We start from the raw sequence: 284,149 nt of genomic DNA on the forward strand, positions 1-284,149 counted from the left end.
AGTGCCTGCCATGGCTGAGGCAGTTCGCTCCACGCGGGAAACCATTCTTATAGAACAAGTTCATTTGGGAAAGTGCCCATCGAGTACACTGTGGGAGAAAAGCTGCTTGTGTTACCTCTGCAACTAAAGCACAATTCTACCGTTAAAACTGTGTGTTTTGAGATAGGATATGCTTACAGTCCTCGCTACAGCCTTCCACGGTTGAGGCAGTTCGATCCACGTGGGAATCCCTGCATAAAGAATTTCATTCGTGGAAGAGCCCAAAGATTACACACTAGGAGTAATGCTGCTTGTGTTCCACCTGCAACTAACACAGAGTTCCTTGGGTAAAACTGCCGTGTTTTCGGAGAGGAAATGCTTAGAGGCCTCACTAGAGCCTGCTTGCTTTAGGAATTTCACTCCACGCGGGACCCCTTGAGTATAGATATTCTTTCGGGCAAAGGCTCATTGGGTACACTGTGGGAGAAAAGCTGCTTGTGTTCCACCTGCAACTAAAGCAGAATTCTTCGGGTAAAACTGCGTGTATTGGGAGAGGAAATGCTTACAGTCCTTACGAGAGCCTGCCTTCGTTGAGGCAGTTCACTGCACGTGGGACACCCTGCATATTGAAGACTCCTTCGGGGAAGGGCCTTTTGTATAAACTGTGGGACAAATGCAGCTTGTGTTCCACCTGCAACTAAAGCAGAGTTCTTCGGGTAAAAGTGCCGTGTTTTCAGAGAGGAAATTCTTAGAGACCACAGTAGTGTCAGCCATGGCTGAGGCAGTTTGCTCCACGCGGGAAACCATTCTTATAGAACAAGTTCATTAGGGGAAGTGCCCATTGTGTACACTGTGGGAGGAAAGCTGATGGTGTTCCCCCTGCAACTAAAGCAGAGTTCTTCGTGTAAAACTGTGTGTTTTGGGAGAGGAAATGCTTACAGTATTCGAAACAGCCTGCCTTGGTTGAGGCAGTTCGCTCCACGTGGGAATCCCTGCATAAAGAAGTTCATTCGTGGAAGATCCCAAAGAGTACACAGTGGGAGAAATGCTGCTTGTGTTCCACCTGCAACTAAAGCAGAATTCTTTGGTAAAACTGCCGTGTTTTGGAAGAGGAAATGCTTACAGTCCTCGCTACAGCCTGCCTTGGTTGAGGCAGTTCGCTCCACGTCGGAAACCCTGCATATAGAAGTTCATTCATGGAAGAGCCCAAAGAGTACACAGTGGGAGAAAAGCTGCTTGTGTTACCCCTGCAACTAAAGCAGAGTTCTAGCGTTAAAACTGTGTGGTTTGGGAGAGGATATGCTTACAGTCCTCGCTACAGCCTGCCATGGTTGAGGCAGTTCAGCCTGCCTTGGTTGAGGCAGTTCGCTCCACGTGGGAAACCCTGCATATACAAGTTCATTCGTTAAGAGACCAAAGAGTACACAGTGGGAAAATGCTGCTTGTGTTCCACTTGCAACTAAAGCAGAGTTCTTCGGGTAAAACTGTGTGTTTTGAGAGAGGAAATGCTTACAGTCCTTACGAGAGCCTGCCTTCATTGAGGCAGTTCGCTGCTCGTGGGACAACCTGCATATTGAACATTCATTCGGGGAATGGCCCTTTGTATAAACTGTGGGACAAATGCAGCTTGTGTTCCACCTGCAACTAAAGCAGAGTTCTTAAGGTAAAAGTGCCGTGTTTTCAGAGAGGAAATTCTTAGAGACCACAGTAGTGCCTGCCATGGCTGAGGCAGTTCGCTCCACGCGGGAATCCATTCTTATAGAACAAGTTCATTAAGGGAAGTGCCCATCGAGTACACTGTGGGAGAAAAGATGCTTGTGTTCCCCCTGCAACTAAAGCAGAGTTCTTCGGGTAAACCTGCGTGATTTGGTAGAGGATATGCTTACAGTCCTCGCTACAGCCTGCCATGGTGGAGGCAGTTCGCTCTTCGTGGGTATCCCTGCATAAAATAGTTCATTCGTGTAAGAGCCCAAAGAGTACACAGTGGGAGAAATGCTGCTTGTGTTCCACCTGCAACTAAAGCAGTGTTCTTCGGGTAAAACTGCGTGTTTTGGGAGAGGAAATGCTTACAGTCCATACGAGAGTCTGCCTTCATTGAGGCAGTTCGCTGTACGTGGGACACCCTGCATATTGAAGATTCATTCGGGGAAGGGCCCTTTGTATAAAGTGTCGGACAAATGCATTTTGTGTTCCACCTGCAACTAAAGCAGAGTTCTTCGGGTAAAAGTGCCGTGTTTTCAGAGAGGAAATCCTTAGAGACCACAGTAGTGCCTGCCATGGCTGAGGCAGTTTGCTCCATGCGGAAACCATTCTTATAGTACAAGTTCATTAGGGGAAGTGCCCATTGTGTACACTGTGGGAGGAAAGCTGATGGTGTTCCCCCTGCAACTAAAGCAGAGTTCTTCGTGTAAAACTGCGTGTTTTGGGAGAGGAAATGCTTACAGTATTCGCTACAGCCTGCCTTGGTTGAGGCAGTTCGCTCCACGTGGGAATCCCTGCATAAAGAACTTCATTCGTGGAAGATCCCAAAGAGTACACAGTGGGAGAAATGCTGCTTGTGTTCCACCTGCAACTAAAGCAGAATTCTTTGGTAAAACTGCCGTGTTTTGGAAGAGGAAATGCTTACAGTCCTCGCTACAGCCTGCCTTGGTTGAGGCAGTTCGCTCCACGTCGGAAACCCTGCATATAGAAGTTCATTCATGGAAGAGCCCAAAGAGTACACAGTGGGAGAAAAGCTGCTTGTGTTACCCCTGCAACTAAAGCAGAGTTCTAGCGTTAAAACTGCGTGGTTTGGGAGAGGATATGCTTACAGTCCTCACTACAGCCTGCCATGGTTGAGGCAGTTCGCTCCACGTGGGAAATCCTGCATATACAAGTTCATTCGTGAGGAGACCAAAGAGTACACAGTGGGAGAAATGCTGCTTGTGTTCCACTTGCAACTAAAGCAGAGTTCTTCGGGTAAAACTGTGTGTTTTGGGAGAGGAAATGCTTACAGTCCTTACGAGAGCCTGCCTTCATTGAGGCAGTTCGCTGCTCGTGGGACAACCTGCATATTGAACATTCATTCGGGGAATGGCCCTTTGTATAAACTGTGGTACAAATGCAGCTTGTGTTCCACCTGCAACCAAAGCAGAGTTCTTAAGGTAAAAGTGCCGTGTTTTCAGAGAGGAAATTCTTAGAGACCACAGTAGTGTCTGCCATGGCTGAGGCAGTTCGCTCCACGCGGGAAACCATTCTTATAAAACAAGTTCATTAAGGGAAGTGCCCATCGAGTACACTGTGGGAGAAAAGATGCTTGTGTTCCCCCTGCAACTAAAGCAGAGTTCTTCGGGTAAACCTGCGTGATTTGGTAGAGGATATGCTTACAGTCCTCGCTACAGCCTGCCATGGTGGAGGCAGTTCGCTCTTCGTGGGAATCCCTGCATAAAGAAGTTCATTCGTGTAAGATCCCAAAGAGTACACAGTGGGAGAAATGCTGCTTGTGTTCCACCTGCAACTAAAGCAGAGTTCTTCGGGTAAAACTGCGTGTTATGGGAGAGGAAATGCTTACAGTCCTTACGAGAGCCTGCCTTCATTGAGGCAGTTCGCTGCACGTGGGGCACCCTGCATATTGAAGATTCATTCGGGGAAGGGCCCTTTGTATAAAGTGTGGGACAAATGCAGCTTGTGTTCCACCTGCAACTAAAGCAGAGTTCTTCGGGTAAAAGTGCCTTGTTTTCAGAGAGGAAATCCTTAGAGACAACAGTAGTGCCTGCCATGGCTGAGGCAGTACGCTCCACGCGGGAAACCATTCTTATAGAACAAGTTCATGTGGGGAAGTGCCCATCGAGTACACTGTGGGAGAAAAGCTGCTTATGTTAACTCTGCAACTAAAGCAGAGTTCTACCGTTAAAACTGCGTGTTTTGAAATAGGATATGCTTACAGTCCTCGCTACAGCCTGCCACGGTTGAGGCAGTTCGATCCACGTGGGAATCCCTGCATAAAGAATTTCATTCGTGAAAGAGCCCAAAGATTACACACTAGGAGTAATGCTGCTTGTGTTCCACCTGCAACTAACACAGAGTTCCTTGGGTAAAACTGCCGTGTTTTCGGAGAGGAAATGCTTAGAGGCCTCACTAGAGCCTGCTTGCTTTAGGCATTTCACTCCACGCGGGACCCCTTGAGTATAGATATTCTTTCGGGCAAAGGCTCATTGGGTACACTGTGGGAGAACAGCTGCTTGTGTTCCACCTGCAACTAAAGCAGAATTCTTCGGGTAAAACTGCGTGTATTGGGAGAGGAAATGCTTACAGTCCTTACGAGAGCCTGCCTTCATTGAGGCAGTTCACTGCACGTGGGACACCCTGCATATTGAAGACTCCTTCGGGGAAGGGCCCTTTGTATAAACTGTGGGACAAATGCAGCTTGTGTTCCACCTGCAACTAAAGCAGAGTTCTTCAGGGAAAAGTGCTGTGTTTTCAGAGAGGAAATTCTTAGAGACCACAGTAGTGTCTGCCATGGCTGAGGGAGTTCGCTCCACGCGGGAAACCATTCTTATAGAACAAGTTCATTAGGGGAAGTGCCCATTGTGTACACTGTGGGAGGAAAGCTGATGGTGTTCCCCCTGCAACTAAAGCAGAGTTCTTCGTGTAAAACTGCGTGTTTTGTGAGAGAAAATGCTTACATTATTCGCTACAGCCTGCCTTGGTTGAGGCAGTTCGCTCCACGTGGGTGTCCCTGCATAAAGAAGTTCATTCGTGGAAGATCCCAAAGAGTACACAGTGGGAGAAATGCTGCTTGTGTTCCACCTGCAACTAAACCACCGTTCTTCGGGTAAAACTGCGTGTTATGGGAGAGGAAATGCTTACAGTCCTTACGAGAGCCTGCCTTCATTGACGCAGTTCGCTGCACGTGAGACACCCTGCATATTGAAGATTCATTCGGGGAAGGGCCCTTTGTATAAAGTGTGGGACAAATGCAGCTTGTGTTCCACCTGCAACTAAAGCAGAGTTCTTCGGGTAAAAGTGCCGTGTTTTCAGAGAGGAAATCCTTAGAGACAACAGTAGTGCCTGCCATGGCTGAGGCAGTTCGCTCCACGCGGGAAACCATTCTTATAGAAAAAGTTCATTTGGGGAATTGCCCATCGAGTACACTGTGGGAGAAAAGCTGCTTGTGTTACCTCTGCAACTAAAGCACAATTCTACCGTTAAAACTGTGTGTTTTGAGATAGGATATGCTTACAGTCCTCGCTACAGCCTGCCACGGTTGAGGCAGTTTTAACCACGTGGGAATCCCTGCATAAAGAATTTCATTCGTGGAAGAGCCCAAAGATTACACACTAGGAGTAATGCTGCTTGTGTTCCACCTGCAACTAACACAGAGTTCCTTGGGTAAAACTGCCGTGTTTTCGGAGAGGAAATGCTTAGAGGCCTCACTAGAGCCTGCTTGCTTTAGGCATTTCACTCCACGCGGGACCCCTTGAGTATAGATATTCTTTCGGGCAAAGGCTCATTGGGTACACTGTGGGAGAAAAGCTGCTTGTGTTCCACCTGCAAGTAAAGCAGAATTCTTCGGGTAAAACTGCGTGTATTGGGAGAGGAAATGCTTACAGTCCTTACGAGAGCCTGCCTTCGTTGAGGCAGTTCACTGCACGTGGGACACCCTGCATATTGAAGACTCCTTCGGGGAAGGGCCCTTTGTATAAACTGTGGGACAAATGCAGCTTGTGTTCCACCTGCAACTAAAGCAGAGTTCTTCGGGTAAAAGTGCTGTGTTTTCAGAGAGGAAATTCTTAGAGACCACAGTAGTGTCTGCCATGGCTGAGGCAGTTCGCTCCACGCGGGAAACCATTCTTATAGAACAAGTTCATTAGGGGAAGTGCCCATTGTGTACACTGTGGGAGGAAAGCTGATGGTGTTCCCCCTGCAACTAAAGCAGAGTTCTTCGTGTAAAACTGCATGTTTTGGGAGAGGAAATGCTTACAGTATTCGCTACAGCCTGCCTTGGTTGATGCAGTTCGCTCTACGTGGGAATCCCTGCATAAAGAAGTTCATTCGTGGAAGATCCCAAAGAGTACACAGTGGGAGAAATGCTGCTTGTGTTCCACCTGCAACTAAAGCAGAATTCTTTGGTAAAACTGCCGTGTTTTGGAAGAGGAAATGCTTACAGTCCTCGCTACAGCCTGCCTTGGTTGAGGCAGTTCGCTCCACGTCGGAAACCCTGCATAGAGAAGTTCATTCATGGAAGAGCCCAAAGAGTACACAGTGGGAGAAAAGCTGCTTGTGTTACCCCTGCAACTAAAGCAGACTTCTAGCGTTAAAACTGTGTGGTTTGGGAGAGGATATGCTTACAGTCCTCGCTACAGCCTGCCATGGTTGAGGCTGTTCGCTCCACGTGGGAAACCCTGCATATACAAGTTCATTCGTTAAGAGACCAAAGAGTACACAGTGGGAAAATGCTGCTTGTGTTCCACTTGCAACTAAAGCAGAGTTCTTCGGGTAAAACTGTGTGTTTTGGGAGAGGAAATGCTTACAGTCCTTACGAGAGCCTGCCTTCATTGAGGCAGTTCGCTGCTCGTGGGACAACCTGCATATTGAACATTCATTCGGGGAAAGGCCCTTTGTATAAAGTGTGGGACAAATGCAGCTTGTGTTCCACCTGCAACTAAAGCAGAGTTCTTCAGGTAAAAGTGCCGTGTTTTCAGAGAGGAAATTCTTAGAGACCACAGTAGTGTCTGCCATGGCTGAGGGAGTTCGCTCCACGCGGGAAACCATTCTTATAGAACAAGTTCATTAGGGGAAGTGCCCATTGTGTACACTGTGGGAGGAAAGCTGATGGTGTTCCCCCTGCAACTAAAGCAGAGTTCTTCGTGTAAAACTGCGTGTTTTGTGAGAGAAAATGCTTACATTATTCGCTACAGCCTGCCTTGGTTGAGGCAGTTCGCTCCACGTGGGTGTCCCTGCATAAAGAAGTTCATTCGTGGAAGATCCCAAAGAGTACACAGTGGGAGAAATGCTGCTTGTGTTCCACCTGCAACTAAACCACCGTTCTTCGGGTAAAACTGCGTGTTATGGGAGAGGAAATGCTTACAGTCCTTACGAGAGCCTGCCTTCATTGACGCAGTTCGCTGCACGTGAGACACCCTGCATATTGAAGATTCATTCGGGGAAGGGCCCTTTGTATAAAGTGTGGGACAAATGCAGCTTGTGTTCCACCTGCAACTAAAGCAGAGTTCTTCGGGTAAAAGTGCCGTGTTTTCAGAGAGGAAATCCTTAGAGACAACAGTAGTGCCTGCCATGGCTGAGGCAGTTCGCTCCACGCGGGAAACCATTCTTATAGAAAAAGTTCATTTGGGGAATTGCCCATTGAGTACACTGTGGGAGAAAAGCTGCTTGTGTTACCTCTGCAACTAAAGCACAATTCTACCGTTAAAACTGTGTGTTTTGAGATAGGATATGCTTACAGTCCTCGCTACAGCCTGCCACGGTTGAGGCAGTTCTAACCACGTGGGAAACCCTGCATAAAGAATTTCATTCGTGGAAGAGCCCAAAGATTACACACTAGGAGTAATGCTGCTTGTGTTCCACCTGCAACTAACACAGAGTTCCTTGGGTAAAACTGCCGTGTTTTCGGAGAGGAAATGCTTAGAGGCCTCACTAGAGCCTGCTTGCTTTAGGCATTTCACTCCACGCGGGACCCCTTGAGTATAGATATTCTTTCGGGCAAAGGCTCATTGGGTACACTGTGGGAGAAAAGCTGCTTGTGTTCCACCTGCAAGTAAAGCAGAATTCTTCGGGTAAAACTGCGTGTATTGGGAGAGGAAATGCTTACAGTCCTTACGAGAGCCTGCCTTCGTTGAGGCAGTTCACTGCACGTGGGACACCCTGCATATTGAAGACTCCTTCGGGGAAGGGCCCTTTGTATAAACTGTGGGACAAATGCAGCTTGTGTTCCACCTGCAACTAAAGCAGAGTTCTTCGGGTAAAAGTGCTGTGTTTTCAGAGAGGAAATTCTTAGAGACCACAGTAGTGTCTGCCATGGCTGAGGCAGTTCGCTCCACGCGGGAAACCATTCTTATAGAACAAGTTCATTAGGGGAAGTGCCCATTGTGTACACTGTGGGAGGAAAGCTGATGGTGTTCCCCCTGCAACTAAAGCAGAGTTCTTCGTGTAAAACTGCATGTTTTGGGAGAGGAAATGCTTACAGTATTCGCTACAGCCTGCCTTGGTTGAGGCAGTTCGCTCTACGTGGGAATCCCTGCATAAAGAAGTTCATTCGTGGAAGATCCCAAAGAGTACACAGTGGGAGAAATGCTGCTTGTTTTCCACCTGCAACTAAAGCAGAATTCTTTGGTAAAACTGCCGTGTTTTGGAAGAGGAAATGCTTACAGTCCTCGCTACAGCCTGCCTTGGTTGAGGCAGTTCGCTCCACGTCGGAAACCCTGCATAGAGAAGTTCATTCATGGAAGAGCCCAAAGAGTACACAGTGGGAGAAAAGCTGCTTGTGTTACCCCTGCAACTAAAGCAGACTTCTAGCGTTAAAACTGTGTGGTTTGGGAGAGGATATGCTTACAGTCCTCGCTACAGCCTGCCATGGTTGAGGCTGTTCGCTCCACGTGGGAAACCCTGCATATACAAGTTCATTCGTTAAGAGACCAAAGAGTACACAGTGGGAAAATGCTGCTTGTGTTCCACTTGCAACTAAAGCAGAGTTCTTCGGGTAAAACTGTGTGTTTTGGGAGAGGAAATGCTTACAGTCCTTACGAGAGCCTGCCTTCATTGAGGCAGTTCGCTGCTCGTGGGACAACCTGCATATTGAACATTCATTCGGGGAAAGGCCCTTTGTATAAAGTGTGGGACAAATGCAGCTTGTGTTCCACCTGCAACTAAAGCAGAGTTCTTCAGGTAAAAGTGCCGTGTTTTCAGAGAGGAAATTCTTAGAGACCACAGTAGTGCCTGCCATGGCTGAGGCATTTCGCTCCACGCGGGAAACCATTCTTATAGAACAAGTTCATTAGGTGAAGTGCCCATCGAGTACACTGTGGGAGAAAAGATGCTTGTGTTCCCCCTGCAACTAAAGCAGAGTTCTTCGGGTAAACCTGCGTGATTTGGTAGAGGATATGCTTACAGTCCTCGCTACAGCCTGCCATGGTGGAGGCAGTTCGCTCCTCGTGGGAATCCCTGCATAAAGAAGTTCATTCGTGTAAGATCCCAAAGAGTACACAGTGGGAGAAATGCTACCTGTGTTCCACCTGCAACTAAAGCAGAGTTCTTCGGGTAAAACTGCGTGTTATGGGAGAGGAAATGCTTACAGTCCTTACGAGAGCCTGCCTTCATTGAGGCAGTTCGCTGCATGTGGGGCACCCTGCATATTGAAGATTCATTCGGGGAAGGGCCGTTTGTATAAAGTGTGGGACAAATGCAGCTTGTGTTCCACCTGCAACTAAAGCAGAGTTCTTCGGGTAAAAGTGCCTTGTTTTCAGAGAGGAAATCCTTAGAGACAACAGTAGTGCCTGCCATGGCTGAGGCAGTTCGCTCCACGCGGGAAACCATTCTTTTTTTTTTTTTTTTTTTTTTCCTTTTTGCGTTATGTGGGCCTCTCACTGTAGTGGCCTCTCCCGTTGCGGAGCACAGGCTGCGGATGCACAGGCTCAGCGGCCATGGCTCACGGGCCCAGCCGCTCCGTGGCATATGGGATCCTCCCAGACCGGGGCACGAACCCGTATCCCCTGCATTGGCAGGCGGACTCTCAACCACTGCGCCACCAGGGAGGCCCGGGAAACCATTCTTATAGAACAAGTTCATTAGGGGAAGTGCCCATCGAGTACACTGTGGGAGAAAACCTGCTTGTGTTACCTCTGCAACTAAAGCAGAGTTCTACCGTTAAAACTGCGTGTTTTGAGATAGGATATGCTTACAGTCCTCGCTACAGCCTGCCACGGTTGAGGCAGTTCGATCCACGTGGGAATCCCTGCATAAAGAATTTCATTCGTGAAAGAGCCCAAAGATTACACACTAGGAGTAATGCTGCTTGTGTTCCACCTGCAACTAACACAGAGTTCCTTGGGTAAAACTGCCGTGTTTTCGGAGAGGAAATGCTTAGAGGCCTCACTAGAGCCTGCTTGCTTTAGGCATTTCACTCCACGCGGGACCCCTTGAGTATAGATATTGTTTCGGTCAAAGGCTCATTGGGTACACTGTGGGAGAAAAGCTGCTTGTGTTCCACCTGCAACTAAAGCAGAATTCTTCGGGTAAAACTGCGGGTATTGGGAGAGGAAATGCTAACAGTCCTTATGAGAGCCTGCCTTCGTTGAGGCAGTTCACCTCACGTGGGACACCCTGAATATTGAAGACTCCTTCGGGGAAGGGCCCTTTGTATAAAGTGTGGGACAAATGCAGCTTGTGTTCCACCTGCAACTAAAGCAGAGTTCTTCGGGTAAAAGTGCCGTGTTTTCAGAGAGGAAATTCTTAGAGACAACAGTAGTGCCTGCCATGGCTGAGGCAGTTCGCTCCACGCGGGAAACCATTCTTATAGAACAAGTTCATTTGGGAAAGTGCCCATCGAGTACACTGTGGGAGAAAAGCTGCTTGTGTTACCTCTGCAACTAAAGCACAATTCTACAGTTAAAACTGTGTGTTTTGAGATAGGATATGCTTACAGTCTTCGCTACAGCCTGCCACGGTTGAGGCAGTTCGATCCACGTGGGAATCCCTGCATAAAGAATTTCATTCGTGGAAGAGCCCAAAGATTACACACTAGGAGTAATGCTGCTTGTGTTCCACCTGCAACTAACACAGAGTTCCTTGGGTAAAACTGCCGTGTTTTCGGAGAGGAAATGCTTAGAGGCCTCACTAGAGCCTGCTTGCTTTAGGCATTTCACTCCACGCGGGACCCCTTGAGTATAGATATTCTTTCGGGCAAAGGCTCATTGGGTACACTGTGGGAGAACAGCTGCTTGTGTTCCACCTGCAACTAAAGCAGAATTCTTCGGGTAAAACTGCGTGTATTGGGAGAGGAAATGCTTACAGTCCTTACGAGAGCCTGCCTTCGTTGAGGCAGTTCACCTCACGTGGGACACCCTGAATATTGAAGACTCCTTCGGGGAAGGGCCATTTGTATAAACTGTGGGACAAATGCAGCTTGTGTTCCATCTGCAACTAAAGCAGAGTTCTTCGGGTAAAAGTGCCGTGTTTTCAGAGAGGAAATTCTTAGAGACCACAGTAGTGTCAGCCATGGCTGAGGCAGTTCGCTCCACGCGGGAAACCATTCTTATAGAACAAGTTCATTAGGGGAAGTGCCCATTGTGTACACTGTGGGAGGAAAGCTGATGGTGTTCCCCCTGCAACTAAAGCAGAGTTCTTCGTGTAAAACTGCATGTTTTGGGAGAGGAAATGCTTACAGTATTCGCTACAGCCTGCCTTGGTTGAGGCAGTTCGCTCTACGTGGGAATCCCTGCATAAAGAAGTTCATTCGTGGAAGATCCCAAAGAGTACACAGTGGGAGAAATGCTGCTTGTTTTCCACCTGCAACTAAAGCAGAATTCTTTGGTAAAACTGCCGTGTTTTGGAAGAGGAAATGCTTACAGTCCTCGCTACAGCCTGCCTTGGTTGAGGCAGTTCGCTCCACGTCGGAAACCCTGCATAGAGAAGTTCATTCATGGAAGAGCCCAAAGAGTACACAGTGGGAGAAAAGCTGCTTGTGTTACCCCTGCAACTAAAGCAGACTTCTAGCGTTAAAACTGTGTGGTTTGGGAGAGGATATGCTTACAGTCCTCGCTACAGCCTGCCATGGTTGAGGCTGTTCGCTCCACGTGGGAAACCCTGCATATACAAGTTCATTCGTTAAGAGACCAAAGAGTACACAGTGGGAAAATGCTGCTTGTGTTCCACTTGCAACTAAAGCAGAGTTCTTCGGGTAAAACTGTGTGTTTTGGGAGAGGAAATGCTTACAGTCCTTACGAGAGCCTGCCTTCATTGAGGCAGTTCGCTGCTCGTGGGACAACCTGCATATTGAACATTCATTCGGGGAAAGGCCCTTTGTATAAAGTGTGGGACAAATGCAGCTTGTGTTCCACCTGCAACTAAAGCAGAGTTCTTCAGGTAAAAGTGCCGTGTTTTCAGAGAGGAAATTCTTAGAGACCACAGTAGTGCCTGCCATGGCTGAGGCAGTTCGCTCCACACTGGAAACCATTCTTATAGAACAAGTTCATTAGGGGAAGTGCCCATCGAGTACACTGTGGGAGAAAAGATGCTTGTGTTCCCCCTGCAACTAAAGCAGAGTTCTTCGGGTAAACCTGCGTGATTTGGTAGAGGATATGCTTACAGTCCTCGCTACAGCCTGCCATGGTGGAGGCAGTTCGCTCCTCGTGGGAATCCCTGCATAAAGAAGTTCATTCGTGTAAGATCCCAAAGAGTACACAGTGGGAGAAATGCTGCTTGTGTTCCACCTGCAACTAAAGCAGAGTTCTTCGGGTAAAACTGCGTGTTATGGGAGAGGAAATGCTTGCAGTCCTTACGAGAGCCTGCCTTCATTGAGGCAGTTCGCTGCACGTGGGGCACCCTGCATATTGAAGATTCATTCGGGGAAGGGCCCTTTGTATAAGGTGTGGGACAAATGCAGCTTGTGTTCCACCTGCAACTAAAGCAGAGTTCTTTGGGTAAAAGTGCCTTGTTTTCAGAGAGGAAATCCTTAGAGACAACAGTAGTGCCTGCCATGGCTGAGGCAGTTCGCTCCACGCGGGAAACCATTCTTTTTTTTTTTTTTTTTTTTTCCTTTTTGCGTTATGTGGGCCTCTCACTGTTGTGGCCTCTCCCATTGCGGAGCACAGGCTGCGGATGCGCAGGCTCAGCGGCCATGGCTCACGGGCCCAGCCGCTCCGCGGCATATGGGATCCTCCCAGACCGGGGCACGAACCCGTATCCCCTGCATCGGCAGGCGGACTCTCAACCACTGCGCCACCAGGGAGGCCCGGGAAACCATTCTTATAGAACAAGTTCATTAGGGGAAGTGCCCATCGAGTACACTGTGGGAGAAAACCTGCTTCTGTTACCTCTGCAACTAAAGCAGAGTTCTACCGTTAAAACTGCGTGTTTTGAGATAGGATATGCTTACAGTCCTCGCTACAGCCTGCCACGGTTGAGACAGTTCGATCCACGTGGGAATCCCTGCATAAAGAATTTCATTCGTGAAAGAGCCCAAAGTTTACGCACTAGGAGTAATGCTGCTTGTGTTCCACCTGCAACTAACACAGAGTTCCTTGGGTAAAACTGCCGTGTTTTCGGAGAGGAAATGCTTAGAGGCCTCACTAGAGCCTGCTTGCTTTAGGCATTTCACTCCACGCGGGACCCCTTGAGTATAGATATTCTTTCGGTCAAAGGCTCATTGGGTACACTGTGGGAGAAAAGCTGCTTGTGTTCCACCTGCAACTAAAGCAGAATTCTTCGGGTAAAACTGCGGGTATTGGGAGAGGAAATGCTAACAGTCCTTATGAGAGCCTGCCTTCGTTGAGGCAGTTCACCTCACGTGGGACACCCTGAATATTGAAGACTCCTTCGGGGAAGGGCCCTTTGTATAAAGTGTGGGACAAATGCAGCTTGTGTTCCACCTGCAACTAAAGCAGAGTTCTTCGGGTAAAAGTGCCGTGTTTTCAGAGAGGAAATTCTTAGAGACAACAGTAGTGCCTGCCATGGCTGAGGCAGTTCGCTCCACGCGGGAAACCATTCTTATAGAACAAGTTCATTTGGGAAAGTGCCCATCGAGTACACTGTGGGAGAAAAGCTGCTTGTGTTACCTCTGCAACTAAAGCACAATTCTACCGTTAAAACTGTGTGTTTTGAGATAGGATATGCTTACAGTCCTCGCTACAGCCTTCCACGGTTGAGGCAGTTCGATCCACGTGGGAATCCCTGCATAAAGAATTTCATTCGTGGAAGAGCCCAAAGATTACACACTAGGAGTAATGCTGCTTGTGTTCCACCTGCAACTAACACAGAGTTCCTTGGGTAAAACTGCCGTGTTTTCGGAGAGGAAATGCTTAGAGGCCTCACTAGAGCCTGCTTGCTTTAGGCATTTCACTCCACGCGGGACCCCTTGAGTATAGATATTCTTTCGGGCAAAGGCTCATTGGGTACACTGTGGGAGAAAAGCTGCTTGTGTTCCACCTGCAAGTAAAGCAGAATTCTTCGGGTAAAACTGCGTGTATTGGGAGAGGAAATGCTTACAGTCCTTACGAGAGCCTGCCTTCGTTGAGGCAGTTCACTGCACGTGGGACACCCTGCATATTGAAGACTCCTTCGGGGAAGGGCCCTTTGTATAAACTGTGGGACAAATGCAGCTTGTGTTCCACCTGCAACTAAAGCAGAGTTCTTCGGGTAAAAGTGCCGTGTTTTCAGAGAGGAAATTCTTAGAGACCACAGTAGTGTCAGCCATGGCTGAGGCAGTTTGCTCCACGCGGGAAACCATTCTTATAGAACAAGTTCATTAGGGGAAGTGCCCATTGTGTACACTGTGGGAGGAAAGCTGATGGTGTTCCCCCTGCAACTAAAGCAGAGTTCTTCGTGTAAAACTGTGTGTTTTGGGAGAGGAAATGCTTACAGTATTCGAAACAGCCTGCCTTGGTTGAGGCAGTTCGCTCCACGTGGGAATCCCTGCATAAAGAAGTTCATTCGTGGAAGATCCCAAAGAGTACACAGTGGGAGAAATGCTGCTTGTGTTCCACCTGCAACTAAAGCAGAATTCTTTGGTAAAACTGCCGTGTTTTGGAAGAGGAAATGCTTACAGTCCTCGCTACAGCCTGCCTTGGTTGAGGCAGTTCGCTCCACGTCGGAAACCCTGCATATAGAAGTTCATTCATGGAAGAGCCCAAAGAGTACACAGTGGGAGAAAAGCTGCTTGTGTTACCCCTGCAACTAAAGCAGAGTTCTAGCGTTAAAACTGTGTGGTTTGGGAGAGGATATGCTTACAGTCCTCGCTACAGCCTGCCATGGTTTAGGCAGTTCGCTCCACGTGGGAAACCCTGCATATACAAGTTCATTCGTTAAGAGACCAAAGAGTACACAGTGGGAAAATGCTGCTTGTGTTCCACTTGCAACTAAAGCAGAGTTCTTCGGGTAAAACTGTGTGTTTTGAGAGAGGAAATGCTTACAGTCCTTACGAGAGCCTGCCTTCATTGAGGCAGTTCGCTGCTCGTGGGACAACCTGCATATTGAACATTCATTCGGGGAATGGCCCTTTGTATAAACTGTGGGACAAATGCAGCTTGTGTTCCACCTGCAACTAAAGCAGAGTTCTTAAGGTAAAAGTGCCGTGTTTTCAGAGAGGAAATTCTTAGAGACCACAGTAGTGCCTGCCATTGCTGAGGCAGTTCGCTCCACGCGGGAATCCATTCTTATAGAACAAGTTCATTAAGGGAAGTGCCCATCGAGTACACTGTGGGAGAAAAGATGCTTGTGTTCCCCCTGCAACTAAAGCAGAGTTCTTCGGGTAAACCTGCGTGATTTGGTAGAGGATATGCTTACAGTCCTCGCTACAGCCTGCCATGGTGGAGGCAGTTCGCTCTTCGTGGGTATCCCTGCATAAAGTAGTTCATTCGTGTAAGAGCCCAAAGAGTACACAGTGGGAGAAATGCTGCTTGTGTTCCACCTGCAACTAAAGCAGTGTTCTTCGGGTAAAACTGCGTGTTTTGGGAGAGGAAATGCTTACAGTCCATACGAGAGTCTGCCTTCATTGAGGCAGTTCGCTGTACGTGGGACACCCTGCATATTGAAGATTCATTCGGGGAAGGGCCCTTTGTATAAAGTGTGGGACAAATGCATTTTGTGTTCCACCTGCAACTAAAGCAGAGTTCTTCGGGTTAAAGTGCCGTGTTTTCAGAGAGGAAATCCTTAGAGACCACAGTAGTGCCTGCCATGGCTGAGGCAGTTTGCTCCATGCGGAAACCATTCTTATAGTACAAGTTCATTAGGGGAAGTGCCCATTGTGTACACTGTGGGAGGAAAGCTGATGGTGTTCAACCTGCAACTAAAGCAGAGTTCTTCGTGTAAAACTGCGTGTTTTGGGAGAGGAAATGCTTACAGTATTCGCTACAGCCTGCCTTGGTTGAGGCAGTTCGCTCCACGTGGGAATCCCTGCATAAAGAAGTTCATTCTTGGAAAATCCCAAAGAGTACACAGTGGGAGAAATGCTGCTTGTGTTCCACCTGCAACTAAAGCAGAATTCTGTGGTAAAACTGCCGTGTTTTGGAAGAGGAAATGCTTACATTCCTCGCTACAGCCTGCCTTGGTTGAGGCAGTTCGCTCCACGTCGGAAACCCTGCATATAGAAGTTCATTCATGGAAGAGCCCAAAGAGTACACAGTGGGAGAAAAGCTGCTTGTGTTACCCCTGCAACTAAAGCAGAGTTCTAGCGTTAAAACTGCGTGGTTTGGGAGAGGATATGCTTACAGTCCTCACTACAGCCTGCCATGGTTGAGGCAGTTCGCTCCACGTGGGAAACCCTGCATATACAAGTTCATTCGTGAGGAGACCAAAGAGTACACAGTGGGAGAAATGCTGCTTGTGTTCCACTTGCAACTAAAGCAGAGTTCTTCAGGTAAAACTGTGTGTTTTGGGAGAGGAAATGCTTACAGTCCTTACGAGAGCCTGCCTTCATTTAGGCAGTTCACTGCTCGTGGGACAACCTGCATATTGAACATTCATTCGGGGAAAGGCCCTTTGTATAAAGTGTGGGACAAATGCAGCTTGTGTTCCACCTGCCACTAAAGCAGAGTTCTTCAGGTAAAAGTGCCGTGTTTTCAGAGAGGAAATTCTTAGAGACCACAGTAGTGCCTGCCATGGCTGAGGCAGTTCGCTCCACGAGGGAAACCATTCTTATAGAACAAGTTCATTAAGGGAAGTGCCCATCGAGTACACTGTGGGAGAAAAGATGCTTGTGTTCCCCCTGCAACTAAAGCAGAGTTCTTCGGGTAAACATGCGTGATTTGGTAGAGGATATGCTTACAGTCCTCGCTACAGCCTGCCATGGTGGAGGCAGTTCTCTCCTCGTGGGAATCCCTGCATAAAGAATTTCATTCGTGTACGATCCCAAAGAGTACACAGTGGGAGAAATGCTGCTTGTGTTCCACCTGCAACTAAACCACCGTTCTTCGGGTAAAACTGCGTGTTATGGGAGAGGAAAGGCTTACAGTCCTTACGAGAGCCTGCCTTCATTGAGGCAGTTCGCTGCACGTGGGACACCCTGCATATTGAAGATTCATTCGGGGAAGGGCCCTTTGTATAAAGTGTGGGACAAATGCAGCTTGTGTTCCACCTGCAACTAAAGCAGAGTTCTTCGGGCAAAAGTGCCGTGTTTTCAGAGAGGAAATCCTTAGAGACAACAGTAGTGCCTGCCATGGCTGAGGCAGTTCGCTCCACGCGGGAAACCATTCTTATAGAACAAGTTCATTTGGGGAAGTGCCCATCGAGTACACTGTGGGAGAAAAGCTGCTTGTGTTACCTCTGCAACTAAAGCACAATTCTACCGTTAAAACTGTGTGTTTTGAGATAGGATATGCTTACAGTCCTCGCTACAGCCTGCCACGGTTGAGGCAGTTCGATCCACGTGGGAATCACTGCATAAAGAATTTCATTCGTGGAAGAGCCCAAAGATTACACACTAGGAGTAATGCTGCTTGTGTTCCACCTGCAACTAACACAGAGTTCCTTGGGTAAAACTGCCGTGTTTTTGGAGAGGAAATGCTTAGAGGCCTCACTAGAGCCTGCTTGCTTTAGGCATTTCACTCCACGCGGGACCCCTTGAGTATAGATATTCTTTCGGGCAAAGGCTCATTGGGTACACTGTGGGAGAAAAGCTGCTTGTGTTCCACCTGCAACTAAAGCAGAATTCTTCGGGTAAAACTGCGTGTATTGGGAGAGGAAATGCTAACAGTCCTTATGAGAGCCTGCCTTCGTTGAGGCAGTTCACCTCACGTGGGACACCCTGCATATTGAAGACTCCTTCGGGGAAGGGCCCTTTGTATAAAGTGTGGGACAAATGCAGCTTGTCTTCCACCTGCAACTAAAGCAGAGTTCTTCACATAAAAGTGCCGTGTTTTCAGAGAGGAAATTCTTAGAGACAACAGTAGTGCCTGCCATGGCTTAGGCAGTTCGCTCCACGCGGGAAACCATTCTTATAGAACAAGTTCATTTGGGGAAGTGCCCATCGAGTACACTGTGGGAGAAAAGCTGCTTGGGTTACCTCTGCAACTAAAGCAGAATTCTACCGTTAAAACTGTGTGTTTTGAGATAGGATATGCTTACAGTCCTTGCTACAGCCTGCCTTGGTTGAGGCAGTTCGCTCCACGTGGGAATCCCTGCATAAAGAAGTTCATTCGTGGAAGATCCCAAAGATTACACAGTAGGAGTAATGCTGCTTGTGTTCCACCTGCAACTAAAGCAGAGTTCTTCGGGTAAAAGTGCCGTGTTTTCAGAGAGGAAATTCTTAGAGACCACAGTAGTGTCTGCCATGGCTGAGGCAGTTCGCTCCATGCGGGAAACCATTCTTATAGAACAAGTTCATTAGGGGAAGTGCCCATTGTGTACACTGTGGGAGGAAAGCTGATGGTGTTCCCCCTGCAACTAAAGCAGAGTTCTTCGTGTAAAACTGCGTGTTTTGGGAGAGGAAATGCTCACAGTATTCGCTACAGCCTGCCTTGGTTGAGGCAGTTCGCTCCACGTGGGAATCCCTGCATAAAGAAGTTCATTCGTGGAAGATCCCAAAGAGTACACAGTGGGAGAAATGCTGCTTGTGTTCCACCTGCAACTAAACCACCGTTCTTCGGGTAAAACTGCGTGTTATGGGAGAGGAAATGCTTACAGTCCTTACGAGAGCCTGCCTTCATTGAGGCAGTTCGCTGCACGTGGGACACCCTGCATATTGAAGACTCCTTCGGGGAAGGGCCCTTTGTATAAACTGTGGGACAAATGCAGCTTGTGTTCCACCTGCAACTAAAGCAGAGTTCTTCGGGTAAAAGTGCCGTGTTTTCAGAGAGGAAATTCTTAGAGACCACAGTAGTGTCTGCCATGGCTGAGGCAGTTCGCTCCACGCGGGAAACCATTCTTATAGAACAAGTTCATTAGGGGAAGTGCCCATTGTGTACACTGTGGGAGGAAAGCTGATGGTGTTCCCCCTGCAACTAAAGCAGAGTTCCTCGTGTAAAACTGCGTGTTTTGGGAGAGGAAATGCTTACAGTATTCGCTACAGCCTGCCTTGGTTGAGGCAGTTCGCTCCACGTGGGAATCCCTGCATAAAGAAGTTCATTCGTGGAAGATCCCAAAGAGTACACAGTGGGAGAAATGCTGCTTGTGTTCCACCTGCAACTAAAGCAGAATTCTTTGGTAAAACTGCCGTGTTTTGGAAGAGGAAATGCTTACAGTCCTCGCTACAGCCTGCCTTGGTTGAGGCAGTTCACTCCACGTCGGAAACCCTGCATAGAGTAGTTCATTCATGGAAGAGCCCAAAGAGTACACAGTGGGAGAAAAGCTGCTTGTGTTACCCCTGCAACTAAAGCAGAGTTCTAGCGTTAAAACTGTGTGGTTTGGGAGAGGATATGCTTACAGTCCTCGCTACAGCCTGCCATGGTTGAGGCAGTTCGCTCCACGTGGGAAACCCTGCATATACAAGTTCATTCGTTAAGAGACCAAAGAGTACACAGTGGGAAAATGCTGCTTGTGTTCCACTTGCAACTAAAGCAGAGTTCTTCGGGTAAAACTGTGTGTTTTGGGAGAGGAAATGCTTACAGTCCTTACGAGAGCCTGCCTTCATTGAGGCAGTTCGCTGCTCGTGGGACAACCTGCATATTGAACATTCATTCGGGGAAAGGCACTTTGTATAAAGTGTGGGACAAATGCAGCTTGTGTTCCACCTGCCACTAAAGCAGAGTTCTTCAGGTAAAAGTGCCGTGTTTTCAGAGAGGAAATTCTTAGAGACCACAGTAGTGCCTGCCATGGCTGAGGCAGTTCGCTCCACACTGGAAACCATTCTTATAGAACAAGTTCATTAGGGGAAGTGCCCATCGAGTACACTGTGGGAGAAAAGATGCTTGTGTTCCCCCTGCAACTAAAGCAGAGTTCTTCGGGTAAACATGCGTGATTTGGTAGAGGATATGCTTACAGTCCTCGCTACAGCCTGCCATGGTGGAGGCAGTTCGCTCCTCGTGGGAATCCCTGCATAAAGAAGTTCATTCGTGTAAGATCCCAAAGAGTACACAGTGGGAGAAATGCTGTTTGTGTTCCACTTGCAAAAAAAGCAGAGTTCTTCGGGTAAAACTGCGTGTTATGGGAGAGGAAATGCTTACAGTCCTTACGAGAGCCTGCCTTCATTGAGGCAGTTCGCTGCACGTGGGGCACCCTGCATATTGAAGATTCATTCGGGGAAGGGCCCTTTGTATAAAGTGTGGGACAAATGCAGCTTGTGTTCCACCTGCAACTAAAGCAGAGTTCTTCGGGTAAAAGTGCCTTGTTTTCAGAGAGGAAATCCGTAGAGACAACAGTAGTGCCTGCCATGGCTGAGGCAGTTCGCTCCACGCGGGAAACCATTCTTATAGAACAAGTTCATTAGGGGAAGTGCCCATCGAGTACACTGTGGGAGAAAAGATGCTTGTGTTCCCCCTGCAACTAAAGCAGAGTTCTTCGGGTAATCCTGCGTGATTTGGTGGAGGATATGCTTACAGTCCTCGCTACAGCCTGCCATGGTGGAGGCAGTTCGCTCTTCGTGGGTATCCCTGCATAAAGTAGTTCATTCGTGTAAGAGCCCAAAGAGTACACAGTGGGAGAAATGCTGCTTGTGTTCCACCTGCAACTAAAGCAGTGTTCTTCGGGTAAAACTGCGTGTTTTGGGAGAGGAAATGCTTACAGTCCATACGAGAGTCTGCCTTCATTGAGGCAGTTCGCTATACGTGGGACACCCTGCATATTGAAGATTCATTCGGGGAAGGGCCCTTTGTATAAAGTGTGGGACAAATGCATTTTGTGTTCCACCTGCAACTAAAGCAGAGTTCTTCGGGTTAAAGTGCCGTGTTTTCAGAGAGGAAATCCTTAGAGACCACAGTAGTGCCTGCCATGGCTGAGGCAGTTCGCTCCACGCGGGAAACCATTCTTATAGAACAAGTTCATTAGGGGAAGTGCCCATTGTGTACACTGTGGGAGGAAAGCTGATGGTGTTCCCCCTGCAACTAAAGCAGAGTTCTTCGTGTAAAACTGCGTGTTTTGGGAGAGGAAATGCTTACAGTATTCGCTACAGCCTGCCTTGGTTGAGGCAGTTCGCTCCACGTGGGAATCCCTGCATAAAGAAGTTCATTCGTGGAAAATCCCAAAGAGTACACAGTGGGAGAAATGCTGCTTGTGTTCCACCTGCAACTAAAGCAGAATTCTTTGGTAAAACTGCCGTGTTTTGGAAGAGGAAATGCTTACAGTCCTCGCTACAGCCTGCCTTGGTTGAGGCAGTTCGCTCCACGTCGGAAACCCTGCATATAGAAGTTCATTCATGGAAGAGCCCAAAGAGTACACAGTGGGAGAAAAGCTGCTTGTGTTACCCCTGCAACTAAAGCAGAGTTCTAGCGTTAAAACTGCGTGGTTTGGGAGAGGATATGCTTACAGTCCTCACTACAGCCTGCCATGATTGAGGCAGTTCGCTCCACGTGGGAAATCCTGCATATACAAGTTCATTCGTGAGGAGACCAAAGAGTACACAGTGGGAGAAATGCTGCTTGTGTTCCACTTGCAACTAAAGCAGAGTTCTTCGGTTAAAACTGTGTGTTTTGGGAGAGGAAATGCTTACAGTCCTTACGAGAGCCTGCCTTCATTGAGGCAGTTCGCTGCTCGTGGGACAACCTGCATATTGAACATTCATTCGGGGAATGGCCCTTTGTATAAACTGTGGTACAAATGCAGCTTGTGTTCCACCTGCAACCAAAGCAGAGTTCTTAAGGTAAAAGTGCCGTGTTTTCAGAGAGGAAATTCTTAGAGACCACAGTAGTGTCTGCCATGGCTGAGGCAGTTCGCTCCACGCGGGAAACCATTCTTATAGAACAAGTTCATTAAGGGAAGTGCCCATCGAGTACACTGTGGGAGAAAAGATGCTTGTGTTCCCCCTGCAACTAAAGCAGAGTTCTTCGGGTAAACCTGCGTGATTTGGTAGAGGATATGCTTACAGTCCTCGCTACAGCCTGCCATGGTGGAGGCAGTTCGCTCTTCGTGGGAATCCCTGCATAAAGAAGTTCATTCGTGTAAGATCCCAAAGAGTACACAGTGGGAGAAATGCTGCTTGTGTTCCACCTGCAACTAAAGCAGAGTTCTTCGGGTAAAACTGCGTGTTATGGGAGAGGAAATGCTTACAGTCCTTACGAGAGCCTGCCTTCATTGAGGCAGTTCGCTGCACGTGGGGCACCCTGCATATTGAAGATTCATTCGGGGAAGGGCCCTTTGTATAAAGTGTGGGACAAATGCAGCTTGTGTTCCACCTGCAACTAAAGCAGAGTTCTTCGGGTAAAAGTGCCTTGTTTTCAGAGAGGAAATCCTTAGAGACAACAGTAGTGCCTGCCATGGCTGAGGCAGTTCGCTCCACGCGGGAAACCATTCTTTTTTTTTTTTTTTTTTTTTTTTCCTTTTTGCGTTATGTGGGCCTCTCACTGTTGTGGCCTCTCCCGTTGCGGAGCACAGGCTGCGGATGCGCAGGCTCAGCGGCCATGGCTCACGGGCCCAGCCGCTCCGCGGCATATGGGATCCTCCCAGACCGGGGCACGAACCCGTATCCCCTGCATCGGCAGGCGGACTCTCAACCACTGCGCCACCAGGGAGGCCCGGGAAACCATTCTTATAGAACAAGTTCATTAGGGGAAGTGCCCATCGAGTACACTGTGGGAGAAAACCTGCTTGTGTTACATCTGCAACTAAAGCAGAGTTCTACCGTTAAAACTGCGTGTTTTGAGATAGGATATGCTTACAGTCCTCGCTACAGCCTGCCACGGTTGAGACAGTTCGATCCACGTGGGAATCCCTGCATAAAGAATTTCATTCGTGAAAGAGCCCAAAGATTACACACTAGGAGTAATGCTGCTTGTGTTCCACCTGCAACTAACACAGAGTTCCTTGGGTAAAACTGCCGTGTTTTCGGAGAGGAAATGCTTAGAGGCCTCACTAGAGCCTGCTTGCTTTAGGCATTTCACTCCACGCGGGACCCCTTGAGTATAGATATTGTTTCGGTCAAAGGCTCATTGGGTACACTGTGGGAGAAAAGCTGCTTGTGTTCCACCTGCAACTAAAGCAGAATTCTTCGGGTAAAACTGCGGGTATTGGGAGAGGAAATGCTAACAGTCCTTATGAGAGCCTGCCTTCGTTGAGGCAGTTCACCTCACGTGGGACACCCTGAATATTGAAGACTCCTTCGGGGAAGGGCCCTTTGTATAAAGTGTGGGACAAATGCAGCTTGTGTTCCACCTGCAACTAAAGCAGAGTTCTTCGGGTAAAAGTGCCGTGTTTTCAGAGAGGAAATTCTTAGAGACAACAGTAGTGCCTGCCATGGCTGAGGCAGTTCGCTCCACGCGGGAAACCATTCTTATAGAACAAGTTCATTTGGGAAAGTGCCCATCGAGTACACTGTGGGAGAAAAGCTGCTTGTGTTACCTCTGCAACTAAAGCACAATTCTACCGTTAAAACTGTGTGTTTTGAGATAGGATATGCTTACAGTCCTCGCTACAGCCTTCCACGGTTGAGGCAGTTCGATCCACGTGGGAATCCCTGCATAAAGAATTTCATTCGTGGAAGAGCCCAAAGATTACACACTAGGAGTAATGCTGCTTGTGTTCCACCTGCAACTAACACAGAGTTCCTTGGGTAAAACTGCCGTGTTTTCGGAGAGGAAATGCTTAGAGGCCTCACTAGAGCCTGCTTGCTTTAGGAATTTCACTCCACGCGGGACCCCTTGAGTATAGATATTCTTTCGGGCAAAGGCTCATTGGGTACACTGTGGGAGAAAAGCTGCTTGTGTTCCACCTGCAACTAAAGCAGAATTCTTCGGGTAAAACTGCGTGTATTGGGAGAGGAAATGCTTACAGTCCTTACGAGAGCCTGCCTTCGTTGAGGCAGTTCACTGCACGTGGGACACCCTGCATATTGAAGACTCCTTCGGGGAAGGGCCTTTTGTATAAACTGTGGGACAAATGCAGCTTGTGTTCCACCTGCAACTAAAGCAGAGTTCTTCGGGTAAAAGTGCCGTGTTTTCAGAGAGGAAATTCTTAGAGACCACAGTAGTGTCAGCCATGGCTGAGGCAGTTTGCTCCACGCGGGAAACCATTCTTATAGAACAAGTTCATTAGGGGAAGTGCCCATTGTGTACACTGTGGGAGGAAAGCTGATGGTGTTCCCCCTGCAACTAAAGCAGAGTTCTTCGTGTAAAACTGTGTGTTTTGGGAGAGGAAATGCTTACAGTATTCGAAACAGCCTGCCTTGGTTGAGGCAGTTCGCTCCACGTGGGAATCCCTGCATAAAGAAGTTCATTCGTGGAAGATCCCAAAGAGTACACAGTGGGAGAAATGCTGCTTGTGTTCCACCTGCAACTAAAGCAGAATTCTTTGGTAAAACTGCCGTGTTTTGGAAGAGGAAATGCTTACAGTCCTCGCTACAGCCTGCCTTGGTTGAGGCAGTTCGCTCCACGTCGGAAACCCTGCATATAGAAGTTCATTCATGGAAGAGCCCAAAGAGTACACAGTGGGAGAAAAGCTGCTTGTGTTACCCCTGCAACTAAAGCAGAGTTCTAGCGTTAAAACTGTGTGGTTTGGGAGAGGATATGCTTACAGTCCTCGCTACAGCCTGCCATGGTTGAGGCAGTTCAGCCTGCCTTGGTTGAGGCAGTTCGCTCCACGTGGGAAACCCTGCATATACAAGTTCATTCGTTAAGAGACCAAAGAGTACACAGTGGGAAAATGCTGCTTGTGTTCCACTTGCAACTAAAGCAGAGTTCTTCGGGTAAAACTGTGTGTTTTGAGAGAGGAAATGCTTACAGTCCTTACGAGAGCCTGCCTTCATTGAGGCAGTTCGCTGCTCGTGGGACAACCTGCATATTGAACATTCATTCGGGGAATGGCCCTTTGTATAAACTGTGGGACAAATGCAGCTTGTGTTCCACCTGCAACTAAAGCAGAGTTCTTAAGGTAAAAGTGCCGTGTTTTCAGAGAGGAAATTCTTAGAGACCACAGTAGTGCCTGCCATGGCTGAGGCAGTTCGCTCCACGCGGGAATCCATTCTTATAGAACAAGTTCATTAAGGGAAGTGCCCATCGAGTACACTGTGGGAGAAAAGATGCTTGTGTTCCCCCTGCAACTAAAGCAGAGTTCTTCGGGTAAACCTGCGTGATTTGGTAGAGGATATGCTTACAGTCCTCGCTACAGCCTGCCATGGTGGAGGCAGTTCGCTCTTCGTGGGTATCCCTGCATAAAGTAGTTCATTCGTGTAAGAGCCCAAAGAGTACACAGTGGGAGAAATGCTGCTTGTGTTCCACCTGCAACTAAACCACCGTTCTTCGGGTAAAACTGCGTGTTTTGGGAGAGGAAATGCTTACAGTCCATACGAGAGTCTGCCTTCATTGAGGCAGTTCGCTGTACGTGGGACACCCTGCATATTGAAGATTCATTCGGGGAAGGGCCCTTTGTATAAAGTGTCGGACAAATGCATTTTGTGTTCCACCTGCAACTAAAGCAGAGTTCTTCGGGTTAAAGTGCCGTGTTTTCAGAGAGGAAATCCTTAGAGACCACAGTAGTGCCTGCCATGGCTGAGGCAGTTTGCTCCATGCGGAAACCATTCTTATAGTACAAGTTCATTAGGGGAAGTGCCCATTGTGTACACTGTGGGAGGAAAGCTGATGGTGTTCCCCCTGCAACTAAAGCAGAGTTCTTCGTGTAAAACTGCGTGTTTTGGGAGAGGAAATGCTTACAGTATTCGCTACAGCCTGCCTTGGTTGAGGCAGTTCGCTCCACGTGGGAATCCCTGCATAAAGAACTTCATTCGTGGAAGATCCCAAAGAGTACACAGTGGGAGAAATGCTGCTTGTGTTCCACCTGCAACTAAAGCAGAATTCTTTGGTAAAACTGCCGTGTTTTGGAAGAGGAAATGCTTACAGTCCTCGCTACAGCCTGCCTTGGTTGAGGCAGTTCGCTCCACGTCGGAAACCCTGCATATAGAAGTTCATTCATGGAAGAGCCCAAAGAGTACACAGTGGGAGAAAAGCTGCTTGTGTTACCCCTGCAACTAAAGCAGAGTTCTAGCGTTAAAACTGCGTGGTTTGGGAGAGGATATGCTTACAGTCCTCACTACAGCCTGCCATGGTTGAGGCAGTTCGCTCCACGTGGGAAACCCTGCATATACAAGTTCATTCGTGAGGAGACCAAAGAGTACACAGTGGGAGAAATGCTGCTTGTGTTCCACTTGCAACTAAAGCAGAGTTCTTCGGGTAAAACTGTGTGTTTTGGGAGAGGAAATGCTTACAGTCCTTACGAGAGCCTGCCTTCATTGAGGCAGTTCGCTGCTCGTGGGACAACCTGCATATTGAACATTCATTCGGGGAATGGCCCTTTGTATAAACTGTGGTACAAATGCAGCTTGTGTTCCACCTGCAACCAAAGCAGAGTTCTTAAGGTAAAAGTGCCGTGTTTTCAGAGAGGAAATTCTTAGAGACCACAGTAGTGTCTGCCATGGCTGAGGCAGTTCGCTCCACGCGGGAAACCATTCTTATAGAACAAGTTCATTAAGGGAAGTGCCCATCGAGTACACTGTGGGAGAAAAGATGCTTGTGTTCCCCCTGCAACTAAAGCAGAGTTCTTCGGGTAAACCTGCGTGATTTGGTAGAGGATATGCTTACAGTCCTCGCTACAGCCTGCCATGGTGGAGGCAGTTCGCTCTTCGTGGGAATCCCTGCATAAAGAAGTTCATTCGTGTAAGATCCCAAAGAGTACACAGTGGGAGAAATGCTGCTTGTGTTCCACCTGCAACTAAAGCAGAGTTCTTCGGGTAAAACTGCGTGTTATGGGAGAGGAAATGCTTACAGTCCTTACGAGAGCCTGCCTTCATTGAGGCAGTTCGCTGCACGTGGGGCACCCTGCATATTGAAGATTCATTCGGGGAAGGGCCCTTTGTATAAAGTGTGGGACAAATGCAGCTTGTGTTCCACCTGCAACTAAAGCAGAGTTCTTCGGGTAAAAGTGCCTTGTTTTCAGAGAGGAAATCCTTAGAGACAACAGTAGTGCCTGCCATGGCTGAGGCAGTACGCTCCACGCGGGAAACAATTCTTATAGAACAAGTTCATGTGGGGAAGTGCCCATCGAGTACACTGTGGGAGAAAAGCTGCTTGTGTTAACTCTGCAACTAAAGCAGAGTTCTACCGTTAAAACTGCGTGTTTTGAAATAGGATATGCTTACAGTCCTCGCTACAGCCTGCCACGGTTGAGGCAGTTCGATCCACGTGGGAATCCCTGCATAAAGAATTTCATTCGTGAAAGAGCCCAAAGATTACACACTAGGAGTAATGCTGCTTGTGTTCCACCTGCAACTAACACAGAGTTCCTTGGGTAAAACTGCCGTGTTTTCGGAGAGGAAATGCTTAGAGGCCTCACTAGAGCCTGCTTGCTTTAGGCATTTCACTCCACGCAGGACCCCTTGAGTATAGATATTCTTTCGGGCAAAGGCTCATTGGGTACACTGTGGGAGAAAAGCTGCTTGTGTTCCACCTGCAACTAAAGCAGAATTCTTCGGGTAAAACTGCGTGTATTGGGAGAGGAAATGCTTACAGTCCTTACGAGAGCCTGCCTTCATTGAGGCAGTTCACTGCACGTGGGACACCCTGCATATTGAAGACTCCTTCGGGGAAGGGCCCTTTGTATAAACTGTGGGACAAATGCAGCTTGTGTTCCACCTGCAACTAAAGCAGAGTTCTTCAGGGAAAAGTGCTGTGTTTTCAGAGAGGAAATTCTTAGAGACCACAGTAGTGTCTGCCATGGCTGAGGCAGTTCGCTCCACGCGGGAAACCATTCTTATAGAACAAGTTCATTAGGGGAAGTGCCCATTGTGTACACTGTGGGAGGAAAGCTGATGGTGTTCCCCCTGCAACTAAAGCAGAGTTCTTCGTGTAAAACTGCGTGTTTTGTGAGAGAAAATGCTTACATTATTCGCTACAGCCTGCCTTGGTTGAGGCAGTTCGCTCCACGTGGGTATCCCTGCATAAAGAAGTTCATTCGTGGAAGATCCCAAAGAGTACACAGTGGGAGAAATGCTGCTTGTGTTCCACCTGCAACTAAACCACCGTTCTTCGGGTAAAACTGCGTGTTATGGGAGAGGAAATGCTTACAGTCCTTACGAGAGCCTGCCTTCATTGACGCAGTTCGCTGCACGTGAGACACCCTGCATATTGAAGATTCATTCGGGGAAGGGCCCTTTGTATAAAGTGTGGGACAAATGCAGCTTGTGTTCCACCTGCAACTAAAGCAGAGTTCTTCGGGTAAAAGTGCCGTGTTTTCAGAGAGGAAATCCTTAGAGACAACAGTAGTGCCTGCCATGGCTGAGGCAGTTCGCTCCACGCGGGAAACCATTCTTATAGAAAAAGTTCATTTGGGGAATTGCCCATCGAGTACACTGTGGGAGAAAAGCTGCTTGTGTTACCTCTGCAACTAAAGCACAATTCTACCGTTAAAACTGTGTGTTTTGAGATAGGATATGCTTACAGTCCTCGCTACAGCCTGCCACGGTTGAGGCAGTTCGATCCACGTGGGAATCCCTGCATAAAGAATTTCATTCGTGGAAGAGCCCAAAGATTACACACTAGGAGTAATGCTGCTTGTGTTCCACCTGCAACTAACACAGAGTTCCTTGGGTAAAACTGCCGTGTTTTCGGAGAGGAAATGCTTAGAGGCCTCACTAGAGCCTGCTTGCTTTAGGCATTTCACTCCACGCGGGACCCCTTGAGTATAGATATTCTTTCGGGCAAAGGCTCATTGGGTACAATGTGGGAGAAAAGCTGCTTGTGTTCCACCTGCAACTAAAGCAGAATTCTTCGGGTAAAACTGCGTGTATTGGGAGAGGAAATGCTTACAGTCCTTACGAGAGCCTGCCTTCGTTGAGGCAGTTCACCTCACGTGGGACACCCTGAATATTGAAGACTCCTTCGGGGAAGGGCCCTTTGTATAAACTGTGGGACAAATGCAGCTTGTGTTCCATCTGCAACTAAAGCAGAGTTCTTCGGGTAAAAGTGCCGTGTTTTCAGAGAGGAAATTCTTAGAGACCACAGTAGTGTCAGCCATGGCTGAGGCAGTTCGCTCCACGCGGGAAACCATTCTTATAGAACAAGTTCATTAGGGGAAGTGCCCATTGTGTACACTGTGGGAGGAAAGCTGATGGTGTTCCCCCTGCAACTAAAGCAGAGTTCTTCGTGTAAAACTGCATGTTTTGGGAGAGGAAATGCTTACAGTATTCGCTACAGCCTGCCTTGGTTGATGCAGTTCGCTCTACGTGGGAATCCCTGCATAAAGAAGTTCATTCGTGGAAGATCCCAAAGAGTACACAGTGGGAGAAATGCTGCTTGTGTTCCACCTGCAACTAAAGCAGAATTCTTTGGTAAAACTGCCGTGTTTTGGAAGAGGAAATGCTTACAGTCCTCGCTACAGCCTGCCTTGGTTGAGGCAGTTCGCTCCACGTCGGAAACCCTGCATAGAGAAGTTCATTCATGGAAGAGCCCAAAGAGTACACAGTGGGAGAAAAGCTGCTTGTGTTACCCCTGCAACTAAAGCAGACTTCTAGCGTTAAAACTGTGTGGTTTGGGAGAGGATATGCTTACAGTCCTCGCTACAGCCTGCCATGGTTGAGGCTGTTCGCTCCACGTGGGAAACCCTGCATATACAAGTTCATTCGTTAAGAGACCAAAGAGTACACAGTGGGAAAATGCTGCTTGTGTTCCACTTGCAACTAAAGCAGAGTTCTTCGGGTAAAACTGTGTGTTTTGGGAGAGGAAATGCTTACAGTCCTTACGAGAGCCTGCCTTCATTGAGGCAGTTCGCTGCTCGTGGGACAACCTGCATATTGAACATTCATTCGGGGAAAGGCCCTTTGTATAAAGTGTGGGACAAATGCAGCTTGTGTTCCACCTGCAACTAAAGCAGAGTTCTTCAGGTAAAAGTGCCCTGTTTTCAGAGAGGAAATTCTTAGAGACCACAGTAGTGCCTGCCATGGCTGAGGCAGTTCGCTCCACACTGGAAACCATTCTTATAGAACAAGTTCATTAGGGGAAGTGCCCATCGAGTACACTGTGGGAGAAAAGATGCTTGTGTTCCCCCTGCAACTAAAGCAGAGTTCTTCGGGTAAACCTGCGTGATTTGGTAGAGGATATGCTTACAGTCCTCGCTACAGCCTGCCATGGTGGAGGCAGTTCGCTCCTCGTGGGAATCCCTGCATAAAGAAGTTCATTCGTGTAAGATCCCAAAGAGTACACAGTGGGAGAAATGCTGCTTGTGTTCCACCTGCAACTAAAGCAGAGTTCTTCGGGTAAAACTGCGTGTTATGGGAGAGGAAATGCTTACAGTCCTTACGAGAGCCTGCCTTCATTGAGGCAGTTCGCTGCACGTGGGGCACCCTGCATATTGAAGATTCATTCGGGGAAGGGCCCTTTGTATAAAGTGTGGGACAAATGCAGCTTGTGTTCCACCTGCAACTAAAGCAGAGTTCTTCGGGTAAAAGTGCCTTGTTTTCAGAGAGGAAATCCTTAGAGACAACAGTAGTGCCTGCCATGGCTGAGGCAGTTCGCTCCACGCGGGAAACCATTCTTTTTTTTTTTTTTTTTTTTTCCTTTTTGCGTTATGTGGGCCTCTCACTGTTGTGGCCTCTCCCGTTGCGGAGCACAGGCTGCGGATGCGCAGGCTCAGCGGCCATGGCTCACGGGCCCAGCCGCTCCGCGGCATATGGGATCCTCCCAGACCGGGGCACGAACCCGTATCCCCTGCATCGGCAGGCGGACTCTCAACCACTGCGCCACCAGGGAGGCCCGGGAAACCATTCTTATAGAACAAGTTCATTAGGGGAAGTGCCCATCGAGTACACTGTGGGAGAAAACCTGCTTGTGTTACCTCTGCAACTAAAGCAGAGTTCTACCGTTAAAACTGCGTGTTTTGAGATAGGATATGCTTACAGTCCTCGCTACAGCCTGCCACGGTTGAGGCAGTTCGATCCACGTGGGAATCCCTGCATAAAGAATTTCATTCGTGAAAGAGCCCAAAGATTACACACTAGGAGTAATGCTGCTTGTGTTCCACCTGCAACTAACACAGAGTTCCTTGGGTAAAACTGCCGTGTTTTCGGAGAGGAAATGCTTAGAGGCCTCACTAGAGCCTGCTTGCTTTAGGCATTTCACTCCACGCGGGACCCCTTGAGTATAGATATTCTTTCGGTCAAAGGCTCATTGGGTACACTGTGGGAGAAAAGCTGCTTGTGTTCCACCTGCAACTAAAGCAGAATTCTTCGGGTAAAACTGCGGGTATTGGGAGAGGAAATGCTAACAGTCCTTATGAGAGCCTGCCTTCGTTGAGGCAGTTCACCTCACGTGGGACACCCTGAATATTGAAGACTCCTTCGGGGAAGGGCCCTTTGTATAAAGTGTGGGACAAATGCAGCTTGTGTTCCACCTGCAACTAAAGCAGAGTTCTTCGGGTAAAAGTGCCGTGTTTTCAGAGAGGAAATTCTTAGAGACAACAGTAGTGCCTGCCATGGCTGAGGCAGTTCGCTCCACGCGGGAAACCATTCTTATAAAACAAGTTCATTTGGGAAAGTGCCCATCGAGTACACTGTGGGAGAAAAGCTGCTTGTGTTACCTCTGCAACTAAAGCACAATTCTACCGTTAAAACTGTGTGTTTTGAGATAGGATATGCTTACAGTCCTCGCTACAGCCTTCCACGGTTGAGGCAGTTCGATCCACGTGGGAATCCCTGCATAAAGAATTTCATTCGTGGAAGAGCCCAAAGATTACACACTAGGAGTAATGCTGCTTGTGTTCCACCTGCAACTAACACAGAGTTCCTTGGGTAAAACTGCCGTGTTTTCGGAGAGGAAATGCTTAGAGGCCTCACTAGAGCCTGCTTGCTTTAGGCATTTCACTCCACGCGGGACCCCTTGAGTATAGATATTCTTTCGGGCAAAGGCTCATTGGGTACAATGTGGGAGAAAAGCTGCTTGTGTTCCACCTGCAACTAAAGCAGAATTCTTCGGGTAAAACTGCGTGTATTGGGAGAGGAAATGCTTACAGTCCTTACGAGAGCCTGCCTTCGTTGAGGCAGTTCACCTCACGTGGGACACCCTGAATATTGAAGACTCCTTCGGGGAAGGGCCCTTTGTATAAACTGTGGGACAAATGCAGCTTGTGTTCCATCTGCAACTAAAGCAGAGTTCTTCGGGTAAAAGTGCCGTGTTTTCAGAGAGGAAATTCTTAGAGACCACAGTAGTGTCAGCCATGGCTGAGGCAGTTCGCTCCACGCGGGAAACCATTCTTATAGAACAAGTTCATTAGGGGAAGTGCCCATTGTGTACACTGTGGGAGGAAAGCTGATGGTGTTCCCCCTGCAACTAAAGCAGAGTTCTTCGTGTAAAACTGCATGTTTTGGGAGAGGAAATGCTTACAGTATTCGCTACAGCCTGCCTTGGTTGAGGCAGTTCGCTCTACGTGGGAATCCCTGCATAAAGAAGTTCATTCGTGGAAGATCCCAAAGAGTACACAGTGGGAGAAATGCTGCTTGTGTTCCACCTGCAACTAAAGCAGAATTCTTTGGTAAAACTGCCGTGTTTTGGAAGAGGAAATGCTTACAGTCCTCGCTACAGCCTGCCTTGGTTGAGGCAGTTCGCTCCACGTCGGAAACCCTGCATAGAGAAGTTCATTCATGGAAGAGCCCAAAGAGTACACAGTGGGAGAAAAGCTGCTTGTGTTACCCCTGCAACTAAAGCAGACTTCTAGCGTTAAAACTGTGTGGTTTGGGAGAGGATATGCTTACAGTCCTCGCTACAGCCTGCCATGGTTGAGGCTGTTCGCTCCACGTGGGAAACCCTGCATATACAAGTTCATTCGTTAAGAGACCAAAGAGTACACAGTGGGAAAATGCTGCTTGTGTTCCACTTGCAACTAAAGCAGAGTTCTTCGGGTAAAACTGTGTGTTTTGGGAGAGGAAATGCTTACAGTCCTTACGAGAGCCTGCCTTCATTGAGGCAGTTCGCTGCTCGTGGGACAACCTGCATATTGAACATTCATTCGGGGAAAGGTCCTTTGTATAAAGTGTGGGACAAATGCAGCTTGTGTTCCACCTGCAACTAAAGCAGAGTTCTTCAGGTAAAAGTGCCCTGTTTTCAGAGAGGAAATTCTTAGAGACCACAGTAGTGCCTGCCATGGCTGAGGCAGTTCGCTCCACACTGGAAACCATTCTTATAGAACAAGTTCATTAGGGGAAGTGCCCATCGAGTACACTGTGGGAGAAAAGATGCTTGTGTTCCCCCTGCAACTAAAGCAGAGTTCTTCGGGTAAACCTGCGTGATTTGGTAGAGGATATGCTTACAGTCCTCGCTACAGCCTGCCATGGTGGAGGCAGTTCGCTCCTCGTGGGAATCCCTGCATAAAGAAGTTCATTCGTGTAAGATCCCAAAGAGTACACAGTGGGAGAAATGCTGCTTGTGTTCCACCTGCAACTAAAGCAGAGTTCTTCGGGTAAAACTGCGTGTTATGGGAGAGGAAATGCTTACAGTCCTTACGAGAGCCTGCCTTCATTGAGGCAGTTCGCTGCACGTGGGGCACCCTGCATATTGAAGATTCATTCGGGGAAGGGCCCTTTGTATAAAGTGTGGGACAAATGCAGCTTGTGTTCCACCTGCAACTAAAGCAGAGTTCTTCGGGTAAAAGTGCCTTGTTTTCAGAGAGGAAATCCTTAGAGACAACAGTAGTGCCTGCCATGGCTGAGGCAGTTCGCTCCACGCGGGAAACCATTCTTTTTTTTTTTTTTCCTTTTTGCGTTATGTGGGCCTCTCACTGTTGTGGCCTCTCCCGTTGCGGAGCACAGGCTGCGGATGCGCAGGCTCAGCGGCCATGGCTCACGGGCCCAGCCGCTCCGCGGCATATGGGATCCTCCCAGACCGGGGCACGAACCCGTATCCCCTGCATCGGCAGGCGGACTCTCAACCACTGCGCCACCAGGGAGGCCCGGGAAACCATTCTTATAGAACAAGTTCATTAGGGGAAGTGCCCATCGAGTACACTGTGGGAGAAAACCTGCTTGTGTTACATCTGCAACTAAAGCAGAGTTCTACCGTTAAAACTGCGTGTTTTGAGATAGGATATGCTTACAGTCCTCGCTACAGCCTGCCACGGTTGAGACAGTTCGATCCACGTGGGAATCCCTGCATAAAGAATTTCATTCATGAAAGAGCCCAAAGATTACACACTAGGAGTAATGCTGCTTGTGTTCCACCTGCAACTAACACAGAGTTCCTTGGGTAAAACTGCCGTGTTTTCGGAGAGGAAATGCTTAGAGGCCTCACTAGAGCCTGCTTGCTTTAGGCATTTCACTCCACGCGGGACCCCTTGAGTATAGATATTGTTTCGGTCAAAGGCTCATTGGGTACACTGTGGGAGAAAAGCTGCTTGTGTTCCACCTGCAACTAAAGCAGAATTCTTCGGGTAAAACTGCGGGTATTGGGAGAGGAAATGCTAACAGTCCTTATGAGAGCCTGCCTTCGTTGAGGCAGTTCACCTCACGTGGGACACCCTGAATATTGAAGACTCCTTCGGGGAAGGGCCCTTTGTATAAAGTGTGGGACAAATGCAGCTTGTGTTCCACCTGCAACTAAAGCAGAGTTCTTCGGGTAAAAGTGCCGTGTTTTCAGAGAGGAAATTCTTAGAGACAACAGTAGTGCCTGCCATGGCTGAGGCAGTTCGCTCCACGCGGGAAACCATTCTTATAGAACAAGTTCATTTGGGAAAGTGCCCATTGTGTACACTGTGGGAGAAAAGCTGCTTGTGTTACCTCTGCAACTAAAGCACAATTCTACCGTTAAAACTGTGTGTTTTGAGATAGGATATGCTTACAGTCCTCGCTACAGCCTTCCACGGTTGAGGCAGTTCGATCCACGTGGGAATCCCTGCATAAAGAATTTCATTCGTGGAAGAGCCCAAAGATTACACACTAGGAGTAATGCTGCTTGTGTTCCACCTGCAACTAACACAGAGTTCCTTGGGTAAAACTGCCGTGTTTTCGGAGAGGAAATGCTTAGAGGCCTCACTAGAGCCTGCTTGCTTTAGGAATTTCACTCCACGCGGGACCCCTTGAGTATAGATATTCTTTCGGGCAAAGGCTCATTGGGTACACTGTGGGAGAAAAGCTGCTTGTGTTCCACCTGCAACTAAAGCAGAATTCTTCGGGTAAAACTGCGTGTATTGGGAGAGGAAATGCTTACAGTCCTTACGAGAGCCTGCCTTCATTGAGGCAGTTCACTGCACGTGGGACACCCTGCATATTGAAGACTCCTTCGGGGAAGGGCCTTTTGTATAAACTGTGGGACAAATGCAGCTTGTGTTCCACCTGCAACTAAAGCAGAGTTCTTCGGGTAAAAGTGCCGTGTTTTCAGAGAGGAAATTCTTAGAGACCACAGTAGTGTCAGCCATGGCTGAGGCAGTTTGCTCCACGCGGGAAACCATTCTTATAGAACAAGTTCATTAGGGGAAGTGCCCATTGTGTACACTGTGGGAGGAAAGCTGATGGTGTTCCCCCTGCAACTAAAGCAGAGTTCTTCGTGTAAAACTGTGTGTTTTGGGAGATGAAATGCTTACAGTATTCGAAACAGCCTGCCTTGGTTGAGGCAGTTCGCTCCACGTGGGAATCCCTGCATAAAGAAGTTCATTCGTGGAAGATCTCAAAGAGTACACAGTGGGAGAAATGCTGCTTGTGTTCCACCTGCAACTAAAGCAGAATTCTTTGGTAAAACTGCCGTGTTTTGGAAGAGGAAATGCTTACAGTCCTCGCTACAGCCTGCCTTGGTTGAGGCAGTTCGCTCCACGTCGGAAACCCTGCATAGAGAAGTTCATTCATGGAAGAGCCCAAAGAGTACACAGTGGGAGAAAAGCTGCTTGTGTTACCCCTGCAACTAAAGCAGAGTTCTAGCGTTAAAACTGTGTGGTTTGGGAGAGGATATGCTTACAGTCCTCGCTACAGCCTGCCATGGTTGAGGCAGTTCAGCCTGCCTTGGTTGAGGCAGTTCGCTCCACGTGGGAAACCCTGCATATACAAGTTCATTCGTTAAGAGACCAAAGAGTACACAGTGGGAAAATGCTGCTTGTGTTCCACTTGCAACTAAAGCAGAGTTCTTCGGGTAAAACTGTGTGTTTTGAGAGAGGAAATGCTTACAGTCCTTACGAGAGCCTGCCTTCATTGAGGCAGTTCGCTGCTCGTGGGACAACCTGCATATTGAACATTCATTCGGGGAATGGCCCTTTGTATAAACTGTGGGACAAATGCAGCTTGTGTTCCACCTGCAACTAAAGCAGAGTTCTTAAGGTAAAAGTGCCGTGTTTTCAGAGAGGAAATTCTTAGAGACCACAGTAGTGCCTGCCATGGCTGAGGCAGTTCGCTCCACGCGGGAATCCATTCTTATAGAACAAGTTCATTAAGGGAAGTGCCCATCGAGTACACTGTGGGAGAAAAGATGCTTGTGTTCCCCCTGCAACTAAAGCAGAGTTCTTCGGGTAAACCTGCGTGATTTGGTAGAGGATATGCTTACAGTCCTCGCTACAGCCTGCCATGGTGGAGGCAGTTCGCTCTTCGTGGGTATCCCTGCATAAAGTAGTTCATTCGTGTAAGAGCCCAAAGAGTACACAGTGGGAGAAATGCTGCTTGTGTTCCACCTGCAACTAAAGCAGTGTTCTTCGGGTAAAACTGTGTGTTTTGGGAGAGGAAATGCTTACAGTCCATACGAGAGTCTGCCTTCATTGAGGCAGTTCGCTGTACGTGGGACACCCTGCATATTGAAGATTCATTCGGGGAAGGGCCCTTTGTATAAAGTGTCGGACAAATGCATTTTGTGTTCCACCTGCAACTACAGCAGAGTTCTTCGGGTTAAAGTGCCGTGTTTTCAGAGAGGAAATCCTTAGAGACCACAGTAGTGCCTGCCATGGCTGAGGCAGTTTGCTCCATGCGGAAACCATTCTTATAGTACAAGTTCATTAGGGGAAGTGCCCATTGTGTACACTGTGGGAGGAAAGCTGATGGTGTTCCCCCTGCAACTAAAGCAGAGTTCTTCGTGTAAAACTGCGTGTTTTGGGAGAGGAAATGCTTACAGTATTCGCTACAGCCTGCCTTGGTTGAGGCAGTTCGCTCCACGTGGGAATCCCTGCATAAAGAACTTCATTCGTGGAAGATCCCAAAGAGTACACAGTGGGAGAAATGCTGCTTGTGTTCCACCTGCAACTAAAGCAGAATTCTTTGGTAAAACTGCCGTGTTTTGGAAGAGGAAATGCTTACAGTCCTCGCTACAGCCTGCCTTGGTTGAGGCAGTTCGCTCCACGTCGGAAACCCTGCATATAGAAGTTCATTCATGGAAGAGCCCAAAGAGTACACAGTGGGAGAAAAGCTGCTTGTGTTACCCCTGCAACTAAAGCAGAGTTCTAGCGTTAAAACTGCGTGGTTTGGGAGAGGATATGCTTACAGTCCTCACTACAGCCTGCCATGGTTGAGGCAGTTCGCTCCACGTGGGAAAACCTGCATATACAAGTTCATTCGTGAGGAGACCAAAGAGTACACAGTGGGAGAAATGCTGCTTGTGTTCCACTTGCAACTAAAGCAGAGTTCTTCGGGTAAAACTGTGTGTTTTGGGAGAGGAAATGCTTACAGTCCTTACGAGAGCCTGCCTTCATTGAGGCAGTTCGCTGCTCGTGGGACAACCTGCATATTGAACATTCATTCGGGGAATGGCCCTTTGTATAAACTGTGGTACAAATGCAGCTTGTGTTCCACCTGCAACCAAAGCAGAGTTCTTAAGGTAAAAGTGCCGTGTTTTCAGAGAGGAAATTCTTAGAGACCACAGTAGTGTCTGCCATGGCTGAGGCAGTTCGCTCCACGCGGGAAACCATTCTTATAGAACAAGTTCATTAAGGGAAGTGCCCATCGAGTACACTGTGGGAGAAAAGATGCTTGTGTTCCCCCTGCAACTAAAGCAGAGTTCTTCGGGTAAACCTGCGTGATTTGGTAGAGGATATGCTTACAGTCCTCGCTACAGCCTGCCATGGTGGAGGCAGTTCGCTCTTCGTGGGAATCCCTGCATAAAGAAGTTCATTCGTGTAAGATCCCAAAGAGTACACAGTGGGAGAAATGCTGCTTGTGTTCCACCTGCAACTAAAGCAGAGTTCTTCGGGTAAAACTGCGTGTTATGGGAGAGGAAATGCTTACAGTCCTTACGAGAGCCTGCCTTCATTGAGGCAGTTCGCTGCACGTGGGGCACCCTGCATATTGAAGATTCATTCGGGGAAGGGCCCTTTGTATAAAGTGTGGGACAAATGCAGCTTGTGTTCCACCTGCAACTAAAGCAGAGTTCTTCGGGTAAAAGTGCCTTGTTTTCAGAGAGGAAATCCTTAGAGACAACAGTAGTGCCTGCCATGGCTGAGGCTGTTCGCTCCACGCGGGAAACCATTCTTTTTTTTTTTTTTTTTTTTTTTTCCTTTTTGCGTTATGTGGGCCTCTCACTGTTGTGGCCTCTCCCGTTGCGGAGCACAGGCTGCGGATGCGCAGGCTCAGCGGCCATGGCTCACGGGCCCAGCCGCTCCGCGGCATATGGGATCCTCCCAGACCGGGGCACGAACCCGTATCCCCTGCATCGGCAGGCGGACTCTCAACCACTGCGCCACCAGGGAGGCCCGGGAAACCATTCTTATAGAACAAGTTCATTAGGGGAAGTGCCCATCGAGTACACTGTGGGAGAAAACCTGCTTGTGTTACATCTGCAACTAAAGCAGAGTTCTACCGTTAAAACTGCGTGTTTTGAGATAGGATATGCTTACAGTCCTCGCTACAGCCTGCCACGGTTGAGACAGTTCGATCCACGTGGGAATCCCTGCATAAAGAATTTCATTCGTGAAAGAGCCCAAAGATTACACACTAGGAGTAATGCTGCTTGTGTTCCACCTGCAACTAACACAGAGTTCCTTGGGTAAAACTGCCGTGTTTTTGGAGAGGAAATGCTTAGAGGCCTCACTAGAGCCTGCTTGCTTTAGGCATTTCACTCCACGCGGGACCCCTTGAGTATAGATATTGTTTCGGTCAAAGGCTCATTGGGTACACTGTGGGAGAAAAGCTGCTTGTGTTCCACCTGCAACTAAAGCAGAATTCTTCGGGTAAAACTGCGGGTATTGGGAGAGGAAATGCTAACAGTCCTTATGAGAGCCTGCCTTCGTTGAGGCAGTTCACCTCACGTGGGACACCCTGAATATTGAAGACTCCTTCGGGGAAGGGCCCTTTGTATAAAGTGTGGGACAAATGCAGCTTGTGTTCCACCTGCAACTAAAGCAGAGTTCTTCGGGTAAAAGTGCCGTGTTTTCAGAGAGGAAATTCTTAGAGACAACAGTAGTGCCTGCCATGGCTGAGGCAGTTCGCTCCACGCGGGAAACCATTCTTATAGAACAAGTTCATTTGGGAAAGTGCCCATCGAGTACACTGTGGGAGAAAAGCTGCTTGTGTTACCTCTGCAACTAAAGCACAATTCTACCGTTAAAACTGTGTGTTTTGAGATAGGATATGCTTACAGTCCTCGCTACAGCCTTCCACGGTTGAGGCAGTTCGATCCACGTGGGAATCCCTGCATAAAGAATTTCATTCGTGGAAGAGCCCAAAGATTACACACTAGGAGTAATGCTGCTTGTGTTCCACCTGCAACTAACACAGAGTTCCTTGGGTAAAACTGCCGTGTTTTCGGAGAGGAAATGCTTAGAGGCCTCACTAGAGCCTGCTTGCTTTAGGAATTTCACTCCACGCGGGACCCCTTGAGTATAGATATTCTTTCGGGCAAAGGCTCATTGGGTACACTGTGGGAGAAAAGCTGCTTGTGTTCCACCTGCAACTAAAGCAGAATTCTTCGGGTAAAACTGCGTGTATTGGGAGAGGAAATGCTTACATTCCTTACGAGAGCCTGCCTTCGTTGAGGCAGTTCACTGCACGTGGGACACCCTGCATATTGAAGACTCCTTCGGGGAAGGGCCTTTTGTATAAACTGTGGGACAAATGCAGCTTGTGTTCCACCTGCAACTAAAGCAGAGTTCTTCGGGTAAAAGTGCCGTGTTTTCAGAGAGGAAATTCTTAGAGACCACAGTAGTGTCAGCCATGGCTGAGGCAGTTTGCTCCACGCGGGAAACCATTCTTATAGAACAAGTTCATTAGGGGAAGTGCCCATTGTGTACACTGTGGGAGGAAAGCTGATGGTGTTCCCCCTGCAACTAAAGCAGAGTTCTTCGTGTAAAACTGTGTGTTTTGGGAGAGGAAATGCTTACAGTATTCGAAACAGCCTGCCTTGGTTGAGGCAGTTCGCTCCACGTGGGAATCCCTGCATAAAGAAGTTCATTCGTGGAAGATCCCAAAGAGTACACAGTGGGAGAAATGCTGCTTGTGTTCCACCTGCAACTAAAGCAGAATTCTTTGGTAAAACTGCCGTGTTTTGGAAGAGGAAATGCTTACAGTCCTCGCTACAGCCTGCCTTGGTTGAGGCAGTTCGCTCCACGTCGGAAACCCTGCATATAGAAGTTCATTCATGGAAGAGCCCAAAGAGTACACAGTGGGAGAAAAGCTGCTTGTGTTACCCCTGCAACTAAAGCAGAGTTCTAGCGTTAAAACTGTGTGGTTTGGGAGAGGATATGCTTACAGTCCTCGCTACAGCCTGCCATGGTTGAGGCAGTTCAGCCTGCCTTGGTTGAGGCAGTTCGCTCCACGTGGGAAACCCTGCATATACAAGTTCATTCGTTAAGAGACCAAAGAGTACACAGTGGGAAAATGCTGCTTGTGTTCCACTTGCAACTAAAGCAGAGTTCTTCCGGTAAAACTGTGTGTTTTGAGAGAGGAAATGCTTACAGTCCTTACGAGAGCCTGCCTTCATTGAGGCAGTTCGCTGCTCGTGGGACAACCTGCATATTGAACATTCATTCGGGGAATGGCCCTTTGTATAAACTGTGGGACAAATGCAGCTTGTGTTCCACCTGCAACTAAAGCAGAGTTCTTAAGGTAAAAGTGCCGTGTTTTCAGAGAGGAAATTCTTAGAGACCACAGTAGTGCCTGCCATGGCTGAGGCAGTTCGCTCCACGCGGGAATCCATTCTTATAGAACAAGTTCATTAAGGGAAGTGCCCATCGAGTACACTGTGGGAGAAAAGATGCTTGTGTTCCCCCTGCAACTAAAGCAGAGTTCTTCGGGTAAACCTGCGTGATTTGGTAGAGGATATGCTTACAGTCCTCGCTACAGCCTGCCATGGTGGAGGCAGTTCGCTCTTCGTGGGTATCCCTGCATAAAATAGTTCATTCGTGTAAGAGCCCAAAGAGTACACAGTGGGAGAAATGCTGCTTGTGTTCCACCTGCAACTAAAGCAGTGTTCTTCGGGTAAAACTGCGTGTTTTGGGAGAGGAAATGCTTACAGTCCATACGAGAGTCTGCCTTCATTGAGGCAGTTCGCTGTACGTGGGACACCCTGCATATTGAAGATTCATTCGGGGAAGGGCCCTTTGTATAAAGTGTCGGACAAATGCATTTTGTGTTCCACCTGCAACTACAGCAGAGTTCTTCGGGTTAAAGTGCCGTGTTTTCAGAGAGGAAATCCTTAGAGACCACAGTAGTGCCTGCCATGGCTGAGGCAGTTTGCTCCATGCGGAAACCATTCTTATAGTACAAGTTCATTAGGGGAAGTGCCCATTGTGTACACTGTGGGAGGAAAGCTGATGGTGTTCCCCCTGCAACTAAAGCAGAGTTCTTCGTGTAAAACTGCGTGTTTTGGGAGAGGAAATGCTTACAGTATTCGCTACAGCCTGCCTTGGTTGAGGCAGTTCGCTCCACGTGGGAATCCCTGCATAAAGAACTTCATTCGTGGAAGATCCCAAAGAGTACACAGTGGGAGAAATGCTGCTTGTGTTCCACCTGCAACTAAAGCAGAATTCTTTGGTAAAACTGCCGTGTTTTGGAAGAGGAAATGCTTACAGTCCTCGCTACAGCCTGCCTTGGTTGAGGCAGTTCGCTCCACGTCGGAAACCCTGCATATAGAAGTTCATTCATGGAAGAGCCCAAAGAGTACACAGTGGGAGAAAAGCTGCTTGTGTTACCCCTGCAACTAAAGCAGAGTTCTAGCGTTAAAACTGCGTGGTTTGGGAGAGGATATGCTTACAGTCCTCACTACAGCCTGCATTGGTTGAGGCAGTTCGCTCCACGTGGGAAATCCTGCATATACAAGTTCATTCGTGAGGAGACCAAAGAGTACACAGTGGGAGAAATGCTGCTTGTGTTCCACTTGCAACTAAAGCAGAGTTCTTCGGGTAAAACTGTGTGTTTTGGGAGAGGAAATGCTTACAGTCCTTACGAGAGCCTGCCTTCATTGAGGCAGTTCGCTGCTCGTGGGACAACCTGCATATTGAACATTCATTCGGGGAATGGCCCTTTGTATAAACTGTGGTACAAATGCAGCTTGTGTTCCACCTGCAACCAAAGCAGAGTTCTTAAGGTAAAAGTGCCGTGTTTTCAGAGAGGAAATTCTTAGAGACCACAGTAGTGTCTGCCATGGCTGAGGCAGTTCGCTCCACGCGGGAAACCATTCTTATAAAACAAGTTCATTAAGGGAAGTGCCCATCGAGTACACTGTGGGAGAAAAGATGCTTGTGTTCCCCCTGCAACTAAAGCAGAGTTCTTCGGGTAAACCTGCGTGATTTGGTAGAGGATATGCTTACAGTCCTCGCTACAGCCTGCCATAGTGGAGGCAGTTCGCTCTTCGTGGGAATCCCTGCATAAAGAAGTTCATTCGTGTAAGATCCCAAAGAGTACACAGTGGGAGAAATGCTGCTTGTGTTCCACCTGCAACTAAAGCAGAGTTCTTCGGGTAAAACTGCGTGTTATGGGAGAGGAAATGCTTACAGTCCTTACGAGAGCCTGCCTTCATTGAGGCAGTTCGCTGCACGTGGGGCACCCTGCATATTGAAGATTCATTCGGGGAAGGGCCCTTTGTATAAAGTGTGGGACAAATGCAGCTTGTGTTCCACCTGCAACTAAAGCAGAGTTCTTCGGGTAAAAGTGCCTTGTTTTCAGAGAGGAAATCCTTAGAGACAACAGTAGTGCCTGCCATGGCTGAGGCAGTACGCTCCACGCGGGAAACCATTCTTATAGAACAAGTTCATGTGGGGAAGTGCCCATCGAGTACACTGTGGGAGAAAAGCTGCTTATGTTAACTCTGCAACTAAAGCAGAGTTCTACCGTTAAAACTGCGTGTTTTGAAATAGGATATGCTTACAGTCCTCGCTACAGCCTGCCACGGTTGAGGCAGTTCGATCCACGTGGGAATCCCTGCATAAAGAATTTCATTCGTGAAAGAGCCCAAAGATTACACACTAGGAGTAATGCTGCTTGTGTTCCACCTGCAACTAACACAGAGTTCCTTGGGTAAAACTGCCGTGTTTTCGGAGAGGAAATGCTTAGAGGCCTCACTAGAGCCTGCTTGCTTTAGGCATTTCACTCCACGCGGGACCCCTTGAGTATAGATATTCTTTCGGGCAAAGGCTCATTGGGTACACTGTGGGAGAAAAGCTGCTTGTGTTCCACCTGCAACTAAAGCAGAATTCTTCGGGTAAAACTGCGTGTATTGGGAGAGGAAATGCTTACAGTCCTTACGAGAGCCTGCCTTCATTGAGGCAGTTCACTGCACGTGGGACACCCTGCATATTGAAGACTCCTTCGGGGAAGGGCCCTTTGTATAAACTGTGGGACAAATGCAGCTTGTGTTCCACCTGCAACTAAAGCAGAGTTCTTCAGGGAAAAGTGCTGTGTTTTCAGAGAGGAAATTCTTAGAGACCACAGTAGTGTCTGCCATGGCTGAGGCAGTTCGCTCCACGCGGGAAACCATTCTTATAGAACAAGTTCATTAGGGGAAGTGCCCATTGTGTACACTGTGGGAGGAAAGCTGATGGTGTTCCCCCTGCAACTAAAGCAGAGTTCTTCGTGTAAAACTGCGTGTTTTGTGAGAGAAAATGCTTACATTATTCGCTACAGCCTGCCTTGGTTGAGGCAGTTCGCTCCACGTGGGTGTCCCTGCATAAAGAAGTTCATTCGTGGAAGATCCCAAAGAGTACACAGTGGGAGAAATGCTGCTTGTGTTCCACCTGCAACTAAACCACCGTTCTTCGGGTAAAACTGCGTGTTATGGGAGAGGAAATGCTTACAGTCCTTACGAGAGCCTGCCTTCATTGACGCAGTTCGCTGCACGTGAGACACCCTGCATATTGAAGATTCATTCGGGGAAGGGCCCTTTGTATAAAGTGTGGGACAAATGCAGCTTGTGTTCCACCTGCAACTAAAGCAGAGTTCTTCGGGTAAAAGTGCCGTGTTTTCAGAGAGGAAATCCTTAGAGACAACAGTAGTGCCTGCCATGGCTGAGGCAGTTCGCTCCACGCGGGAAACCATTCTTATAGAAAAAGTTCATTTGGGGAATTGCCCATCGAGTACACTGTGGGAGAAAAGCTGCTTGTGTTACCTCTGCAACTAAAGCACAATTCTACCGTTAAAACTGTGTGTTTTGAGATAGGATATGCTTACAGTCCTCGCTACAGCCTGCCACGGTTGAGGCAGTTTTAACCACGTGGGAATCCCTGCATAAAGAATTTCATTCGTGGAAGAGCCCAAAGATTACACACTAGGAGTAATGCTGCTTGTGTTCCACCTGCAACTAACACAGAGTTCCTTGGGTAAAACTGCCGTGTTTTCGGAGAGGAAATGCTTAGAGGCCTCACTAGAGCCTGCTTGCTTTAGGCATTTCACTCCACGCGGGACCCCTTGAGTATAGATATTCTTTCGGGCAAAGGCTCATTGGGTACACTGTGGGAGAAAAGCTGCTTGTGTTCCACCTGCAAGTAAAGCAGAATTCTTCGGGTAAAACTGCGTGTATTGGGAGAGGAAATGCTTACAGTCCTTACGAGAGCCTGCCTTCGTTGAGGCAGTTCACTGCACGTGGGACACCCTGCATATTGAAGACTCCTTCGGGGAAGGGCCCTTTGTATAAACTGTGGGACAAATGCAGCTTGTGTTCCACCTGCAACTAAAGCAGAGTTCTTCGGGTAAAAGTGCTGTGTTTTCAGAGAGGAAATTCTTAGAGACCACAGTAGTGTCTGCCATGGCTGAGGCAGTTCGCTCCACGCGGGAAACCATTCTTATAGAACAAGTTCATTAGGGGAAGTGCCCATTGTGTACACTGTGGGAGGAAAGCTGATGGTGTTCCCCCTGCAACTAAAGCAGAGTTCTTCGTGTAAAACTGCATGTTTTGGGAGAGGAAATGCTTACAGTATTCGCTACAGCCTGCCTTGGTTGATGCAGTTCGCTCTACGTGGGAATCCCTGCATAAAGAAGTTCATTCGTGGAAGATCCCAAAGAGTACACAGTGGGAGAAATGCTGCTTGTGTTCCACCTGCAACTAAAGCAGAATTCTTTGGTAAAACTGCCGTGTTTTGGAAGAGGAAATGCTTACAGTCCTCGCTACAGCCTGCCTTGGTTGAGGCAGTTCGCTCCACGTCGGAAACCCTGCATAGAGAAGTTCATTCATGGAAGAGCCCAAAGAGTACACAGTGGGAGAAAAGCTGCTTGTGTTACCCCTGCAACTAAAGCAGACTTCTAGCGTTAAAACTGTGTGGTTTGGGAGAGGATATGCTTACAGTCCTCGCTACAGCCTGCCATGGTTGAGGCTGTTCGCTCCACGTGGGAAACCCTGCATATACAAGTTCATTCGTTAAGAGACCAAAGAGTACACAGTGGGAAAATGCTGCTTGTGTTCCACTTGCAACTAAAGCAGAGTTCTTCGGGTAAAACTGTGTGTTTTGGGAGAGGAAATGCTTACAGTCCTTACGAGAGCCTGCCTTCATTGAGGCAGTTCGCTGCTCGTGGGACAACCTGCATATTGAACATTCATTCGGGGAAAGGCCCTTTGTATAAAGTGTGGGACAAATGCAGCTTGTGTTCCACCTGCAACTAAAGCAGAGTTCTTCAGGTAAAAGTGCCGTGTTTTCAGAGAGGAAATTCTTAGAGACCACAGTAGTGTCTGCCATGGCTGAGGGAGTTCGCTCCACGCGGGAAACCATTCTTATAGAACAAGTTCATTAGGGGAAGTGCCCATTGTGTACACTGTGGGAGGAAAGCTGATGGTGTTCCCCCTGCAACTAAAGCAGAGTTCTTCGTGTAAAACTGCGTGTTTTGTGAGAGAAAATGCTTACATTATTCGCTACAGCCTGCCTTGGTTGAGGCAGTTCGCTCCACGTGGGTGTCCCTGCATAAAGAAGTTCATTCGTGGAAGATCCCAAAGAGTACACAGTGGGAGAAATGCTGCTTGTGTTCCACCTGCAACTAAACCACCGTTCTTCGGGTAAAACTGCGTGTTATGGGAGAGGAAATGCTTACAGTCCTTACGAGAGCCTGCCTTCATTGACGCAGTTCGCTGCACGTGAGACACCCTGCATATTGAAGATTCATTCGGGGAAGGGCCCTTTGTATAAAGTGTGGGACAAATGCAGCTTGTGTTCCACCTGCAACTAAAGCAGAGTTCTTCGGGTAAAAGTGCCGTGTTTTCAGAGAGGAAATCCTTAGAGACAACAGTAGTGCCTGCCATGGCTGAGGCAGTTCGCTCCACGCGGGAAACCATTCTTATAGAAAAAGTTCATTTGGGGAATTGCCCATTGAGTACACTGTGGGAGAAAAGCTGCTTGTGTTACCTCTGCAACTAAAGCACAATTCTACCGTTAAAACTGTGTGTTTTGAGATAGGATATGCTTACAGTCCTCGCTACAGCCTGCCACGGTTGAGGCAGTTCTAACCACGTGGGAAACCCTGCATAAAGAATTTCATTCGTGGAAGAGCCCAAAGATTACACACTAGGAGTAATGCTGCTTGTGTTCCACCTGCAACTAACACAGAGTTCCTTGGGTAAAACTGCCGTGTTTTCGGAGAGGAAATGCTTAGAGGCCTCACTAGAGCCTGCTTGCTTTAGGCATTTCACTCCACGCGGGACCCCTTGAGTATAGATATTCTTTCGGGCAAAGGCTCATTGGGTACACTGTGGGAGAAAAGCTGCTTGTGTTCCACCTGCAAGTAAAGCAGAATTCTTCGGGTAAAACTGCGTGTATTGGGAGAGGAAATGCTTACAGTCCTTACGAGAGCCTGCCTTCGTTGAGGCAGTTCACTGCACGTGGGACACCCTGCATATTGAAGACTCCTTCGGGGAAGGGCCCTTTGTATAAACTGTGGGACAAATGCAGCTTGTGTTCCACCTGCAACTAAAGCAGAGTTCTTCGGGTAAAAGTGCTGTGTTTTCAGAGAGGAAATTCTTAGAGACCACAGTAGTGTCTGCCATGGCTGAGGCAGTTCGCTCCACGCGGGAAACCATTCTTATAGAACAAGTTCATTAGGGGAAGTGCCCATTGTGTACACTGTGGGAGGAAAGCTGATGGTGTTCCCCCTGCAACTAAAGCAGAGTTCTTCGTGTAAAACTGCATGTTTTGGGAGAGGAAATGCTTACAGTATTCGCTACAGCCTGCCTTGGTTGAGGCAGTTCGCTCTACGTGGGAATCCCTGCATAAAGAAGTTCATTCGTGGAAGATCCCAAAGAGTACACAGTGGGAGAAATGCTGCTTGTTTTCCACCTGCAACTAAAGCAGAATTCTTTGGTAAAACTGCCGTGTTTTGGAAGAGGAAATGCTTACAGTCCTCGCTACAGCCTGCCTTGGTTGAGGCAGTTCGCTCCACGTCGGAAACCCTGCATAGAGAAGTTCATTCATGGAAGAGCCCAAAGAGTACACAGTGGGAGAAAAGCTGCTTGTGTTACCCCTGCAACTAAAGCAGACTTCTAGCGTTAAAACTGTGTGGTTTGGGAGAGGATATGCTTACAGTCCTCGCTACAGCCTGCCATGGTTGAGGCTGTTCGCTCCACGTGGGAAACCCTGCATATACAAGTTCATTCGTTAAGAGACCAAAGAGTACACAGTGGGAAAATGCTGCTTGTGTTCCACTTGCAACTAAAGCAGAGTTCTTCGGGTAAAACTGTGTGTTTTGGGAGAGGAAATGCTTACAGTCCTTACGAGAGCCTGCCTTCATTGAGGCAGTTCGCTGCTCGTGGGACAACCTGCATATTGAACATTCATTCGGGGAAAGGCCCTTTGTATAAAGTGTGGGACAAATGCAGCTTGTGTTCCACCTGCAACTAAAGCAGAGTTCTTCAGGTAAAAGTGCCGTGTTTTCAGAGAGGAAATTCTTAGAGACCACAGTAGTGCCTGCCATGGCTGAGGCATTTCGCTCCACGCGGGAAACCATTCTTATAGAACAAGTTCATTAGGTGAAGTGCCCATCGAGTACACTGTGGGAGAAAAGATGCTTGTGTTCCCCCTGCAACTAAAGCAGAGTTCTTCGGGTAAACCTGCGTGATTTGGTAGAGGATATGCTTACAGTCCTCGCTACAGCCTGCCATGGTGGAGGCAGTTCGCTCCTCGTGGGAATCCCTGCATAAAGAAGTTCATTCGTGTAAGATCCCAAAGAGTACACAGTGGGAGAAATGCTACCTGTGTTCCACCTGCAACTAAAGCAGAGTTCTTCGGGTAAAACTGCGTGTTATGGGAGAGGAAATGCTTACAGTCCTTACGAGAGCCTGCCTTCATTGAGGCAGTTCGCTGCATGTGGGGCACCCTGCATATTGAAGATTCATTCGGGGAAGGGCCGTTTGTATAAAGTGTGGGACAAATGCAGCTTGTGTTCCACCTGCAACTAAAGCAGAGTTCTTCGGGTAAAAGTGCCTTGTTTTCAGAGAGGAAATCCTTAGAGACAACAGTAGTGCCTGCCATGGCTGAGGCAGTTCGCTCCACGCGGGAAACCATTCTTTTTTTTTTTTTTTTTTTTTTCCTTTTTGCGTTATGTGGGCCTCTCACTGTAGTGGCCTCTCCCGTTGCGGAGCACAGGCTGCGGATGCACAGGCTCAGCGGCCATGGCTCACGGGCCCAGCCGCTCCGTGGCATATGGGATCCTCCCAGACCGGGGCACGAACCCGTATCCCCTGCATCGGCAGGCGGACTCTCAACCACTGCGCCACCAGGGAGGCCCGGGAAACCATTCTTATAGAACAAGTTCATTAGGGGAAGTGCCCATCGAGTACACTGTGGGAGAAAACCTGCTTGTGTTACCTCTGCAACTAAAGCAGAGTTCTACCGTTAAAACTGCGTGTTTTGAGATAGGATATGCTTACAGTCCTCGCTACAGCCTGCCACGGTTGAGGCAGTTCGATCCACGTGGGAATCCCTGCATAAAGAATTTCATTCGTGAAAGAGCCCAAAGATTACACACTAGGAGTAATGCTGCTTGTGTTCCACCTGCAACTAACACAGAGTTCCTTGGGTAAAACTGCCGTGTTTTCGGAGAGGAAATGCTTAGAGGCCTCACTAGAGCCTGCTTGCTTTAGGCATTTCACTCCACGCGGGACCCCTTGAGTATAGATATTGTTTCGGTCAAAGGCTCATTGGGTACACTGTGGGAGAAAAGCTGCTTGTGTTCCACCTGCAACTAAAGCAGAATTCTTCGGGTAAAACTGCGGGTATTGGGAGAGGAAATGCTAACAGTCCTTATGAGAGCCTGCCTTCGTTGAGGCAGTTCACCTCACGTGGGACACCCTGAATATTGAAGACTCCTTCGGGGAAGGGCCCTTTGTATAAAGTGTGGGACAAATGCAGCTTGTGTTCCACCTGCAACTAAAGCAGAGTTCTTCGGGTAAAAGTGCCGTGTTTTCAGAGAGGAAATTCTTAGAGACAACAGTAGTGCCTGCCATGGCTGAGGCAGTTCGCTCCACGCGGGAAACCATTCTTATAGAACAAGTTCATTTGGGAAAGTGCCCATCGAGTACACTGTGGGAGAAAAGCTGCTTGTGTTACCTCTGCAACTAAAGCACAATTCTACAGTTAAAACTGTGTGTTTTGAGATAGGATATGCTTACAGTCTTCGCTACAGCCTGCCACGGTTGAGGCAGTTCGATCCACGTGGGAATCCCTGCATAAAGAATTTCATTCGTGGAAGAGCCCAAAGATTACACACTAGGAGTAATGCTGCTTGTGTTCCACCTGCAACTAACACAGAGTTCCTTGGGTAAAACTGCCGTGTTTTCGGAGAGGAAATGCTTAGAGGCCTCACTAGAGCCTGCTTGCTTTAGGCATTTCACTCCACGCGGGACCCCTTGAGTATAGATATTCTTTCGGGCAAAGGCTCATTGGGTACACTGTGGGAGAACAGCTGCTTGTGTTCCACCTGCAACTAAAGCAGAATTCTTCGGGTAAAACTGCGTGTATTGGGAGAGGAAATGCTTACAGTCCTTACGAGAGCCTGCCTTCGTTGAGGCAGTTCACCTCACGTGGGACACCCTGAATATTGAAGACTCCTTCGGGGAAGGGCCATTTGTATAAACTGTGGGACAAATGCAGCTTGTGTTCCATCTGCAACTAAAGCAGAGTTCTTCGGGTAAAAGTGCCGTGTTTTCAGAGAGGAAATTCTTAGAGACCACAGTAGTGTCAGCCATGGCTGAGGCAGTTCGCTCCACGCGGGAAACCATTCTTATAGAACAAGTTCATTAGGGGAAGTGCCCATTGTGTACACTGTGGGAGGAAAGCTGATGGTGTTCCCCCTGCAACTAAAGCAGAGTTCTTCGTGTAAAACTGCATGTTTTGGGAGAGGAAATGCTTACAGTATTCGCTACAGCCTGCCTTGGTTGAGGCAGTTCGCTCTACGTGGGAATCCCTGCATAAAGAAGTTCATTCGTGGAAGATCCCAAAGAGTACACAGTGGGAGAAATGCTGCTTGTTTTCCACCTGCAACTAAAGCAGAATTCTTTGGTAAAACTGCCGTGTTTTGGAAGAGGAAATGCTTACAGTCCTCGCTACAGCCTGCCTTGGTTGAGGCAGTTCGCTCCACGTCGGAAACCCTGCATAGAGAAGTTCATTCATGGAAGAGCCCAAAGAGTACACAGTGGGAGAAAAGCTGCTTGTGTTACCCCTGCAACTAAAGCAGACTTCTAGCGTTAAAACTGTGTGGTTTGGGAGAGGATATGCTTACAGTCCTCGCTACAGCCTGCCATGGTTGAGGCTGTTCGCTCCACGTGGGAAACCCTGCATATACAAGTTCATTCGTTAAGAGACCAAAGAGTACACAGTGGGAAAATGCTGCTTGTGTTCCACTTGCAACTAAAGCAGAGTTCTTCGGGTAAAACTGTGTGTTTTGGGAGAGGAAATGCTTACAGTCCTTACGAGAGCCTGCCTTCATTGAGGCAGTTCGCTGCTCGTGGGACAACCTGCATATTGAACATTCATTCGGGGAAAGGCCCTTTGTATAAAGTGTGGGACAAATGCAGCTTGTGTTCCACCTGCAACTAAAGCAGAGTTCTTCAGGTAAAAGTGCCGTGTTTTCAGAGAGGAAATTCTTAGAGACCACAGTAGTGCCTGCCATGGCTGAGGCAGTTCGCTCCACACTGGAAACCATTCTTATAGAACAAGTTCATTAGGGGAAGTGCCCATCGAGTACACTGTGGGAGAAAAGATGCTTGTGTTCCCCCTGCAACTAAAGCAGAGTTCTTCGGGTAAACCTGCGTGATTTGGTAGAGGATATGCTTACAGTCCTCGCTACAGCCTGCCATGGTGGAGGCAGTTCGCTCCTCGTGGGAATCCCTGCATAAAGAAGTTCATTCGTGTAAGATCCCAAAGAGTACACAGTGGGAGAAATGCTGCTTGTGTTCCACCTGCAACTAAAGCAGAGTTCTTCGGGTAAAACTGCGTGTTATGGGAGAGGAAATGCTTACAGTCCTTACGAGAGCCTGCCTTCATTGAGGCAGTTCGCTGCACGTGGGGCACCCTGCATATTGAAGATTCATTCGGGGAAGGGCCCTTTGTATAAGGTGTGGGACAAATGCAGCTTGTGTTCCACCTGCAACTAAAGCAGAGTTCTTTGGGTAAAAGTGCCTTGTTTTCAGAGAGGAAATCCTTAGAGACAACAGTAGTGCCTGCCATGGCTGAGGCAGTTCGCTCCACGCGGGAAACCATTCTTTTTTTTTTTTTTTTTTTTTCCTTTTTGCGTTATGTGGGCCTCTCACTGTTGTGGCCTCTCCCATTGCGGAGCACAGGCTGCGGATGCGCAGGCTCAGCGGCCATGGCTCACGGGCCCAGCCGCTCCGCGGCATATGGGATCCTCCCAGACCGGGGCACGAACCCGTATCCCCTGCATCGGCAGGCGGACTCTCAACCACTGCGCCACCAGGGAGGCCCGGGAAACCATTCTTATAGAACAAGTTCATTAGGGGAAGTGCCCATCGAGTACACTGTGGGAGAAAACCTGCTTCTGTTACCTCTGCAACTAAAGCAGAGTTCTACCGTTAAAACTGCGTGTTTTGAGATAGGATATGCTTACAGTCCTCGCTACAGCCTGCCACGGTTGAGACAGTTCGATCCACGTGGGAATCCCTGCATAAAGAATTTCATTCGTGAAAGAGCCCAAAGTTTACGCACTAGGAGTAATGCTGCTTGTGTTCCACCTGCAACTAACACAGAGTTCCTTGGGTAAAACTGCCGTGTTTTCGGAGAGGAAATGCTTAGAGGCCTCACTAGAGCCTGCTTGCTTTAGGCATTTCACTCCACGCGGGACCCCTTGAGTATAGATATTCTTTCGGTCAAAGGCTCATTGGGTACACTGTGGGAGAAAAGCTGCTTGTGTTCCACCTGCAACTAAAGCAGAATTCTTCGGGTAAAACTGCGGGTATTGGGAGAGGAAATGCTAACAGTCCTTATGAGAGCCTGCCTTCGTTGAGGCAGTTCACCTCACGTGGGACACCCTGAATATTGAAGACTCCTTCGGGGAAGGGCCCTTTGTATAAAGTGTGGGACAAATGCAGCTTGTGTTCCACCTGCAACTAAAGCAGAGTTCTTCGGGTAAAAGTGCCGTGTTTTCAGAGAGGAAATTCTTAGAGACAACAGTAGTGCCTGCCATGGCTGAGGCAGTTCGCTCCACGCGGGAAACCATTCTTATAGAACAAGTTCATTTGGGAAAGTGCCCATCGAGTACACTGTGGGAGAAAAGCTGCTTGTGTTACCTCTGCAACTAAAGCACAATTCTACCGTTAAAACTGTGTGTTTTGAGATAGGATATGCTTACAGTCCTCGCTACAGCCTTCCACGGTTGAGGCAGTTCGATCCACGTGGGAATCCCTGCATAAAGAATTTCATTCGTGGAAGAGCCCAAAGATTACACACTAGGAGTAATGCTGCTTGTGTTCCACCTGCAACTAACACAGAGTTCCTTGGGTAAAACTGCCGTGTTTTCGGAGAGGAAATGCTTAGAGGCCTCACTAGAGCCTGCTTGCTTTAGGCATTTCACTCCACGCGGGACCCCTTGAGTATAGATATTCTTTCGGGCAAAGGCTCATTGGGTACACTGTGGGAGAAAAGCTGCTTGTGTTCCACCTGCAAGTAAAGCAGAATTCTTCGGGTAAAACTGCGTGTATTGGGAGAGGAAATGCTTACAGTCCTTACGAGAGCCTGCCTTCGTTGAGGCAGTTCACTGCACGTGGGACACCCTGCATATTGAAGACTCCTTCGGGGAAGGGCCCTTTGTATAAACTGTGGGACAAATGCAGCTTGTGTTCCACCTGCAACTAAAGCAGAGTTCTTCGGGTAAAAGTGCCGTGTTTTCAGAGAGGAAATTCTTAGAGACCACAGTAGTGTCAGCCATGGCTGAGGCAGTTTGCTCCACGCGGGAAACCATTCTTATAGAACAAGTTCATTAGGGGAAGTGCCCATTGTGTACACTGTGGGAGGAAAGCTGATGGTGTTCCCCCTGCAACTAAAGCAGAGTTCTTCGTGTAAAACTGTGTGTTTTGGGAGAGGAAATGCTTACAGTATTCGAAACAGCCTGCCTTGGTTGAGGCAGTTCGCTCCACGTGGGAATCCCTGCATAAAGAAGTTCATTCGTGGAAGATCCCAAAGAGTACACAGTGGGAGAAATGCTGCTTGTGTTCCACCTGCAACTAAAGCAGAATTCTTTGGTAAAACTGCCGTGTTTTGGAAGAGGAAATGCTTACAGTCCTCGCTACAGCCTGCCTTGGTTGAGGCAGTTCGCTCCACGTCGGAAACCCTGCATATAGAAGTTCATTCATGGAAGAGCCCAAAGAGTACACAGTGGGAGAAAAGCTGCTTGTGTTACCCCTGCAACTAAAGCAGAGTTCTAGCGTTAAAACTGTGTGGTTTGGGAGAGGATATGCTTACAGTCCTCGCTACAGCCTGCCATGGTTTAGGCAGTTCGCTCCACGTGGGAAACCCTGCATATACAAGTTCATTCGTTAAGAGACCAAAGAGTACACAGTGGGAAAATGCTGCTTGTGTTCCACTTGCAACTAAAGCAGAGTTCTTCGGGTAAAACTGTGTGTTTTGAGAGAGGAAATGCTTACAGTCCTTACGAGAGCCTGCCTTCATTGAGGCAGTTCGCTGCTCGTGGGACAACCTGCATATTGAACATTCATTCGGGGAATGGCCCTTTGTATAAACTGTGGGACAAATGCAGCTTGTGTTCCACCTGCAACTAAAGCAGAGTTCTTAAGGTAAAAGTGCCGTGTTTTCAGAGAGGAAATTCTTAGAGACCACAGTAGTGCCTGCCATTGCTGAGGCAGTTCGCTCCACGCGGGAATCCATTCTTATAGAACAAGTTCATTAAGGGAAGTGCCCATCGAGTACACTGTGGGAGAAAAGATGCTTGTGTTCCCCCTGCAACTAAAGCAGAGTTCTTCGGGTAAACCTGCGTGATTTGGTAGAGGATATGCTTACAGTCCTCGCTACAGCCTGCCATGGTGGAGGCAGTTCGCTCTTCGTGGGTATCCCTGCATAAAGTAGTTCATTCGTGTAAGAGCCCAAAGAGTACACAGTGGGAGAAATGCTGCTTGTGTTCCACCTGCAACTAAAGCAGTGTTCTTCGGGTAAAACTGCGTGTTTTGGGAGAGGAAATGCTTACAGTCCATACGAGAGTCTGCCTTCATTGAGGCAGTTCGCTGTACGTGGGACACCCTGCATATTGAAGATTCATTCGGGGAAGGGCCCTTTGTATAAAGTGTCGGACAAATGCATTTTGTGTTCCACCTGCAACTAAAGCAGAGTTCTTCGGGTTAAAGTGCCGTGTTTTCAGAGAGGAAATCCTTAGAGACCACAGTAGTGCCTGCCATGGCTGAGGCAGTTTGCTCCATGCGGAAACCATTCTTATAGTACAAGTTCATTAGGGGAAGTGCCCATTGTGTACACTGTGGGAGGAAAGCTGATGGTGTTCAACCTGCAACTAAAGCAGAGTTCTTCGTGTAAAACTGCGTGTTTTGGGAGAGGAAATGCTTACAGTATTCGCTACAGCCTGCCTTGGTTGAGGCAGTTCGCTCCACGTGGGAATCCCTGCATAAAGAAGTTCATTCTTGGAAAATCCCAAAGAGTACACAGTGGGAGAAATGCTGCTTGTGTTCCACCTGCAACTAAAGCAGAATTCTGTGGTAAAACTGCCGTGTTTTGGAAGAGGAAATGCTTACATTCCTCGCTACAGCCTGCCTTGGTTGAGGCAGTTCGCTCCACGTCGGAAACCCTGCATATAGAAGTTCATTCATGGAAGAGCCCAAAGAGTACACAGTGGGAGAAAAGCTGCTTGTGTTACCCCTGCAACTAAAGCAGAGTTCTAGCGTTAAAACTGCGTGGTTTGGGAGAGGATATGCTTACAGTCCTCACTACAGCCTGCCATGGTTGAGGCAGTTCGCTCCACGTGGGAAACCCTGCATATACAAGTTCATTCGTGAGGAGACCAAAGAGTACACAGTGGGAGAAATGCTGCTTGTGTTCCACTTGCAACTAAAGCAGAGTTCTTCAGGTAAAACTGTGTGTTTTGGGAGAGGAAATGCTTACAGTCCTTACGAGAGCCTGCCTTCATTTAGGCAGTTCACTGCTCGTGGGACAACCTGCATATTGAACATTCATTCGGGGAAAGGCCCTTTGTATAAAGTGTGGGACAAATGCAGCTTGTGTTCCACCTGCCACTAAAGCAGAGTTCTTCAGGTAAAAGTGCCGTGTTTTCAGAGAGGAAATTCTTAGAGACCACAGTAGTGCCTGCCATGGCTGAGGCAGTTCGCTCCACGAGGGAAACCATTCTTATAGAACAAGTTCATTAAGGGAAGTGCCCATCGAGTACACTGTGGGAGAAAAGATGCTTGTGTTCCCCCTGCAACTAAAGCAGAGTTCTTCGGGTAAACATGCGTGATTTGGTAGAGGATATGCTTACAGTCCTCGCTACAGCCTGCCATGGTGGAGGCAGTTCTCTCCTCGTGGGAATCCCTGCATAAAGAATTTCATTCGTGTACGATCCCAAAGAGTACACAGTGGGAGAAATGCTGCTTGTGTTCCACCTGCAACTAAACCACCGTTCTTCGGGTAAAACTGCGTGTTATGGGAGAGGAAAGGCTTACAGTCCTTACGAGAGCCTGCCTTCATTGAGGCAGTTCGCTGCACGTGGGACACCCTGCATATTGAAGATTCATTCGGGGAAGGGCCCTTTGTATAAAGTGTGGGACAAATGCAGCTTGTGTTCCACCTGCAACTAAAGCAGAGTTCTTCGGGCAAAAGTGCCGTGTTTTCAGAGAGGAAATCCTTAGAGACAACAGTAGTGCCTGCCATGGCTGAGGCAGTTCGCTCCACGCGGGAAACCATTCTTATAGAACAAGTTCATTTGGGGAAGTGCCCATCGAGTACACTGTGGGAGAAAAGCTGCTTGTGTTACCTCTGCAACTAAAGCACAATTCTACCGTTAAAACTGTGTGTTTTGAGATAGGATATGCTTACAGTCCTCGCTACAGCCTGCCACGGTTGAGGCAGTTCGATCCACGTGGGAATCACTGCATAAAGAATTTCATTCGTGGAAGAGCCCAAAGATTACACACTAGGAGTAATGCTGCTTGTGTTCCACCTGCAACTAACACAGAGTTCCTTGGGTAAAACTGCCGTGTTTTTGGAGAGGAAATGCTTAGAGGCCTCACTAGAGCCTGCTTGCTTTAGGCATTTCACTCCACGCGGGACCCCTTGAGTATAGATATTCTTTCGGGCAAAGGCTCATTGGGTACACTGTGGGAGAAAAGCTGCTTGTGTTCCACCTGCAACTAAAGCAGAATTCTTCGGGTAAAACTGCGTGTATTGGGAGAGGAAATGCTAACAGTCCTTATGAGAGCCTGCCTTCGTTGAGGCAGTTCACCTCACGTGGGACACCCTGCATATTGAAGACTCCTTCGGGGAAGGGCCCTTTGTATAAAGTGTGGGACAAATGCAGCTTGTCTTCCACCTGCAACTAAAGCAGAGTTCTTCACATAAAAGTGCCGTGTTTTCAGAGAGGAAATTCTTAGAGACAACAGTAGTGCCTGCCATGGCTTAGGCAGTTCGCTCCACGCGGGAAACCATTCTTATAGAACAAGTTCATTTGGGGAAGTGCCCATCGAGTACACTGTGGGAGAAAAGCTGCTTGGGTTACCTCTGCAACTAAAGCAGAATTCTACCGTTAAAACTGTGTGTTTTGAGATAGGATATGCTTACAGTCCTTGCTACAGCCTGCCTTGGTTGAGGCAGTTCGCTCCACGTGGGAATCCCTGCATAAAGAAGTTCATTCGTGGAAGATCCCAAAGATTACACAGTAGGAGTAATGCTGCTTGTGTTCCACCTGCAACTAAAGCAGAGTTCTTCGGGTAAAAGTGCCGTGTTTTCAGAGAGGAAATTCTTAGAGACCACAGTAGTGTCTGCCATGGCTGAGGCAGTTCGCTCCATGCGGGAAACCATTCTTATAGAACAAGTTCATTAGGGGAAGTGCCCATTGTGTACACTGTGGGAGGAAAGCTGATGGTGTTCCCCCTGCAACTAAAGCAGAGTTCTTCGTGTAAAACTGCGTGTTTTGGGAGAGGAAATGCTCACAGTATTCGCTACAGCCTGCCTTGGTTGAGGCAGTTCGCTCCACGTGGGAATCCCTGCATAAAGAAGTTCATTCGTGGAAGATCCCAAAGAGTACACAGTGGGAGAAATGCTGCTTGTGTTCCACCTGCAACTAAACCACCGTTCTTCGGGTAAAACTGCGTGTTATGGGAGAGGAAATGCTTACAGTCCTTACGAGAGCCTGCCTTCATTGAGGCAGTTCGCTGCACGTGGGACACCCTGCATATTGAAGACTCCTTCGGGGAAGGGCCCTTTGTATAAACTGTGGGACAAATGCAGCTTGTGTTCCACCTGGAACTAAAGCAGAGTTCTTCGGGTAAAAGTGCCGTGTTTTCAGAGAGGAAATTCTTAGAGACCACAGTAGTGTCTGCCATGGCTGAGGCAGTTCGCTCCACGCGGGAAACCATTCTTATAGAACAAGTTCATTAGGGGAAGTGCCCATTGTGTACACTGTGGGAGGAAAGCTGATGGTGTTCCCCCTGCAACTAAAGCAGAGTTCCTCGTGTAAAACTGCGTGTTTTGGGAGAGGAAATGCTTACAGTATTCGCTACAGCCTGCCTTGGTTGAGGCAGTTCGCTCCACGTGGGAATCCCTGCATAAAGAAGTTCATTCGTGGAAGATCCCAAAGAGTACACAGTGGGAGAAATGCTGCTTGTGTTCCACCTGCAACTAAAGCAGAATTCTTTGGTAAAACTGCCGTGTTTTGGAAGAGGAAATGCTTACAGTCCTCGCTACAGCCTGCCTTGGTTGAGGCAGTTCACTCCACGTCGGAAACCCTGCATAGAGTAGTTCATTCATGGAAGAGCCCAAAGAGTACACAGTGGGAGAAAAGCTGCTTGTGTTACCCCTGCAACTAAAGCAGAGTTCTAGCGTTAAAACTGTGTGGTTTGGGAGAGGATATGCTTACAGTCCTCGCTACAGCCTGCCATGGTTGAGGCAGTTCGCTCCACGTGGGAAACCCTGCATATACAAGTTCATTCGTTAAGAGACCAAAGAGTACACAGTGGGAAAATGCTGCTTGTGTTCCACTTGCAACTAAAGCAGAGTTCTTCGGGTAAAACTGTGTGTTTTGGGAGAGGAAATGCTTACAGTCCTTACGAGAGCCTGCCTTCATTGAGGCAGTTTGCTGCTCGTGGGACAACCTGCATATTGAACATTCATTCGGGGAAAGGCACTTTGTATAAAGTGTGGGACAAATGCAGCTTGTGTTCCACCTGCCACTAAAGCAGAGTTCTTCAGGTAAAAGTGCCGTGTTTTCAGAGAGGAAATTCTTAGAGACCACAGTAGTGCCTGCCATGGCTGAGGCAGTTCGCTCCACACTGGAAACCATTCTTATAGAACAAGTTCATTAGGGGAAGTGCCCATCGAGTACACTGTGGGAGAAAAGATGCTTGTGTTCCCCCTGCAACTAAAGCAGAGTTCTTCGGGTAAACATGCGTGATTTGGTAGAGGATATGCTTACAGTCCTCGCTACAGCCTGCCATGGTGGAGGCAGTTCGCTCCTCGTGGGAATCCCTGCATAAAGAAGTTCATTCGTGTAAGATCCCAAAGAGTACACAGTGGGAGAAATGCTGTTTGTGTTCCACTTGCAAAAAAAGCAGAGTTCTTCGGGTAAAACTGCGTGTTATGGGAGAGGAAATGCTTACAGTCCTTACGAGAGCCTGCCTTCATTGAGGCAGTTCGCTGCACGTGGGGCACCCTGCATATTGAAGATTCATTCGGGGAAGGGCCCTTTGTATAAAGTGTGGGACAAATGCAGCTTGTGTTCCACCTGCAACTAAAGCAGAGTTCTTCGGGTAAAAGTGCCTTGTTTTCAGAGAGGAAATCCGTAGAGACAACAGTAGTGCCTGCCATGGCTGAGGCAGTTCGCTCCACGCGGGAAACCATTCTTATAGAACAAGTTCATTAGGGGAAGTGCCCATCGAGTACACTGTGGGAGAAAAGATGCTTGTGTTCCCCCTGCAACTAAAGCAGAGTTCTTCGGGTAATCCTGCGTGATTTGGTGGAGGATATGCTTACAGTCCTCGCTACAGCCTGCCATGGTGGAGGCAGTTCGCTCTTCGTGGGTATCCCTGCATAAAGTAGTTCATTCGTGTAAGAGCCCAAAGAGTACACAGTGGGAGAAATGCTGCTTGTGTTCCACCTGCAACTAAAGCAGTGTTCTTCGGGTAAAACTGCGTGTTTTGGGAGAGGAAATGCTTACAGTCCATACGAGAGTCTGCCTTCATTGAGGCAGTTCGCTATACGTGGGACACCCTGCATATTGAAGATTCATTCGGGGAAGGGCCCTTTGTATAAAGTGTGGGACAAATGCATTTTGTGTTCCACCTGCAACTAAAGCAGAGTTCTTCGGGTTAAAGTGCCGTGTTTTCAGAGAGGAAATCCTTAGAGACCACAGTAGTGCCTGCCATGGCTGAGGCAGTTCGCTCCACGCGGGAAACCATTCTTATAGAACAAGTTCATTAGGGGAAGTGCCCATTGTGTACACTGTGGGAGGAAAGCTGATGGTGTTCCCCCTGCAACTAAAGCAGAGTTCTTCGTGTAAAACTGCGTGTTTTGGGAGAGGAAATGCTTACAGTATTCGCTACAGCCTGCCTTGGTTGAGGCAGTTCGCTCCACGTGGGAATCCCTGCATAAAGAAGTTCATTCGTGGAAAATCCCAAAGAGTACACAGTGGGAGAAATGCTGCTTGTGTTCCACCTGCAACTAAAGCAGAATTCTTTGGTAAAACTGCCGTGTTTTGGAAGAGGAAATGCTTACAGTCCTCGCTACAGCCTGCCTTCGTTGAGGCAGTTCGCTCCACGTCGGAAACCCTGCATATAGAAGTTCATTCATGGAAGAGCCCAAAGAGTACACAGTGGGAGAAAAGCTGCTTGTGTTACCCCTGCAACTAAAGCAGAGTTCTAGCGTTAAAACTGCGTGGTTTGGGAGAGGATATGCTTACAGTCCTCACTACAGCCTGCCATGCTTGAGGCAGTTCGCTCCACGTGGGAAACCCTGCATATACAAGTTCATTCGTGAGGAGACCAAAGAGTACTCAGTGGGAGAAATGCTGCTTGTGTTCCACTTGCAACTAAAGCAGAGTTCTTCGGATAAAACTGTGTGTTTTGGGAGAGGAAATGCTTACAGTCCTTACGAGAGCCTGCCTTCATTGAGGCAGTTCACTGCTCGTGGGACAACCTGCATAATGAACATTCATTCGGGGAAAGGCCCTTTGTATAAAGTGTGGGACAAATGCAGCTTGTGTTCCACCTGCCACTAAAGCAGAGTTCTTCAGGTAAAAGTGCCGTGTTTTCAGAGAGGAAATCCTTAGAGATAACAGTAGTGCCTGCCATGGCTGAGGCAGTTCGCTCCACGCGGGAAACCATTCTTATAGAACAAGTTCATTTGGGGAAGTGCCCATCGACTACACTGTGGGAGAAAAGCTGCTTGTGTTACCTCTGCAACTAAAGCACAATTCTACCGTTAAAACTGTGTGTTTTGAGATAGGATATGCTTACAGTCCTCGCTACAGCCTGCCACGGTTGAGGCAGTTCTATCCACGTGGGAATCCCTGCATAAAGAATTTCATTCGTGGAAGAGCCCAAAGATTACACAGTAGGAGTAATGCTGCTTGTGTTCCACCTGCAACTAACACAGAGTTCCTTGGGTAAAACTGCCGTGTTTTCGGAGAGGAAATGCTTAGAGGCCTCACTAGAGCCTGCTTGCTTTAGGCATTTCACTCCACGCGGGACCCTTTGAGTATAGATATTCTTTCCGGCAAAGGCTCATTAGGTACACTGTGGGAGAAAAGCTGCTTGTGTTCCACCTGCAACTAAAGCAGAATTCTTCGGGTAAAACTGCGTCTATTGGGAGAGGAAATGCTTACAGTCCTTACGAGAGCCTGCCTTCGTTGAGGCAGTTCACTGCACGTGGGACACCCTGCATATTGAAGACTCCTTCGGGGAAGGGCCCTTTGTATAAACTGTGGGACAAATGCAGCTTGGGTTCCACCTGCAACTAAAGCAGAGTTCTTCGGGTAAAAGTGCCGTGTTTTCAGAGAGGAAATTCTTAGAGACCACAGTAGTGTCTGCCATGGCTGAGGCAGTTCGCTCCACGTGGGAAACCATTCTTATAGAACAAGTTCATTAGGGGAAGTGCCCATTGTGTACACTGTGGGAGGAAAGCTGATGGTGTTCCCCCTGCAACTAAAGCAGAGTTCTTCGTGTAAAACTGCGTGTTTTGGGAGAGGAAATGCTTACAGTATTCGCTACAGCCTGCCTTGGTTGAGGCAGTTCGCTCCACGTGGGAATCCCTGCATAAAGAATTTCATTCGTGGAAGATCCCAAAGAGTACACAGTGGGAGAAATGCTGCTTGTGTTCCACCTGCAACTAAAGCAGAATTCTTTGGTAAAACTGCCGTGTTTTGGAAGAGGAAATGCTTACAGTCCTCGCTACAGCCTGCCTTGGTTGAGGCAGTTCACTCCACGTCGGAAACCCTGCATATAGAAGTTCATTCATGGAAGAGCCCAAAGAGTACACAGTGGGAGAAAAGCTGCTTGTGTTACCCCTGCAACTAAAGCAGAGTTCTAGGGTTAAAACTGTGTGGTTTGGGAGAGGATATGCTTACAGTCCTCGCTACAGCCTGCCATGGTTGAGGCAGTTCACTCCACGTGGGAAACCCTGCATATACAAGTTCATTCGTTAAGAGACCAAAGAGTACACAGTGGGAAAATGCTGCTTGTGTTCCACTTGCAACTAAAGCAGAGTTCTTCGGGTAAAACTGTGTGTTTTGGGAGAGGAAATGCTTACAGTCCTTACGAGAGCCTGCCTTCATTGAGGCAGTTCGCTGCTCGTGGGACAACCTGCATATTGAACATTCATTCGGGGAAAGGCCCTTTGTATAAAGTGTGGGACAAATGCAGCTTGTGTTCCACCTGCCACTAACGCAGAGTTCTTCAGGTAAAAGTGCCGTGTTTTCAGAGAGGAAATTCTTAGAGACCACAGTAGTGCCTGCCATGGCTGAGGCCGTTCGCTCCACACTGGAAACCATTCTTATAGAACAAGTTCATTAGGGGAAGTGCCCATCGAGTACACTGTGGGAGAAAAGATGCTTGTGTTCCCCCTGCAACTAAAGCAGAGTTCTTCGGGTAAACCTGCATGATTTGGTAGAGGATATGCTTACAGTCCTCGCTACAGCCTGCCATGGTGGAGGCAGTTCGCTCCTCGTGGGAATCCCTGCATAAAGAAGTTCATTCGTGTAAGATCCCAAAGAGTACACAGTGGTATAAATGCTGCTTGTGTTACCTCTGCAACTAAAGCAGAGTTCTACCGTTAAAACTGTGTGTTTGGGGATAGGATATGCTTACAGTCCTCGCTACAGCCTGCCACAGTTGAGGCAGTTCGATCCACGTGGGAATCCCTGCAAAAGGAATTTAATTCGTGGAAGAGCCCAAAGATTACACACTAGGAGTAATGCTGCTTGTGTTCCACCTGCAACTAACACAGAGTTCCTTGGGTAAAACTGCCGTGTTTTCGGAGAGGAAATGCTTAGAGGCCTCACTAGAGCCTGCTTGCTTTAGGCATTTCACTCCACGCGGGACCCCTTGAGTATAGATATTCTTTCGGGCAAAGGCTCATTGGGTACACTGTGGGAGAAAAGCTGCTTGTGTTCCACCTGCAACTAAAGCAGAGTTCTTCGGGTAAAACTGCATGTATTGGGAGAGGAAATGCTTACAGTCCTTACGAGAGCCTGCCTTCGTTGAGGCAGTTCACTGCACGAGGGACACCCTGCATATTGAAGACTCCTTCGGGGAAGGGCCCTTTGTATAAAGTGTGGGACAAATGCAGCTTGTGTTCCACCTGCAACTAAAGCAGAGTTCTTCGGGTAAAAGTGCCGTGTTTTCAGAGAGGAAATTCTTAGAGACCACAGTAGTGTCTGCCATGGCTGAGGGAGTTCGCTCCACGCGGGAAACCATTCTTATAGAACAAGTTCATTAGGGGAAGTGCCCATGGTGTACACTGTGGGAGGAAAGCTGATGGTGTTCCCACTGCACCTAAAGCAGAGTTCTTCGTGTAAAACTGCGTGCTTTGGGAGAGGAAATGCTTACAGTATTCGCTACAGCCTGCCTTGGTTGAGGCAGTTCGCTCCACGTGGGAATCCCTGCATAAACAACTTCATTCGTGGAAGATCCCACAGAGTACACAGTGGGAGAAATGCTGCTTGTGTTCCACCTGCAACTAAAGCAGAATTCTTTGGTAAAACTGCCGTGTTTTGGAAGAGGAAATGCTTACAGTCCTTGCTACAGCCTGCCTTGGTTGAGGCAGTTCGCTCCACGTCGGAAACCCTGCATATAGAAGTTCATTCATGGAAGAGCCCAAAGAGTACACAGTGGGAGAAAAGCTGCTTGTCTTACCCCTGCAACTAAAGCAGACTTCTACCGTTAAAACTGTGTGGTTTGGGAGAGGATATGCTTACAGTCCTCGCTACAGCCTGCCATGGTTGAGGCAGTTCGCTCCACGTGGGAAACCCTGCATATACAAGTTCATTCGTGAGGAGACCAAAGAGTACACAGTGGGAGAAATGCTGCTTGTGTTCCACTTGCAACTAAAGCAGAGTTCTTCGGGTAAAACTGTGTGTTTTGGGAGAGGAAATGCTTACAGTCCTTACAAGAGCCTGCCTTCATTGCGGCAGTTCGCTGCTCGTGGGACAACCTGCATATTGAACATTCATTCGGGGAAAGGCCCTTTGTATAAAGTTTGGGACAAATGCAGCTTGTGTTCCACCTGCCACTAAAGCAGAGTTCTTCAGGTAAAAGTGCCGTGTTTTCAGAGAGGAAATTCTTAGAGACCACAGTAGTGTCTGCCATGGCTGAGGCAGTTCGCTCCACGAGGGAAACCATTCTTATAGAACAAGTTCATTAAGGGAAGTGCCCATCGAGTACACTGTGGGAGAAAAGATGCTTGTGTTCCCCCTGCAACTAAAGCAGAGTTCTTCGGGTAAACCTGCGTGATTTGGTAGAGGATATGCTTACAGTCCTCGCTACAGCCTGCCATGGTGGAGGCAGTTCGCTCCTCGTGGGAATCCCTGCATAAAGAAGTTCATTCGTGTAAGATCCCAAAGAGTACACAGTGGGAGAAATGCTGCTTGTGTTCCACCTGCAACTAAAGCAGAGTTCTTCGGGTAAAACTGCGTGTTATGGGAGAGGAAATGCTTACAGTCCTTACGAGAGCCTGCCTTCATTGAGGCAGTTCGCTGCACGTGGGGCACCCTGCATATTGAAGATTCATTCAGGGAAGGGCCCTTTGTATAAAGTGTGGGACAAATGCAGCTTGTGTTCCACCTGCAACTAAAGCAGAGTTCTTCGGGTAAAAGTGCCTTGTTTTCAGAGAGGAAATCCTTAGAGACAACAGTAGTGCCTGCCATGGCTGAGGCAGTTCGCTCCACGCGGGAAACCATTCTTATAGAACAAGTTCATTAGGGGAAGTGCCCATCGAGTACACTGTGGGAGAAAAGCTGCTTGTGTTACCTCTGCAACTAAAGCAGAGTTCTACCGTTAAAACTGCGTGTTTTGGGATAGGATATGCTTACAGTCCTCGCTACAGCCTGCCACGTTTGAGGCAGTTCGATCCACGTGGGAATCCCTGCATAAAGAATTTCATTCGTGAAAGAGCCCAAAGATTACACACTAGGAGTAATGCTGCTTGTGTTCCACCTGCAACTAAAGCAGAATTCTTCGGGTAAAACTGCGGGTATTGGGAGAGGAAATGCTAACAGTCCTTATGAGAGCCTGCCTTCGTTGAGGCAGTTCACCTCACGTGGGACACGCTGCATATTGAAGACTCCTTCTGGGAAGGGCCCTTTGTATAAACTGTGGGACAAATGCAGCTTGTGTTCCACCTGCAACTAAAGCAGAGTTCTTCGGGTAAAAGTGCCGTGTTTTCAGAGAGGAAATCCTTAGAGACAACAGTAGTGCCTGCCATGGCTGAGGCAGTTCGCTCCACGCGGGAAACCATTCTTATAGAACAAGTTCATTTGGGGAAGTGCCCATCGAGTACACTGTGGGAGAAATGCTGCTTGTGTTACCTCTGCAACTAAAGCACAATTCTACCGTTAAAACTGTGTGTTTTGAGATAGGATATGCTTACAGTCCTCGCTACAGCCTTCCACGGTTGAGGCAGTTCGATCCACGTGGGAATCCCTGCATAAAGAATTTCATTCGTGGAAGAGCCCAAAGATTACACACTAGGAGTAATGCTGCTTGTGTTCCACCTGCAACTAACACAGAGTTCCTTGGGTAAAACTGCCGTGTTTTCGGAGAGGAAATGCTTAGAGGTCTCACTAGAGCCTGCTTGCTTTAGGCATTTCACTCCACGCGGGACCCCTTGAGTATAGATATTGTTTCGGTCAAAGGCTCATTGGGTACACTGTGGGAGAAAAGCTGCTTGTGTTCCACCTGCAACTAAAGCAGAATTCTTCGGGTAAAACTGCGTGTATTGGGAGAGGAAATGCTAACAGTCCTCATGAGAGCCTGCCTTCGTTGAAGCAGTTCACCTCACGTGGGACACCCTGCATATTGAAGACTCCTTTGGGGAAGGGCCCTTTGTATAAAGTGTGGGACAAATGCAGCTTGTGTTCCACCTGCAACTAAAGCAGAGTTCTTCGGGTAAAAGTGCCGTGTTTTCAGAGAGGAAATTCTTAGAGACAACAGTAGTGCCTGCCATGGCTGAGGCAGTTCGCTCCACGCGGGAAACAATTCTTATAGAACAAGTTCATTTGGGGAAGTGCCCATCGAGTACACTGTGGGAGAAAAGCTGCTTGTGTTCCACCTGCAACTAAAGCAGAATTCTTCGGGTAAAACTGCGTGTATTGGGAGAGGACATGCTTACAGTCCTTACGATAGCCTGCCTTCGTTGAGGCAGTTCACTGCACGTGGGACACCCTGCATATTGAAGACTCCTTCGGGGAAGGGCCCTTTGTATAAAGTGTGGGACAAATGCAGCTTGTGTTCCACCTGCAACTAAAGCAGTGTTCTTCGGGTAAAAGTGCTGTGTTTTCAGAGAGGAAATTCTTAGAGACCACAGTAGTGTCTGCCATAGCTGAGGCAGTTCGCTCCACACGGGAAACCATTCTTATAGAACAAGTTTATTAGGGGAAGTGCCCATTTTGTACACTGTGGGAGGAAAGCTGATGGTGATCCCCCTGCAACTAAAGCAGAGTTCTTCGGGTAAACATGCGTGATTTGGTAGAGGATATGCTTACAGTCCTCGCTACAGCCTGCCATGGTGGAGGCAGTTCGCTCCTTGTGGGAATCCCTGCATAAAGAAGTTCATTCGTGTACTATCCCAAAGAGTACACAGTGGGAGAAATGCTGCTTGTGTTCCACCTGCAACTAAACCACCGTTCTTCGGGTAAAACTGCGTGTTATGGGAGAGGAAAGGCTTACAGTCCTTATGAGAGCCTGCCTTCATTGAGGCAGTTCGCTGCACGTGGGACACCCTGCATATTGAAGATTCATTCGGGGAAGGGCCCTTTGTATAAAGTGTGGGACAAATGCAGCTTGTGTTCCACCTGCAACTAATGCAGAGTTCTTCGGGTAAAAGTGCCGTGTTTTCAGAGAGGAAATCCTTAGAGACAACAGTAGTGCCTGCCATGGCTGAGGCAGTTCGCTCCACGCGGGAAACCATTCTTATAGAACAAGTTCATTTGGGGAAGTGCCCATCGACTACACTGTGTGAGAAAAGCTGCTTGTGTTACCTCTGCAACTAAAGCACAATTCTACCGTTAAAACTGTGTGTTTTGAGATAGGATATGCTTACAGTCCTCGCTACAGCCTGCCACGGTTGAGGCAGTTCTATCCACGTGGGAATCCCTGCATAAAGAATTTCATTCGTGGAAGAGCCCAAAGATTACACAGTAGGAGTAATGCTGCTTGTGTTCCACCTGCAACTAACACAGAGTTCCTTGGGTAAAACTGCCGTGTTTTCGGAGAGGAAATGCTTAGAGGCCTCACTAGAGCCTGCTTGCTTTAGGCATTTCACTCCACGCGGGACCCCTTGAGTATAGATATTCTTTCGGGCAAAGGCTCATTGGGTACACTGTGGGAGAAAAGCTGCTTGTGTTCCACCTGCAACTAAAGCAGAATTCTTCGGGTAAAACTGCGTGTATTGGGAGAGGAAATGCTTACAGTCCTTACGAGAGCCTGCCTTCGTTGAGGCAGTTCACTGCACGTGGGACACCCTGCATATTGAAGACTCCTTCGGGGAAGGGCCCTTTGTATAAACTGTGGGACAAATGCAGCTTGTGTTCCACCTGCAACTAAAGCAGAGTTCTTCGGGTAAAAGTGCCGTGTTTTCAGAGAGGAAATTCTTAGAGACCACAGTAGTGTCTGCTATGGCTGAAACAGTTCGCTCCACGCGGGAAAACATTCTTATAGAACAAGTTCTTTAGGGGAAGTGCCCATTGTGTACACTGTGGGAGGAAAGCTGATGGTGTTCCCCCTGCAACTAAAGCAGAGTTCTTCGTGTAAAACTGCGTGTTTTGGGAGAGGAAATGCTTACAGTATTCGCTACAGCCTGCCTTGGTTGAGGCAGTTCGCTCCACGTGGGAATCCCTGCATAAAGAAGTTCATTCGTGGAAGATCCCAAAGAGTACACAGTGGGAGAAATGCTGCTTGTGTTCCACCTGCAACTAAAGCAGAATTCTTTGGTAAAACTGCCGTGTTTTGGAATAGGAAATGCTTACAGTCCTCGCTTCAGCCTGCCTTGTTTGAGGCAGTTCGCTCCACGTCGGAAACCCTGCATATAGAAGTTCATTCATGGAAGAGCCCAAAGAGTACACAGTGGGAGAAAAGCTGCTTGTGTTACCCCTGCAACTAAAGCAGAGTTCTAGCGTTAAAACTGCCTGGTTTGGGAGAGGATATGCTTACAGTCCTCACTACAGCCTGCCATGGTTGAGGCAGTTCGCTCCACGTGGGAAACCCTGCATATACAAGTTCATTCGTGAGGAGACCAAAGAGTACACAGTGGGAGAAATGCTGCTTGTGTTCCACTTGCAACTAAAGCAGAGTTCTTCGGGTAAAACTGTGTGTTTTGGGAGAGGAAATGCTTACAGTCCTTACGAGAGCCTGCCTTCATTGAGGCAGTTCACTGCTCGTGGGACAACCTGCATATTGAACATTCATTCGGGGAAAGGCCCATTGTATAAAGTGTGGGACAAATGCAGCTTGTGTTCCACCTGCCACTAAAGCAGAGTTCTTCAGGTAAAAGTGCCGTGTTTTCAGAGAGGAAATTCTTAGAGACCACAGTAGTGCCTGCCATGGCTGAGGCGGTTCGCTCCACACTGGAAACCATTCTTTTTTTTTTTTTTTTTTTTTTTCTTTTTGTGTTATGCGGGCCTCTCACTGTTGTGGCCTCCCCCGTTGCAGAGCACAGGCTCCGGATGCGCAGGCTCCGGATGCACAGGCCCAGCGGCCACGGCTCACGGGCCCAGCCTCTCCGCGGCATATGGGATCCTCCCTGACCGGGGCACGAACCCGTATCCCCTGCATCGGCAGGCGGACTCTCAACCACTGCGCAACCAGGGAGGCCCTGGAAACCATTCTTATAGAACAAGTTCATTTGGGGAAGTGCCCATCGAGTACACTGTGGGAGAAAAGCTGCTTGTGTTACCTCTGCAACTAAAGCACAATTCTACCGTTAAAACTGTGTGTTTTGAGATAGGATATGCTTACAGTCCTCGCTACAGCCTGCCACGGTTGAGGCAGTTCGATCCACGTGGGAATCACTGCATAAAGAATTTCATTCGTGGAAGAGCCCAAAGATTACACACTAGGAGTAATGCTGCTTGTGTTCCACCTGCAACTAACACAGAGTTCCTTGGGTAAAACTGCCGTGTTTTTGGAGAGGAAATGCTTAGAGGCCTCACTAGAGCCTGCTTGCTTTAGGCATTTCACTCCACGCGGGACCCCTTGAGTATAGATATTCTTTCGGGCAAAGGCTCATTGGGTACACTGTGGGAGAAAAGCTGCTTGTGTTCCACCTGCAACTAAAGCAGAATTCTTCGGGTAAAACTGCGTGTATTGGGAGAGGAAATGCTAACAGTCCTTATGAGAGCCTGCCTTCGTTGAGGCAGTTCACCTCACGTGGGACACCCTGCATATTGAAGACTCCTTCGGGGAAGGGCCCTTTGTATAAAGTGTGGGACAAATGCAGCTTGTCTTCCACCTGCAACTAAAGCAGAGTTCTTCACGTAAAAGTGCCGTGTTTTCAGAGAGGAAATTCTTAGAGACAACAGTAGTGCCTGCCATGGCTTAGGCAGTTCGCTCCACGCGGGAAACCATTCTTATAGAACAAGTTCATTTGGGGAAGTGCCCATCGAGTACACTGTGGGAGAAAAGCTGCTTGGGTTACCTCTGCAACTAAAGCAGAATTCTACCGTTAAACATGTGTGTTTTGAGATAGGATATGCTTACAGTCCTTGCTACAGCCTGCCTTGGTTGAGGCAGTTCGCTCCACGTGGGAATCCCTGCATAAAGAAGTTCATTCGTGGAAGATCCCAAAGATTACACAGTAGGAGTAATGCTGCTTGTGTTCCACCTGCAACTAAAGCAGAGTTCTTCGGGTAAAAGTGCCGTGTTTTCAGAGAGGAAATTCTTAGAGACCACAGTAGTGTCTGCCATGGCTGAGGCAGTTCGCTCCATGCGGGAAACCATTCTTATAGAACAAGTTCATTAGGGGAAGTGCCCATTGTGTACACTGTTGGAGGAAAGCTGATGGTGTTCCCCCTGCAACTAAAGCAGAGTTCTTCGTGTAAAACTGCGTGTTTTGGGAGAGGAAATGCTCACAGTATTCGCTACAGCCTGCCTTGGTTGAGGCAGTTCGCTCCACGTGGGAATCCCTGCATAAAGAAGTTCATTCGTGGAAGATCCCAAAGAGTACACAGTGGGAGAAATGCTGCTTGTGTTCCACCTGCAACTAAACCACCGTTCTTCGGGTAAAACTGCGTGTTATGGGAGAGGAAATGCTTACAGTCCTTACGAGAGCCTGCCTTCATTGAGGCAGTTCGCTGCACGTGGGACACCCTGCATATTGAAGACTCCTTCGGGGAAGGGCCCTTTGTATAAACTGTGGGACAAATGCAGCTTGTGTTCCACCTGCAACTAAAGCAGAGTTCTTCGGGTAAAAGTGCCGTGTTTTCAGAGAGGAAATTCTTAGAGACCACAGTAGTGTCTGCCATGGCTGAGGCAGTTCGCTCCACGCGGGAAACCATTCTTATAGAACAAGTTCATTAGGGGAAGTGCCCATTGTGTACACTGTGGGAGGAAAGCTGATGGTGTTCCCCCTGCAACTAAAGCAGAGTTCCTCGTGTAAAACTGCGTGTTTTGGGAGAGGAAATGCTTACAGTATTCGCTACAGCCTGCCTTGGTTGAGGCAGTTCGCTCCACGTGGGAATCCCTGCATAAAGAAGTTCATTCGTGGAAGATCCCAAAGAGTACACAGTGGGAGAAATGCTGCTTGTGTTCCACCTGCAACTAAAGCAGAATTCTTTGGTAAAACTGCCGTGTTTTGGAAGAGGAAATGCTTACAGTCCTCGCTACAGCCTGCCTTGGTTGAGGCAGTTCGCTCCACGTCGGAAACCCTGCATAGAGTAGTTCATTCATGGAAGAGCCCAAAGAGTACACAGTGGGAGAAAAGCTGCTTGTGTTACCCCTGCAACTAAAGCAGAGTTCTAGCGTTAAAACTGTTTGGTTTGGGAGAGGATATGCTTACAGTCCTCGCTACAGCCTGCCATGGTTGAGGCAGTTCGCTCCACGTGGGAAACCCTGCATATACAAGTTCATTCGTTAAGAGACCAAAGAGTACACAGTGGGAAAATGCTGCTTGTGTTCCACTTGCAACTAAAGCAGAGTTCTTCGGGTAAAACTTTGTGTTTTGGGAGAGGAAATGCTTACAGTCCTTACGAGAGCCTGCCTTCATTGAGGCAGTTCGCTGCTCGTGGGACAACCTGCATATTGAACATTCATTCGGGGAAAGGCCCTTTGTATAAAGTGTGGGACAAATGCAGCTTGTGTTCCACCTGCCACTAAAGCAGAGTTCTTCAGGTAAAAGTGCCGTGTTTTCAGAGAGGAAATTCTTAGAGACCACAGTAGTGCCTGCCATGGCTGAGGCAGTTCGCTCCACACTGGAAACCATTCTTATAGAACAAGTTCATTAGGGGAAGTGCCCATCGAGTACACTGTGGGAGAAAAGATGCTTGTGTTCCCCCTGCAACTAAAGCAGAGTTCTTCGGGTAAACATGCGTGATTTGGTAGAGGATATGCTTACAGTCCTCGCTACAGCCTGCCATGGTGGAGGCAGTTCGCTCCTCGTGGGAATCCCTGCATAAAGAAGTTCATTCGTGTAAGATCCCAAAGAGTACACAGTGGGAGAAATGCTGTTTGTGTTCCACTTGCAAAAAAAGCAGAGTTCTTCGGGTAAAACTGCGTGTTATGGGAGAGGAAATGCTTACAGTCCTTACGAGAGCCTGCCTTCATTGAGGCAGTTCGCTGCACGTGGGGCACCCTGCATATTGAAGATTCATTCGGGGAAGGGCCCTTTGTATAAAGTGTGGGACAAATGCAGCTTGTGTTCCACCTGCAACTAAAGCAGAGTTCTTCGGGTAAAAGTGCCTTGTTTTCAGAGAGGAAATCCGTAGAGACAACAGTAGTGCCTGCCATGGCTGAGGCAGTTCGCTCCACGCGGGAAACCATTCTTATAGAACAAGTTCATTAGGGGAAGTGCCCATCGAGTACACTGTGGGAGAAAAGATGCTTGTGTTCCCCCTGCAACTAAAGCAGAGTTCTTCGGGTAATCCTGCGTGATTTGGTGGAGGATATGCTTACAGTCCTCCCTACAGCCTGCCATGGTGGAGGCAGTTCGCTCTTCGTGGGTATCCCTGCATAAAGTAGTTCATTCGTGTAAGAGCCCAAAGAGTACACAGTGGGAGAAATGCTGCTTGTGTTCCACCTGCAACTAAAGCAGTGTTCTTCGGGTAAAACTGCGTGTTTTGGGAGAGGAAATGCTTACAGTCCATACGAGAGTCTGCCTTCATTGAGGCAGTTCGCTGCACGTGGGACACCCTGCATATTGAAGATTCATTCGGGGAAGGGCCCTTTGTATAAAGTGTCGGACAAATGCATTTTGTGTTCCACCTGCAACTAAAGCAGAGTTCTTCGGGTTAAAGTGCCGTGTTTTCAGAGAGGAAATCCTTAGAGACCACAGTAGTGCCTGCCATGGCTGAGGCAGTTCGCTCCACACGGGAAACCATTCTTATAGAACAAGTTCATTAGGGGAAGTGCCCATTGTGTACACTGTGGGAGGAAAGCTGATGGTGTTCCCCCTGCAACTAAAGCAGAGTTCTTCGTGTAAAACTGCGTGTTTTGGGAGAGGAAATGCTTACAGTATTCGCTACAGCCTGCCTTGGTTGAGGCAGTTCGCTCCACGTGGGAATCCCTGCATAAAGAAGTTCATTCGTGGAAAATCCCAAAGAGTACACAGTGGGAGAAATGCTGCTTGTGTTCCACCTGCAACTAAAGCAGAATTCTTTGGTAAAACTGCCGTGTTTTGGAAGAGGAAATGCTTACAGTCCTCGCTACAGCCTGCCTTTGTTGAGGCAGTTCGCTCCACGTCGGAAACCCTGCATATAGAAGTTCATTCATGGAAGAGCCCAAAGAGTACACAGTGGGAGAAAAGCTGCTTGTGTTACCCCTGCAACGAAAGCAGAGTTCTAGCGTTAAAACTGCGTGGTTTGGGAGAGGATATGCTTACAGTCCTCACTACAGCCTGCCATGCTTGAGGCAGTTCGCTCCACGTGGGAAACCCTGCATATACAAGTTCATTCGTGAGGAGACCAAAGAGTACACAGTGGGAGAAATGCTGCTTGTGTTCCACTTGCAACTAAAGCAGAGTTCTTCGGATAAAACTGTGTGTTTTGGGAGAGGAAATGCTTACAGTCCTTACGAGAGCCTGCCTTCATTGAGGCAGTTCACTGCTCGTGGGACAACCTGCATAATGAACATTCATTCGGGGAAAGGCCCTTTGTATAAAGTGTGGGACAAATGCAGCTTGTGTTCCACCTGCCACTAAAGCAGAGTTCTTCAGGTAAAAGTGCCGTGTTTTCAGAGAGGAAATCCTTAGAGATAACAGTAGTGCCTGCCATGGCTGAGGCAGTTCGCTCCACGCGGGAAACCATTCTTATAGAACAAGTTCATTTGGGGAAGTGCCCATCGACTACACTGTGGGAGAAAAGCTGCTTGTGTTACCTCTGCAACTAAAGCACAATTCTACCGTTAAAACTGTGTGTTTTGAGATAGGATATGCTTACAGTCCTCGCTACAGCCTGCCACGGTTGAGGCAGTTCTATCCACGTGGGAATCCCTGCATAAAGAATTTCATTCGTGGAAGAGCCCAAAGATTACACAGTAGGAGTAATGCTGCTTGTGTTCCACCTGCAACTAACACAGAGTTCCTTGGGTAAAACTGCCGTGTTTTCGGAGAGGAAATGCTTAGAGGCCTCACTAGAGCCTGCTTGCTTTAGGCATTTCACTCCACGCGGGACCCTTTGAGTATAGATATTCTTTCCGGCAAAGGCTCATTAGGTACACTGTGGGAGAAAAGCTGCTTGTGTTCCACCTGCAACTAAAGCAGAATTCTTCGGGTAAAACTGCGTCTATTGGGAGAGGAAATGCTTACAGTCCTTACGAGAGCCTGCCTTCGTTGAGGCAGTTCACTGCACGTGGGACACCCTGCATATTGAAGACTCCTTCGGGGAAGGGCCCTTTGTATAAACTGTGGGACAAATGCAGCTTGGGTTCCACCTGCAACTAAAGCAGAGTTCTTCGGGTAAAAGTGCCGTGTTTTCAGAGAGGAAATTCTTAGAGACCACAGTAGTGTCTGCCATGGCTGAGGCAGTTCGCTCCACGTGGGAAACCATTCTTATAGAACAAGTTCATTAGGGGAAGTGCCCATTGTGTACACTGTGGGAGGAAAGCTGATGGTGTTCCCCCTGCAACTAAAGCAGAGTTCTTCGTGTAAAACTGCGTGTTTTGGGAGAGGAAATGCTTACAGTATTCGCTACAGCCTGCCTTGGTTGAGGCAGTTCGCTCCACGTGGGAATCCCTGCATAAAGAATTTCATTCGTGGAAGATCCCAAAGAGTACACAGTGGGAGAAATGCTGCTTGTGTTCCACCTGCAACTAAAGCAGAATTCTTTGGTAAAACTGCCGTGTTTTGGAAGAGGAAATGCTTACAGTCCTCGCTACAGCCTGCCTTGGTTGAGGCAGTTCACTCCACGTCGGAAACCCTGCATATAGAAGTTCATTCATGGAAGAGCCCAAAGAGTACACAGTGGGAGAAAAGCTGCTTGTGTTACCCCTGCAACTAAAGCAGAGTTCTAGGGTTAAAACTGTGTGGTTTGGGAGAGGATATGCTTACAGTCCTCGCTACAGCCTGCCATGGTTGAGGCAGTTCACTCCACGTGGGAAACCCTGCATATACAAGTTCATTCGTTAAGAGACCAAAGAGTACACAGTGGGAAAATGCTGCTTGTGTTCCACTTGCAACTAAAGCAGAGTTCTTCGGGTAAAACTGTGTGTTTTGGGAGAGGAAATGCTTACAGTCCTTACGAGAGCCTGCCTTCATTGAGGCAGTTCGCTGCTCGTGGGACAACCTGCATATTGAACATTCATTCGGGGAAAGGCCCTTTGTATAAAGTGTGGGACAAATGCAGCTTGTGTTCCACCTGCCACTAAAGCAGAGTTCTTCAGGTAAAAGTGCCGTGTTTTCAGAGAGGAAATTCTTAGAGACCACAGTAGTGCCTGCCATGGCTGAGGCCGTTCGCTCCACACTGGAAACCATTCTTATAGAACAAGTTCATTAGGGGAAGTGCCCATCGAGTACACTGTGGGAGAAAAGATGCTTGTGTTCCCCCTGCAACTAAAGCAGAGTTCTTCGGGTAAACCTGCATGATTTGGTAGAGGATATGCTTACAGTCCTCGCTACAGCCTGCCATGGTGGAGGCAGTTCGCTCCTCGTGGGAATCCCTGCACAAAGAAGTTCATTCGTGTAAGATCCCAAAGAGTACACAGTGGTATAAATGCTGCTTGTGTTACCTCTGCAACTAAAGCAGAGTTCTACCGTTAAAACTGTGTGTTTGGGGATAGGATATGCTTACAGTCCTCGCTACAGCCTGCCACAGTTGAGGCAGTTCGATCCACGTGGGAATCCCTGCAAAAAGAATTTAATTCGTGGAAGAGCCCAAAGATTACACACTAGGAGTAATGCTGCTTGTGTTCCACCTGCAACTAACACAGAGTTCCTTGGGTAAAACTGCCGTGTTTTCGGAGAGGAAATGCTTAGAGGCCTCACTAGAGCCTGCTTGCTTTAGGCATTTCACTCCACGCGGGACCCCTTGAGTATAGATATTCTTTCGGGCAAAGGCTCATTGGGTACACTGTGGGAGAAAAGCTGCTTGTGTTCCACCTGCAACTAAAGCAGAGTTCTTCGGGTAAAACTGCGTGTATTGGGAGAGGAAATGCTTACAGTCCTTACGAGAGCCTGCCTTCGTTGAGGCAGTTCACTGCACGAGGGACACCCTGCATATTGAAGACTCCTTCGGGGAAGGGCCCTTTGTATAAAGTGTGGGACAAATGCAGCTTGTGTTCCACCTGCAACTAAAGCAGAGTTCTTCGGGTAAAAGTGCCGTGTTTTCAGAGAGGAAATTCTTAGAGACCACAGTAGTGTCTGCCATGGCTGAGGGAGTTCGCTCCATGCGGGAAACCATTCTTATAGAACAAGTTCATTAGGGGAAGTGCCCATGGTGTACACTGTGGGAGGAAAGCTGATGGTGTTCCCACTGCACCTAAAGCAGAGTTCTTCGTGTAAAACTGCGTGCTTTGGGAGAGGAAATGCTTACAGTATTCGCTACAGCCTGCCTTGGTTGAGGCAGTTCGCTCCACGTGGGAATCCCTGCATAAACAACTTCATTCGTGGAAGATCCCACAGAGTACACAGTGGGAGAAATGCTGCTTGTGTTCCACCTGCAACTAAAGCAGAATTCTTTGGTAAAACTGCCGTGTTTTGGAAGAGGAAATGCTTACAGTCCTCGCTACAGCCGGCCTTGGTTGAGGCAGTTCGCTCCACGTCGGAAACCCTGCATATAGAAGTTCATTCATGGAAGAGCCCAAAGAGTACACAGTGGGAGAAAAGCTGCTTGTCTTACCCCTGCAACTAAAGCAGACTTCTACCGTTAAAACTGTGTGGTTTGGGAGAGGATATGCTTACAGTCCTCGCTACAGCCTGCCATGGTTGAGGCAGTTCGCTCCACGTGGGAAACCCTGCATATACAAGTTCATTCGTGAGGAGACCAAAGAGTACACAGTGGGAGAAATGCTGCTTGTGTTCCACTTGCAACTAAAGCAGAGTTCTTCGGGTAAAACTGTGTGTTTTGGGAGATGAAATGCTTACAGTCCTTACAAGAGCCTGCCTTCATTGCGGCAGTTCGCTGCTCGTGGGACAACCTGCATATTGAACATTCATTCGGGGAAAGGCCCTTTGTATAAAGTTTGGGACAAATGCAGCTTGTGTTCCACCTGCCACTAAAGCAGAGTTCTTCAGGTAAAAGTGCCGTGTTTTCAGAGAGGAAATTCTTAGAGACCACAGTAGTGTCTGCCATGGCTGAGGCAGTTCGCTCCACGAGGGAAACCATTCTTATAGAACAAGTTCATTAAGGGAAGTGCCCATCGAGTACACTGTGGGAGAAAAGATGCTTGTGTTCCCCCTGCAACTAAAGCAGAGTTCTTCGGGTAAACCTGCGTGATTTGGTAGAGGATATGCTTACAGTCCTCGCTACAGCCTGCCATGGTGGAGGCAGTTCGCTCCTCGTGGGAATCCCTGCATAAAAAAGTTCATTCGTGTAAGATCCCAAAGAGTACACAGTGGGAGAAATGCTGCTTGTGTTCCACCTGCAACTAAAGCAGAGTTCTTCGGGTAAAACTGCGTGTTATGGGAGAGGAAATGCTTACAGTCCTTACGAGAGCCTGCCTTCATTGAGGCAGTTCGCTGCACGTGGGGCACCCTGCATATTGAAGATTCATTCAGGGAAGGGCCCTTTGTATAAAGTGTGGGACAAATGCAGCTTGTGTTCCACCTGCAACTAAAGCAGAGTTCTTTGGGTAAAAGTGCCTTGTTTTCAGAGAGGAAATCCTTAGAGACAACAGTAGTGCCTGCCATGGCTGAGGCAGTTCGCTCCACGCGGGAAACCATTCTTATAGAACAAGTTCATTAGGGGAAGTGCCCATCGAGTACACTGTGGGAGAAAAGCTGCTTGTGTTACCTCTGCAACTAAAGCAGAGTTCTACCGTTAAAATTGCGTGTTTTGGGATAGGATATGCTTACAGTCCTCGCTACAGCCTGCCACGTTTGAGGCAGTTCGATCCACGTGGGAATCCCTGCATAAAGAATTTCATTCGTGAAAGAGCCCAAAGATTACACACTAGGAGTAATGCTGCTTGTGTTCCACCTGCAACTAAAGCAGAATTCTTCGGGTAAAACTGCGGGTATTGGGAGAGGAAATGCTAACAGTCCTTATGAGAGCCTGCCTTCGTTGAGGCAGTTCACCTCACGTGGGACACGCTGCATATTGAAGACTCCTTCTGGGAAGGGCCCTTTGTATAAAGTGTGGGACAAATGCAGCTTGTGTTCCACCTGCAACTAAAGCAGAGTTCTTCGGGTAAAAGTGCCGTGTTTTCAGAGAGGAAATTCTTAGAGACAACAGTAGTGCCTGCCATGGCTGAGGCAGTTCGCTCCACGCGGGAAACCATTCTTATAGAACAAGTTCATTTGGGAAAGTGCCCATCGAGTACACTGTGGGAGAAATGCTGCTTGTGTTACCTCTGCAACTAAAGCACAATTCTACCGTTAAAACTGTGTGTTTTGAGATAGGATATGCTTACAGTCCTCGCTACAGCCTTCCACGGTTGAGGCAGTTCGATCCACGTGGGAATCCCTGCATAAAGAATTTCATTCGTGGAAGAGCCCAAAGATTACACACTAGGAGTAATGCTGCTTGTGTTCCACCTGCAACTAACACAGAGTTCCTTGGGTAAAACTGCCGTGTTTTTGGAGAGGAAATGCTTAGAGGTCTCACTAGAGCCTGCTTGCTTTAGGCATTTCACTCCACGCGGGACCCCTTGAGTATAGATATTGTTTCGGTCAAAGGCTCATTGGGTACACTGTGGGAGAAAAGCTGCTTGTGTTCCACCTGCAACTAAAGCAGAATTCTTCGGGTAAAACTGCGTGTATTGGGAGAGGACATGCTTACAGTCCTTACGATAGCCTGCCTTCGTTGAGGCAGTTCACTGCACGTGGGACACCCTGCATATTGAAGACTCCTTCGGGGAAGGGCCCTTTGTATAAAGTGTGGGACAAATGCAGCTTGTGTTCCACCTGCAACTAAAGCAGAGTTCTTCGGGTAAAAGTGCTGTGTTTTCAGAGAGGAAATTCTTAGAGACCACAGTAGTGTCTGCCATAGCTGAGGCAGTTCGCTCCACACGGGAAACCATTCTTATAGAACAAGTTTATTAGGGGAAGTGCCCATTTTGTACACTGTGGGAGGAAAGCTGATGGTGATCCCCCTGCAACTAAAGCAGAGTTCTTCGGGTAAACATGCGTGATTTGGTAGAGGATATGCTTACAGTCCTCGCTACAGCCTGCCATGGTGGAGGCAGTTCGCTCCTTGTGGGAATCACTGCATAAAGAAGTTCATTCGTGTACTATCCCAAAGAGTACACAGTGGGAGAAATGCTGCTTGTGTTCCACCTGCAACTAAACCACCGTTCTTCGGGTAAAACTGCGTGTTATGGGAGAGGAAAGGCTTACAGTCCTTATGAGAGCCTGCCTTCATTGAGGCAGTTCGCTGCACGTGGGACACCCTGCATATTGAAGATTCATTCGGGGAAGGGCCCTTTGTATAAAGTGTGGGACAAATGCAGCTTGTGTTCCACCTGCAACTAAAGCAGAGTTCTTCGGGTAAAAGTGCCGTGTTTTCAGAGAGGAAATCCTTAGAGACAACAGTAGTGCCTGCCATGGCTGAGGCAGTTCGCTCCACGCGGGAAACCATTCTTATAGAACAAGTTCATTTGGGGAAGTGCCCATCGACTACACTGTGTGAGAAAAGCTGCTTGTGTTACCTCTGCAACTAAAGCACAATTCTACCGTTAAAACTGTGTGTTTTGAGATAGGATATGCTTACAGTCCTCGCTACAGCCTGCCACGGTTGAGGCAGTTCTATCCACGTGGGAATCCCTGCATAAAGAATTTCATTCGTGGAAGAGCCCAAAGATTACACAGTAGGAGTAATGCTGCTTGTGTTCCACCTGCAACTAACACAGAGTTCCTTGGGTAAAACTGCCGTGTTTTCGGAGAGGAAATGCTTAGAGGCCTCACTAGAGCCTGCTTGCTTTAGGCATTTCACTCCACGCGGGACCCCTTGAGTATAGATATTCTTTCGGGCAAAGGCTCATTGGGTACACTGTGGGAGAAAAGCTGCTTGTGTTCCACCTGCAACTAAAGCAGAATTCTTCGGGTAAAACTGCGTGTATTGGGAGAGGAAATGCTTACAGTCCTTACGAGAGCCTGCCTTCGTTGAGGCAGTTCACTGCACGTGGGACACCCTGCATATTGAAGACTCCTTCGGGGAAGGGCCCTTTGTATAAACAGTGGGACAAATGCAGCTTGTGTTCCACCTGCAACTAAAGCAGAGTTCTTCGGGTAAAAGTGCCGTGTTTTCAGAGAGGAAATTCTTAGAGACCACAGTAGTGTCTGCTATGGCTGAAACAGTTCGCTCCACGCGGGAAACCATTCTTATAGAACAAGTTCTTTAGGGGAAGTGCCCATTGTGTACACTGTGGGAGGAAAGCTGATGGTGTTCCCCCTGCAACTAAAGCAGAGTTCTTCGTGTAAAACTGCGTGTTTTGGGAGAGGAAATGCTTACAGTATTCGCTACAGCCTGCCTTGGTTGAGGCAGTTCGCTCCACGTGGGAATCCCTGCATAAAGAAGTTCATTCGTGGAAGATCCCAAAGAGTACACAGTGGGAGAAATGCTGCTTGTGTTCCACCTGCAACTAAAGCAGAATTCTTTGGTAAAACTGCCGTGTTTTGGAAGAGGAAATGCTTACAGTCCTCGCTACAGCCTGCCTTGTTTGAGGCAGTTCGCTCCACGTCGGAAACCCTGCATATAGAAGTTCATTCATGGAAGAGCCCAAAGAGTACACAGTGGGAGAAAAGCTGCTTGTGTTACCCCTGCAACTAAAGCAGAGTTCTAGCGTTAAAACTGCGTGGTTTGGGAGAGGATATGCTTACAGTCCTCACTACAGCCTGCCATGGTTGAGGCAGTTCGCTCCACGTGGGAAACCCTGCATATACAAGTTCATTCGTGAGGAGACCAAAGAGTACACAGTGGGAGAAATGCTGCTTGTGTTCCACTTGCAACTAAAGCAGAGTTCTTCGGGTAAAACTGTGTGTTTTGGGAGAGGAAATGCTTACAGTCCTTACGAGAGCCTGCCTTCATTGAGGCAGTTCACTGCTCGTGGGACAACCTGCATATTGAACATTCATTCGGGGAAAGGCCCATTGTATAAAGTGTGGGACAAATGCAGCTTGTGTTCCACCTGCCACTAAAGCAGAGTTCTTCAGGTAAAAGTGCCGTGTTTTCAGAGAGGAAATTCTTAGAGACCACAGTAGTGCCTGCCATGGCTGAGGCGGTTCGCTCCACACTGGAAACCATTCTTTTTTTTTTTTTTTTTTTTTTCTTTTTGTGTTATCCGGGCCTCTCACTGTTGTGGCCTCCCCCGTTGCAGAGCACAGGCTCCGGATGCGCAGGCTCCGGATGCACAGGCCCAGCGGCCACGGCTCACGGGCCCAGCCTCTCCGCGGCATATGGGATCCTCCCAGACCGGGGCACGAACCCGTATCCCCTGCATCGGCAGGCGGACTCTCAACCACTGCGCCACCAGGGAGGCCCTGGAAACCATTCTTATAGAACAAGTTCATTAAGGGAAGTGCCCATCGAGTACACTGTGGGAGAAAAGATGCTTGTGTTCCCCCTGCAACTAAAGCAGAGTTCTTCGGGTAAACCTGCGTGATTTGGTAGAGGATATGCTTACAGTCCTCGCTACAGCCTGCCATGGTGGAGGCAGTTCGCTCCTCGTGGGAATCCCTGCATAAAGAAGTTCATTCGTGTAAGATCCCAAAGAGTACACAGTGGGAGAAATGCTGTTTGTGTTCCACCTGCAACTAAAGCAGAGTTCTTCGGGTAAAACTGCGTGTTATGGGAGAGGAAATGCTTACAGTCCTTACGAGAGCCTGCCTTCATTGAGGCAGTTCGCTGCACGTGGGGCACCCTGCATATTGAAGATTCTTTCGGGGAAGGGCCCTTTGTATAAAGTGTGGGACAAATGCAGCTTGTGTTCCACCTGCAACTAAAGCAGAGTTCTTCGGGTAAAAGTGCCTTGTTTTCAGAGAGGAAATCCTTAGAGACAACAGTAGTGCCTGCCATGGCTGAGGCAGTTCGCTCCACGCGGGAAACCATTCTTATAGAACAAGTTCATTTGGGGAAGTACCCATCGAGTACACTGTGGGAGAAAAGCTGCTTGTGTTACCTCTGCAAATAAAGCAGAGTTCTACCGTTAAAACTGCGTGTTTTGAGATAGGATATGCTTACAGTCCTCGCTACAGCCTGCCACGGTTGAGGCAGTTCGATCCACGTGGGAATCCCTGCATAAAGAATTTCATTCGTGAAAGAGCCCAAAGATTACACACTAGGAGTAATGCTGCTAGTGTTCCACCTGCAACTAACACAGAGTTCCTTGGGTAAAACTGCCGTGTTTTCGGAGAGGAAATGCTTAGAGGCCTCACTAGAGCCTGCTTGCTTTAGGCATTTCACTCCACGAGGGACCCCTTGAGTAGAGATATTGTTTCGGTCAAAGGCTCATTGGGTACACTGTGGGAGAAAAGCTGCTTGTGTTCCACCTGCAACTAAAGCAGAATTCTTCGGGTAAAACTGCGTGTATTGGGAGAGGAAATGCTAACAGTCCTTATGAGAGCCTGCCTTCATTGAGGCAGTTCACCTCACGTGGGACACCCTGCATATTGAAGACTCCTTCGGGGAAGGGCCCTTTGTATAAAGTGTGGGACAAATGCAGCTTGTGTTCCACCTGCAACTAAAGCAGAGTTCTTCGGGTAAAAGTGCCGTGTTTTCAGAGAGGAAATTCTTAGAGACAACAGTAGTGCCTGCCATGGCTGAGGCAGTTCGCTCCACGCGGGAAACAATTCTTATAGAACAAGTTCATTTGGGGAAGTGCCCATCGAGTACACTGTGGGAGAAAAGCTGCTTGTGTTACCTCTGCAACTAAAGCACAATTCTACCGTTAAAACTGTGTGTTTCGAGATAGGATATGCTTACAGTCCTCGCTACAGCCTGCCACGGTTGAGGCAGTTCGATCCACGTGGGAATCACTGCATAAATAATTTCATTCGTGGAAGAGCCCAAAGATTACACACTAGGAGTAATGCTGCTTGTGTTCCACCTGCAACTAACACAGAGTTCCTTGGGTAAAACTGCCGTGTTTTCGGAGAGGAAATGCTTAGAGGCCTCACTAGAGCCTGCTTGCTTTAGGCATTTCACTCCACGCGGGACCCCTTGAGTATAGATATTCTTTCGGGCAAAGGCTCATTGGGTACACTGTGGGAGAAAAGCTGCTTGTGTTCCACCTGCAACTAAAGCAGAATTCTTCGGGTAAAACTGCGTGTATTGGGAGAGGACATGCTTACAGTCCTTACGAGAGCCTGCCTTCGTTGAGGCAGTTCACTGCACGTGGGACACCCTGCATATTGAAGACTCCTTCGGGGAAGGGCCCTTTGTATAAAGTGTGGGACAAATGCAGCTTGTGTTCCACCTGCAACTAAAGCAGAGTTCTTCGGGTAAAAGTGCTGTGTTTTCAGAGAGGAAATTCTTAGAGACCACAGTAGTGTCTGCCATAGCTGAGGCAGTTCGCTCCACGCGGGAAACCATTCTTATAGAACAAGTTCATTAGGGGAAGTGCCCATTGTGTACACTGTGGGAGGAAAGCTGATGGTGATCCCCCTGCAACTAAAGCAGAGTTCTTCGTGTAAAACTGCGTGTTTTGTGAGAGGAAATGCTTACAGTATTCGCTACAGCCTGCCTTGGTTGAGGCAGTTCGCTCCACGTGGGAATCCCTGCATAAAGCAGTTCATTCGTGGAAGATCCCAAAGAGTACACAGTGGGAGAAATGCTGCTTGTGTTCCACCTGCAACTAAACCACCGTTCTTCGTGTAAAACTGCGTGTTATGGGAGAGGAAATGCTTACAGTCCTTACAAGAGCCTGCCTTCATTGAGGCAGTTCGCTGCACGTGGGACACCCTGCATATTGAAGATTCATTCGGGGAAGGGCCCTTTGTATAAAGTGTGGGACAAATGCAGCTTGTGTTCCACCTGCAACTAAAGCAGAGTTCTTCGGGTAAAAGTGCCGTGTTTTCAGAGAGGAAGTCCTTAGAGACAACAGTAATGCCTGCCATGGCTGAGGCAGTTCGCTCCACGCGGGAAACCATTCTTATAGAACAAGTTCATTTGGGGAAGTGCCCATCGAGTACACTGTGGGAGAAAAGCTGCTTGTGTTACCTCTGCAACTAAAGCACAATTCTACCGTTAAAACTGTGTGTTTTGAGATAGGATATGCTTACAGTCTTCACTACAGCCTGCCACGGTTGAGGCAGTTCGATCCACGTGGGAATCCCTGCATAAAGAATTTCATTCGTGGAAGAGCCCAAAGATTACACACTAGGAGTAATGCTGCTTGTGTTCCACCTGCAACTAACACAGAGTTCCTTGGGTAAAACTGCCGTGTTTTCGGAGAGGAAATGCTTCGAGGCCTCACTAGAGCCTGCTTGCTTTAGGCATTTCACTCCACGCGGGACCCCTTGAGTATAGATATTCTTTCGGGCAAAGGCTCATTGGGTACACTGTGGGAGAAAAGCTGCTTGTGTTCCACCTGCAACTAAAGCAGAATTCTTCGGGTAAAACTGCGTGTATTGGGAGAGGAAATGCTTACAGTCCTTACGAGAGCCTGCCTTCGTTGAGGCAGTTCACTGCACGTGGGACACCCTGCATATTGAAGACTCCTTCGGGGAAGGGCCCTTTGTATAAACTGTGGGACAAATGCAGCTTGTGTTCCACCTGCAACTAAAGCAGAGTTCTTCGGGTAAAAGTGCCGTGTTTTCAGAGAGGAAATTCTTAGAGACCACAGTAGTGTGTGCTATGGCTGAGGCAGTTTGCTCCACGCGGGAAACCATTCTTATAGAACAAGTTCATTAGGGGAAGTGCCCATTGTGTACACTGTGGGAGGAAAGCTGATGGTGTTCCCCCTGCAACTAAAGCAGAGTTCTTCGTGTAAAACTGCGTGTTTTGGGAGAGGAAATGCTTACAGTATTCGAAACAGCCTGCCTTGGTTGAGGCAGTTCGCTCCACGTGGGAATCCCTGCATAAAGAATTTCATTCGTGGAAGATCCCAAAGAGTACACAGTGGGAGAAATGCTGCTTGTGTTCCACCTGCAACTAAAGCAGAATTCTTTGGTAAAACTGCCGTGTTTTGGAAGAGGAAATGCTTACAGTCCTCGCTACAGCCTGCCTTGTTTGAGGCAGTTCGCTCCACGTCGGAAACCCTGCATATAGAAGTTCATTCATGGAAGAGCCCAAAGAGTACTCAGTGGGAGAAAAGCTGCTTGTGTTACCACTGCAACTAAAGCAGAGTTCTAGCGTTAAAACTGTGTGGTTTTGGAGAGGATATGCTTACAATCCTCGCTACAGCCTGCCATGGTTGAGGCAGTTCGCTCCACGTGGGAAACCCTGCATATACAAGTTCATTCGTTAAGAGACCAAAGAGTACACAGTGGGAAAATGCTGCTTGTGTTCCACTTCCAACTAAAGCAGAGTTCTTCGGGTAAAACTGTGTGTTTTGAGAGAGGAAATGCTTACAGTCCTTACGAGAGCCTGCCTTCATTGAGGCAGTTCGCTGCTCGTGGGACAACCTGCATATTGAACATTCATTCGGGGAAAGGCCCTTTGTATAAACTGTGGGACAAATGCAGCTCGTGTTCCACCTGCAACCAAAGCAGAGTTCTTAAGGTAAAAGTGCCGTGTTTTCAGAGAGGAAATTCTTAGAGACCACAGTAGTGTCTGCCATGGCTGAGGCAGTTCGCTCCACGCGGGAAACCATTCTTATAGAACAAGTTCATTAAGGGAAGTGTCCATCGAGTACACTGTGGGAGAAAAGATGCTTGTATTCCCCCTGCAACTAAAGCAGAGTTCTTCGGGTAAACCTGCGTGATTTAGTAGAGGATATGCTTACAGTCCTCGCTACAGCCTGCCATGGTGGAGGCAGTTCGCTCTTCGTGGGTATCCCTGCATAAAGTAGTTCATTCGTGTAAGAGCCCAAAGAGTACACAGTGGGAGAAATGCTGCTTGTGTTCCACCTGCAACTAAAGCAGTGTTCTTCGGGTAAAACTGCGTGTTTTGGGAGAGGAAATGCTTACAGTCCATACGAGAGTCTGCCTTCATTGAGGCAGTTCGCTGCACGTGGGACACCCTGCATATTGAAGATTCATTCGGGGAAGGGCCCTTTGTATAAAGTGTCGAGCAAATGCATTTTGTGTTCCACCTGCAACTAAAGCAGAGTTCTTCGGGTTAAAGTGCCGTGTTTTCAGAGAGGAAATCCTTAGAGACCACAGTAGTGGCTGCCATGGCTGAGGCAGTTTGCTCCACGCGGAAACCATTCTTATAGAACAAGTTCATTAGGGGAAGTGGCCATTGTGTACACTGTGGGAGGAAAGCTGATGGTGTTCCCCCTGCAACTAAAGCAGAGTTCTTCGTGTAAAACTGCGTGTTTTGGGAGAGGAAATGCTTACAGTATTCGCTACAGCCTGCCTTGGTTGAGGCAGTTCGCTCCACGTGGGAATCCCTGCATAAAGAACTTCATTCGTGGAAGATCCCAAAGAGTACACAGTGGGAGAAATGCTGCTTGTGTTCCACGTGCAACTAAAGCAGAATTCTTTGGTAAAACTGCCGTGTTTTGGAAGAGGAAATGCTTACAGTCCTCGCTACAGCCTGCCTTGGTTGAGGCAGTTCGCTCCACGTCGGAAACCCTGCATATAGAAGTTCATTCATGGAAGAGCCCAAAGAGTACACAGTGGGAGAAAAGCTGCTTGTGTTACCCCTGCAACTAAAGCAGAGTTCTAGCGTTAAAACTGCGTGGTTTGGGAGAGGATATGCTTACAGTCCTCACTACAGCCTGCCATGGTTGAGGCAGTTCGCTCCACGTGGGAAACCCTGTATATACAAGTTCATTCGTGAGGAGACCAAAGAGTACACAGTGGGAGAAATGCTGCTTGTGTTCCACTTGCAACTAAAGCAGAGTTCTTCGGGTAAAACTGTGTGTTTTGGGAGAGGAAATGCTTACAGTCCTTACGAGAGCCTACCTTCATTGAGGCAGTTCGCTGCTCGTGGGACAACCTGCATATTGAACATTCATTCGGGGAAAGGCCCTTTGTATAAAGTGTGGGACAAATGCAGCTTGTGTTCCACCTGCAACTAAAGCAGAGTTCTTCAGGTAAAAGTGCCGTGTTTTCAGAGAGGAAATTCTTAGAGACCACAGTAGTGCCTGCCATGGCTGAGGCAGTTCGCTCCACACTGGAAACCATTCTTATAGAACAAGTTCATTAGGGGAAGTGCCCATCGAGTACACTCTGGGAGAAAAGATGCTTGTGTTCCCCCTGCAACTAAAGCAGAGTTCTTCGGGTAAACCTGCGTGATTTGGTAGAGGATATGCTTACAGTCCTCGCTACAGCCTGCCATGGTGGAGGCAGTTCGCTCCTCGTGGGAATCCCTGCATAAAGAAGTTCATTCGTGTAAGATCCCAAAGAGTACACAGTGGGAGAAATGCTGTTTGTGTTCCACCTGCAACTAAAGCAGAGTTCTTCGGGTAAAACTGCGTGTTATGGGAGAGGAAATGCTTACAGTCCTTACGAGAGCCTGCCTTCATTGAGGCAGTTCGCTGCACGTGGGGCACCCTGCATATTGAAGATTCATTCGGGGAAGGGCCCTTTGTATAAAGTGTGGGACAAATGCAGCTTGTGTTCCACCTGCAACTAAAGCAGAGTTCTTCGGGTAAAAGTGCCTTGTTTTCAGAGAGGAAATCCTTAGAGACAACAGTAGTGCCTGCCATGGCTGAGGCAGTTCGCTCCACGCGGGAAACCATTCTTATAGAACAAGTTCATTAGGGGAAGTGCCCATCGAGTACACTGTGGGAGAAAAGCTGCTTGTGTTACCTCTGCAACTAAAGCAGATTTCTTCCATTAAAACTGCGTGTTTTGTGATAGGATATGCTTACAGTCCTCGCTACAGCCTGCCACGGTTGAGGCAGTTCGATCCACGTGGGAATCCCTGCATAAAGAATTTCATTCGTGAAAGAGCCCAAAGTTTACGCACTAGGAGTAATGCTGCTTGTGTTCCACCTGCAACTAACACAGAGTTCCTTGGGTAAAACTGCCGTGTTTTCGGAGAGGAAATGCTTAGAGGCCTCACTAGAGCCTGCTTGCTTTAGGCATTTCACTCCACGCGGGACCCCTTGAGTATAGATATTGTTTCGGTCAAAGGCTCATTGGGTACACTGTGGGAGAAAAGCTGCTTGTGTTCCACCTGCAACTAAAGCAGAATTCTTCGGGTAAAACTGCGTGTATTGGGAGAGGAAATGCTAACAGTCCTTATGAGAGCCTGCCTTCGTTGAGGCAGTTCACCTCACGTGGGACACCCTGCATATTGAAGACTCCTTCGGGGAAGGGCCCTTTGTATAAAGTGTGGGACAAATGCAGCTTGTGTTCCACCTGCAACTAAAGCAGAGTTCTGCGGGTAAAAGTGCCGTGTTTTCAGAGGGGAAATTCTTAGAGACAACAGTAGTGCCTGCCATGGCTGAGGCAGTTCGCTCCACGCGGGAAACCATTCTTATAGAACAAGTTCATTTTGGGAAGTGCCCATCGAGTACACTGTGGGAGAAAAGCTGCTTGTGTTACCTCTGCAACTAAAGCACAATTCTACAGTTAAAACTGTGTGTTTTGAGATAGGATATGCTTACAGTCTTCGCTACAGCCTGCCACGGTTGAGGCAGTTTGATCCACGTGGGAATCCCTGCATAAAGAATTTCATTCGTGGAAGAGCCCAAAGTTTACACACAAGGAGTAATGCTGCTTGTGTTCCACCTGCAACTAACACAGAGTTCCTTGGGTAAAACTGCCGTGTTTTCGGAGAGGAAATGCTTAGAGGCCTCACTAGAGCCTGCTTGCTTTAGGCATTTCACTCCACGCGGGACCCCTTGAGTATAGATATTCTTTCGGGCAAAGGCTCATTGGGTACACTGTGGGAGAAAAGCTGCTTGTGTTCCACCTGCAACTAAAGCAGAATTCTTCGGGTAAAACTGCGTGTATTGGGAGAGGAAATGCTTACAGTCCTTACGAGAGCCTGCCTTCATTGAGGCAGTTTACTGCACGTGGGACACCCTGCATATTGAAGACTCCTTCGGGGAAGGGCCCTTTGTATAAACTGTGGGACAAATGCAGCTTGTGTTCCACCTGCAACTAAAGCAGAGTTCTTCGGGTAAAAGTGCCGTGTTTTCAGAGAGGAAATTCTTAGAGACCACAGTAGTGTCTGCCATGGCTGAGGCAGTTTGCTCCACGCGGGAAACCATTCTTATAGAGCAAGTTCATTAGGGGAAGTGCCCATTGTGTACACTGTGGGAGGAAAGCTGATGGTGTTCCCCCTGCAACTAAAGCAGAGTTCTTCGTGTAAAACTGCGTGTTTTGGGAGAGGAAATGCTTACAGAATTCGAAACAGCCTGCCTTGGTTGAGGCAGTTCGCTCCACGTGGGAATCCCTGCATAAAGAAGTTCATTCGTGGAAGATCCCAAAGAGTACACAGTGGGAGAAATGCTGCTTGTGTTCCACCTGCAACTAAAGCAGAATTCTTTGGTAAAACTGCCGTGTTTTGGAAGAGGAAATGCTTACAGTCCTCGCTACAGCCTGCCTTGGTTGAGGCAGTTCGCAACACGTCGGAAACCCTGCATATAGAAGTTCATTCATGGAAGAGCCCAAAGAGTACACAGTGGGAGTAAAGCTGCTTGTCTTACCCCTGCAACTAAAGCAGAGTTCTAGCGTTAAAACTGTGTGGTTTTGGAGAGGATATGCTTACAGTCCTCGCTACAGCCTGCCATGGTTGAGGCAGTTCGCTCCACGTGGGAAACCCTGCATATACAAGTTCATTCGTTAAGAGACCAAAGAGTACACAGTGGGAAAATGCTGCTTGTGTTCCACTTGCAACTAAAGCAGAGTTCTTCGGGTAAAACTGTGTGTTTTGAGAGAGGAAATGCTTACAGTCCTTACGAGAGCCTGCCTTCATTGAGGCAGTTCACTGCTCGTGGGACAACCTGCATATTGAACATTCATTCGGGGAATGGCCCTTTGTATAAACTGTGGGACAAATGCAGCTTGTGTTCCACCTGCAACCAAAGCAGAGTTCTTAAGGTAAAAGTGCCGTGTTTTCAGAGAGGAAATTCTTAGAGACCACAGTAGTGCCTGCCATGGCTGAGGCAGTTCGCTCCACGCGGGAAACCATTCTTATAGAACAAGTTCATTAAGAGAAGTGCCCATCGAGTACACTGTGGGAGAAAAGATGCTTGTGTTCCCCCTGCAACTAAAGCAGAGTTCTTCGGGTAAACCTGCGTGATTTGGTAGAGGATATGCTTACAGTCCTCGCTACAGCCTGCCATGGTGGAGGCAGTTCGCTCTTCGTGGGTATCCCTGCATAAAGTAGTTCATTCGTGTAAGAGCCCAAAGAGTACACAGTGGGAGAAATGCTGCTTGTGTTCCACCTGCAACTAAAGCAGTGTTCTTCGGGTAAAACTGCGTGTTTTGGGAGAGGAAATGCTTACAGTCCATACGAGAGTCTGCCTTCATTGAGGCAGTTCGCTGCACGTGGGACACCCTGCATATTGAAGATTCATTCGGGGAAGGGCCCTTTGTATAAAGTGTCGGACAAATGCATTTTGTGTTCCACCTGCAACTAAAGCAGAGTTCTTCGGGTTAAAGTGCCGTGTTTTCAGAGAGGAAATCCTTAGAGACCACAGTAGTGGCTGCCATGGCTGAGGCAGTTTGCTCCACGCGGAAACCATTCTTATAGAACAAGTTCATTAGGGGAAGTGCCCATTGTGTACACTGTGGGAGGAAAGCTGATGGTGTTCCCCCTGCAACTAAAGCAGAGTTCTTCGTGTAAAACTGCGTGTTTTGTGAGAGGAAATGCTTACAGTATTCGCTACAGCCTGCCTTGGTTGAGGCAGTTCGCTCCACGTGGGAATCCCTGCATAAAGAAGTTCATTCGTGGAAGATCCCAAAGAGTACACAGTGGGAGAAATGCTGCTTGTGTTCCACCTGCAACTAAAGCAGAATTCTTTGGTAAAACTGCCGTGTTTTGGAAGAGGAAATGCTTACAGTCCTCGCTACAGCCTGCCTTGGTTGAGGCAGTTCGCTCCACGTCGGAAACCCTGCATATAGAAGTTCATACATGGAAGAGCCCAAAGAGTACACAGTGGGAGAAAAGCTGCTTGTGTTACCCCTGCAACTAAAGCAGAGTTCTAGCGTTAAAAATGCGTGGTTTGGGAGAGGATATGCTTACAGTCCTCACTACAGCCTGCCATGGTTGAGGCAGTTCGCTCCACGTGGGAAACCCTGCATATACAAGTTCATTCGTGAGGACACCAAAGAGTACACAGTGGGAGAAATGCTGCTTGTGTTCCACTTGCAACTAAAGCAGAGTTCTTCGGGTAAAACTGTGTGTTTTGGGAGAGGAAATGCTTACAGTCCTTACGAGAGCCTGCCTTCATTGAGGCAGTTCACTGCTCGTGGGACAACCTGCATATTGAACATTCATTCGGGGAAAGGCCCTTTGTATAAAGTGTGGGACAAATGCAGCTTGTGTTCCACCTGCCACTAAAGCAGAGTTCTTCAGGTAAAAGTGCCGTGTTTTCAGAGAGGAAATTCTTAGAGACCACAGTAGTGCCTGCCATGGCTGAGGCAGTTCGCTCCACACTGGAAACCATTCTTATAGAACAAGTTCATTAGGGGAAGTGCCCATCGAGTACACTGTGGGAGAAAAGATGCTTGTGTTCCCCCTGCAACTAAAGTAGAGTTCTTCGGGTAAACCTGCATGATTTGGTAGAGGATATGCTTACAGTCCTCGCTACAGCCTGCCATGGTGGAGGCAGTTCGCTCCTCGTGGGAATCCCTGCATAAAGAAGTTCATTCGTGTAAGATCCCAAAGAGTACACAGTGGGAGAAATGCTGTTTGTGTTCCACCTGCAACTAAAGCAGAGTTCTTCGGGTAAAACTGCGTGTTATGGGAGAGGAAATGCTTACAGTCCTTACGAGAGCCTGCCTTCATTGAGGCAGTTCGCTGCACGTGGGGCACCCTGCATATTGAAGATTCATTCGGGGAAGGGCCCTTTGTATAAAGTGTGGGACAAATGCAGCTTGTGTTCCACCTGCAACTAAAGCAGAGTTCTTCGGGTAAAAGTGCCTTGTTTTCAGAGAGGAAATCCTTAGAGACAACAGTAGTGCCTGCCATGTCTGAGGCAGTTCGCTCCACGCGGGAAACCATTCTTATAGAACAAGTTCATTAGGGGAAGTGCCCATCGAGTACACTGTGGGAGAAAAGCTGCTTGTGTTACCTCTGCAACTAAAGCAGAGTTCTACCGTTAAAACTGCGTGTTTTGAGATAGGATATGCTTACAGTCCTCGCTACAGCCTGCCACGGTTGAGGCAGTTCGATCCACGTGGGAATCCCTGCATAAAGAATTTCATTCGTGAAAGAGCCCAAAGATTACACACTAGGAGTAATGCTGCTTGTGTTCCACCTGCAACTAACACAGAGTACCTTGGGTAAAACTGCCGTGTTTTTGGAGAGGAAATGCTTAGAGGCCTCACTAGAGCCTGCTTGCTTTAGGCATTTCACTCCACGCGGGACCCCTTGAGTATAGATATTGTTTCGGTCAAAGGCTCATTGGGTACACTGTGGGAGAAAAGCTGCTTGTGTTCCACCTGCAACTAAAGCAGAATTCTTCGGGTAAAACTGCGTGTATTGGGAGAGGAAATGCTAACAGTCCTTATGAGAGCCTGCCTTCGTTGAGGCAGTTCACCTCACGTGGGACACCCTGCATATTGAAGACTCCTTCGGGGAAGGGCCCTTTGTATAAACTGTGGGACAAATGCAGCTTGTGTTCCACCTGCAACTAAAGCAGAGTTCTTCGGGTAAAAGTGCCGTGTTTTCAGAGAGGAAATTCTTAGAGACCAGAGTAGTGTCTGCCATGGCTGAGGCAGTTCGCTCCACGCGGGAAACCATTCTTATAGAACAAGTTCATTAGGGGAAGTGCCCATTGTGTACACTGTGGGAGGAAAGCTGATGGTGTTCCCCCTGCAACTAAAGCATAGTTCTTCGTGTAAAACTGCGTGTTTTGGGAGAGGAAATGCTTACAGTATTCGAAACACCCTGCCTTGGTTGAGGCAGTTCGCTCCACGTGGGAATCCCTGCATAAAGAATTTCATTCGTGGAAGATCCCAAAGAGTACACAGTGGGAGAAATGCTGCTTGTGTTCCACCTGCAACTAAAGCAGAATTCTTTGGTAAAACTGCCGTGTTTTGGAAGAGGAAATGCTTACAGTCCTCGCTACAGCCTGCCTTGGTTGAGGCAGTTCGCTCCACGTCGGAAACCCTGCATATAGAAGTTCATTCATGGAAGAGCCCAAAGAGTACACAGTGGGAGAAAAGCTGCTTGTGTTACCCCTGCAACTAAAGCAGAGTTCTAGCGTTAAAACTGTGTGGTTTTGGAGAGGATATGCTTACAGTCCTCGCTACAGCCTGCCATGGTTGAGGCAGTTCGCTCCACGTGGGAAACACTGCATATACAAGTTCATTCGTTAAGAGACCAAAGAGTACACAGTGGGAAAATGCTGCTTGTGTTCCACTTGCAACTAAAGCAGAGTTCTTCGGGTAAAACTGTGTGTTTTGGGAGAGGAAATGCTTACAGTCCTTACGAGAGCCTGACTTCATTGAGGCAGTTCGCTGCTCGTGGGACAACCTGCATATTGAACATTCATTCGGGGAAAGGCCCTTTGTATAACGTGTGGGACAAATGCAGCTTGTGTTCCACCTGCAACTAAAGCAGAGTTCTTCAGGTAAAAGTGCCGTGTTTTCAGAGAGGAAATTCTTAGAGACCACAGTAGTGCCTGCCATGGCTGAGGCAGTTCGCTCCACGAGGGAAACCATTCTTATAGAACAAGTTCATTAGGGGAAGTGCCCATCGAGTACACTGTGGGAGAAAAGATGCTTGTGTTCCCCCTGCAACTAAAGCAGAGTTCTTCGGGTAAACCTGCGTGATTTCGTGGAGGATATGCTTACAGTCCTCGCTACAGCCTGCCATGGTGGAGGCAGTTCGCTCCTCGTGGGTATCCCTGCATAAAAAAGTTCATTCGTGTCAGAGCCCAAAGAGTACACAGTGGTAGAAATGCTGCTTGTGTTACCTCTGCAACTAAAGCAGAGTTCTACCATTAAAACTGCGTGTTTTGGGATAGGATATGCTTACAGTCCTCGCTACAGCCTGCCACAGTTGAGGCAGTTCGATCCACGTGGGAATCCCTGCATAAAGAATTTCATTCGTGGAAGAGCCCAAAGATTACACACTAGGAGTAATGCTGCTTGTGTTCCACCTGCAACTAACACAGAGTTCCTTGGGTAAAACTGCCGTGTTTTCGGAGAGGAAATGCTTAGAGGCCTCACTAGAGCCTGCTTGCTTTAGGCATTTCACTCCACGCGGGACCCCTTGAGTATAGATATTCTTTCGGGCAAAGGCTCATTGGGTACACTGTGGGAGAAAAGCTGCTTGTGTTCCACCTGCAACTAAAGCAGAATTCTTCGGGTAAAACTGCGTGTATTGGGAGAGGAAATGCTTACAGTCCTTACGAGAGCCTGCCTTCGTTGAGGCAGTTCACTGCACGAGGGACACCCTGCATATTGAAGACTCCTTCGGGGAAGGGCACTTTGTATAAAGTGTGGGACAAATGCAGCTTGTGTTCCACCTGCAACTAAAGCAGAGTTCTTCGGGTAAAAGTGCCGTGTTTTCAGAGAGGATATTCTTAGAGACCACAGTAGTGTCTGCCATGGCTGAGGCAGTTCGCTCCACGTGGGAAACCCTGCATATACAAGTTCATTCGTGAAGAGACCAAAGAGTACACAGTGGGAGAAATGCTGCTTTTGTTCCACCTGCAACGAAAGCAGAGTTCTTCGGGTAAAAGTTCCGTGTTTTCAGAGGGGAAATTCTTAGAGACCACAGTAATGCCTGCCATGGTTGAGGCAGTTCGCTCCACGCTGGAAACCATTCTTATAGAACAAGTTCATTAGGGGAAGTGCCTATTGTGTACACTGTGGGAGGAAAGTTGATGGTGTTCCCCCTGCACCTAAAGCAGAGTTCTTCGTGTAAAACTGCGTGTTTCGGGAGGGGAAATGCTTACAGTCCTCGCTACAGCCTGCCATGGTGGAGGCAGTTCGCTCCTCGTGGGAATCCCTGCATATAGAAGTTCATTCGTGTAAGAGCCCAAAGAGTACACAGTGGGAGAAAAGCTGCTTGTGTTAGGCCTGCAAGTAAAGCAGACTTCTAGCGATAAAACTGCGAGGTTTGGGAGAGGATATGCTTACAGTCCTCGCTACAGCCTGCCATGGTTGAGGAAGTTCGCTCCACGTGGGAAACCCTGCATATACAAGTTCATTCGTGAAGAGACCAAAGAGTACACAGTGGGAGAAATGCTGCTTGTGTTCTACCTGCAACGAAAGCAGAGTTCTTCGGGTAAAAGTTCCGTGTTTTCAGAGGGGAAATTCTTAGAGACCACAGTAGTGCCTGCCATGGTTGAGGCAGTTCGCTCCACGCTGGAAACCATTCTAATAGAACAAGTTCATTAAGGGCAGTGCCCATTGTGTACACTGTGGGAGAAAAGATGCTTGTGTTCCCCCTGCAACTAAAGCAGAGTTACTCGGGTAAACCTGCGTGATTTGGTAGAGGATATGCTTACAGTCCTCGCTACAGCCTGCCATGGTGGAGGCAGTTCGCTCCTCGTGGGAATCCCTGCATAAAGAAGTTCATTCGTGTAAGAGCCGAAAGAGTACACATTGGGAGTAATGCTGCTTGTATGCCACCTGCAACTAAAGCTGAATTCTTTGGTAAAACTGCCGTGTTTTGTAAGAGGAAATGCTTACAGTCCTCGCTACAGCCTGCCTTGGTTGAGGCAGTTCGCTCCACGTCGGAAACCCTGCATATAGAAGTTCATTCGTGGAAGAGCCCAAAGAGTACACAGTGGGAGAAAAGCTGCTTGTGTTACCTCTGCAACTAAAGCAGAGTTCTACCGTTAAAACTGCATGTTTTGGGAGAGGATATGCTTACAGTCCTCGCTACAGCCTGCCACGGTTGAGGCAGTTCGATCCACGTGGGAATCCCTGCATAAAGAAATTCATTCGTGGAAGAGCCCAAAGATTACACACTGGGAGTAATGCTGCTTGTGTTCCACCTGCAACTAACGCAGAGTTCCTTGGGTAAAACTGCCGTGTTTTCAGAGAGGAAATGCTTAGAGGCCTAACTAGAGCCTGCTTGCTTTAGGCATTTCACTCCACGCGGGACCCCTTGAGTATAGATATTCTTTCGGGCAAAGGCTCATTGGGTACACTGTGGAGAAAAGCTGCTTGTGTTCCACCTGCAACTAAAGAAGAATTCTTCGGGTAAACCTGCGTGATTTGGTAGAGGATATGCTTACAGTCCTCGTTACAGCCTTCCATGGTGGAGGCAGTTCGCTCCTCGTGGGAATCCCTGCATAAAGAAGTTGATTCGTGTAAGAGCCCAAAGAGTACACAGTGGGAGAAATGCTGCTTGTGTTCCACCTGCCACTAAAGCAGAATTCTTTGGGTAAAACTGCGTGTATTGGGAGAGGAAATGCTTACAGTCCTTATGAGAGCCTCCCTTCGTTGAGGCAGTTCACTGCACGTGGGACACCCTGCATACACCCTGTAGACTCCTTCGGGGAAGGGCTCTTTGTATAAAGTGTGGGACAAATGCAGCTTGTGTTCCACCTGCAAGTAAAGCAGAGTTCTTCGGGTAAAAGTGCCGTGTTTTCAGAGAGGAAATCCTTAGAGATCACAGGAGAGCCTGCCATGGTTGAGGCAGTTCGCTCCACGCTGGAAACCATTCTTATAGAACAAGTTCATTAGGGGAAGTGCCCATTGTGTACACTGTGAGAGGAAAGCTGATGGTGTTCCCCCTGCAATTAAAGCAGAGTTCTTCCTGTAAAACTGCGTGTTTTGGGAGAGGAAATGCTTACAGTATTCGCTACAGCCTGCCTTGGTTGAGGCAGTTCGCTCCACGTGGGAATCCCTGCATAAAGAAGTTCATTCGTGGAAGAGCCCAAAGAGTACACAGTGGGAGAAATGCTGCTTGAGTTCCACCTGCCACTAAAGCAGAATTCTTTGGGTAAAACTGCGTGTATTGGGAGAGGAAATGCTTACAGTCCTTATGAGAGCCTCCCTTCGTTGAGGCAGTTCACTGCACGTGGGACACCCTGCATACACCCTGTAGACTCCTTCGGGGAAGGGCTCTTTGTATAAAGTGTGGGACAAATGCAGCTTGTGTTCCACCTGCAAGTAAAGCAGAGTTCTTCGGGTAAAAGTGCCGTGTTTTCAGAGGGGAAATTCTTAGAGACCACAGTAGTGCCTGCCATGGTTGAGGCAGTTCGCTCCACGCTGGAAACCATTCTTATAGAACAAGTTCATTAAGGGAAGTGCCTATTGTGTACACTGTGGGAGGAAAGCTGATGGTGTTCCCCCTGCACCTAAAGCAGAGTTTTTCGTGTAAAACTGCGTGTTTCGGGAGGGGAAATGCTTACAGTCCTCGCTACAGCCTGCCATGGTGGAGACAGTTCGCTCCTCGTGGGAATCCCTGCATATAGAAGTTCATTCGTGTAAGAGCCCAAAGAGTACACAGTGGGAGAAAAGCTGCTTGTGTTACGCCTGCAAGTAAAGCAGACTTCTAGCGTTAAAACTACGAGGTTTGGGAGAGGATATGCTTACAGTCCTCGCTACAGCCTGCCATGGTTGAGGAAGTTCGCTCCACGTGGGAAACCCTGCATATACAAGTTCATTCGTGAAGAGACCAAAGAGTACACAGTGGCAGAAATGCTGCTTGTGTTCCACCTGCAACGAAAGCAGAGTTCTTCGGGTAAAAGTTCCGTGTTTTCAGAGGGGAAATTCTTAGAGACCACAGGAGAGCCTGCCATGGTTGAGGCAGTTCGCTCCACGCTGGAAACCATTCTTATAGAACAAGTTCATTAAGGGAAGTGCCCATTGTGTACACTGTGGGAGAAAAGATGCTTGTGTTCCCCCTGCACCTAAAGCAGAGTTCCTCGGGTAAAACTGCGTGTTTCGGTAGAGGATATGCTTACGGTCCTCGCTACAGCCTGCCTTGGTGGAGGCAGTTCGCTCCACGTGGGAATCCCTGCATAAAGAAGTTCATTCGTGTAAGAGCCCAAAGAGTACACAGTGGGAGTAATGCTGCTTGTATGCCACCTGCAACTAAAGCAGAATTCTTTGGTAAAACTGCCGTGTTTTGGAAGAGGAAATGCTTACAGTCCTCGCTACAGCCTGCCTTGGTTGAGGCAGTTCGCTCCACGTCGGAAACCCTGCATATAGAAGTTCATTCGTGGAAGAGCCCAAAGAGTACACAGTGGGGAAAAGCTGCTTGTGTTACCTCTGCAACTAAAGCAGAGTTCTACCGTTAAAACTGCGTGTTTTGGGAGAGGATATGCTTACAGTCCTCGCTACAGCCTGCCACGGTTGAGGCAGTTCGATCCACGTGGGAATCCCTGCATAAAGAAATTCATTCGTGGAAGAGCCCAAAGATTACACACTGGGAGTAATGCTGCTTGTGTTCCACCTGCAACTAACGCAGAGTTCCTTGGGTAAAACTGCCGTGTTTTCAGAGAGGAAATGCTTAGAGGCCTAACTAGAGCCTGCTTGCTTTAGGCATTTCACTCCACGCGGGACCCCTTGAGTATAGATATTCTTTCGGGCAAAGGCTCATTGGGTACACTGTGGGAGAAAAGCTGCTTGTGTTCCACCTGCAACTAAAGCAGAGTTCTTCGGGTAAAAGTGCCGTGTTTTCAGAGAGGAAATCCTTAGAGATCACAGGAGAGCCTGCCATGGTTGAGGCAGTTCGCTCCACGCTGGAAACCATTCTTATAGAACAAGTTCATTAGGGGAAGTGCCCATTGTGTACACTGTGAGAGGAAAGCTGATGGTGTTCCCCCTGCAATTAAAGCAGAGTTCTTCCTGTAAAACTGCGTGTTTTGGGAGAGGAAATGCTTACAGTATTCGCTACAGCCTGCCTTGGTTGAGGCAGTTCGCTCCACGTGGGAATCCCTGCATAAAGAAGTTCATTCGTGGAAGAGCCCAAAGAGTACACAGTGGGAGAAATGCTGCTTGTGTTCCACCTGCAACTAAAGCAGAATTCTTTGGTAAAACTGCCGTGTTTTGGAAGAGGAAATGCTTACAGTCCTCGCTACAGCCTGCCTTGGTTGAGGCAGTTCGCTCCACGTCGGAAACCCTGCATATAGAAGTTCATTCGTGGAAGAGCCCAAAGAGTACACAGTGGGAGAAAAGCTGCTTGTGTTACGCCTGCAAGTAAAGCAGAGTTCTAGCTTTAAAACTGCATGGTTTGGGAGAGGATATGCTTACAATCCTCGCTACAGCCTGCCATGGTTGAGGCAGTTCGCTTCACGTGGGAAACCCTGCATATACAAGTTCATTCGTGAAGAGACCAAAGAGTACACAGTGGGAGAAATGCTGCTTTTGTTCCACCTGCAACGAAAGCAGAGTTCTTCGGGTAAAAGTTCCGTGTTTTCAGAGGGGAAATTCTTAGAGACCACAGTAGTGCCTGCCATGGTTGAGGCAGTTCGCTCCACGCTGGAAACCATTCTTATAGAACAAGTTCATTAAGGGAAGTGCCTATTGTGTACACTGTGGGAGGAAAGCTGATGGTGTTCCCCCTGCACCTAAAGCAGAGTTCTTCGTGTAAAACTGCGTGTTTCGGGAGGGGAAATGCTTACAGTCCTCGCTACAGCCTGCCATGGTGGAGGCAGTTCGCTCCTCGTGGGTATCCCTGCATATAGAAGTTCATTCGTGTATGAGCCCAAAGAGTACACAGTGGGAGAAAAGCTGCTTGTGTTACGCCTGCAAGTAAAGCAGACCTCTAGCGTTAAAACTACGAGGTTTGGGAGAGGATATGCTTACAGTCCTCGCTACAGCCTGCCATGGTTGAGGAAGTTCGGTCCACGTGGGAAACCCTGAATATACAAGTTCATTCGTGAAGAGACCAAAGAGTACACATTGGGAGAAATGCTGCTTGTGTTCCACCTGCAATGAAAGCAGAGTTCTTCGGGTAAAAGTTCCCTGTTTTCAGAGAGGAAATTCTTAGAGACCACAGTAGTGCCTGCCATGGTTGAGGCAGTTCGCTCCACGCTGGAAAACATTCTTATAGAACAAGTTCATTAAGGGAAGTGCCCATTGTGTACACTGTGGGAGAAAAGATGCTTGTGTTCCCCCTGCAACTAAAGCAGAGTTCCTCGGGTAAACCTGCGTGATTTGGTAGAGGATATGCTTACAGTCCTCGCTACAGCCTGCCATGGTGGAGGCAGTTCGCTCCTCGTGGGAATCCCTGCATAAAGAAGTTCATTCGTGTAAGAGCCCAAAGAGTACACATTGCGAGTAATGCTGCTTGTATGCCACCTGCAACTAAAGCTGAATTCTTTGGTAAAACTGCCGTGTTTTGTAAGAGGAAATGCTTACAGTCCTCGCTACAGCCTGCCTTGGTTGAGGCAGTTCGCTCCACGTCGGAAACCCTGCATATAGAAGTTCATTCGTGGAAGAGCCCAAAGAGTACACAGTGGGGAAAAGCTGCTTGTGTTACCTCTGCAACTAAAGCAGAGTTCTACCGTTAAAACTGCGTGTTTTGGGAGAGGATATGCTTACAGTCCTCGCTACAGCCTGCCACGGTTGAGGCAGTTCGATCCACGTGGGAATCCCTGCATAAAGAAATTCATTCGTGGAAGAGCCCAAAGATTACACACTGGGAGTAATGCTGCTTGTGTTCCACCTGCAACTAACGCAGAGTTCCTTGGGTAAAACTGCCGTGTTTTCAGAGAGGAAATGCTTAGAGGCCTAACTAGAGCCTGCTTGCTTTAGGCATTTCACTCCACGCGGGACCCCTTGAGTATAGATATTCTTTCGGGCAAAGGCTCATTGGGTACACTGTGGAGAAAAGCTGCTTGTGTTCCACCTGCAACTAAAGAAGAATTCTTCGGGTAAACCTGCGTGATTTGGTAGAGGTTATGCTTACAGTCCTCGTTACAGCCTTCCATGGTGGAGGCAGTTCGCTCCTCGTGGGAATCCCTGCATAAAGAAGTTCATTCGTGTAAGAGCCCAAAGAGTACACAGTGGGAGAAATGCTGCTTGTGTTCCACCTGCAACTAAAGCACCGTTCTTCGGGTAAAACTGCCTGTTATGGGGAGGAAATGCTTACAGTCCTTACGAGAGCCTGCCTTCATTGAGGCAGTTCGCTGCACGTGGGACACCCTGCATAATGACGATTCATTCGGGGAAGGGCCGTTTGTATAAAGTGTGGGACAAATGCAGCTTGTGTTCCACCTGCAACTAAAGCAGAGTTCTTCGGGTTAAAGTGCCGTGTTTTCAGAGAGGAAATCCTTAGAGACCACAGGAGAGCCTGCCATGGTTGAGGCAGTTCGCTCCACGCTGGAAACCATTCTTTTAGAACAAGTTCATTAGGGGAAGTGCCCATTCTGTACACTGTGGGAGGAAAGCTGATGGTGTTCCCCCTGCACCTAAAGCAGAGTTCTTCGTGTAAAACTGCGTGTTTCGGGAGGGGAAATGCTTACAGTATTCGCTACAGCCTGCCTTGGTTGAGGCAGTTCGCTCCACGTGGGAATCCCTGCATAAAGAAGTTCATTCGTGGAAGAGCCCAAAGAGTACACAGTGGGAGAAATGCTGCTTGTGTTCCACCTGCAACTAAAGCAGAATTCTTTGGTAAAACTGCCGTGTTTTGTAAGAGGAAATGCTTACAGTCCTCGCTACAGCCTGCCTTGGTTGAGGCAGTTCGCTCCACGTCGGAAACCCTGCATATAGAAGTTCATTCGTGGAAGAGCCCAAAGAGTACACAGTGGGAGAAAAGCTGCTTGTGTTACGCCTGCAAGTAAAGCAGAGTTCTAGCTTTAAAACTGCGTGGTTTGGGAGAGGATATGCTTACAATCCTCGCTACAGCCTGCCATGGTTGAGGCAGTTCGCTCCACGTGGGAAACCCTGCATATACAAGTTCATTCGTGAAGAGACCAAAGAGTACACAGTGGGAGAAATGCTGCTTTTGTTCCACCTGCAACGAAAGCAGAGTTCTTCGGGTAAAAGTTCCGTGTTTTCAGAGGGGAAATTCTTAGAGACCACAGTAATGCCTGCCATGGTTGAGGCAGTTCGCTCCACGCTGGAAACCATTCTTATAGAACAAGTTCATTAGGGGAAGTGCCTATTGTGTACACTGTGGGAGGAAAGCTGATGGTGTTCCCCCTGCACCTAAAGCAGAGTTCTTCGTGTAAAACTGCTTGTTTCGGGAGGGGAAATGCTTACAGTCCTCGCTACAGCCTGCCATGGTGGAGGCAGTTCGCTCCTCGTGGGAATCCCTGCATATAGAAGTTCATTCGTGTAAGAGCCCAAAGAGTACACAGTGGGAGAAAAGCTGCTTGTGTTACGCCTGCAAGTAAAGCAGACTTCTAGCGATAAAACTGCGAGGTTTGGGAGAGGATATGCTTACAGTCCTCGCTACAGCCTGCCATGGTTGAGGAAGTTCGCTCCACGTGGGAAACCCTGCATATACAAGTTCATTCGTGAAGAGACCAAAGAGTACACAGTGGGAGAAATGCTGCTTGTGTTCTACCTGCAACAAAAGCAGAGTTCTTCGGGTAAAAGTTCCGTGTTTTCAGAGGGGAAATTCTAAGAGACCACAGTAGTGCCTGCCATGGTTGAGGCAGTTCGCTCCACGCTGGAAACCATTCTTATAGAACAAGTTCATTAAGGGCAGTGCCCATTGTGTACACTGTGGGAGAAAAGATGCTTGTGTTCCCCCTGCAACTAAAGCAGAGTTACTCGGGTAAACCTGCGTGATTTGGTAGAGGATATGCTTACAGTCCTCGCTACAGCCTGCCATGGTGGAGGCAGTTCGCTCCTCGTGGGAATCCCTGCATAAAGAAGTTCATTCGTGTAAGAGCCGAAAGAGTACACATTGGGAGTAATGCTGCTTGTGTTACCTCTGCAACTAAAGCAGAGTTCTACCGTTAAAACTGCATGTTTTGGGAGAGGATATGCTTACAGTCCTCGCTACAGCCTGCCTTGGTTGAGGCAGTTCGCTCCACGTCGGAAACCCTGCATATAGAAGTTCATTCGTGGAAGAGCCCAAAGAGTACACAGTGGGAGAAAAGCTGCTTGTGTTACCTCTGCAACTAAAGCAGAGTTCTACCGTTAAAACTGCATGTTTTGGGAGAGGATATGCTTACAGTCCTCGCTACAGCCTGCCACGGTTGAGGCAGTTCGATCCACGTGGGAATCCCTGCATAAAGAAATTCATTCGTGGAAGAGCCCAAAGATTACACACTGGGAGTAATGCTGCTTGTGTTCCACCTGCAACTAACGCAGAGTTCCTTGGGTAAAACTGCCGTGTTTTCAGAGAGGAAATGCTTAGAGGCCTAACTAGAGCCTGCTTGCTTTAGGCATTTCACTCCACGCGGGACCCCTTGAGTATAGATATTCTTTCGGGCAAAGGCTCATTGGGTACACTGTGGAGAAAAGCTGCTTGTGTTCCACCTGCAACTAAAGAAGAATTCTTCGGGTAAACCTGCGTGATTTGGTAGAGGATATGCTTACAGTCCTCGTTACAGCCTTCCATGGTGGAGGCAGTTCGCTCCTCGTGGGAATCCCTGCATAAAGAAGTTGATTCGTGTAAGAGCCCAAAGAGTACACAGTGGGAGAAATGCTGCTTGTGTTCCACCTGCCACTAAAGCAGAATTCTTTGGGTAAAACTGCGTGTATTGGGAGAGGAAATGCTTACAGTCCTTATGAGAGCCTCCCTTCGTTGAGGCAGTTCACTGCACGTGGGACACCCTGCATACACCCTGTAGACTCCTTCGGGGAAGGGCTCTTTGTATAAAGTGTGGGACAAATGCAGCTTGTGTTCCACCTGCAAGTAAAGCAGAGTTCTTCGGGTAAAAGTGCCGTGTTTTCAGAGAGGAAATCCTTAGAGATCACAGGAGAGCCTGCCATGGTTGAGGCAGTTCGCTCCACGCTGGAAACCATTCTTATAGAACAAGTTCATTAGGGGAAGTGCCCATTGTGTACACTGTGAGAGGAAAGCTGATGGTGTTCCCCCTGCAATTAAAGCAGAGTTCTTCCTGTAAAACTGCGTGTTTTGGGAGAGGAAATGCTTACAGTATTCGCTACAGCCTGCCTTGGTTGAGGCAGTTCGCTCCACGTGGGAATCCCTGCATAAAGAAGTTCATTCGTGGAAGAGCCCAAAGAGTACACAGTGGGAGAAATGCTGCTTGAGTTCCACCTGCCACTAAAGCAGAATTCTTTGGGTAAAACTGCGTGTATTGGGAGAGGAAATGCTTACAGTCCTTATGAGAGCATCCCTTCGTTGAGGCAGTTCACTGCACGTGGGACACCCTGCATACACCCTGTAGACTCCTTCGGGGAAGGGCTCTTTGTATAAAGTGTGGGACAAATGCAGCTTGTGTTCCACCTGCAAGTAAAGCAGAGTTCTTCGGGTAAAAGTGCCGTGTTTTCAGAGGGGAAATTCTTAGAGACCACAGTAGTGCCTGCCATGGTTGAGGCAGTTCGCTCCACGCTGGAAACCATTCTTATAGAACAAGTTCAATAAGGGAAGTGCCTATTGTGTACACTGTGGGAGGAAAGCTGATGGTGTTCCCCCTGCACCTAAAGCAGAGTTTTTCGTGTAAAACTGCGTGTTTCGGGAGGGGAAATGCTTACAGTCCTCGCTACAGCCTGCCATGGTGGAGACAGTTCGCTCCTCGTGGGAATCCCTGCATATAGAAGTTCATTCGTGTAAGAGCCCAAAGAGTACACAGTGGGAGAAAAGCTGCTTGTGTTACGCCTGCAAGTAAAGCAGACTTCTAGCGTTAAAACTACGAGGTTTGGGAGAGGATATGCTTACAGTCCTCGCTACAGCCTGCCATGGTTGAGGAAGTTCGCTCCACGTGGGAAACCCTGCATATACAAGTTCATTCGTGAAGAGACCAAAGAGTACACAGTGGCAGAAATGCTGCTTGTGTTCCACCTGCAACGAAAGCAGAGTTCTTCGGGTAAAAGTTCCGTGTTTTCAGAGGGGAAATTCTTAGAGACCACAGGAGAGCCTGCCATGGTTGAGGCAGTTCGCTCCACGCTGGAAACCATTCTTATAGAACAAGTTCATTAAGGGAAGTGCCCATTGTGTACACTGTGGGAGAAAAGATGCTTGTGTTCCCCCTGCACCTAAAGCAGAGTTCCTCGGGTAAAACTGCGTGTTTCGGTAGAGGATATGCTTACGGTCCTCGCTACAGCCTGCCTTGGTGGAGGCAGTTCGCTCCACGTGGGAATCCCTGCATAAAGAAGTTCATTCGTGTAAGAGCCCAAAGAGTACACAGTGGGAGTAATGCTGCTTGTATGCCACCTGCAACTAAAGCAGAATTCTTTGGTAAAACTGCCGTGTTTTGGAAGAGGAAATGCTTACAGTCCTCGCTACAGCCTGCCTTGGTTGAGGCAGTTCGCTCCACGTCGGAAACCCTGCATATAGAAGTTCATTCGTGGAAGAGCCCAAAGAGTACACAGTGGGGAAAAGCTGCTTGTGTTACCTCTGCAACTAAAGCAGAGTTCTACCGTTAAAACTGCGTGTTTTGGGAGAGGATATGCTTACAGTCCTCGCTACAGCCTGCCACGGTTGAGGCAGTTCGATCCACGTGGGAATCCCTGCATAAAGAAATTCATTCGTGGAAGAGCCCAAAGATTACACACTGGGAGTAATGCTGCTTGTGTTCCACCTGCAACTAACGCAGAGTTCCTTGGGTAAAACTGCCGTGTTTTCAGAGAGGAAATGCTTAGAGGCCTAACTAGAGCCTGCTTGCTTTAGGCATTTCACTCCACGCGGGACCCCTTGAGTATAGATATTCTTTCGGGCAAAGGCTCATTGGGTACACTGTGGGAGAAAAGCTGCTTGTGTTCCACCTGCAACTAAAGCAGAATTCTTCGGGTAAACCTGCGTGATTTGGTAGAGGATATGCTTACAGTCCTCGTTACAGCCTTCCATGGTGGAGGCAGTTCGCTCCTCGTGGGAATCCCTGCATAAAGAAGTTGATTCGTGTAAGAGCCCAAAGAGTACACAGTGGGAGAAATGCTGCTTGTGTTCCACCTGCAACTAAAGCAGAATTCTTTGGGTAAAACTGCGTGTATTGGGAGAGGAAATGCTTACAGTCCTTATGAGAGCCTCCCTTCGTTGAGGCAGTTCACTGCACGTGGGACACCCTGCATACACCCTGTAGACTCCTTCGGGGAAGGGCTCTTTGTATAAAGTGTGGGACAAATGCAGCTTGTGTTCCACTGCAAGTAAAGCAGAGTTCTTCGGGTAAAAGTGCCGTGTTTTCAGAGAGGAAATCCTTAGAGACCACAGGAGAGCCTGCCATGGTTGAGGCAGTTCGCTCCACGCTGGAAACCATTCTTATAGAACAAGTTCATTAGGGGAAGTGCCCATTGTGTACACTGTGAGAGGAAAGCTGATGGTGTTCCCCCTGCAATTAAAGCAGAGTTCTTCCTGTAAAACTGCGTGTTTTGGGAGAGGAAATGCTTACAGTATTCGCTACAGCCTGCCTTGGTTGAGGCAGTTCGCTCCACGTGGGAATCCCTGCATAAAGAAGTTCATTCGTGGAAGAGCCCAAAGAGTACACAGTGGGAGAAATGCTGCTTGAGTTCCACCTGCCACTAAAGCAGAATTCTTTGGGTAAAACTGCGTGTATTGGGAGAGGAAATGCTTACAGTCCTTATGAGAGCCTCCCTTCGTTGAGGCAGTTCACTGCACGTGGGACACCCTGCATACACCCTGTAGACTCCTTCGGGGAAGGGCTCTTTGTATAAAGTGTGGGACAAATGCAGCTTGTGTTCCACCTGCAAGTAAAGCAGAGTTCTTCGGGTAAAAGTGCCGTGTTTTCAGAGGGGAAATTCTTAGAGACCACAGTAGTGCCTGCCATGGTTGAGGCAGTTCGCTCCACGCTGGAAACCATTCTTATAGAACAAGTTCATTAAGGGAAGTGCCTATTGTGTACACTGTGGGAGGAAAGCTGATGGTGTTCCCCCTGCACCTAAAGCAGAGGTTTTCGTGTAAAACTGCGTGTTTCGGGAGGGGAAATGCTTACAGTCCTCGCTACAGCCTGCCATGGTGGAGACAGTTCGCTCCTCGTGGGAATCCCTGCATATAGAAGTTCATTCGTGTAAGAGCCCAAAGAGTACACAGTGGGAGAAAAGCTGCTTGTGTTACGCCTGCAAGTAAAGCAGACTTCTAGCGTTAAAACTACGAGGTTTGGGAGAGGATATGCTTACAGTCCTCGCTACAGCCTGCCATGGTTGAGGAAGTTCGCTCCACGTGGGAAACCCTGCATATACAAGTTCATTCGTGAAGAGACCAAAGAGTACACAGTGGCAGAAATGCTGCTTGTGTTCCACCTGCAACGAAAGCAGAGTTCTTCGGGTAAAAGTTCCGTGTTTTCAGAGGGGAAATTCTTAGAGACCACAGGAGAGCCTGCCATGGTTGAGGCAGTTCGCTCCACGCTGGAAACCATTCTTATAGAACAAGTTCATTAAGGGAAGTGCCCATTGTGTACACTGTGGGAGAAAAGATGCTTGTGTTCCCCCTGCACCTAAAGCAGAGTTCCTCGGGTAAAACTGCGTGTTTCGGTAGAGGATATGCTTACGGTCCTCGCTACAGCCTGCCTTGGTGGAGGCAGTTCGCTCCACGTGGGAATCCCTGCATAAAGAAGTTCATTCGTGGAAGAGCCCAAAGAGTACACAGTGGGAGTAATGCTGCTTGTATGCCACCTGCAACTAAAGCAGAATTCTTTGGTAAAACTGCCGTGTTTTGTAAGAGGAAATGCTTACAGTCCTCGCTACAGCCTGCCTTGGTTGAGGCAGTTCGCTCCACGTCGGAAACCCTGCATATAGAAGTTCATTCGTGGAAGAGCCCAAAGAGTACACAGTGGGAGAAAAGCTGCTTGTGTTACGCCTGCAAGTAAAGCAGAGTTCTAGCTTTAAAACTGCGTGGTTTGGGAGAGGATATGCTTACAATCCTCGCTACAGCCTGCCATGGTTGAGGCAGTTCGCTCCACGTGGGAAACCCTGCATATACAAGTTCATTCGTGAAGAGACCAAAGAGTACACAGTGGGAGAAATGCTGCTTTTGTTCCACCTGCAACGAAAGCAGAGTTCTTCGGGTAAAAGTTCCGTGTTTTCAGAGGGGAAATTCTTAGAGACCACAGTAATGCCTGCCATGGTTGAGGCAGTTCGCTCCACGCTGGAAACCATTCTTATAGAACAAGTTCATTAGGGGAAGTGCCTATTGTGTACACTGTGGGAGGAAAGCTGATGGTGTTCCCCCTGCACCTAAAGCAGAGTTCTTCGTGTAAAACTGAGTGTTTCGGGAGGGGAAATGCTTACAGTCCTCGCTACAGCCTGCCATGGTGGAGGCAGTTCGCTCCTCGTGGGAATCCCTGCATATAGAAGTTCATTCGTGTAAGAGCCCAAAGAGTACACAGTGGGAGAAAAGCTGCTTGTGTTAGGCCTGCAAGTAAAGCAGACTTCTAGCGATAAAACTGCGAGGTTTGGGAGAGGATATGCTTACAGTCCTCGCTACAGCCTGCCATGGTGGAGACAGTTCGCTCCTCGTGGGAATCCCTGCATATAGAAGTTCATTCGTGTAAGAGCCCAAAGAGTACACAGTGGGAGAAAAGCTGCTTGTGTTACGCCTGCAAGTAAAGCAGACTTCTAGCGTTAAAACTACGAGGTTTGGGAGAGGATATGCTTACAGTCCTCGCTACAGCCTGCCATGGTTGAGGAAGTTCGCTCCACGTGGGAAACCCTGCATATACAAGTTCATTCGTGAAGAGACCAATGAGTACACAGTGGCAGAAATGCTGCTTGTGTTCCACCTGCAACGAAAGCAGAGTTCTTCGGGTAAAAGTTCCGTGTTTTCAGAGGGGAAATTCTTAGAGACCACAGGAGAGCCTGCCATGGTTGAGGCAGTTCGCTCCACGCTGGAAACCATTCTTATAGAACAAGTTCATTAAGGGAAGTGCCCATTGTGTACACTGTGGGAGAAAAGATGCTTGTGTTCCCCCTGCACCTAAAGCAGAGTTCCTCGGGTAAAACTGCGTGTTTCAGTAGAGGATATGCTTACGGTCCTCGCTACAGCCTGCCTTGGTGGAGGCAGTTCGCTCCACGTGGGAATCCCTGCATAAAGAAGTTCATTCGTGTAAGAGCCCAAAGAGTACACAGTGGGAGTAATGCTGCTTGTATGCCACCTGCAACTAAAGCAGAATTCTTTGGTAAAACTGCCGTGTTTTGGAAGAGGAAATGCTTACAGTCCTCGCTACAGCCTGCCTTGGTTGAGGCAGTTCGCTCCACGTCGGAAACCCTGCATATAGAAGTTCATTCGTGGAAGAGCCCAAAGAGTACACAGTGGGGAAAAGCTGCTTGTGTTACCTCTGCAACTAAAGCAGAGTTCTACCGTTAAAACTGCGTGTTTTGGGAGAGGATATGCTTACAGTCCTCGCTACAGCCTGCCACGGTTGAGGCAGTTCGATCCACGTGGGAATCCCTGCATAAAGAAATTCATTCGTGGAAGAGCCCAAAGATTACACACTGGGAGTAATGCTGCTTGTGTTCCACCTGCAACTAACGCAGAGTTCCTTGGGTAAAACTGCCGTGTTTTCAGAGAGGAAATGCTTAGAGGCCTAACTAGAGCCTGCTTGCTTTAGGCATTTCACTCCACGCGGGACCCCTTGAGTATAGATATTCTTTCGGGCAAAGGCTCATTGGGTACACTGTGGGAGAAAAGCTGCTTGTGTTCCACCTGCAACTAAAGCAGAATTCTTCGGGTAAACCTGCGTGATTTGGTAGAGGATATGCTTACAGTCCTCGTTACAGCCTTCCATGGTGGAGGCAGTTCGCTCCTCGTGGGAATCCCTGCATAAAGAAGTTGATTCGTGTAAGAGCCCAAAGAGTACACAGTGGGAGAAATGCTGCTTGTGTTCCACCTGCAGCTAAAGCAGAATTCTTTGGGTAAAACTGCGTGTATTGGGAGAGGAAATGCTTACAGTCCTTATGAGAGCCTCCCTTCGTTGAGGCAGTTCACTGCACGTGGGACACCCTGCATACACCCTGTAGACTCCTTCGGGGAAGGGCTCTTTGTATAAAGTGTGGGACAAATGCAGCTTGTGTTCCACCTGCAACTAAAGCAGAGTTCTTCGGGTAAAAGTGCCGTGTTTTCAGAGAGGAAATCCTTAGAGATCACAGGAGAGCCTGCCATGGTTGAGGCAGTTCGCTCCACGCTGGAAACCATTCTTATAGAACAAGTTCATTAGGGGAAGTGCCCATTGTGTACACTGTGAGAGGAAAGCTGATGGTGTTCCCCCTGCAATTAAAGCAGAGTTCTTCCTGTAAAACTGCGTGTTTTGGGAGAGGAAATGCTTACAGTATTCGCTACAGCCTGCCTTGGTTGAGGCAGTTCGCTCCACGTGGGAATCCCTGCATAAAGAAGTTCATTCGTGGAAGAGCCCAAAGAGTACACAGTGGGAGAAATGCTGCTTGTGTTCCACCTGCAACTAAAGCAGAATTGTTTGGTAAAACTGCCGTGTTTTGGAAGAGGAAATGCTTACAGTCCTCGCTACAGCCTGCCTTGGTTGAGGCAGTTCGCTCCACGTCGGAAACCCTGCATATAGAAGTTCATTCGTAGAAGAGCCCAAAGAGTACACAGTGGGAGAAAAGCTGCTTGTGTTACGCCTGCAAGTAAAGCAGAGTTCTAGCTTTAAAACTGCATGGTTTGGGAGAGGATATGCTTACAATCCTCGCTACAGCCTGCCATGGTTGAGGCAGTTCGCTTCACGTGGGAAACCCTGCATATACAAGTTCATTCGTGAAGAGACCAAAGAGTACACAGTGGGAGAAATGCTGCTTGTGTTCCACCTGCAACGAAAGCAGAGTTCTTCGGGTAAAAGTTCCGTGTTTTCAGAGGGGAAATTCTTAGAGACCACAGTAGTGCCTCCCATGGTTGAGGCAGTTCGCTCCACGCTGGAAACCATTCTTATAGAACAAGTTCATTAAGGGAAGTGCCTATTGTGTACACAGTGGGAGAAAAGCTGCTTGTGTTAGGCCTGCAAGTAAAGCAGACTTCTAGCGATAAAACTGCGAGGTTTGGGAGAGGATATGCTTACAGTCCTCGCTACAGCCTGCCATGGTGGAGACAGTTCGCTCCTCGTGGGAATCCCTGCATATAGAAGTTCATTCGTGTAAGAGCCCAAAGAGTACACAGTGGGAGAAAAGCTGCTTGTGTTACGCCTGCAAGTAAAGCAGACTTCTAGCGTTAAAACTACGAGGTTTGGGAGAGGATATGCTTACAGTCCTCGCTACAGCCTGCCATGGTTGAAGAAGTTCGCTCCACGTGGGAAACCCTGCATATACAAGTTCATTCGTGAAGAGACCAAAGAGTACACAGTGGCAGAAATGCTGCTTGTGTTCCACCTGCAACGAAAGCAGAGTTCTTCGGGTAAAAGTTCCGTGTTTTCAGAGGGGAAATTCTTAGAGACCACAGGAGAGCCTGCCATGGTTGAGGCAGTTCGCTCCACGCTGGAAACCATTCTTATAGAACAAGTTCATTAAGGGAAGTGCCCATTGTGTACACTGTGGGAGAAAAGATGCTTGTGTTCCCCCTGCACCTAAAGCAGAGTTCCTCGGGTAAAACTGCGTGTTTCGGTAGAGGATATGCTTACGGTCCTCGCTACAGCCTGCCTTGGTGGAGGCAGTTAGCTCCACGTGGGAATCCCTGCATAAAGAAGTTCATTCGTGTAAGAGCCCAAAGAGTACACAGTGGGAGTAATGCTGCTTGTATGCCACCTGCAACTAAAGCAGAATTCTTTGGTAAAACTGCCGTGTTTTGGAAGAGGAAATGCTTACAGTCCTCGCTACAGCCTGCCTTGGTTGAGGCAGTTCGCTCCACGTCGGAAACCCTGCATATAGAAGTTCATTCGTGGAAGAGCCCAAAGAGTACACAGTGGGGAAAAGCTGCTTGTGTTACCTCTGCAACTAAAGCAGAGTTCTACCGTTAAAACTGCGTGTTTTGGGAGAGGATATGCTTACAGTCCTCGCTACAGCCTGCCACGGTTGAGGCAGTTCGATCCACGTGGGAATCCCTGCATAAAGAAATTCATTCGTGGAAGAGCCCAAAGATTACACACTGGGAGTAATGCTGCTTGTGTTCCACCTGCAACTAACGCAGAGTTCCTTGGGTAAAACTGCCGTGTTTTCAGAGAGGAAATGCTTAGAGGCCTAACTAGAGCCTGCTTGCTTTAGGCATTTCACTCCACGCGGGACCCCTTGAGTATAGATATTCTTTCGGGCAAAGGCTCATTGGGTACACTGTGGGAGAAAAGCTGCTTGTGTTCCACCTGCAACTAAAGCAGAATTCTTCGGGTAAACCTGCGTGATTTGGTAGAGGATATGCTTACAGTCCTCGTTACAGCCTTCCATGGTGGAGGCAGTTCGCTCCTCGTGGGAATCCCTGCATAAAGAAGTTGATTCGTGTAAGAGCCCAAAGAGTACACAGTGGGAGAAATGCTGCTTGTGTTCCACCTGCAACTAAAGCAGAATTCTTTGGGTAAAACTGCGTGTATTGGGAGAGGAAATGCTTACAGTCCTTATGAGAGCCTCCCTTCGTTGAGGCAGTTCACTGCACGTGGGACACCCTGCATACACCCTGTAGACTCCTTCGGGGAAGGGCTCTTTGTATAAAGTGTGGGACAAATGCAGCTTGTGTTCCACCTGCAACTAAAGCAGAGTTCTTCGGGTAAAAGTGCCGTGTTTTCAGAGAGGAAATCCTTAGAGATCACAGGAGAGCCTGCCATGGTTGAGGCAGTTCGCTCCACGCTGGAAACCATTCTTATAGAACAAGTTCATTAGGGGAAGTGCCCATTGTGTACACTGTGAGAGGAAAGCTGATGGTGTTCCCCCTGCAATTAAAGCAGAGTTCTTCCTGTAAAACTGCGTGTTTTGGGAGAGGAAATGCTTACAGTATTCGCTACAGCCTGCCTTGGTTGAGGCAGTTCGCTCCACGTGGGAATCCCTGCATAAAGAAGTTCATTCGTGGAAGAGCCCAAAGAGTACACAGTGGGAGAAATGCTGCTTGTGTTCCACCTGCAACTAAAGCAGAATTCTTTGGTAAAACTGCCGTGTTTTGGAAGAGGAAATGCTTACAGTCCTCGCTACAGCCTGCCTTGGTTGAGGCAGTTCGCTCCACGTCGGAAACCCTGCATATAGAAGTTCATTCGTGGAAGAGCCCAAAGAGTACACAGTGGGAGAAAAGCTGCTTGTGTTACGCCTGCAAGTAAAGCAGAGTTCTAGCTTTAAAACTGCATGGTTTGGGAGAGGATATGCTTACAATCCTCGCTACAGCCTGCCATGGTTGAGGCAGTTCGCTTCACGTGGGAAACCCTGCATATACAAGTTCATTCGTGAAGAGACCAAAGAGTACACAGTGGGAGAAATGCTGCTTGTGTTCCACCTGCAACGAAAGCAGAGTTCTTCGGGTAAAAGTTCCGTGTTTTCAGAGGGGAAATTCTTAGAGACCACAGTAGTGCCTCCCATGGTTGAGGCAGTTCGCTCCACGCTGGAAACCATTCTTATAGAACAAGTTCATTAAGGGAAGTGCCTATTGTGTACACTGTGGGAGGAAAGCTGATGGTGTTCCCCCTGCACCTAAAGCAGAGTTCTTCGTGTAAAACTGCGTGTTTCGGGAGGGGAAATGCTTACAGTCCTCGCTACAGCCTGCCATGGTGGAGGCAGTTCGCTCCTCGTGGGAATCCCTGCATATAGAAGTTCATTCGTGTATGAGCCCAAAGAGTACACAGTGGGAGAAAAGCTGCTTGTGTTACGCCTGCAAGTAAAGCAGACCTCTAGCGTTAAAACTACGAGGTTTGGGAGAGGATATGCTTACAGTCCTCGCTACAGCCTGCCATGGTTGAGGAAGTTCGGTCCACGTGGGAAACCCTGCATATACAAGTTCATTCGTGAAGAGACCAAAGAGTACACAGTGGGAGAAATGCTGCTTGTGTTCCACCTGCAACGAAAGCAGAGTTCTTCGGGTAAAAGTTCCCTGTTTTCAGAGAGGAAATTCTTAGAGACCACAGTAGTGCCTGCCATGGTTGAGGCAGTTCGCTCCACGCTGGAAACCATTCTTATAGAACAAGTTCATTAAGGGAAGTGCCCATTGTGTACACTGTGGGAGAAAAGATGCTTGTGTTCCCCCTGCAACTAAAGCAGAGTTCCTCGGGTAAACCTGCGTGATTTGGTAGAGGATATGCTTACAGTCCTCGCTACAGCCTGCCATGGTGGAGGCAGTTCGCTCCTCGTGGGAATCCCTGCATAAAGAAGTTCATTCGTGTAAGAGCCCAAAGAGTACACATTGGGAGTAATGCTGCTTGTATGCCACCTGCAACTAAAGCTGAATTCTTTGGTAAAACTGCCGTGTTTTGTAAGAGGAAATGCTTACAGTCCTCGCTACAGCCTGCCTTGGTTGAGGCAGTTCGCTCCACGTCGGAAACCCTGCATATAGAAGTTCATTCGTGGAAGAGCCCAAAGAGTATACAGTGGGAGAAAAGCTGCTTGTGTTACCTCTGCAACTAAAGCAGAGTTCTACCGTTAAAACTGCGTGTTTTGGGAGAGGATATGCTTACAGTCCTCGCTACAGCCTGCCACGGTTGAGGCAGTTCGATCCACGTGGGAATCCCTGCATAAAGAAATTCATTCGTGGAAGAGCCCAAAGATTACACACTGGGAGTAATGCTGCTTGTGTTCCACCTGCAACTAACGCAGAGTTCCTTGGGTAAAACTGCCGTGTTTTCAGAGAGGAAATGCTTAGAGGCCTAACTAGAGCCTGCTTGCTTTAGGCATTTCACTCCACGCGGGACCCCTTGAGTATAGATATTCTTTCGGGCAAAGGCTCATTGGGTACACTGTGGAGAAAAGCTGCTTGTGTTCCACCTGCAACTAAAGAAGAATTCTTCGGGTAAACCTGCGTGATTTGGTAGAGGATATGCTTACAGTCCTCGTTACAGCCTTCCATGGTGGAGGCAGTTCGCTCCTCGTGGGAATCCCTGCATAAAGAAGTTCATTCGTGTAAGAGCCCAAAGAGTACACAGTGGGAGAAATGCTGCTTGTGTTCCACCTGCAACTAAAGCACCGTTCTTCGGGTAAAACTGCCTGTTATGGGGAGGAAATGCTTACAGTCCTTACGAGAGCCTGCCTTCATTGAGGCAGTTCGCTGCACGTGGGACACCCTGCATAATGACGATTCATTCGGGGAAGGGCCGTTTGTATAAAGTGTGGGACAAATGCAGCTTGTGTTCCACCTGCAACTAAAGCAGAGTTCTTCGGGTTAAAGTGCCGTGTTTTCAGAGAGGAAATCCTTAGAGACCACAGGAGAGCCTGCCATGGTTGAGGCAGTTCGCTCCACGCTGGAAACCATTCTTTTAGAACAAGTTCATTAGGGGAAGTGCCCATTCTGTACACTGTGGGAGGAAAGCTGATGGTGTTCCCCCTGCACCTAAAGCAGAGTTCTTCGTGTAAAACTGCGTGTTTCGGGAGGGGAAATGCTTACAGTATTCGCTACAGCCTGCCTTGGTTGAGGCAGTTCGCTCCACGTGGGAATCCCTGCATAAAGAAGTTCATTCGTGGAAGAGCCCAAAGAGTACACAGTGGGAGAAATGCTGCTTGTGTTCCATCTGCAACTAAAGCAGAATTCTTTGGTAAAACTGCCGTGTTTTGTAAGAGGAAATGCTTACAGTCCTCGCTACAGCCTGCCTTGGTTGAGGCAGTTCGCTCCACGTCGGAAACCCTGCATATAGAAGTTCATTCGTGGAAGAGCCCAAAGAGTACACAGTGGGAGAAAAGCTGCTTGTGTTACGCCTGCAAGTAAAGCAGAGTTCTAGCTTTAAAACTGCGTGGTTTGGGAGAGGATATGCTTACAATCCTCGCTACAGCCTGCCATGGTTGAGGCAGTTCGCTCCACGTGGGAAACCCTGCATATACAAGTTCATTCGTAAAGAGACCAAAGAGTACACAGTGGGAGAAATGCTGCTTTTGTTCCACCTGCAACGAAAGCAGAGTTCTTCGGGTAAAAGTTCCGTGTTTTCAGAGGGGAAATTCTTAGAGACCACAGTAATGCCTGCCATGGTTGAGGCAGTTCGCTCCACGCTGGAAACCATTCTTATAGAACAAGTTCATTAGGGGAAGTGCCTATTGTGTACACTGTGGGAGGAAAGCTGATGGTGTTCCCCCTGCACCTAAAGCAGAGTTCTTCGTGTAAAACTGCGTGTTTCGGGAGGGGAAATGCTTACAGTCCTCGCTACAGCCTGCCATGGTGGAGGCAGTTCGCTCCTCGTGGGAATCCCTGCATATAGAAGTTCATTCGTGTAAGAGCCCAAAGAGTACACAGTGGGAGAAAAGCTGCTTGTGTTAGGCCTGCAAGTAAAGCAGACTTCTAGCGATAAAACTGCGAGGTTTGGGAGAGGATATGCTTACAGTCCTCGCTACAGCCTGCCATGGTTGAGGAAGTTCGCTCCACGTGGGAAACCCTGCATATACAAGTTCATTCGTGAAGAGACCAAAGAGTACACAGTGGGAGAAATGCTGCTTGTGTTCTACCTGCAACGAAAGCAGAGTTCTTCGGGTAAAAGTTCCGTGTTTTCAGAGGGGAAATTCTTAGAGACCACAGTAGTGCCTGCCATGGTTGAGGCAGTTCGCTCCACGCTGGAAACCATTCTTATAGAACAAGTTCATTAAGGGCAGTGCCCATTGTGTACACTGTGGGAGAAAAGATGCTTGTGTTCCCCCTGCAACTAAAGCAGAGTTACTCGGGTAAACCTGCGTGATTTGGTAGAGGATATGCTTACAGTCCTCGCTACAGCCTGCCATGGTGGAGGCAGTTCGCTCCTCGTGGGAATCCCTGCATAAAGAAGTTCATTCGTGTAAGAGCCCAAAGAGTACACATTGGGAGTAATGCTGCTTGTATGCCACCTGCAACTAAAGCTGAATTCTTTGGTAAAACTGCCGTGTTTTGTAAGAGGAAATGCTTACAGTCCTCGCTACAGCCTGCCTTGGTTGAGGCAGTTCGCTCCACGTCGGAAACCCTGCATATAGAAGTTCATTCGTGGAAGAGCCCAAAGAGTACACAGTGGGAGAAAAGCTGCTTGTGTTACCTCTGCAACTAAAGCAGAGTTCTACCGTTAAAACTGCATGTTTTGGGAGAGGATATGCTTACAGTCCTCGCTACAGCCTGCCACGGTTGAGGCAGTTCGATCCACGTGGGAATCCCTGCATAAAGAAATTCATTCGTGGAAGAGCCCAAAGATTACACACTGGGAGTAATGCTGCTTGTGTTCCACCTGCAACTAACGCAGAGTTCCTTGGGTAAAACTGCCGTGTTTTCAGAGAGGAAATGCTTAGAGGCCTAACTAGAGCCTGCTTGCTTTAGGCATTTCACTCCACGCGGGACCCCTTGAGTATAGATATTCTTTCGGGCAAAGGCTCATTGGGTACACTGTGGAGAAAAGCTGCTTGTGTTCCACCTGCAACTAAAGAAGAATTCTTCGGGTAAACCTGCGTGATTTGGTAGAGGATATGCTTACAGTCCTCGTTACAGCCTTCCATGGTGGAGGCAGTTCGCTCCTCGTGGGAATCCCTGCATAAAGAAGTTGATTCGTGTAAGAGCCCAAAGAGTACACAGTGGGAGAAATGCTGCTTGAGTTCCACCTGCCACTAAAGCAGAATTCTTTGGGTAAAACTGCGTGTATTGGGAGAGGAAATGCTTACAGTCCTTATGAGAGCCTCCCTTCGTTGAGGCAGTTCACTGCACGTGGGACACCCTGCATACACCCTGTAGACTCCTTCGGGGAAGGGCTCTTTGTATAAAGTGCGGGACAAATGCAGCTTGTGTTCCACCTGCAAGTAAAGCAGAGTTCTTCGGGTAAAAGTGCCGTGTTTTCAGAGAGGAAATCCTTAGAGATCACAGGAGAGCCTGCCATGGTTGAGGCAGTTCGCTCCACGCTGGAAACCATTCTTATAGAACAAGTTCATTAGGGGAAGTGCCCATTGTGTACACTGTGAGAGGAAAGCTGATGGTGTTCCCCCTGCAATTAAAGCAGAGTTCTTCCTGTAAAACTGCGTGTTTTGGGAGAGGAAATGCTTACAGTATTCGCTACAGCCTGCCTTGGTTGAGGCAGTTCGCTCCACGTGGGAATCCCTGCATAAAGAAGTTCATTCGTGGAAGAGCCCAAAGAGTACACAGTGGGAGAAATGCTGCTTGAGTTCCACCTGCCACTAAAGCAGAATTCTTTGGGTAAAACTGCGTGTATTGGGAGAGGAAATGCTTACAGTCCTTATGAGAGCCTCCCTTCGTTGAGGCAGTTCACTGCACGTGGGACACCCTGCATACACCCTGTAGACTCCTTCGGGGAAGGGCTCTTTGTATAAAGTGTGGGACAAATGCAGCTTGTGTTCCACCTGCAAGTAAAGCAGAGTTCTTCGGGTAAAAGTGCCGTGTTTTCAGAGGGGAAATTCTTAGAGACCACAGTAGTGCCTGCCATGGTTGAGGCAGTTCGCTCCACGCTGGAAACCATTCTTATAGAACAAGTTCATTAAGGGAAGTGCCTATTGTGTACACTGTGGGAGGAAAGCTGATGGTGTTCCCCCTGCACCTAAAGCAGAGTTTTTCGTGTAAAACTGCGTGTTTCGGGAGGGGAAATGCTTACAGTCCTCGCTACAGCCTGCCATGGTGGAGACAGTTCGCTCCTCGTGGGAATCCCTGCATATAGAAGTTCATTCGTGTAAGAGCCCAAAGAGTACACAGTGGGAGAAAAGCTGCTTGTGTTACGCCTGCAAGTAAAGCAGACTTCTAGCGTTAAAACTACGAGGTTTGGGAGAGGATATGCTTACAGTCCTCGCTACAGCCTGCCATGGTTGAGGAAGTTCGCTCCAAGTGGGAAACCCTGCATATACAAGTTCATTCGTGAAGAGACCAAAGAGTACCCAGTGGCAGAAATGCTGCTTGTGTTCCACCTGCAACGAAAGCAGAGTTCTTCGGGTAAAAGTTCCGTGTTTTCAGAGGGGAAATTCTTAGAGACCACAGGAGAGCCTGCCATGGTTGAGGCAGTTCGCTCCACGCTGGAAACCATTCTTATAGAACAAGTTCATTAAGGGAAGTGCCCATTGTGTACACTGTGGGAGAAAAGATGCTTGTGTTCCCCCTGCACCTAAAGCAGAGTTCCTCGGGTAAAACTGCGTGTTTCGGTAGAGGATATGCTTACGGTCCTCGCTACAGCCTGCCTTGGTGGAGGCAGTTCGCTCCACGTGGGAATCCCTGCATAAAGAAGTTCATTCGTGTAAGAGCCCAAAGAGTACACAGTGGGAGTAATGCTGCTTGTATGCCACCTGCAACTAAAGCAGAATTCTTTGGTAAAACTGCCGTGTTTTGGAAGAGGAAATGCTTACAGTCCTCGCTACAGCCTGCCTTGGTTGAGGCAGTTCGCTCCACGTCGGAAACCCTGCATATAGAAGTTCATTCGTGGAAGAGCCCAAAGAGTACACAGTGGGGAAAAGCTGCTTGTGTTACGCCTGCAAGTAAAGCAGAGTTCTAGCTTTAAAACTGCATGGTTTGGGAGAGGATATGCTTACAATCCTCGCTACAGCCTGCCATGGTTGAGGCAGTTCGCTTCACGTGGGAAACCCTGCATATACAAGTTCATTCGTGAAGAGACCAAAGAGTACACAGTGGGAGAAATGCTGCTTTTGTTCCACCTGCAACGAAAGCAGAGTTCTTCGGGTAAAAGTTCCGTGTTTTCAGAGGGGAAATTCTTAGAGACCACAGTAGTGCCTGCCATGGTTGAGGCAGTTCGCTCCACGCTGGAAACCATTCTTATAGAACAAGTTCATTAAGGGAAGTGCCTATTGTGTACACTGTGGGAGGAAAGCTGATGGTGTTCCCCCTGCACCTAAAGCAGAGTTCTTCGTGTAAAACTGCGTGTTTCGGGAGGGGAAATGCTTACAGTCCTCGCTACAGCCTGCCATGGTGGAGGCAGTTCGCTCCTCGTGGGAATCCCTGCATATAGAAGTTCATTCGTGTATGAGCCCAAAGAGTACACAGTGGGAGAAAAGCTGCTTGTGTTACGCCTGCAAGTAAAGCAGACCTCTAGCGTTAAAACTACGAGGTTTGGGAGAGGATATGCTTACAGTCCTCGCTACAGCCTGCCATGGTTGAGGAAGTTCGGTCCACGTGGGAAACCCTGCATATACAAGTTCATTCGTGAAGAGACCAAAGAGTACACAGTGGGAGAAATGCTGCTTGTGTTCCACCTGCAACGAAAGCAGAGTTCTTCGGGTAAAAGTTCCCTGTTTTCAGAGAGGAAATTCTTAGAGACCACAGTAGTGCCTGCCATGGTTGAGGCAGTTCGCTCCACGCTGGAAACCATTCTTATAGAACAAGTTCATTAAGGGAAGTGCCCATTGTGTACACTGTGGGAGAAAAGATGCTTGTGTTCCCCCTGCAACTAAAGCAGAGTTCCTCGGGTAAACCTGCGTGATTTGGTAGAGGATATGCTTACAGTCCTCGCTACAGCCTGCCATGGTGGAGGCAGTTCGCTCCTCGTGGGAATCCCTGCATAAAGAAGTTCATTCGTGTAAGAGCCCAAAGAGTACACATTGGGAGTAATGCTGCTTGTATGCCACCTGCAACTAAAGCTGAATTCTTTGGTAAAACTGCCGTGTTTTGTAAGAGGAAATGCTTACAGTCCTCGCTACAGCCTGCCTTGGTTGAGGCAGTTCGCTCCACGTCGGAAAACCTGCATATAGAAGTTCATTCGTGGAAGAGCCCAAAGAGTATACAGTGGGAGAAAAGCTGCTTGTGTTACCTCTGCAACTAAAGCAGAGTTCTACCGTTAAAACTGCGTGTTTTGGGAGAGGATATGCTTACAGTCCTCGCTACAGCCTGCCACGGTTGAGGCAGTTCGATCCACGTGGGAATCCCTGCATAAAGAAATTCATTCGTGGAAGAGCCCAAAGATTACACACTGGGAGTAATGCTGCTTGTGTTCCACCTGCAACTAACGCAGAGTTCCTTGGGTAAAACTGCCGTGTTTTCAGAGAGGAAATGCTTAGAGGCCTAACTAGAGCCTGCTTGCTTTAGGCATTTCACTCCACGCGGGACCCCTTGAGTATAGATATTCTTTCGGGCAAAGGCTCATTGGGTACACTGTGGAGAAAAGCTGCTTGTGTTCCACCTGCAACTAAAGAAGAATTCTTCGGGTAAACCTGCGTGATTTGGTAGAGGATATGCTTACAGTCCTCGTTACAGCCTTCCATGGTGGAGGCAGTTCTCTCCTCGTGGGAATCCCTGCATAAAGAAGTTCATTCGTGTAAGAGCCCAAAGAGTACACAGTGGGAGAAATGCTGCTTGTGTTCCACCTGCAACTAAAGCACCGTTCTTCGGGTAAAACTGCCTGTTATGGGGAGGAAATGCTTACAGTCCTTACGAGAGCCTGCCTTCATTGAGGCAGTTCGCTGCACGTGGGACACCCTGCATAATGACGATTCATTCGGGGAAGGGCCGTTTGTATAAAGTGTGGGACAAATGCAGCTTGTGTTCCACCTGCAACTAAAGCAGAGTTCTTCGGGTTAAAGTGCCGTGTTTTCAGAGAGGAAATCCTTAGAGACCACAGGAGAGCCTGCCATGGTTGAGGCAGTTCGCTCCACGCTGGAAACCATTCTTTTAGAACAAGTTCATTAGGGGAAGTGCCCATTCTGTACACTGTGGGAGGAAAGCTGATGGTGTTCCCCCTGCACCTAAAGCAGAGTTCTTCGTGTAAAACTGCGTGTTTCGGGAGGGGAAATGCTTACAGTATTCGCTACAGCCTGCCTTGGTTGAGGCAGTTCGCTCCACGTGGGAATCCCTGCATAAAGAAGTTCATTCGTGGAAGAGCCCAAAGAGTACACAGTGGGAGAAAAGCTGCTTGTGTTCCATCTGCAACTAAAGCAGAATTCTTTGGTAAAACTGCCGTGTTTTGTAAGAGGAAATGCTTACAGTCCTCGCTACAGCCTGCCTTGGTTGAGGCAGTTCGCTCCACGTCGGAAACCCTGCATATAGAAGTTCATTCGTGGAAGAGCCCAAAGAGTACACAGTGGGAGAAAAGCTGCTTGTGTTACGCCTGCAAGTAAAGCAGAGTTCTAGCTTTAAAACTGCGTGGTTTGGGAGAGGATATGCTTACAATCCTCGCTACAGCCTGCCATGGTTGAGGCAGTTCGCTCCACGTGGGAAACCCTGCATATACAAGTTCATTCGTGAAGAGACCAAAGAGTACACAGTGGGAGAAATGCTGCTTTTGTTCCACCTGCAACGAAAGCAGAGTTCTTCGGGTAAAAGTTCCGTGTTTTCAGAGGGGAAATTCTTAGAGACCACAGTAATGCCTGCCATGGTTGAGGCAGTTCGCTCCACGCTGGAAACCATTCTTATAGAACAAGTTCATTAAGGGAAGTGCCTATTGTGTACACTGTGGGAGGAAAGCTGATGGTGTTCCCCCTGCACCTAAAGCAGAGTTCTTCGTGTAAAACTGCGTGTTTCGGGAGGGGAAATGCTTACAGTCCTCGCTACAGCCTGCCATTGTGGAGGCAGTTCGCTCCTCGTGGGAATCCCTGCATATAGAAGTTCATCCGTGTAAGAGCCCAAAGAGTACACAGTGGGAGAAAAGCTGCTTGTGTTAGGCCTGCAAGTAAAGCAGACTTCTAGCGATAAAACTGCGAGGTTTGGGAGAGGATATGCTTACAGTCATCGCTACAGCCTGCCATGGTTGAGGAAGTTCGCTCCACGTGGGAAACCCTGCATATACAAGTTCATTCGTGAAGAGACCAAAGAGTACACAGTGGGAGAAATGCTGCTTGTGTTCTACCTGCAACGAAAGCAGAGTTCTTCGGTTAAAAGTTCCGTGTTTTCAGAGGGGAAATTCTTAGAGACCACAGTAGTGCCTGCCATGGTTGAGGCAGTTCGCTCCACGCTGGAAACCATTCTTATAGAACAAGTTCATTAAGGGCAGTGCCCATTGTGTACACTGTGGGAGAAAAGATGCTTGTGTTCCCCCTGCAACTAAAGCAGAGTTACTCGGGTAAACCTGCGTGATTTGGTAGAGGATATGCTTACAGTCCTCGCTACAGCCTGCCATGGTGGAGGCAGTTCGCTCCTCGTGGGAATCCCTGCATAAAGAAGTTCATTCGTGTAAGAGCCGAAAGAGTACACATTGGGAGTAATGCTGCTTGTATGCCACCTGCAACTAAAGCTGAATTCTTTGGTAAAACTGCCGTGTTTTGGAAGAGGAAATGCTTACAGTCCTCGCTACAGCCTGCCTTGGTTGAGGCAGTTCGCTCCACGTCGGAAACCCTGCATATAGAAGTTCATTCGTGGAAGAGCCCAAAGAGTACACAGTGGGAGAAAAGCTGCTTGTGTTACCTCTGCAACTAAAGCAGAGTTCTACCGTTAAAACTGCATGTTTTGGGAGAGGATATGCTTACAGTCCTCGCTACAGCCTGCCACGGTTGAGGCAGTTCGATCCACGTGGGAATCCCTGCATAAAGAAATTCATTCGTGGAAGAGCCCAAAGATTACACACTGGGAGTAATGCTGCTTGTGTTCCACCTGCAACTAACGCAGAGTTCCTTGGGTAAAACTGCCGTGTTTTCAGAGAGGAAATGCTTAGAGGCCTAACTAGAGCCTGCTTGCTTTAGGCATTTCACTCCACGCGGGACCCCTTGAGTATAGATATTCTTTCGGGCAAAGGCTCATTGGGTACACTGTGGAGAAAAGCTGCTTGTGTTCCACCTGCAACTAAAGAAGAATTCTTCGGGTAAACCTGCGTGATTTGGTAGAGGATATGCTTACAGTCCTCGTTACAGCCTTCCATGGTGGAGGCAGTTCGCTCCTCGTGGGAATCCCTGCATAAAGAAGTTCATTCGTGTAAGAGCCCAAAGAGTACACAGTGGGAGAAATGCTGCTTGTGTTCCACCTGCCACTAAAGCAGAATTCTTTGGGTAAAACTGCGTGTATTGGGAGAGGAAATGCTTACAGTCCTTATGAGAGCCTCCCTTCGTTGAGGCAGTTCACTGCACGTGGGACACCCTGCATACACCCTGTAGACTCCTTCGGGGAAGGGCTCTTTTTATAAAGTGTGGGACAAATGCAGCTTGTGTTCCACCTGCAAGTAAAGCAGAGTTCTTCGGGTAAAAGTGCCGTGTTTTCAGAGAGGAAATCCTTAGAGATCACAGGAGAGCCTGCCATGGTTGAGGCAGTTCGCTCCACGCTGGAAACCATTCTTATAGAACAAGTTCATTAGGGGAAGTGCCCATTGTGTACACTGTGAGAGGAAAGCTGATGGTGTTCCCCCTGCAATTAAAGCAGAGTTCTTCCTGTAAAACTGCGTGTTTTGGGAGAGGAAATGCTTACAGTATTCGCTACAGCCTGCCTTGGTTGAGGCAGTTCGCTCCACGTGGGAATCCCTGCATAAAGAAGTTCATTCGTGGAAGAGCCCAAAGAGTACACAGTGGGAGAAATGCTGCTTGAGTTCCACCTGCCACTAAAGCAGAATTCTTTGGGTAAAACTGCGTGTATTGGGAGAGGAAATGCTTACAGTCCTTATGAGAGCCTCCCTTCGTTGAGGCAGTTCACTGCACGTGGGACACCCTGCATACACCCTGTAGACTCCTTCGGGGAAGGGCTCTTTGTATAAAGTGTGGGACAAATGCAGCTTGTGTTCCACCTGCAAGTAAAGCAGAGTTCTTCGGGTAAAAGTGCCGTGTTTTCAGAGGGGAAATTCTTAGAGACCACAGTAGTGCCTGCCATGGTTGAGGCAGTTCGCTCCACGCTGGAAACCATTCTTATAGAACAAGTTCATTAAGGGAAGTGCCTATTGTGTACACTGTGGTAGGAAAGCTGATGGTGTTCCCCCTGCACCTAAAGCAGAGTTTTTCGTGTAAAACTGCGTGTTTCGGGAGGGGAAATGCTTACAGTCCTCGCTACAGCCTGCCATGGTGGAGACAGTTCGCTCCTCTTGGGAATCCCTGCATATAGAAGTTCATTCGTGTAAGAGCCCAAAGAGTACACAGTGGGAGAAAAGCTGCTTGTGTTACGCCTGCAAGTAAAGCAGACTTCTAGCGTTAAAACTACGAGGTTTGGGAGAGGATATGCTTACAGTCCTCGCTACAGCCTGCCATGGTTGAGGAAGTTCGCTCCACGTGGGAAACCCTGCATATACAAGTTCATTCGTGAAGAGACCAAAGAGTACACAGTGGCAGAAATGCTGCTTGTGTTCCACCTGCAACGAAAGCAGAGTTCTTCGGGTAAAAGTTCCGTGTTTTCAGAGGGGAAATTCTTAGAGACCACAGGAGAGCCTGCCATGGTTGAGGCAGTTCGCTCCACGCTGGAAACCATTCTTATAGAACAAGTTCATTAAGGGAAGTGCCCATTGTGTACACTGTGGGAGAAAAGATGCTTGTGTTCCCCCTGCACCTAAAGCAGAGTTCCTCGGGTAACACTGCGTGTTTCGGTAGAGGATATGCTTACGGTCCTCGCTACAGCCTGCCTTGGTGGAGGCAGTTCGCTCCACGTGGGAATCCCTGCATAAAGAAGTTCATTCGTGTAAGAGCCCAAAGAGTACACAGTGGGAGTAATGCTGCTTGTATGCCACCTGCAACTAAAGCAGAATTCTTTGGTAAAACTGCCGTGTTTTGGAAGAGGAAATGCTTACAGTCCTCGCTACAGCCTGCCTTGGTTGAGGCAGTTCGCTCCACGTCGGAAACCCTGCATATAGAAGTTCATTCGTGGAAGAGCCCAAAGAGTACACAGTGGGGAAAAGCTGCTTGTGTTACCTCTGCAACTAAAGCAGAGTTCTACCGTTAAAACTGCGTGTTTTGGGAGAGGATATGCTTACAGTCCTCGCTACAGCCTGCCACGGTTGAGGCAGTTCGATCCACGTGGGAATCCCTGCATAAAGAAATTCATTCGTGGAAGAGCCCAAAGATTACACACTGGGAGTAATGCTGCTTGTGTTCCACCTGCAACTAACGCAGAGTTCCTTGGGTAAAACTGCCGTGTTTTCAGAGAGGAAATGCTTAGAGGCCTAACTAGAGCCTGCTTGCTTTAGGCATTTCACTCCACGCGGGACCCCTTGAGTATAGATATTCTTTCGGGCAAAGGCTCATTGGGTACACTGTGGGAGAAAAGCTGCTTGTGTTCCACCTGCAACTAAAGCAGAATTCTTCGGGTAAACCTGCGTGATTTGGTAGAGGATATGTTTACAGTCCTCATTACAGCCTTCCATGGTGGAGGCAGTTCGCTCCTCGTGGGAATCCCTGCATAAAGAAGTTGATTCGTGTAAGAGCCCAAAGAGTACACAGTGGGAGAAATGCTGCTTGTGTTCCACCTGCAACTAAAGCAGAATTCTTTGGGTAAAACTGCGTGTATTGGGAGAGGAAATGCTTACAGTCCTTATGAGAGCCTCCCTTCGTTGAGGCAGTTCACTGCACGTGGGACACCCTGCATACACCCTGTAGACTCCTTCGGGGAAGGGCTCTTTGTATAAAGTGTGGGACAAATGCAGCTTGTGTTCCACCTGCAAGTAAAGCAGAGTTCTTCGGGTAAAAGTGCCGTGTTTTCAGAGAGGAAATCCTTAGAGATCACAGGAGAGCCTGCCATGGTTGAGGCAGTTCGCTCCACGCTGGAAACCATTCTTATAGAACAAGTTCATTAGGGGAAGTGCCCATTGTGTACACTGTGAGAGGAAAGCTGATGGTGTTCCCCCTGCAATTAAAGCAGAGTTCTTCCTGTAAAACTGCGTGTTTTTGGAGCGGAAATGCTTACAGTATTCGCTACAGCCTGCCTTGGTTGAGGAAGTTCGGTCCACGTGGGAAACCCTGCATATACAAGTTCATTCGTGAAGAGACCAAAGAGTACACAGTGGGAGAAATGCTGCTTGTGTTCCACCTGCAACGAAAGCAGAGTTCTTCGGGTAAAAGTTCCCTGTTTTCAGAGAGGAAATTCTTAGAGACCACAGTAGTGCCTGCCATGGTTGAGGCAGTTCGCTCCACGCTGGAAACCATTCTTATAGAACAAGTTCATTAAGGGAAGTGCCCATTGTGTACACTGTGGGAGAAAAGATGCTTGTGTTCCCCCTGCAACTAAAGCAGAGTTCCTCGGGTAAACCTGCGTGATTTGGTAGAGGATATGCTTACAGTCCTCGCTACAGCCTGCCATGGTGGAGGCAGTTCGCTCCTCGTGGGAATCCCTGCATAAAGAAGTTCATTCGTGTAAGAGCCCAAAGAGTACACATTGGGAGTAATGCTGCTTGTATGCCACCTGCAACTAAAGCTGAATTCTTTGGTAAAACTGCCGTGTTTTGTAAGAGGAAATGCTTACAGTCCTCGCTACAGCCTGCCTTGGTTGAGGCAGTTCGCTCCACGTCGGAAACCCTGCATAAAGAAGTTCATTCGTGGAAGAGCCCAAAGAGTATACAGTGGGAGAAAAGCTGCTTGTGTTACCTCTGCAACTAAAGCAGAGTTTTACCGTTAAAACTGCGTGTTTTGGGAGAGGATATGCTTACAGTCCTCGCTACAGCCTGCCACGGTTGAGGCAGTTCGATCCACGTGGGAATCCCTGCATAAAGAAATTCATTCGTGGAAGAGCCCAAAGATTACACACTGGGAGTAATGCTGCTTGTGTTCCACCTGCAACTAACGCAGAGTTCCTTGGGTAAAACTGCCGTGTTTTCAGAGAGGAAATGCTTAGAGGCCTAACTAGAGCCTGCTTGCTTTAGGCATTTCACTCCACGCGGGACCCCTTGAGTATAGATATTCTTTCGGGCAAAGGCTCATTGGGTACACTGTGGAGAAAAGCTGCTTGTGTTCCACCTGCAACTAAAGAAGAATTCTTCGGGTAAACCTGCGTGATTTGGTAGAGGATATGCTTACAGTCCTCGTTACAGCCTTCCATGGTGGAGGCAGTTCGCTCCTCGTGGGAATCCCTGCATAAAGAAGTTCATTCGTGTAAGAGCCCAAAGAGTACACAGTGGGAGAAATGCTGCTTGTGTTCCACCTGCAACTAAAGCACCGTTCTTCGGGTAAAACTGCCTGTTATGGGGAGGAAATGCTTACAGTCCTTACGAGAGCCTGCCTTCATTGAGGCAGTTCGCTGCACGTGGGACACCCTGCATAATGACGATTCATTCGGGGAAGGGCCGTTTGTATAAAGTGTGGGACAAATGCAGCTTGTGTTCCACCTGCAACTAAAGCAGAGTTCTTCGGGTTAAAGTGCCGTGTTTTCAGAGAGGAAATCCTTAGAGAACACAGGAGAGCCTGCCATGGTTGAGGCAGTTCGCTCTACGCTGGAAACCATTCTTTTAGAACAAGTTCATTAGGGGAAGTGCCCATTCTGTACACTGTGGGAGGAAAGCTGATGGTGTTCCCCCTGCACCTAAAGCAGAGTTCTTCGTGTAAAACTGCGTGTTTCGGGAGGGGAAATGCTTACAGTATTCGCTACAGCCTGCCTTGGTTGAGGCAGTTCGCTCCACGTGGGAATCCCTGCATAAAGAAGTTCATTCGTGGAAGAGCCCAAAGAGTACACAGTGGGAGAAATGCTGCTTGTGTTCCATCTGCAACTAAAGCAGAATTCTTTGGTAAAACTGCCGTGTTTTGTAAGAGGAAATGCTTACAGTCCTCGCTACAGCCTGCCTTGGTTGAGGCAGTTCGCTCCACGTCGGAAACCCTGCATATAGAAGTTCATTCGTGGAAGAGCCCAAAGAGTACACAGTGGGAGAAAAGCTGCTTGTGTTACGCCTGCAAGTAAAGCAGAGTTCTAGCTTTAAAACTGCGTGGTTTGGGAGAGGATATGCTTACAATCCTCGCTACAGCCTGCCATGGTTGAGGCAGTTCGCTCCACGTGGGAAACCCTGCATATACAAGTTCATTCGTAAAGAGACCAAAGAGTACACAGTGGGAGAAATGCTGCTTTTGTTCCACCTGCAACGAAAGCAGAGTTCTTCGGGTAAAAGTTCCGTGTTTTCAGAGGGGAAATTCTTAGAGACCACAGTAATGCCTGCCATGGTTGAGGCAGTTCGCTCCACGCTGGAAACCATTCTTATAGAACAAGTTCATTAGGGGAAGTGCCTATTGTGTACACTGTGGGAGGAAAGCTGATGGTGTTCCCCCTGCACCTAAAGCAGAGTTCTTCGTGTAAAACTGCGTGTTTCGGGAGGGGAAATGCTTACAGTCCTCGCTACAGCCTGCCATGGTGGAGGCAGTTCGCTCCTCGTGGGAATCCCTGCATATAGAAGTTCATTCGTGTAAGAGCCCAAAGAGTACACAGTGGGAGAAAAGCTGCTTGTGTTAGGCCTGCAAGTAAAGCAGACTTCTAGCGATAAAACTGCGAGGTTTGGGAGAGGATATGCTTACAGTCCTCGCTACAGCCTGCCATGGTTGAGGAAGTTCGCTCCACGTGGGAAACCCTGCATATACAAGTTCATTCGTGAAGAGACCAAAGAGTACACAGTGGGAGAAATGCTGCTTGTGTTCTACCTGCAACGAAAGCAGAGTTCTTCGGGTAAAAGTTCCGTGTTTTCAGAGGGGAAATTCTTAGAGACCACAGTAGTGCCTGCCATGGTTGAGGCAGTTCGCTCCACGCTGGAAACCATTCTTATAGAACAAGTTCATTAAGGGCAGTGCCCATTGTGTACACTGTGGGAGAAAAGATGCTTGTGTTCCCCCTGCAACTAAAGCAGAGTTACTCGGGTAAACCTGCGTGATTTGGTAGAGGATATGCTTACAGTCCTCGCTACAGCCTGCCATGGTGGAGGCAGTTCGCTCCTCGTGGGAATCCCTGCATAAAGAAGTTCATTCGTGTAAGAGCCCAAAGAGTACACATTGGGAGTAATGCTGCTTGTATGCCACCTGCAACTAAAGCTGAATTCTTTGGTAAAACTGCCGTGTTTTGTAAGAGGAAATGCTTACAGTCCTCGCTACAGCCTGCCTTGGTTGAGGCAGTTCGCTCCACGTCGGAAACCCTGCATATAGAAGTTCATTCGTGGAAGAGCCCAAAGAGTACACAGTGGGAGAAAAGCTGCTTGTGTTACCTCTGCAACTAAAGCAGAGTTCTACCGTTAAAACTGCATGTTTTGGGAGAGGATATGCTTACAGTCCTCGCTACAGCCTGCCACGGTTGAGGCAGTTCGATCCACGTGGGAATCCCTGCATAAAGAAATTCATTCGTGGAAGAGCCCAAAGATTACACACTGGGAGTAATGCTGCTTGTGTTCCACCTGCAACTAACGCAGAGTTCCTTGGGTAAAACTGCCGTGTTTTCAGAGAGGAAATGCTTAGAGGCCTAACTAGAGCCTGCTTGCTTTAGGCATTTCACTCCACGCGGGACCCCTTGAGTATAGATATTCTTTCGGGCAAAGGCTCATTGGGTACACTGTGGAGAAAAGCTGCTTGTGTTCCACCTGCAACTAAAGAAGAATTCTTCGGGTAAACCTGCGTGATTTGGTAGAGGATATGCTTACAGTCCTCGTTACAGCCTTCCATGGTGGAGGCAGTTCGCTCCTCGTGGGAATCCCTGCATAAAGAAGTTGATTCGTGTAAGAGCCCAAAGAGTACACAGTGGGAGAAATGCTGCTTGAGTTCCACCTGCCACTAAAGCAGAATTCTTTGGGTAAAACTGCGTGTATTGGGAGAGGAAATGCTTACAGTCCTTATGAGAGCCTCCCTTCGTTGAGGCAGTTCACTGCACGTGGGACACCCTGCATACACCCTGTAGACTCCTTCGGGGAAGGGCTCTTTGTATAAAGTGCGGGACAAATGCAGCTTGTGTTCCACCTGCAAGTAAAGCAGAGTTCTTCGGGTAAAAGTGCCGTGTTTTCAGAGAGGAAATCCTTAGAGATCACAGGAGAGCCTGCCATGGTTGAGGCAGTTCGCTCCACGCTGGAAACCATTCTTATAGAACAAGTTCATTAGGGGAAGTGCCCATTGTGTACACTGTGAGAGGAAAGCTGATGGTGTTCCCCCTGCAATTAAAGCAGAGTTCTTCCTGTAAAACTGCGTGTTTTGGGAGAGGAAATGCTTACAGTATTCGCTACAGCCTGCCTTGGTTGAGGCAGTTCGCTCCACGTGGGAATCCCTGCATAAAGAAGTTCATTCGTGGAAGAGCCCAAAGAGTACACAGTGGGAGAAATGCTGCTTGAGTTCCACCTGCCACTAAAGCAGAATTCTTTGGGTAAAACTGCGTGTATTGGGAGAGGAAATGCTTACAGTCCTTATGAGAGCCTCCCTTCGTTGAGGCAGTTCACTGCACGTGGGACACCCTGCATACACCCTGTAGACTCCTTCGGGGAAGGGCTCTTTGTATAAAGTGTGGGACAAATGCAGCTTGTGTTCCACCTGCAAGTAAAGCAGAGTTCTTCGGGTAAAAGTGCCGTGTTTTCAGAGGGGAAATTCTTAGAGACCACAGTAGTGCCTGCCATGGTTGAGGCAGTTCGCTCCACGCTGGAAACCATTCTTATAGAACAAGTTCATTAAGGGAAGTGCCTATTGTGTACACTGTGGGAGGAAAGCTGATGGTGTTCCCCCTGCACCTAAAGCAGAGTTTTTCGTGTAAAACTGCGTGTTTCGGGAGGGGAAATGCTTACAGTCCTCGCTACAGCCTGCCATGGTGGAGACAGTTCGCTCCTCGTGGGAATCCCTGCATATAGAAGTTCATTCGTGTAAGAGCCCAAAGAGTACACAGTGGGAGAAAAGCTGCTTGTGTTACGCCTGCAAGTAAAGCAGACTTCTAGCGTTAAAACTACGAGGTTTGGGAGAGGATATGCTTACAGTCCTCGCTACAGCCTGCCATGGTTGAGGAAGTTCGCTCCAAGTGGGAAACCCTGCATATACAAGTTCATTCGTGAAGAGACCAAAGAGTACCCAGTGGCAGAAATGCTGCTTGTGTTCCACCTGCAACGAAAGCAGAGTTCTTCGGGTAAAAGTTCCGTGTTTTCAGAGGGGAAATTCTTAGAGACCACAGGAGAGCCTGCCATGGTTGAGGCAGTTCGCTCCACGCTGGAAACCATTCTTATAGAACAAGTTCATTAAGGGAAGTGCCCATTGTGTACACTGTGGGAGAAAAGATGCTTGTGTTCCCCCTGCACCTAAAGCAGAGTTCCTCGGGTAAAACTGCGTGTTTCGGTAGAGGATATGCTTACGGTCCTCGCTACAGCCTGCCTTGGTGGAGGCAGTTCGCTCCACGTGGGAATCCCTGCATAAAGAAGTTCATTCGTGTAAGAGCCCAAAGAGTACACAGTGGGAGTAATGCTGCTTGTATGCCACCTGCAACTAAAGCAGAATTCTTTGGTAAAACTGCCGTGTTTTGGAAGAGGAAATGCTTACAGTCCTCGCTACAGCCTGCCTTGGTTGAGGCAGTTCGCTCCACGTCGGAAACCCTGCATATAGAAGTTCATTCGTGGAAGAGCCCAAAGAGTACACAGTGGGGAAAAGCTGCTTGTGTTACGCCTGCAAGTAAAGCAGAGTTCTAGCTTTAAAACTGCATGGTTTGGGAGAGGATATGCTTACAATCCTCGCTACAGCCTGCCATGGTTGAGGCAGTTCGCTTCACGTGGGAAACCCTGCATATACAAGTTCATTCGTGAAGAGACCAAAGAGTACACAGTGGGAGAAATGCTGCTTTTGTTCCACCTGCAACGAAAGCAGAGTTCTTCGGGTAAAAGTTCCGTGTTTTCAGAGGGGAAATTCTTAGAGACCACAGTAGTGCCTGCCATGGTTGATGCAGTTCGCTCCACGCTGGAAACCATTCTTATAGAACAAGTTCATTAAGGGAAGTGCCTATTGTGTACACTGTGGGAGGAAAGCTGATGGTGTTCCCCCTGCACCTAAAGCAGAGTTCTTCGTGTAAAACTGCGTGTTTCGGGAGGGGAAATGCTTACAGTCCTCGCTACAGCCTGCCATGGTGGAGGCAGTTCGCTCCTCGTGGGAATCCCTGCATATAGAAGTTCATTCGTGTATGAGCCCAAAGAGTACACAGTGGGAGAAAAGCTGCTTGTGTTACGCCTGCAAGTAAAGCAGACCTCTAGCGTTAAAACTACGAGGTTTGGGAGAGGATATGCTTACAGTCCTCGCTACAGCCTGCCATGGTTGAGGAAGTTCGGTCCACGTGGGAAACCCTGCATATACAAGTTCATTCGTGAAGAGACCAAAGAGTACACAGTGGGAGAAATGCTGCTTGTGTTCCACCTGCAACGAAAGCAGAGTTCTTCGGGTAAAAGTTCCCTGTTTTCAGAGAGGAAATTCTTAGAGACCACAGTAGTGCCTGCCATGGTTGAGGCAGTTCGCTCCACGCTGGAAACCATTCTTATAGAACAAGTTCATTAAGGGAAGTGCCCATTGTGTACACTGTGGGAGAAAAGATGCTTGTGTTCCCCCTGCAACTAAAGCAGAGTTCCTCGGGTAAACCTGCGTGATTTGGTAGAGGATATGCTTACAGTCCTCGCTACAGCCTGCCATGGTGGAGGCAGTTCGCTCCTCGTGGGAATCCCTGCATAAAGAAGTTCATTCGTGTAAGAGCCCAAAGAGTACACATTGGGAGTAATGCTGCTTGTATGCCACCTGCAACTAAAGCTGAATTCTTTGGTAAAACTGCCGTGTTTTGTAAGAGGAAATGCTTACAGTCCTCGCTACAGCCTGCCTTGGTTGAGGCAGTTCGCTCCACGTCGGAAACCCTGCATATAGAAGTTCATTCGTGGAAGAGCCCAAAGAGTATACAGTGGGAGAAAAGCTGCTTGTGTTACCTCTGCAACTAAAGCAGAGTTCTACCGTTAAAACTGCGTGTTTTGGGAGAGGATATGCTTACAGTCCTCGCTACAGCCTGCCACGGTTGAGGCAGTTCGATCCACGTGGGAATCCCTGCATAAAGAAATTCATTCGTGGAAGAGCCCAAAGATTACACACTGGGAGTAATGCTGCTTGTGTTCCACCTGCAACTAACGCAGAGTTCCTTGGGTAAAACTGCCGTGTTTTCAGAGAGGAAATGCTTAGAGGCCTAACTAGAGCCTGCTTGCTTTAGGCATTTCACTCCACGCGGGACCCCTTGAGTATAGATATTCTTTCGGGCAAAGGCTCATTGGGTACACTGTGGAGAAAAGCTGCTTGTGTTCCACCTGCAACTAAAGAAGAATTCTTCGGGTAAACCTGCGTGATTTGGTAGAGGATATGCTTACAGTCCTCGTTACAGCCTTCCATGGTGGAGGCAGTTCTCTCCTCGTGGGAATCCCTGCATAAAGAAGTTCATTCGTGTAAGAGCCCAAAGAGTACACAGTGGGAGAAATGCTGCTTGTGTTCCACCTGCAACTAAAGCACCGTTCTTCGGGTAAAACTGCCTGTTATGGGGAGGAAATGCTTACAGTCCTTACGAGAGCCTGCCTTCATTGAGGCAGTTCGCTGCACGTGGGACACCCTGCATAATGACGATTCATTCGGGGAAGGGCCGTTTGTATAAAGTGTGGGACAAATGCAGCTTGTGTTCCACCTGCAACTAAAGCAGAGTTCTTCGGGTTAAAGTGCCGTGTTTTCAGAGAGGAAATCCTTAGAGACCACAGGAGAGCCTGCCATGGTTGAGGCAGTTCGCTCCACGCTGGAAACCATTCTTTTAGAACAAGTTCATTAGGGGAAGTGCCCATTCTGTACACTGTGGGAGGAAAGCTGATGGTGTTCCCCCTGCACCTAAAGCAGAGTTCTTCGTGTAAAACTGCGTGTTTCGGGAGGGGAAATGCTTACAGTATTCGCTACAGCCTGCCTTGGTTGAGGCAGTTCGCTCCACGTGGGAATCCCTGCATAAAGAAGTTCATTCGTGGAAGAGCCCAAAGAGTACACAGTGGGAGAAAAGCTGCTTGTGTTCCATCTGCAACTAAAGCAGAATTCTTTGGTAAAACTGCCGTGTTTTGTAAGAGGAAATGCTTACAGTCCTCGCTACAGCCTGCCTTGGTTGAGGCAGTTCGCTCCACGTCGGAAACCCTGCATATAGAAGTTCATTCGTGGAAGAGCCCAAAGAGTACACAGTGGGAGAAAAGCTGCTTGTGTTACGCCTGCAAGTAAAGCAGAGTTCTAGCTTTAAAACTGCGTGGTTTGGGAGAGGATATGCTTACAATCCTCGCTACAGCCTGCCATGGTTGAGGCAGTTCGCTCCACGTGGGAAACCCTGCATATACAAGTTCATTCGTGAAGAGACCAAAGAGTACACAGTGGGAGAAATGCTGCTTTTGTTCCACCTGCAACGAAAGCAGAGTTCTTCGGGTAAAAGTTCCGTGTTTTCAGAGGGGAAATTCTTAGAGACCACAGTAATGCCTGCCATGGTTGAGGCAGTTCGCTCCACGCTGGAAACCATTCTTATAGAAGAAGTTCATTAAGGGAAGTGCCTATTGTGTACACTGTGGGAGGAAAGCTGATGGTGTTCCCCCTGCACCTAAAGCAGAGTTCTTCGTGTAAAACTGCGTGTTTCGGGAGGGGAAATGCTTACAGTCCTCGCTACAGCCTGCCATGGTGGAGGCAGTTCGCTCCTCGTGGGAATCCCTGCATATAGAAGTTCATCCGTGTAAGAGCCCAAAGAGTACACAGTGGGAGAAAAGCTGCTTGTGTTAGGCCTGCAAGTAAAGCAGACTTCTAGCGATAAAACTGCGAGGTTTGGGAGAGGATATGCTTACAGTCATCGCTACAGCCTGCCATGGTTGAGGAAGTTCGCTCCACGTGGGAAACCCTGCATATACAAGTTCATTCGTGAAGAGACCAAAGAGTACACAGTGGGAGAAATGCTGCTTGTGTTCTACCTGCAACGAAAGCAGAGTTCTTCGGTTAAAAGTTCCGTGTTTTCAGAGGGGAAATTCTTAGAGACCACAGTAGTGCCTGCCATGGTTGAGGCAGTTCGCTCCACGCTGGAAACCATTCTTATAGAACAAGTTCATTAAGGGCAGTGCCCATTGTGTACACTGTGGGAGAAAAGATGCTTGTGTTCCCCCTGCAACTAAAGCAGAGTTACTCGGGTAAACCTGCGTGATTTGGTAGAGGATATGCTTACAGTCCTCGCTACAGCCTGCCATGGTGGAGGCAGTTCGCTCCTCGTGGGAATCCCTGCATAAAGAAGTTCATTCGTGTAAGAGCCGAAAGAGTACACATTGGGAGTAATGCTGCTTGTATGCCACCTGCAACTAAAGCTGAATTCTTTGGTAAAACTGCCGTGTTTTGGAAGAGGAAATGCTTACAGTCCTCGCTACAGCCTGCCTTGGTTGAGGCAGTTCGCTCCACGTCGGAAACCCTGCATATAGAAGTTCATTCGTGGAAGAGCCCAAAGAGTACACAGTGGGAGAAAAGCTGCTTGTGTTACCTCTGCAACTAAAGCAGAGTTCTACCGTTAAAACTGCATGTTTTGGGAGAGGATATGCTTACAGTCCTCGCTACAGCCTGCCACGGTTGAGGCAGTTCGATCCACGTGGGAATCCCTGCATAAAGAAATTCATTCGTGGAAGAGCCCAAAGATTACACACTGGGAGTAATGCTGCTTGTGTTCCACCTGCAACTAACGCAGAGTTCCTTGGGTAAAACTGCCGTGTTTTCAGAGAGGAAATGCTTAGAGGCCTAACTAGAGCCTGCTTGCTTTAGGCATTTCACTCCACGCGGGACCCCTTGAGTATAGATATTCTTTCGGGCAAAGGCTCATTGGGTACACTGTGGAGAAAAGCTGCTTGTGTTCCACCTGCAACTAAAGAAGAATTCTTCGGGTAAACCTGCGTGATTTGGTAGAGGATATGCTTACAGTCCTCGTTACAGCCTTCCATGGTGGAGGCAGTTCGCTCCTCGTGGGAATCCCTGCATAAAGAAGTTCATTCGTGTAAGAGCCCAAAGAGTACACAGTGGGAGAAATGCTGCTTGTGTTCCACCTGCCACTAAAGCAGAATTCTTTGGGTAAAACTGCGTGTATTGGGAGAGGAAATGCTTACAGTCCTTATGAGAGCCTCCCTTCGTTGAGGCAGTTCACTGCACGTGGGACACCCTGCATACACACTGTAGACTCCTTCGGGGAAGGGCTCTTTTTATAAAGTGTGGGACAAATGCAGCTTGTGTTCCACCTGCAAGTAAAGCAGAGTTCTTCGGGTAAAAGTGCCGTGTTTTCAGAGAGGAAATCCTTAGAGATCACAGGAGAGCCTGCCATGGTTGAGGCAGTTCGCTCCACGCTGGAAACCATTCTTATAGAACAAGTTCATTAGGGGACGTGCCCATTGTGTACACTGTGAGAGGAAAGCTGATGGTGTTCCCCCTGCAATTAAAGCAGAGTTCTTCCTGTAAAACTGCGTGTTTTGGGAGAGGAAATGCTTACAGTATTCGCTACAGCCTGCCTTGGTTGAGGCAGTTCGCTCCACGTGGGAATCCCTGCATAAAGAAGTTCATTCGTGGAAGAGCCCAAAGAGTACACAGTGGGAGAAATGCTGCTTGAGTTCCACCTGCCACTAAAGCAGAATTCTTTGGGTAAAACTGCGTGTATTGGGAGAGGAAATGCTTACAGTCCTTATGAGAGCCTCCCTTCGTTGAGGCAGTTCACTGCACGTGGGACACCCTGCATACACCCTGTAGACTCCTTCGGGGAAGGGCTCTTTGTATAAAGTGTGGGACAAATGCAGCTTGTGTTCCACCTGCAAGTAAAGCAGAGTTCTTCGGGTAAAAGTGCCGTGTTTTCAGAGGGGAAATTCTTAGAGACCACAGTAGTGCCTGCCATGGTTGAGGCAGTTCGCTCCACGCTGGAAACCATTCTTATAGAACAAGTTCATTAAGGGAAGTGCCTATTGTGTACACTGTGGTAGGAAAGCTGATGGTGTTCCCCCTGCACCTAAAGCAGAGTTTTTCGTGTAAAACTGCGTGTTTCGGGAGGGGAAATGCTTACAGTCCTCGCTACAGCCTGCCATGGTGGAGACAGTTCGCTCCTCGTGGGAATCCCTGCATATAGAAGTTCATTCGTGTAAGAGCCCAAAGAGTACACAGTGGGAGAAAAGCTGCTTGTGTTACGCCTGCAAGTAAAGCAGACTTCTAGCGTTAAAACTACGAGGTTTGGGAGAGGATATGCTTACAGTCCTCGCTACAGCCTGCCATGGTTGAGGAAGTTCGCTCCACGTGGGAAACCCTGCATATACAAGTTCATTCGTGAAGAGACCAAAGAGTACACAGTGGCAGAAATGCTGCTTGTGTTCCACCTGCAACGAAAGCAGAGTTCTTCGGGTAAAAGTTCCGTGTTTTCAGAGGGGAAATTCTTAGAGACCACAGGAGAGCCTGCCATGGTTGAGGCAGTTCGCTCCACGCTGGAAACCATTCTTATAGAACAAGTTCATTAAGGGAAGTGCCCATTGTGTACACTGTGGGAGAAAAGATGCTTGTGTTCCCCCTGCACCTAAAGCAGAGTTCCTCGGGTAACACTGCGTGTTTCGGTAGAGGATATGCTTACGGTCCTCGCTACAGCCTGCCTTGGTGGAGGCAGTTCGCTCCACGTGGGAATCCCTGCATAAAGAAGTTCATTCGTGTAAGAGCCCAAAGAGTACACAGTGGGAGTAATGCTGCTTGTATGCCACCTGCAACTAAAGCAGAATTCTTTGGTAAAACTGCCGTGTTTTGGAAGAGGAAATGCTTACAGTCCTCGCTACAGCCTGCCTTGGTTGAGGCAGTTCGCTCCACGTCGGAAACCCTGCATATAGAAGTTCATTCGTGGAAGAGCCCAAAGAGTACACAGTGGGGAAAAGCTGCTTGTGTTACCTCTGCAACTAAAGCAGAGTTCTACCGTTAAAACTGCGTGTTTTGGGAGAGGATATGCTTACAGTCCTCGCTACAGCCTGCCACGGTTGAGGCAGTTCGATCCACGTGGGAATCCCTGCATAAAGAAATTCATTCGTGGAAGAGCCCAAAGATTACACACTGGGAGTAATGCTGCTTGTGTTCCACCTGCAACTAACGCAGAGTTCCTTGGGTAAAACTGCCGTGTTTTCAGAGAGGAAATGCTTAGAGGCCTAACTAGAGCCTGCTTGCTTTAGGCATTTCACTCCACGCGGGACCCCTTGAGTATAGATATTCTTTCGGGCAAAGGCTCATTGGGTACACTGTGGGAGAAAAGCTGCTTGTGTTCCACCTGCAACTAAAGCAGAATTCTTCGGGTAAACCTGCGTGATTTGGTAGAGGATATGTTTACAGTCCTCATTACAGCCTTCCATGGTGGAGGCAGTTCGCTCCTCGTGGGAATCCCTGCATAAAGAAGTTGATTCGTGTAAGAGCCCAAAGAGTACACAGTGGGAGAAATGCTGCTTGTGTTCCACCTGCAACTAAAGCAGAATTCTTTGGGTAAAACTGCGTGTATTGGGAGAGGAAATGCTTACAGTCCTTATGAGAGCCTCCCTTCGTTGAGGCAGTTCACTGCACGTGGGACACCCTGCATACACCCTGTAGACTCCTTCGGGGAAGGGCTCTTTGTATAAAGTGTGGGACAAATGCAGCTTGTGTTCCACCTGCAAGTAAAGCAGAGTTCTTCGGGTAAAAGTGCCGTGTTTTCAGAGAGGAAATCCTTAGAGATCACAGGAGAGCCTGCCATGGTTGAGGCAGTTCGCTCCACGCTGGAAACCATTCTTATAGAACAAGTTCATTAGGGGAAGTGCCCATTGTGTACACTGTGAGAGGAAAGCTGATGGTGTTCCCCCTGCAATTAAAGCAGAGTTCTTCCTGTAAAACTGCGTGTTTTGGGAGCGGAAATGCTTACAGTATTCGCTACAGCCTGCCTTGGTTGAGGAAGTTCGGTCCACGTGGGAAACCCTGCATATACAAGTTCATTCGTGAAGAGACCAAAGAGTACACAGTGGGAGAAATGCTGCTTGTGTTCCACCTGCAACGAAAGCAGAGTTCTTCGGGTAAAAGTTCCCTGTTTTCAGAGAGGAAATTCTTAGAGACCACAGTAGTGCCTGCCATGGTTGAGGCAGTTCGCTCCACGCTGGAAACCATTCTTATAGAACAAGTTCATTAAGGGAAGTGCCCATTGTGTACACTGTGGGAGAAAAGATGCTTGTGTTCCCCCTGCAACTAAAGCAGAGTTCCTCGGGTAAACCTGCGTGATTTGGTAGAGGATATGCTTACAGTCCTCGCTACAGCCTGCCATGGTGGAGGCAGTTCGCTCCTCGTGGGAATCCCTGCATAAAGAAGTTCATTCGTGTAAGAGCCCAAAGAGTACACATTGGGAGTAATGCTGCTTGTATGCCACCTGCAACTAAAGCTGAATTCTTTGGTAAAACTGCCGTGTTTTGTAAGAGGAAATGCTTACAGTCCTCGCTACAGCCTGCCTTGGTTGAGGCAGTTCGCTCCACGTCGGAAACCCTGCATAAAGAAGTTCATTCGTGGAAGAGCCCAAAGAGTATACAGTGGGAGAAAAGCTGCTTGTGTTACCTCTGCAACTAAAGCAGAGTTTTACCGTTAAAACTGCGTGTTTTGGGAGAGGATATGCTTACAGTCCTCGCTACAGCCTGCCACGGTTGAGGCAGTTCGATCCACGTGGGAATCCCTGCATAAAGAAATTCATTCGTGGAAGAGCCCAAAGATTACACACTGGGAGTAATGCTGCTTGTGTTCCACCTGCAACTATCGCAGAGTTCCTTGGGTAAAACTGCCGTGTTTTCAGAGAGGAAATGCTTAGAGGCCTAATTAGAGCCTGCTTGCTTTAGGCATTTCACTCCACGCGGGACCCCTTGAGTATAGATATTCTTTCGGGCAAAGGCTCATTGGGTACACTGTGGAGAAAAGCTGCTTGTGTTCCACCTGCAACTAAAGAAGAATTCTTCGGGTAAACCTGCGTGATTTGGTAGAGGATATGCTTACAGTCCTCGTTACAGCCTTCCATGGTGGAGGCAGTTCGCTCCTCGTGGGAATCCCTGCATAAAGAAGTTCATTCGTGTAAGAGCCCAAAGAGTACACAGTGGGAGAAATGCTGCTTGTGTTCCACCTGCAACTAAAGCACCGTTCTTCGGGTAAAACTGCCTGTTATGGGGAGGAAATGCTTACAGTCCTTACGAGAGCCTGCCTTCATTGAGGCAGTTCGCTGCACGTGGGACACCCTGCATAATGACGATTCATTCGGGGAAGGGCCGTTTGTATAAAGTGTGGGACAAATGCAGCTTGTGTTCCACCTGCAACTAAAGCAGAGTTCTTCGGGTTAAAGTGCCGTGTTTTCAGAGAGGAAATCCTTAGAGAACACAGGAGAGCCTGCCATGGTTGAGGCAGTTCGCTCTACGCTGGAAACCATTCTTTTAGAACAAGTTCATTAGGGGAAGTGCCCATTCTGTACACTGTGGGAGGAAAGCTGATGGTGTTCCCCCTGCACCTAAAGCAGAGTTCTTCGTGTAAAACTGCGTGTTTCGGGAGGGGAAATGCTTACAGTATTCGCTACAGCCTGCCTTGGTTGAGGCAGTTCGCTCCACGTGGGAATCCCTGCATAAAGAAGTTCATTCGTGGAAGAGCCCAAAGAGTACACAGTGGGAGAAATGCTGCTTGTGTTCCATCTGCAACTAAAGCAGAATTCTTTGGTAAAACTGCCGTGTTTTGTAAGAGGAAATGCTTACAGTCCTCGCTACAGCCTGCCTTGGTTGAGGCAGTTCGCTCCACGTCGGAAACCCTGCATATAGAAGTTCATTCGTGGAAGAGCCCAAAGAGTACACAGTGGGAGAAAAGCTGCTTGTGTTACGCCTGCAAGTAAAGCAGAGTTCTAGCTTTAAAACTGCGTGGTTTGGGAGAGGATATGCTTACAATCCTCGCTACAGCCTGCCATGGTTGAGGCAGTTCGCTCCACGTGGGAAACCCTGCATATACAAGTTCATTCGTGAAGAGACCAAAGAGTACACAGTGGGAGAAATGCTGCTTTTCTTCCACCTGCAACGAAAGCAGAGTTCTTCGGGTAAAAGTTCCGTGTTTTCAGAGGGGAAATTCTTAGAGACCACAGTAATGCCTGCCATGGTTGAGGCAGTTCGCTCCACGCTGGAAACCATTCTTATAGAACAAGTTCATTAAGGGAAGTGCCTATTGTGTACACTGTGGGAGGAAAGCTGATGGTGTTCCCCCTGCACCTAAAGCAGAGTTCTTCGTGTAAAACTGCGTGTTTCGGGAGGGGAAATGCTTACAGTCCTCGCTACAGCCTGCCATGGTGGAGGCAGTTCGCTCCTCGTGGGAATCCCTGCATATAGAAGTTCATCCGTGTAAGAGCCCAAAGAGTACACAGTGGGAGAAAAGCTGCTTGTGTTAGGCCTGCAAGTAAAGCAGACTTCTAGCGATAAAACTGCGAGGTTTGGGAGAGGATATGCTTACAGTCATCGCTACAGCCTGCCATGGTTGAGGAAGTTCGCTCCACGTGGGAAACCCTGCATATACAAGTTCATTCGTGAAGAGACCAAAGAGTACACAGTGGGAGAAATGCTGCTTGTGTTCTACCTGCAACGAAAGCAGAGTTCTTCGGTTAAAAGTTCCGTGTTTTCAGAGGGGAAATTCTTAGAGACCACAGTAGTGCCTGCCATGGTTGAGGCAGTTCGCTCCACGCTGGAAACCATTCTTATAGAACAAGTTCATTAAGGGCAGTGCCCACTGTGTACACTGTGGGAGAAAAGATGCTTGTGTTCCCCCTGCAACTAAAGCAGAGTTACTCGGGTAAACCTGCGTGATTTGGTAGAGGATATGCTTACAGTCCTCGCTACAGCCTGCCATGGTGGAGGCAGTTCGCTCCTCGTGGGAATCCCTGCATAAAGAAGTTCATTCGTGTAAGAGCCGAAAGAGTACACATTGGGAGTAATGCTGCTTGTATGCCACCTGCAACTAAAGCTGAATTCTTTGGTAAAACTGCCGTGTTTTGGAAGAGGAAATGCTTACAGTCCTCGCTACAGCCTGCCTTGGTTGAGGCAGTTCGCTCCACGTCGGAAACCCTGCATATAGAAGTTCATTCGTGGAAGAGCCCAAAGAGTACACAGTGGGAGAAAAGCTGCTTGTGTTACCTCTGCAACTAAAGCAGAGTTCTACCGTTAAAACTGCGTGTTTTGGGAGAGGATATGCTTACAGTCCTCGCTACAGCCTGCCACGGTTGAGGCAGTTCGATCCACGTGGGAATCCCTGCATAAAGAAATTCATTCGTGGAAGAGCCCAAAGATTACACACTGGGAGTAATGCTGCTTGTGTTCCACCTGCAACTAACGCAGAGTTCCTTGGGTAAAACTGCCGTGTTTTCAGAGAGGAAATGCTTAGAGGCCTAACTAGAGCCTGCTTGCTTTAGGCATTTCACTCCACGCGGGACCCCTTGAGTATAGATATTCTTTCGGGCAAAGGCTCATTGGGTACACTGTGGAGAAAAGCTGCTTGTGTTCCACCTGCAACTAAAGAAGAATTCTTCGGGTAAACCTGCGTGATTTGGTAGAGGATATGCTTACAGTCCTCGTTACAGCCTTCCATGGTGGAGGCAGTTCGCTCCTCGTGGGAATCCCTGCATAAAGAAGTTGATTCGTGTAAGAGCCCAAAGAGTACACAGTGGGAGAAATGCTGCTTGTGTTCCACCTGCCACTAAAGCAGAATTCTTTGGGTAAAACTGCGTGTATTGGGAGAGGAAATGCTTACAGTCCTTATGAGAGCCTCCCTTCGTTGAGGCAGTTCACTGCACGTGGGACACCCTGCATACACCCTGTAGACTCCTTCGGGGAAGGGCTCTTTTTATAAAGTGTGGGACAAATGCAGCTTGTGTTCCACCTGCAAGTAAAGCAGAGTTCTTCGGGTAAAAGTGCCGTGTTTTCAGAGAGGAAATCCTTAGAGATCACAGGAGAGCCTGCCATGGTTGAGGCAGTTCGCTCCACGCTGGAAACCATTCTTATAGAACAAGTTCATTAGGGGACGTGCCCATTGTGTACACTGTGAGAGGAAAGCTGATGGTGTTCCCCCTGCAATTAAAGCAGAGTTCTTCCTGTAAAACTGCGTGTTTTGGGAGAGGAAATGCTTACAGTATTCGCTACAGCCTGCCTTGGTTGAGGCAGTTCGCTCCACGTGGGAATCCCTGCATAAAGAAGTTCATTCGTGGAAGAGCCCAAAGAGTACACAGTGGGAGAAATGCTGCTTGAGTTCCACCTGCCACTAAAGCAGAATTCTTTGGGTAAAACTGCGTGTATTGGGAGAGGAAATGCTTACAGTCCTTATGAGAGCCTCCCTTCGTTGAGGCAGTTCACTGCACGTGGGACACCCTGCATACACCCTGTAGACTCCTTCGGGGAAGGGCTCTTTGTATAAAGTGTGGGACAAATGCAGCTTGTGTTCCACCTGCAAGTAAAGCAGAGTTCTTCGGGTAAAAGTGCCGTGTTTTCAGAGGGGAAATTCTTAGAGACCACAGTAGTGCCTGCCATGGTTGAGGCAGTTCGCTCCACGCTGGAAACCATTCTTATAGAACAAGTTCATTAAGGGAAGTGCCTATTGTGTACACTGTGGGAGGAAAGCTGATGGTGTTCCCCCTGCACCTAAAGCAGAGTTTTTCGTGTAAAACTGCGTGTTTCGGGAGGGGAAATGCTTACAGTCCTCGCTACAGCCTGCCATGGTGGAGACAGTTCGCTCCTCGTGGGAATCCCTGCATATAGAAGTTCATTCGTGTAAGAGCCCAAAGAGTACACAGTGGGAGAAAAGCTGCTTGTGTTACGCCTGCAAGTAAAGCAGAGTTCTAGCTTTAAAACTGCATGGTTTGGGAGAGGATATGCTTACAATCCTCGCTACAGCCTGCCATGGTTGAGGCAGTTCGCTCCACGTGGGAAACCCTGCATATACAAGTTCATTCGTGAAGAGACCAAAGAGTACACAGTGGGAGAAATGCTGCTTGTGTTCCACCTGCAACGAAAGCAGAGTTCTTCGGGTAAAAGTTCCGTGTTTTCAGAGGGGAAATTCTTAGAGACCACAGTAGTGCCTGCCATGGTTGAGGCAGTTCGCTCCACGCTGGAAACCATTCTTATAGAACAAGTTCATTAAGGGAAGTGCCTATTGTGTACACTGTGGGAGGAAAGCTGATGGTGTTCCCCCTGCACCTAAAGCAGAGTTTTTCGTGTAAAACTGCGTGTTTCGGGAGGGGAAATGCTTACAGTCCTCGCTACAGCCTGCCATGGTGGAGACAGTTCGCTCCTCGTGGGAATCCCTGCATATAGAAGTTCATTCGTGTAAGAGCCCAAAGAGTACACAGTGGGAGAAAAGCTGCTTGTGTTACGCCTGCAAGTAAAGCAGACTTCTAGCGTTAAAACTACGAGGTTTGGGAGAGGATATGCTTACAGTCCTCGCTACAGCCTGCCATGGTTGAGGAAGTTCGCTCCACGTGGGAAACCCTGCATATACAAGTTCATTCGTGAAGAGACCAAAGAGTACACAGTGGGAGAAATGCTGCTTGTGTTCCACCTGCAACGAAAGCAGAGTTCTTCGGGTAAAAGTTCCCTGTTTTCAGAGAGGAAATTCTTAGAGACCACAGTAGTGCCTGCCATGGTTGAGGCAGTTCGCTCCACGCTGGAAACCATTCTTATAGAACAAGTTCATTAAGGGAAGTGCCCATTGTGTACACTGTGGGAGAAAAGATGCTTGTGTTCCCCCTGCAACTAAAGCAGAGTTCCTCGGGTAAACCTGCGTGATTTGGTAGAGGATATGCTTACAGTCCTCGCTACAGCCTGCCATGGTGGAGGCAGTTCGCTCCTCGTGGGAATCCCTGCATAAAGAAGTTCATTCGTGTAAGAGCCCAAAGAGTACACATTGGGAGTAATGCTGCTTGTATGCCACCTGCAACTAAAGCTGAATTCTTTGGTAAAACTGCCGTGTTTTGTAAGAGGAAATGCTTACAGTCCTCGCTACAGCCTGCCTTGGTTGAGGCAGTTCGCTCCACGTCGGAAACCCTGCATATAGAAGTTCATTCGTGGAAGAGCCCAAAGAGTATACAGTGGGAGAAAAGCTGCTTGTGTTACCTCTGCAACTAAAGCAGAGTTCTACCGTTAAAACTGCGTGTTTTGGGAGAGGATATGCTTACAGTCCTCGCTACAGCCTGCCACGGTTGAGGCAGTTCGATCCACGTGGGAATCCCTGCATAAAGAAATTCATTCGTGGAAGAGCCCAAAGATTACACACTGGGAGTAATGCTGCTTGTGTTCCACCTGCAACTAACGCAGAGTTCCTTGGGTAAAACTGCCGTGTTTTCAGAGAGGAAATGCTTAGAGGCCTAACTAGAGCCTGCTTGCTTTAGGCATTTCACTCCACGCGGGACCCCTTGAGTATAGATATTCTTTCGGGCAAAGGCTCATTGGGTACACTGTGGAGAAAAGCTGCTTGTGTTCCACCTGCAACTAAAGAAGAATTCTTCGGGTAAACCTGCGTGATTTGGTAGAGGATATGCTTACAGTCCTCGTTACAGCCTTCCATGGTGGAGGCAGTTCGCTCGTCGTGGGAATCCCTGCATAAAGAAGTTCATTCGTGTAAGAGCCCAAAGAGTACACAGTGGGAGAAATGCTGCTTGTGTTCCACCTGCAACTAAAGCACCGTTCTTCGGGTAAAACTGCCTGTTATGGGGAGGAAATGCTTACAGTCCTTACGAGAGCCTGCCTTCATTGAGGCAGTTCGCTGCACGTGGGACACCCTGCATAATGACGATTCATTCGGGGAAGGGCCGTTTGTATAAAGTGTGGGACAAATGCAGCTTGTGTTCCACCTGCAAGTAAAGCAGAGTTCTTCGGGTAAAAGTGCCGTGTTTTCAGAGAGGAAATCCTTAGAGATCACAGGAGAGCCTGCCATGGTTGAGGCAGTTCGCTCCACGCTGGAAACCATTCTTATAGAACAAGTTCATTAGGGGACGTGCCCATTGTGTACACTGTGAGAGGAAAGCTGATGGTGTTCCCCCTGCAATTAAAGCAGAGTTCTTCCTGTAAAACTGCGTGTTTTGGGAGAGGAAATGCTTACAGTATTCGCTACAGCCTGCCTTGGTTGAGGCAGTTCGCTCCACGTGGGAATCCCTGCATAAAGAAGTTCATTCGTGGAAGAGCCCAAAGAGTACACAGTGGGAGAAATGCTGCTTGAGTTCCACCTGCCACTAAAGCAGAATTCTTTGGGTAAAACTGCGTGTATTGGGAGAGGAAATGCTTACAGTCCTTATGAGAGCCTCCCTTCGTTGAGGCAGTTCACTGCACGTGGGACACCCTGCATACACCCTGTAGACTCCTTCGGGGAAGGGCTCTTTGTATAAAGTGTGGGACAAATGCAGCTTGTGTTCCACCTGCAAGTAAAGCAGAGTTCTTCGGGTAAAAGTGCCGTGTTTTCAGAGGGGAAATTCTTAGAGACCACAGTAGTGCCTGCCATGGTTGAGGCAGTTCGCTCCACGCTGGAAACCATTCTTATAGAACAAGTTCATTAAGGGAAGTGCCTATTGTGTACACTGTGGGAGGAAAGCTGATGGTGTTCCCCCTGCACCTAAAGCAGAGTTTTTCGTGTAAAACTGCGTGTTTCGGGAGGGGAAATGCTTACAGTCCTCGCTACAGCCTGCCATGGTGGAGACAGTTCGCTCCTCGTGGGAATCCCTGCATATAGAAGTTCATTCGTGTAAGAGCCCAAAGAGTACACAGTGGGAGAAATGCTGCTTGTGTTCCACCTGCAACGAAAGCAGAGTTCTTCGGGTAAAAGTTCCCTGTTTTCAGAGAGGAAATTCTTAGAGACCACAGTTGTGCCTGCCATGGTTGAGGCAGTTCGCTCCACGCTGGAAACCATTCTTATAGAACAAGTTCATTAAGGGAAGTGCCCATTGTGTACACTGTGGGAGAAAAGATGCTTGTGTTCCCCCTGCAACTAAAGCAGAGTTCCTCGGGTAAACCTGCGTGATTTGGTAGAGGATATGCTTACAGTCCTCGCTACAGCCTGCCATGGTGGAGGCAGTTCGCTCCTCCTGGGAATCCCTGCATAAAGAAGTTCATTCGTGTAAGAGCCCAAAGAGTACACATTGGGAGTAATGCTGCTTGTATGCCACCTGCAACTAAAGCTGAATTCTTTGGTAAAACTGCCGTGTTTTGTAAGAGGAAATGCTTACAGTCCTCGCTACAGCCTGCCTTGGTTGAGGCAGTTCGCTCCACGTCGGAAACCCTGCATATAGAAGTTCATTCGTGGAAGAGCCCAAAGAGTATACAGTGGGAGAAAAGCTGCTTGTGTTACCTCTGCAACTAAAGCAGAGTTCTACCGTTAAAACTGCGTGTTTTGGGAGAGGATATGCTTACAGTCCTCGCTACAGCCTGCCACGGTTGAGGCAGTTCGATCCACGTGGGAATCCCTGCATAAAGAAATTCATTCGTGGAAGAGCCCAAAGATTACACACTGGGAGTAATGCTGCTTGTGTTCCACCTGCAACTAACGCAGAGTTCCTTGGGTAAAACTGCCGTGTTTTCAGAGAGGAAATGCTTAGAGGCCTAACTAGAGCCTGCTTGCTTTAGGCATTTCACTCCACGCGGGACCCCTTGAGTATAGATATTCTTTCGGGCAAAGGCTCATTGGGTACACTGTGGAGAAAAGCTGCTTGTGTTCCACCTGCAACTAAAGAAGAATTCTTCGGGTAAACCTGCGTGATTTGGTAGAGGATATGCTTACAGTCCTCGTTACAGCCTTCCATGGTGGAGGCAGTTCGCTCGTCGTGGGAATCCCTGCATAAAGAAGTTCATTCGTGTAAGAGCCCAAAGAGTACACAGTGGGAGAAATGCTGCTTGTGTTCCACCTGCAACTAAAGCACCGTTCTTCGGGTAAAACTGCCTGTTATGGGGAGGAAATGCTTACAGTCCTTACGAGAGCCTGCCTTCATTGAGGCAGTTCGCTGCACGTGGGACACCCTGCATAATGACGATTCATTCGGGGAAGGGCCGTTTGTATAAAGTGTGGGACAAATGCAGCTTGTGTTCCACCTGCAAGTAAAGCAGAGTTCTTCGGGTAAAAGTGCCGTGTTTTCAGAGAGGAAATCCTTAGAGATCACAGGAGAGCCTGCCATGGTTGAGGCAGTTCGCTCCACGCTGGAAACCATTCTTATAGAACAAGTTCATTAGGGGACGTGCCCATTGTGTACACTGTGAGAGGAAAGCTGATGGTGTTCCCCCTGCAATTAAAGCAGAGTTCTTCCTGTAAAACTGCGTGTTTTGGGAGAGGAAATGCTTACAGTATTCGCTACAGCCTGCCTTGGTTGAGGCAGTTCGCTCCACGTGGGAATCCCTGCATAAAGAAGTTCATTCGTGGAAGAGCCCAAAGAGTACACAGTGGGAGAAATGCTGCTTGAGTTCCACCTGCCACTAAAGCAGAATTCTTTGGGTAAAACTGCGTGTATTGGGAGAGGAAATGCTTACAGTCCTTATGAGAGCCTCCCTTCGTTGAGGCAGTTCACTGCACGTGGGACACCCTGCATACACCCTGTAGACTCCTTCGGGGAAGGGCTCTTTGTATAAAGTGTGGGACAAATGCAGCTTGTGTTCCACCTGCAAGTAAAGCAGAGTTCTTCGGGTAAAAGTGCCGTGTTTTCAGAGGGGAAATTCTTAGAGACCACAGTAGTGCCTGCCATGGTTGAGGCAGTTCGCTCCACGCTGGAAACCATTCTTATAGAACAAGTTCATTAAGGGAAGTGCCTATTGTGTACACTGTGGGAGGAAAGCTGATGGTGTTCCCCCTGCACCTAAAGCAGAGTTTTTCGTGTAAAACTGCGTGTTTCGGGAGGGGAAATGCTTACAGTCCTCGCTACAGCCTGCCATGGTGGAGACAGTTCGCTCCTCGTGGGAATCCCTGCATATAGAAGTTCATTCGTGTAAGAGCCCAAAGAGTACACAGTGGGAGAAAAGCTGCTTGTGTTACGCCTGCAAGTAAAGCAGACTTCTAGCGTTAAAACTACGAGGTTTGGGAGAGGATATGCTTACAGTCCTCGCTACAGCCTGCCATGGTTGAGGAAGTTCGCTCCACGTGGGAAACCCTGCATATACAAGTTCATTCGTGAAGAGACCAAAGAGTACACAGTGGCAGAAATGCTGCTTGTGTTCCACCTGCAACGAAAGCAGAGTTCTTCGGGTAAAAGTTCCGTGTTTTCAGAGGGGAAATTCTTAGAGACCACAGGAGAGCCTGCCATGGTTGAGGCAGTTCGCTCCACGCTGGAAACCATTCTTATAGAACAAGTTCATTAAGGGAAGTGCCCATTGTGTACACTGTGGGAGAAAAGATGCTTGTGTTCCCCCTGCACCTAAAGCAGAGTTCCTCGGGTAAAACTGCGTGTTTCGGTAGAGGATATGCTTACGGTCCTCGCTACAGCCTGCCTTGGTGGAGGCAGTTCGCTCCACGTGGGAATCCCTGCATAAAGAAGTTCATTCGTGTAAGAGCCCAAAGAGTACACAGTGGGAGTAATGCTGCTTGTATGCCACCTGCAACTAAAGCAGAATTCTTTGGTAAAACTGCCGTGTTTTGGAAGAGGAAATGCTTACAGTCCTCGCTACAGCCTGCCTTGGTTGAGGCAGTTCGCTCCACGTCGGAAAACCTGCATATAGAAGTTCATTCGTGGAAGAGCCCAAAGAGTACACAGTGGGGAAAAGCTGCTTGTGTTACCTCTGCAACTAAAGCAGAGTTCTACCGTTAAAACTGCGTGTTTTGGGAGAGGATATGCTTACAGTCCTCGCTACAGCCTGCCACGGTTGAGGCAGTTCGATCCACGTGGGAATCCCTGCATAAAGAAATTCATTCGTGGAAGAGCCCAAAGATTACACACTGGGAGTAATGCTGCTTGTGTTCCACCTGCAACTAACGCAGAGTTCCTTGGGTAAAACTGCCGTGTTTTCAGAGAGGAAATGCTTAGAGGCCTAACTAGAGCCTGCTTGCTTTAGGCATTTCACTCCACGCGGGACCCCTTGAGTATAGATATTCTTTCGGGCAAAGGCTCATTGGGTACACTGTGGGAGAAAAGCTGCTTGTGTTCCACCTGCAACTAAAGCAGAATTCTTCGGGTAAACCTGCGTGATTTGGTAGAGGATATGTTTACAGTCCTCATTACAGCCTTCCATGGTGGAGGCAGTTCGCTCCTCGTGGGAATCCCTGCATAAAGAAGTTGATTCGTGTAAGAGCCCAAAGAGTACACAGTGGGAGAAATGCTGCTTGTGTTCCACCTGCAACTAAAGCAGAATTCTTTGGGTAAAACTGCGTGTATTGGGAGAGGAAATGCTTACAGTCCTTATGAGAGCCTCCCTTCGTTGAGGCAGTTCACTGCACGTGGGACACCCTGCATACACCCTGTAGACTCCTTCGGGGAAGGGCTCTTTGTATAAAGTGTGGGACAAATGCAGCTTGTGTTCCACCTGCAACTAAAGCAGAGTTCTTCGGGTAAAAGTGCCGTGTTTTCAGAGAGGAAATCCTTAGAGATCACAGGAGAGCCTGCCATGGTTGAGGCAGTTCGCTCCACGCTGGAAACCATTCTTATAGAACAAGTTCATTAGGGGAAGTGCCCATTGTGTACACTGTGAGAGGTAAGCTGATGGTGTTCCCCCTGCAATTAAAGCAGAGTTCTTCCTGTAAAACTGCGTGTTTTGGGAGAGGAAATGCTTACAGTATTCGCTACAGCCTGCCTTGGTTGAGGCAGTTCGCTCCACGTGGGAATCCCTGCATAAAGAAGTTCATTCGTGGAAGAGCCCAAAGAGTACACAGTGGGAGAAATGCTGCTTGTGTTCCACCTGCAACTAAAGCAGAATTCTTTGGTAAAACTGCCGTGTTTTGGAAGAGGAAATGCTTACAGTCCTCGCTACAGCCTACCTTGGTTGAGGCAGTTCGCTCCACGTCGGAAACCCTGCATATAGAAGTTCATTCGTGGAAGAGCCCAAAGAGTACACAGTGGGAGAAAAGCTGCTTGTGTTACGCCTGCAAGTAAAGCAGAGTTCTAGCTTTAAAACTGCATGGTTTGGGAGAGGATATGCTTACAATCCTCGCTACAGCCTGCCATGGTTGAGGCAGTTCGCTCCACGTGGGAAACCCTGCATATACAAGTTCATTCGTGAAGAGACCAAAGAGTACACAGTGGGAGAAATGCTGCTTGTGTTCCACCTGCAACGAAAGCAGAGTTCTTCGGGTAAAAGTTCCGTGTTTTCAGAGGGGAAATTCTTAGAGACCACAGTAGTGCCTGCCATGGTTGAGGCAGTTCGCTCCACGCTGGAAACCATTCTTATAGAACAAGTTCATTAAGGGAAGTGCCTATTGTGTACACTGTGGGAGGAAAGCTGATGGTGTTCCCCCTGCACCTAAAGCAGAGTTTTTCGTGTAAAACTGCGTGTTTCGGGAGGGGAAATGCTTACAGTCCTCGCTACAGCCTGCCATGGTGGAGACAGTTCGCTCCTCGTGGGAATCCCTGCATATAGAAGTTCATTCGTGTAAGAGCCCAAAGAGTACACAGTGGGAGAAAAGCTGCTTGTGTTACGCCTGCAAGTAAAGCAGACTTCTAGCGTTAAAACTACGAGGTTTGGGAGAGGATATGCTTACAGTCCTCGCTACAGCCTGCCATGGTTGAGGAAGTTCGCTCCACGTGGGAAACCCTGCATATACAAGTTCATTCGTGAAGAGACCAAAGAGTACACAGTGGGAGAAATGCTGCTTGTGTTCCACCTGCAACGAAAGCAGAGTTCTTCGGGTAAAAGTTCCCTGTTTTCAGAGAGGAAATTCTTAGAGACCACAGTAGTGCCTGCCATGGTTGAGGCAGTTCGCTCCACGCTGGAAACCATTCTTATAGAACAAGTTCATTAAGGGAAGTGCCCATTGTGTACACTGTGGGAGAAAAGATGCTTGTGTTCCCCCTGCAACTAAAGCAGAGTTCCTCGGGTAAACCTGCGTGATTTGGTAGAGGATATGCTTACAGTCCTCGCTACAGCCTGCCATGGTGGAGGCAGTTCGCTCCTCGTGGGAATCCCTGCATAAAGAAGTTCATTCGTGTAAGAGCCCAAAGAGTACACATTGGGAGTAATGCTGCTTGTATGCCACCTGCAACTAAAGCTGAATTCTTTGGTAAAACTGCCGTGTTTTGTAAGAGGAAATGCTTACAGTCCTCGCTACAGCCTGCCTTGGTTGAGGCAGTTCGCTCCACGTCGGAAACCCTGCATATAGAAGTTCATTCGTGGAAGAGCCCAAAGAGTATACAGTGGGAGAAAAGCTGCTTGTGTTACCTCTGCAACTAAAGCAGAGTTCTACCGTTAAAACTGCGTGTTTTGGGAGAGGATATGCTTACAGTCCTCGCTACAGCCTGCCACGGTTGAGGCAGTTCGATCCACGTGGGAATCCCTGCATAAAGAAATTCATTCGTGGAAGAGCCCAAAGATTACACACTGGGAGTAATGCTGCTTGTGTTCCACCTGCAACTAACGCAGAGTTCCTTGGGTAAAACTGCCGTGTTTTCAGAGAGGAAATGCTTAGAGGCCTAACTAGAGCCTGCTTGCTTTAGGCATTTCACTCCACGCGGGACCCCTTGAGTATAGATATTCTTTCGGGCAAAGGCTCATTGGGTACACTGTGGAGAAAAGCTGCTTGTGTTCCACCTGCAACTAAAGAAGAATTCTTCGGGTAAACCTGCGTGATTTGGTAGAGGATATGCTTACAGTCCTCGTTACAGCCTTCCATGGTGGAGGCAGTTCGCTCGTCGTGGGAATCCCTGCATAAAGAAGTTCATTCGTGTAAGAGCCCAAAGAGTACACAGTGGGAGAAATGCTGCTTGTGTTCCACCTGCAACTAAAGCACCGTTCTTCGGGTAAAACTGCCTGTTATGGGGAGGAAATGCTTACAGTCCTTACGAGAGCCTGCCTTCATTGAGGCAGTTCGCTGCACGTGGGACACCCTGCATAATGACGATTCATTCGGGGAAGGGCCGTTTGTATAAAGTGTGGGACAAATGCAGCTTGTGTTCCACCTGCAAGTAAAGCAGAGTTCTTTGGGTAAAAGTGCCGTGTTTTCAGAGAGGAAATCCTTAGAGATCACAGGAGAGCCTGCCATGGTTGAGGCAGTTCGCTCCACGCTGGAAACCATTCTTATAGAACAAGTTCATTAGGGGACGTGCCCATTGTGTACACTGTGAGAGGAAAGCTGATGGTGTTCCCCCTGCAATTAAAGCAGAGTTCTTCCTGTAAAACTGCGTGTTTTGGGAGAGGAAATGCTTACAGTATTCGCTACAGCCTGCCTTGGTTGAGGCAGTTCGCTCCACGTGGGAATCCCTGCATAAAGAAGTTCATTCGTGGAAGAGCCCAAAGAGTACACAGTGGGAGAAATGCTGCTTGAGTTCCACCTGCCACTAAAGCAGAATTCTTTGGGTAAAACTGCGTGTATTGGGAGAGGAAATGCTTACAGTCCTTATGAGAGCCTCCCTTCGTTGAGGCAGTTCACTGCACGTGGGACACCCTGCATACACCCTGTAGACTCCTTCGGGGAAGGGCTCTTTGTATAAAGTGTGGGACAAATGCAGCTTGTGTTCCACCTGCAAGTAAAGCAGAGTTCTTCGGGTAAAAGTGCCGTGTTTTCAGAGGGGAAATTCTTAGAGACCACAGTAGTGCCTGCCATGGTTGAGGCAGTTCGCTCCACGCTGGAAACCATTCTTATAGAACAAGTTCATTAAGGGAAGTGCCTATTGTGTACACTGTGGGAGGAAAGCTGATGGTGTTCCCCCTGCACCTAAAGCAGAGTTTTTCGTGTAAAACTGCGTGTTTCGGGAGGGGAAATGCTTACAGTCCTCGCTACAGCCTGCCATGGTGGAGACAGTTCGCTCCTCGTGGGAATCCCTGCATATAGAAGTTCATTCGTGTAAGAGCCCAAAGAGTACACAGTGGGAGAAATGCTGCTTGTGTTCCACCTGCAACGAAAGCAGAGTTCTTCGGGTAAAAGTTCCCTGTTTTCAGAGAGGAAATTCTTAGAGACCACAGTTGTGCCTGCCATGGTTGAGGCAGTTCGCTCCACGCTGGAAACCATTCTTATAGAACAAGTTCATTAAGGGAAGTGCCCATTGTGTACACTGTGGGAGAAAAGATGCTTGTGTTCCCCCTGCAACTAAAGCAGAGTTCCTCGGGTAAACCTGCGTGATTTGGTAGAGGATATGCTTACAGTCCTCGCTACAGCCTGCCATGGTGGAGGCAGTTCGCTCCTCGTGGGAATCCCTGCATAAAGAAGTTCATTCGTGTAAGAGCCCAAAGAGTACACATTGGGAGTAATGCTGCTTGTATGCCACCTGCAACTAAAGCTGAATTCTTTGGTAAAACTGCCGTGTTTTGTAAGAGGAAATGCTTACAGTCCTCGCTACAGCCTGCCTTGGTTGAGGCAGTTCGCTCCACGTCGGAAACCCTGCATATAGAAGTTCATTCGTGGAAGAGCCCAAAGAGTATACAGTGGGAGAAAAGCTGCTTGTGTTACCTCTGCAACTAAAGCAGAGTTCTACCGTTAAAACTGCGTGTTTTGGGAGAGGATATGCTTACAGTCCTCGCTACAGCCTGCCACGGTTGAGGCAGTTCGATCCACGTGGGAATCCCTGCATAAAGAAATTCATTCGTGGAAGAGCCCAAAGATTACACACTGGGAGTAATGCTGCTTGTGTTCCACCTGCAACTAACGCAGAGTTCCTTGGGTAAAACTGCCGTGTTTTCAGAGAGGAAATGCTTAGAGGCCTAACTAGAGCCTGCTTGCTTTAGGCATTTCACTCCACGCGGGACCCCTTGAGTATAGATATTCTTTCGGGCAAAGGCTCATTGGGTACACTGTGGAGAAAAGCTGCTTGTGTTCCACCTGCAACTAAAGAAGAATTCTTCGGGTAAACCTGCGTGATTTGGTAGAGGATATGCTTACAGTCCTCGTTACAGCCTTCCATGGTGGAGGCAGTTCGCTCGTCGTGGGAATCCCTGCATAAAGAAGTTCATTCGTGTAAGAGCCCAAAGAGTACACAGTGGGAGAAATGCTGCTTGTGTTCCACCTGCAACTAAAGCACCGTTCTTCGGGTAAAACTGCCTGTTATGGGGAGGAAATGCTTACAGTCCTTACGAGAGCCTGCCTTCATTGAGGCAGTTCGCTGCACGTGGGACACCCTGCATAATGACGATTCATTCGGGGAAGGGCCGTTTGTATAAAGTGTGGGACAAATGCAGCTTGTGTTCCACCTGCAAGTAAAGCAGAGTTCTTCGGGTAAAAGTGCCGTGTTTTCAGAGAGGAAATCCTTAGAGATCACAGGAGAGCCTGCCATGGTTGAGGCAGTTCGCTCCACGCTGGAAACCATTCTTATAGAACAAGTTCATTAGGGGACGTGCCCATTGTGTACACTGTGAGAGGAAAGCTGATGGTGTTCCCCCTGCAATTAAAGCAGAGTTCTTCCTGTAAAACTGCGTGTTTTGGGAGAGGAAATGCTTACAGTATTCGCTACAGCCTGCCTTGGTTGAGGCAGTTCGCTCCACGTGGGAATCCCTGCATAAAGAAGTTCATTCGTGGAAGAGCCCAAAGAGTACACAGTGGGAGAAATGCTGCTTGAGTTCCACCTGCCACTAAAGCAGAATTCTTTGGGTAAAACTGCGTGTATTGGGAGAGGAAATGCTTACAGTCCTTATGAGAGCCTCCCTTCGTTGAGGCAGTTCACTGCACGTGGGACACCCTGCATACACCCTGTAGACTCCTTCGGGGAAGGGCTCTTTGTATAAAGTGTGGGACAAATGCAGCTTGTGTTCCACCTGCAAGTAAAGCAGAGTTCTTCGGGTAAAAGTGCCGTGTTTTCAGAGGGGAAATTCTTAGAGACCACAGTAGTGCCTGCCATGGTTGAGGCAGTTCGCTCCACGCTGGAAACCATTCTTATAGAACAAGTTCATTAAGGGAAGTGCCTATTGTGTACACTGTGGGAGGAAAGCTGATGGTGTTCCCCCTGCACCTAAAGCAGAGTTTTTCGTGTAAAACTGCGTGTTTCGGGAGGGGAAATGCTTACAGTCCTCGCTACAGCCTGCCATGGTGGAGACAGTTCGCTCCTCGTGGGAATCCCTGCATATAGAAGTTCATTCGTGTAAGAGCCCAAAGAGTACACAGTGGGAGAAATGCTGCTTGTGTTCCACCTGCAACGAAAGCAGAGTTCTTCGGGTAAAAGTTCCCTGTTTTCAGAGAGGAAATTCTTAGAGACCACAGTTGTGCCTGCCATGGTTGAGGCAGTTCGCTCCACGCTGGAAACCATTCTTATAGAACAAGTTCATTAAGGGAAGTGCCCATTGTGTACACTGTGGGAGAAAAGATGCTTGTGTTCCCCCTGCAACTAAAGCAGAGTTCCTCGGGTAAACCTGCGTGATTTGGTAGAGGATATGCTTACAGTCCTCGCTACAGCCTGCCATGGTGGAGGCAGTTCGCTCCTCGTGGGAATCCCTGCATAAAGAAGTTCATTCGTGTAAGAGCCCAAAGAGTACACATTGGGAGTAATGCTGCTTGTATGCCACCTGCAACTAAAGCTGAATTCTTTGGTAAAACTGCCGTGTTTTGTAAGAGGAAATGCTTACAGTCCTCGCTACAGCCTGCCTTGGTTGAGGCAGTTCGCTCCACGTCGGAAACCCTGCATATAGAAGTTCATTCGTGGAAGAGCCCAAAGAGTATACAGTGGGAGAAAAGCTGCTTGTGTTACCTCTGCAACTAAAGCAGAGTTCTACCGTTAAAACTGCGTGTTTTGGGAGAGGATATGCTTACAGTCCTCGCTACAGCCTGCCACGGTTGAGGCAGTTCGATCCACGTGGGAATCCCTGCATAAAGAAATTCATTCGTGGAAGAGCCCAAAGATTACACACTGGGAGTAATGCTGCTTGTGTTCCACCTGCAACTAACGCAGAGTTCCTTGGGTAAAACTGCCGTGTTTTCAGAGAGGAAATGCTTAGAGGCCTAACTAGAGCCTGCTTGCTTTAGGCATTTCACTCCACGCGGGACCCCTTGAGTATAGATATTCTTTCGGGCAAAGGCTCATTGGGTACACTGTGGAGAAAAGCTGCTTGTGTTCCACCTGCAACTAAAGAAGAATTCTTCGGGTAAACCTGCGTGATTTGGTAGAGGATATGCTTACAGTCCTCGTTACAGCCTTCCATGGTGGAGGCAGTTCGCTCGTCGTGGGAATCCCTGCATAAAGAAGTTCATTCGTGTAAGAGCCCAAAGAGTACACAGTGGGAGAAATGCTGCTTGTGTTCCACCTGCAACTAAAGCACCGTTCTTCGGGTAAAACTGCCTGTTATGGGGAGGAAATGCTTACAGTCCTTACGAGAGCCTGCCTTCATTGAGGCAGTTCGCTGCACGTGGGACACCCTGCATAATGACGATTCATTCGGGGAAGGGCCGTTTGTATAAAGTGTGGGACAAATGCAGCTTGTGTTCCACCTGCAAGTAAAGCAGAGTTCTTCGGGTAAAAGTGCCGTGTTTTCAGAGAGGAAATCCTTAGAGATCACAGGAGAGCCTGCCATGGTTGAGGCAGTTCGCTCCACGCTGGAAACCATTCTTATAGAACAAGTTCATTAGGGGACGTGCCCATTGTGTACACTGTGAGAGGAAAGCTGATGGTGTTCCCCCTGCAATTAAAGCAGAGTTCTTCCTGTAAAACTGCGTGTTTTGGGAGAGGAAATGCTTACAGTATTCGCTACAGCCTGCCTTGGTTGAGGCAGTTCGCTCCACGTGGGAATCCCTGCATAAAGAAGTTCATTCGTGGAAGAGCCCAAAGAGTACACAGTGGGAGAAATGCTGCTTGAGTTCCACCTGCCACTAAAGCAGAATTCTTTGGGTAAAACTGCGTGTATTGGGAGAGGAAATGCTTACAGTCCTTATGAGAGCCTCCCTTCGTTGAGGCAGTTCACTGCACGTGGGACACCCTGCATACACCCTGTAGACTCCTTCGGGGAAGGGCTCTTTGTATAAAGTGTGGGACAAATGCAGCTTGTGTTCCACCTGCAAGTAAAGCAGAGTTCTTCGGGTAAAAGTGCCGTGTTTTCAGAGGGGAAATTCTTAGAGACCACAGTAGTGCCTGCCATGGTTGAGGCAGTTCGCTCCACGCTGGAAACCATTCTTATAGAACAAGTTCATTAAGGGAAGTGCCTATTGTGTACACTGTGGGAGGAAAGCTGATGGTGTTCCCCCTGCACCTAAAGCAGAGTTTTTCGTGTAAAACTGCGTGTTTCGGGAGGGGAAATGCTTACAGTCCTCGCTACAGCCTGCCATGGTGGAGACAGTTCGCTCCTCGTGGGAATCCCTGCATATAGAAGTTCATTCGTGTAAGAGCCCAAAGAGTACACAGTGGGAGAAAAGCTGCTTGTGTTACGCCTGCAAGTAAAGCAGACTTCTAGCGTTAAAACTACGAGGTTTGGGAGAGGATATGCTTACAGTCCTCGCTACAGCCTGCCATGGTTGAGGAAGTTCGCTCCACGTGGGAAACCCTGCATATACAAGTTCATTCGTGAAGAGACCAAAGAGTACACAGTGGCAGAAATGCTGCTTGTGTTCCACCTGCAACGAAAGCAGAGTTCTTCGGGTAAAAGTTCCGTGTTTTCAGAGGGGAAATTCTTAGAGACCACAGGAGAGCCTGCCATGGTTGAGGCAGTTCGCTCCACGCTGGAAACCATTCTTATAGAACAAGTTCATTAAGGGAAGTGCCCATTGTGTACACTGTGGGAGAAAAGATGCTTGTGTTCCCCCTGCACCTAAAGCAGAGTTCCTCGGGTAAAACTGCGTGTTTCGGTAGAGGATATGCTTACGGTCCTCGCTACAGCCTGCCTTGGTGGAGGCAGTTCGCTCCACGTGGGAATCCCTGCATAAAGAAGTTCATTCGTGTAAGAGCCCAAAGAGTACACAGTGGGAGTAATGCTGCTTGTATGCCACCTGCAACTAAAGCAGAATTCTTTGGTAAAACTGCCGTGTTTTGGAAGAGGAAATGCTTACAGTCCTCGCTACAGCCTGCCTTGGTTGAGGCAGTTCGCTCCACGTCGGAAAACCTGCATATAGAAGTTCATTCGTGGAAGAGCCCAAAGAGTACACAGTGGGGAAAAGCTGCTTGTGTTACCTCTGCAACTAAAGCAGAGTTCTACCGTTAAAACTGCGTGTTTTGGGAGAGGATATGCTTACAGTCCTCGCTACAGCCTGCCACGGTTGAGGCAGTTCGATCCACGTGGGAATCCCTGCATAAAGAAATTCATTCGTGGAAGAGCCCAAAGATTACACACTGGGAGTAATGCTGCTTGTGTTCCACCTGCAACTAACGCAGAGTTCCTTGGGTAAAACTGCCGTGTTTTCAGAGAGGAAATGCTTAGAGGCCTAACTAGAGCCTGCTTGCTTTAGGCATTTCACTCCACGCGGGACCCCTTGAGTATAGATATTCTTTCGGGCAAAGGCTCATTGGGTACACTGTGGGAGAAAAGCTGCTTGTGTTCCACCTGCAACTAAAGCAGAATTCTTCGGGTAAACCTGCGTGATTTGGTAGAGGATATGTTTACAGTCCTCATTACAGCCTTCCATGGTGGAGGCAGTTCGCTCCTCGTGGGAATCCCTGCATAAAGAAGTTGATTCGTGTAAGAGCCCAAAGAGTACACAGTGGGAGAAATGCTGCTTGTGTTCCACCTGCAACTAAAGCAGAATTCTTTGGGTAAAACTGCGTGTATTGGGAGAGGAAATGCTTACAGTCCTTATGAGAGCCTCCCTTCGTTGAGGCAGTTCACTGCACGTGGGACACCCTGCATACACCCTGTAGACTCCTTCGGGGAAGGGCTCTTTGTATAAAGTGTGGGACAAATGCAGCTTGTGTTCCACCTGCAACTAAAGCAGAGTTCTTCGGGTAAAAGTGCCGTGTTTTCAGAGAGGAAATCCTTAGAGATCACAGGAGAGCCTGCCATGGTTGAGGCAGTTCGCTCCACGCTGGAAACCATTCTTATAGAACAAGTTCATTAGGGGAAGTGCCCATTGTGTACACTGTGAGAGGTAAGCTGATGGTGTTCCCCCTGCAATTAAAGCAGAGTTCTTCCTGTAAAACTGCGTGTTTTGGGAGAGGAAATGCTTACAGTATTCGCTACAGCCTGCCTTGGTTGAGGCAGTTCGCTCCACGTGGGAATCCCTGCATAAAGAAGTTCATTCGTGGAAGAGCCCAAAGAGTACACAGTGGGAGAAATGCTGCTTGTGTTCCACCTGCAACTAAAGCAGAATTCTTTGGTAAAACTGCCGTGTTTTGGAAGAGGAAATGCTTACAGTCCTCGCTACAGCCTACCTTGGTTGAGGCAGTTCGCTCCACGTCGGAAACCCTGCATATAGAAGTTCATTCGTGGAAGAGCCCAAAGAGTACACAGTGGGAGAAAAGCTGCTTGTGTTACGCCTGCAAGTAAAGCAGAGTTCTAGCTTTAAAACTGCATGGTTTGGGAGAGGATATGCTTACAATCCTCGCTACAGCCTGCCATGGTTGAGGCAGTTCGCTCCACGTGGGAAACCCTGCATATACAAGTTCATTCGTGAAGAGACCAAAGAGTACACAGTGGGAGAAATGCTGCTTGTGTTCCACCTGCAACGAAAGCAGAGTTCTTCGGGTAAAAGTTCCGTGTTTTCAGAGGGGAAATTCTTAGAGACCACAGTAGTGCCTGCCATGGTTGAGGCAGTTCGCTCCACGCTGGAAACCATTCTTATAGAACAAGTTCATTAAGGGAAGTGCCTATTGTGTACACTGTGGGAGGAAAGCTGATGGTGTTCCCCCTGCACCTAAAGCAGAGTTTTTCGTGTAAAACTGCGTGTTTCGGGAGGGGAAATGCTTACAGTCCTCGCTACAGCCTGCCATGGTGGAGACAGTTCGCTCCTCGTGGGAATCCCTGCATATAGAAGTTCATTCGTGTAAGAGCCCAAAGAGTACACAGTGGGAGAAAAGCTGCTTGTGTTACGCCTGCAAGTAAAGCAGACTTCTAGCGTTAAAACTACGAGGTTTGGGAGAGGATATGCTTACAGTCCTCGCTACAGCCTGCCATGGTTGAGGAAGTTCGCTCCACGTGGGAAACCCTGCATATACAAGTTCATTCGTGAAGAGACCAAAGAGTACACAGTGGGAGAAATGCTGCTTGTGTTCCACCTGCAACGAAAGCAGAGTTCTTCGGGTAAAAGTTCCCTGTTTTCAGAGAGGAAATTCTTAGAGACCACAGTAGTGCCTGCCATGGTTGAGGCAGTTCGCTCCACGCTGGAAACCATTCTTATAGAACAAGTTCATTAAGGGAAGTGCCCATTGTGTACACTGTGGGAGAAAAGATGCTTGTGTTCCCCCTGCAACTAAAGCAGAGTTCCTCGGGTAAACCTGCGTGATTTGGTAGAGGATATGCTTACAGTCCTCGCTACAGCCTGCCATGGTGGAGGCAGTTCGCTCCTCGTGGGAATCCCTGCATAAAGAAGTTCATTCGTGTAAGAGCCCAAAGAGTACACATTGGGAGTAATGCTGCTTGTATGCCACCTGCAACTAAAGCTGAATTCTTTGGTAAAACTGCCGTGTTTTGTAAGAGGAAATGCTTACAGTCCTCGCTACAGCCTGCCTTGGTTGAGGCAGTTCGCTCCACGTCGGAAACCCTGCATATAGAAGTTCATTCGTGGAAGAGCCCAAAGAGTATACAGTGGGAGAAAAGCTGCTTGTGTTACCTCTGCAACTAAAGCAGAGTTCTACCGTTAAAACTGCGTGTTTTGGGAGAGGATATGCTTACAGTCCTCGCTACAGCCTGCCACGGTTGAGGCAGTTCGATCCACGTGGGAATCCCTGCATAAAGAAATTCATTCGTGGAAGAGCCCAAAGATTACACACTGGGAGTAATGCTGCTTGTGTTCCACCTGCAACTAACGCAGAGTTCCTTGGGTAAAACTGCCGTGTTTTCAGAGAGGAAATGCTTAGAGGCCTAACTAGAGCCTGCTTGCTTTAGGCATTTCACTCCACGCGGGACCCCTTGAGTATAGATATTCTTTCGGGCAAAGGCTCATTGGGTACACTGTGGAGAAAAGCTGCTTGTGTTCCACCTGCAACTAAAGAAGAATTCTTCGGGTAAACCTGCGTGATTTGGTAGAGGATATGCTTACAGTCCTCGTTACAGCCTTCCATGGTGGAGGCAGTTCGCTCGTCGTGGGAATCCCTGCATAAAGAAGTTCATTCGTGTAAGAGCCCAAAGAGTACACAGTGGGAGAAATGCTGCTTGTGTTCCACCTGCAACTAAAGCACCGTTCTTCGGGTAAAACTGCCTGTTATGGGGAGGAAATGCTTACAGTCCTTACGAGAGCCTGCCTTCATTGAGGCAGTTCGCTGCACGTGGGACACCCTGCATAATGACGATTCATTCGGGGAAGGGCCGTTTGTATAAAGTGTGGGACAAATGCAGCTTGTGTTCCACCTGCAAGTAAAGCAGAGTTCTTCGGGTAAAAGTGCCGTGTTTTCAGAGAGGAAATCCTTAGAGATCACAGGAGAGCCTGCCATGGTTGAGGCAGTTCGCTCCACGCTGGAAACCATTCTTATAGAACAAGTTCATTAGGGGACGTGCCCATTGTGTACACTGTGAGAGGAAAGCTGATGGTGTTCCCCCTGCAATTAAAGCAGAGTTCTTCCTGTAAAACTGCGTGTTTTGGGAGAGGAAATGCTTACAGTATTCGCTACAGCCTGCCTTGGTTGAGGCAGTTCGCTCCACGTGGGAATCCCTGCATAAAGAAGTTCATTCGTGGAAGAGCCCAAAGAGTACACAGTGGGAGAAATGCTGCTTGAGTTCCACCTGCCACTAAAGCAGAATTCTTTGGGTAAAACTGCGTGTATTGGGAGAGGAAATGCTTACAGTCCTTATGAGAGCCTCCCTTCGTTGAGGCAGTTCACTGCACGTGGGACACCCTGCATACACCCTGTAGACTCCTTCGGGGAAGGGCTCTTTGTATAAAGTGTGGGACAAATGCAGCTTGTGTTCCACCTGCAAGTAAAGCAGAGTTCTTCGGGTAAAAGTGCCGTGTTTTCAGAGGGGAAATTCTTAGAGACCACAGTAGTGCCTGCCATGGTTGAGGCAGTTCGCTCCACGCTGGAAACCATTCTTATAGAACAAGTTCATTAAGGGAAGTGCCTATTGTGTACACTGTGGGAGGAAAGCTGATGGTGTTCCCCCTGCACCTAAAGCAGAGTTTTTCGTGTAAAACTGCGTGTTTCGGGAGGGGAAATGCTTACAGTCCTCGCTACAGCCTGCCATGGTGGAGACAGTTCGCTCCTCGTGGGAATCCCTGCATATAGAAGTTCATTCGTGTAAGAGCCCAAAGAGTACACAGTGGGAGAAAAGCTGCTTGTGTTACGCCTGCAAGTAAAGCAGAATTCTAGCGTTAAAACTACGAGGTTTGGGAGAGGATATGCTTACAGTCCTCGCTACAGCCTGCCATGGTTGAGGAAGTTCGCTCCACGTGGGAAACCCTGCATATACAAGTTCATTCGTGAAGAGACCAAAGAGTACACAGTGGCAGAAATGCTGCTTGTGTTCCACCTGCAACGAAAGCAGAGTTCTTCGGGTAAAAGTTCCGTGTTTTCAGAGGGGAAATTCTTAGAGACCACAGGAGAGCCTGCCATGGTTGAGGCAGTTCGCTCCACGCTGGAAACCATTCTTATAGAACAAGTTCATTAAGGGAAGTGCCCATTGTGTACACTGTGGGAGAAAAGATGCTTGTGTTCCCCCTGCACCTAAAGCAGAGTTCCTCGGGTAAAACTGCGTGTTTCGGTAGAGGATATGCTTACGGTCCTCGCTACAGCCTGCCTTGGTGGAGGCAGTTCGCTCCACGTGGGAATCCCTGCATAAAGAAGTTCATTCGTGTAAGAGCCCAAAGAGTACACAGTGGGAGTAATGCTGCTTGTATGCCACCTGCAACTAAAGCAGAATTCTTTGGTAAAACTGCCGTGTTTTGGAAGAGGAAATGCTTACAGTCCTCGCTACAGCCTGCCTTGGTTGAGGCAGTTCGCTCCACGTCGGAAAACCTGCATATAGAAGTTCATTCGTGGAAGAGCCCAAAGAGTACACAGTGGGGAAAAGCTGCTTGTGTTACCTCTGCAACTAAAGCAGAGTTCTACCGTTAAAACTGCGTGTTTTGGGAGAGGATATGCTTACAGTCCTCGCTACAGCCTGCCACGGTTGAGGCAGTTCGATCCACGTGGGAATCCCTGCATAAAGAAATTCATTCGTGGAAGAGCCCAAAGATTACACACTGGGAGTAATGCTGCTTGTGTTCCACCTGCAACTAACGCAGAGTTCCTTGGGTAAAACTGCCGTGTTTTCAGAGAGGAAATGCTTAGAGGCCTAACTAGAGCCTGCTTGCTTTAGGCATTTCACTCCACGCGGGACCCCTTGAGTATAGATATTCTTTCGGGCAAAGGCTCATTGGGTACACTGTGGGAGAAAAGCTGCTTGTGTTCCACCTGCAACTAAAGCAGAATTCTTCGGGTAAACCTGCGTGATTTGGTAGAGGATATGTTTACAGTCCTCATTACAGCCTTCCATGGTGGAGGCAGTTCGCTCCTCGTGGGAATCCCTGCATAAAGAAGTTGATTCGTGTAAGAGCCCAAAGAGTACACAGTGGGAGAAATGCTGCTTGTGTTCCACCTGCAACTAAAGCAGAATTCTTTGGGTAAAACTGCGTGTATTGGGAGAGGAAATGCTTACAGTCCTTATGAGAGCCTCCCTTCGTTGAGGCAGTTCACTGCACGTGGGACACCCTGCATACACCCTGTAGACTCCTTCGGGGAAGGGCCGTTTGTATAAAGTGTGGGACAAATGCAGCTTGTGTTCCACCTGCAAGTAAAGCAGAGTTCTTCGGGTAAAAGTGCCGTGTTTTCAGAGAGGAAATCCTTAGAGATCACAGGAGAGCCTGCCATGGTTGAGGCAGTTCGCTCCACGCTGGAAACCATTCTTATAGAACAAGTTCATTAGGGGACGTGCCCATTGTGTACACTGTGAGAGGAAAGCTGATGGTGTTCCCCCTGCAATTAAAGCAGAGTTCTTCCTGTAAAACTGCGTGTTTTGGGAGAGGAAATGCTTACAGTATTCGCTACAGCCTGCCTTGGTTGAGGCAGTTCGCTCCACGTGGGAATCCCTGCATAAAGAAGTTCATTCGTGGAAGAGCCCAAAGAGTACACAGTGGGAGAAATGCTGCTTGAGTTCCACCTGCCACTAAAGCAGAATTCTTTGGGTAAAACTGCGTGTATTGGGAGAGGAAATGCTTACAGTCCTTATGAGAGCCTCCCTTCGTTGAGGCAGTTCACTGCACGTGGGACACCCTGCATACACCCTGTAGACTCCTTCGGGGAAGGGCTCTTTGTATAAAGTGTGGGACAAATGCAGCTTGTGTTCCACCTGCAAGTAAAGCAGAGTTCTTCGGGTAAAAGTGCCGTGTTTTCAGAGGGGAAATTCTTAGAGACCACAGTAGTGCCTGCCATGGTTGAGGCAGTTCGCTCCACGCTGGAAACCATTCTTATAGAACAAGTTCATTAAGGGAAGTGCCTATGGTGTACACTGTGGGAGGAAAGCTGATGGTGTTCCCCCTGCACCTAAAGCAGAGTTTTTCGTGTAAAACTGCGTGTTTCGGGAGGGGAAATGCTTACAGTCCTCGCTACAGCCTGCCATGGTGGAGACAGTTCGCTCCTCGTGGGAATCCCTGCATATAGAAGTTCATTCGTGTAAGAGCCCAAAGAGTACACAGTGGGAGAAAAGCTGCTTGTGTTACGCCTGCAAGTAAAGCAGACTTCTAGCGTTAAAACTACGAGGTTTGGGAGAGGATATGCTTACAGTCCTCGCTACAGCCTGCCATGGTTGAGGAAGTTCGCTCCACGTGGGAAACCCTGCGTATACAAGTTCATTCGTGAAGAGACCAAAGAGTACACAGTGGCAGAAATGCTGCTTGTGTTCCACCTGCAACGAAAGCAGAGTTCTTCGGGTAAAAGTTCCGTGTTTTCAGAGGGGAAATTCTTAGAGACCACAGGAGAGCCTGCCATGGTTGAGGCAGTTCGCTCCACGCTGGAAACCATTCTTATAGAACAAGTTCATTAAGGGAAGTGCCCATTGTGTACACTGTGGGAGAAAAGATGCTTGTGTTCCCCCTGCACCTAAAGCAGAGTTCCTCGGGTAAAACTGCGTGTTTCGGTAGAGGATATGCTTACGGTCCTCGCTACAGCCTGCCTTGGTGGAGGCAGTTCGCTCCACGTGGGAATCCCTGCATAAAGAAGTTCATTCGTGTAAGAGCCCAAAGAGTACACAGTGGGAGTAATGCTGCTTGTATGCCACCTGCAACTAAAGCAGAATTCTTTGGTAAAACTGCCGTGTTTTGGAAGAGGAAATGCTTACAGTCCTCGCTACAGCCTGCCTTGGTTGAGGCAGTTCGCTCCACGTCGGAAAACCTGCATATAGAAGTTCATTCGTGGAAGAGCCCAAAGAGTACACAGTGGGGAAAAGCTGCTTGTGTTACCTCTGCAACTAAAGCAGAGTTCTACCGTTAAAACTGCGTGTTTTGGGAGAGGATATGCTTACAGTCCTCGCTACAGCCTGCCACGGTTGAGGCAGTTCGATCCACGTGGGAATCCCTGCATAAAGAAATTCATTCGTGGAAGAGCCCAAAGATTACACACTGGGAGTAATGCTGCTTGTGTTCCACCTGCAACTAACGCAGAGTTCCTTGGGTAAAACTGCCGTGTTTTCAGAGAGGAAATGCTTAGAGGCCTAACTAGAGCCTGCTTGCTTTAGGCATTTCACTCCACGCGGGACCCCTTGAGTATAGATATTCTTTCGGGCAAAGGCTCATTGGGTACACTGTGGGAGAAAAGCTGCTTGTGTTCCACCTGCAACTAAAGCAGAATTCTTCGGGTAAACCTGCGTGATTTGGTAGAGGATATGTTTACAGTCCTCATTACAGCCTTCCATGGTGGAGGCAGTTCGCTCCTCGTGGGAATCCCTGCATAAAGAAGTTGATTCGTGTAAGAGCCCAAAGAGTACACAGTGGGAGAAATGCTGCTTGTGTTCCACCTGCAACTAAAGCAGAATTCTTTGGGTAAAACTGCGTGTATTGGGAGAGGAAATGCTTACAGTCCTTATGAGAGCCTCCCTTCGTTGAGGCAGTTCACTGCACGTGGGACACCCTGCATACACCCTGTAGACTCCTTCGGGGAAGGGCCGTTTGTATAAAGTGTGGGACAAATGCAGCTTGTGTTCCACCTGCAAGTAAAGCAGAGTTCTTCGGGTAAAAGTGCCGTGTTTTCAGAGAGGAAATCCTTAGAGATCACAGGAGAGCCTGCCATGGTTGAGGCAGTTCGCTCCACGCTGGAAACCATTCTTATAGAACAAGTTCATTAGGGGACGTGCCCATTGTGTACACTGTGAGAGGAAAGCTGATGGTGTTCCCCCTGCAATTAAAGCAGAGTTCTTCCTGTAAAACTGCGTGTTTTGGGAGAGGAAATGCTTACAGTATTCGCTACAGCCTGCCTTGGTTGAGGCAGTTCGCTCCACGTGGGAATCCCTGCATAAAGAAGTTCATTCGTGGAAGAGCCCAAAGAGTACACAGTGGGAGAAATGCTGCTTGAGTTCCACCTGCCACTAAAGCAGAATTCTTTGGGTAAAACTGCGTGTATTGGGAGAGGAAATGCTTACAGTCCTTATGAGAGCCTCCCTTCGTTGAGGCAGTTCACTGCACGTGGGACACCCTGCATACACCCTGTAGACTCCTTCGGGGAAGGGCTCTTTGTATAAAGTGTGGGACAAATGCAGCTTGTGTTCCACCTGCAAGTAAAGCAGAGTTCTTCGGGTAAAAGTGCCGTGTTTTCAGAGGGGAAATTCTTAGAGGCCACAGTAGTGCCTGCCATGGTTGAGGCAGTTCGCTCCACGCTGGAAACCATTCTTATAGAACAAGTTCATTAAGGGAAGTGCCTATTGTGTACACTGTGGGAGGAAAGCTGATGGTGTTCCCCCTGCACCTAAAGCAGAGTTTTTCGTGTAAAACTGCGTGTTTCGGGAGGGGAAATGCTTACAGTCCTCGCTACAGCCTGCCATGGTGGAGACAGTTCGCTCCTCGTGGGAATCCCTGCATATAGAAGTTCATTCGTGTAAGAGCCCAAAGAGTACACAGTGGGAGAAAAGCTGCTTGTGTTACGCCTGCAAGTAAAGCAGACTTCTAGCGTTAAAACTACGAGGTTTGGGAGAGGATATGCTTACAGTCCTCGCTACAGCCTGCCATGGTTGAGGAAGTTCGCTCCACGTGGGAAACCCTGCATATACAAGTTCATTCGTGAAGAGACCAAAGAGTACACAGTGGCAGAAATGCTGCTTGTGTTCCACCTGCAAAGAAAGCAGAGTTCTTCGGGTAAAAGTTCCGTGTTTTCAGAGGGGAAATTCTTAGAGACCACAGGAGAGCCTGCCATGGTTGAGGCAGTTCGCTCCACGCTGGAAACCATTCTTATAGAACAAGTTCATTAAGGGAAGTGCCCATTGTGTACACTGTGGGAGAAAAGATGCTTGTGTTCCCCCTGCACCTAAAGCAGAGTTCCTCGGGTAAAACTGCGTGTTTCGGTAGAGGATATGCTTACGGTCCTCGCTACAGCCTGCCTTGGTGGAGGCAGTTCGCTCCACGTGGGAATCCCTGCATAAAGAAGTTCATTCGTGTAAGAGCCCAAAGAGTACACAGTGGGAGTAATGCTGCTTGTATGCCACCTGCAACTAAAGCAGAATTCTTTGGTAAAACTGCCGTGTTTTGGAAGAGGAAATGCTTACAGTCCTCGCTACAGCCTGCCTTGGTTGAGGCAGTTCGCTCCACGTCGGAAAACCTGCATATAGAAGTTCATTCGTGGAAGAGCCCAAAGAGTACACAGTGGGGAAAAGCTGCTTGTGTTACCTCTGCAACTAAAGCAGAGTTCTACCGTTAAAACTGCGTGTTTTGGGAGAGGATATGCTTACAGTCCTCGCTACAGCCTGCCACGGTTGAGGCAGTTCGATCCACGTGGGAATCCCTGCATAAAGAAATTCATTCGTGGAAGAGCCCAAAGATTACACACTGGGAGTAATGCTGCTTGTGTTCCACCTGCAACTAACGCAGAGTTCCTTGGGTAAAACTGCCGTGTTTTCAGAGAGGAAATGCTTAGAGGCCTAACTAGAGCCTGCTTGCTTTAGGCATTTCACTCCACGCGGGACCCCTTGAGTATAGATATTCTTTCGGGCAAAGGCTCATTGGGTACACTGTGGGAGAAAAGCTGCTTGTGTTCCACCTGCAACTAAAGCAGAATTCTTCGGGTAAACCTGCGTGATTTGGTAGAGGATATGTTTACAGTCCTCATTACAGCCTTCCATGGTGGAGGCAGTTCGCTCCTCGTGGGAATCCCTGCATAAAGAAGTTGATTCGTGTAAGAGCCCAAAGAGTACACAGTGGGAGAAATGCTGCTTGTGTTCCACCTGCAACTAAAGCAGAATTCTTTGGGTAAAACTGCGTGTATTGGGAGAGGAAATGCTTACAGTCCTTATGAGAGCCTCCCTTCGTTGAGGCAGTTCACTGCACGTGGGACACCCTGCATACACCCTGTAGACTCCTTCGGGGAAGGGCTCTTTGTATAAAGTGTGGGACAAATGCAGCTTGTGTTCCACCTGCAACTAAAGCAGAGTTCTTCGGGTAAAAGTGCCGTGTTTTCAGAGAGGAAATCCTTAGAGATCACAGGAGAGCCTGCCATGGTTGAGGCAGTTCGCTCCACGCTGGAAACCATTCTTATAGAACAAGTTCATTAGGGGAAGTGCCCATTGTGTACACTGTGAGAGGTAAGCTGATGGTGTTCCCCCTGCAATTAAAGCAGAGTTCTTCCTGTAAAACTGCGTGTTTTGGGAGAGGAAATGCTTACAGTATTCGCTACAGCCTGCCTTGGTTGAGGCAGTTCGCTCCACGTGGGAATCCCTGCATAAAGAAGTTCATTCGTGGAAGAGCCCAAAGAGTACACAGTGGGAGAAATGCTGCTTGTGTTCCACCTGCAACTAAAGCAGAATTCTTTGGTAAAACTGCCGTGTTTTGGAAGAGGAAATGCTTACAGTCCTCGCTACAGCCTACCTTGGTTGAGGCAGTTCGCTCCACGTCGGAAACCCTGCATATAGAAGTTCATTCGTGGAAGAGCCCAAAGAGTACACAGTGGGAGAAAAGCTGCTTGTGTTACGCCTGCAAGTAAAGCAGAGTTCTAGCTTTAAAACTGCATGGTTTGGGAGAGGATATGCTTACAATCCTCGCTACAGCCTGCCATGGTTGAGGCAGTTCGCTCCACGTGGGAAACCCTGCATATACAAGTTCATTCGTGAAGAGACCAAAGAGTACACAGTGGGAGAAATGCTGCTTGTGTTCCACCTGCAACGAAAGCAGAGTTCTTCGGGTAAAAGTTCCGTGTTTTCAGAGGGGAAATTCTTAGAGACCACAGTAGTGCCTGCCATGGTTGAGGCAGTTCGCTCCACGCTGGAAACCATTCTTATAGAACAAGTTCATTAAGGGAAGTGCCTATTGTGTACACTGTGGGAGGAAAGCTGATGGTGTTCCCCCTGCACCTAAAGCAGAGTTTTTCGTGTAAAACTGCGTGTTTCGGGAGGGGAAATGCTTACAGTCCTCGCTACAGCCTGCCATGGTGGAGACAGTTCGCTCCTCGTGGGAATCCCTGCATATAGAAGTTCATTCGTGTAAGAGCCCAAAGAGTACACAGTGGGAGAAAAGCTGCTTGTGTTACGCCTGCAAGTAAAGCAGACTTCTAGCGTTAAAACTACGAGGTTTGGGAGAGGATATGCTTACAGTCCTCGCTACAGCCTGCCATGGTTGAGGAAGTTCGCTCCACGTGGGAAACCCTGCATATACAAGTTCATTCGTGAAGAGACCAAAGAGTACACAGTGGCAGAAATGCTGCTTGTGTTCCACCCGCAACGAAAGCAGAGTTCTTCGGGTAAAAGTTCCGTGTTTTCAGAGGGGAAATTCTTAGAGACCACAGGAGAGCCTGCCATGGTTGAGGCAGTTCGCTCCACGCTGGAAACCATTCTTATAGAACAAGTTCATTAAGGGAAGTGCCCATTGTGTACACTGTGGGAGAAAAGATGCTTGTGTTCCCCCTGCACCTAAAGCAGAGTTCCTCGGGTAAAACTGCGTGTTTCGGTAGAGGATATGCTTACGGTCCTCGCTACAGCCTGCCTTGGTGGAGGCAGTTCGCTCCACGTGGGAATCCCTGCATAAAGAAGTTCATTCGTGTAAGAGCCCAAAGAGTACACAGTGGGAGTAATGCTGCTTGTATGCCACCTGCAACTAAAGCAGAATTCTTTGGTAAAACTGCCGTGTTTTGGAAGAGGAAATGCTTACAGTCCTCGCTACAGCCTGCCTTGGTTGAGGCAGTTCGCTCCACGTCGGAAACCCTGCATATAGAAGTTCATTCGTGGAAGAGCCCAAAGAGTACACAGTGGGGAAAAGCTGCTTGTGTTACCTCTGCAACTAAAGCAGAGTTCTACCGTTAAAACTGCGTGTTTTGGGAGAGGATATGCTTACAGTCCTCGCTACAGCCTGCCACGGTTGAGGCAGTTCGATCCACGTGGGAATCCCTGCATAAAGAAATTCATTCGTGGAAGAGCCCAAAGATTACACACTGGGAGTAATGCTGCTTGTGTTCCACCTGCAACTAACGCAGAGTTCCTTGGGTAAAACTGCCGTGTTTTCAGAGAGGAAATGCTTAGAGGCCTAACTAGAGCCTGCTTGCTTTAGGCATTTCACTCCACGCGGGACCCCTTGAGTATAGATATTCTTTCGGGCAAAGGCTCATTGGGTACACTGTGGGAGAAAAGCTGCTTGTGTTCCACCTGCAACTAAAGCAGAATTCTTCGGGTAAACCTGCGTGATTTGGTAGAGGATATGCTTACAGTCCTCGTTACAGCCTTCCATGGTGGAGGCAGTTCGCTCCTCGTGGGAATCCCTGCATAAAGAAGTTGATTCGTGTAAGAGCCCAAAGAGTACACAGTGGGAGAAATGCTGCTTGTGTTCCACCTGCAACTAAAGCAGAATTCTTTGGGTAAAACTGCGTGTATTGGGAGAGGAAATGCTTACAGTCCTTATGAGAGCCTCCCTTCGTTGAGGCAGTTCACTGCACGTGGGACACCCTGCATACACCCTGTAGACTCCTTCGGGGAAGGGCTCTTTGTATAAAGTGTGGGACAAATGCAGCTTGTGTTCCACCTGCAACTAAAGCAGAGTTCTTCGGGTAAAAGTGCCGTGTTTTCAGAGAGGAAATCCTTAGAAATCACAGGAGAGCCTGCCATGGTTGAGGCAGTTCGCTCCACGCTGGAAACCATTCTTATAGAACAAGTTCATTAGGGGAAGTGCCCATTGTGTACACTGTGAGAGGAAAGCTGATGGTGTTCCCCCTGCAATTAAAGCAGAGTTCTTCCTGTAAAACTGCGTGTTTTGGGAGAGGAAATGCTTACAGTATTCGCTACAGCCTGCCTTGGTTGAGGCAGTTCGCTCCACGTGGGAATCCCTGCATAAAGAAGTTCATTCGTGGAAGAGCCCAAAGAGTACACAGTGGGAGAAATGCTGCTTGTGTTCCACCTGCAACTAAAGCAGAATTCTTTGGTAAAACTGCCGTGTTTTGGAAGAGGAAATGCTTACAGTCCTCGCTACAGCCTGCCTTGGTTGAGGCAGTTCGCTCCACGTCGGAAACCCTGCATATAGAAGTTCATTCTTGGAAGAGCCCAAAGAGTACACAGTGGGAGAAAAGCTGCTTGTGTTACGCCTGCAAGTAAAGCAGAGTTCTAGCTTTAAAACTGCATGGTTTGGGAGAGGATATGCTTACAATCCTCGCTACAGCCTGCCATGGTTGAGGCAGTTCGCTTCACGTGGGAAACCCTGCATATACAAGTTCATTCGTGAAGAGACCAAAGAGTACACAGTGGGAGAAATGCTGCTTGTGTTCCACCTGCAACGAAAGCAGAGTTCTTCGGGTAAAAGTTCCGTGTTTTCAGAGGGGAAATTCTTAGAGACCACAGTAGTGCCTGCCATGGTTGAGGCAGTTCGCTCCACGCTGGAAACCATTCTTATAGAACAAGTTCATTAAGGGAAGTGCCTATTGTGTACACTGTGGGAGGAAAGCTGATGGTGTTCCCCCTGCACCTAAAGCAGAGTTCTTCGTGTAAAACTGCGTGTTTCGGGAGGGGAAATGCTTACAGTCCTCGCTACAGCCTGCCATGGTGGAGGCAGTTCGCTCCTCGTGGGAATCCCTGCATATAGAAGTTCATTCGTGTAAGAGTCCAAAGAGTACACAGTGGGAGAAAAGCTGCTTGTGTTACGCCTGCAAGTAAAGCAGACCTCTAGCGTTAAAACTACGAGGTTTGGGAGAGGATATGCTTACAGTCCTCGCTACAGCCTGCCATGGTTGAGGAAGTTCGCTCCACGTGGGAAACCCTGCATATACAAGTTCATTCGTGAAGAGACCAAAGAGTACACAGTGGGAGAAATGCTGCTTGTGTTCCACCTGCAACGAAAGCAGAGTTCTTCGGGTAAAAGTTCCCTGTTTTCAGAGAGGAAATTCTTAGAGACCACAGTAGTGCCTGCCATGGTTGAGGCAGTTCGCTCCACGCTGGAAACCATTCTTATAGAACAAGTTCATTAAGGGAAGTGCCCATTGTGTACACTGTGGGAGAAAAGATGCTTGTGTTCCCCCTGCAACTAAAGCAGAGTTCCTCGGGTAAACCTGCGTGATTTGGTAGAGGATATGCTTACAGTCCTCGCTACAGCCTGCCATGGTGGAGGCAGTTCGCTCCTCGTGGGAATCCCTGCATAAAGAAGTTCATTCGTGTAAGAGCCCAAAGAGTACACATTGGGAGTAATGCTGCTTGTATGCCACCTGCAACTAAAGCTGAATTCTTTGGTAAAACTGCCGTGTTTTGTAAGAGGAAATGCTTACAGTCCTCGCTACAGCCTGCCTTGGTTGAGGCAGTTCGCTCCACGTCGGAAACCCTGCATATAGAAGTTCATTCGTGGAAGAGCCCAAAGAGTATACAGTGGGAGAAAAGCTGCTTGTGTTACCTCTGCAACTAAAGCAGAGTTCTACCGTTAAAACTGCGTGTTTTGGGAGAGGATATGCTTACAGTCCTCGCTACAGCCTGCCACGGTTGAGGCAGTTCGATCCACGTGGGAATCCCTGCATAAAGAAATTCATTCGTGGAAGAACCCAAAGATTACACACTGGGAGTAATGCTGCTTGTGTTCCACCTGCAACTAACGCAGAGTTCCTTGGGTAAAACTGCCGTGTTTTCAGAGAGGAAATGCTTAGAGGCCTAACTAGAGCCTGCTTGCTTTAGGCATTTCACTCCACGCGGGACACCTTGAGTATAGATATTCTTTCGGGCAAAGGCTCATTGGGTACACTGTGGAGAAAAGCTGCTTGTGTTCCACCTGCAACTAAAGAAGAATTCTTTGGGTAAACCTGCGTGATTTGGTAGAGGATATGCTTACAGTCCTCGTTACAGCCTTCCATGGTGGAGGCAGTTCGCTCCTCGTGGGAATCCCTGCATAAAGAAGTTCATTCGTGTAAGAGCCCAAAGAGTACACAGTGGGAGAAATGCTGCTTGTGTTCCACCTGCAACTAAAGCACCGTTCTTCGGGTAAAACTGCCTGTTATGGGGAGGAAATGCTTACAGTCCTTACGAGAGCCTGCCTTCATTGAGGCAGTTCGCTGCACGTGGGACACCCTGCATAATGACGATTCATTCGGGGAAGGGCCGTTTGTATAAAGTGTGGGACAAATGCAGCTTGTGTTCCACCTGCAACTAAAGCAGAGTTCTTCGGGTTAAAGTGCCGTGTTTTCAGAGAGGAAATCCTTAGAGACCACAGGAGAGCCTGCCATGGTTGAGGCAGTTCGCTCCACGCTGGAAACCATTCTTTTAGAACAAGTTCATTAGGGGAAGTGCCCATTCTGTACACTGTGGGAGGAAAGCTGATGGTGTTCCCCCTGCACCTAAAGCAGAGTTCTTCGTGTAAAACTGCGTGTTTCGGGAGGTGAAATGCTTACAGTATTCGCTACAGCCTGCCTTGGTTGAGGCAGTTCGCTCCACGTGGGAATCCCTGCATAAAGAAGTTCATTCGTGGAAGAGCCCAAAGAGTACACAGTGGGAGAAATGCTGCTTGTGTTCCATCTGCAACTAAAGCAGAATTCTTTGGTAAAACTGCCGTGTTTTGTAAGAGGAAATGCTTACAGTCCTCGCTACAGCCTGCCTTGGTTGAGGCAGTTCGCTCCACGTCGGAAACCCTGCATATAGAAGTTCATTCGTGGAAGAGCCCAAAGAGTACACAGTGGGAGAAAAGCTGCTTGTGTTACGCCTGCAAGTAAAGCAGAGTTCTAGCTTTAAAACTGCGTGGTTTGGGAGAGGATATGCTTACAATCCTCGCTACAGCCTGCCATGGTTGAGGCAGTTCGCTCCACGTGGGAAACCCTGCATATACAAGTTCATTCGTGAAGAGACCAAAGAGTACACAGTGGGAGAAATGCTGCTTTTCTTCCACCTGCAACGAAAGCAGAGTTCTTCGGGTAAAAGTTCCGTGTTTTCAGAGGGGAAATTCTTAGAGACCACAGTAATGCCTGCCATGGTTGAGGCAGTTCGCTCCACGCTGGAAACCATTCTTATAGAACAAGTTCATTAGGGGAAGTGCCTATTGTGTACACTGTGGGAGGAAAGCTGATGGTGTTCCCCCTGCACCTAAAGCAGAGTTCTTCGTGTAAAACTGCGTGTTTCGGGAGGGGAAATGCTTACAGTCCTCGCTACAGCCTGCCATGGTGGAGGCAGTTCGCTCCTCGTGGGAATCCCTGCATATAGAAGTTCATTCGTGTAAGAGCCCAAAGAGTACACAGTGGGAGAAAAGCTGCTTGGGTTAGGCCTGCAAGTAAAGCAGACTTCTAGCGATAAAACTGCGAGGTTTGGGAGAGGATATGCTTACAGTCCTCGCTACAGCCTGCCATGGTTGAGGAAGTTCGCTCCACGTGGGAAACCCTGCATATACAAGTTCATTCGTGAAGAGACCAAAGAGTACACAGTGGGAGAAATGCTGCTTGTGTTCTACCTGCAACGAAAGCAGAGTTCTTCGGGTAAAAGTTCCGTGTTTTCAGAGGGGAAATTCTTAGAGACCACAGTAGTGCCTGCCATGGTTGAGGCAGTTCGCTCCACGCTGGAAACCATTCTTATAGAACAAGTTCATTAAGGGAAGTGCCCATTGTGTACACTGTGGGAGAAAAGATGCTTGTGTTCCCCCTGCAACTAAAGCAGAGTTCCTCGGGTAAACCTGCGTGATTTGGTAGAGGATATGCTTACAGTCCTCGCTACAGCCTGCCATGGTGGAGGCAGTTCGCTCCTCGTGGGAATCCCTGCATAAAGAAGTTCATTCGTGTAAGAGCTCAAAGAGTACACATTGCGAGTAATGCTGCATGTATGCCACCTGCAACTAAAGCAGAATTCTTTGGTAAAACTGCCGTGTTTTGTAAGAGGAAATGCTTACAGTCCTCGCTACAGCCTGCCTTGGTTGAGGCAGTTCGCTCCACGTCGGAAACCCTGCATATAGAAGTTCATTCGTGGAAGAGCCCAAAGAGTATACAGTGGGAGAAAAGCTGCTTGTGTTACCTCTGCAACTAAAGCAGAGTTCTACCGTTAAAACTGCGTGTTTTGGGAGAGGATATGCTTACAGTCCTCGCTACAGCCTGCCACGGTTGAGGCAGTTCGATCCACGTGGGAATCCCTGCATAAAGAAATTCATTCGTGGAAGAGCCCAAAGATTACACACTGGGAGTAATGCTGCTTGTGTTCCACCTGCAACTAACGCAGAGTTCCTTGGGTAAAACTGCCGTGTTTTCAGAGAGGAAATGCTTAGAGGCCTAACTAGAGCCTGCTTGCTTTAGGCATTTCACTCCACGCGGGACCCCTTGAGTATAGATATTCTTTCGGGCAAAGGCTCATTGGGTACACTGTGGAGAAAAGCTGCTTGTGTTCCACCTGCAACTAAAGAAGAATTCTTCGGGTAAACCTGCGTGATTTGGTAGAGGATATGCTTACAGTCCTCGTTACAGCCTTCCATGGTGGAGGCAGTTCGCTCCTCGTGGGAATCCCTGCATAAAGAAGTTCATTCGTGTAAGAGCCCAAAGAGTACACAGTGGGAGAAATGCTGCTTGTGTTCCACCTGCAACTAAAGCACCGTTCTTCGGGTAAAACTGCCTGTTATGGGGAGGAAATGCTTACAGTCCTTACGAGAGCCTGCCTTCATTGAGGCAGTTCGCTGCACGTGGGACACCCTGCATAATGACGATTCATTCGGGGAAGGGCCGTTTGTATAAAGTGTGGGACAAATGCAGCTTGTGTTCCACCTGCAACTAAAGCAGAGTTCTTCGGGTAAAAGTGCCGTGTTTTCAGAGAGGAAATCCTTAGAGATCACAGGAGAGCCTGCCATGGTTGAGGCAGTTCGCTCCACGCTGGAAACCATTCTTATAGAACAAGTTCATTAGGGGAAGTGCCCATTGTGTACACTGTGAGAGGAAAGCTGATGGTGTTCCCCCTGCAATTAAAGCAGAGTTCTTCCTGTAAAACTGCGTGTTTTGGGAGAGGAAATGCTTACAGTATTCGCTACAGCCTGCCTTGGTTGAGGCAGTTCGCTCCACGTGGGAATCCCTGCATAAAGAAGTTCATTCGTGGAAGAGCCCAAAGAGTACACAGTGGGAGAAATGCTGCTTGTGTTCCACCTGCAACTAAAGCAGAATTCTTTGGTAAAACTGCCGTGTTTTGGAAGAGGAAATGCTTACAGTCCTCGCTACAGCCTACCTTGGTTGAGGCAGTTCGCTCCACGTCGGAAACCCTGCATATAGAAGTTCATTCGTGGAAGAGCCCAAAGAGTACACAGTGGGAGAAAAGCTGCTTGTGTTACGCCTGCAAGTAAAGCAGAGTTCTAGCTTTAAAACTGCATGGTTTGGGAGAGGATATGCTTACAATCCTCGCTACAGCCTGCCATGGTTGAGGCAGTTCGCTCCACGTGGGAAACCCTGCATATACAAGTTCATTCGTGAAGAGACCAAAGAGTACACAGTGGGAGAAATGCTGCTTGGGTTCCACCTGCAACGAAAGCAGAGTTCTTCGGGTAAAAGTTCCGTGTTTTCAGAGGGGAAATTCTTAGAGACCACAGTAGTGCCTGCCATGGTTGAGGCAGTTCGCTCCACGCTGGAAACCATTCTTATAGAACAAGTTCATTAAGGGAAGTGCCTATTGTGTACACTGTGGGAGGAAAGCTGATGGTGTTCCCCCTGCACCTAAAGCAGAGTTTTTCGTGTAAAACTGCGTGTTTCGGGAGGGGAAATGCTTACAGTCCTCGCTACAGCCTGCCATGGTGGAGACAGTTCGCTCCTCGTGGGAATCCCTGCATATAGAAGTTCATTCGTGTAAGAGCCCAAAGAGTACACAGTGGGAGAAAAGCTGCTTGTGTTACGCCTGCAAGTAAAGCAGACTTCTAGCGTTAAAACTACGAGGTTTGGGAGAGGATATGCTTACAGTCCTCGCTACAGCCTGCCATGGTTGAGGAAGTTCGCTCCACGTGGGAAACCCTGCATATACAAGTTCATTCGTGAAGAGACCAAAGAGTACACAGTGGCAGAAATGCTGCTTGTGTTCCACCCGCAACGAAAGCAGAGTTCTTCGGGTAAAAGTTCCGTGTTTTCAGAGGGGAAATTCTTAGAGACCACAGGAGAGCCTGCCATGGTTGAGGCAGTTCGCTCCACGCTGGAAACCATTCTTATAGAACAAGTTCATTAAGGGAAGTGCCCATTGTGTACACTGTGGGAGAAAAGATGCTTGTGTTCCCCCTGCACCTAAAGCAGAGTTCCTCGGGTAAAACTGCGTGTTTCGGTAGAGGATATGCTTACGGTCCTCGCTACAGCCTGCCTTGGTGGAGGCAGTTCGCTCCACGTGGGTATCCCTGCATAAAGAAGTTCATTCGTGTAAGAGCCCAAAGAGTACACAGTGGGAGTAATGCTGCTTGTATGCCACCTGCAACTAAAGCAGAATTCTTTGGTAAAACTGCCGTGTTTTGGAAGAGGAAATGCTTACAGTCCTCGCTACAGCCTGCCTTGGTTGAGGCAGTTCGCTCCACGTCGGAAACCCTGCATATAGAAGTTCATTCGTGGAAGAGCCCAAAGAGTACACAGTGGGGAAAAGCTGCTTGTGTTACCTCTGCAACTAAAGCAGAGTTCTACCGTTAAAACTGCGTGTTTTGGGAGAGGATATGCTTACAGTCCTCGCTACAGCCTGCCACGGTTGAGGCAGTTCGATCCACGTGGGAATCCCTGCATAAAGAAATTCATTCGTGGAAGAGCCCAAAGATTACACACTGGGAGTAATGCTGCTTGTGTTCCACCTGCAACTAACGCAGAGTTCCTTGGGTAAAACTTCCGTGTTTTCAGAGAGGAAATGCTTAGAGGCCTAACTAGAGCCTGCTTGCTTTAGGCATTTCACTCCACGCGGGACCCCTTGAGTATAGATATTCTTTCGGGCAAAGGCTCATTGGGTACACTGTGGGAGAAAAGCTGCTTGTGTTCCACCTGCAACTAAAGCAGAATTCTTCGGGTAAACCTGCGTGATTTGGTAGAGGATATGCTTACAGTCCTCGTTACAGCCTTCCATGGTGGAGGCAGTTCGCTCCTCGTGGGAATCCCTGCATAAAGAAGTTGATTCGTGTAAGAGCTCAAAGAGTACACAGTGGGAGAAATGCTGCTTGTGTTCCACCTGCAACTAAAGCAGAATTCTTTGGGTAAAACTGCGTGTATTGGGAGAGGAAATGCTTACAGTCCTTATGAGAGCCTCCCTTCGTTGAGGCAGTTCACTGCACGTGGGACACCCTGCATACACCCTGTAGACTCCTTCGGGGAAGGGCTCTTTGTATAAAGTGTGGGACAAATGCAGCTTGTGTTCCACCTGCAACTAAAGCAGAGTTCTTCGGGTAAAAGTGCCGTGTTTTCAGAGAGGAAATCCTTAGAGATCACAGGAGAGCCTGCCATGGTTGAGGCAGTTCGCTCCACGCTGGAAACCATTCTTATAGAACAAGTTCATTAAGGGAAGTGCCCATTGTGTACACTGTGGGAGAAAAGATGCTTGTGTTCCCCCTGCAATTAAAGCAGAGTTCTTCCTGTAAAACTGCGTGTTTTGGGAGAGGAAATGCTTACAGTATTCGCTACAGCCTGCCTTGGTTGAGGCAGTTCGCTCCACGTGGGAATCCCTGCATAAAGAAGTTCATTCGTGGAAGAGCCCAAAGAGTACACAGTGGGAGAAATGCTGCTTGTGTTCCACCTGCAACTAAAGCAGAATTCTTTGGTAAAACTGCCGTGTTTTGGAAGAGGAAATGCTTACAGTCCTCGCTACAGCCTGCCTTGGTTGAGGCAGTTCGCTCCACGTCGGAAACCCTGCATATAGAAGTTCATTCTTGGAAGAGAACAAAGAGTACACAGTGGGAGAAAAGCTGCTTGTGTTACGCCTGCAAGTAAAGCAGAGTTCTAGCTTTAAAACTGCATGGTTTGGGAGAGGATATGCTTACAATCCTCGCTACAGCCTGCCATGGTTGAGGCAGTTCGCTTCACGTGGGAAACCCTGCATATACAAGTTCATTCGTGAAGAGACCAAAGAGTACACAGTGGGAGAAATGCTGCTTGGGTTCCACCTGCAACGAAAGCAGAGTTCTTCGGGTAAAAGTTCCGTGTTTTCAGAGGGGAAATTCTTAGAGACCACAGTAGTGCCTGCCATGGTTGAGGCAGTTCGCTCCACGCTGGAAACCATTCTTATAGAACAAGTTCATTAAGGGAAGTGCCTATTGTGTACACTGTGGGAGGAAAGCTGATGGTGTTCCCCCTGCACCTAAAGCAGAGTTTTTCGTGTAAAACTGCGTGTTTCGGGAGGGGAAATGCTTACAGTCCTCGCTACAGCCTGCCATGGTGGAGACAGTTCGCTCCTCGTGGGAATCCCTGCATATAGAAGTTCATTCGTGTAAGAGCCCAAAGAGTACACAGTGGGAGAAAAGCTGCTTGTGTTACGCCTGCAAGTAAAGCAGACTTCTAGCGTTAAAACTACGAGGTTTGGGAGAGGATATGCTTACAGTCCTCGCTACAGCCTGCCATGGTTGAGGAAGTTCGCTCCACGTGGGAAACCCTGCATATACAAGTTCATTCGTGAAGAGACCAAAGAGTACACAGTGGCAGAAATGCTGCTTGTGTTCCACCCGCAACGAAAGCAGAGTTCTTCGGGTAAAAGTTCCGTGTTTTCAGAGGGGAAATTCTTAGAGACCACAGGAGAGCCTGCCATGGTTGAGGCAGTTCGCTCCACGCTGGAAACCATTCTTATAGAACAAGTTCATTAAGGGAAGTGCCCATTGTGTACACTGTGGGAGAAAAGATGCTTGTGTTCCCCCTGCACCTAAAGCAGAGTTCCTCGGGTAAAACTGCGTGTTTCGGTAGAGGATATGCTTACGGTCCTCGCTACAGCCTGCCTTGGTGGAGGCAGTTCGCTCCACGTGGGTATCCCTGCATAAAGAAGTTCATTCGTGTAAGAGCCCAAAGAGTACACAGTGGGAGTAATGCTGCTTGTATGCCACCTGCAACTAAAGCAGAATTCTTTGGTAAAACTGCCGTGTTTTGGAAGAGGAAATGCTTACAGTCCTCGCTACAGCCTGCCTTGGTTGAGGCAGTTCGCTCCACGTCGGAAACCCTGCATATAGAAGTTCATTCGTGGAAGAGCCCAAAGAGTACACAGTGGGGAAAAGCTGCTTGTGTTACCTCTGCAACTAAAGCAGAGTTCTACCGTTAAAACTGCGTGTTTTGGGAGAGGATATGCTTACAGTCCTCGCTACAGCCTGCCACGGTTGAGGCAGTTCGATCCACGTGGGAATCCCTGCATAAAGAAATTCATTCGTGGAAGAGCCCAAAGATTACACACTGGGAGTAATGCTGCTTGTGTTCCACCTGCAACTAACGCAGAGTTCCTTGGGTAAAACTTCCGTGTTTTCAGAGAGGAAATGCTTAGAGGCCTAACTAGAGCCTGCTTGCTTTAGGCATTTCACTCCACGCGGGACCCCTTGAGTATAGATATTCTTTCGGGCAAAGGCTCATTGGGTACACTGTGGGAGAAAAGCTGCTTGTGTTCCACCTGCAACTAAAGCAGAATTCTTCGGGTAAACCTGCGTGATTTGGTAGAGGATATGCTTACAGTCCTCGTTACAGCCTTCCATGGTGGAGGCAGTTCGCTCCTCGTGGGAATCCCTGCATAAAGAAGTTGATTCGTGTAAGAGCTCAAAGAGTACACAGTGGGAGAAATGCTGCTTGTGTTCCACCTGCAACTAAAGCAGAATTCTTTGGGTAAAACTGCGTGTATTGGGAGAGGAAATGCTTACAGTCCTTATGAGAGCCTCCCTTCGTTGAGGCAGTTCACTGCACGTGGGACACCCTGCATACACCCTGTAGACTCCTTCGGGGAAGGGCTCTTTGTATAAAGTGTGGGACAAATGCAGCTTGTGTTCCACCTGCAACTAAAGCAGAGTTCTTCGGGTAAAAGTGCCGTGTTTTCAGAGAGGAAATCCTTAGAGATCACAGGAGAGCCTGCCATGGTTGAGGCAGTTCGCTCCACGCTGGAAACCATTCTTATAGAACAAGTTCATTAAGGGAAGTGCCCATTGTGTACACTGTGGGAGAAAAGATGCTTGTGTTCCCCCTGCAATTAAAGCAGAGTTCTTCCTGTAAAACTGCGTGTTTTGGGAGAGGAAATGCTTACAGTATTCGCTACAGCCTGCCTTGGTTGAGGCAGTTCGCTCCACGTGGGAATCCCTGCATAAAGAAGTTCATTCGTGGAAGAGCCCAAAGAGTACACAGTGGGAGAAATGCTGCTTGTGTTCCACCTGCAACTAAAGCAGAATTCTTTGGTAAAACTGCCGTGTTTTGGAAGAGGAAATGCTTACAGTCCTCGCTACAGCCTGCCTTGGTTGAGGCAGTTCGCTCCACGTCGGAAACCCTGCATATAGAAGTTCATTCTTGGAAGAGAACAAAGAGTACACAGTGGGAGAAAAGCTGCTTGTGTTACGCCTGCAAGTAAAGCAGAGTTCTAGCTTTAAAACTGCATGGTTTGGGAGAGGATATGCTTACAATCCTCGCTACAGCCTGCCATGGTTGAGGCAGTTCGCTTCACGTGGGAAACCCTGCATATACAAGTTCATTCGTGAAGAGACCAAAGAGTACACAGTGGGAGAAATGCTGCTTGTGTTCCACCTGCAACGAAAGCAGAGTTCTTCGGGTAAAAGTTCCGTGTTTTCAGAGGGGAAATTCTTAGAGACCACAGGAGAGCCTGCCATGGTTGAGGCAGTTCGCTCCACGCTGGAAACCATTCTTATAGAACAAGTTCATTAAGGGAAGTGCCCATTGTGTACACTGTGGGAGAAAAGATGCTTGTGTTCCCCCTGCACCTAAAGCAGAGTTCCTCGGGTAAAACTGCGTGTTTCGGTAGAGGATATGCTTACGGTCCTCGCTACAGCCTGCCTTGGTGGAGGCAGTTCGCTCCACGTGGGAATCCCTGCATAAAGAAGTTCATTCGTGTAAGAGCCCAAAGAGTACACAGTGGGAGTAATGCTGCTTGTATGCCACCTGCAACTAAAGCAGAATTCTTTGGTAAAACTGCCGTGTTTTGGAAGAGGAAATGCTTACAGTCCTCGCTACAGCCTGCCTTGGTTGAGGCAGTTCGCTCCACGTCGGAAACCCTGCATATAGAAGTTCATTCGTGGAAGAGCCCAAAGAGTACACAGTGGGGAAAAGCTGCTTGTGTTACCACTGCAACTAAAGCAGAGTTCTACCGTTAAAACTGCGTGTTTTGGGAGAGGATATGCTTACAGTCCTCGCTACAGCCTGCCACGGTTGAGGCAGTTCGATCCACGTGGGAATCCCTGCATAAAGAAATTCATTCGTGGAAGAGCCCAAAGATTACACACTGGGAGTAATGCTGCTTGTGTTCCACCTGCAACTAACGCAGAGTTCCTTGGGTAAAACTTCCGTGTTTTCAGAGAGGAAATGCTTAGAGGCCTAACTAGAGCCTGCTTGCTTTAGGCATTTCACTCCACGCGGGACCCCTTGAGTATAGATATTCTTTCGGGCAAAGGCTCATTGGGTACACTGTGGGAGAAAAGCTGCTTGTGTTCCACCTGCAACTAAAGCAGAATTCTTCGGGTAAACCTGCGTGATTTGGTAGAGGATATGCTTACAGTCCTCGTTACAGCCTTCCATGGTGGAGGCAGTTCGCTCCTCGTGGGAATCCCTGCATAAAGAAGTTGATTCGTGTAAGAGCCCAAAGAGTACACAGTGGGAGAAATGCTGCTTGTGTTCCACCTGCAACTAAAGCAGAATTCTTTGGGTAAAACTGCGTGTATTGGGAGAGGAAATGCTTACAGTCCTTATGAGAGCCTCCCTTCGTTGAGGCAGTTCACTGCACGTGGGACACCCTGCATACACCCTGTAGACTCCTTCGGGGAAGGGCTCTTTGTATAAAGTGTGGGACAAATGCAGCTTGTGTTCCACCTGCAACTAAAGCAGAGTTCTTCGGGTAAAAGTGCCGTGTTTTCAGAGAGGAAATCCTTAGAGATCACAGGAGAGCCTGCCATGGTTGAGGCAGTTCGCTCCACGCTGGAAACCATTCTTATAGAACAAGTTCATTAGGGGAAGTGCCCATTGTGTACACTGTGAGAGGAAAGCTGATGGTGTTCCCCCTGCAATTAAAGCAGAGTTCTTCCTGTAAAACTGCGTGTTTTGGGAGAGGAAATGCTTACAGTATTCGCTACAGCCTGCCTTGGTTGAGGCAGTTCGCTCCACGTGGGAATCCCTGCATAAAGAAGTTCATTCGTGGAAGAGCCCAAAGAGTACACAGTGGGAGAAATGCTGCTTGTGTTCCACCTGCAACTAAAGCAGAATTCTTTGGTAAAACTGCCGTGTTTTGGAAGAGGAAATGCTTACAGTCCTCGCTACAGCCTGCCTTGGTTGAGGCAGTTCGCTCCACGTCGGAAACCCTGCATATAGAAGTTCATTCTTGGAAGAGCCCAAAGAGTACACAGTGGGAGAAAAGCTGCTTGTGTTACGCCTGCAAGTAAAGCAGAGTTCTAGCTTTAAAACTGCATGGTTTGGGAGAGGATATGCTTACAATCCTCGCTACAGCCTGCCATGGTTGAGGCAGTTCGCTTCACGTGGGAAACCCTGCATATACAAGTTCATTCGTGAAGAGACCAAAGAGTACACAGTGGGAGAAATGCTGCTTGTGTTCCACCTGCAACGAAAGCAGAGTTCTTCGGGTAAAAGTTCCGTGTTTTCAGAGGGGAAATTCTTAGAGACCACAGTAGTGCCTGCCATGGTTGAGGCAGTTCGCTCCACGCTGGAAACCATTCTTATAGAACAAGTTCATTAAGGGAAGTGCCTATTGTGTACACTGTGGGAGGAAAGCTGATGGTGTTCCCCCTGCACCTAAAGTAGAGTTCTTTGTGTAAAACTGCGTGTTTCGGGAGGGGAAATGCTTACAGTCCTCGCTACAGCCTGCCATGGTGGAGGCAGTTCGCTCCTCGTGGGAATCCCTGCATATAGAAGTTCATTCGTGTAAGAGCCCAAAGAGTACACAGTGGGAGAAAAGCTGCTTGTGTTACGCCTGCAAGTAAAGCAGACCTCTAGCGTTAAAACTACGAGGTTTGGGAGAGGATATGCTTACAGTCCTCGCTACAGCCTGCCATGGTTGAGGAAGTTCGCTCCACGTGGGAAACCCTGCATATACAAGTTCATTCGTGAAGAGACCAAAGAGTACACAGTGGGAGAAATGCTGCTTGTGTTCCACCTGCAACGAAAGCAGAGTTCTTCGGGTAAAAGTTCCCTGTTTTCAGAGAGGAAATTCTTAGAGACCACAGTAGTGCCTGCCATGGTTGAGGCAGTTCGCTCCACGCTGGAAACCATTCTTATAGAACAAGTTCATTAAGGGAAGTGCCCATTGTGTACACTGTGGGAGAAAAGATGCTTGTGTTCCCCCTGCAACTAAAGCAGAGTTCCTCGGGTAAACCTGCGTGATTTGGTAGAGGATATGCTTACAGTCCTCGCTACAGCCTGCCATGGTGGAGGCAGTTCGCTCCTCGTGGGAATCCCTGCATAAAGAAGTTCATTCGTGTAAGAGCCCAAAGAGTACACATTGGGAGTAATGCTGCTTGTATGCCACCTGCAACTAAAGCTGAATTCTTTGGTAAAACTGCCGTGTTTTGTAAGAGGAAATGCTTACAGTCCTCGCTACAGCCTGCCTTGGTTGAGGCAGTTCGCTCCACGTCGGAAACCCTGCATATAGAAGTTCATTCGTGGAAGAGCCCAAAGAGTATACAGTGGGAGAAAAGCTGCTTGTGTTACCTCTGCAACTAAAGCAGAGTTCTACCGTTAAAACTGCGTGTTTTGGGAGAGGATATGCTTACAGTCCTCGCTACAGCCTGCCACGGTTGAGGCAGTTCGATCCACGTGGGAATCCCTGCATAAAGAAATTCATTCGTGGAAGAGCCCAAAGATTACACACTGGGAGTAATGCTGCTTGTGTTCCACCTGCAACTAACGCAGAGTTCCTTGGGTAAAACTGCCGTGTTTTCAGAGAGGAAATGCTTAGAGGCCTAACTAGAGCCTGCTTGCTTTAGGCATTTCACTCCACGCGGGACCCCTTGAGTATAGATATTCTTTCGGGCAAAGGCTCATTGGGTACACTGTGGAGAAAAGCTGCTTGTGTTCCACCTGCAACTAAAGAAGAATTCTTTGGGTAAACCTGCGTGATTTGGTAGAGGATATGCTTACAGTCCTCGTTACAGCCTTCCATGGTGGAGGCAGTTCGCTCCTCGTGGGAATCCCTGCATAAAGAAGTTCATTCGTGTAAGAGCCCAAAGAGTACACAGTGGGAGAAATGCTGCTTGTGTTCCATCTGCAACTAAAGCACCGTTCTTCGGGTAAAACTGCCTGTTATGGGGAGGAAATGCTTACAGTCCTTACGAGAGCCTGCCTTCATTGAGGCAGTTCGCTGCACGTGGGACACCCTGCATAATGACGATTCATTCGGGGAAGGGCCGTTTGTATAAAGTGTGGGACAAATGCATCTTGTGTTCCACCTGCAACTAAAGCAGAGTTCTTCGGGTTAAAGTGCCGTGTTTTCAGAGAGGAAATCCTTAGAGACCACAGGAGAGCCTGCCATGGTTGAGGCAGTTCGCTCCACGCTGGAAACCATTCTTTTAGAACAAGTTCATTAGGGGAAGTGCCCATTCTGTACACTGTGGGAGGAAAGCTGATGGTGTTCCCCCTGCACCTAAAGCAGAGTTCTTCGTGTAAAACTGCGTGTTTCGGGAGGGGAAATGCTTACAGTATTCGCTACAGCCTGCCTTGGTTGAGGCAGTTCGCTCCACGTGGGAATCCCTGCATAAAGAAGTTCATTCGTGGAAGAGCCCAAAGAGTACACAGTGGGAGAAATGCTGCTTGTGTTCCATCTGCAACTAAAGCAGAATTCTTTGGTAAAACTGCCGTGTTTTGTAAGAGGAAATGCTTACAGTCCTCGCTACAGCCTGCCTTGGTTGAGGCAGTTCGCTCCACGTCGGAAACCCTGCATATAGAAGTTCATTCGTGGAAGAGCCCAAAGAGTACACAGTGGGAGAAAAGCTGCTTGTGTTACGCCTGCAAGTAAAGCAGAGTTCTAGCTTTAAAACTGCATGGTTTGGGAGAGGATATGCTTACAATCCTCGCTACAGCCTGCCATGGTTGAGGCAGTTCGCTCCACGTGGGAAACCCTGCATATACAAGTTCATTCGTGAAGAGACCAAAGAGTACACAGTGGGAGAAATGCTGCTTGTGTTCTACCTGCAACGAAAGCAGAGTTCTTCGGGTAAAAGTTCCGTGTTTTCAGAGGGGAAATTCTTAGAGACCACAGTAGTGCCTGCCATGGTTGAGGCAGTTCGCTCCACGCTGGAAACCATTCTTATAGAACAAGTTCATTAAGGGAAGTGCCCATTGTGTACACTGTGGGAGAAAAGATGCTTGTGTTCCCCCTGCAACTAAAGCAGAGTTCCTCGGGTAAACCTGCGTGATTTGGTAGAGGATATGCTTACAGTCCTCGCTACAGCCTGCCATGGTGGAGGCAGTTCGCTCCTCGTGGGAATCCCTGCATAAAGAAGTTCATTCGTGTAAGAGCCCAAAGAGTACACATTGCGAGTAATGCTGCTTGTATGCCACCTGCAACTAAAGCTGAATTCTTTGGTAAAACTGCCGTGTTTTGTAAGAGGAAATGCTTACAGTCCTCGCTACAGCCTGCCTTGGTTGAGGCAGTTCGCTCCACGTCGGAAACCCTGCATATAGAAGTTCATTCGTGGAAGAGCCCAAAGAGTATACAGTGGGAGAAAAGCTGCTTGTGTTACCTCTGCAACTAAAGCAGAGTTCTACCGTTAAAACTGCGTGTTTTGGGAGAGGATATGCTTACAGTCCTCGCTACAGCCTGCCACGGTTGAGGCAGTTCGATCCACGTGGGAATCCCTGCATAAAGAAATTCATTCGTGGAAGAGCCCAAAGATTACACACTGGGAGTAATGCTGCTTGTGTTCCACCTGCAACTAACGCAGAGTTCCTTGGGTAAAACTGCCGTGTTTTCAGAGAGGAAATGCTTAGAGGCCTAACTAGAGCCTGCTTGCTTTAGGCATTTCACTCCACGCGGGACCCCTTGAGTATAGATATTCTTTCGGGCAAAGGCTCATTGGGTACACTGTGGAGAAAAGCTGCTTGTGTTCCACCTGCAACTAAAGAAGAATTCTTCGGGTAAACCTGCGTGATTTGGTAGAGGATATGCTTACAGTCCTCGTTACAGCCTTCCATGGTGGAGGCAGTTCGCTCCTCGTGGGAATCCCTGCATAAAGAAGTTGATTCGTGTAAGAGCCCAAAGAGTACACAGTGGGAGAAATGCTGCTTGTGTTCCACCTGCAACTAAAGCACCGTTCTTCGGGTAAAACTGCCTGTTATGGGGAGGAAATGCTTACAGTCCTTACGAGAGCCTGCCTTCATTGAGGCAGTTCGCTGCACGTGGGACACCCTGCATAATGACGATTCATTCGGGGAAGGGCCGTTTGTATAAAGTGTGGGACAAATGCAGCTTGTGTTCCACCTGCAACTAAAGCAGAGTTCTTCGGGTAAAAGTGCCGTGTTTTCAGAGAGGAAATCCTTAGAGATCACAGGAGAGCCTGCTATGGTTGAGGCAGTTCGCTCCACGCTGGAAACCATTCTTATAGAACAAGTTCATTAGGGGAAGTGCCCATTGTGTACACTGTGAGAGGAAAGCTGATGGTGTTCCCCCTGCAATTAAAGCAGAGTTCTTCCTGTAAAACTGCGTGTTTTGGGAGAGGAAATGCTTACAGTATTCGCTACAGCCTGCCTTGGTTGAGGCAGTTCGCTCCACGTGGGAATCCCTGCATAAAGAAGTTCATTCGTGGAAGAGCCCAAAGAGTACACAGTGGGAGAAATGCTGCTTGTGTTCCACCTGCAACTAAAGCAGAATTCTTTGGTAAAACTGCCGTGTTTTGGAAGAGGAAATGCTTACAGTCCTCGCTACAGCCTGCCTTGGTTGAGGCAGTTCGCTCCACGTCGGAAACCCTGCATATAGAAGTTCATTCTTGGAAGAGCCCAAAGAGTACACAGTGGGAGAAAAGCTGCTTGTGTTATGCCTGCAAGTAAAGCAGAGTTCTAGCTTTAAAACTGCATGGTTTGGGAGAGGATATGCTTACAATCCTCGCTACAGCCTGCCATGGTTGAGGCAGTTCGCTTCACGTGGGAAACCCTGCATATACAAGTTCATTCGTGAAGAGACCAAAGAGTACACAGTGGGAGAAATGCTGCTTGTGTTCCACCTGCAACGAAAGCAGAGTTCTTCGGGTAAAAGTTCCGTGTTTTCAGAGGGGAAATTCTTAGAGACCACAGGAGAGCCTGCCATGGTTGAGGCAGTTCGCTCCACGCTGGAAACCATTCTTATAGAACAAGTTCATTAAGGGAAGTGCCCATTGTGTACACTGTGGGAGAAAAGATGCTTGTGTTCCCCCTGCACCTAAAGCAGAGTTCCTCGGGTAAAACTGCGTGTTTCGGTAGAGGATATGCTTACGGTCCTCGCTACAGCCTGCCTTGGTGGAGGCAGTTCGCTCCACGTGGGAATCCCTGCATAAAGAAGTTCATTCGTGTAAGAGCCCAAAGAGTACACAGTGGGAGTAATGCTGCTTGTATGCCACCTGCAACTAAAGCAGAATTCTTTGGTAAAACTGCCGTGTTTTGGAAGAGGAAATGCTTACAGTCCTCGCTACAGCCTGCCTTGGTTGAGGCAGTTCGCTCCACGTCGGAAACCCTGCATATAGAAGTTCATTCGTGGAAGAGCCCAAAGAGTACACAGTGGGGAAAAGCTGCTTGTGTTACCACTGCAACTAAAGCAGAGTTCTACCGTTAAAACTGCGTGTTTTGGGAGAGGATATGCTTACAGTCCTCGCTACAGCCTGCCACGGTTGAGGCAGTTCGATCCACGTGGGAATCCCTGCATAAAGAAATTCATTCGTGGAAGAGCCCAAAGATTACACACTGGGAGTAATGCTGCTTGTGTTCCACCTGCAACTAACGCAGAGTTCCTTGGGTAAAACTTCCGTGTTTTCAGAGAGGAAATGCTTAGAGGCCTAACTAGAGCCTGCTTGCTTTAGGCATTTCACTCCACGCGGGACCCCTTGAGTATAGATATTCTTTCGGGCAAAGGCTCATTGGGTACACTGTGGAAGAAAAGCTGCTTGTGTTCCACCTGCAACTAAAGCAGAATTCTTCGGGTAAACCTGCGTGATTTGGTAGAGGATATGCTTACAGTCCTCGTTACAGCCTTCCATGGTGGAGGCAGTTCGCTCCTCGTGGGAATCCCTGCATAAAGAAGTTGATTCGTGTAAGAGCCCAAAGAGTACACAGTGGGAGAAATGCTGCTTGTGTTCCACCTGCAACTAAAGCAGAATTCTTTGGGTAAAACTGCGTGTATTGGGAGAGGAAATGCTTACAGTCCTTATGAGAGCCTCCCTTCGTTGAGGCAGTTCACTGCACGTGGGACACCCTGCATACACCCTGTAGACTCCTTCGGGGAAGGGCTCTTTGTATAAAGTGTGGGACAAATGCAGCTTGTGTTCCACCTGCAACTAAAGCAGAGTTCTTCGGGTAAAAGTGCCGTGTTTTCAGAGAGGAAATCCTTAGAGATCACAGGAGAGCCTGCCATGGTTGAGGCAGTTCGCTCCACGCTGGAAACCATTCTTATAGAACAAGTTCATTAGGGGAAGTGCCCATTGTGTACACTGTGAGAGGAAAGCTGATGGTGTTCCCCCTGCAATTAAAGCAGAGTTCTTCCTGTAAAACTGCGTGTTTTGGGAGAGGAAATGCTTACAGTATTCGCTACAGCCTGCCTTCGTTGAGGCAGTTCGCTCCACGTGGGAATCCCTGCATAAAGAAGTTCATTCGTGGAAGAGCCCAAAGAGTACACAGTGGGAGAAATGCTGCTTGTGTTCCACCTGCAACTAAAGCAGAATTCTTTGGTAAAACTGCCGTGTTTTGGAAGAGGAAATGCTTACAGTCCTCGCTACAGCCTGCCTTGGTTGAGGCAGTTCGCTCCACGTCGGAAACCCTGCATATAGAAGTTCATTCGTGGAAGAGCCCAAAGAGTACACAGTGGGAGAAAAGCTGCTTGTGTTACGCCTGCAAGTAAAGCAGAGTTCTAGCTTTAAAACTGCATGGTTTGGGAGAGGATATGCTTACAATCCTCGCTACAGCCTGCCATGGTTGAGGCAGTTCGCTTCACGTGGGAAACCCTGCATATACAAGTTCATTCGTGAAGAGACCAAAGAGTACACAGTGGGAGAAATGCTGCTTGTGTTCCACCTGCAACGAAAGCAGAGTTCTTCGGGTAAAAGTTCCGTGTTTTCAGAGGGGAAATTCTTAGAGACCACAGTAGTGCCTGCCATGGTTGAGGCAGTTCGCTCCACGCTGGAAACCATTCTTATAGAACAAGTTCATTAAGGGAAGTGCCTATTGTGTACACTGTGGGAGGAAAGCTGATGGTGTTCCCCCTGCACCTAAAGCAGAGTTCTTCGTGTAAAACTGCGTGTTTCGGGAGGGGAAATGCTTACAGTCCTCGCTACAGCCTGCCATGGTGGAGGCAGTTCGCTCCTCGTGGGAATCCCTGCATATAGAAGTTCATTCGTGTAAGAGCCCAAAGAGTACACAGTGGGAGAAAAGCTGCTTGTGTTACGCCTGCAAGTAAAGCAGACCTCTAGCGTTAAAACTACGAGGTTGGGCCTCCCTGGTGGCGCAAGTGGTTGAGAGTCCGCCTGCCGATGCAGGGGATACGGGTTCGTGCCCCGGTCTGGGAGGATCCCATATGCCGCGGAGCGGCTGGGCCCGTGAGCCATGGCCGCTGAGCCTGCGCGTCCGGAGCCTGCGCGTCCGGAGCCTGTGCTCCGCAACGGGGGAGGCCACAACAGTGAGAGGCCCGCATACCGCATAAAAAAAAAAAAAAAAAAAAAAAAAAAAAACTACGAGGTTTGGGAGAGGATATGCTTACAGTCCTCGCTACAGCCTGCCATGGTTGAGGAAGTTCGCTCCACGTGGGAAACCCTGCATATACAAGTTCATTCGTGAAGAGACCAAAGAGTACACAGTGGGAGAAATGCTGCTTGTGTTCCACCTGCAACGAAAGCAGAGTTCTTCGGGTAAACCTGCGTGATTTGGTAGAGGATATGCTTACAGTCCTCGCTACAGCCTGCCATGGTGGAGGCAGTTCGCTCCTCGTGGGAATCCCTGCATAAAGAAGTTCATTCGTGTAAGAGCCGAAAGAGTACACATTGGGAGTAATGCTGCTTGTATGCCACCTGCAACTAAAGCTGAATTCTTTGGTAAAACTGCCGTGTTTTGTAAGAGGAAATGCTTACAGTCCTCGCTACAGCCTGCCTTGGTTGAGGCAGTTCGCTCCACGTCGGAAACCCTGCATATAGAAGTTCATTCGTGGAAGAGCCCATAGAGTATACAGTGGGAGAAAAGCTGCTTGTGTTACCTCTGCAACTAAAGCAGAGTTCTACCGTTAAAACTGCGTGTTTTGGGAGAGGATATGCTTACAGTCCTCGCTACAGCCTGCCACGGTTGAGGCAGTTCGATCCACGTGGGAATCCCTGCATAAAGAAATTCATTCGTGGAAGAGCCCAAAGATTACACACTGGGAGTAATGCTGCTTGTGTTCCACCTGCAACTAACGCAGAGTTCCTTGGGTAAAACTGCCGTGTTTTCAGAGAGGAAATGCTTAGAGGCCTAACTAGAGCCTGCTTGCTTTAGGCATTTCACTCCACGCGGGACCCCTTGAGTATAGATATTCTTTCGGGCAAAGGCTCATTGGGTACACTGTGGAGAAAAGCTGCTTGTGTTCCACCTGCAACTAAAGAAGAATTCTTTGGGTAAACCTGCGTGATTTGGTAGAGGATATGCTTACAGTCCTCGTTACAGCCTTCCATGGTGGAGGCAGTTCGCTCCTCGTGGGAATCCCTGCATAAAGAAGTTCATTCGTGTAAGAGCCCAAAGAGTACACAGTGGGAGAAATGCTGCTTGTGTTCCATCTGCAACTAAAGCACCGTTCTTCGGGTAAAACTGCCTGTTATGGGGAGGAAATGCTTACAGTCCTTACGAGAGCCTGCCTTCATTGAGGCAGTTCGCTGCACGTGGGACACCCTGCATAATGACGATTCATTCGGGGAAGGGCCGTTTGTATAAAGTGTGGGACAAATGCAGCTTGTGTTCCACCTGCAACTAAAGCAGAGTTCTTCGGGTTAAAGTGCCGTGTTTTCAGAGAGGAAATCCTTAGAGACCACAGGAGAGCCTGCCATGGTTGAGGCAGTTCGCTCCACGCTGGAAACCATTCTTTTAGAACAAGTTCATTAGGGGAAGTGCCCATTCTGTACACTGTGGGAGGAAAGCTGATGGTGTTCCCCCTGCACCTAAAGCAGAGTTCTTCGTGTAAAACTGCGTGTTTCGGGAGGGGAAATGCTTACAGTCCTCGCTACAGCCTGCCATGGTGGAGGCAGTTCGCTCCTCGTGGGAATCCCTGCATATAGAAGTTCATTCGTGTAAGAGCCCAAAGAGTACACAGTGGGAGAAAAGCTGCTTGTGTTAGGCCTGCAAGTAAAGCAGACTTCTAGCGATAAAACTGCGAGCTTTGGGAGAGGATATGCTTACAGTCCTCGCTACAGCCTGCCATAGTTGAGGAAGTTCGCTCCACGTGGGAAACCCCGCATATACAAGTTCATTCGTGAAGAGACCAAAGAGTACACAGTGGGAGAAATGCTGCTTGTCTTCTACCTGCAACGAAAGCAGAGTTCTTCGGGTAAAAGTTCCGTGTTTTCAGAGGGGAAATTCTTAGAGACCACAGTAGTGCCTGCCATGGTTGAGGCAGTTCGCTCCACGCTGGAAACCATTCTTATAGAACAAGTTCATTAAGGGAAGTGCCCATTGTGTACACTGTGGGAGAAAAGATGCTTGTGTTCCCCCTGCAACTAAAGCAGAGTTCCTCGGGTAAACCTGTGTGATTTGGTAGAGGATATGCTTACAGTCCTCGCTACAGCCTGCCATGGTGGAGGCAGTTCGCTCCTCGTGGGAATCCCTGCATAAATAAGTTCATTCGTGTAAGAGCCCAAAGAGTACACATTGCGAGTAATGCTGCTTGTATGCCACCTGCAACTAAAGCTGAATTCTTTGGTAAAACTGCCGTGTTTTGTAAGAGGAAATGCTTACAGTCCTCGCTACAGCCTGCCTTGGTTGAGGCAGTTCGCTCCACGTCGGAAACCCTGCATATAGAAGTTCATTCGTGGAAGAGCCCAAAGAGTATACAGTGGGAGAAAAGCTGCTTGTGTTACCTCTGCAACTAAAGCAGAGTTCTACCGTTAAAACTGCGTGTTTTGGGAGAGGATATGCTTACAGTCCTCGCTACAGCCTGCCACGGTTGAGGCAGTTCGATCCACGTGGGAATCCCTGCATAAAGAAATTCATTCGTGGAAGAGCCCAAAGATTACACACTGGGAGTAATGCTGCTTGTGTTCCACCTGCAACTAACGCAGAGTTCCTTGGGTAAAACTGCCGTGTTTTCAGAGAGGAAATGCTTAGAGGCCTAACTAGAGCCTGCTTGCTTTAGGCATTTCACTCCACGCGGGACCCCTTGAGTATAGATATTCTTTCGGGCAAAGGCTCATTGGGTACACTGTGGAGAAAAGCTGCTTGTGTTCCACCTGCAACTAAAGAAGAATTCTTCGGGTAAACCTGCGTGATTTGGTAGAGGATATGCTTACAGTCCTCGTTACAGCCTTCCATGGTGGAGGCAGTTCGCTCCTCGTGGGAATCCCTGCATAAAGAAGTTCATTCGTGTAAGAGCCCAAAGAGTACACATTGCGAGTAATGCTGCTTGTATGCCACCTGCAACTAAAGCTGAATTCTTTGGTAAAACTGCCGTGTTTTGTAAGAGGAAATGCTTACAGTCCTCGCTACAGCCTGCCTTGGTTGAGGCAGTTCGCTCCACGTCGGAAACCCTGCATATAGAAGTTCATTCGTGGAAGAGCCCAAAGAGTATACAGTGGGAGAAAAGCTGCTTGTGTTACCTCTGCAACTAAAGCAGAGTTCTACCGTTAAAACTGCGTGTTTTGGGAGAGGATATGCTTACAGTCCTCGCTACAGCCTGCCACGGTTGAGGCAGTTCGATCCACGTGGGAATCCCTGCATAAAGAAATTCATTCGTGGAAGAGCCCAAAGATTACACACTGGGAGTAATGCTGCTTGTGTTCCACCTGCAACTAACGCAGAGTTCCTTGGGTAAAACTGCCGTGTTTTCAGAGAGGAAATGCTTAGAGGCCTAACTAGAGCCTGCTTGCTTTAGGCATTTCACTCCACGCGGGACCCCTTGAGTATAGATATTCTTTCGGGCAAAGGCTCATTGGGTACACTGTGGAGAAAAGCTGCTTGTGTTCCACCTGCAACTAAAGAAGAATTCTTCGGGTAAACCTGCGTGATTTGGTAGAGGATATGCTTACAGTCCTCGTTACAGCCTTCCATGGTGGAGGCAGTTCGCTCCTCGTGGGAATCCCTGCATAAAGAAGTTCATTCGTGTAAGAGCCCAAAGAGTACACAGTGGGAGAAATGCTGCTTGTGTTCCACCTGCAACTAAAGCACCGTTCTTCGGGTAAAACTGCCTGTTATGGGGAGGAAATGCTTACAGTCCTTACGAGAGCCTGCCTTCATTGAGGCAGTTCGCTGCACGTGGGACACCCTGCATAATGACGATTCATTCGGGGAAGGGCCGTTTGTATAAAGTGTGGGACAAATGCAGCTTGTGTTCCACCTGCAACTAAAGCAGAGTTCTTCGGGTAAAAGTGCCGTGTTTTCAGAGAGGAAATCCTTAGAGATCACAGGAGAGCCTGCCATGGTTGAGGCAGTTTGCTCCACGCTGGAAACCATTCTTATAGAACAAGTTCATTAGGGGAAGTGCCCATTGTGTACACTGTGAGAGGAAAGCTGATGGTGTTCCCCCTGCAATTAAAGCAGAGTTCTTCCTGTAAAACTGCGTGTTTTGGGAGAGGAAATGCTTACAGTATTCGCTACAGCCTGCCTTGGTTGAGGCAGTTCGCTCCACGTGGGAATCCCTGCATAAAGAAGTTCATTCGTGGAAGAGCCCAAAGAGTACACAGTGGGAGAAATGCTGCTTGTGTTCCACCTGCAACTAAAGCAGAATTCTTTGGTAAAACTGCCGTGTTTTGGAAGAGGAAATGCTTACAGTCCTCGCTACAGCCTACCTTGGTTGAGGCAGTTCGCTCCACGTCGGAAACCCTGCATATAGAAGTTCATTCGTGGAAGAGCCCAAAGAGTACACAGTGGGAGAAAAGCTGCTTGTGTTACGCCTGCAAGTAAAGCAGAGTTCTAGCTTTAAAACTGCATGGTTTGGGAGAGGATATGCTTACAATCCTCGCTACAGCCTGCCATGGTTGAGGCAGTTCGCTCCACGTGGGAAACCCTGCATATACAAGTTCATTCGTGAAGAGACCAAAGAGTACACAGTGGGAGAAATGCTGCTTGTGTTCCACCTGCAACGAAAGCAGAGTTCTTCGGGTAAAAGTTCCGTGTTTTCAGAGGGGAAATTCTTAGAGACCACAGTAGTGCCTGCCATGGTTGAGGCAGTTCGCTCCACGCTGGAAACCATTCTTATAGAACAAGTTCATTAAGGGAAGTGCCTATTGTGTACACTGTGGGAGGAAAGCTGATGGTGTTCCCCCTGCACCTAAAGCAGAGGTTTTCGTGTAAAACTGCGTGTTTCGGGAGGGGAAATGCTTACAGTCCTCGCTACAGCCTGCCATGGTGGAGACAGTTCGCTCCTCGTGGGCATCCCTGCATATAGAAGTTCATTCGTGTAAGAGCCCAAAGAGTACACAGTGGGAGAAAAGCTGCTTGTGTTACGCCTGCAAGTAAAGCAGACTTCTAGCGTTAAAACTACGAGGTTTGGGAGAGGATATGCTTACAGTCCTCGCTACAGCCTGCCATGGTTGAGGAAGTTCGCTCCACGTGGGAAACCCTGCATATACAAGTTCATTCGTGAAGAGACCAAAGAGTACACAGTGGCAGAAATGCTGCTTGTGTTCCACCTGCAACGAAAGCAGAGTTCTTCGGGTAAAAGTTCCGTGTTTTCAGAGGGGAAATTCTTAGAGACCACAGGAGAGCCTGCCATGGTTGAGGCAGTTCGCTCCACGCTGGAAACCATTCTTATAGAACAAGTTCATTAAGGGAAGTGCCCATTGTGTACACTGTGGGAGAAAAGATGCTTGTGTTCCCCCTGCACCTAAAGCAGAGTTCCTCGGGTAAAACTGCGTGTTTCGGTAGAGGATATGCTTACGGTCCTCGCTACAGCCTGCCTTGGTGGAGGCAGTTCGCTCCACGTAGGAATCCCTGCATAAAGAAGTTCATTCGTGTAAGAGCCCAAAGAGTACACAGTGGGAGTAATGCTGCTTGTATGCCACCTGCAACTAAAGCAGAATTCTTTGGTAAAACTGCCGTGTTTTGGAAGAGGAAATGCTTACAGTCCTCGCTACAGCCTGCCTTGGTTGAGGCAGTTCGCTCCACGTCGGAAACCCTGCATATAGAGGTTCATTCGTGGAAGAGCCCAAAGAGTACACAGTGGGGAAAAGCTGCTTGTGTTACCTCTGCAACTAAAGCAGAGTTCTACCGTTAAAACTGCGTGTTTTGGGAGAGGATATGCTTACAGTCCTCGCTACAGCCTGCCACGGTTGAGGCAGTTCGATCCACGTGGGAATCCCTGCATAAAGAAATTCATTCGTGGAAGAGCCCAAAGATTACACACTGGGAGTAATGCTGCTTGTGTTCCACCTGCAACTAACGCAGAGTTCCTTGGGTAAAACTTCCGTGTTTTCAGAGAGGAAATGCTTAGAGGCCTAACTAGAGCCTGCTTGCTTTAGGCATTTCACTCCACGCGGGACCCCTTGAGTATAGATATTCTTTCGGGCAAAGGCTCATTGGGTACACTGTGGGAGAAAAGCTGCTTGTGTTCCACCTGCAACTAAAGCAGAATTCTTCGGGTAAACCTGCGTGATTTGGTAGAGGATATGCTTACAGTCCTCGTTACAGCCTTCCATGGTGGAGGCAGTTCGCTCCTCGTGGGAATCCCTGCATAAAGAAGTTGATTCGTGTAAGAGCCCAAAGAGTACACAGTGGGAGAAATGCTGCTTGTGTTCCACCTGCAACTAAAGCAGAATTCTTTGGGTAAAACTGCGTGTATTGGGAGAGGAAATGCTTACAGTCCTTATGAGAGCCTCCCTTCGTTGAGGCAGTTCACTGCACGTGGGACACCCTGCATACACCCTGTAGACTCCTTCGGGGAAGGGCTCTTTGTATAAAGTGTGGGACAAATGCAGCTTGTGTTCCACCTGCAACTAAAGCAGAGTTCTTCGGGTTAAAGTGCCGTGTTTTCAGAGAGGAAATCCTTAGAGACCACAGGAGAGCCTGCCATGGTTGAGGCAGTTCGCTCCACGCTGGAAACCATTCTTTTAGAACAAGTTCATTAGGGGAAGTGCCCATTCTGTACACTGTGGGAGGAAAGCTGATGGTGTTCCCCCTGCACCTAAAGCAGAGTTCTTCGTGTAAAACTGCGTGTTTCGGGAGGGGAAATGCTTACAGTCCTCGCTACAGCCTGCCATGGTGGAGGCAGTTCGCTCCTCGTGGGAATCCCTGCATATAGAAGTTCATTCGTGTAAGAGCCCAAAGAGTACACAGTGGGAGAAAAGCTGCTTGTGTTAGGCCTGCAAGTAAAGCAGACTTCTAGCGATAAAACTGCGAGCTTTGGGAGAGGATATGCTTACAGTCCTCGCTACAGCCTGCCATAGTTGAGGAAGTTCGCTCCACGTGGGAAACCCCGCATATACAAGTTCATTCGTGAAGAGACCAAAGAGTACACAGTGGGAGAAATGCTGCTTGTGTTCTACCTGCAACGAAAGCAGAGTTCTTCGGGTAAAAGTTCCGTGTTTTCAGAGGGGAAATTCTTAGAGACCACAGTAGTGCCTGCCATGGTTGAGGCAGTTCGCTCCACGCTGGAAACCATTCTTATAGAACAAGTTCATTAAGGGAAGTGCCCATTGTGTACACTGTGGGAGAAAAGATGCTTGTGTTCCCCCTGCAACTAAAGCAGAGTTCCTCGGGTAAACCTGTGTGATTTGGTAGAGGATATGCTTACAGTCCTCGCTACAGCCTGCCATGGTGGAGGCAGTTCGCTCCTCGTGGGAATCCCTGCATAAATAAGTTCATTCGTGTAAGAGCCCAAAGAGTACACATTGCGAGTAATGCTGCTTGTATGCCACCTGCAACTAAAGCTGAATTCTTTGGTAAAACTGCCGTGTTTTGTAAGAGGAAATGCTTACAGTCCTCGCTACAGCCTGCCTTGGTTGAGGCAGTTCGCTCCACGTCGGAAACCCTGCATATAGAAGTTCATTCGTGGAAGAGCCCAAAGAGTATACAGTGGGAGAAAAGCTGCTTGTGTTACCTCTGCAACTAAAGCAGAGTTCTACCGTTAAAACTGCGTGTTTTGGGAGAGGATATGCTTACAGTCCTCGCTACAGCCTGCCACGGTTGAGGCAGTTCGATCCACGTGGGAATCCCTGCATAAAGAAATTCATTCGTGGAAGAGCCCAAAGATTACACACTGGGAGTAATGCTGCTTGTGTTCCACCTGCAACTAACGCAGAGTTCCTTGGGTAAAACTGCCGTGTTTTCAGAGAGGAAATGCTTAGAGGCCTAACTAGAGCCTGCTTGCTTTAGGCATTTCACTCCACGCGGGACCCCTTGAGTATAGATATTCTTTCGGGCAAAGGCTCATTGGGTACACTGTGGAGAAAAGCTGCTTGTGTTCCACCTGCAACTAAAGAAGAATTCTTCGGGTAAACCTGCGTGATTTGGTAGAGGATATGCTTACAGTCCTCGTTACAGCCTTCCATGGTGGAGGCAGTTCGCTCCTCGTGGGAATCCCTGCATAAAGAAGTTCATTCGTGTAAGAGCCCAAAGAGTACACAGTGGGAGAAATGCTGCTTGTGTTCCACCTGCAACTAAAGCACCGTTCTTCGGGTAAAACTGCCTGTTATGGGGAGGAAATGCTTACAGTCCTTACGAGAGCCTGCCTTCATTGAGGCAGTTCGCTGCACGTGGGACACCCTGCATAATGACGATTCATTCGGGGAAGGGCCGTTTGTATAAAGTGTGGGACAAATGCAGCTTGTGTTCCACCTGCAACTAAAGCAGAGTTCTTCGGGTAAAAGTGCCGTGTTTTCAGAGAGGAAATCCTTAGAGATCACAGGAGAGCCTGCCATGGTTGAGGCAGTTTGCTCCACGCTGGAAACCATTCTTATAGAACAAGTTCATTAGGGGAAGTGCCCATTGTGTACACTGTGAGAGGAAAGCTGATGGTGTTCCCCCTGCAATTAAAGCAGAGTTCTTCCTGTAAAACTGCGTGTTTTGGGAGAGGAAATGCTTACAGTATTCGCTACAGCCTGCCTTGGTTGAGGCAGTTCGCTCCACGTGGGAATCCCTGCATAAAGAAGTTCATTCGTGGAAGAGCCCAAAGAGTACACAGTGGGAGAAATGCTGCTTGTGTTCCACCTGCAACTAAAGCAGAATTCTTTGGTAAAACTGCCGTGTTTTGGAAGAGGAAATGCTTACAGTCCTCGCTACAGCCTACCTTGGTTGAGGCAGTTCGCTCCACGTCGGAAACCCTGCATATAGAAGTTCATTCGTGGAAGAGCCCAAAGAGTACACAGTGGGAGAAAAGCTGCTTGTGTTACGCCTGCAAGTAAAGCAGAGTTCTAGCTTTAAAACTGCATGGTTTGGGAGAGGATATGCTTACAATCCTCGCTACAGCCTGCCATGGTTGAGGCAGTTCGCTCCACGTGGGAAACCCTGCATATACAAGTTCATTCGTGAAGAGACCAAAGAGTACACAGTGGGAGAAATGCTGCTTGTGTTCCACCTGCAACGAAAGCAGAGTTCTTCGGGTAAAAGTTCCGTGTTTTCAGAGGGGAAATTCTTAGAGACCACAGTAGTGCCTGCCATGGTTGAGGCAGTTCGCTCCACGCTGGAAACCATTCTTATAGAACAAGTTCATTAAGGGAAGTGCCTATTGTGTACACTGTGGGAGGAAAGCTGATGGTGTTCCCCCTGCACCTAAAGCAGAGGTTTTCGTGTAAAACTGCGTGTTTCGGGAGGGGAAATGCTTACAGTCCTCGCTACAGCCTGCCATGGTGGAGACAGTTCGCTCCTCGTGGGCATCCCTGCATATAGAAGTTCATTCGTGTAAGAGCCCAAAGAGTACACAGTGGGAGAAAAGCTGCTTGTGTTACGCCTGCAAGTAAAGCAGACTTCTAGCGTTAAAACTACGAGGTTTGGGAGAGGATATGCTTACAGTCCTCGCTACAGCCTGCCATGGTTGAGGAAGTTCGCTCCACGTGGGAAACCCTGCATATACAAGTTCATTCGTGAAGAGACCAAAGAGTACACAGTGGCAGAAATGCTGCTTGTGTTCCACCTGCAACGAAAGCAGAGTTCTTCGGGTAAAAGTTCCGTGTTTTCAGAGGGGAAATTCTTAGAGACCACAGGAGAGCCTGCCATGGTTGAGGCAGTTCGCTCCACGCTGGAAACCATTCTTATAGAACAAGTTCATTAAGGGAAGTGCCCATTGTGTACACTGTGGGAGAAAAGATGCTTGTGTTCCCCCTGCACCTAAAGCAGAGTTCCTCGGGTAAAACTGCGTGTTTCGGTAGAGGATATGCTTACGGTCCTCGCTACAGCCTGCCTTGGTGGAGGCAGTTCGCTCCACGTAGGAATCCCTGCATAAAGAAGTTCATTCGTGTAAGAGCCCAAAGAGTACACAGTGGGAGTAATGCTGCTTGTATGCCACCTGCAACTAAAGCAGAATTCTTTGGTAAAACTGCCGTGTTTTGGAAGAGGAAATGCTTACAGTCCTCGCTACAGCCTGCCTTGGTTGAGGCAGTTCGCTCCACGTCGGAAACCCTGCATATAGAGGTTCATTCGTGGAAGAGCCCAAAGAGTACACAGTGGGGAAAAGCTGCTTGTGTTACCTCTGCAACTAAAGCAGAGTTCTACCGTTAAAACTGCGTGTTTTGGGAGAGGATATGCTTACAGTCCTCGCTACAGCCTGCCACGGTTGAGGCAGTTCGATCCACGTGGGAATCCCTGCATAAAGAAATTCATTCGTGGAAGAGCCCAAAGATTACACACTGGGAGTAATGCTGCTTGTGTTCCACCTGCAACTAACGCAGAGTTCCTTGGGTAAAACTTCCGTGTTTTCAGAGAGGAAATGCTTAGAGGCCTAACTAGAGCCTGCTTGCTTTAGGCATTTCACTCCACGCGGGACCCCTTGAGTATAGATATTCTTTCGGGCAAAGGCTCATTGGGTACACTGTGGGAGAAAAGCTGCTTGTGTTCCACCTGCAACTAAAGCAGAATTCTTCGGGTAAACCTGCGTGATTTGGTAGAGGATATGCTTACAGTCCTCGTTACAGCCTTCCATGGTGGAGGCAGTTCGCTCCTCGTGGGAATCCCTGCATAAAGAAGTTGATTCGTGTAAGAGCCCAAAGAGTACACAGTGGGAGAAATGCTGCTTGTGTTCCACCTGCAACTAAAGCAGAATTCTTTGGGTAAAACTGCGTGTATTGGGAGAGGAAATGCTTACAGTCCTTATGAGAGCCTCCCTTCGTTGAGGCAGTTCACTGCACGTGGGACACCCTGCATACACCCTGTAGACTCCTTCGGGGAAGGGCTCTTTGTATAAAGTGTGGGACAAATGCAGCTTGTGTTCCACCTGCAACTAAAGCAGAGTTCTTCGGGTAAAAGTGCCGTGTTTTCAGAGAGGAAATCCTTAGAGATCACAGGAGAGCCTGCCATGGTTGAGGCAGTTCGCTCCACGCTGGAAACCATTCTTATAGAACAAGTTCATTAGGGGAAGTGCCCATTGTGTACACTGTGAGAGGAAAGCTGATGGTGTTCCCCCTGCAATTAAAGCAGAGTTCTTCCTGTAAAACTGCGTGTTTTGGGAGAGGAAATGCTTACAGTATTCGCTACAGCCTGCCTTGGTTGAGGCAGTTCGCTCCACGTGGGAATCCCTGCATAAAGAAGTTCATTCGTGGAAGAGCCCAAAGAGTACACAGTGGGAGAAATGCTGCTTGTGTTCCACCTGCAACTAAAGCAGAATTCTTTGGTAAAACTGCCGTGTTTTGGAAGAGGAAATGCTTACAGTCCTCGCTACAGCCTGCCTTGGTTGAGGCAGTTCGCTCCACGTCGGAAACCCTGCATATAGAAGTTCATTCTTGGAAGAGCCCAAAGAGTACACAGTGGGAGAAAAGCTGCTTGTGTTACGCCTGCAAGTAAAGCAGAGTTCTAGCTTTAAAACTGCATGGTTTGGGAGAGGATATGCTTACAATCCTCGCTACAGCCTGCCATGGTTGAGGCAGTTCGCTCCACGTGGGAAACCCTGCATATACAAGTTCATTCGTGAAGAGACCAAAGAGTACACAGTGGGAGAAATGCTGCTTGTGTTCCACCTGCAACGAAAGCAGAGTTCTTCGGGTAAAAGTTCCGTGTTTTCAGAGGGGAAATTCTTAGAGACCACAGTAGTGCCTGCCATGGTTGAGGCAGTTCGCTCCACGCTGGAAACCATTCTTATAGAACAAGTTCATTAAGGGAAGTGCCTATTGTGTACACTGTGGGAGGAAAGCTGATGGTGTTCCCCCTGCACCTAAAGCAGAGTTTTTCGTGTAAAACTGCGTGTTTCGGGAGGGGAAATGCTTACAGTCCTCGCTACAGCCTGCCATGGTGGAGACAGTTCGCTCCTCGTGGGAATCCCTGCATATAGAAGTTCATTCGTGTAAGAGCCCAAAGAGTACACAGTGGGAGAAAAGCTGCTTGTGTTACGCCTGCAAGTAAAGCAGACTTCTAGCGTTAAAACTACGAGGTTTGGGAGAGGATATGCTTACAGTCCTCGCTACAGCCTGCCATGGTTGAGGAAGTTCGCTCCACGTGGGAAACCCTGCATATACAAGTTCATTCGTGAAGAGACCAAAGAGTACACAGTGGCAGAAATGCTGCTTGTGTTCCACCTGCAACGAAAGCAGAGTTCTTCGGGTAAAAGTTCCGTGTTTTCAGAGGGGAAATTCTTAGAGACCACAGGAGAGCCTGCCATGGTTGAGGCAGTTCGCTCCACGCTGGAAACCATTCTTATAGAACAAGTTCATTAAGGGAAGTGCCCATTGTGTACACTGTGGGAGAAAAGATGCTTGTGTTCCCCCTGCACCTAAAGCAGAGTTCCTCGGGTAAAACTGCGTGTTTCGGTAGAGGATATGCTTACGGTCCTCGCTACAGCCTGCCTTGGTGGAGGCAGTTCGCTCCACGTAGGAATCCCTGCATAAAGAAGTTCATTCGTGTAAGAGCCCAAAGAGTACACAGTGGGAGTAATGCTGCTTGTATGCCACCTGCAACTAAAGCAGAATTCTTTGGTAAAACTGCCGTGTTTTGGAAGAGGAAATGCTTACAGTCCTCGCTACAGCCTGCCTTGGTTGAGGCAGTTCGCTCCACGTCGGAAACCCTGCATATAGAGGTTCATTCGTGGAAGAGCCCAAAGAGTACACAGTGGGGAAAAGCTGCTTGTGTTACCTCTGCAACTAAAGCAGAGTTCTACCGTTAAAACTGCGTGTTTTGGGAGAGGATATGCTTACAGTCCTCGCTACAGCCTGCCACGGTTGAGGCAGTTCGATCCACGTGGGAATCCCTGCATAAAGAAATTCATTCGTGGAAGAGCCCAAAGATTACACACTGGGAGTAATGCTGCTTGTGTTCCACCTGCAACTAACGCAGAGTTCCTTGGGTAAAACTTCCGTGTTTTCAGAGAGGAAATGCTTAGAGGCCTAACTAGAGCCTGCTTGCTTTAGGCATTTCACTCCACGCGGGACCCCTTGAGTATAGATATTCTTTCGGGCAAAGGCTCATTGGGTACACTGTGGGAGAAAAGCTGCTTGTGTTCCACCTGCAACTAAAGCAGAATTCTTCGGGTAAACCTGCGTGATTTGGTAGAGGATATGCTTACAGTCCTCGTTACAGCCTTCCATGGTGGAGGCAGTTCGCTCCTCGTGGGAATCCCTGCATAAAGAAGTTGATTCGTGTAAGAGCCCAAAGAGTACACAGTGGGAGAAATGCTGCTTGTGTTCCACCTGCAACTAAAGCAGAATTCTTTGGGTAAAACTGCGTGTATTGGGAGAGGAAATGCTTACAGTCCTTATGAGAGCCTCCCTTCGTTGAGGCAGTTCACTGCACGTGGGACACCCTGCATACACCCTGTAGACTCCTTCGGGGAAGGGCTCTTTGTATAAAGTGTGGGACAAATGCAGCTTGTGTTCCACCTGCAACTAAAGCAGAGTTCTTCGGGTAAAAGTGCCGTGTTTTCAGAGAGGAAATCCTTAGAGATCACAGGAGAGCCTGCCATGGTTGAGGCAGTTCGCTCCACGCTGGAAACCATTCTTATAGAACAAGTTCATTAGGGGAAGTGCCCATTGTGTACACTGTGAGAGGAAAGCTGATGGTGTTCCCCCTGCAATTAAAGCAGAGTTCTTCCTGTAAAACTGCGTGTTTTGGGAGAGGAAATGCTTACAGTATTCGCTACAGCCTGCCTTGGTTGAGGCAGTTCGCTCCACGTGGGAATCCCTGCATAAAGAAGTTCATTCGTGGAAGAGCCCAAAGAGTACACAGTGGGAGAAATGCTGCTTGTGTTCCACCTGCAACTAAAGCAGAATTCTTTGGTAAAACTGCCGTGTTTTGGAAGAGGAAATGCTTACAGTCCTCGCTACAGCCTGCCTTGGTTGAGGCAGTTCGCTCCACGTCGGAAACCCTGCATATAGAAGTTCATTCTTGGAAGAGCCCAAAGAGTACACAGTGGGAGAAAAGCTGCTTGTGTTACGCCTGCAAGTAAAGCAGAGTTCTAGCTTTAAAACTGCATGGTTTGGGAGAGGATATGCTTACAATCCTCGCTACAGCCTGCCATGGTTGAGGCAGTTCGCTCCACGTGGGAAACCCTGCATATACAAGTTCATTCGTGAAGAGACCAAAGAGTACACAGTGGGAGAAATGCTGCTTGTGTTCCACCTGCAACGAAAGCAGAGTTCTTCGGGTAAAAGTTCCGTGTTTTCAGAGGGGAAATTCTTAGAGACCACAGTAGTGCCTGCCATGGTTGAGGCAGTTCGCTCCACGCTGGAAACCATTCTTATAGAACAAGTTCATTAAGGGAAGTGCCTATTGTGTACACTGTGGGAGGAAAGCTGATGGTGTTCCCCCTGCACCTAAAGCAGAGGTTTTCGTGTAAAACTGCGTGTTTCGGGAGGGGAAATGCTTACAGTCCTCGCTACAGCCTGCCATGGTGGAGACAGTTCGCTCCTCGTGGGCATCCCTGCATATAGAAGTTCATTCGTGTAAGAGCCCAAAGAGTACACAGTGGGAGAAAAGCTGCTTGTGTTACGCCTGCAAGTAAAGCAGACTTCTAGCGTTAAAACTACGAGGTTTGGGAGAGGATATGCTTACAGTCCTCGCTACAGCCTGCCATGGTTGAGGAAGTTCGCTCCACGTGGGAAACCCTGCATATACAAGTTCATTCGTGAAGAGACCAAAGAGTACACAGTGGCAGAAATGCTGCTTGTGTTCCACCTGCAACGAAAGCAGAGTTCTTCGGGTAAAAGTTCCGTGTTTTCAGAGGGGAAATTCTTAGAGACCACAGGAGAGCCTGCCATGGTTGAGGCAGTTCGCTCCACGCTGGAAACCATTCTTATAGAACAAGTTCATTAAGGGAAGTGCCCATTGTGTACACTGTGGGAGAAAAGATGCTTGTGTTCCCCCTGCACCTAAAGCAGAGTTCCTCGGGTAAAACTGCGTGTTTCGGTAGAGGATATGCTTACGGTCCTCGCTACAGCCTGCCTTGGTGGAGGCAGTTCGCTCCACGTAGGAATCCCTGCATAAAGAAGTTCATTCGTGTAAGAGCCCAAAGAGTACACAGTGGGAGTAATGCTGCTTGTATGCCACCTGCAACTAAAGCAGAATTCTTTGGTAAAACTGCCGTGTTTTGGAAGAGGAAATGCTTACAGTCCTCGCTACAGCCTGCCTTGGTTGAGGCAGTTCGCTCCACGTCGGAAACCCTGCATATAGAGGTTCATTCGTGGAAGAGCCCAAAGAGTACACAGTGGGGAAAAGCTGCTTGTGTTACCTCTGCAACTAAAGCAGAGTTCTACCGTTAAAACTGCGTGTTTTGGGAGAGGATATGCTTACAGTCCTCGCTACAGCCTGCCACGGTTGAGGCAGTTCGATCCACGTGGGAATCCCTGCATAAAGAAATTCATTCGTGGAAGAGCCCAAAGATTACACACTGGGAGTAATGCTGCTTGTGTTCCACCTGCAACTAACGCAGAGTTCCTTGGGTAAAACTTCCGTGTTTTCAGAGAGGAAATGCTTAGAGGCCTAACTAGAGCCTGCTTGCTTTAGGCATTTCACTCCACGCGGGACCCCTTGAGTATAGATATTCTTTCGGGCAAAGGCTCATTGGGTACACTGTGGGAGAAAAGCTGCTTGTGTTCCACCTGCAACTAAAGCAGAATTCTTCGGGTAAACCTGCGTGATTTGGTAGAGGATATGCTTACAGTCCTCGTTACAGCCTTCCATGGTGGAGGCAGTTCGCTCCTCGTGGGAATCCCTGCATAAAGAAGTTGATTCGTGTAAGAGCCCAAAGAGTACACAGTGGGAGAAATGCTGCTTGTGTTCCACCTGCAACTAAAGCAGAATTCTTTGGGTAAAACTGCGTGTATTGGGAGAGGAAATGCTTACAGTCCTTATGAGAGCCTCCCTTCGTTGAGGCAGTTCACTGCACGTGGGACACCCTGCATACACCCTGTAGACTCCTTCGGGGAAGGGCTCTTTGTATAAAGTGTGGGACAAATGCAGCTTGTGTTCCACCTGCAACTAAAGCAGAGTTCTTCGGGTAAAAGTGCCGTGTTTTCAGAGAGGAAATCCTTAGAGATCACAGGAGAGCCTGCCATGGTTGAGGCAGTTCGCTCCACGCTGGAAACCATTCTTATAGAACAAGTTCATTAGGGGAAGTGCCCATTGTGTACACTGTGAGAGGAAAGCTGATGGTGTTCCCCCTGCAATTAAAGCAGAGTTCTTCCTGTAAAACTGCGTGTTTTGGGAGAGGAAATGCTTACAGTATTCGCTACAGCCTGCCTTGGTTGAGGCAGTTCGCTCCACGTGGGAATCCCTGCATAAAGAAGTTCATTCGTGGAAGAGCCCAAAGAGTACACAGTGGGAGAAATGCTGCTTGTGTTCCACCTGCAACTAAAGCAGAATTCTTTGGTAAAACTGCCGTGTTTTGGAAGAGGAAATGCTTACAGTCCTCGCTACAGCCTGCCTTGGTTGAGGCAGTTCGCTCCACGTCGGAAACCCTGCATATAGAAGTTCATTCTTGGAAGAGCCCAAAGAGTACACAGTGGGAGAAAAGCTGCTTGTGTTACGCCTGCAAGTAAAGCAGAGTTCTAGCTTTAAAACTGCATGGTTTGGGAGAGGATATGCTTACAATCCTCGCTACAGCCTGCCATGGTTGAGGCAGTTCGCTTCACGTGGGAAACCCTGCATATACAAGTTCATTCGTGAAGAGACCAAAGAGTACACAGTGGGAGAAATGCTGCTTGTGTTCCACCTGCAACGAAAGCAGAGTTCTTCGGGTAAAAGTTCCGTGTTTTCAGAGGGGAAATTCTTAGAGACCACAGGAGAGCCTGCCATGGTTGAGGCAGTTCGCTCCACGCTGGAAACCATTCTTATAGAACAAGTTCATTAAGGGAAGTGCCTATTGTGTACACTGTGGGAGGAAAGCTGATGGTGTTCCCCCTGCACCTAAAGCAGAGTTTTTCGTGTAAAACTGCGTGTTTCGGGAGGGGAAATGCTTACAGTCCTCGCTACAGCCTGCCATGGTGGAGACAGTTCGCTCCTCGTGGGAATCCCTGCATATAGAAGTTCATTCGTGTAAGAGCCCAAAGAGTACACAGTGGGAGAAAAGCTGCTTGTGTTACGCCTGCAAGTAAAGCAGACTTCTAGCGTTAAAACTACGAGGTTTGGGAGAGGATATGCTTACAGTCCTCGCTACAGCCTGCCATGGTTGAGGAAGTTCGCTCCACGTGGGAAACCCTGCATATACAAGTTCATTCGTGAAGAGACCAAAGAGTACACAGTGGCAGAAATGCTGCTTGTGTTCCACCTGCAACGAAAGCAGAGTTCTTCGGGTAAAAGTTCCGTGTTTTCAGAGGGGAAATTCTTAGAGACCACAGGAGAGCCTGCCATGGTTGAGGCAGTTCGCTCCACGCTGGAAACCATTCTTATAGAACAAGTTCATTAAGGGAAGTGCCCATTGTGTACACTGTGGGAGAAAAGATGCTTGTGTTCCCCCTGCACCTAAAGCAGAGTTCCTCGGGTAAAACTGCGTGTTTCGGTAGAGGATATGCTTACGGTCCTCGCTACAGCCTGCCTTGGTGGAGGCAGTTCGCTCCACGTAGGAATCCCTGCATAAAGAAGTTCATTCGTGTAAGAGCCCAAAGAGTACACAGTGGGAGTAATGCTGCTTGTATGCCACCTGCAACTAAAGCAGAATTCTTTGGTAAAACTGCCGTGTTTTGGAAGAGGAAATGCTTACAGTCCTCGCTACAGCCTGCCTTGGTTGAGGCAGTTCGCTCCACGTCGGAAACCCTGCATATAGAGGTTCATTCGTGGAAGAGCCCAAAGAGTACACAGTGGGGAAAAGCTGCTTGTGTTACCTCTGCAACTAAAGCAGAGTTCTACCGTTAAAACTGCGTGTTTTGGGAGAGGATATGCTTACAGTCCTCGCTACAGCCTGCCACGGTTGAGGCAGTTCGATCCACGTGGGAATCCCTGCATAAAGAAATTCATTCGTGGAAGAGCCCAAAGATTACACACTGGGAGTAATGCTGCTTGTGTTCCACCTGCAACTAACGCAGAGTTCCTTGGGTAAAACTTCCGTGTTTTCTGAGAGGAAATGCTTAGAGGACTAACTAGAGCCTGCTTGCTTTAGGCATTTCACTCCACGCGGGACCCCTTGAGTATAGATATTCTTTCGGGCAAAGGCTCATTGGGTACACTGTGGGAGAAAAGCTGCTTGTGTTCCACCTGCAACTAAAGCAGAATTCTTCGGGTAAACCTGCGTGATTTGGTAGAGGATATGCTTACAGTCCTCGTTACAGCCTTCCATGGTGGAGGCAGTTCGCTCCTCGTGGGAATCCCTGCATAAAGAAGTTGATTCGTGTAAGAGCCCAAAGAGTACACAGTGGGAGAAATGCTGCTTGTGTTCCACCTGCAACTAAAGCAGAATTCTTTGGGTAAAACTGCGTGTATTGGGAGAGGAAATGCTTACAGTCCTTATGAGAGCCTCCCTTCGTTGAGGCAGTTCACTGCACGTGGGACACCCTGCATACACCCTGTAGACTCCTTCGGGGAAGGGCTCTTTGTATAAAGTGTGGGACAAATGCAGCTTGTGTTCCACCTGCAACTAAAGCAGAGTTCTTCGGGTAAAAGTGCCGTGTTTTCAGAGAGGAAATCCTTAGAGATCACAGGAGAGCCTGCCATGGTTGAGGCAGTTCGCTCCACGCTGGAAACCATTCTTATAGAACAAGTTCATTAGGGGAAGTGCCCATTGTGTACACTGTGAGAGGAAAGCTGATGGTGTTCCCCCTGCAATTAAAGCAGAGTTCTTCCTGTAAAACTGCGTGTTTTGGGAGAGGAAATGCTTACAGTATTCGCTACAGCCTGCCTTGGTTGAGGCAGTTCGCTCCACGTGGGAATCCCTGCATAAAGAAGTTCATTCGTGGAAGAGCCCAAAGAGTACACAGTGGGAGAAATGCTGCTTGTGTTCCACCTGCAACTAAAGCAGAATTCTTTGGTAAAACTGCCGTGTTTTGGAAGAGGAAATGCTTACAGTCCTCGCTACAGCCTGCCTTGGTTGAGGCAGTTCGCTCCACGTCGGAAACCCTGCATATAGAAGTTCATTCTTGGAAGAGCCCAAAGAGTACACAGTGGGAGAAAAGCTGCTTGTGTTACGCCTGCAAGTAAAGCAGAGTTCTAGCTTTAAAACTGCATGGTTTGGGAGAGGATATGCTTACAATCCTCGCTACAGCCTGCCATGGTTGAGGCAGTTCGCTCCACGTGGGAAACCCTGCATATACAAGTTCATTCGTGAAGAGACCAAAGAGTACACAGTGGGAGAAATGCTGCTTGTGTTCCACCTGCAACGAAAGCAGAGTTCTTCGGGTAAAAGTTCCGTGTTTTCAGAGGGGAAATTCTTAGAGACCACAGGAGAGCCTGCCATGGTTGAGGCAGTTCGCTCCACGCTGGAAACCTTTCTTATAGAACAAGTTCATTAAGGGAAGTGCCCATTGTGTACACTGTGGGAGAAAAGATGCTTGTGTTCCCCCTGCACCTAAAGCAGAGTTCCTCGGGTAAAACTGCGTGTTTCGGTAGAGGATATGCTTACGGTCCTCGCTACAGCCTGCCTTGGTGGAGGCAGTTCGCTCCACGTGGGAATCCCTGCATAAAGAAGTTCATTCGTGTAAGAGCCCAAAGAGTACACAGTGGGAGTAATGCTGCTTGTATGCCACCTGCAACTAAAGCAGAATTCTTTGGTAAAACTGCCGTGTTTTGGAAGAGGAAATGCTTACAGTCCTCGCTACAGCCTGCCTTGGTTGAGGCAGTTCGCTCCACGTCGGAAACCCTGCATATAGAAGTTCATTCGTGGAAGAGCCCAAAGAGTACACAGTGGGGAAAAGCTGCTTGTGTTACCACTGCAACTAAAGCAGAGTTCTACCGTTAAAACTGCGTGTTTTGGGAGAGGATATGCTTACAGTCCTCGCTACAGCCTGCCACGGTTGAGGCAGTTCGATCCACGTGGGAATCCCTGCATAAAGAAATTCATTCGTGGAAGAGCCCAAAGATTACACACTGGGAGTAATGCTGCTTGTGTTCCACCTGCAACTAACGCAGAGTTCCTTGGGTAAAACTTCCGTGTTTTCAGAGAGGAAATGCTTAGAGGCCTAACTAGAGCCTGCTTGCTTTAGGCATTTCACTCCACGCGGGACCCCTTGAGTATAGATATTCTTTCGGGCAAAGGCTCATTGGGTACACTGTGGGAGAAAAGCTGCTTGTGTTCCACCTGCAACTAAAGCAGAATTCTTCGGGTAAACCTGCGTGATTTGGTAGAGGATATGCTTACAGTCCTCGTTACAGCCTTCCATGGTGGAGGCAGTTCGCTCCTCGTGGGAATCCCTGCATAAAGAAGTTGATTCGTGTAAGAGCCCAAAGAGTACACAGTGGGAGAAATGCTGCTTGTGTTCCACCTGCAACTAAAGCAGAATTCTTTGGGTAAAACTGCGTGTATTGGGAGAGGAAATGCTTACAGTCCTTATGAGAGCCTCCCTTCGTTGAGGCAGTTCACTGCACGTGGGACACCCTGCATACACCCTGTAGAATCCTTCGGGGAAGGGCTCTTTGTATAAAGTGTGGGACAAATGCAGCTTGTGTTCCACCTGCAACTAAAGCAGAGTTCTTCGGGTAAAAGTGCCGTGTTTTCAGAGAGGAAATCCTTAGAGATCACAGGAGAGCCTGCCATGGTTGAGGCAGTTCGCTCCACGCTGGAAACCATTCTTATAGAACAAGTTCATTAGGGGAAGTGCCCATTGTGTACACTGTGAGAGGAAAGCTGATGGTGTTCCCCCTGCAATTAAAGCAGAGTTCTTCCTGTAAAACTGCGTGTTTTGGGAGAGGAAATGCTTACAGTATTCGCTACAGCCTGCCTTGGTTGAGGCAGTTCGCTCCACGTGGGAATCCCTGCATAAAGAAGTTCATTCGTGGAAGAGCCCAAAGAGTACACAGTGGGAGAAATGCTGCTTGTGTTCCACCTGCAACTAAAGCAGAATTGTTTGGTAAAACTGCCGTGTTTTGGAAGAGGAAATGCTTACAGTCCTCGCTACAGCCTGCCTTGGTTGAGGCAGTTCGCTCCACGTCGGAAACCCTGCATATAGAAGTTCATTCTTGGAAGAGCCCAAAGAGTACACAGTGGGAGAAAAGCTGCTTGTGTTACGCCTGCAAGTAAAGCAGAGTTCTAGCTTTAAAACTGCATGGTTTGGGAGAGGATATGCTTACAATCCTCGCTACAGCCTGCCATGGTTGAGGCAGTTCGCTTCACGTGGGAAACCCTGCATATACAAGTTCATTCGTGAAGAGACCAAAGAGTACACAGTGGGAGAAATGCTGCTTGTGTTCCACCTGCAACGAAAGCAGAGTTCTTCGGGTAAAAGTTCCGTGTTTTCAGAGGGGAAATTCTTAGAGACCACAGGAGAGCCTGCCATGGTTGAGGCAGTTCGCTCCACGCTGGAAACCATTCTTATAGAACAAGTTCATTAAGGGAAGTGCCCATTGTGTACACTGTGGGAGAAAAGATGCTTGTGTTCCCCCTGCACCTAAAGCAGAGTTCCTCGGGTAAAACTGCGTGTTTCGGTAGAGGATATGCTTACGGTCCTCGCTACAGCCTGCCTTGGTGGAGGCAGTTCGCTCCACGTGGGAATCCCTGCATAAAGAAGTTCATTCGTGTAAGAGCCCAAAGAGTACACAGTGGGAGTAATGCTGCTTGTATGCCACCTGCAACTAAAGCAGAATTCTTTGGTAAAACTGCCGTGTTTTGGAAGAGGAAATGCTTACAGTCCTCGCTACAGCCTGCCTTGGTTGAGGCAGTTCGCTCCACGTCGGAAACCCTGCATATAGAAGTTCATTCGTGGAAGAGCCCAAAGAGTACACAGTGGGGAAAAGCTGCTTGTGTTACCACTGCAACTAAAGCAGAGTTCTACCGTTAAAACTGCGTGTTTTGGGAGAGGATATGCTTACAGTCCTCGCTACAGCCTGCCACGGTTGAGGCAGTTCGATCCACGTGGGAATCCCTGCATAAAGAAATTCATTCGTGGAAGAGCCCAAAGATTACACACTGGGAGTAATGCTGCTTGTGTTCCACCTGCAACTAACGCAGAGTTCCTTGGGTAAAACTTCCGTGTTTTCAGAGAGGAAATGCTTAGAGGCCTAACTAGAGCCTGCTTGCTTTAGGCATTTCACTCCACGCGGGACCCCTTGAGTATAGATATTCTTTCGGGCAAAGGCTCATTGGGTACACTGTGGGAGAAAAGCTGCTTGTGTTCCACCTGCAACTAAAGCAGAATTCTTCGGGTAAACCTGCGTGATTTGGTAGAGGATATGCTTACAGTCCTCGTTACAGCCTTCCATGGTGGAGGCAGTTCGCTCCTCGTGGGAATCCCTGCATAAAGAAGTTGATTCGTGTAAGAGCCCAAAGAGTACACAGTGGGAGAAATGCTGCTTGTGTTCCACCTGCAACTAAAGCAGAATTCTTTGGGTAAAACTGCGTGTATTGGGAGAGGAAATGCTTACAGTCCTTATGAGAGCCTCCCTTCGTTGAGGCAGTTCACTGCACGTGGGACACCCTGCATACACCCTGTAGACTCCTTCGGGGAAGGGCTCTTTGTATAAAGTGTGGGACAAATGCAGCTTGTGTTCCACCTGCAACTAAAGCAGAGTTCTTCGGGTAAAAGTGCCGTGTTTTCAGAGAGGAAATCCTTAGAGATCACAGGAGAGCCTGCCATGGTTGAGGCAGTTCGCTCCACGCTGGAAACCATTCTTATAGAACAAGTTCATTAGGGGAAGTGCCCATTGTGTACACTGTGAGAGGAAAGCTGATGGTGTTCCCCCCTGCAATTAAAGCAGAGTTCTTCCTGTAAAACTGCGTGTTTTGGGAGAGGAAATGCTTACAGTATTCGCTACAGCCTGCCTTGGTTGAGGCAGTTCGCTCCACGTGGGAATCCCTGCATAAAGAAGTTCATTCGTGGAAGAGCCCAAAGAGTACACAGTGGGAGAAATGCTGCTTGTGTTCCACCTGCAACTAAAGCAGAATTCTTTGGTAAAACTGCCGTGTTTTGGAAGAGGAAATGCTTACAGTCCTCGCTACAGCCTGCCTTGGTTGAGGCAGTTCGCTCCACGTCGGAAACCCTGCATATAGAAGTTCATTCTTGGAAGAGCCCAAAGAGTACACAGTGGGAGAAAAGCTGCTTGTGTTACGCCTGCAAGTAAAGCAGAGTTCTAGCTTTAAAACTGCATGGTTTGGGAGAGGATATGCTTACAATCCTCGCTACAGCCTGCCATGGTTGAGGCAGTTCGCTTCACGTGGGAAACCCTGCATATACAAGTTCATTCGTGAAGAGACCAAAGAGTACACAGTGGGAGAAATGCTGCTTGTGTTCCACCTGCAACGAAAGCAGAGTTCTTCGGGTAAAAGTTCCGTGTTTTCAGAGGGGAAATTCTTAGAGACCACAGTAGTGCCTGCCATGGTTGAGGCAGTTCGCTCCACGCTGGAAACCATTCTTATAGAACAAGTTCATTAAGGGAAGTGCCTATTGTGTACACTGTGGGAGGAAAGCTGATGGTGTTCCCCCTGCACCTAAAGCAGAGTTCTTCGTGTAAAACTGCGTGTTTCGGGAGGGGAAATGCTTACAGTCCTCGCTACAGCCTGCCATGGTGGAGGCAGTTCGCTCCTCGTGGGAATCCCTGCATATAGAAGTTCATTCGTGTAAGAGCCCAAAGAGTACACAGTGGGAGAAAAGCTGCTTGTGTTACGCCTGCAAGTAAAGCAGACCTCTAGCGTTAAAACTACGAGGTTTGGGAGAGGATATGCTTACAGTCCTCGCTACAGCCTGCCATGGTTGAGGAAGTTCGCTCCACGTGGGAAACCCTGCATATACAAGTTCATTCGTGAAGAGACCAAAGAGTACACAGTGGGAGAAATGCTGCTTGTGTTCCACCTGCAACGAAAGCAGAGTTCTTCGGGTAAAAGTTCCCTGTTTTCAGAGAGGAAATTCTTAGAGACCACAGTAGTGCCTGCCATGGTTGAGGCAGTTCGCTCCACGCTGGAAACCATTCTTATAGAACAAGTTCATTAAGGGAAGTGCCCATTGTGTACACTGTGGGAGAAAAGATGCTTGTGTTCCCCCTGCAACTAAAGCAGAGTTCCTCGGGTAAACCTGCGTGATTTGGTAGAGGATATGCTTACAGTCCTCGCTACAGCCTTCCATGGTGGAGGCAGTTCGCTCCTCGTGGGAATCCCTGCATAAAGAAGTTCATTCGTGTAAGAGCCGAAAGAGTACACATTGGGAGTAATGCTGCTTGTATGCCACCTGCAACTAAAGCTGAATTCTTTGGTAAAACTGCCGTGTTTTGTAAGAGGTAATGCTTACAGTCCTCGCTACAGCCTGCCTTGGTTGAGGCAGTTCGCTCCACGTCGGAAACCCTGCATATAGAAGTTCATTCGTGGAAGAGCCCAAAGAGTATACAGTGGGAGAAAAGCTGCTTGTGTTACCTCTGCAACTAAAGCAGAGTTCTACCGTTAAAACTGCGTGTTTTGGGAGAGGATATGCTTACAGTCCTCGCTACAGCCTGCCACGGTTGAGGCAGTTCGATCCACGTGGGAATCCCTGCATAAAGAAATTCATTCGTGGAAGAGCCCAAAGATTACACACTGGGAGTAATGCTGCTTGTGTTCCACCTGCAACTAACGCAGAGTTCCTTGGGTAAAACTGCCGTGTTTTCAGAGAGGAAATGCTTAGAGGCCTAACTAGAGCCTGCTTGCTTTAGGCATTTCACTCCACGCGGGACCCCTTGAGTATAGATATTCTTTCGGGCAAAGGCTCATTGGGTACACTGTGGAGAAAAGCTGCTTGTGTTCCACCTGCAACTAAAGAAGAATTCTTTGGGTAAACCTGCGTGATTTGGTAGAGGATATGCTTACAGTCCTCGTTACAGCCTTCCATGGTGGAGGCAGTTCGCTCCTCGTGGGAATCCCTGCATAAAGAAGTTCATTCGTGTAAGAGCCCAAAGAGTACACAGTGGGAGAAATGCTGCTTGTGTTCCATCTGCAACTAAAGCACCGTTCTTCGGGTAAAACTGCCTGTTATGGGGAGGAAATGCTTACAGTCCTTACGAGAGCCTGCCTTCATTGAGGCAGTTCGCTGCACGTGGGACACCCTGCATAATGACGATTCATTCGGGGAAGGGCCGTTTGTATAAAGTGTGGGACAAATGCAGCTTGTGTTCCACCTGCAACTAAAGCAGAGTTCTTCGGGTTAAAGTGCCGTGTTTTCAGAGAGGAAATCCTTAGAGACCACAGGAGAGCCTGCCATGGTTGAGGCAGTTCGCTCCACGCTGGAAACCATTCTTCTAGAACAAGTTCATTAGGGGAAGTGCCCATTCTGTACACTGTGGGAGGAAAGCTGATGGTGTTCCCCCTGCACCTAAAGCAGAGTTCTTCGTGTAAAACTGCGTGTTTCGGGAGGGGAAATGCTTACAGTCCTCGCTACAGCCTGCCATGGTGGAGGCAGTTCGCTCCTCGTGGGAATCCCTGCATATAGAAGTTCATTCGTGTAAGAGCCCAAAGAGTACACAGTGGGAGAAAAGCTGCTTGTGTTAGGCCTGCAAGTAAAGCAGACTTCTAGCGATAAAACTGCGAGCTTTGGGAGAGGATATGCTTACAGTCCTCGCTACAGCCTGCCATAGTTGAGGAAGTTCGCTCCACGTGGGAAACCCTGCATATACAAGTTCATTCGTGAAGAGACCAAAGAGTACACAGTGGGAGAAATGCTGCTTGTGTTCCACCTGCAACGAAAGCAGAGTTCTTCGGGTAAAAGTTCCCTGTTTTCAGAGAGGAAATTCTTAGAGACCACAGTAGTGCCTGCCATGGTTGAGGCAGTTCGCTCCACGCTGGAAACCATTCTTATAGAACAAGTTCATTAAGGGAAGTGCCCATTGTGTACACTGTGGGAGAAAAGATGCTTGTGTTCCCCCTGCAACTAAAGCAGAGTTCCTCGGGTAAACCTGCGTGATTTGGTAGAGGATATGCTTACAGTCCTCGCTACAGCCTGCCATGGTGGAGGCAGTTCGCTCCTCGTGGGAATCCCTGCATAAAGAAGTTCATTCGTGTAAGAGCCCAAAGAGTACACATTGCGAGTAATGCTGCTTGTATGCCACCTGCAACTAAAGCTGAATTCTTTGGTAAAACTGCCGTGTTTTGTAAGAGGAAATGCTTACAGTCCTCGCTACAGCCTGCCTTGGTTGAGGCAGTTCGCTCCACGTCGGAAACCCTGCATATAGAAGTTCATTCGTGGAAGAGCCCAAAGAGTATACAGTGGGAGAAAAGCTGCTTGTGTTACCTCTGCAACTAAAGCAGAGTTCTACCGTTAAAACTGCGTGTTTTGGGAGAGGATATGCTTACAGTCCTCGCTACAGCCTGCCACGGTTGAGGCAGTTCGATCCACGTGGGAATCCCTGCATAAAGAAATTCATTCGTGGAAAAGCCCAAAGATTACACACTGGGAGTAATGCTGCTTGTGTTCCACCTGCAACTAACGCAGAGTTCCTTGGGTAAAACTGCCGTGTTTTCAGAGAGGAAATGCTTAGAGGCCTAACTAGAGCCTGCTTGCTTTAGGCATTTCACTCCACGCGGGACCCCTTGAGTATAGATATTCTTTCGGGCAAAGGCTCATTGGGTACACTGTGGAGAAAAGCTGCTTGTGTTCCACCTGCAACTAAAGAAGAATTCTTCGGGTAAACCTGCGTGATTTGGTAGAGGATATGCTTACAGTCCTCGTTACAGCCTTCCATGGTGGAGGCAGTTCGCTCCTCGTGGGAATCCCTGCATAAAGAAGTTCATTCGTGTAAGAGCCCAAAGAGTACACAGTGGGAGAAATGCTGCTTGTGTTCCACCTGCAACTAAAGCACCGTTCTTCGGGTAAAACTGCCTGTTATGGGGAGGAAATGCTTACAGTCCTTACGAGAGCCTGCCTTCATTGAGGCAGTTCGCTGCACGTGGGACACCCTGCATAATGACGATTCATTCGGGGAAGGGCCGTTTGTATAAAGTGTGGGACAAATGCAGCTTGTGTTCCACCTGCAACTAAAGCAGAGTTCTTCGGGTAAAAGTGCCGTGTTTTCAGAGAGGAAATCCTTAGAGATCACAGGAGAGCCTGCCATGGTTGAGGCAGTTTGCTCCACGCTGGAAACCATTCTTATAGAACAAGTTCATTAGGGGAAGTGCCCATTGTGTACACTGTGAGAGGAAAGCTGATGGTGTTCCCCCTGCAATTAAAGCAGAGTTCTTCCTGTAAAACTGCGTGTTTTGGGAGAGGAAATGCTTACAGTATTCGCTACAGCCTGCCTTGGTTGAGGCAGTTCGCTCCACGTGGGAATCCCTGCATAAAGAAGTTCATTCGTGGAAGAGCCCAAAGAGTACACAGTGGGAGAAATGCTGCTTGTGTTCCACCTGCAACTAAAGCAGAATTCTTTGGTAAAACTGCCGTGTTTTGGAAGAGGAAATGCTTACAGTCCTCGCTACAGCCTACCTTGGTTGAGGCAGTTCGCTCCACGTCGGAAACCCTGCATATAGAAGTTCATTCGTGGAAGAGCCCAAAGAGTACACAGTGGGAGAAAAGCTGCTTGTGTTACGCCTGCAAGTAAAGCAGAGTTCTAGCTTTAAAACTGCATGGTTTGGGAGAGGATATGCTTACAATCCTCGCTACAGCCTGCCATGGTTGAGGCAGTTCGCTCCACGTGGGAAACCCTGCATATACAAGTTCATTCGTGAAGAGACCAAAGAGTACACAGTGGGAGAAATGCTGCTTGTGTTCCACCTGCAACGAAAGCAGAGTTCTTTGGGTAAAAGTTCCGTGTTTTCAGAGGGGAAATTCTTAGAGACCACAGTAGTGCCTGCCATGGTTGAGGCAGTTCGCTCCACGCTGGAAACCATTCTTATAGAACAAGTTCATTAAGGGAAGTGCCTATTGTGTACACTGTGGGAGGAAAGCTGATGGTGTTCCCCCTGCACCTAAAGCAGAGTTTTTCGTGTAAAACTGCGTGTTTCGGGAGGGGAAATGCTTACAGTCCTCGCTACAGCCTGCCATGGTGGAGACAGTTCGCTCCTCGTGGGAATCCCTGCATATAGAAGTTCATTCGTGTAAGAGCCCAAAGAGTACACAGTGGGAGAAAAGCTGCTTGTGTTACGCCTGCAAGTAAAGCAGACTTCTAGCGTTAAAACTACGAGGTTTGGGAGAGGATATGCTTACAGTCCTCGCTACAGCCTGCCATGGTTGAGGAAGTTCGCTCCACGTGGGAAACCCTGCATATACAAGTTCATTCGTGAAGAGACCAAAGAGTACAGTGGCAGAAATGCTGCTTGTGTTCCACCTGCAACGAAAGCAGAGTTCTTCGGGTAAAAGTTCCGTGTTTTCAGAGGGGAAATTCTTAGAGACCACAGGAGAGCCTGCCATGGTTGAGGCAGTTCGCTCCACGCTGCAAACCATTCTTATAGAACAAGTTCATTAAGGGAAGTGCCCATTGTGTACACTGTGGGAGAAAAGATGCTTGTGTTCCCCCTGCACCTAAAGCAGAGTTCCTCGGGTAAAACTGCGTGTTTCGGTAGAGGATATGCTTACGGTCCTCGCTACAGCCTGCCTTGGTGGAGGCAGTTCGCTCCACGTGGGAATCCCTGCATAAAGAAGTTCATTCGTGTAAGAGCCCAAAGAGTACACAGTGGGAGTAATGCTGCTTGTATGCCACCTGCAACTAAAGCAGAATTCTTTGGTAAAACTGCCGTGTTTTGGAAGAGGAAATGCTTACAGTCCTCGCTACAGCCTGCCTTGGTTGAGGCAGTTCGCTCCACGTCGGAAACCCTGCATATAGAAGTTCATTCGTGGAAGAGCCCAAAGAGTACACAGTGGGGAAAAGCTGCTTGTGTTACCTCTGCAACTAAAGCAGAGTTCTACCGTTAAAACTGCGTGTTTTGGGAGAGGATATGCTTACAGTCCTCGCTACAGCCTGCCACGGTTGAGGCAGTTCGATCCACGTGGGAATCCCTGCATAAAGAAATTCATTCGTGGAAGAGCCCAAAGATTACACACTGGGAGTAATGCTGCTTGTGTTCCACCTGCAACTAACGCAGAGTTCCTTGGGTAAAACTTCCGTGTTTTCAGAGAGGAAATGCTTAGAGGCCTAACTAGAGCCTGCTTGCTTTAGGCATTTCACTCCACGCGGGACCCCTTGAGTATAGATATTCTTTCGGGCAAAGGCTCATTGGGTACACTGTGGGAGAAAAGCTGCTTGTGTTCCACCTGCAACTAAAGCAGAATTCTTCGGGTAAACCTGCGTGATTTGGTAGAGGATATGCTTACAGTCCTCGTTACAGCCTTCCATGGTGGAGGCAGTTCGCTCCTCGTGGGAATCCCTGCATAAAGAAGTTGATTCGTGTAAGAGCCCAAAGAGTACACAGTGGGAGAAATGCTGCTTGTGTTCCACCTGCAACTAAAGCAGAATTCTTTGGGTAAAACTGCGTGTATTGGGAGAGGAAATGCTTACAGTCCTTATGAGAGCCTCCCTTCGTTGAGGCAGTTCACTGCACGTGGGAAACCCTGCATACACCCTGTAGACTCCTTCGGGGAAGGGCTCTTTGTATAAAGTGTGGGACAAATGCAGCTTGTGTTCCACCTGCAACTAAAGCAGAGTTCTTCGGGTAAAAGTGCCGTGTTTTCAGAGAGGAAATCCTTAGAGATCACAGGAGAGCCTGCCATGGTTGAGGCAGTTCGCTCCACGCTGGAAACCATTCTTATAGAACAAGTTCATTAGGGGAAGTGCCCATTGTGTACACTGTGAGAGGAAAGCTGATGGTGTTCCCCCTGCAATTAAAGCAGAGTTCTTCCTGTAAAACTGCGTGTTTTGGGAGAGGAAATGCTTACAGTATTCGCTACAGCCTGCCTTGGTTGAGGCAGTTCGCTCCACGTGGGAATCCCTGCATAAAGGAGTTCATTCGTGGAAGAGCCCAAAGAGTACACAGTGGGAGAAATGCTGCTTGTGTTCCACCTGCAACTAAAGCAGAATTCTTTGGTAAAACTGCCGTGTTTTGGAAGAGGAAATGCTTACAGTCCTCGCTACAGCCTGCCTTGGTTGAGGCAGTTCGCTCCACGTCGGAAACCCTGCATATAGAAGTTCATTCTTGGAAGAGCCCAAAGAGTACACAGTGGGAGAAAAGCTGCTTGTGTTACGCCTGCAAGTAAAGCAGAGTTCTAGCTTTAAAACTGCATGGTTTGGGAGAGGATATGCTTACAATCCTCGCTACAGCCTGCCATGGTTGAGGCAGTTCGCTTCACGTGGGAAACCCTGCATATACAAGTTCATTCGTGAAGAGACCAAAGAGTACACAGTGGGAGAAATGCTGCTTTTGTTCCACCTGCAACGAAAGCAGAGTTCTTCGGGTAAAAGTTCCGTGTTTTCAGAGGGGAAATTCTTAGAGACCACAGTAGTGCCTGCCATGGTTGAGGCAGTTCGCTCCACGCTGGAAACCATTCTTATAGAACAAGTTCATTAAGGGAAGTGCCTATTGTGTACACTGTGGGAGGAAAGCTGATGGTGTTCCCCCTGCACCTAAAGCAGAGTTCTTCGTGTAAAACTGCGTGTTTCGGGAGGGGAAATGCTTACAGTCCTCGCTACAGCCTGCCATGGTGGAGGCAGTTCGCTCCTCGTGGGAATCCCTGCATATAGAAGTTCATTCGTGTATGAGCCCAAAGAGTACACAGTGGGAGAAAAGCTGCTTGTGTTACGCCTGCAAGTAAAGCAGACCTCTAGCGTTAAAACTACGAGGTTTGGGAGAGGATATGCTTACAGTCCTCGCTACAGCCTGCCATGGTTGAGGAAGTTCGGTCCACGTGGGAAACCCTGCATATACAAGTTCATTCGTGAAGAGACCAAAGAGTACACAGTGGGAGAAATGCTGCTTGTGTTCCACCTGCAACGAAAGCAGAGTTCTTCGGGTAAAAGTTCCCTGTTTTCAGAGAGGAAATTCTTAGAGACCACAGTAGTGCCTGCCATGGTTGAGGCAGTTCGCTCCACGCTGGAAACCATTCTTATAGAACAAGTTCATTAAGGGAAGTGCCCATTGTGTACACTGTGGGAGAAAAGATGCTTGTGTTCCCCCTGCAACTAAAGCAGAGTTCCTCGGGTAAACCTGCGTGATTTGGTAGAGGATATGCTTACAGTCCTCGCTACAGCCTGCCATGGTGGAGGCAGTTCGCTCCTCGTGGGAATCCCTGCATAAAGAAGTTCATTCGTGTAAGAGCCGAAAGAGTACACATTGGGAGTAATGCTGCTTGTATGCCACCTGCAACTAAAGCTGAATTCTTTGGTAAAACTGCCGTGTTTTGTAAGAGGAAATGCTTACAGTCCTCGCTACAGCCTGCCTTGGTTGAGGCAGTTCGCTCCACGTCGGAAACCCTGCATATAGAAGTTCATTCGTGGAAGAGCCCAAAGAGTATACAGTGGGAGAAAAGCTGCTTGTGTTACCTCTGCAACTAAAGCAGAGTTCTACCGTTAAAACTGCGTGTTTTGGGAGAGGATATGCTTACAGTCCTCGCTACAGCCTGCCACGGTTGAGGCAGTTCGATCCACGTGGGAATCCCTGCATAAAGAAATTCATTCGTGGAAGAGCCCAAAGAATACACACTGGGAGTAATGCTGCTTGTGTTCCACCTGCAACTAACGCAGAGTTCCTTGGGTAAAACTGCCGTGTTTTCAGAGAGGAAATGCTTAGAGGCCTAACTAGAGCCTGCTTGCTTTAGGCATTTCACTCCACGCGGGACCCCTTGAGTATAGATATTCTTTCGGGCAAAGGCTCATTGGGTACACTGTGGAGAAAAGCTGCTTGTGTTCCACCTGCAACTAAAGAAGAATTCTTTGGGTAAACCTGCGTGATTTGGTAGAGGATATGCTTACAGTCCTCGTTACAGCCTTCCATGGTGGAGGCAGTTCGCTCCTCGTAGGAATCCCTGCATAAAGAAGTTCATTCGTGTAAGAGCCCAAAGAGTACACAGTGGGAGAAATGCTGCTTGTGTTCCACCTGCAACTAAAGCACCGTTCTTCGGGTAAAACTGCCTGTTATGGGGAGGAAATGCTTACAGTCCTTACGAGAGCCTGCCTTCATTGAGGCAGTTCGCTACACGTGGGACACCCTGCATAATGACGATTCATTCGGGGAAGGGCCGTTTGTATAAAGTGTGGGACAAATGCAGCTTGTGTTCCACCTGCAACTAAAGCAGAGTTCTTCGGGTTAAAGTGCCGTGTTTTCAGAGAGGAAATCCTTAGAGACCACAGGAGAGCCTGCCATGGTTGAGGCAGTTCGCTCCACGCTGGAAACCATACTTTTAGAACAAGTTCATTAGGGGAAGTGCCCATTCTGTACACTGTGGGAGGAAAGCTGATGGTGTTCCCCCTGCACCTAAAGCAGAGTTCTTCGTGTAAAACTGCGTGTTTCGGGAGGGGAAATGCTTACAGTATTCGCTACAGCCTGCCTTGGTTGAGGCAGTTCGCTCCACGTGGGAATCCCTGCATAAAGAAGTTCATTCGTGGAAGAGCCCAAAGAGTACACAGTGGGAGAAATGCTGCTTGTGTTCCATCTGCAACTAAAGCAGAATTCTTTGGTAAAACTGCCGTGTTTTGTAAGAGGAAATGCTTACAGTCCTCGCTACAGCCTGCCTTGGTTGAGGCAGTTCGCTCCACGTCGGAAACCCTGCATATAGAAGTTCATTCGTGGAAGAGCCCAAAGAGTACACAGTGGGAGAAAAGCTGCTTGTGTTACGCCTGCAAGTAAAGCAGAGTTCTAGCTTTAAAACTGCGTGGTTTGGGAGAGGATATGCTTACAATCCTCGCTACAGCCTGCCATGGTTGAGGCAGTTCGCTCCACGTGGGAAACCCTGCATATACAAGTTCATTCGTGAAGAGACCAAAGAGTACACAGTGGGAGAAATGCTGCTTTTGTTCCACCTGCAACGAAAGCAGAGTTCTTCGGGTAAAAGTTCCGTGTTTTCAGAGGGGAAATTCTTAGAGACCACAGTAATGCCTGCCATGGTTGAGGCAGTTCGCTCCACGCTGGAAACCATTCTTATAGAACAAGTTCATTAGGGGAAGTGCCTATTGTGTACACTGTGGGAGGAAAGCTGATGGTGTTCCCCCTGCACCTAAAGCAGAGTTCTTCGTGTAAAACTGCGTGTTTCGGGAGGGGAAATGCTTACAGTCCTCGCTACAGCCTGCCATGGTGGAGGCAGTTCGCTCCTCGTGGCAATCCCTGCATATAGAAGTTCATTCGTGTAAGAGCCCAAAGAGTACACAGTGGGAGAAAAGCTGCTTGTGTTAGGCCTGCAAGTAAAGCAGACTTCTAGCGATAAAACTGCGAGGTTTGGGAGAGGATATGATTACAGTCCTCGCTACAGCCTGCCATGGTTGAGGAAGTTCGCTCCACGTGGGAAACCCTGCATATACAAGTTCATTCGTGAAGAGACCAAAGAGTACACAGTGGGAGAAATGCTGCTTGTGTTCTACCTGCAACGAAAGCAGAGTTCTTCGGGTAAAAGTTCCGTGTTTTCAGAGGGGAAATTCTTAGAGACCACAGTAGTGCCTGCCATGGTTGAGGCAGTTCGCTCCACGCTGGAAACCATTCTTATAGAACAAGTTCATTAAGGGAAGTGCCCATTGTGTACACTGTGGGAGAAAAGATGCTTGTGTTCCCCCTGCACCTAAAGCAGAGTTCCTCGGGTAAACCTGCGTGATTTGGTAGAGGATATGCTTACAGTCCTCGCTACAGCCTGCCATGGTGGAGGCAGTTCGCTCATCGTGGGAATCCCTGCATGAAAAGTTCATTCGTGTAAGAGCCCAAAGAGTACACATTGCGAGTAATGCTGCTTGTATGCCACCTGCAACTAAAGCTGAATTCTTTGGTAAAACTGCCGTGTTTTGTAAGAGGAAATGCTTACAGTCCTCGCTACAACCTGCCTTGGTTGAGGCAGTTCGCTCCACGTCGGAAACCCTGCATATAGAAGTTCATTCGTGGAAGAGCCCAAAGAGTATACAGTGGGAGAAAAGCTGCTTGTGTTACCTCTGCAACTAAAGCAGAGTTCTACCGTTAAAACTGCGTGTTTTGGGAGAGGATATGCTTACAGTCCTCGCTACAGCCTGCCACGGTTGAGGCAGTTCGATCCACGTGGGAATCCCTGCATAAAGAAATTCATTCGTGGAAGAGCCCAAAGATTACACACTGGGAGTAATGCTGCTTGTGTTCCACCTGCAACTAACGCAGAGTTCCTTGGGTAAAACTGCCGTGTTTTCAGAGAGGAAATGCTTAGAGGCCTAACTAGAGCCTGCTTGCTTTAGGCATTTCACTCCACGCGGGACCCCTTGAGTATAGATATTCTTTCGGGCAAAGGCTCATTGGGTACACTGTGGAGAAAAGCTGCTTGTGTTCCACCTGCAACTAAAGAAGAATTCTTCGGGTAAACCTGCGTGATTTGGTAGAGGATATGCTTACAGTCCTCGTTACAGCCTTCCATGGTGGAGGCAGTTCGCTCCTCGTGGGAATCCCTGCATAAAGAAGTTCATTCGTGTAAGAGCCCAAAGAGTACACAGTGGGAGAAATGCTGCTTGTGTTCCACCTGCAACTAAAGCACCGTTCTTCGGGTAAAACTGCCTGTTATAGGGAGGAAATGCTTACAGTCCTTACGAGAGCCTGCCTTCATTGAGGCAGTTCGCTGCACGTGGGACACCCTGCATAATGACGATTCATTCGGGGAAGGGCCGTTTGTATAAAGTGTGGGACAAATGCAGCTTGTGTTCCACCTGCAACTAAAGCAGAGTTCTTCGGGTAAAAGTGCCGTGTTTTCAGAGAGGAAATCCTTAGAGATCACAGGAGAGCCTGCCATGGTTGAGGCAGTTCGCTCCACGCTGGAAACCATTCTTATAGAACAAGTTCATTAGGGGAAGTGCCCATTGTGTACACTGTGAGAGGAAAGCTGATGGTGTTCCCCCTGCAATTAAAGCAGAGTTCTTCCTGTAAAACTGCGTGTTTTGGGAGAGGAAATGCTTACAGTATTCGCTACAGCCTGCCTTGGTTGAGGCAGTTCGCTCCACGTGGGAATCCCTGCATAAAGAAGTTCATTCGTGGAAGAGCCCAAAGAGTACACAGTGGGAGAAATGCTGCTTGTGTTCCACCTGCAACTAAAGCAGAATTCTTTGGTAAAACTGCCGTGTTTTGGAAGAGGAAATGCTTACAGTCCGCGCTACAGCCTACCTTGGTTGAGGCAGTTCGCTCCACGTCGGAAACCCTGCATATAGAAGTTCATTCGTGGAAGAGCCCAAAGAGTACACAGTGGGAGAAATGCTGCTTGTGTTCCACCTGCAACGAAAGCAGAGTTCTTCGGGTAAAAGTTCCGTGTTTTCAGAGGGGAAATTCTTAGAGACCACAGTAGTGCCTGCCATGGTTGAGGCAGTTCGCTCCACGCTGGAAACCATTCTTATAGAACAAGATCATTAAGGGAAGTGCCTATTGTGTACACTGTGGGAGGAAAGCTGATGGTGTTCCCCCTGCACCTAAAGCAGAGTTTTTCGTGTAAAACTGCGTGTTTCGGGAGGGGAAATGCTTACAGTCCTCGCTACAGCCTGCCATGGTGGAGACAGTTCGCTCCTCGTGGGAATCCCTGCATATAGAAGTTCATTCGTGTAAGAGCCCAAAGAGTACACAGTGGGAGAAAAGCTGCTTGTGTTACGCCTGCAAGTAAAGCAGACTTCTAGCGTTAAAACTACGAGGTTTGGGAGAGGATATGCTTACAGTCCTCGCTACAGCCTGCCATGGTTGAGGAAGTTCGCTCCACGTGGGAAACCCTGCATATACAAGTTCATTCGTGAAGAGACCAAAGAGTACACAGTGGCAGAAATGCTGCTTGTGTTCCACCTGCAAAGAAAGCAGAGTTCTTCGGGTAAAAGTTCCGTGTTTTCAGAGGGGAAATTCTTAGAGACCACAGGAGAGCCTGCCATGGTTGAGGCAGTTCGCTCCACGCTGGAAACCATTCTTATAGAACAAGTTCATTAAGGGAAGTGCCCATTGTGTACACTGTGGGAGAAAAGATGCTTGTGTTCCCCCTGCACCTAAAGCAGAGTTCCTCGGGTAAAACTGCGTGTTTCGGTAGAGGATATGCTTACGGTCCTCGCTACAGCCTGCCTTGGTGGAGGCAGTTCGCTCCACGTGGGAATCCCTGCATAAAGAAGTTCATTCGTGTAAGAGCCCAAAGAGTACACAGTGGGAGTAATGCTGCTTGTATGCCACCTGCAACTAAAGCAGAATTCTTTGGTAAAACTGCCGTGTTTTGGAAGAGGAAATGCTTACAGTCCTCGCTACAGCCTGCCTTGGTTGAGGCAGTTCGCTCCACGTCGGAAACCCTGCATATAGAAGTTCATTCGTGGAAGAGCCCAAAGAGTACACAGTGGGGAAAAGCTGCTTGTGTTACCTCTGCAACTAAAGCAGAGTTCTACCGTTAAAACTGCGTGTTTTGGGAGAGGATATGCTTACAGTCCTCGCTACAGCCTGCCACGGTTGAGGCAGTTCGATCCACGTGGGAATCCCTGCATAAAGAAATTCATTCGTGGAAGAGCCCAAAGATTACACACTGGGAGTAATGCTGCTTGTGTTCCACCTGCAACTAACGCAGAGTTCCTTGGGTAAAACTGCCGTGTTTTCAGAGAGGAAATGCTTAGAGGCCTAACTAGAGCCTGCTTGCTTTAGGCATTTCACTCCACGCGGGACCCCTTGAGTATAGATATTCTTTCGGGCAAAGGCTCATTGGGTACACTGTGGGAGAAAAGCTGCTTGTGTTCCACCTGCAACTAAAGCAGAATTCTTCGGGTAAACCTGCGTGATTTGGTAGAGGATATGCTTACAGTCCTCGTTACAGCCGTCCATGGTGGAGGCAGTTCGCTCCTCGTGGGAATCCCTGCATAAAGAAGTTGATTCGTGTAAGAGCCCAAAGAGTACACAGTGGGAGAAATGCTGCTTGTGTTCCACCTGCAACTAAAGCAGAATTCTTTGGGTAAAACTGCGTGTATTGGGAGAGGAAATGCTTACAGTCCTTATGAGAGCCTCCCTTCGTTGAGGCAGTTCACTGCACGTGGGACACCCTGCATACACCCTGTAGACTCCTTCGGGGAAGGGCTCTTTGTATAAAGTGTGGGACAAATGCAGCTTGTGTTCCACCTGCAACTAAAGCAGAGTTCTTCGGGTAAAAGTGCCGTGTTTTCAGAGAGGAAATCCTTAGAGATCACAGGAGAGCCTGCCATGGTTGAGGCAGTTCGCTCCACGCTGGAAACCATTCTTATAGAACAAGTTCATTAGGGGAAGTGCCCATTGTGTACACTGTGAGAGGAAAGCTGATGGTGTTCCCCCTGCAATTAAAGCAGAGTTCTTCCTGTAAAACTGCGTGTTTTGGGAGAGGAAATACTTACAGTATTCGCTACATCCTGCCTTGGTTGAGGCAGTTCGCTCCACGTGGGAATCCCTGCATAAAGAAGTTCATTCGTGGAAGAGCCCAAAGAGTACACAGTGGGAGAAATGCTGCTTGTGTTCCACCTGCAACTAAAGCAGAATTCTTTGGTAAAACTGCCGTGTTTTGGAAGAGGAAATGCTTACAGTCCTCGCTACAGCCTGCCTTGGTTGAGGCAGTTCGCTCCACGTCGGAAACCCTGCATATAGAATTTCATTCGTGGAAGAGCCCAAAGAGTACACAGTGGGAGAAAAGCTGCTTGTGTTACGCCTGCAAGTAAAGCAGAGTTCTAGCTTTAAAACTGCATGGTTTGGGAGAGGATATGCTTACAATCCTCGCTACAGCCTGCCATGGTTGAGGCAGTTCGCTCCACGTGGGAAACCCTGCATATACAAGTTCATTCGTGAAGAGACCAAAGAGTACACAGTGCGAGAAATGCTGCTTGTGTTCCACCTGCAACGAAAGCAGAGTTCTTCGGGTAAAAGTTCCGTGTTTTCAGAGGGGAAATTCTTAGAGACCACAGTAGTGCCTGCCATGGTTGAGGCAGTTCGCTCCACGCTGGAAACCATTCTTATAGAACAAGTTCATTAAGGGAAGTGCCTATTGTGTACACTGTGGGAGGAAAGCTGATGGTGTTCCCCCTGCACCTAAAGCAGAGTTTTTCGTGTAAAACTGCGTGTTTCGGGAGGGGAAATGCTTACAGTCCTCGCTACAGCCTGCCATGGTGGAGACAGTTCGCTCCTCGTGGGAATCCCTGCATATAGAAGTTCATTCGTGTAAGAGCCCAAAGAGTACACAGTGGGAGAAAAGCTGCTTGTGTTACGCCTGCAAGTAAAGCAGACTTCTAGCGTTAAAACTACGAGGTTTGGGAGAGGATATGCTTACAGTCCTCGCTACAGCCTGCCATGGTTGAGGAAGTTCGCTCCACGTGGGAAACCCTGCATATACAAGTTCATTCGTGAAGAGACCAAAGAGTACACAGTGGCAGAAATGCTGCTTGTGTTCCACCTGCAACGAAAGCAGAGTTCTTCGGGTAAAAGTTCCGTGTTTTCAGAGGGGAAATTCTTAGAGACCACAGGAGAGCCTGCCATGGTTGAGGCAGTTCGCTCCACGCTGGAAACCATTCTTATAGAACAAGTTCATTAAGGGAAGTGCCCATTGTGTACACTGTGGGAGAAAAGATGCTTGTGTTCCCCCTGCACCTAAAGCAGAGTTCCTCGGGTAAAACTGCGTGTTTCGGTAGAGGATATGCTTACGGTCCTCGCTACAGCCTGCCTTGGTGGAGGCAGTTCGCTCCACGTGGGAATCCCTGCATAAAGAAGTTCATTCGTGTAAGAGCCCAAAGAGTACACAGTGGGAGTAATGCTGCTTGTATGCCACCTGCAACTAAAGCAGAATTCTTTGGTAAAACTGCCGTGTTTTGGAAGAGGAAATGCTTACAGTCCTCGCTACAGCCTGCCTTGGTTGAGGCAGTTCGCTCCACGTCGGAAACCCTGCATATAGAAGTTCATTCGTGGAAGAGCCCAAAGAGTACACAGTGGGGAAAAGCTGCTTGTGTTACCTCTGCAACTAAAGCAGAGTTCTACCGTTAAAACTGCGTGTTTTGGGAGAGGATATGCTTACAGTCCTCGCTACAGCCTGCCACGGTTGAGGCAGTTCGATCCACGTGGGAATCCCTGCATAAAGAAATTCATTCGTGGAAGAGCCCAAAGATTACACACTGGGAGTAATGCTGCTTGTGTTCCACCTGCAACTAACGCAGAGTTCCTTGGGTAAAACTGCCGTGTTTTCAGAGAGGAAATGCTTAGAGGCCTAACTAGAGCCTGCTTGCTTTAGGCATTTCACTCCACGCGGGACCCCTTGAGTATAGATATTCTTTCGGGCAAAGGCTCATTGGGTACACTGTGGGAGAAAAGCTGCTTGTGTTCCACCTGCAACTAAAGCAGAGTTCCTCGGGTAAACCTGCGTGATTTGGTAGAGGATATGCTTACAGTCCTCGTTACAGCCTTCCATGGTGGAGGCAGTTCGCTCCTCGTGGGAATCCCTGCATAAAGAAGTTGATTCGTGTAAGAGCCCAAAGAGTACACAGTGGGAGAAATGCTGCTTGTGTTCCACCTGCAACTAAAGCAGAATTCTTTGGGTAAAACTGCGTGTATTGGGAGAGGAAATGCTTACAGTCCTTATGAGAGCCTCCCTTCGTTGAGGCAGTTCACTGCACGTGGGACACCCTGCATACACCCTGTAGACTCCTTCGGGGAAGGGCTCTTTGTATAAAGTGTGGGACAAATGCAGCTTGTGTTCCACCTGCAACTAAAGCAGAGTTCTTCGGGTAAAAGTGCCGTGTTTTCAGAGAGGAAATCCTTAGAGATCACAGGAGAGCCTGCCATGGTTGAGGCAGTTCGCTCCACGCTGGAAACCATTCTTATAGAACAAGTTCATTAGGGGAAGTGCCCATTGTGTACACTGTGAGAGGAAAGCTGATGGTGTTCCCCCTGCAATTAAAGCAGAGTTCTTCCTGTAAAACTGCGTGTTTTGGGAGAGGAAATGCTTACAGTATTCGCTACAGCCTGCCTTGGTTGAGGCAGTTCGCTCCACGTGGGAATCCCTGCATAAAGAAGTTCATTCGTGGAAGAGCCCAAAGAGTACACAGTGGGAGAAATGCTGCTTGTGTTCCACCTGCAACTAAAGCAGAATTCTTTGGTAAAACTGCCGTGTTTTGGAAGAGGAAATGCTTACAGTCCTCGCTACAGCCTGCCTTGGTTGAGGCAGTTCGCTCCACGTCGGAAACCCTGCATATAGAAGTTCATTCTTGGAAGAGCCCAAAGAGTACACAGTGGGAGAAAAGCTGCTTGTGTTACGCCTGCAAGTAAAGCAGAGTTCTAGCTTTAAAACTGCATGGTTTGGGAGAGGATATGCTTACAATCCTCGCTACAGCCTGCCATGGTTGAGGCAGTTCGCTTCACGTGGGAAACCCTGCATATACAAGTTCATTCGTGAAGAGACCAAAGAGTACACAGTGGGAGAAATGCTGCTTTTGTTCCACCTGCAACGAAAGCAGAGTTCTTCGGGTAAAAGTTCCGTGTTTTCAGAGGGGAAATTCTTAGAGACCACAGTAGTGCCTGCCATGGTTGAGGCAGTTCGCTCCACGCTGGAAACCATTCTTATAGAACAAGTTCATTAAGGGAAGTGCCTATTGTGTACACTGTGGGAGGAAAGCTGATGGTGTTCCCCCTGCACCTAAAGCAGAGTTCTTCGTGTAAAACTGCGTGTTTCGGGAGGGGAAATGCTTACAGTCCTCGCTACAGCCTGCCATGGTGGAGGCAGTTCGCTCCTCGTGGGAATCCCTGCATATAGAAGTTCATTCGTGTAAGAGCCCAAAGAGTACACAGTGGGAGAAAAGCTGCTTGTGTTACGCCTGCAAGTAAAGCAGACCTCTAGCGTTAAAACTACGAGGTTTGGGAGAGGATATGCTTACAGTCCTCGCTACAGCCTGCCATGGTTGAGGAAGTTCGGTCCACGTGGGAAACCCTGCATATACAAGTTCATTCGTGAAGAGACCAAAGAGTACACAGTGGGAGAAATGCTGCTTGTGTTCCACCTGCAACGAAAGCAGAGTTCTTCGGGTAAAAGTTCCCTGTTTTCAGAGAGGAAATTCTTAGAGACCACAGTAGTGCCTGCCATGGTTGAGGCAGTTCGCTCCACGCTGGAAACCATTCTTATAGAACAAGTTCATTAAGGGAAGTGCCCATTGTGTACACTGTGGGAGAAAAGATGCTTGTGTTCCCCCTGCAACTAAAGCAGAGTTCCTCGGGTAAACCTGCGTGATTTGGTAGAGGATATGCTTACAGTCCTCGCTACAGCCTGCCATGGTGGAGGCAGTTCGCTCCTCGTGGGAATCCCTGCATAAAGAAGTTCATTCGTGTAAGAGCCGAAAGAGTACACATTGGGAGTAATGCTGCTTGTATGCCACCTGCAACTAAAGCTGAATTCTTTGGTAAAACTGCCGTGTTTTGTAAGAGGAAATGCTTACAGTCCTCGCTACAGCCTGCCTTGGTTGAGGCAGTTCGCTCCACGTCGGAAACCCTGCATATAGAAGTTCATTCGTGGAAGAGCCCAAAGAGTATACAGTGGGAGAAAAGCTGCTTGTGTTACCTCTGCAACTAAAGCAGAGTTCTACCGTTAAAACTGCGTGTTTTGGGAGAGGATATGCTTACAGTCCTCGCTACAGCCTGCCACGGTTGAGGCAGTTCGATCCACGTGGGAATCCCTGCATAAAGAAATTCATTCGTGGAAGAGCCCAAAGATTACACACTGGGAGTAATGCTGCTTGTGTTCCACCTGCAACTAACGCAGAGTTCCTTGGGTAAAACTGCCGTGTTTTCAGAGAGGAAATGCTTAGAGGCCTAACTAGAGCCTGCTTGCTTTAGGCATTTCACTCCACGCGGGACCCCTTGAGTATAGATATTCTTTCGGGCAAAGGCTCATTGGGTACACTGTGGAGAAAAGCTGCTTGTGTTCCACCTGCAACTAAAGAAGAATTCTTCGGGTAAACCTGCGTGATTTGGTAGAGGATATGCTTACAGTCCTCGTTACAGCCTTCCATGGTGGAGGCAGTTCGCTCCTCGTGGGAATCCCTGCATAAAGAAGTTCATTCGTGTAAGAGCCCAAAGAGTACACAGTGGGAGAAATGCTGCTTGTGTTCCACCTGCAACTAAAGCACCGTTCTTCGGGTAAAACTGCCTGTTATGGGGAGGAAATGCTTACAGTCCTTACGAGAGCCTGCCTTCATTGAGGCAGTTCGCTGCACGTGGGACACCCTGCATAATGACGATCCATTCGGGGAAGGGCCGTTTGTATAAAGTGTGGGACAAATGCAGCTTGTGTTCCACCTGCAACTAAAGCAGAGTTCTTCGGGTTAAAGTGCCGTGTTTTCAGAGAGGAAATCCTTAGAGACCACAGGAGAGCCTGCCATGGTTGAGGCAGTTCGCTCCACGCTGGAAACCATTCTTTTAGAACAAGTTCATTAGGGGAAGTGCCCATTCTGTACACTGTGGGAGGAAAGCTGATGGTGTTCCCCCTGCACCTAAAGCAGAGTTCTTCGTGTAAAACTGCGTGTTTCGGGAGGGGAAATGCTTACAGTATTCGCTACAGCCTGCCTTGGTTGAGGCAGTTCGCTCCACGTGGGAATCCCTGCATAAAGAAGTTCATTCGTGGAAGAGCCCAAAGAGTACACAGTGGGAGAAAAGCTGCTTGTGTTCCATCTGCAACTAAAGCAGAATTCTTTGGTAAAACTGCCGTGTTTTGTAAGAGGAAATGCTTACAGTCCTCGCTACAGCCTGCCTTGGTTGAGGCAGTTCGCTCCACGTCGGAAACCCTGCATATAGAAGTTCATTCGTGGAAGAGCCCAAAGAGTACACAGTGGGAGAAAAGCTGCTTGTGTTACGCCTGCAAGTAAAGCAGAGTTCTAGCTTTAAAACTGCGTGGTTTGGGAGAGGATATGCTTACAATCCTCGCTACAGCCTGCCATGGTTGAGGCAGTTCGCTCCACGTGGGAAACCCTGCATATACAAGTTCATTCGTGAAGAGACCAAAGAGTACACAGTGGGAGAAATGCTGCTTTTGTTCCACCTGCAACGAAAGCAGAGTTCTTCGGGTAAAAGTTCCGTGTTTTCAGAGGGGAAATTCTTAGAGACCACAGTAATGCCTGCCATGGTTGAGGCAGTTCGCTCCACGCTGGAAACCATTCTTATACAACAAGTTCATTAGGGGAAGTGCCTATTGTGTACACTGTGGGAGGAAAGCTGATGGTGTTCCCCCTGCACCTAAAGCAGAGTTCTTCGTGTAAAACTGCGTGTTTTGGGAGGGGAAATGCTTACAGTCCTCGCTACAGCCTGCCATGGTGGAGGCAGTTCGCTCCTCGTGGGAATCCCTGCATATAGAAGTTCATTCGTGTAAGAGCCCAAAGAGTACACAGTGGGAGAAAAGCTGCTTGTGTTAGGCCTGCAAGTAAAGCAGACTTCTAGCGATAAAACTGCGAGGTTTGGGAGAGGATATGCTTACAGTCCTCGCTACAGCCTGCCATGGTTGAGGAAGTTCGCTCCACGTGGGAAACCCTGCATATACAAGTTCATTCGTGAAGAGACCAAAGAGTACACAGTGGGAGAAATGCTGCTTGTGTTCTACCTGCAATGAAAGCAGAGTTCTTCGGGTAAAAGTTCCGTGTTTTCAGAGGGGAAATTCTTAGAGACCACAGTAGTGCCTGCCATGGTTGAGGCAGTTCGCTCCATGCTGGAAACCATTCTTATAGAACAAGTTCATTAAGGGAAGTGCCCATTGTGTACACTGTGGGAGAAAAGATGCTTGTGTTCCCCCTGCAACTAAAGCAGAGTTCCTCGGGTAAACCTGCGTGATTTGGTAGAGGATATGCTTACAGTCCTCGCTACAGCCTGCCATGGTGGAGGCAGTTCGCTCCTCGTGGGAATCCCTGCATAAAGAAGTTCATTCGTGTAAGAGCCCAAAGAGTACACATTGGGAGTAATGCTGCTTGTATGCCACCTGCAACTAAAGCTGAATTCTTTGGTAAAACTGCCGTGTTTTGTAAGAGGAAATGCTTACAGTCCTCGCTACAGCCTGCCTTGGTTGAGGCAGTTCGCTCCACGTCGGAAACCCTGCATATAGAAGTTCATTCGTGGAAGAGCCCAAAGAGTATACAGTGGGAGAAAAGCTGCTTGTGTTACCTCTGCAACTAAAGCAGAGTTCTACCGTTAAAACTGCGTGTTTTGGGAGAGGATATGCTTACAGTCCTCGCTACAGCCTGCCACGGTTGAGGCAGTTCGATCCACGTGGGAATCCCTGCATAAAGAAATTCATTCATGGAAGAGCCCAAAGATTACACACTGGGAGTAATGCTGCTTGTGTTCCACCTGCAACTAACGCAGAGTTCCTTGGGTAAAACTGCCGTGTTTTCAGAGAGGAAATGCTTAGAGGCCTAACTAGAGCCTGCTTGCTTTAGGCATTTCACTCCACGCGGGACCCCTTGAGTATAGATATTCTTTCGGGCAAAGGCTCATTGGGTACACTGTGGGAGAAAAGCTGCTTGTGTTCCACCTGCAACTAAAGAAGAATTCTTCGGGTAAACCTGCGTGATTTGGTAGAGGATATGCTTACAGTCCTCGTTACAGCCTTCCATGGTGGAGGCAGTTCGCTCCTCGTGGGAATCCCTGCATAAAGAAGTTCATTCGTGTAAGAGCCCAAAGAGTACACAGTGGGAGAAATGCTGCTTGTGTTCCACCTGCAACTAAAGCACCGTTCTTCGGGTAAAACTGCCTGTTATGGGGAGGAAATGCTTACAGTCCTTACGAGAGCCTGCCTTCATTGAGGCAGTTCGCTGCACGTGGGACACCCTGCATAATGACGATTCATTCGGGGAAGGGCCGTTTGTATAAAGTGTGGGACAAATGCAGCTTGTGTTCCACCTGCAACTAAAGCAGAGTTCTTCGGGTAAAAGTGCCGTGTTTTCAGAGAGGAAATCCTTAGAGATCACAGGAGAGCCTGCCATGGTTGAGGCAGTTCGCTCCACGCTGGAAACCATTCTTATAGAACAAGTTCATTAAGGGAAGTGCCTATTGTGTACACTGTGGGAGGAAAGCTGATGGTGTTCCCCCTGCACCTAAAGCAGAGTTTTTCGTGTAAAACTGCGTGTTTCGGGAGGGGAAATGCTTACAGTCCTCGCTACAGCCTGCCATGGTGGAGACAGTTCGCTCCTCGTGGGAATCCCTGCATATAGAAGTTCATTCGTGTAAGAGCCCAAAGAGTACACAGTGGGAGAAAAGCTGCTTGTGTTACGCCTGCAAGTAAAGCAGACTTCTAGCGTTAAAACTACGAGGTTTGGGAGAGGATATGCTTACAGTCCTCGCTACAGCCTGCCATGGTTGAGGAAGTTCGCTCCACGTGGGAAACCCTGCATATACAAGTTCATTCGTGAAGAGACCAAAGAGTACACAGTGGCAGAAATGCTGCTTGTGTTCCACCTGCAACGAAAGCAGAGTTCTTCGGGTAAAAGTTCCGTGTTTTCAGAGGGGAAATTCTTAGAGACCACAGGAGAGCCTGCCATGGTTGAGGCAGTTCGCTCCACGCTGGAAACCATTCTTATAGAACAAGTTCATTAAGGGAAGTGCCCATTGTGTACACTGTGGGAGAAAAGATGCTTGTGTTCCCCCTGCACCTAAAGCAGAGTTCCTCGGGTAAAACTGCGTGTTTCGGTAGAGGATATGCTTACGGTCCTCGCTACAGCCTGCCTTGGTGGAGGCAGTTCGCTCCACGTGGGAATCCCTGCATAAAGAAGTTCATTCGTGTAAGAGCCCAAAGAGTACACAGTGGGAGTAATGCTGCTTGTATGCCACCTGCAACTAAAGCAGAATTCTTTGGTAAAACTGCCGTGTTTTGGAAGAGGAAATGCTTACAGTCCTCGCTACAGCCTGCCTTGGTTGAGGCAGTTCGCTCCACGTCGGAAACCCTGCATATAGAAGTTCATTCGTGGAAGAGCCCAAAGAGTACACAGTGGGGAAAAGCTGCTTGTGTTACCTCTGCAACTAAAGCAGAGTTCTACCGTTAAAACTGCGTGTTTTGGGAGAGGATATGCTTACAGTCCTCGCTACAGCCTGCCACGGTTGAGGCAGTTCGATCCACGTGGGAATCCCTGCATAAAGAAATTCATTCGTGGAAGAGCCCAAAGATTATACACTGGGAGTAATGCTGCTTGTGTTCCACCTGCAACTAACGCAGAGTTCCTTGGGTAAAACTTCCGTGTTTTCAGAGAGGAAATGCTTAGAGGCCTAACTAGAGCCTGCTTGCTTTAGGCATTTCACTCCACGCGGGACCCCTTGAGTATAGATATTCTTTCGGGCAAAGGCTCATTGGGTACACTGTGGGAGAAAAGCTGCTTGTGTTCCACCTGCAACTAAAGCAGAATTCTTCGGGTAAACCTGCGTGATTTGGTAGAGGATATGCTTACAGTCCTCGTTACAGCCTTCCATGGTGGAGGCAGTTCGCTCCTCGTGGGAATCCCTGCATAAAGAAGTTGATTCGTGTAAGAGCCCAAAGAGTACACAGTGGGAGAAATGCTGCTTGTGTTCCACCTGCAACTAAAGCAGAATTCTTTGGGTAAAACTGCGTGTATTGGGAGAGGAAATGCTTACAGTCCTTATGAGAGCCTCCCTTCGTTGAGGCAGTTCACTGCACGTGGGACACCCTGCATACACCCTGTAGACTCCTTCGGGGAAGGGCTCTTTGTATAAAGTGTGGGACAAATGCAGCTTGTGTTCCACCTGCAACTAAAGCAGAGTTCTTCGGGTAAAAGTGCCGTGTTTTCAGAGAGGAAATCCTTAGAGATCACAGGAGAGCCTGCCATGGTTGAGGCAGTTCGCTCCACGCTGGAAACCATTCTTATAGAACAAGTTCATTAGGGGAAGTGCCCATTGTGTACACTGTGAGAGGAAAGCTGATGGTGTTCCCCCTGCAATTAAAGCAGAGTTCTTCCTGTAAAACTGCGTGTTTTGGGAGAGGAAATGCTTACAGTATTCGCTACAGCCTGCCTTGGTTGAGGCAGTTCGCTCCACGTGGGAATCCCTGCATAAAGAAGTTCATTCGTGGAAGAGCCCAAAGAGTACACAGTGGGAGAAATGCTGCTTGTGTTCCACCTGCAACTAAAGCAGAATTCTTTGGTAAAACTGCCGTGTTTTGGAAGAGGAAATGCTTACAGTCCTCGCTACAGCCTGCCTTGGTTGAGGCAGTTCGCTCCACGTCGGAAACCCTGCATATAGAAGTTCATTCTTGGAAGAGCCCAAAGAGTACACAGTGGGAGAAAAGCTGCTTGTGTTACGCCTGCAAGTAAAGCAGAGTTCTAGCTTTAAAACTGCATGGTTTGGGAGAGGATATGCTTACAATCCTCGCTACAGCCTGCCATGGTTGAGGCAGTTCGCTTCACGTGGGAAACCCTGCATATACAAGTTCATTCGTGAAGAGACCAAAGAGTACACAGTGGGAGAAATGCTGCTTGTGTTCCACCTGCAACGAAAGCAGAGTTCTTCGGGTAAAAGTTCCGTGTTTTCAGAGGGGAAATTCTTAGAGACCACAGGAGAGCCTGCCATGGTTGAGGCAGTTCGCTCCACGCTGGAAACCATTCTTATAGAACAAATTCATTAAGGGAAGTGCCTATTGTGTACACTGTGGGAGGAAAGCTGATGGTGTTCCCCCTGCACCTAAAGCAGAGTTTTTCGTGTAAAACTGCGTGTTTCGGGAGGGGAAATGCTTACAGTCCTCGCTACAGCCTGCCATGGTGGAGACAGTTCGCTCCTCGTGGGAATCCCTGCATATAGAAGTTCATTCGTGTAAGAGCCCAAAGAGTACACAGTGGGAGAAAAGCTGCTTGTGTTACGCCTGCAAGTAAAGCAGACTTCTAGCATTAAAACTACGAGGTTTGGGAGAGGATATGCTTACAGTCCTCGCTACAGCCTGCCATGGTTGAGGAAGTTCGCTCCACGTGGGAAACCCTGCATATACAAGTTCATTCGTGAAGAGACCAAAGAGTACACAGTGGCAGAAATGCTGCTTGTGTTCCACCTGCAACGAAAGCAGAGTTCTTCGGGTAAAAGTTCCGTGTTTTCAGAGGGGAAATTCTTAGAGACCACAGGAGAGCCTGCCATGGTTGAGGCAGTTCGCTCCACGCTGGAAACCATTCTTATAGAACAAGTTCATTAAGGGAAGTGCCCATTGTGTACACTGTGGGAGAAAAGATGCTTGTGTTCCCCCTGCACCTAAAGCAGAGTTCCTCGGGTAAAACTGCGTGTTTCGGTAGAGGATATGCTTACGGTCCTCGCTACAGCCTGCCTTGGTGGAGGCAGTTCGCTCCACGTAGGAATCCCTGCATAAAGAAGTTCATTCGTGTAAGAGCCCAAAGAGTACACAGTGGGAGTAATGCTGCTTGTATGCCACCTGCAACTAAAGCAGAATTCTTTGGTAAAACTGCCGTGTTTTGGAAGAGGAAATGCTTACAGTCCTCGCTACAGCCTGCCTTGGTTGAGGCAGTTCGCTCCACGTCGGAAACCCTGCATATAGAGGTTCATTCGTGGAAGAGCCCAAAGAGTACACAGTGGGGAAAAGCTGCTTGTGTTACCTCTGCAACTAAAGCAGAGTTCTACCGTTAAAACTGCGTGTTTTGGGAGAGGATATGCTTACAGTCCTCGCTACAGCCTGCCACGGTTGAGGCAGTTCGATCCACGTGGGAATCCCTGCATAAAGAAATTCATTCGTGGAAGAGCCCAAAGATTACACACTGGGAGTAATGCTGCTTGTGTTCCACCTGCAACTAACGCAGAGTTCCTTGGGTAAAACTTCCGTGTTTTCTGAGAGGAAATGCTTAGAGGCCTAACTAGAGCCTGCTTGCTTTAGGCATTTCACTCCACGCGGGACCCCTTGAGTATAGATATTCTTTCGGGCAAAGGCTCATTGGGTACACTGTGGGAGAAAAGCTGCTTGTGTTCCACCTGCAACTAAAGCAGAATTCTTCGGGTAAACCTGCGTGATTTGGTAGAGGATATGCTTACAGTCCTCGTTACAGCCTTCCATGGTGGAGGCAGTTCGCTCCTCGTGGGAATCCCTGCATAAAGAAGTTGATTCGTGTAAGAGCCCAAAGAGTACACAGTGGGAGAAATGCTGCTTGTGTTCCACCTGCAACTAAAGCAGAATTCTTTGGGTAAAACTGCGTGTATTGGGAGAGGAAATGCTTACAGTCCTTATGAGAGCCTCCCTTCGTTGAGGCAGTTCACTGCACGTGGGACACCCTGCATACACCCTGTAGACTCCTTCGGGGAAGGGCTCTTTGTATAAAGTGTGGGACAAATGCAGCTTGTGTTCCACCTGCAACTAAAGCAGAGTTCTTCGGGTAAAAGTGCCGTGTTTTCAGAGAGGAAATCCTTAGAGATCACAGGAGAGCCTGCCATGGTTGAGGCAGTTCGCTCCACGCTGGAAACCATTCTTATAGAACAAGTTCATTAGGGGAAGTGCCCATTGTGTACACTGTGAGAGGAAAGCTGATGGTGTTCCCCCTGCAATTAAAGCAGAGTTCTTCCTGTAAAACTGCGTGTTTTGGGAGAGGAAATGCTTACAGTATTCGCTACAGCCTGCCTTGGTTGAGGCAGTTCGCTCCACGTGGGAATCCCTGCATAAAGAAGTTCATTCGTGGAAGAGCCCAAAGAGTACACAGTGGGAGAAATGCTGCTTGAGTTCCACCTGCAACTAAAGCAGAATTCTTTGGGTAAAACTGCGTGTATTGGGAGAGGAAATGCTTACAGTCCTTATGAGAGCCTCCCTTCGTTGAGGCAGTTCACTGCACGTGGGACACCCTGCATACACCCTGTAGACTACTTCGGGGAAGGGCTCTTTGTATAAAGTGTGGGACAAATGCAGCTTGTGTTCCACCTGCAAGTAAAGCAGAGTTCTTCGGGTAAAAGTGCCGTGTTTTCAGAGGGGAAATTCTTAGAGACCACAGTAGTGCCTGCCATGGTTGAGGCAGTTCGCTCCACGCTGGAAACCATTCTTATAGAACAAGTTCATTAAGGGAAGTGCCTATTGTGTACACTGTGGGAGGAAAGCTGATGGTGTTCCCCCTGCACCTAAAGCAGAGTTTTTCGTGTAAAACTGCGTGTTTCGGGAGGGGAAATGCTTACAGTCCTCGCTACAGCCTGCCATGGTGGAGACAGTTCGCTCCTCGTGGGAATCCCTGCATATAGAAGTTCATTCGTGTAAGAGCCCAAAGAGTACACAGTGGGAGAAATGCTGCTTGTGTTCCACCTGCAACGAAAGCAGAGTTCTTCGGGTAAAAGTTCCCTGTTTTCAGAGAGGAAATTCTTAGAGACCACAGTTGTGCCTGCCATGGTTGAGGCAGTTCGCTCCACGCTGGAAACCATTCTTATAGAACAAGTTCATTAAGGGAAGTGCCCATTGTGTACACTGTGGGAGAAAAGATGCTTGTGTTCCCCCTGCAACTAAAGCAGAGTTCCTCGGGTAAACCTGCGTGATTTGGTAGAGGATATGCTTACAGTCCTCGCTACAGCCTGCCATGGTGGAGGCAGTTCGCTCCTCGTGGGAATCCCTGCATAAAGAAGTTCATTCGTGTAAGAGCCCAAAGAGTACACATTGGGAGTAATGCTGCTTGTATGCCACCTGCAACTAAAGCTGAATTCTTTGGTAAAACTGCCGTGTTTTGTAAGAGGAAATGCTTACAGTCCTCGCTACAGCCTGCCTTGGTTGAGGCAGTTCGCTCCACGTCGGAAACCCTGCATATAGAAGTTCATTCGTGGAAGAGCCCAAAGAGTATACAGTGGGAGAAAAGCTGCTTGTGTTACCTCTGCAACTAAAGCAGAGTTCTACCGTTAAAACTGCGTGTTTTGGGAGAGGATATGCTTACAGTCCTCGCTACAGCCTGCCACGGTTGAGGCAGTTCGATCCACGTGGGAATCCCTGCATAAAGAAATTCATTCGTGGAAGAGCCCAAAGATTACACACTGGGAGTAATGCTGCTTGTGTTCCACCTGCAACTAACGCAGAGTTCCTTGGGTAAAACTGCCGTGTTTTCAGAGAGGAAATGCTTAGAGGCCTAACTAGAGCCTGCTTGCTTTAGGCATTTCACTCCACGCGGGACCCCTTGAGTATAGATATTCTTTCGGGCAAAGGCTCATTGGGTACACTGTGGAGAAAAGCTGCTTGTGTTCCACCTGCAACTAAAGAAGAATTCTTCGGGTAAACCTGCGTGATTTGGTAGAGGATATGCTTACAGTCCTCGTTACAGCCTTCCATGGTGGAGGCAGTTCGCTCGTCGTGGGAATCCCTGCATAAAGAAGTTCATTCGTGTAAGAGCCCAAAGAGTACACAGTGGGAGAAATGCTGCTTGTGTTCCACCTGCAACTAAAGCACCGTTCTTCGGGTAAAACTGCCTGTTATGGGGAGGAAATGCTTACAGTCCTTACGAGAGCCTGCCTTCATTGAGGCAGTTCGCTGCACGTGGGACACCCTGCATAATGACGATTCATTCGGGGAAGGGCCGTTTGTATAAAGTGTGGGACAAATGCAGCTTGTGTTCCACCTGCAAGTAAAGCAGAGTTCTTCGGGTAAAAGTGCCGTGTTTTCAGAGAGGAAATCCTTAGAGATCACAGGAGAGCCTGCCATGGTTGAGGCAGTTCGCTCCACGCTGGAAACCATTCTTATAGAACAAGTTCATTAGGGGACGTGCCCATTGTGTACACTGTGAGAGGAAAGCTGATGGTGTTCCCCCTGCAATTAAAGCAGAGTTCTTCCTGTAAAACTGCGTGTTTTGGGAGAGGAAATGCTTACAGTATTCGCTACAGCCTGCCTTGGTTGAGGCAGTTCGCTCCACGTGGGAATCCCTGCATAAAGAAGTTCATTCGTGGAAGAGCCCAAAGAGTACACAGTGGGAGAAATGCTGCTTGAGTTCCACCTGCCACTAAAGCAGAATTCTTTGGGTAAAACTGCGTGTATTGGGAGAGGAAATGCTTACAGTCCTTATGAGAGCCTCCCTTCGTTGAGGCAGTTCACTGCACGTGGGACACCCTGCATACACCCTGTAGACTCCTTCGGGGAAGGGCTCTTTGTATAAAGTGTGGGACAAATGCAGCTTGTGTTCCACCTGCAAGTAAAGCAGAGTTCTTCGGGTAAAAGTGCCGTGTTTTCAGAGGGGAAATTCTTAGAGACCACAGTAGTGCCTGCCATGGTTGAGGCAGTTCGCTCCACGCTGGAAACCATTCTTATAGAACAAGTTCATTAAGGGAAGTGCCTATTGTGTACACTGTGGGAGGAAAGCTGATGGTGTTCCCCCTGCACCTAAAGCAGAGTTTTTCGTGTAAAACTGCGTGTTTCGGGAGGGGAAATGCTTACAGTCCTCGCTACAGCCTGCCATGGTGGAGACAGTTCGCTCCTCGTGGGAATCCCTGCATATAGAAGTTCATTCGTGTAAGAGCCCAAAGAGTACACAGTGGGAGAAAAGCTGCTTGTGTTACGCCTGCAAGTAAAGCAGACTTCTAGCGTTAAAACTACGAGGTTTGGGAGAGGATATGCTTACAGTCCTCGCTACAGCCTGCCATGGTTGAGGAAGTTCGCTCCACGTGGGAAACCCTGCATATACAAGTTCATTCGTGAAGAGACCAAAGAGTACACAGTGGCAGAAATGCTGCTTGTGTTCCACCTGCAACGAAAGCAGAGTTCTTCGGGTAAAAGTTCCGTGTTTTCAGAGGGGAAATTCTTAGAGACCACAGGAGAGCCTGCCATGGTTGAGGCAGTTCGCTCCACGCTGGAAACCATTCTTATAGAACAAGTTCATTAAGGGAAGTGCCCATTGTGTACACTGTGGGAGAAAAGATGCTTGTGTTCCCCCTGCACCTAAAGCAGAGTTCCTCGGGTAAAACTGCGTGTTTCGGTAGAGGATATGCTTACGGTCCTCGCTACAGCCTGCCTTGGTGGAGGCAGTTCGCTCCACGTGGGAATCCCTGCATAAAGAAGTTCATTCGTGTAAGAGCCCAAAGAGTACACAGTGGGAGTAATGCTGCTTGTATGCCACCTGCAACTAAAGCAGAATTCTTTGGTAAAACTGCCGTGTTTTGGAAGAGGAAATGCTTACAGTCCTCGCTACAGCCTGCCTTGGTTGAGGCAGTTCGCTCCACGTCGGAAAACCTGCATATAGAAGTTCATTCGTGGAAGAGCCCAAAGAGTACACAGTGGGGAAAAGCTGCTTGTGTTACCTCTGCAACTAAAGCAGAGTTCTACCGTTAAAACTGCGTGTTTTGGGAGAGGATATGCTTACAGTCCTCGCTACAGCCTGCCACGGTTGAGGCAGTTCGATCCACGTGGGAATCCCTGCATAAAGAAATTCATTCGTGGAAGAGCCCAAAGATTACACACTGGGAGTAATGCTGCTTGTGTTCCACCTGCAACTAACGCAGAGTTCCTTGGGTAAAACTGCCGTGTTTTCAGAGAGGAAATGCTTAGAGGCCTAACTAGAGCCTGCTTGCTTTAGGCATTTCACTCCACGCGGGACCCCTTGAGTATAGATATTCTTTCGGGCAAAGGCTCATTGGGTACACTGTGGGAGAAAAGCTGCTTGTGTTCCACCTGCAACTAAAGCAGAATTCTTCGGGTAAACCTGCGTGATTTGGTAGAGGATATGTTTACAGTCCTCATTACAGCCTTCCATGGTGGAGGCAGTTCGCTCCTCGTGGGAATCCCTGCATAAAGAAGTTGATTCGTGTAAGAGCCCAAAGAGTACACAGTGGGAGAAATGCTGCTTGTGTTCCACCTGCAACTAAAGCAGAATTCTTTGGGTAAAACTGCGTGTATTGGGAGAGGAAATGCTTACAGTCCTTATGAGAGCCTCCCTTCGTTGAGGCAGTTCACTGCACGTGGGACACCCTGCATACACCCTGTAGACTCCTTCGGGGAAGGGCTCTTTGTATAAAGTGTGGGACAAATGCAGCTTGTGTTCCACCTGCAACTAAAGCAGAGTTCTTCGGGTAAAAGTGCCGTGTTTTCAGAGAGGAAATCCTTAGAGATCACAGGAGAGCCTGCCATGGTTGAGGCAGTTCGCTCCACGCTGGAAACCATTCTTATAGAACAAGTTCATTAGGGGAAGTGCCCATTGTGTACACTGTGAGAGGTAAGCTGATGGTGTTCCCCCTGCAATTAAAGCAGAGTTCTTCCTGTAAAACTGCGTGTTTTGGGAGAGGAAATGCTTACAGTATTCGCTACAGCCTGCCTTGGTTGAGGCAGTTCGCTCCACGTGGGAATCCCTGCATAAAGAAGTTCATTCGTGGAAGAGCCCAAAGAGTACACAGTGGGAGAAATGCTGCTTGTGTTCCACCTGCAACTAAAGCAGAATTCTTTGGTAAAACTGCCGTGTTTTGGAAGAGGAAATGCTTACAGTCCTCGCTACAGCCTACCTTGGTTGAGGCAGTTCGCTCCACGTCGGAAACCCTGCATATAGAAGTTCATTCGTGGAAGAGCCCAAAGAGTACACAGTGGGAGAAAAGCTGCTTGTGTTACGCCTGCAAGTAAAGCAGAGTTCTAGCTTTAAAACTGCATGGTTTGGGAGAGGATATGCTTACAATCCTCGCTACAGCCTGCCATGGTTGAGGCAGTTCGCTCCACGTGGGAAACCCTGCATATACAAGTTCATTCGTGAAGAGACCAAAGAGTACACAGTGGGAGAAATGCTGCTTGTGTTCCACCTGCAACGAAAGCAGAGTTCTTCGGGTAAAAGTTCCGTGTTTTCAGAGGGGAAATTCTTAGAGACCACAGTAGTGCCTGCCATGGTTGAGGCAGTTCGCTCCACGCTGGAAACCATTCTTATAGAACAAGTTCATTAAGGGAAGTGCCTATTGTGTACACTGTGGGAGGAAAGCTGATGGTGTTCCCCCTGCACCTAAAGCAGAGTTTTTCGTGTAAAACTGCGTGTTTCCGGAGGGGAAATGCTTACAGTCCTCGCTACAGCCTGCCATGGTGGAGACAGTTCGCTCCTCGTGGGAATCCCTGCATATAGAAGTTCATTCGTGTAAGAGCCCAAAGAGTACACAGTGGGAGAAAAGCTGCTTGTGTTACGCCTGCAAGTAAAGCAGACTTCTAGCGTTAAAACTACGAGGTTTGGGAGAGGATATGCTTACAGTCCTCGCTACAGCCTGCCATGGTTGAGGAAGTTCGCTCCACGTGGGAAACCCTGCATATACAAGTTCATTCGTGAAGAGACCAAAGAGTACACAGTGGGAGAAATGCTGCTTGTGTTCCACCTGCAACGAAAGCAGAGTTCTTCGGGTAAAAGTTCCCTGTTTTCAGAGAGGAAATTCTTAGAGACCACAGTAGTGCCTGCCATGGTTGAGGCAGTTCGCTCCACGCTGGAAACCATTCTTATAGAACAAGTTCATTAAGGGAAGTGCCCATTGTGTACACTGTGGGAGAAAAGATGCTTGTGTTCCCCATGCAACTAAAGCAGAGTTCCTCGGGTAAACCTGCGTGATTTGGTAGAGGATATGCTTACAGTCCTCGCTACAGCCTGCCATGGTGGAGGCAGTTCGCTCCTCGTGGGAATCCCTGCATAAAGAAGTTCATTCGTGTAAGAGCCCAAAGAGTACACATTGGGAGTAATGCTGCTTGTATGCCACCTGCAACTAAAGCTGAATTCTTTGGTAAAACTGCCGTGTTTTGTAAGAGGAAATGCTTACAGTCCTCGCTACAGCCTGCCTTGGTTGAGGCAGTTCGCTCCACGTCGGAAACCCTGCATATAGAAGTTCATTCGTGGAAGAGCCCAAAGAGTATACAGTGGGAGAAAAGCTGCTTGTGTTACCTCTGCAACTAAAGCAGAGTTCTACCGTTAAAACTGCGTGTTTTGGGAGAGGATATGCTTACAGTCCTCGCTACAGCCTGCCACGGTTGAGGCAGTTCGATCCACGTGGGAATCCCTGCATAAAGAAATTCATTCGTGGAAGAGCCCAAAGATTACACACTGGGAGTAATGCTGCTTGTGTTCCACCTGCAACTAACGCAGAGTTCCTTGGGTAAAACTGCCGTGTTTTCAGAGAGGAAATGCTTAGAGGCCTAACTAGAGCCTGCTTGCTTTAGGCATTTCACTCCACGCGGGACCCCTTGAGTATAGATATTCTTTCGGGCAAAGGCTCATTGGGTACACTGTGGAGAAAAGCTGCTTGTGTTCCACCTGCAACTAAAGAAGAATTCTTCGGGTAAACCTGCGTGATTTGGTAGAGGATATGCTTACAGTCCTCGTTACAGCCTTCCATGGTGGAGGCAGTTCGCTCGTCGTGGGAATCCCTGCATAAAGAAGTTCATTCGTGTAAGAGCCCAAAGAGTACACAGTGGGAGAAATGCTGCTTGTGTTCCACCTGCAACTAAAGCACCGTTCTTCGGGTAAAACTGCCTGTTATGGGGAGGAAATGCTTACAGTCCTTACGAGAGCCTGCCTTCATTGAGGCAGTTCGCTGCACGTGGGACACCCTGCATAATGACGATTCATTCGGGGAAGGGCCGTTTGTATAAAGTGTGGGACAAATGCAGCTTGTGTTCCACCTGCAAGTAAAGCAGAGTTCTTCGGGTAAAAGTGCCGTGTTTTCAGAGAGGAAATCCTTAGAGATCACAGGAGAGCCTGCCATGGTTGAGGCAGTTCGCTCCACGCTGGAAACCATTCTTATAGAACAAGTTCATTAGGGGACGTGCCCATTGTGTACACTGTGAGAGGAAAGCTGATGGTGTTCCCCCTGCAATTAAAGCAGAGTTCTTCCTGTAAAACTGCGTGTTTTGGGAGAGGAAATGCTTACAGTATTCGCTACAGCCTGCCTTGGTTGAGGCAGTTCGCTCCACGTGGGAATCCCTGCATAAAGAAGTTCATTCGTGGAAGAGCCCAAAGAGTACACAGTGGGAGAAATGCTGCTTGAGTTCCACCTGCCACTAAAGCAGAATTCTTTGGGTAAAACTGCGTGTATTGGGAGAGGAAATGCTTACAGTCCTTATGAGAGCCTCCCTTCGTTGAGGCAGTTCACTGCACGTGGGACACCCTGCATACACCCTGTAGACTCCTTCGGGGAAGGGCTCTTTGTATAAAGTGTGGGACAAATGCAGCTTGTGTTCCACCTGCAAGTAAAGCAGAGTTCTTCGGGTAAAAGTGCCGTGTTTTCAGAGGGGAAATTCTTAGAGACCACAGTAGTGCCTGCCATGGTTGAGGCAGTTCGCTCCACGCTGGAAACCATTCTTATAGAACAAGTTCATTAAGGGAAGTGCCTATTGTGTACACTGTGGGAGGAAAGCTGATGGTGTTCCCCCTGCACCTAAAGCAGAGTTTTTCGTGTAAAACTGCGTGTTTCGGGAGGGGAAATGCTTACAGTCCTCGCTACAGCCTGCCATGGTGGAGACAGTTCGCTCCTCGTGGGAATCCCTGCATATAGAAGTTCATTCGTGTAAGAGCCCAAAGAGTACACAGTGGGAGAAATGCTGCTTGTGTTCCACCTGCAACGAAAGCAGAGTTCTTCGGGTAAAAGTTCCCTGTTTTCAGAGAGGAAATTCTTAGAGACCACAGTTGTGCCTGCCATGGTTGAGGCAGTTCGCTCCACGCTGGAAACCATTCTTATAGAACAAGTTCATTAAGGGAAGTGCCCATTGTGTACACTGTGGGAGAAAAGATGCTTGTGTTCCCCCTGCAACTAAAGCAGAGTTCCTCGGGTAAACCTGCGTGATTTGGTAGAGGATATGCTTACAGTCCTCGCTACAGCCTGCCATGGTGGAGGCAGTTCGCTCCTCGTGGGAATCCCTGCATAAAGAAGTTCATTCGTGTAAGAGCCCAAAGAGTACACATTGGGAGTAATGCTGCTTGTATGCCACCTGCAACTAAAGCTGAATTCTTTGGTAAAACTGCCGTGTTTTGTAAGAGGAAATGCTTACAGTCCTCGCTACAGCCTGCCTTGGTTGAGGCAGTTCGCTCCACGTCGGAAACCCTGCATATAGAAGTTCATTCGTGGAAGAGCCCAAAGAGTATACAGTGGGAGAAAAGCTGCTTGTGTTACCTCTGCAACTAAAGCAGAGTTCTACCGTTAAAACTGCGTGTTTTGGGAGAGGATATGCTTACAGTCCTCGCTACAGCCTGCCACGGTTGAGGCAGTTCGATCCACGTGGGAATCCCTGCATAAAGAAATTCATTCGTGGAAGAGCCCAAAGATTACACACTGGGAGTAATGCTGCTTGTGTTCCACCTGCAACTAACGCAGAGTTCCTTGGGTAAAACTGCCGTGTTTTCAGAGAGGAAATGCTTAGAGGCCTAACTAGAGCCTGCTTGCTTTAGGCATTTCACTCCACGCGGGACCCCTTGAGTATAGATATTCTTTCGGGCAAAGGCTCATTGGGTACACTGTGGAGAAAAGCTGCTTGTGTTCCACCTGCAACTAAAGAAGAATTCTTCGGGTAAACCTGCGTGATTTGGTAGAGGATATGCTTACAGTCCTCGTTACAGCCTTCCATGGTGGAGGCAGTTCGCTCGTCGTGGGAATCCCTGCATAAAGAAGTTCATTCGTGTAAGAGCCCAAAGAGTACACAGTGGGAGAAATGCTGCTTGTGTTCCACCTGCAACTAAAGCACCGTTCTTCGGGTAAAACTGCCTGTTATGGGGAGGAAATGCTTACAGTCCTTACGAGAGCCTGCCTTCATTGAGGCAGTTCGCTGCACGTGGGACACCCTGCATAATGACGATTCATTCGGGGAAGGGCCGTTTGTATAAAGTGTGGGACAAATGCAGCTTGTGTTCCACCTGCAAGTAAAGCAGAGTTCTTCGGGTAAAAGTGCCGTGTTTTCAGAGAGGAAATCCTTAGAGATCACAGGAGAGCCTGCCATGGTTGAGGCAGTTCGCTCCACGCTGGAAACCATTCTTATAGAACAAGTTCATTAGGGGACGTGCCCATTGTGTACACTGTGAGAGGAAAGCTGATGGTGTTCCCCCTGCAATTAAAGCAGAGTTCTTCCTGTAAAACTGCGTGTTTTGGGAGAGGAAATGCTTACAGTATTCGCTACAGCCTGCCTTGGTTGAGGCAGTTCGCTCCACGTGGGAATCCCTGCATAAAGAAGTTCATTCGTGGAAGAGCCCAAAGAGTACACAGTGGGAGAAATGCTGCTTGAGTTCCACCTGCCACTAAAGCAGAATTCTTTGGGTAAAACTGCGTGTATTGGGAGAGGAAATGCTTACAGTCCTTATGAGAGCCTCCCTTCGTTGAGGCAGTTCACTGCACGTGGGACACCCTGCATACACCCTGTAGACTCCTTCGGGGAAGGGCTCTTTGTATAAAGTGTGGGACAAATGCAGCTTGTGTTCCACCTGCAAGTAAAGCAGAGTTCTTCGGGTAAAAGTGCCGTGTTTTCAGAGGGGAAATTCTTAGAGACCACAGTAGTGCCTGCCATGGTTGAGGCAGTTCGCTCCACGCTGGAAACCATTCTTATAGAACAAGTTCATTAAGGGAAGTGCCTATTGTGTACACTGTGGGAGGAAAGCTGATGGTGTTCCCCCTGCACCTAAAGCAGAGTTTTTCGTGTAAAACTGCGTGTTTCGGGAGGGGAAATGCTTACAGTCCTCGCTACAGCCTGCCATGGTGGAGACAGTTCGCTCCTCGTGGGAATCCCTGCATATAGAAGTTCATTCGTGTAAGAGCCCAAAGAGTACACAGTGGGAGAAAAGCTGCTTGTGTTACGCCTGCAAGTAAAGCAGACTTCTAGCGTTAAAACTACGAGGTTTGGGAGAGGATATGCTTACAGTCCTCGCTACAGCCTGCCATGGTTGAGGAAGTTCGCTCCACGTGGGAAACCCTGCATATACAAGTTCATTCGTGAAGAGACCAAAGAGTACACAGTGGCAGAAATGCTGCTTGTGTTCCACCTGCAACGAAAGCAGAGTTCTTCGGGTAAAAGTTCCGTGTTTTCAGAGGGGAAATTCTTAGAGACCACAGGAGAGCCTGCCATGGTTGAGGCAGTTCGCTCCACGCTGGAAACCATTCTTATAGAACAAGTTCATTAAGGGAAGTGCCCATTGTGTACACTGTGGGAGAAAAGATGCTTGTGTTCCCCCTGCACCTAAAGCAGAGTTCCTCGGGTAAAACTGCGTGTTTCGGTAGAGGATATGCTTACGGTCCTCGCTACAGCCTGCCTTGGTGGAGGCAGTTCGCTCCACGTGGGAATCCCTGCATAAAGAAGTTCATTCGTGTAAGAGCCCAAAGAGTACACAGTGGGAGTAATGCTGCTTGTATGCCACCTGCAACTAAAGCAGAATTCTTTGGTAAAACTGCCGTGTTTTGGAAGAGGAAATGCTTACAGTCCTCGCTACAGCCTGCCTTGGTTGAGGCAGTTCGCTCCACGTCGGAAACCCTGCATATAGAAGTTCATTCGTGGAAGAGCCCAAAGAGTACACAGTGGGGAAAAGCTGCTTGTGTTACGCCTGCAAGTAAAGCAGAGTTCTAGCTTTAAAACTGCATGGTTTGGGAGAGGATATGCTTACAATCCTCGCTACAGCCTGCCATGGTTGAGGCAGTTCGCTTCACGTGGGAAACCCTGCATATACAAGTTCATTCGTGAAGAGACCAAAGAGTACACAGTGGGAGAAATGCTGCTTTTGTTCCACCTGCAACGAAAGCAGAGTTCTTCGGGTAAAAGTTCCGTGTTTTCAGAGGGGAAATTCTTAGAGACCACAGTAGTGCCTGCCATGGTTGATGCAGTTCGCTCCACGCTGGAAACCATTCTTATAGAACAAGTTCATTAAGGGAAGTGCCTATTGTGTACACTGTGGGAGGAAAGCTGATGGTGTTCCCCCTGCACCTAAAGCAGAGTTCTTCGTGTAAAACTGCGTGTTTCGGGAGGGGAAATGCTTACAGTCCTCGCTACAGCCTGCCATGGTGGAGGCAGTTCGCTCCTCGTGGGAATCCCTGCATATAGAAGTTCATTCGTGTATGAGCCCAAAGAGTACACAGTGGGAGAAAAGCTGCTTGTGTTACGCCTGCAAGTAAAGCAGACCTCTAGCGTTAAAACTACGAGGTTTGGGAGAGGATATGCTTACAGTCCTCGCTACAGCCTGCCATGGTTGAGGAAGTTCGGTCCACGTGGGAAACCCTGCATATACAAGTTCATTCGTGAAGAGACCAAAGAGTACACAGTGGGAGAAATGCTGCTTGTGTTCCACCTGCAACGAAAGCAGAGTTCTTCGGGTAAAAGTTCCCTGTTTTCAGAGAGGAAATTCTTAGAGACCACAGTAGTGCCTGCCATGGTTGAGGCAGTTCGCTCCACGCTGGAAACCATTCTTATAGAACAAGTTCATTAAGGGAAGTGCCCATTGTGTACACTGTGGGAGAAAAGATGCTTGTGTTCCCCCTGCAACTAAAGCAGAGTTCCTCGGGTAAACCTGCGTGATTTGGTAGAGGATATGCTTACAGTCCTCGCTACAGCCTGCCATGGTGGAGGCAGTTCGCTCCTCGTGGGAATCCCTGCATAAAGAAGTTCATTCGTGTAAGAGCCCAAAGAGTACACATTGGGAGTAATGCTGCTTGTATGCCACCTGCAACTAAAGCTGAATTCTTTGGTAAAACTGCCGTGTTTTGTAAGAGGAAATGCTTACAGTCCTCGCTACAGCCTGCCTTGGTTGAGGCAGTTCGCTCCACGTCGGAAACCCTGCATATAGAAGTTCATTCGTGGAAGAGCCCAAAGAGTATACAGTGGGAGAAAAGCTGCTTGTGTTACCTCTGCAACTAAAGCAGAGTTCTACCGTTAAAACTGCGTGTTTTGGGAGAGGATATGCTTACAGTCCTCGCTACAGCCTGCCACGGTTGAGGCAGTTCGATCCACGTGGGAATCCCTGCATAAAGAAATTCATTCGTGGAAGAGCCCAAAGATTACACACTGGGAGTAATGCTGCTTGTGTTCCACCTGCAACTAACGCAGAGTTCCTTGGGTAAAACTGCCGTGTTTTCAGAGAGGAAATGCTTAGAGGCCTAACTAGAGCCTGCTTGCTTTAGGCATTTCACTCCACGCGGGACCCCTTGAGTATAGATATTCTTTCGGGCAAAGGCTCATTGGGTACACTGTGGAGAAAAGCTGCTTGTGTTCCACCTGCAACTAAAGAAGAATTCTTCGGGTAAACCTGCGTGATTTGGTAGAGGATATGCTTACAGTCCTCGTTACAGCCTTCCATGGTGGAGGCAGTTCGCTCGTCGTGGGAATCCCTGCATAAAGAAGTTCATTCGTGTAAGAGCCCAAAGAGTACACAGTGGGAGAAATGCTGCTTGTGTTCCACCTGCAACTAAAGCACCGTTCTTCGGGTAAAACTGCCTGTTATGGGGAGGAAATGCTTACAGTCCTTACGAGAGCCTGCCTTCATTGAGGCAGTTCGCTGCACGTGGGACACCCTGCATAATGACGATTCATTCGGGGAAGGGCCGTTTGTATAAAGTGTGGGACAAATGCAGCTTGTGTTCCACCTGCAAGTAAAGCAGAGTTCTTCGGGTAAAAGTGCCGTGTTTTCAGAGAGGAAATCCTTAGAGATCACAGGAGAGCCTGCCATGGTTGAGGCAGTTCGCTCCACGCTGGAAACCATTCTTATAGAACAAGTTCATTAGGGGACGTGCCCATTGTGTACACTGTGAGAGGAAAGCTGATGGTGTTCCCCCTGCAATTAAAGCAGAGTTCTTCCTGTAAAACTGCGTGTTTTGGGAGAGGAAATGCTTACAGTATTCGCTACAGCCTGCCTTGGTTGAGGCAGTTCGCTCCACGTGGGAATCCCTGCATAAAGAAGTTCATTCGTGGAAGAGCCCAAAGAGTACACAGTGGGAGAAATGCTGCTTGAGTTCCACCTGCCACTAAAGCAGAATTCTTTGGGTAAAACTGCGTGTATTGGGAGAGGAAATGCTTACAGTCCTTATGAGAGCCTCCCTTCGTTGAGGCAGTTCACTGCACGTGGGACACCCTGCATACACCCTGTAGACTCCTTCGGGGAAGGGCTCTTTGTATAAAGTGTGGGACAAATGCAGCTTGTGTTCCACCTGCAAGTAAAGCAGAGTTCTTCGGGTAAAAGTGCCGTGTTTTCAGAGGGGAAATTCTTAGAGACCACAGTAGTGCCTGCCATGGTTGAGGCAGTTCGCTCCACGCTGGAAACCATTCTTATAGAACAAGTTCATTAAGGGAAGTGCCTATTGTGTACACTGTGGGAGGAAAGCTGATGGTGTTCCCCCTGCACCTAAAGCAGAGTTTTTCGTGTAAAACTGCGTGTTTCGGGAGGGGAAATGCTTACAGTCCTCGCTACAGCCTGCCATGGTGGAGACAGTTCGCTCCTCGTGGGAATCCCTGCATATAGAAGTTCATTCGTGTAAGAGCCCAAAGAGTACACAGTGGGAGAAATGCTGCTTGTGTTCCACCTGCAACGAAAGCAGAGTTCTTCGGGTAAAAGTTCCCTGTTTTCAGAGAGGAAATTCTTAGAGACCACAGTTGTGCCTGCCATGGTTGAGGCAGTTCGCTCCACGCTGGAAACCATTCTTATAGAACAAGTTCATTAAGGGAAGTGCCCATTGTGTACACTGTGGGAGAAAAGATGCTTGTGTTCCCCCTGCAACTAAAGCAGAGTTCCTCGGGTAAACCTGCGTGATTTGGTAGAGGATATGCTTACAGTCCTCGCTACAGCCTGCCATGGTGGAGGCAGTTCGCTCCTCGTGGGAATCCCTGCATAAAGAAGTTCATTCGTGTAAGAGCCCAAAGAGTACACATTGGGAGTAATGCTGCTTGTATGCCACCTGCAACTAAAGCTGAATTCTTTGGTAAAACTGCCGTGTTTTGTAAGAGGAAATGCTTACAGTCCTCGCTACAGCCTGCCTTGGTTGAGGCAGTTCGCTCCACGTCGGAAACCCTGCATATAGAAGTTCATTCGTGGAAGAGCCCAAAGAGTATACAGTGGGAGAAAAGCTGCTTGTGTTACCTCTGCAACTAAAGCAGAGTTCTACCGTTAAAACTGCGTGTTTTGGGAGAGGATATGCTTACAGTCCTCGCTACAGCCTGCCACGGTTGAGGCAGTTCGATCCACGTGGGAATCCCTGCATAAAGAAATTCATTCGTGGAAGAGCCCAAAGATTACACACTGGGAGTAATGCTGCTTGTGTTCCACCTGCAACTAACGCAGAGTTCCTTGGGTAAAACTGCCGTGTTTTCAGAGAGGAAATGCTTAGAGGCCTAACTAGAGCCTGCTTGCTTTAGGCATTTCACTCCACGCGGGACCCCTTGAGTATAGATATTCTTTCGGGCAAAGGCTCATTGGGTACACTGTGGAGAAAAGCTGCTTGTGTTCCACCTGCAACTAAAGAAGAATTCTTCGGGTAAACCTGCGTGATTTGGTAGAGGATATGCTTACAGTCCTCGTTACAGCCTTCCATGGTGGAGGCAGTTCGCTCGTCGTGGGAATCCCTGCATAAAGAAGTTCATTCGTGTAAGAGCCCAAAGAGTACACAGTGGGAGAAATGCTGCTTGTGTTCCACCTGCAACTAAAGCACCGTTCTTCGGGTAAAACTGCCTGTTATGGGGAGGAAATGCTTACAGTCCTTACGAGAGCCTGCCTTCATTGAGGCAGTTCGCTGCACGTGGGACACCCTGCATAATGACGATTCATTCGGGGAAGGGCCGTTTGTATAAAGTGTGGGACAAATGCAGCTTGTGTTCCACCTGCAAGTAAAGCAGAGTTCTTCGGGTAAAAGTGCCGTGTTTTCAGAGAGGAAATCCTTAGAGATCACAGGAGAGCCTGCCATGGTTGAGGCAGTTCGCTCCACGCTGGAAACCATTCTTATAGAACAAGTTCATTAGGGGACGTGCCCATTGTGTACACTGTGAGAGGAAAGCTGATGGTGTTCCCCCTGCAATTAAAGCAGAGTTCTTCCTGTAAAACTGCGTGTTTTGGGAGAGGAAATGCTTACAGTATTCGCTACAGCCTGCCTTGGTTGAGGCAGTTCGCTCCACGTGGGAATCCCTGCATAAAGAAGTTCATTCGTGGAAGAGCCCAAAGAGTACACAGTGGGAGAAATGCTGCTTGAGTTCCACCTGCCACTAAAGCAGAATTCTTTGGGTAAAACTGCGTGTATTGGGAGAGGAAATGCTTACAGTCCTTATGAGAGCCTCCCTTCGTTGAGGCAGTTCACTGCACGTGGGACACCCTGCATACACCCTGTAGACTCCTTCGGGGAAGGGCTCTTTGTATAAAGTGTGGGACAAATGCAGCTTGTGTTCCACCTGCAAGTAAAGCAGAGTTCTTCGGGTAAAAGTGCCGTGTTTTCAGAGGGGAAATTCTTAGAGACCACAGTAGTGCCTGCCATGGTTGAGGCAGTTCGCTCCACGCTGGAAACCATTCTTATAGAACAAGTTCATTAAGGGAAGTGCCTATTGTGTACACTGTGGGAGGAAAGCTGATGGTGTTCCCCCTGCACCTAAAGCAGAGTTTTTCGTGTAAAACTGCGTGTTTCGGGAGGGGAAATGCTTACAGTCCTCGCTACAGCCTGCCATGGTGGAGACAGTTCGCTCCTCGTGGGAATCCCTGCATATAGAAGTTCATTCGTGTAAGAGCCCAAAGAGTACACAGTGGGAGAAAAGCTGCTTGTGTTACGCCTGCAAGTAAAGCAGACTTCTAGCGTTAAAACTACGAGGTTTGGGAGAGGATATGCTTACAGTCCTCGCTACAGCCTGCCATGGTTGAGGAAGTTCGCTCCACGTGGGAAACCCTGCATATACAAGTTCATTCGTGAAGAGACCAAAGAGTACACAGTGGCAGAAATGCTGCTTGTGTTCCACCTGCAACGAAAGCAGAGTTCTTCGGGTAAAAGTTCCGTGTTTTCAGAGGGGAAATTCTTAGAGACCACAGGAGAGCCTGCCATGGTTGAGGCAGTTCGCTCCACGCTGGAAACCATTCTTATAGAACAAGTTCATTAAGGGAAGTGCCCATTGTGTACACTGTGGGAGAAAAGATGCTTGTGTTCCCCCTGCACCTAAAGCAGAGTTCCTCGGGTAAAACTGCGTGTTTCGGTAGAGGATATGCTTACGGTCCTCGCTACAGCCTGCCTTGGTGGAGGCAGTTCGCTCCACGTGGGAATCCCTGCATAAAGAAGTTCATTCGTGTAAGAGCCCAAAGAGTACACAGTGGGAGTAATGCTGCTTGTATGCCACCTGCAACTAAAGCAGAATTCTTTGGTAAAACTGCCGTGTTTTGGAAGAGGAAATGCTTACAGTCCTCGCTACAGCCTGCCTTGGTTGAGGCAGTTCGCTCCACGTCGGAAAACCTGCATATAGAAGTTCATTCGTGGAAGAGCCCAAAGAGTACACAGTGGGGAAAAGCTGCTTGTGTTACCTCTGCAACTAAAGCAGAGTTCTACCGTTAAAACTGCGTGTTTTGGGAGAGGATATGCTTACAGTCCTCGCTACAGCCTGCCACGGTTGAGGCAGTTCGATCCACGTGGGAATCCCTGCATAAAGAAATTCATTCGTGGAAGAGCCCAAAGATTACACACTGGGAGTAATGCTGCTTGTGTTCCACCTGCAACTAACGCAGAGTTCCTTGGGTAAAACTGCCGTGTTTTCAGAGAGGAAATGCTTAGAGGCCTAACTAGAGCCTGCTTGCTTTAGGCATTTCACTCCACGCGGGACCCCTTGAGTATAGATATTCTTTCGGGCAAAGGCTCATTGGGTACACTGTGGGAGAAAAGCTGCTTGTGTTCCACCTGCAACTAAAGCAGAATTCTTCGGGTAAACCTGCGTGATTTGGTAGAGGATATGTTTACAGTCCTCATTACAGCCTTCCATGGTGGAGGCAGTTCGCTCCTCGTGGGAATCCCTGCATAAAGAAGTTGATTCGTGTAAGAGCCCAAAGATTACACAGTGGGAGAAATGCTGCTTGTGTTCCACCTGCAACTAAAGCAGAATTCTTTGGGTAAAACTGCGTGTATTGGGAGAGGAAATGCTTACAGTCCTTATGAGAGCCTCCCTTCGTTGAGGCAGTTCACTGCACGTGGGACACCCTGCATACACCCTGTAGACTCCTTCGGGGAAGGGCTCTTTGTATAAAGTGTGGGACAAATGCAGCTTGTGTTCCACCTGCAACTAAAGCAGAGTTCTTCGGGTAAAAGTGCCGTGTTTTCAGAGAGGAAATCCTTAGAGATCACAGGAGAGCCTGCCATGGTTGAGGCAGTTCGCTCCACGCTGGAAACCATTCTTATAGAACAAGTTCATTAGGGGAAGTGCCCATTGTGTACACTGTGAGAGGTAAGCTGATGGTGTTCCCCCTGCAATTAAAGCAGAGTTCTTCCTGTAAAACTGCGTGTTTTGGGAGAGGAAATGCTTACAGTATTCGCTACAGCCTGCCTTGGTTGAGGCAGTTCGCTCCACGTGGGAATCCCTGCATAAAGAAGTTCATTCGTGGAAGAGCCCAAAGAGTACACAGTGGGAGAAATGCTGCTTGTGTTCCACCTGCAACTAAAGCAGAATTCTTTGGTAAAACTGCCGTGTTTTGGAAGAGGAAATGCTTACAGTCCTCGCTACAGCCTACCTTGGTTGAGGCAGTTCGCTCCTCGTCGGAAACCCTGCATATAGAAGTTCATTCGTGGAAGAGCCCAAAGAGTACACAGTGGGAGAAAAGCTGCTTGTGTTACGCCTGCAAGTAAAGCAGAGTTCTAGCTTTAAAACTGCATGGTTTGGGAGAGGATATGCTTACAATCCTCGCTACAGCCTGCCATGGTTGAGGCAGTTCGCTCCACGTGGGAAACCCTGCATATACAAGGTCATTCGTGAAGAGACCAAAGAGTACACAGTGGGAGAAATGCTGCTTGTGTTCCACCTGCAACGAAAGCAGAGTTCTTCGGGTAAAAGTTCCGTGTTTTCAGAGGGGAAATTCTTAGAGACCACAGTAGTGCCTGCCATGGTTGAGGCAGTTCGCTCCACGCTGGAAACCATTCTTATAGAACAAGTTCATTAAGGGAAGTGCCTATTGTGTACACTGTGGGAGGAAAGCTGATGGTGTTCCCCCTGCACCTAAAGCAGAGTTTTTCGTGTAAAACTGCGTGTTTCGGGAGGGGAAATGCTTACAGTCCTCGCTACAGCCTGCCATGGTGGAGACAGTTCGCTCCTCGTGGGAATCCCTGCATATAGAAGTTCATTCGTGTAAGAGCCCAAAGAGTACACAGTGGGAGAAAAGCTGCTTGTGTTACGCCTGCAAGTAAAGCAGACTTCTAGCGTTAAAACTACGAGGTTTGGGAGAGGATATGCTTACAGTCCTCGCTACAGCCTGCCATGGTTGAGGAAGTTCGCTCCACGTGGGAAACCCTGCATATACAAGTTCATTCGTGAAGAGACCAAAGAGTACACAGTGGGAGAAATGCTGCTTGTGTTCCACCTGCAACGAAAGCAGAGTTCTTCGGGTAAAAGTTCCCTGTTTTCAGAGAGGAAATTCTTAGAGACCACAGTAGTGCCTGCCATGGTTGAGGCAGTTCGCTCCACGCTGGAAACCATTCTTATAGAACAAGTTCATTAAGGGAAGTGCCCATTGTGTACACTGTGGGAGAAAAGATGCTTGTGTTCCCCCTGCAACTAAAGCAGAGTTCCTCGGGTAAACCTGCGTGATTTGGTAGAGGATATGCTTACAGTCCTCGCTACAGCCTGCCATGGTGGAGGCAGTTCGCTCCTCGTGGGAATCCCTGCATAAAGAAGTTCATTCGTGTAAGAGCCCAAAGAGTACACATTGGGAGTAATGCTGCTTGTATGCCACCTGCAACTAAAGCTGAATTCTTTGGTAAAACTGCCGTGTTTTGTAAGAGGAAATGCTTACAGTCCTCGCTACAGCCTGCCTTGGTTGAGGCAGTTCGCTCCACGTCGGAAACCCTGCATATAGAAGTTCATTCGTGGAAGAGCCCAAAGAGTATACAGTGGGAGAAAAGCTGCTTGTGTTACCTCTGCAACTAAAGCAGAGTTCTACCGTTAAAACTGCGTGTTTTGGGAGAGGATATGCTTACAGTCCTCGCTACAGCCTGCCACGGTTGAGGCAGTTCGATCCACGTGGGAATCCCTGCATAAAGAAATTCATTCGTGGAAGAGCCCAAAGATTACACACTGGGAGTAATGCTGCTTGTGTTCCACCTGCAACTAACGCAGAGTTCCTTGGGTAAAACTGCCGTGTTTTCAGAGAGGAAATGCTTAGAGGCCTAACTAGAGCCTGCTTGCTTTAGGCATTTCACTCCACGCGGGACCCCTTGAGTATAGATATTCTTTCGGGCAAAGGCTCATTGGGTACACTGTGGAGAAAAGCTGCTTGTGTTCCACCTGCAACTAAAGAAGAATTCTTCGGGTAAACCTGCGTGATTTGGTAGAGGATATGCTTACAGTCCTCGTTACAGCCTTCCATGGTGGAGGCAGTTCGCTCGTCGTGGGAATCCCTGCATAAAGAAGTTCATTCGTGTAAGAGCCCAAAGAGTACACAGTGGGAGAAATGCTGCTTGTGTTCCACCTGCAACTAAAGCACCGTTCTTCGGGTAAAACTGCCTGTTATGGGGAGGAAATGCTTACAGTCCTTACGAGAGCCTGCCTTCATTGAGGCAGTTCGCTGCACGTGGGACACCCTGCATAATGACGATTCATTCGGGGAAGGGCCGTTTGTATAAAGTGTGGGACAAATGCAGCTTGTGTTCCACCTGCAAGTAAAGCAGAGTTCTTCGGGTAAAAGTGCCGTGTTTTCAGAGAGGAAATCCTTAGAGATCACAGGAGAGCCTGCCATGGTTGAGGCAGTTCGCTCCACGCTGGAAACCATTCTTATAGAACAAGTTCATTAGGGGACGTGCCCATTGTGTACACTGTGAGAGGAAAGCTGATGGTGTTCCCCCTGCAATTAAAGCAGAGTTCTTCCTGTAAAACTGCGTGTTTTGGGAGAGGAAATGCTTACAGTATTCGCTACAGCCTGCCTTGGTTGAGGCAGTTCGCTCCACGTGGGAATCCCTGCATAAAGAAGTTCATTCGTGGAAGAGCCCAAAGAGTACACAGTGGGAGAAATGCTGCTTGAGTTCCACCTGCCACTAAAGCAGAATTCTTTGGGTAAAACTGCGTGTATTGGGAGAGGAAATGCTTACAGTCCTTATGAGAGCCTCCCTTCGTTGAGGCAGTTCACTGCACGTGGGACACCCTGCATACACCCTGTAGACTCCTTCGGGGAAGGGCTCTTTGTATAAAGTGTGGGACAAATGCAGCTTGTGTTCCACCTGCAAGTAAAGCAGAGTTCTTCGGGTAAAAGTGCCGTGTTTTCAGAGGGGAAATTCTTAGAGGCCACAGTAGTGCCTGCCATGGTTGAGGCAGTTCGCTCCACGCTGGAAACCATTCTTATAGAACAAGTTCATTAAGGGAAGTGCCTATTGTGTACACTGTGGGAGGAAAGCTGATGGTGTTCCCCCTGCACCTAAAGCAGAGTTTTTCGTGTAAAACTGCGTGTTTCGGGAGGGGAAATGCTTACAGTCCTCGCTACAGCCTGCCATGGTGGAGACAGTTCGCTCCTCGTGGGAATCCCTGCATATAGAAGTTCATTCGTGTAAGAGCCCAAAGAGTACACAGTGGGAGAAAAGCTGCTTGTGTTACGCCTGCAAGTAAAGCAGACTTCTAGCGTTAAAACTACGAGGTTTGGGAGAGGATATGCTTACAGTCCTCGCTACAGCCTGCCATGGTTGAGGAAGTTCGCTCCACGTGGGAAACCCTGCATATACAAGTTCATTCGTGAAGAGACCAAAGAGTACACAGTGGCAGAAATGCTGCTTGTGTTCCACCTGCAACGAAAGCAGAGTTCTTCGGGTAAAAGTTCCGTGTTTTCAGAGGGGAAATTCTTAGAGACCACAGGAGAGCCTGCCATGGTTGAGGCAGTTCGCTCCACGCTGGAAACCATTCTTATAGAACAAGTTCATTAAGGGAAGTGCCCATTGTGTACACTGTGGGAGAAAAGATGCTTGTGTTCCCCCTGCACCTAAAGCAGAGTTCCTCGGGTAAAACTGCGTGTTTCGGTAGAGGATATGCTTACGGTCCTCGCTACAGCCTGCCTTGGTGGAGGCAGTTCGCTCCACGTGGGAATCCCTGCATAAAGAAGTTCATTCGTGTAAGAGCCCAAAGAGTACACAGTGGGAGTAATGCTGCTTGTATGCCACCTGCAACTAAAGCAGAATTCTTTGGTAAAACTGCCGTGTTTTGGAAGAGGAAATGCTTACAGTCCTCGCTACAGCCTGCCTTGGTTGAGGCAGTTCGCTCCACGTCGGAAACCCTGCATATAGAAGTTCATTCGTGGAAGAGCCCAAAGAGTACACAGTGGGGAAAAGCTGCTTGTGTTACCTCTGCAACTAAAGCAGAGTTCTACCGTTAAAACTGCGTGTTTTGGGAGAGGATATGCTTACAGTCCTCGCTACAGCCTGCCACGGTTGAGGCAGTTCGATCCACGTGGGAATCCCTGCATAAAGAAATTCATTCGTGGAAGAGCCCAAAGATTACACACTGGGAGTAATGCTGCTTGTGTTCCACCTGCAACTAACGCAGAGTTCCTTGGGTAAAACTGCCGTGTTTTCAGAGAGGAAATGCTTAGAGGCCTAACTAGAGCCTGCTTGCTTTAGGCATTTCACTCCACGCGGGACCCCTTGAGTATAGATATTCTTTCGGGCAAAGGCTCATTGGGTACACTGTGGGAGAAAAGCTGCTTGTGTTCCACCTGCAACTAAAGCAGAATTCTTCGGGTAAACCTGCGTGATTTGGTAGAGGATATGTTTACAGTCCTCATTACAGCCTTCCATGGTGGAGGCAGTTCGCTCCTCGTGGGAATCCCTGCATAAAGAAGTTCATTCGTGTAAGAGCCCAAAGAGTACACAGTGGGAGAAATGCTGCTTGTGTTCCACCTGCAACTAAAGCAGAATTCTTTGGGTAAAACTGCGTGTATTGGGAGAGGAAATGCTTACAGTCCTTATGAGAGCCTCCCTTCGTTGAGGCAGTTCACTGCACGTGGGACACCCTGCATACACCCTGTAGACTCCTTCGGGGAAGGGCTCTTTGTATAAAGTGTGGGACAAATGCAGCTTGTGTTCCACCTGCAACTAAAGCAGAGTTCTTCGGGTAAAAGTGCCGTGTTTTCAGAGAGGAAATCCTTAGAGATCACAGGAGAGCCTGCCATGGTTGAGGCAGTTCGCTCCACGCTGGAAACCATTCTTATAGAACAAGTTCATTAGGGGAAGTGCCCATTGTGTACACTGTGAGAGGTAAGCTGATGGTGTTCCCCCTGCAATTAAAGCAGAGTTCTTCCTGTAAAACTGCGTGTTTTGGGAGAGGAAATGCTTACAGTATTCGCTACAGCCTGCCTTGGTTGAGGCAGTTCGCTCCACGTGGGAATCCCTGCATAAAGAAGTTCATTCGTGGAAGAGCCCAAAGAGTACACAGTGGGAGAAATGCTGCTTGTGTTCCACCTGCAACTAAAGCAGAATTCTTTGGTAAAACTGCCGTGTTTTGGAAGAGGAAATGCTTACAGTCCTCGCTACAGCCTACCTTGGTTGAGGCAGTTCGCTCCACGTCGGAAACCCTGCATATAGAAGTTCATTCGTGGAAGAGCCCAAAGAGTACACAGTGGGAGAAAAGCTGCTTGTGTTACGCCTGCAAGTAAAGCAGACTTCTAGCTTTAAAACTGCATGGTTTGGGAGAGGATATGCTTACAATCCTCGCTACAGCCTGCCATGGTTGAGGCAGTTCGCTCCACGTGGGAAACCCTGCATATACAAGTTCATTCGTGAAGAGACCAAAGAGTACACAGTGGGAGAAATGCTGCTTGTGTTCCACCTGCAACGAAAGCAGAGTTCTTCGGGTAAAAGTTCCGTGTTTTCAGAGGGGAAATTCTTAGAGACCACAGTAGTGCCTGCCATGGTTGAGGCAGTTCGCTCCACGCTGGAAACCATTCTTATAGAACAAGTTCATTAAGGGAAGTGCCTATTGTGTACACTGTGGGAGGAAAGCTGATGGTGTTCCCCCTGCACCTAAAGCAGAGTTTTTCGTGTAAAACTGCGTGTTTCGGGAGGGGAAATGCTTACAGTCCTCGCTACAGCCTGCCATGGTGGAGACAGTTCGCTCCTCGTGGGAATCCCTGCATATAGAAGTTCATTCGTGTAAGAGCCCAAAGAGTACACAGTGGGAGAAAAGCTGCTTGTGTTACGCCTGCAAGTAAAGCAGACTTCTAGCGTTAAAACTACGAGGTTTGGGAGAGGATATGCTTACAGTCCTCGCTACAGCCTGCCATGGTTGAGGAAGTTCGCTCCACGTGGGAAACCCTGCATATACAAGTTCATTCGTGAAGAGACCAAAGAGTACACAGTGGGAGAAATGCTGCTTGTGTTCCACCTGCAACGAAAGCAGAGTTCTTCGGGTAAAAGTTCCCTGTTTTCAGAGAGGAAATTCTTAGAGACCACAGTAGTGCCTGCCATGGTTGAGGCAGTTCGCTCCACGCTGGAAACCATTCTTATAGAACAAGTTCATTAAGGGAAGTGCCCATTGTGTACACTGTGGGAGAAAAGATGCTTGTGTTCCCCCTGCAACTAAAGCAGAGTTCCTCGGGTAAACCTGCGTGATTTGGTAGAGGATATGCTTACAGTCCTCGCTACAGCCTGCCATGGTGGAGGCAGTTCGCTCCTCGTGGGAATCCCTGCATAAAGAAGTTCATTCGTGTAAGAGCCCAAAGAGTACACATTGGGAGTAATGCTGCTTGTATGCCACCTGCAACTAAAGCTGAATTCTTTGGTAAAACTGCCGTGTTTTGTAAGAGGAAATGCTTACAGTCCTCGCTACAGCCTGCCTTGGTTGAGGCAGTTCGCTCCACGTCGGAAACCCTGCATATAGAAGTTCATTCGTGGAAGAGCCCAAAGAGTATACAGTGGGAGAAAAGCTGCTTGTGTTACCTCTGCAACTAAAGCAGAGTTCTACCGTTAAAACTGCGTGTTTTGGGAGAGGATATGCTTACAGTCCTCGCTACAGCCTGCCACGGTTGAGGCAGTTCGATCCACGTGGGAATCCCTGCATAAAGAAATTCATTCGTGGAAGAGCCCAAAGATTACACACTGGGAGTAATGCTGCTTGTGTTCCACCTGCAACTAACGCAGAGTTCCTTGGGTAAAACTGCCGTGTTTTCAGAGAGGAAATGCTTAGAGGCCTAACTAGAGCCTGCTTGCTTTAGGCATTTCACTCCACGCGGGACCCCTTGAGTATAGATATTCTTTCGGGCAAAGGCTCATTGGGTACACTGTGGAGAAAAGCTGCTTGTGTTCCACCTGCAACTAAAGAAGAATTCTTCGGGTAAACCTGCGTGATTTGGTAGAGGATATGCTTACAGTCCTCGTTACAGCCTTCCATGGTGGAGGCAGTTCGCTCGTCGTGGGAATCCCTGCATAAAGAAGTTCATTCGTGTAAGAGCCCAAAGAGTACACAGTGGGAGAAATGCTGCTTGTGTTCCACCTGCAACTAAAGCACCGTTCTTCGGGTAAAACTGCCTGTTATGGGGAGGAAATGCTTACAGTCCTTACGAGAGCCTGCCTTCATTGAGGCAGTTCGCTGCACGTGGGACACCCTGCATAATGACGATTCATTCGGGGAAGGGCCGTTTGTATAAAGTGTGGGACAAATGCAGCTTGTGTTCCACCTGCAAGTAAAGCAGAGTTCTTCGGGTAAAAGTGCCGTGTTTTCAGAGAGGAAATCCTTAGAGATCACAGGAGAGCCTGCCATGGTTGAGGCAGTTCGCTCCACGCTGGAAACCATTCTTATAGAACAAGTTCATTAGGGGACGTGCCCATTGTGTACACTGTGAGAGGAAAGCTGATGGTGTTCCCCCTGCAATTAAAGCAGAGTTCTTCCTGTAAAACTGCGTGTTTTGGGAGAGGAAATGCTTACAGTATTCGCTACAGCCTGCCTTGGTTGAGGCAGTTCGCTCCACGTGGGAATCCCTGCATAAAGAAGTTCATTCGTGGAAGAGCCCAAAGAGTACACAGTGGGAGAAATGCTGCTTGAGTTCCACCTGCCACTAAAGCAGAATTCTTTGGGTAAAACTGCGTGTATTGGGAGAGGAAATGCTTACAGTCCTTATGAGAGCCTCCCTTCGTTGAGGCAGTTCACTGCACGTGGGACACCCTGCATACACCCTGTAGACTCCTTCGGGGAAGGGCTCTTTGTATAAAGTGTGGGACAAATGCAGCTTGTGTTCCACCTGCAAGTAAAGCAGAGTTCTTCGGGTAAAAGTGCCGTGTTTTCAGAGGGGAAATTCTTAGAGACCACAGTAGTGCCTGCCATGGTTGAGGCAGTTCGCTCCACGCTGGAAACCATTCTTATAGAACAAGTTCATTAAGGGAAGTGCCTATTGTGTACACTGTGGGAGGAAAGCTGATGGTGTTCCCCCTGCACCTAAAGCAGAGTTTTTCGTGTAAAACTGCGTGTTTCGGGAGGGGAAATGCTTACAGTCCTCGCTACAGCCTGCCATGGTGGAGACAGTTCGCTCCTCGTGGGAATCCCTGCATATAGAAGTTCATTCGTGTAAGAGCCCAAAGAGTACACAGTGGGAGAAAAGCTGCTTGTGTTACGCCTGCAAGTAAAGCAGACTTCTAGCGTTAAAACTACGAGGTTTGGGAGAGGATATGCTTACAGTCCTCGCTACAGCCTGCCATGGTTGAGGAAGTTCGCTCCACGTGGGAAACCCTGCATATACAAGTTCATTCGTGAAGAGACCAAAGAGTACACAGTGGCAGAAATGCTGCTTGTGTTCCACCTGCAACGAAAGCAGAGTTCTTCGGGTAAAAGTTCCGTGTTTTCAGAGGGGAAATTCTTAGAGACCACAGGAGAGCCTGCCATGGTTGAGGCAGTTCGCTCCACGCTGGAAACCATTCTTATAGAACAAGTTCATTAAGGGAAGTGCCCATTGTGTACACTGTGGGAGAAAAGATGCTTGTGTTCCCCCTGCACCTAAAGCAGAGTTCCTCGGGTAAAACTGCGTGTTTCGGTAGAGGATATGCTTACGGTCCTCGCTACAGCCTGCCTTGGTGGAGGCAGTTCGCTCCACGTGGGAATCCCTGCATAAAGAAGTTCATTCGTGTAAGAGCCCAAAGAGTACACAGTGGGAGTAATGCTGCTTGTATGCCACCTGCAACTAAAGCAGAATTCTTTGGTAAAACTGCCGTGTTTTGGAAGAGGAAATGCTTACAGTCCTCGCTACAGCCTGCCTTGGTTGAGGCAGTTCGCTCCACGTCGGAAAACCTGCATATAGAAGTTCATTCGTGGAAGAGCCCAAAGAGTACACAGTGGGGAAAAGCTGCTTGTGTTACCTCTGCAACTAAAGCAGAGTTCTACCGTTAAAACTGCGTGTTTTGGGAGAGGATATGCTTACAGTCCTCGCTACAGCCTGCCACGGTTGAGGCAGTTCGATCCACGTGGGAATCCCTGCATAAAGAAATTCATTCGTGGAAGAGCCCAAAGATTACACACTGGGAGTAATGCTGCTTGTGTTCCACCTGCAACTAACGCAGAGTTCCTTGGGTAAAACTGCCGTGTTTTCAGAGAGGAAATGCTTAGAGGCCTAACTAGAGCCTGCTTGCTTTAGGCATTTCACTCCACGCGGGACCCCTTGAGTATAGATATTCTTTCGGGCAAAGGCTCATTGGGTACACTGTGGGAGAAAAGCTGCTTGTGTTCCACCTGCAACTAAAGCAGAATTCTTCGGGTAAACCTGCGTGATTTGGTAGAGGATATGTTTACAGTCCTCATTACAGCCTTCCATGGTGGAGGCAGTTCGCTCCTCGTGGGAATCCCTGCATAAAGAAGTTGATTCGTGTAAGAGCCCAAAGAGTACACAGTGGGAGAAATGCTGCTTGTGTTCCACCTGCAACTAAAGCAGAATTCTTTGGGTAAAACTGCGTGTATTGGGAGAGGAAATGCTTACAGTCCTTATGAGAGCCTCCCTTCGTTGAGGCAGTTCACTGCACGTGGGACACCCTGCATACACCCTGTAGACTCCTTCGGGGAAGGGCCGTTTGTATAAAGTGTGGGACAAATGCAGCTTGTGTTCCACCTGCAAGTAAAGCAGAGTTCTTCGGGTAAAAGTGCCGTGTTTTCAGAGAGGAAATCCTTAGAGATCACAGGAGAGCCTGCCATGGTTGAGGCAGTTCGCTCCACGCTGGAAACCATTCTTATAGAACAAGTTCATTAGGGGACGTGCCCATTGTGTACACTGTGAGAGGAAAGCTGATGGTGTTCCCCCTGCAATTAAAGCAGAGTTCTTCCTGTAAAACTGCGTGTTTTGGGAGAGGAAATGCTTACAGTATTCGCTACAGCCTGCCTTGGTTGAGGCAGTTCGCTCCACGTGGGAATCCCTGCATAAAGAAGTTCATTCGTGGAAGAGCCCAAAGAGTACACAGTGGGAGAAATGCTGCTTGTGTTCCACCTGCAACTAAAGCAGAATTCTTTGGTAAAACTGCCGTGTTTTGGAAGAGGAAATGCTTACAGTCCTCGCTACAGCCTACCTTGGTTGAGGCAGTTCGCTCCACGTCGGAAACCCTGCATATAGAAGTTCATTCGTGGAAGAGCCCAAAGAGTACACAGTGGGAGAAAAGCTGCTTGTGTTACGCCTGCAAGTAAAGCAGAGTTCTAGCTTTAAAACTGCATGGTTTGGGAGAGGATATGCTTACAATCCTCGCTACAGCCTGCCATGGTTGAGGCAGTTCGCTCCACGTGGGAAACCCTGCATATACAAGTTCATTCGTGAAGAGACCAAAGAGTACACAGTGGGAGAAATGCTGCTTGTGTTCCACCTGCAACGAAAGCAGAGTTCTTCGGGTAAAAGTTCCGTGTTTTCAGAGGGGAAATTCTTAGAGACCACAGTAGTGCCTGCCATGGTTGAGGCAGTTCGCTCCACGCTGGAAACCATTCTTATAGAACAAGTTCATTAAGGGAAGTGCCTATTGTGTACACTGTGGGAGGAAAGCTGATGGTGTTCCCCCTGCACCTAAAGCAGAGTTTTTCGTGTAAAACTGCGTGTTTCGGGAGGGGAAATGCTTACAGTCCTCGCTACAGCCTGCCATGGTGGAGACAGTTCGCTCCTCGTGGGAATCCCTGCATATAGAAGTTCATTCGTGTAAGAGCCCAAAGAGTACACAGTGGGAGAAAAGCTGCTTGTGTTACGCCTGCAAGTAAAGCAGACTTCTAGCGTTAAAACTACGAGGTTTGGGAGAGGATATGCTTACAGTCCTCGCTACAGCCTGCCATGGTTGAGGAAGTTCGCTCCACGTGGGAAACCCTGCATATACAAGTTCATTCATGAAGAGACCAAAGAGTACACAGTGGCAGAAATGCTGCTTGTGTTCCACCCGCAACGAAAGCAGAGTTCTTCGGGTAAAAGTTCCGTGTTTTCAGAGGGGAAATTCTTAGAGACCACAGGAGAGCCTGCCATGGTTGAGGCAGTTCGCTCCACGCTGGAAACCATTCTTATAGAACAAGTTCATTAAGGGAAGTGCCCATTGTGTACACTGTGGGAGAAAAGATGCTTGTGTTCCCCCTGCACCTAAAGCAGAGTTCCTCGGGTAAAACTGCGTGTTTCGGTAGAGGATATGCTTACGGTCCTCGCTACAGCCTGCCTTGGTGGAGGCAGTTCGCTCCACGTGGGAATCCCTGCATAAAGAAGTTCATTCGTGTAAGAGCCCAAAGAGTACACAGTGGGAGTAATGCTGCTTGTATGCCACCTGCAACTAAAGCAGAATTCTTTGGTAAAACTGCCGTGTTTTGGAAGAGGAAATGCTTACAGTCCTCGCTACAGCCTGCCTTGGTTGAGGCAGTTCGCTCCACGTCGGAAACCCTGCATATAGAAGTTCATTCGTGGAAGAGCCCAAAGAGTACACAGTGGGGAAAAGCTGCTTGTGTTACCTCTGCAACTAAAGCAGAGTTCTACCGTTAAAACTGCGTGTTTTGGGAGAGGATATGCTTACAGTCCTCGCTACAGCCTGCCACGGTTGAGGCAGTTCGATCCACGTGGGAATCCCTGCATAAAGAAATTCATTCGTGGAAGAGCCCAAAGATTACACACTGGGAGTAATGCTGCTTGTGTTCCACCTGCAACTAACGCAGAGTTCCTTGGGTAAAACTTCCGTGTTTTCAGAGAGGAAATGCTTAGAGGCCTAACTAGAGCCTGCTTGCTTTAGGCATTTCACTCCACGCGGGACCCCTTGAGTATAGATATTCTTTCGGGCAAAGGCTCATTGGGTACACTGTGGGAGAAAAGCTGCTTGTGTTCCACCTGCAACTAAAGCAGAATTCTTCGGGTAAACCTGCGTGATTTGGTAGAGGATATGCTTACAGTCCTCGTTACAGCCTTCCATGGTGGAGGCAGTTCGCTCCTCGTGGGAATCCCTGCATAAAGAAGTTGATTCGTGTAAGAGCCCAAAGAGTACACAGTGGGAGAAATGCTGCTTGTGTTCCACCTGCAACTAAAGCAGAATTCTTTGGGTAAAACTGCGTGTATTGGGAGAGGAAATGCTTACAGTCCTTATGAGAGCCTCCCTTCGTTGAGGCAGTTCACTGCACGTGGGACACCCTGCATACACCCTGTAGACTCCTTCGGGGAAGGGCTCTTTGTATAAAGTGTGGGACAAATGCAGCTTGTGTTCCACCTGCAACTAAAGCAGAGTTCTTCGGGTAAAAGTGCCGTGTTTTCAGAGAGGAAATCCTTAGAGATCACAGGAGAGCCTGCCATGGTTGAGGCAGTTCGCTCCACGCTGGAAACCATTCTTATAGAACAAGTTCATTAGGGGAAGTGCCCATTGTGTACACTGTGAGAGGAAAGCTGATGGTGTTCCCCCTGCAATTAAAGCAGAGTTCTTCCTGTAAAACTGCGTGTTTTGGGAGAGGAAATGCTTACAGTATTCGCTACAGCCTGCCTTGGTTGAGGCAGTTCGCTCCACGTGGGAATCCCTGCATAAAGAAGTTCATTCGTGGAAGAGCCCAAAGAGTACACAGTGGGAGAAATGCTGCTTGTGTTCCACCTGCAACTAAAGCAGAATTGTTTGGTAAAACTGCCGTGTTTTGGAAGAGGAAATGCTTACAGTCCTCGCTACAGCCTGCCTTGGTTGAGGCAGTTCGCTCCACGTCGGAAACCCTGCATATAGAAGTTCATTCTTGGAAGAGCCCAAAGAGTACACAGTGGGAGAAAAGCTGCTTGTGTTACGCCTGCAAGTAAAGCAGAGTTCTAGCTTTAAAACTGCATGGTTTGGGAGAGGATATGCTTACAATCCTCGCTACAGCCTGCCATGGTTGAGGCAGTTCGCTTCACGTGGGAAACCCTGCATATACAAGTTCATTCGTGAAGAGACCAAAGAGTACACAGTGGGAGAAATGCTGCTTGTGTTCCACCTGCAACGAAAGCAGAGTTCTTCGGGTAAAAGTTCCGTGTTTTCAGAGGGGAAATTCTTAGAGACCACAGTAGTGCCTGCCATGGTTGAGGCAGTTCGCTCCACGCTGGAAACCATTCTTATAGAACAAGTTCATTAAGGGAAGTGCCTATTGTGTACACTGTGGGAGGAAAGCTGATGGTGTTCCCCCTGCACCTAAAGCAGAGTTCTTCGTGTAAAACTGCGTGTTTCGGGAGGGGAAATGCTTACAGTCCTCGCTACAGCCTGCCATGGTGGAGGCAGTTCGCTCCTCGTGGGAATCCCTGCATATAGAAGTTCATTCGTGTAAGAGTCCAAAGAGTACACAGTGGGAGAAAAGCTGCTTGTGTTACGCCTGCAAGTAAAGCAGACCTCTAGCGTTAAAACTACGAGGTTTGGGAGAGGATATGCTTACAGTCCTCGCTACAGCCTGCCATGGTTGAGGAAGTTCGCTCCACGTGGGAAACCCTGCATATACAAGTTCATTCGTGAAGAGACCAAAGAGTACACAGTGGGAGAAATGCTGCTTGTGTTCCACCTGCAACGAAAGCAGAGTTCTTCGGGTAAAAGTTCCCTGTTTTCAGAGAGGAAATTCTTAGAGACCACAGTAGTGCCTGCCATGGTTGAGGCAGTTCGCTCCACGCTGGAAACCATTCTTATAGAACAAGTTCATTAAGGGAAGTGCCCATTGTGTACACTGTGGGAGAAAAGATGCTTGTGTTCCCCCTGCAACTAAAGCAGAGTTCCTCGGGTAAACCTGCGTGATTTGGTAGAGGATATGCTTACAGTCCTCGCTACAGCCTGCCATGGTGGAGGCAGTTCGCTCCTCGTGGGAATCCCTGCATAAAGAAGTTCATTCGTGTAAGAGCCCAAAGAGTACACATTGGGAGTAATGCTGCTTGTATGCCACCTGCAACTAAAGCTGAATTCTTTGGTAAAACTGCCGTGTTTTGGAAGAGGAAATGCTTACAGTCCTCGCTACAGCCTGCCTTGGTTGAGGCAGTTCGCTCCACGTCGGAAACCCTGCATATAGAAGTTCATTCGTGGAAGAGCCCAAAGAGTATACAGTGGGAGAAAAGCTGCTTGTGTTACCTCTGCAACTAAAGCAGAGTTCTACCGTTAAAACTGCGTGTTTTGGGAGAGGATATGCTTACAGTCCTCGCTACAGCCTGCCACGGTTGAGGCAGTTCGATCCACGTGGGAATCCCTGCATAAAGAAATTCATTCGTGGAAGAACCCAAAGATTACACACTGGGAGTAATGCTGCTTGTGTTCCACCTGCAACTAACGCAGAGTTCCTTGGGTAAAACTGCCGTGTTTTCAGAGAGGAAATGCTTAGAGGCCTAACTAGAGCCTGCTTGCTTTAGGCATTTCACTCCACGCGGGACACCTTGAGTATAGATATTCTTTCGGGCAAAGGCTCATTGGGTACACTGTGGAGAAAAGCTGCTTGTGTTCCACCTGCAACTAAAGAAGAATTCTTTGGGTAAACCTGCGTGATTTGGTAGAGGATATGCTTACAGTCCTCGTTACAGCCTTCCATGGTGGAGGCAGTTCGCTCCTCGTGGGAATCCCTGCATAAAGAAGTTCATTCGTGTAAGAGCCCAAAGAGTACACAGTGGGAGAAATGCTGCTTGTGTTCCACCTGCAACTAAAGCACCGTTCTTCGGGTAAAACTGCCTGTTATGGGGAGGAAATGCTTACAGTCCTTACGAGAGCCTGCCTTCATTGAGGCAGTTCGCTGCACGTGGGACACCCTGCATAATGACGATTCATTCGGGGAAGGGCCGTTTGTATAAAGTGTGGGACAAATGCAGCTTGTGTTCCACCTGCAACTAAAGCAGAGTTCTTCGGGTTAAAGTGCCGTGTTTTCAGAGAGGAAATCCTTAGAGACCACAGGAGAGCCTGCCATGGTTGAGGCAGTTCGCTCCACGCTGGAAACCATTCTTTTAGAACAAGTTCATTAGGGGAAGTGCCCATTCTGTACACTGTGGGAGGAAAGCTGATGGTGTTCCCCCTGCACCTAAAGCAGAGTTCTTCGTGTAAAACTGCGTGTTTCGGGAGGGGAAATGCTTACAGTATTCGCTACAGCCTGCCTTGGTTGAGGCAGTTCGCTCCACGTGGGAATCCCTGCATAAAGAAGTTCATTCGTGGAAGAGCCCAAAGAGTACACAGTGGGAGAAATGCTGCTTGTGTTCCATCTGCAACTAAAGCAGAATTCTTTGGTAAAACTGCCGTGTTTTGTAAGAGGAAATGCTTACAGTCCTCGCTACAGCCTGCCTTGGTTGAGGCAGTTCGCTCCACGTCGGAAACCCTGCATATAGAAGTTCATTCGTGGAAGAGCCCAAAGAGTACACAGTGGGAGAAAAGCTGCTTGTGTTACGCCTGCAAGTAAAGCAGAGTTCTAGCTTTAAAACTGCGTGGTTTGGGAGAGGATATGCTTACAATCCTCGCTACAGCCTGCCATGGTTGAGGCAGTTCGCTCCACGTGGGAAACCCTGCATATACAAGTTCATTCGTGAAGAGACCAAAGAGTACACAGTGGGAGAAATGCTGCTTTTGTTCCACCTGCAACGAAAGCAGAGTTCTTCGGGTAAAAGTTCCGTGTTTTCAGAGGGGAAATTCTTAGAGACCACAGTAATGCCTGCCATGGTTGAGGCAGTTCGCTCCACGCTGGAAACCATTCTTATAGAACAAGTTCATTAGGGGAAGTGCCTATTGTGTACACTGTGGGAGGAAAGCTGATGGTGTTCCCCCTGCACCTAAAGCAGAGTTCTTCGTGTAAAACTGCGTGTTTCGGGAGGGGAAATGCTTACAGTCCTCGCTACAGCCTGCCATGGTGGAGGCAGTTCGCTCCTCGTGGGAATCCCTGCATATAGAAGTTCATTCGTGTAAGAGCCCAAAGAGTACACAGTGGGAGAAAAGCTGCTTGGGTTAGGCCTGCAAGTAAAGCAGACTTCTAGCGATAAAACTGCGAGGTTTGGGAGAGGATATGCTTACAGTCCTCGCTACAGCCTGCCATGGTTGAGGAAGTTCGCTCCACGTGGGAAACCCTGCATATACAAGTTCATTCGTGAAGAGACCAAAGAGTACACAGTGGGAGAAATGCTGCTTGTGTTCTACCTGCAACGAAAGCAGAGTTCTTCGGGTAAAAGTTCCGTGTTTTCAGAGGGGAAATTCTTAGAGACCACAGTAGTGCCTGCCATGGTTGAGGCAGTTCGCTCCACGCTGGAAACCATTCTTATAGAACAAGTTCATTAAGGGAAGTGCCCATTGTGTACACTGTGGGAGAAAAGATGCTTGTGTTCCCCCTGCAACTAAAGCAGAGTTCCTCGGGTAAACCTGCGTGATTTGGTAGAGGATATGCTTACAGTCCTCGCTACAGCCTGCCATGGTGGAGGCAGTTCGCTCCTCGTGGGAATCCCTGCATAAAGAAGTTCATTCGTGTAAGAGCTCAAAGAGTACACATTGCGAGTAATGCTGCATGTATGCCACCTGCAACTAAAGCTGAATTCTTTGGTAAAACTGCCGTGTTTTGTAAGAGGAAATGCTTACAGTCCTCGCTACAGCCTGCCTTGGTTGAGGCAGTTCGCTCCACGTCGGAAACCCTGCATATAGAAGTTCATTCGTGGAAGAGCCCAAAGAGTATACAGTGGGAGAAAAGCTGCTTGTGTTACCTCTGCAACTAAAGCAGAGTTCTACCGTTAAAACTGCGTGTTTTGGGAGAGGATATGCTTACAGTCCTCGCTACAGCCTGCCACGGTTGAGGCAGTTCGATCCACGTGGGAATCCCTGCATAAAGAAATTCATTCGTGGAAGAGCCCAAAGATTACACACTGGGAGTAATGCTGCTTGTGTTCCACCTGCAACTAACGCAGAGTTCCTTGGGTAAAACTGCCGTGTTTTCAGAGAGGAAATGCTTAGAGGCCTAACTAGAGCCTGCTTGCTTTAGGCATTTCACTCCACGCGGGACCCCTTGAGTATAGATATTCTTTCGGGCAAAGGCTCATTGGGTACACTGTGGAGAAAAGCTGCTTGTGTTCCACCTGCAACTAAAGAAGAATTCTTCGGGTAAACCTGCGTGATTTGGTAGAGGATATGCTTACAGTCCTCGTTACAGCCTTCCATGGTGGAGGCAGTTCGCTCCTCGTGGGAATCCCTGCATAAAGAAGTTGATTCGTGTAAGAGCCCAAAGAGTACACAGTGGGAGAAATGCTGCTTGTGTTCCACCTGCAACTAAAGCACCGTTCTTCGGGTAAAACTGCCTGTTATGGGGAGGAAATGCTTACAGTCCTTACGAGAGCCTGCCTTCATTGAGGCAGTTCGCTGCACGTGGGACACCCTGCATAATGACGATTCATTCGGGGAAGGGCCGTTTGTATAAAGTGTGGGACAAATGCAGCTTGTGTTCCACCTGCAACTAAAGCAGAGTTCTTCGGGTAAAAGTGCCGTGTTTTCAGAGAGGAAATCCTTAGAGATCACAGGAGAGCCTGCCATGGTTGAGGCAGTTCGCTCCACGCTGGAAAACATTCTTATAGAACAAGTTCATTAGGGGAAGTGCCCATTGTGTACACTGTGAGAGGAAAGCTGATGGTGTTCCCCCTGCAATTAAAGCAGAGTTCTTCCTGTAAAACTGCGTGTTTTGGGAGAGGAAATGCTTACAGTATTCGCTACAGCCTGCCTTGGTTGAGGCAGTTCGCTCCACGTGGGAATCCCTGCATAAAGAAGTTCATTCGTGGAAGAGCCCAAAGAGTACACAGTGGGAGAAATGCTGCTTGTGTTCCACCTGCAACTAAAGCAGAATTCTTTGGTAAAACTGCCGTGTTTTGGAAGAGGAAATGCTTACAGTCCTCGCTACAGCCTACCTTGGTTGAGGCAGTTCGCTCCACGTCGGAAACCCTGCATATAGAAGTTCATTCGTGGAAGAGCCCAAAGAGTACACAGTGGGAGAAAAGCTGCTTGTGTTACGCCTGCAAGTAAAGCAGAGTTCTAGCTTTAAAACTGCATGGTTTGGGAGAGGATATGCTTACAATCCTCGCTACAGCCTGCCATGGTTGAGGCAGTTCGCTCCACGTGGGAAACCCTGCATATACAAGTTCATTCGTGAAGAGACCAAAGAGTACACAGTGGGAGAAATGCTGCTTGGGTTCCACCTGCAACGAAAGCAGAGTTCTTCGGGTAAAAGTTCCGTGTTTTCAGAGGGGAAATTCTTAGAGACCACAGTAGTGCCTGCCATGGTTGAGGCAGTTCGCTCCACGCTGGAAACCATTCTTATAGAACAAGTTCATTAAGGGAAGTGCCTATTGTGTACACTGTGGGAGGAAAGCTGATGGTGTTCCCCCTGCACCTAAAGCAGAGTTTTTCGTGTAAAACTGCGTGTTTCGGGAGGGGAAATGCTTACAGTCCTCGCTACAGCCTGCCATGGTGGAGACAGTTCGCTCCTCGTGGGAATCCCTGCATATAGAAGTTCATTCGTGTAAGAGCCCAAAGAGTACACAGTGGGAGAAAAGCTGCTTGTGTTACGCCTGCAAGTAAAGCAGACTTCTAGCGTTAAAACTACGAGGTTTGGGAGAGGATATGCTTACAGTCCTCGCTACAGCCTGCCATGGTTGAGGAAGTTCGCTCCACGTGGGAAACCCTGCATATACAAGTTCATTCGTGAAGAGACCAAAGAGTACACAGTGGCAGAAATGCTGCTTGTGTTCCACCCGCAACGAAAGCAGAGTTCTTCGGGTAAAAGTTCCGTGTTTTCAGAGGGGAAATTCTTAGAGACCACAGGAGAGCCTGCCATGGTTGAGGCAGTTCGCTCCACGCTGGAAACCATTCTTATAGAACAAGTTCATTAAGGGAAGTGCCCATTGTGTACACTGTGGGAGAAAAGATGCTTGTGTTCCCCCTGCACCTAAAGCAGAGTTCCTCGGGTAAAACTGCGTGTTTCGGTAGAGGATATGCTTACGGTCCTCGCTACAGCCTGCCTTGGTGGAGGCAGTTCGCTCCACGTGGGTATCCCTGCATAAAGAAGTTCATTCGTGTAAGAGCCCAAAGAGTACACAGTGGGAGTAATGCTGCTTGTATGCCACCTGCAACTAAAGCAGAATTCTTTGGTAAAACTGCCGTGTTTTGGAAGAGGAAATGCTTACAGTCCTCGCTACAGCCTGCCTTGGTTGAGGCAGTTCGCTCCACGTCGGAAACCCTGCATATAGAAGTTCATTCGTGGAAGAGCCCAAAGAGTACACAGTGGGGAAAAGCTGCTTGTGTTACCTCTGCAACTAAAGCAGAGTTCTACCGTTAAAACTGCGTGTTTTGGGAGAGGATATGCTTACAGTCCTCGCTACAGCCTGCCACGGTTGAGGCAGTTCGATCCACGTGGGAATCCCTGCATAAAGAAATTCATTCGTGGAAGAGCCCAAAGATTACACACTGGGAGTAATGCTGCTTGTGTTCCACCTGCAACTAACGCAGAGTTCCTTGGGTAAAACTTCCGTGTTTTCAGAGAGGAAATGCTTAGAGGCCTAACTAGAGCCTGCTTGCTTTAGGCATTTCACTCCACGCGGGACCCCTTGAGTATAGATATTCTTTCGGGCAAAGGCTCATTGGGTACACTGTGGGAGAAAAGCTGCTTGTGTTCCACCTGCAACTAAAGCAGAATTCTTCGGGTAAACCTGCGTGATTTGGTAGAGGATATGCTTACAGTCCTCGTTACAGCCTTCCATGGTGGAGGCAGTTCGCTCCTCGTGGGAATCCCTGCATAAAGAAGTTGATTCGTGTAAGAGCTCAAAGAGTACACAGTGGGAGAAATGCTGCTTGTGTTCCACCTGCAACTAAAGCAGAATTCTTTGGGTAAAACTGCGTGTATTGGGAGAGGAAATGCTTACAGTCCTTATGAGAGCCTCCCTTCGTTGAGGCAGTTCACTGCACGTGGGACACCCTGCATACACCCTGTAGACTCCTTCGGGGAAGGGCTCTTTGTATAAAGTGTGGGACAAATGCAGCTTGTGTTCCACCTGCAACTAAAGCAGAGTTCTTCGGGTAAAAGTGCCGTGTTTTCAGAGAGGAAATCCTTAGAGATCACAGGAGAGCCTGCCATGGTTGAGGCAGTTCGCTCCACGCTGGAAACCATTCTTATAGAACAAGTTCATTAGGGGAAGTGCCCATTGTGTACACTGTGAGAGGAAAGCTGATGGTGTTCCCCCTGCAATTAAAGCAGAGTTCTTCCTGTAAAACTGCGTGTTTTGGGAGAGGAAATGCTTACAGTATTCGCTACAGCCTGCCTTGGTTGAGGCAGTTCGCTCCACGTGGGAATCCCTGCATAAAGAAGTTCATTCGTGGAAGAGCCCAAAGAGTACACAGTGGGAGAAATGCTGCTTGTGTTCCACCTGCAACTAAAGCAGAATTCTTTGGTAAAACTGCCGTGTTTTGGAAGAGGAAATGCTTACAGTCCTCGCTACAGCCTGCCTTGGTTGAGGCAGTTCGCTCCACGTCGGAAACCCTGCATATAGAAGTTCATTCTTGGAAGAGAACAAAGAGTACACAGTGGGAGAAAAGCTGCTTGTGTTACGCCTGCAAGTAAAGCAGAGTTCTAGCTTTAAAACTGCATGGTTTGGGAGAGGATATGCTTACAATCCTCGCTACAGCCTGCCATGGTTGAGGCAGTTCGCTTCACGTGGGAAACCCTGCATATACAAGTTCATTCGTGAAGAGACCAAAGAGTACACAGTGGGAGAAATGCTGCTTGTGTTCCACCTGCAACGAAAGCAGAGTTCTTCGGGTAAAAGTTCCGTGTTTTCAGAGGGGAAATTCTTAGAGACCACAGGAGAGCCTGCCATGGTTGAGGCAGTTCGCTCCACGCTGGAAACCATTCTTATAGAACAAGTTCATTAAGGGAAGTGCCCATTGTGTACACTGTGGGAGAAAAGATGCTTGTGTTCCCCCTGCACCTAAAGCAGAGTTCCTCGGGTAAAACTGCGTGTTTCGGTAGAGGATATGCTTACGGTCCTCGCTACAGCCTGCCTTGGTGGAGGCAGTTCGCTCCACGTGGGAATCCCTGCATAAAGAAGTTCATTCGTGTAAGAGCCCAAAGAGTACACAGTGGGAGTAATGCTGCTTGTATGCCACCTGCAACTAAAGCAGAATTCTTTGGTAAAACTGCCGTGTTTTGGAAGAGGAAATGCTTACAGTCCTCGCTACAGCCTGCCTTGGTTGAGGCAGTTCGCTCCACGTCGGAAACCCTGCATATAGAAGTTCATTCGTGGAAGAGCCCAAAGAGTACACAGTGGGGAAAAGCTGCTTGTGTTACCACTGCAACTAAAGCAGAGTTCTACCGTTAAAACTGCGTGTTTTGGGAGAGGATATGCTTACAGTCCTCGCTACAGCCTGCCACGGTTGAGGCAGTTCGATCCACGTGGGAATCCCTGCATAAAGAAATTCATTCGTGGAAGAGCCCAAAGATTACACACTGGGAGTAATGCTGCTTGTGTTCCACCTGCAACTAACGCAGAGTTCCTTGGGTAAAACTTCCGTGTTTTCAGAGAGGAAATGCTTAGAGGCCTAACTAGAGCCTGCTTGCTTTAGGCATTTCACTCCACGCGGGACCCCTTGAGTATAGATATTCTTTCGGGCAAAGGCTCATTGGGTACACTGTGGGAGAAAAGCTGCTTGTGTTCCACCTGCAACTAAAGCAGAATTCTTCGGGTAAACCTGCGTGATTTGGTAGAGGATATGCTTACAGTCCTCGTTACAGCCTTCCATGGTGGAGGCAGTTCGCTCCTCGTGGGAATCCCTGCATAAAGAAGTTGATTCGTGTAAGAGCCCAAAGAGTACACAGTGGGAGAAATGCTGCTTGTGTTCCACCTGCAACTAAAGCAGAATTCTTTGGGTAAAACTGCGTGTATTGGGAGAGGAAATGCTTACAGTCCTTATGA

This window comes from Mesoplodon densirostris, chromosome 13, assembly GCF_025265405.1.
Source record: "Mesoplodon densirostris isolate mMesDen1 chromosome 13, mMesDen1 primary haplotype, whole genome shotgun sequence".
In the NCBI taxonomy this organism is placed as follows: Eukaryota; Metazoa; Chordata; class Mammalia; order Artiodactyla; family Ziphiidae; genus Mesoplodon; species Mesoplodon densirostris.